This window comes from Schistocerca cancellata, chromosome 7 (genome assembly GCF_023864275.1).
Source record: "Schistocerca cancellata isolate TAMUIC-IGC-003103 chromosome 7, iqSchCanc2.1, whole genome shotgun sequence".
Taxonomy (NCBI): Eukaryota; Metazoa; Arthropoda; class Insecta; order Orthoptera; family Acrididae; genus Schistocerca; species Schistocerca cancellata.
Window position 1 is genome coordinate 589,880,933 of NC_064632.1, and position 288,358 is coordinate 590,169,290.

The 288,358-nt window shown below is 40.4% G+C and overlaps 1 protein-coding gene and 1 non-coding gene across 6 annotated transcripts; both read left to right on the forward strand.

Annotated features, from left to right (window-relative positions):
- The first annotated feature begins 36,291 nt into the window (after positions 1-36,291).
- On the forward strand, positions 36,292-219,921 carry LOC126092101 (gastrula zinc finger protein XlCGF17.1-like). Of its 5 annotated transcripts, none has more exons than XM_049907532.1 (7): positions 36,296-36,768; positions 40,667-40,762; positions 87,289-87,360; positions 109,019-109,090; positions 121,155-121,244; positions 143,256-143,293; positions 219,900-219,921. In XM_049907532.1, exons 2-7 carry the CDS (start codon positions 40,733-40,735, stop codon positions 219,904-219,906), a joined length of 309 nt encoding a protein of 102 aa, XP_049763489.1. In that variant the 5' UTR covers positions 36,296-36,768; positions 40,667-40,732; the 3' UTR covers positions 219,907-219,921. The 5 variants fall into 5 exon arrangements, with proteins under 5 accessions (XP_049763487.1, XP_049763489.1, XP_049763488.1 ...); XM_049907531.1 differs by lacking the exon at positions 219,900-219,921 and adding an exon at positions 218,905-219,297; XM_049907527.1 differs by lacking the exon at positions 219,900-219,921 and adding an exon at positions 171,811-174,736 and having other exon boundaries at positions 36,297-36,768.
- On the forward strand, positions 107,448-107,522 carry Trnat-agu (transfer RNA threonine (anticodon AGU)). The gene has a single exon. It is a non-coding gene; the product is annotated as a tRNA-Thr (tRNA).
- Positions 219,922-288,358: the final 68,437 nt, after the last annotated feature.

A 288,358-nucleotide genomic window follows, 5' to 3' on the forward strand; every position in this document is an offset into this window, starting at 1 on the left:
GAAGTGATATTTCCAGTTGAGGTTCCGGGTGAATGAGAGGAGATCTTTAACCAGGGAAGTGTGGTTGAATTTAGGCGTGGGGCTAAAGGTTAAGCCTTTTGATAGAACAGATGTCTCTGGAGTAGAGAGGGATCTGGATGAGAGGTTTAGGACTGAATTGGGACTGGTGATATGAGGCATTTGACTGTTGTTATAGATGAGATTTAGTCTGTGTGGGGTATGTGCTGGGATGGGGAGACTGAGTAGGCTGGCTAGGCTAGGTTTGTTGGCTATGAGGGGGGTTTGTTGAAGGTTCTGTTGTGGTTGGTGTTTGTGAGGGATAGGGAGAGGGACCCCACTTCTTAGGTGTTGCACTAGCACTGTGGATAGTTTTTCCAGGTGGTGTGTGGCATGGAACTCAAATTTGTAGCTGGCGTCTAGGATGATGTTTCTGAGTGTGTTCTCCAAGCAAGGGTTTGAGAGGTGGAGGACTTTGAAGAGAGATAGGAGCTGTTGGGCGTGGTGGTTACATGAAGTAGTGTAGAGATTCAGGACAAGTTGGGTAAGGGCTAAGGATTGAAGGTTCTGGAAGTCCAGGAGAGACTGGTGGAAGGAGGAATTGCACCCGGAGATGGGAACTTTTAAGGTAAGCCCTTTAGGGGTAATTCCAAATGTTAAGCAGGACCGGAGGAAAAGTATGTGGGATTGCAGTTTGGCTACGGTGAATGCATGTTTCTGGAATGAATGTAAATAATGTGGTATAGGATTAGGGTACATAGTGGGTAACTGGTGGGTAGGGAAATTAAATAACTTAAGTTGAAATAGTAATCATTAGAAGGAATAAAATGCGGAGGGAAGGACGAGAGAGAAAGAAATTGTGTTGGTAAGGTTCAATACCAAAGGAAGGCCACTAAATAAGAAAAATACGGAAAAAGTTGACCAGACCAAGCAAGTATGTCCAGATCAGGGGAAAAGAACACACGTTGCTCAAAAACAGAGATAGCGAGTGGCGAAAAAAAGATCGCGCGTGCCGCAAAAGAAATCGCGCGTGCCGCAAAAAAGATTGCGCGTGCCGCAAAAAAAATCGCGCGTGCCGCAAAAAAGTTCGCGGGTGGCGCAGAAATGTCCCAAAAAAATTTTCTTGTGGCAGATAAAGATAGCCAATGGCACAAAAATATCGCCAGCAACAAGAAATCGACGGGAATGGATGATACTGGTAGGTGTGGAAGAGATTGTTGGCAGTGATTGTTGGCTGGAAAACAGCCAATAACGAACGTTAAAACTATGGAATGTTGAATAAATAAATCAATAAATAAAAAAGAGAAGAGGACTATAAACGGAACAAGATAATAGGAGGAAGATGAAACTAGCACAGTTGGTGACGAAAATATTTATTTATGTATATATAAAACACTGAAGAAGAGAAAGTGTTAGGATGACAGACGTAAGTGATAGCTAACAAAAGGGACAAAACAATGAAGGATGTGGACCATATAGGTGATCTAAATAATTAATGTAAAATCTCATATAAAGATGTGAAACAAATACTAACAAAGAGATAGAGGGGCTGGCCAGTACTTACCTCAGTTCAGTACAGCCGATAGATACACATAAAACAGAACCGAAAATTTACGTTCCTAGCTTTCGGAACAAATGTTCCTTCATCGAGGAGGAGAGAGGGGAAAGAAAGGGAAGAAGGGAAAGGAGATTCAGTTACTCACAACCCAGGCTAATAAGCAACAGGGAAGGAAAATAGGGAGGGTAGCAAGGAGGGAGGCATGGTTGTCAGAGGGAAGCCAAAGATATTCTACTGTAAGTACTGTGCCAGCTTCAAACCAAAGAGGATGCATACAGAAGTAAAGAGGTATATAGTATAAAGATAAACACAACTATGTAGGATGAAAAGATGCATGAATGGCTAAAGAGGAAAGGGAAAGAGGAGAAGACTGAAGAGTAAATGGGAGTGAGGTTGTTTAACGTAGGTTCAGTCCAGGGGGATGGCGGGATGAAAGGATGTGTTGGAGTGCAAGTTCCCATCTCCGCAGTTCAGAGGGACTGGTGTTGGGTGGGAGAAGCCAAATGGCACATACGGTGTAGTTGGTTCCTAGGTCTCTAGAATTATGCTGGAGGGCATGCTCCGCTACTGGGTATTGGGCATCTCCTAGGCGGACAGTTCGTCTGTGTCCGTTCATGCGGCCAGCCAGTTAGGTTGTTGTCATGCTGATGTAAAAGGCTGTGCAGTGCAGGCATGTCAGTTGATAAATGACATGTGTAGTTTCACACATGGTCCTAAACCTCTCATCCAGATCCCTCTCTCCTCCAGAGACATGTATTCTATCAAAAGGCTTAACCTTTAGCCCCACGCCTAAATTCAACCACACTGCCCTGGTTAAAGATCTCCTCTCATTCACCTGGAACCTCAACTGGAAATATCACTTCACTACCCAAACACAGCCCCCTAATACTAGACCCAGTGTTGAACCCTGTCTAGAACAGTTCCGACTGCCTTCTCAAAGGGATCCTCCTCCCCTCCCCCAAAACCATCCCTTGCAGACATTTCAGGAATTCCTCACATCCAGTGTTGCCTCCCAGTCCTTCTTGAAGAACATCCCGACAACCCCCAACATCACCCCAGCTGAATCCCGTGCCATTAAGGAGCTGAAAATAGACCGCTCTATTGTCATCCTCCCAGCTCCACAACTGTCGTACTTGCCCGTGTGGAGTATGTGGCAGAAGGACTGCGTCAACTCTCCGACACCTCAACCTACAAAGCTGTTACCCAGGATCCCATTCCCTCCATCCAGACTGAGCTGCAAAAAATCCTAAAAATCCAAGGTCCCTCACAAGGCCTCACAATGGCTTCCATCGACTTACTCACTCCACCTGAGCCACGTACCCCTACCTTCTACCTATTACCCAAAATCCACAAAGAGAACCATCCTGGCCGTCCCATTGTAGCAGGCTTCAAAGCCCCAGCCAAACGTATCTCATCTCTGGTAGACCAGCACCTCCAACCTATCGCCCGCAGACTCCCATCCTACATCAAAGACACAAACCACTTCATAGAATGCCTCAAATCCATTCCCACTCCTCTCCCACCTGAAACCTTCCTTGTCACCATAGATGCTACATCCCTTTACACAAACATCCCACATACCCATGGTCTCTCTGCCCTTGAGCACTACCTCTCCCAACACCCACCCGAAGATCTTCCAAAAACCTCATTCCTTATCACACTTACCAACTTCATCCTCACCCATAATTACTTCACTTTTGAAGGCCAGACCTACAAACAAATCAGGGGAACGGCCATGGGAACCAGGATGGCTCCGTCCTATGCCAACCTCTTTATGGGCCGCATGGAGGAGGCTTTCCTGAAGAACCAACAGCTGCTTCCCCGGCCTGGTATAGGTTTATAGATGACATCTTTGTGGTCTGGACTCATGGTGAAGAAACACTCCTTAATTTCCTCCACAACCTCAACTCCTTTTCGAATCTGAATTTCACCTGGTCCTTCTCCAAAACCCAAGCCACCTTCCTGGATGTTGACCTTCATCTTGTTGAAGCTCACATCCATACCTCTGTCCATATCAAACCCACAAACAAACAACAGTACCTTCACTTTGATAGCTGCCATCCTTTCCACATCAAATGCTCCCTTCCCTACAGCCTAGGTATTCGTGGCAAACGTATCTGCTCCAGTGACAAATCCCTCAACAATTACACCAATAACCTGACCAGTGCTTTCCTCTCCGGCAACTATCCTGCAGACCTTGTCCACGAACAGATTTCCTGAGCAATACATTTACATTTCTCCCCATCCAACAACAATGTTCCTACCCCCAGACCACACAGAAGCATCCCCCTTGTCACCCAATATTATCCTGGCCTCGAAAACATCAACAAATTACTCCGCCAGGGATATGACTTTCTCTAGTCAACCCCTGAAATGAGATCATCCCTTGACAAAATTCTCCCCACACCACCCAGAGTTGCCTTTCGTCGCCCCCCTAACCTCCATAACATCCTTGTTAAACCCTACAATATTCCCAGACTATCTTCTCTACCCAGCGGTTCCTACCCCTGTAACCGACCCCGCTGCAAAACCTGCCCCATGCATCACCATACAACCACCTACTCCAGTCCTGCTACTGATAAAACATACACAATTCAAGGCAGGGCCACATGTGAAACTACACATGTCATTTATCAACTGACATGCCTGCACTGCACAGCCTTTACATCGGCATGACAACAACTAAACTGGCTGAGCGCTTGAACGGACACAGACGAACTGTCCGCCTAGGAGATGCCCAATACCGAGTAGCGGAGCATGCCCTCCAGCATAATTCTAGGGACCTAGGAACCAGCTACACCGTATGTGTCATTTGGCTTTTCCCACCCAACACCAGTCCCTCTTAGATTAGATTAGATTAGATTAATACTAGTTCCATGGATCATGAATACGATATTTCGTAATGATGTGGAACGAGTCAAATTTTCCAATACAAGACATAATTAAGTTAATTTAACAACATACTTAAGTTAATATAACAACTTTTTCATTTTTTGTTTTTTATTTTTATTTTTTATTTTTTATTAATATTTTTGTTTTTTTTTGTGTTTTTTTTTTTTCTAATTTATATCTAAAAATTCCTCTATGGAGTAGAAGGAGTTGTCATTCAGAAATTCTTTTAATTTCTTCTTAAATACTTGTTGGTTATCTGTCAGACTTTTGATACTATTTGGTAAGTGACCAAAGACTTTAGTGCCAGTATAATTCACCCCTTTCTGTGCCAAAGTTAGATTTAATCTTGAATAGTGAAGGTCATCCTTTCTCCTAGTATTGTAGTTATGCACACTGCTATTACTTTTGAATTGGGTTTGGTTGTTAATAACAAATTTCATTAGAGAGTATATATACTGAGAAGCTACTGTGAATATCCCTAGATCCTTAAATAAACGTCTGCAGGATGATCTTGGGTGGACTCCAGCTATTATTCTGATTACACGCTTTTGTGCAATAAATACTTTATTCCTCAGTGATGAATTACCCCAAAATATGATGCCATATGAAAGCAACGAGTGAAAATAGGCGTAGTAAGCTAATTTACTGAACTGCGGAGATGGGAACTTGCACTCCAACACGTCCTTTCATCCCGCCATCCCCCTGGACTGAACCTACGTTAAACAACCTCACTCCCATTTACTCTTCAGTCTTCTCCTCTTTCCCTTTCCTCTTTAGCCATTCATGCATCTTTTCATCCTACATAGTTGTGTTTATCTTTATACTATATACCTCTTTACTTCTGTATGCATCCTCTTTGGTTTGAAGCTGGCACAGTACTTACAGTAGAATATCTTTGGCTTCCCTCTGACAACCATGCATCCATCCTTGCTACCCTCCCTATTTTCCTTTCCCTGTTGCTTCATAACCTGGGTTGTGAGTAACTGATTCTCCTGTCCCTTCTTCCCTTTCTTTCCCCTCTCTCCTCCCCAATGAAGGAACATTTGTTCCGAAATCTAGGAACGTAAATTTTCGGTTCTGTTTTATGTGTCTCTATCGGCTGTACTGAGCTGAGGTAAGTACTGGCCAGCCCCTCTATCTCTTTGTTAGTATTTGTTTCACATCTTTATATGAGATTTTCCATTAATCATTTAGAAATACCCTCAGACTTCAAGAAGAATGTAATAATTCCAATCCCAAAGAAAGCAGGTGTTGACAGATGTGAAAATTACCGAACTATCAGTTTAATAAGCCACAGTTGCAAAATACTAACATGAATTATTTACAGATGAATGGAAAAACTGGTAGAAGCCAACCTGGGGGATGATCAATTTGGATTCCGTAGAAATATTGCAACACGTGAGGCAGTACTGACTTCACAACTTATCTTAGAAAATAGATTAAGGAAAGGCAAACCTACATTTCTAGCATTTGTAGACTTAGAGAAACCTTTTGACAATGTTGACTGGAATACTCTCTTTCAAATTCTGAAGGTGGCAGGGGTAAAATACAGGGAGCGAAAGGCTATTTACAATTTGTACGGAAACCAGATGGCAGTTATAAGAATCGAGGGGCATGAAAGGGAAGCAGTGGTTGGGAAGGGAGTGAGACAGGGTTGTAGCCTCTCCCCAATGTTATGCAATCTTTATATTGAGCAAGCAGTAAAGGAAACAAAAGAAAAATTTGGAGCAGGTATTAAAATCCATTGAGAAGAAATAAAAACTTTGAGGTTTGCTGATGACATTGTAATTCTGTCAGAAACAGCAAAGGACTTGGAAGAGCAGTTGAATGGAATGGACAGTGTCTTGAAAGGAGGCTATAAGATGAAAATCAACAAAAGCAAAACGAGGATAATGGAATGTAATCGAATTAAATCGGGTGATGCTGAGGGAATTAAATTTGGAAATGAGACACTTAAAGTAGTAAAGGAGTTTTTCTATTTGGGGAGCAAAATAACTGATGATGGTCAAAGTAGAGAGGATATAAAATGTAGACTGTCAATGACAAGGAAAGCATTTCTGAATAAGAGAAATTTGTTAACATTGAGTATTGATTTAAGTGTCAAGAAGTCGTTTCTGAAAATATTTGTATGGAGTGTAGCCATGTATGGAAGTGAAACATGGATGATAAATAGTTTGGACAAGAAGAGAATAGAAGCTTTTGTAATGTGGTGCTACAGAAGAATGCTGAAGATTAGATGGGTAGATCACATAACTAATGAGGAGGTATTGAATAGAATTGGGGAGAAGAGGAGTTTGTGTCACAGCTTGACTAGAAGAAGGGATCGGTTGGTAGGACATGTTCTGAGGCATCAAGGGATCACCAATTTAGTATTAGAGGGCAGCTTGGAGGGTAAAAACCGTAGAGGGAGACTTAGAGATAAATACACTAAGCAGATTCAGAAGGATGTAGGCTGCAGTAGGTACTGGGAGATGAACAAGCTTGCTCGGCATAGAGTGGCATGGAGAGCTGTATCAAACCAGTCTCAGGACTGAAGACCACAACAACAACAACAGTGTAGTCCATAATAGTTGTGTCTCCCTTGTAATGTATGTCTTAATGTGTTCCATGTCCCTGAGTTTCTCCCTCATGAAAGGGTAAAGAAACATGCAAATATGAATGTATTAATTCTTCCAAACTTATTCTCAGTGAGATACAAATGGAAATTAGGAAAGAATGCTGCATGCTGCACAAGTAAATAGCAAACATTAGTATTAGTCTGCATTGCACATCTTTGTTCAGCATTAACTGATTATATAAAATAAGTAAAATTTGATTCCTCTATAGTAACAAGAATTTTGTATGTAACAGGATTTTTATTATACTGTGATAAATTTGCAGGAAGAAATGACAAACAGTTATGAGTTCAGAATAACATATGCTGGTAGGTAATTGACTACAGAAACATGTAACAGCAGGGGGATGGGGAATCATATCAAGTAATGGAAGTGTGGCTCGGTGCCTCAGTGAAAAATTCCAGGCTACAGATTCAAAGGTCAATGTTTTAATACCTAATCAGTCAAAGATTTTTGTCTTTCAAATTGCACTTTTGAGAATGTGTTATAGGCCTAAATACAGGAAAAATGTAATGGTGAGATGTCCAATATCGAAGTGTCTTTTCTAGTTTTACTAGAGCCAGGAATGCATATTTAATGTATCAGATTTTTTAAAATTGAGCTTGAATCACAGCTCTATGAGTACTCGGTCTCTCTTTGTTCGTAGGTGTTTCACATAGGGTCTCTATTTATGAGCGCTATGCCCATTACTTTCTGTGATGCCATTGCCTTATTGTATGTAAATTCCACTACCAAATCCAACATTTGTACTCTCTCTTCTTCTTTTTGATTCTTAACTCAGTTCTGATATGATAACCTGAATACTATAGCAATGAATAATCCCAGCTGATGCCATATAGAAAAGATGCCCTGTCAATGTTGACAGATGTTTGACCCAACCATGAACCATGGACCTTCCCATTGGTCGGGAGATATGTGTACCTCAGCAATGCAGATAGCCGTACTGTAGGTGCAACCACAATGAAGGGGTGTCTGTTGAGAGGCTAGACAAACATATGGTTTCTGAAGAGGGGTAGCAGCCTTTTCAGTAGTTGCAGGGGCAAAAATCTGGATGGTTGACTGATCTGACCTTGTAACATCAACCAAAATAGCACTGCTGTGCAGGTACTGTGAACAGCTGAAAGCAAGGGGAAACTACAATTGTAATTTTTCCTGATTGCATGCAACTTTACTGTATGGTTAAATGATGATGGCATCCTTTTGGGTAAGATTTTCCAGAGGTAAAGTAGTCCTCCATTTGGATCACTGGGCAGGGACTACTCAGGAACACATTGTTACCAGGAGAAACAAAACTGGTGTTCTATGGACCAGAGAGTGGAATGTAAGATCCTTTAATCAGGCAGATAGGATAGACAATTTAAAAAGGGAAATGGATGGGTTAAAGTTAGATATAGTGGTAATTAGTGAAGTTCGGTGACAGGAGGAATAAGACTTCTGGTTAGGTGAATACGGGGACATAAATAAAAAATCAAACACGGCTAATGCAGGAGTAGGTTTAATAATGAGTAAAAAAATAAGCTACTATGAACAGCATAGTGAATGCATTACTGTAACCAAGATAGACATGGAGCCCACACCTACCACAGCAGAACAAGTTTACGTGCAACTAGCTCTACAGATGATGGACAGATTGAAGTGTATGATGCGATAAAATAAATTATTCAGATAGTTAAGGGAGAAGAAAATTTAATAGTCATGGGGGACTGGAATTCCATAGCAGGAAAAGAAAGACAAGGAAAAGTAGTAGGTGAATATGGACTGGAGATAAGGAATGAAAGCAGGCCGCGGTGGCCGTGCAGTTCTGGGCGCTGCAGTCTGCAACCGCGGGACTGCTACGGTCGCAGGTTCGAATCCTGCCTTGGGCATGGATGTGTGTGATGTCCTTAGGTTAGTTAGGTTTAAGTAGTTCTAAGTTCTAGGGGACTGATGACCTAAAATGTTAAGTCCCATAGTGCTCAGAGCCATTTGAGCCAAGGAATGAAAGAGGAAGCTGCCTGGTAGAATTTTGCATAGAGCATAACTTAATCATAGCTAACATTTGGTTTAAAACTCATGAAAGAAGCTTGTATATGTGGAAGAGGCCTGGAGGCATGGTAGGGTTTCAGGGAGATTATTTAATGGTAAGACAGAGATTTAGGAACCAGGTTTTAAATTGTAAAACATTTCCAGAGGCAGATGTGGACTGTGACCACAATTTGTTGGTTATGAAGTTATATTCTCCACCTGCCTCCTTTGTTGTTGTCAATACTATTGCCAATGGTAAAGTCTTTTCAAAAAATATGAGAAGAGTAAGATTTACAATAAACTTTTTGCTTATCTTCTTTTGTTGTAGTTGGCTCCAGTTCCTCATGTCTAGGGGTCTGATTCTTGAAGCTGAAATTTTCACATTGTAGGTTCTTATTTTCCAAATGACGTAAATTAATTTGATGAATGCCTGTGCAGATATTTCTTTTTTTATGTGTTTTGCCTCACATTTTACTATATCACATTGTCTTTTGAATTTTCACATTAACAAAGCTGAAATTACATTGTTCTTACAAAATACAAAAACATGTCCGATCACATCAGAGGCATGCCCACTATTATCTCCTCACTCTGTGTAATAACAATATTCCCAAGGGTTTACAAATTTTGCTTGGTGAATGAATTTCTATTAATTTATAAATGAATACAGAAATAAACCTAATAAACAGTACCAGAGTGTGTAATTAATAATAGAAATTTTAAGTGTGCCAAATATTTCGTAATTTCAAATGTTTTCTTTTTCTTTTTTTTTAAATAATTTTAACTGTACATGCGTATCAATTGTATCAACGAAAGTAAAGTAATTCAGTTTCATAGTTTTTAGTTTGAAGTATAACATATTGTGTATAAAATGATATGAAAATTTTCAGATTAATAGTTGAGATAATACTGACTGTCCAAAATCGAAAATTTGTTCCAGTATCGACTACTTTTGTTGAGGAAAAGTAATGCTACAGGAGGGTGTCCATATACAAACTGTAGATTAAAACTGAAGAAACTGCAAAAAGATGGGAATTTAAGGAGATGGGACCTGGATATACTGAAAGAACCAGAGGTTGTAGAGAGTTTCAGAGGGAGCATTAGGGAATGGCTGACAAGAACAGGGGAAAGGAATACAGTATAAGAAGAATGGGTAAGTGAAGGCATTAGATGATCAAGTAGGTAAAAAGATGAGGGTTAGTAGAAATCCTTGGGTAACACAAGAGATACTGCATTTAATTGATGAAGGGAGAATATATAAAAATGCAGCAAATAAAGCAGGAAAAAAGGAATACAAAGTTCTCAAAGAATCATATATCACTAAAGGTTAGATAGATGACACCTACAGGAAAGTTAAAGAGACCTTTGGGGAAAAGAGAACAAGCAGTATGAGTATCAAGAGCTCAGATGAAAACCAGTCCTATGCAAAGAGGGGAAAGCAAAAAGGTGAAAGGAGTATATAGAAGGTCTATACAAGGACAGTGTACTTGAGGGCAATATTATGGAACAACAACAACACCAAAAACAACATATGTGTGACATTGCATTTATCATTGGGATGATCTGAAGGTTATACTACTCTTGAAGAATCAAGTTTGCCAAGATCGCCAGTCATTCTTTTTGTTATTTTACCAGTTTCAACAGATTATCAGATCTTGTGACATGCATGTACAACTAATAATGTTACAAGATCAAATGATGGCAGTGTATATCTGTTGAAACCAATAAAAATAATAAAAAAAGAATTGCTAGAGATCTTGGCAAACTTGGTTCTTCAAAAATAATATAATTTTGACAGGGGTGTGTGGAAACAGCAGTACATGGTGCCACTGCCATATCAGCCTTCTTGTCAGTTGGTGTGGCATCACTTGTTGCATGGGCAAACCCAGCTTAAAGCACTGTAGTGTTCAAACCAACATTCATAATGATGACAGATTTACCTTTGTTAAGTTTGTAAGCTCCCATGTATATTCTGCTTGAGAGCATATTACATGCAATTGTGTATCCTGAAACATGTTCTGAAATAAAATGCCCTCTCATGTGTAAGATTTAGACCCATGAATAATGTGATGATGCTGTCTGACTACAGTTGTCATATAAGTGATAACAGGGATAGCTTACTTTGTGCAAGATGATAGTAAGGTGCATAAACAGACACTTGATTGAAGTCCATGTACTAAATTTTGATAATCACATGGCCTAAGATTTAGAAATGCAGATAACTCATCTTCTAGTCAAATAACATGCAGTGGGCATGTTTGATCCAGTCCATTAGCCTATCCCAGCCTTTCTATTTAGAAATCTGAATATTCAAAGAGCACAGTAATTATGTTATATATAAAGTAATAAACTGCCAGCACTTTATCCAACTTCATCTGCTGAATTACCATTTGTACCGTAGAATCATGCAAAGAACATAAATGAAGCATAGTGCTCACTACAGTTTTTGAGATATGTATATGTATTGATTGCAACAATAGTGCAAGAGAATTGCCACCTCTTCTTGATGCAGAATGAACATTGCATGGGACTGCTCGATGCTGAGTGCAAAATCCCACTCAGCTGTAAAGATACCAGAATTTAAAACAATAGCAAGGAACCTTGATTAAACTTTACTTTTAGAATCTTTTAATAGAATTATATGTAACTGTATTTAAATTGTAATTATGACCTCATGACACACACAACACATGTGAATAAACACATGGTACCATGCACCACTACCTGTGAAATATTTAAACAAAAGAAAATCTATGTGTTTCAGAAAGTATTCAGAGAAGCTCACTAAATGAGAATGTCATGAATTCAAATTCTCTGATATTCAGGTAGATTAATGTAAATTTGATTCTGTAACATGTTTCAGAATCACTCAACTTACAAAACCACAAAGTATTGCCTCACCATACAATATGCTTGCTAGAGTTCTGAAAATACTGTAAATACCATTATGCTAAGCCTTGCAATATGAACCAAATAGGCACACATTTATCACACAAGATCTGAGAACGAACAACAGTTTCTCATTTCAGATATACACAAAACTTACTCAACTATAACAGTGTCTTACCACACCTACAGAAGCTGAGCATCAGTATCAAACCATTCCACAGTTTGTACATTCAAACCAAACGTATTCCACATTCATTCCTGATTGGTTTGCCACAAAATGGCATCTCAAAGAATTTCCTCATGTCATTCTACAGAGTGTGTCAAAGACAATCATTTTTTCAGAGATTGATTGCTCTATTGCTCTGTACAGAAAGTATCTTTGTCGAATGCCTGTGACTTAAAAACACAAAAAAATCAGCACTGAAACTTCTGAATGTTAGGTTTTATGACCTTTTCTTTACTTTTTAAATATTCTTTATTGTCTCATTTATGTACTTTCCTCATTTACACAAAGAAAAAAAATTGAAATATTGATATTGACTTAGTGCTTTAGTCATCATTTTGTTTGGTATTAGAAAGATCTTTAGATAATTGTTGCATTTTTTTACTGTCATCTTATTTATTAACTTATGTCATGGTTTTTTCCTTATTTATTGTTAATTAAACTTCATCACTTGTTTGCAATATTACAATACTGATCTGATTTTGCAACTCATAACCTGCTGGTATCAGTATTACTCCCCAGATGATTTTGTTACTTTTAGTGTATCAGACAATTAATTTTCATTCTTGAACATATACTAATGCATGTCATATTTAATTTTCTTTTTTTCTTTCCATTTTAACTTTTATTTGTTATTTTCCTGTTTGGTTACAGGGGGTCCTCGAACGTCCTAATTACACTCCCCAGGCCTTTCCTCCATTAAGGCATTTGGAGTGTTTTACAATTCCAAACTAATTTTTTTTTTTTTTGCACCTATGCCTTGGTAAAAGGTAAAAATTCTGTGTTGATCTAGTTCAATGAAATAATTTTGGAAAACAGAATTTAGTGTTTTAGACTCAGTTTTATTGCATTCTGTTTTGGTTCCATTATGATCAAGAAGCAAATGACATTCTGGTGATATTTATGCACAGCTTAATGAAAAGTATTTTGCCACTGATCTAAAAGATTTCTCCATTGAAAAGTCTTTCTGTTTAAGGAAATGATTTTTGAGAGGAAGTACATTTGATGATATATCTGTCAGTTTACCTCCATGTAGGTGTCAAGGTCAATGATAGAATCATCCTATCCAATTAATACTGATTATAATCTGTCTAATGGGTTTATTGTTGCTTTCTTTAGGTGTAATTTGTTTATTTTCTGTGGAGGCTAAATTTGGGAAGGGAGAGTCATTCCACTATGTGTGTCTGAGGACACTTTCTATAAATTTTTAGCCACTTCTCTCAGCTTTTGTCAGCTTTGAGTTACACGTTTCTGGCTACAGATGTTGTTACATGCAGACTTGCAGGTACACTTATCCTAGAACCTTCTATTGCCTGTGACTACGTCGAAGTTCCGACTTTTGGTACCTTTTTTCCAAAAGCTGATTCAAGTGAAGTCATAAAAGCAGGAGGTTACAGGGCTGTATACTTACTGGTACTTTGGCTTAACAGATCTGCTTCATAGGTCTATTTCTTGGATATTCTTTTCATCTATGCGCATTACACATTTTCTACTACATTTAACCCGGGTTCCCCACATCGCAGTCAGCTGTGCTATCACTCTGCAGTGGAAGAGGACATTAAATTGCTACCACCTATGTGTGTAGCATAAGCCTAGTTGTATGACCTCCTGAATTAACTTTTGTCATTCCAAAATATAATAGCTTCTTTGTCCTAGATCGTAGATCAGTTTTTTTAATCTGAGGTAATTTTAGTTCATTCTAATCACTAATTCAATGGGATATGGGCACAAATGATCCTACTTTAATTCATCAAAGATTTCAATTTAATGGTTTGGATAACTGATTTGATTGTTGGTAACTATAGGACCCAGAGATGTAGTAAGACTGCTGTGCAGCATCTCTCTGAATGCAAATCAATTGTTCTCAGTTAGAGTCAGATTGTAGTTTTGAGAATTGGTTCCGACTCTGATCACTTTCCAAAACAATTAGTGTTGTACTTTACAAAATTAGATCACTTATAACTTTCCTCCTTTCAGAAAAATCCAAATAATCTGCCACAAATCTGCTTTGTCATAATATTGCAACCAGATATATTAGGAGCTTTGTACCTTCCATAAAATTTACTGTTCCAAGCAGTTTTAATTTCAAACCAAGCAGTCTTCATTTAAACAATCATGATAGCCCAAGTATAAGTGAAGTTGTCAATCCTGTCTACTAAAAAAATAGTTCACGACTCCATAAATATTTTTTATCTTCACAAAAAGTTAAAGCAGGTTTATTTTCCATCATATCATACAACATACAGTAATATGTATGTATCACCAAGTGTGGCTACAACAGAAACTGAATACACACTCAAAATTTACATTACATTATCATATTCAACTATTATTTTAATTATTGGAATAATAGCCACAGAAGTGTACTATTGCCTCACACATCTTCTCATGATACACAACCATCAATTAAATGAAGATTTTACCAAATGGCATAAATAAAATCTCCTGCTGCATGAAGGAGTGAAAATTTTATCCAGTGATGTAAAATAAAATCCCCTTCCTCATGAAGGACTGCCGTCAGCTTTCACTCAGTCTCAGGGCGACTCATGGCACAAAGAAATGTATAGCAAACTGTTTGCAGTTTTCTGCATTAAATTGCTACTATTGCAAACCATTAACATGCATAAAAATTAAACTACAAAAATATCTTACCATATATCTTGGTGGCAACAGAACTACACAGTAGTACAATGTCATATGATGTGTCACTACACAGATTCCTCCCCTCCCCCCTTCCCCCAACCACACAAAATATGTTTTCAGAAATTCCATACAGTATATGGCGAACTAAAATTAATTAAAATTGGCCATTGTTATAAATCATACATATGAGCATTTTTCTTTATCTTAAGAACCATTCCTGTTTTGTAATTCCAATATTCTTATAACAATACAATATTCCTTCTCAGCTTTACAGTAGGGGAGAGTATTTTTCCTGGAAGATAGTGTACCTGGGAACAAAAAATGTTTCCTGGTCAATATTTCAATCTAATAGCCAATTTTAGAATCACATCAAGGAAAATGCACTAGAGAGTACCATAAGCAGTTTCTAGCATTTCCTACTTTTTTATTGCCGCGCAAAATGAAGTAGTGTCTTGCACAGCGTTTGTAAATACTATGAGCTCTACATATTTAAGTGCTGTGTGCTGTACTAAAGCTGTTGTTAAATCTTCAGTTACATAGTTTTACAGTGAGTAAAATTCTTTATACTTTTAAAGCTTGTTACATAATGTGCCCAAGAACCATGGACCTTGCCATTGGTGGAGAGGCTTTCGTGCCTCACAGATACATATAGCCTTAGCGTAGGTGTAACCACAATGGAGAGGTATCTGTTGAGAGACCAAATGTGTGGTTCCTGAAGAGGGGCAGTAACCTTCCAGTATCTGCAGAGGCAACATTCTGATTGACTGATCTTGGCCTGTAACAGTAACCGAAACAGCCTTGCTGTGCTGGTACTGCATACGACTGAAAGTGAGGAGAGACTACAGCCATAATTTTTCCCGAGGGCATGCAGCTTTACTGTATGATTAAATAATGATGGCGCCCTCTTAGGTAAAATATTATGGAGGTAAAATAGTCACCCATTTGGATCTCTGGACGGGGAATACTCAGGAGGATGTCCTTATCAGGAGGAACAAAACTGGCATTCTACAGATTGGACCATGGAATGTCAGATCCCTTAATCGTACAAGTAGGTTAGAAAATTTAAAATTGGAAATGGATAGATTAAAGTTAGATGTAGTGGGAATTAGTGAAGTTCAGTGGCAGGAGGAACAAGAGAACTGCACAGGGGAATACAGGGTTCTAAATACAAAAACAAATAGAGGTAATGCAGGAGCACATTGAATAATGAATAAAAAATAGGAGTGCAGATAAGCTACTACGAACAGCATCGTGAACACGTTACTGTAGCCAAGATAGAAATGAAGCCCAAGCCTACCACTGTAGTACAAGTTTATATGCCAAGTAGCTCTGCAGATGATGAAGAGATTGAAGAAATGTATGAGGTGATAAAAGAAATGATTCAGATAGTTACGGGAGATGAAAATTTAATAGTCATGGGGGACTGGAATTCAAGGAAGAGAAGGAAAAGGCTATTTACAATTTGTACAGAAAACAGATGACAGTTATAAGAGTCGAGGTGCACCAAAGGGAAGCAGTGACTGGAAAGGGATTGCGACACGGTTGTAGCCTATCCCCGACGTTATTCAATCTGGATGTTGAGCAAGCAATGAAGGAAAGAAAAGAAAAATGTGGAGTAGGAATTAAAATCCATGGAGAAGAAATAAAAACTCTGAGGTCTGCCGATGGCATTGTAATTTGTCAGAGACAGTAAAGGACCTGGAAGAGCAATTGAATTGAATGGAGAGTGTCTTGAAGGAGGATATAAGATGAAAACCAATAAAAGATAATGAGGATAATGAAATGTAGTCGAATTAAATTAGGTGATGCTGAGGGAATTAGATTAGGAAATAAGACAGTTAAGGTAGTAGATGAGTTTTGCTGTCTGGGGAGCAAAATAACTGATGACGGTTGAAGTAGGGAGGGTATAAAATGTAGACTGACTCTGGCAAGGAAAACGTTTCTGAAGAAGAGAAATTTGTAAAAATCAAGTACAGATTTAAGTGTCAGGAAGTCTTTACTGAATATATTTGTGAGGAGTGAAGCCATGTATGGAAGCAAAACATGGACAATAAATAGTTCAGACAAGAAGAGAATAGAAGCTTTTGAAATATGGTGCTACAGAAGAATGCTCAAGATTGGGTGGGTAGATCATGTAACTATTGAGGAGGTGCTGAATAGAATTGGGGAGATGAGGAACCTGACTAAAAGAAGGGATCAGTTAGTAGGACACATTCTGAGGCATCAAGGGAATGACAATTTACTATTGGAGGGAAGTGTGGAGGGTAAAAATTGTAGAGGGAGACCAAGGGATGAATATACTAAGCAGATTCAGAAGGATGTAGGTTGCAGTATTTACTCGGAGATGAAAAAGCTTGCACGGGATAGAGTAACATGGAGGAGCTGCATCAAACCAGTCTCTGGTCTGAAGACCACAACAACAACATACATAATGAGTGGACGATTAAGACATACTTTATCAATTGTACGCTATCTTGTACCCTGAAACTGAAACATGTGAGATTGACAGTGAACTGAGTTTCTTTAATATCTCAGCAATCTTGAAAATGGAAAGTGTTATGTATCAATAGGTTCTCTCTCAAAATGTTTTTGACTTGTAATTGGTTTTTAAAAATACTTCTTCATAATTTAATTTCACTTACTGATCACTGGTATCTAGTGGAGGAATAATGTAACACATAGACCATCAAATTCAGTGCTGACAAGATTTTCTCATCTGTGACACTTTTAAATTTGAACAGATTGTTCCTAGGTACATGACCATGTTGTATATGGGAACAGTGTTTCAGATTTGGGAAACCTTACTTTTCTGCAGTAATTTTTGTAATTTCAGGAAAAGACTGCCGGATACATAAAGGGAATACTATCATTTAAGAATGGAATTAGACCAACATCAAACTTCCCTATTGCAGTGCTTGCTATAGGCAAAAGTCTGAGAAGTGTTCTGAAATATACCTCTCTCCCCTACATGAAGTAACAGTTAGTATGAAATACATAATGCATTGTCTCACAGTTTAAATATTGTTTTCAGACTAAAGGTTCCCTTTTTAATCTCACACATATTGTGACCAAACTGTTGACAGCCTGGTATGTGTGTATAGGGTGACTCATTTCTTCTCACACTACAGACGAAATTGACTTACAGTAAAATGTTAAATGTATGGGAGACAAACACTGTTGCTCTTTTAAACATAAGAAGAACATCTAACTACTAAATATTCAATAATTAAGTGTCTTGGATGTTATACATTCTGTCTTCTCACTTCATAAGATACCTGTTTCTAGATTTAATATTACAGAAAAAGTGTGTGTTAACATTTATTCATTCACAAGTCATTAGTAGTGGCACTTGGTGCTATATTTCCTACACATGGAATAGCTTCTTTACAGGAGAATTACTAAGTTTGATTATATTTATGAGTTAAACCATAGGAGAACTTAAACCATTTGCTGTGACAATGGCATGTAGAACTGACTCACATCATGACTGTTAACGATCAATATGTTTTGCTTCACAGTCTCACTGCTGATTATTGCTGGTGGATGCACAATCCATCTGCAAGAATCTCATTTAATTAATTAGCAGCATATGTTAATGATTGTGTTTCCTGAGATGTAAGACACTTTAGTGCAGGACTATAGTGTAACATTCATAAGCTAAATTAATACTGTTACTAGCTTGAAAATTCCTTGAGAACAGGTCTTGGAATGCCTATAAAGAATTAGACAGTGTTCATACTAGCTTTAAAGGATACTGAATTCATACTGTATGGATTTACTGATCAATCAGAAAAGTGACTCATGTCCTTTTACAGTCCTCAAGCATGACAAACTAAGTTGGATAACCATCACTGTAGCTAAAATGAACCCCTCCCCCTCTCCCCTTCCATGTAAAATCATACACTGGTGGAAAAAATGCAACATCCTCAAGGACTATGTTTAGTGGCACTATTTTTGCCTACTGAGGGATTCTGGTGTTAGCTGTTTATTTGCCACAGACATCAGAAATCAGATGGCGCTCAAGAGGCCTGTCTGTGCACCATCTGTTTCGACTCTGCAGGCAGTAACTGTGTTAAGTTTAAAAGTGAACACTGTTTGCAACATTCATCTAGAGTACATAATCTCTCAAACAGCTTCAGCCATTTGGATGGGGTCTCATTATGGGCCTGTTGAAGGCTGTATGGATGTATCAATGGATTCTTGCAAATGCTGGGAACAATGTACTGGTGGTGCATCACTGCTTTCATCAGTTTTCTGTGGAACAATTCCACACCTCTAGACCAGGTTATGGACATTTGCATAGTACAGACACTTGTAGAGAATGGCACATCGCACGAGCAGCAGTGGCTGACCGAACGTGATCCAGGGATGAAATCCAGGCACATGTTGCAGCTTGTGTATTATCAGTGATCACTGGAACCATCTGCTTGCAGCAGGATTACGATCACATGTTCCACTGGCTGAGCTACCACTGACATCACAACACCACCAAGCATGGCTACTCTGGTGTTATGCAAGAGTTGACTGGAAAGCGGAATGATGCTATGTTGTTTTCAGTGTTGAGAGTAGGTTATGTCTGTATGCAAGTGATGAACATTCACATGTATGGCATAGACCTGGTGAGCTGCCTATTCCAGAGTGCATTTGCTCAGGACACACTGGTTCTGACCCAGGTTTGATTGTTTTGGGGGTCATCAGTGACAAGTCATGGTCACATTTGATATTTCTACAGGATAAATTAACCAATGCCTGTTACAATGCATATGCTATCCCCACAGTATTGCCATTTCTTCAACAGGAAGGTGATGTGCTTTTTCAGCTGGACAGTGCATGTTCACATACAGCTACTGTGATGCAACTTGTTCTTTGCTGTTTACAACAGCAGCCCTGGCCAGCAATATCACCAATGTCTTGACAATTAAACACATACAGGATATGGTGGGGCAGAAAATTGCTCATTCCACAGATCCTGCAAGAACCATCGCTAAATTGCAACAAAAGGTGCAGGATGCTTTGGACCATCTACTCGTATTGCCATTCGGCACCTTTATAATCATTTGTATTTGATAATACAGGCCTCAGTTGCCACCAGAGAGCACAGTGTACTGATGCGACTATTTGGACACCCTTTACTGTGATGTGGCCTGTTGTCAGTAAAATGGCCTTGATCTTGAGCGTGTTGCATTTTTCCTCCAGTGGTATATAAACTGAAACCATCTTCTTATTGAGAACTATCAAAACAATACAAATCCCCCCCCCTTTAAGAAAAAATTATATTAATGTATAAATAGTGATTACAGGAACCTCACTAATACTTAGTACTTGGTGTACAGGTATTTCGAATGACCTCATTCACAGCATCTCTGTCTTCTTGTCAGCTGGATTACATGCTAGAAGTTTCAGAAGTTCACTACCCTTAGTGCTAGTATCAGTATTGTGTACATTGTATATTATAATTGCATTTATAGCTTAAATGTTCATCATGCTATAGAAAATCACCATACGCCACCTGTCGGTCTTTGTGGATATGTTATACATACTGCACAGATGAACAGCCATATTGACTACCGATTTGGTTGCAATATGAAACCCCCCAGGGGCTCAGCATTCATTTGCTGAGTACGGGCTTGGCCACCCCGGGGTCCTGAGCTGGGGACTGGTCAGCGCCGCCAGTCTCCTGTCACCGTAACCCCCGGACATGCTTCAGCGACCACCGTATGGCGCGGCGGTGGAATGTTGTGTGCTTCGGGGAATGGTAATCTTGGCTTGACCGCCTGGATTGCGAGGAAGGTAAACCTCTATAAAAACCCCTCCATCTTATGGTGTGCTGCACGCCTATAAGATGCATGGCTGTTGGGGTGGAACAGTCGCAAGCGGGCAACCTCTGGGGCACCTGCCGCACCCCAGTTGTGTAAGGCTTACCTAGGCATGCGGGGCTCTGCCTAGGTGGACTTCTAGTTCCCTAGCTGCTCGTGGGACCGAGATGGAACCCTCGAACTTTTATTCTTCCACTGCCAGCAGAAAGGGTGGACCGCTGGTGGGTTCTAACACCCAATCCAACAAAAGGGCTCGTGTAGCCAGTCCTCCTGATTCAGGTAGTAGTAACAGAACGCATGCTGCTTCGCAGAATGTGTTTTTCATAATTAAAAGAAAAGATGGGAGTTTTGAAAAAGTTTCGCCATTTTATATACAGAAGGGCTTAGAAGGTATTGCTGGCACATTAAAATCTGTAAAGCACTTGCGAAATGGCACCTTGTTGGTTGAAACATCTAGCTTCCAGCAAGTCCAGAACCTTCAGAAGGCACAATTTCTTGGGGAGTTTGCGATAGAGACTGAATTTCACAACACCTTGAACTACAGCAAGGGTGTTGTGACTTGCAGAGATCTCGTTGACATTCCCCAAGACGAACTGAAGGCTGAATGGTCCCGGGAAGGAATTGTCGACGTGCAACACATTATGAAATGGGTGGATGGTGCTCTCATAAAGACTGACTCATTTATCCTTACATTTAACAGTACCAAATTGCCAGAGCATGTGAAGGCAGGTTTCCTACGTCTCAGTGTACGGCCTTACTACCCCAACCCCATGCGGTGTTTTAAATGCCAACACTTTGGACACACTACTCTCAGCTGTAAAGGGGAAGCCACTTGCGGGAATTGTGGTAAAGCCGCCCATGAGGGAGTTGGTTGCTCCTCTCCTCCCAAGTGTGTCAACTGCTCTGGGGATCACCCTGTGTGGAGTAGGGAATGCAGAGTTTTCCTTGAGGAACGGAAGATCCAGGAACTAAAAACTACAAAACGCATCCCGTATGGTGAGGTGAAGAAAATTTACAAGTCCATGCAGCCGCCCACGTTCGCTGCTTCCTTTTCTTCCGTTCTCAAACAACCAGTCTTGAAAACCGATGCCGCTACACAAACGGAGGTTGCTACTGTTAGCACTAGCACCTGCGCTTGTCAATGTACGTGTGCTGCTGCCGTTCCTGTGACGCCTGCTGCTCCCCCCCGGCCTTCTGACCAGGCCGTGGTAGCTGACATCATGGAACTTCCTGCCCCCTCCCGTGTTCAGTCTTGTGCACTGCCCAGCGCTGCTACACCCCCTACTGCTTCTGAGGTTTTGGCTCCAATGCCACCTCAGGCCAGAACATCGAAGCCAAAGACAAAGGTGAAGACTCGCCCACTAAAGGAGACTGTAGTTATACAGTCTCCTGATGTGGATGTCATTCTCTCTGACGTCTCTCTCGACTCCTCTTCTGAGGCGATGGAGGTTGATGTCAGACTGGGGCAATCATCTCGCCCCAAAACTGAGCCTCCACCTGTTGTGGGCTCTCCTCCCCGACAGAAAGTGAGGATGAAGGTACTCCCACCCTGATAGATGGCTCCCATTATACAGTGGAACATGAATGGATTCCGGGCACATGTGGAGGAACTGAACCTCCTAGCACGGCAACACCCCCTGTGCTTGTGTTTACAGGAAACGCATTTAAAACCATCTGATGCTCCTGTACTAAGGGGCTATACGTTATATCGCAAAGATGACCTAACTGGAGAAAGGGCCAAAGGCGGAGTCGCTGTGTTTGTCAATAATGACCACCACTCCTCTGCTCTCCCCCTGGATACTGACCTGCAAGTGGTTGCAGTTGAAATTCATTCACCTCGGAGGCTTACTGTTTGCTCCCTTTATTTACCCCCTCTGGATGCAATGACAGTAGACGCTCTCACAGATCTTATCAACCAACTCCCCCGCCCATTTCTCCTCCTGGGAGACTTCAATGCCCATCATGTCCTGTGGGGCTCCACTTCTCTTTGCGCTCGAGGTCGAATTTTGGAGAGCCTCCTAACATCTCAAGTGTTGTTCATCCTCAACACAGGTACTCTGACTCATTTCTCTACTGCTACAGGGTCATTCTCAGCCATTGACCTATCTTTCTGCTCTCCAACCCTCACCGATTCTGTTCACTGGGAGGTCATTGACGACCTTCATTCCAGCAATCACTTCCCTATCCGCATTCATCTCCTGGATGGTGTATTGCTGGAGCAGCGCCCACCATCGTGGATGATTGGCAGGGCTAACTGGCCACTGTTCACTCGGTTGGCTGTCTTCGACCGCCACAATAACGTACAGGAATGGGTGGATCACATCACGCTTGTGGTCCATCATGCTGCTGACCTGTCCATACCACAGTCTTCTGGCACTCGTAAGCGGCGCCTTGTGCCTTGGTGGACAGAAGAGTGCCATTCAGCCATCCGGGACAGGCGTGTGGCTCTTCGCCGATTTAAATGCCGCCCAACAGCGGTCAATCTTACCGCCTTTCGAATCGCGAGAGCCAGGGCATGCCGTGTCATTAAAGAGAGCAAGAAAAGGTCATGGCAGGTGTTCCTGGACTCCATCAACCGTTCCACTTGTTCCACAAAAGTATGGGAAGCCATCTGGAGGATTTCCGGTAAACATAGCCGTTTACCGATAGCTGCTGTCCTGAACCAGGGATGCCTCCAAACAACACCCAGAGCCATTGCTCAGACGCTGGCAGAGCATTTTGCACAAAGTACTGCCACTGCAGACCAGGATCAAGCGTTTCATCGCTACCGTGTGACTGTTGAAAGAGCGACCTTGGACTTTCGGTCGAACAGTTCTGAGGCCTACAATTCCCCTTTCTCCATGTGGGAACTTGAATCGGCACTTACTGAGACTTCTGACACTGCACCAGGTTACGACCACATCCGGTACTCCATGCTTCGACATCTGCCAGCGGCGTCAAAGGAAATCCTCCTCGAATGTTTTAATCTCATATGGCAGACAGGAGTGTTCCCCACCTCGTGGAGGGAGGCAATCCTCATCCCTCTCCTCAAACCAGGAAAGGACCGCACATGTCCCGGTAGTTATCGTAGTATCGCCTTGACAAGCTGTGTCGGAAAGACCCTGGAACAGATGGTTAACCGGCGTCTGGTCTGGCTGTTAGAGACCAGACAGCTCCTTAGCCGCTTTCAGTGTGGATTCCGGAATTTTCGGTCCACGGTCGACAACCTGACCCTCCTAGAGGCGGCTATTCAACAGGCTTTTCTCCATCAGCATCACTGTATCGGTATCTTCTTTGATATCAGTAAGGCATATGATACTACTTGGAGACACTGTATTCTTGCACAAATGCATCAATGGGGCTTTCATGGCCGCCTCCCTATTTTCATTCGGTCTTTCCTGTCTCAGCGGTTTTTTCGGACCTGCGTTGGTAACACACTGTCTGATCGCTTTGAGCAAGAGAACGGTGTCCCCCAGGGCAGTGTTTTAAGTGTTACCCTCTTTGCCATAGCCATCAACACTATGACGTCTACAGTGAGGAGTCCAGTACAGTGCTCCTTATTTGTGGACGACTTTGCTGTTTTCTGTTCCTCCTCCAGTGTTGCAACCGTGAGCCGTCAGTTGCAGCTAACAGTGCGGCAGTTAGAGGAGTGGGCTGCAAAGACGGGTTTTCGGTTTTCTGCCGATAAGTGTGTTTGTGTTCATTTTAATCGTTCTCGTCATCTTTTTACTTTGCCTGCCTTGCATATGGGGGATACTGTCCTACATTTTAGAGACACAGTGCGGTTTCTAGGCCTAATTTTTCACTCCAGGTTGTCATGGCTGCCACACCTACGTGACTTGAAAGCCAGAACGCTGAAGGCACTGAACATTCTCAAGTGCCTCAGCCACAGGTCTTGGGGCGCGGACAGGGTGCATCTCCTTCAGTTTTATGGTGCTTTTGTGCATTCATGGCTGGACTATGGCCATTCATGGCTGGACTATGGCTGCACAGTATATGGGTCAGCGAGGCCATCTTATTTGCGGATCCTTGATGCTGTTCACCATGCTGGGATCCGACTGGCCACGGGTGCTTATCGGACCAGTCCCGTGCCCAGCCTCTGTGCTGAGTCTGGCAAACCGCCACTTACCATCCGGCGGCAGCTCCTGCTGGTGCGCCAGGCTTGTAAGTTTCTTGCAGCTCCCAGCTCGCCTGCTCACCATCTTGTTGCCCATCCACCTCTGGACCACCTTTATTCCCGCCGTCCCCGGGCTACGTTGGGATCCGTGTGCAACGTGTACTAGAGTCGCTTGGTGTGGAGTCTATACAACCCCAAATCCAGGGTTTTAACCGCCTGCCACCCTGGTTACTGAAGAGGCCCAGAGTGATTTTAGATTTATTGCAGTACAAGAGAGATTGCACTCCTGCCACCGTTTTTAATGCAGCATTTTCTGCCATTTTATCTGAGCACCACGACTATGTAGCTGTTTTTACGGATGGGTCGAAACAAGGGGATTCTGTTGGTTGCTCAGTTGTTTTTCCATATCGTGTCCTCAAGGTCCGACTGCCTCAGACTTTTACTGTCTTTGATGCAGAATTGTCTGCGATCTTGCGGGCGCTGGAGCACACGAGACATTCTTCCTCTCCTAAATTTCTTGTCTGTTCCGATTCACTCAGTGCCCTTCACTCATTGCAACGTTTGTATCCGGCAGACAAAATTGTCCAGACCATCCAGGATGCCCTCCTCCGACTACAGCGACTGGGGAAGGTTGTAGCTTTTTGCTGGGTTCCGGGGCATGTCGGCATTGCTGGAAATGAAAGGGCAGATCTCGCAGCCAAGGAGGCGTGTCTCGATCCACAAGTATCTCAGTGTGCTATCCCGTTGCACGCACTCACCTCGCTGTTGAGCTCACGGGTCATGCGTCGGTGGGAGGATGAGTGGCTGGAAGTGACCAACAATAAGCTCTGTATAGTCAAGCCCACAACGCGTGTGTGGTGTACTTCCTTTCAGCCCCATCGACGGGACGAGGTTCTCCTCACTCGGCTTCGAATAGGCCACAGCCCTATGATGCATGGCTTCCTTCTCCGGCGAGAGGACCCTCCAATGTGTGGTGCTTGTGGCGTCCAGGTCACTGTGCGCCACGTTTTATTGGATTGCGTTTTATTTTCTGACCAGCGGGTCGCGGCTGACTTGCCAGCGGACCTGCCATCTCTTTTAGGCAACACTCGGACGAATGTGGTTAAAGTTTTAAAGTTCTGTGCCCTGTCAAATGTTTTTACAAAGCTTTTAGGGAGAGGATTTTAATTTGCTCACTGTGTGACAAGCTCGTCCATTTTTTATGTAAGTGGCCAGCCAATAACAATTTCCTGTGACTTTTTGTTGCTATGTTTCCCCTTTCCTTAGGTTTTACTTTCTTATGTAGCATTTTCCTTCTTTTTCTGCTTTCTTTGAGTGTGTGCTTTAGTTTTCTTAGGTCTGTCCACATTCGTTCCTTTTAATGTGTCTCAGGGCGCTGATGACCTCGATGTTGAGTGCCCATAAGCCCCAACACACACACACACACACACATATTATCAGTCACCTAACCTCTTTAGTATTTATTTATTTTATTTTTATTTATTTATTTGTCTCTTGTTCCGGTGATCCATGTTGTGACAGTATCACAGGATATGGAACGTGTCAATTTTACAAGCTTTTGGCCAGAATTTATGGTAATACATAAAACAAAACAAAAACAGTAAACAGTAACTTAGGTCCCACTACAAAAAAATACATTTTAGATATAGATAGAGATTACAAAACAAAAAACAGTGAACAGTAACTTAGGTCCCACTACAAAAATACATTTTAGAGAGAGATAAAGATTACAAAATAATAAGTGTTACAAAGAAATAAATATTGCAAAATATATGTCCACAATAAAAATATTCGGTATTACAAATACAAATTTGTAGTTTCAATCCATTCACTGAAAGAAAGTAGTAGGTAAGTTGACAGGAATGCACAATACATGGAAGATACCCTTTTTGTGCTCTAGCATTAACACACTGAAACACTTTCATTAGTGACATTGCTGATATGCTCCTTGTTCTCCATCATGGTATGGCTGGTATGCCCCACATGCTCCTATGCATTGTTGTACATTGTTCCCCACAGTGGCTGTCAACAGTAGCTGGAGGGATGAGATGGAGCTGCTCTGCACCCACACTGTGCTGATTTCTGGTCCCACAGCTGTTTTCCATTCGTGGTGAGTCAAAGCAATTCATGCCTACATGATGACATACATGCTGATTTATCCAAGCAGCTGATTCCCTAAAACATTATGTAGCATGCAGATGAAAGCACTACCTACATGTTCAGTTCAAATGGTTGCATCCTATATTGGTAGCCTCTTACAGCATAGATGAAAGAAGCTTACTGCCATGATTCTTCATGTAACCATATTTGATCATAATCTGCTGTTAGGTCAAGGCTGCTACATCTTGTAGTCCTATTAAATTTCAGGAAGAGCTCCTGAAGATTCTCTGTACAATTCATTTCTGATTCAAAAATACAATTCACTTTCCTTGCAGCTAACACTGTATTTACTTCTCCATTCTTTTTGTCCACTACAAACAATGGGCTGTTATATTGGGTCATAGATATCTCTATGGTACCAACAACCCCCTCCCCCTACACACATACACACACTCACACGTGTTACATGTAACATCAAAATATACTGTAATGGTCCAATAAATTAATTCTATTAGATCCTACTTTAAAAGCATTAGCAGTTTTTGTGTATTCTTGCTTCAAATCTGCTGTACTTCGTATGGTGTAAAAATTCTGCCACTGAGTATAAGCAGTGATCTAATAAGGTTTAGTTTTGTAAAGTGTGGTTGATGTCATTTCATTTTTATTTTATATAGTGGTGCTTTGATAACACCTGGCTTCCTGAAAAATACTTCCTTATTCTCCATCAGTAGGATGGCTAATTTATTCTTCACTGTGGCTTCTGTCCCTTTGATTTTCTGAGTAATTTCCCTTTCTTCAGTTGTGTGTTCAATACTCTGTTTCAAACTGCGGTACTTTATGTAATCCATTTGTGCCTGTACCCCATAGTCTTGTTCTATCATAGTGCAGTATATCATCATAAATGCCTCAGTATCTTCTTCAGTCTTCTTCTCTTTAAATATGACTATTTGTTCTCTTTTCCCCTTCCAAATTCTTGCACCATTTTCCCAAGACTAACCTCGCTTGATGTTGCATTATTCAGTCTGCTCCTAATATGCAATTCACTACTAAAGCTACTATAATAACAATATTATAAAAAGGATAAATTGCTACTCATTATATAGTTGTTTTTGTGTGAATGCCTTTTAGCTGAAAGCGTACTTGTTTAGCAGTCTTTCTGGGATGCCTGTCTGTTACTCAACATCTCCAGTATGTGGTGAGTAACAGTCTATCTATTTTATAATATTGTCATTATTCTATCCTGGACTTTCCATTGTATAAAGCTACTATAATGTTCTTCTTGTTGGGAGCTCTATTTCCTTCTAATATAAACTTGGGAAGTTTACCATCCACACCTGTAGACACGTGAAGGACTGCTATTTTGGAGTAAACTAAAGATGATTATTCAAAAAAGGTGGTGGTTATATGTAATTTAGTACATAAATTTACATCACACTTCTAGTTTTTATGACTTGCAGTTGCTCATAGTGTGGTCATTCACTTCATCATCTGTGTATAGCAAGTTGATGACTCAACTTACATGTAATGCTTAAGAAAAATTCTTGCTGCAATACAAAGGTTGAAGACAAAGCCATTATTCTGTCATATTGTTAACTATTCATGTCTCAAAACAAACAATTTAAGCCATGTGCTGTTGAATGAATGAAAGCAGAATGAGAGCATATCCATCGAGCAACTTCTGTTGAAGCTCTTGGACGGTGGTGTGGGAGGTGTATGATGCCAGTAAGCTAAACAGCTTTTAGGTTTTCTAACTGTCAGGTCAGCTGGTTTTATAGTGAGCCAGTAGAGTATTTCCACAGGCCAGCTGACTGCTGATAGGTGAGGTAGTTGGATGCGTGTGCAAATTTTCATTGCCTGTGATAACAGGATTTAAATGATGAGTGCATGGAGCTCATTTCTACTGTATTGGAAATTTGTGATTTTAGACAGTTCTCAACAAAAGATACTCTGGAATTATATTGGTGTTTGGAGTAGTAATGAATACATCAATGCAATTTACAGTTTATAGTTACATGGACACTTACAATTTGAGCACAAACATTGTTTTAAAATAAATGTACAATAATTATTGAAAACATAGACAAAACAAACACTTTATTACTGTTTTAATTTACTAGATATAGGTATCCAATTTCACTTCATCAGCCATAAGACAAATTTCATATGTACTTTTTATTGACACAGTATATGTAGCACATTTCTCAGGATATTGTCTTTTTGGACTAGTCTCAAAATATTCCTTAACACTGTACAAATATTGTATTTACAAGTAATAGCTTAGTTTTGTTTTGAAGACTGGTAGTGCTTTTATATTTTTTAAACTGCATGTTAGTCTATCGTACAATAACCATCCAGCTTTTGTAGGGTTTTACCAGCTAGTTTGTAGTCGGGTGCTGTTGACGTGATAATCATCTTTGACACTTGTTCTTTAATTGCGCAGTTCTATGTTTAACATTGGCATAAAATCTAATTTGAGATACATGATAGTTTTGTACAGATGCATAAAAGAAACTGTCAAAATTTGTCATTCTTTGAATTTGATTTTACAGGGCTCTCTTGGTGACAGCCTTCCAGTAAATCTGATTCCTTTCTCTTTCAGCTTGAGCAATCTGATTATAAGCACACTTGCTGTCCTACTCCATTTTATAATACACTATGATAAATGTGGATGAATTAGTCCATAATATGTCTTTAATAGTATAGCTACATCAACTGTATGGGATATTTTCCTCAATAAAAATACACTGTTGATTATAATTGAGTAGATCTTTCCTGCATGATTTTCCCAAGTCTATTATCAATCCCAAGCACTTGTTACTGGAAATTTCTGTTATCAATGTGTCCCTAAGTCTTATATTTAGTTCCTCTTCATTTGTTGCTCTCTTTGTAAGTATTTTCGCTAGTTGTTCGGTTTTAATTCATGCACTGTTTTCACTTAAATATTCACTTTCCATTCCTACATCCATTGTAGTTCTCATGTCTAAATCGTTTACTCAGCTACTATTCACAAAGAGGGCTGTATCATTTGCATACATTTTCGTACAATATAAATGTTAGCCTTGTGCTTCTCCGTAATTTCCACTTAAAAGTCCAAGGCAGACTAGGATCATTGGCCAGAGACAGTGGGCATGTGTGTGTGAGTTGTGCTTTCATGAATGATTAGCTGTTGGGTTGTGATATTGCTCATCTGACTGTTAATCCTCCATAGTATTATGATTAACTTCCATGAATGATGTCTTGGTTCCTTAGCAACAACAACTTCATTTTATGGTCAAAATTACACAGTTGTATGTGAATAGTTGTCCTTGCAAGAAATGAACAAAACTGTTCTGTATACATGCAACTAGAAAGACAGAGCCATTGATAACTGTTCATAGCATGGAGCATACAAATAAATAAATCTACGGTCCTAAGAATAAAAAAGAAACAGAGAGAATAGAATAGAAACACAATGCCCCTGGTGGCTGGTACAAAAAACATGCATCACAATGTATGTACACCACACTGCACAAACAGTGCTGACAGGTGCGGTCACTACAACAGCTCCCTTGATGGAAGCGGAGCGCCATCCAGGTAATGCACCAGGAAATGGATGCATAGACAAGATCTTTAAGTCTATTGGTCCCTGGTGATGATGTCATGACATGATTGGTCCTGCTGTTGCTGGAGTGGGTGCTGGGCAAGGCCACATCCATGGAGTCTCAGCAGGAGGTGGCCCACTGAAAGCATATGCTACTTTTACTCTGTCAATGGTGACAGCTGTGTACGGTTTCCGTTCTTGAGGACTCAGTGCAACCCAATGTACGGCAGTTTAAGAGCCAGTTTTATGCTGTCAGCATGCAGCATGACATGTGAATGTGTCCTCAGATCGCTACAGATGAATGTAGAAGCGTTTCCGTGTCTGGATGGTTTTGGAGGTCAGATTTTTGACATGTGATCTCTCAGTTGTCTGAAGAAGGTAGACGGGCACAGTAATCATGTCTATGAATTCGCCAGGTAGTCTCAATGTCTCTCCATATACCAGTTCTGCAGAGGAGTTGTTCAGGTCAGTTTTATAGGCATTTCAAAATACAAGCAAAACTATCAGAAGAAACTCTGTCCACCCAGTTCTGGGGCACATCAGTAATGTTTTGAGTGACGAGTGCCAATTCTCAATGAAACCACTGCTGGCTGAGTCATAGCTCATTGTTTTATGATGGCTTGTACCTCACAATATTGTGAACTTGGTGAACAGATCTGACTTGAATAGTTTCCCATGGTCCACTGTGATGTGAAATGGGCAATTGAATCATGACACCCAGGTAAGTGTGAAGAAGTATGCCAAAGTTTCCACCAAAATATTATCCACTGGTGCTGCTTGTTGCCACTGCATGAAATGATTGAGCATGGTTAACAGGTGGCGTTGACCATTTGAAGGAAGCAAAGCTCCCATGACATCCACATAGACATCCATGTATTGAGTGAAGGTATCCGAGAAGTCACCAGTTGGTGCATGTATGTGACCATCAACCTAGCTACAATGGTACTGGATGCAGCATCTTGTCCACTTGTGGCAGCCGTTATGAATTCCCAGCCATATGACACAATTCAATACTAGGCATATTGTTGGCTGCATGCCATGGTCACACAGGTTTTGCAAGGACCAAAATGCACTTCTAAAGTTAGATGGTAGATATGGACACAGTTTTGCTTGGTCACATCGCAGTATAGTTTGACATTGGCTCCTGTAACATTAATTAATCGTACATCAAACAAAGATATCACTTCCTGCAACAGATCTTGTAGTTCTTCGTCAGTTAGTTGCACTTCAGCAAGCTGAGCATAGTGAATGGTGTAAATGATGCCAACACCAGTCTGTGACTATGTTCTCAGTTCTGGATATATATTGATTACTGGTGTTGAACTGTGCAATGTACATCAGGTGGTTTTGTTCTCTGTGCGAACAATTGAGGCTGTTCTGATGGACTTGTTGTCTGTAATTATAGTAAAATCTCAGGCTTCTAGCTGAAGATGAAAATACTTAATCACATTGCATATTGCGAGCAACTCACAGTCTTACGTGCTCCATTTTTCTTGCAATGTCAACAATTTGCACAAGAAAAAGGCCATAGGTTGCCACATACTGTTGTTGCATTGTTGCAACACTGTACCCACTGCCATCTGACTCATGTCTACTACCAACACTAATACTATATTCAGCTCTAGGTACACTAGTGACACAGTGTCTGATAGCCCTAGCTTCTTGAACGCAGCAGTCATGCAGTCTGTCTATAAAATTGCTGTGTTTCATTTACATTTAGGATATATGAGTGCAGCTGTCAAACGTTCTTGTATTTCTGTGATATGCAGCAGGTGGCAACAGAACCAATTGAGTATTTCAAGAAAATGCTGCAATTATTTGACTGAGAACAGCTGAGAGTTCTCAAAAATAGCTTCCACTTAGTGAGATAGTGGTAAGGAGCCTGATGGATAAATGTGGTGGCCAAAGAATTTAATTCGAGGTTGACCAAAGATACATTTTGCCGAATTCAGTACAACAACATATTGATCTAGCCATCTGAATACCTCCACAGGGCACTGGAAATGCTATTCTGGTGATACTGAGAATAATGGTATATTATCTAAGTAGGCAAAACATAAGAACAGGCCTTGCAACACAGAACTGATGAACCTCTGCCAAGTTTGCGCAGCTTTCCAGAGGCCAAACATCACAACCTCATTCTCAAACAGGCCAGATGGGATTATTATGGCCATATTTGGGATGTCTTGTTCAGCTACTGATGTATGTGCATAGATCTTGACACAGTCAAACACACTGTATTGACGGTTGCCAGTCAATGCATAGTTGTGGTTGCAGAGTAATGGCACTGGGTATCAATCTGGTACTGTCTAGGTATTAAATGCTCTTAACTGCTGTGCAGCTGCAATGCACCGCACTTCTTTGGAACCAAATACAATGGCAAAGATCAGATATTGCTAAACAGCCAAATAGTTTACAAGATAATGGTGGTCCGCCCGTGGTTTTGATGTAGTGTATGTATAGTGTTGTGCTGGGTGGAGTAATCAAAGACAGAAAATCCTGGAGATACACAACATAATCACCATCTGCAACTTCAGTGAGCTTGACAGTGTGAATGGCTCTATTGTCAATGTCCAACTGCCACTGAGATTTGTGTAAGCACAGGACATAATTCAGCTGCACGTATGTTCCCCAAAATGAACCACAATACCAACAGATTCCCTGGTGTTGTTCGGTCACTGATGCCAAAGAGGTAAGTGATGGTCTGCTAAGTGAGCACCTTTGGAAACTTGTCTGACCACAATCACTATTTACATCACAATGAGACTGTAACTGACTGATGTGGTGGTTCATGAAGCCCACTTCAACTGTCAGTGTGTCATACTCTTTGCGCAGTTCAGTTGATTATGTGCTGATATACTGTGTGGTCACTGTACTGATGGGCCTAGGCTAAGTTGCATCTTGGCCTTCATCTGCCAGGTCTGCCACTGCATCTGAGCGCGTATTCTCTGGGATGCTATTATTGCCTTGATGGGAGATGGCAAACCTTGCTCTGCAGTTGCCACAAGTACTGGGATAGTTTGCAGTCCCCAATGTCCTCTTGCATTAAAACCTGACAGAGGCATTCTTCTTGTGAAGCTAATACCCTTCTGATTAACTTTGCCTTAAGCTCTATTTTTACCATTAGGCAAGATGTTGTGGCCACTTAGGGCAGCAAAATTTTAGAGAGCAAAAGGTGGAAAAAATTAATTTCAAGTCGAAGCATGAAAACTGAGGACCATCCCTAGAAAATGAGGATGTCTGATCACTGGTCACCTTAATTTAATGACTGGAAGTAAAATAGCATTATTGTGCTGTTGAGTGTTGGTGTTGGTGGTGGTGGTGGTGGTGGTGTTGGTGGTGGTGGTGGTGGGGGGGGGGGGGGGGCATATAAGGCAGTTCAACAAAGCAAAAAAAGAAGGAGTATAATTTTTCAGTTCTCACCTAGGGGAAGCAAAACACCTAACAACATCCCTGAAAATGGCTTTCAGGTGGCATAGTGCTCCACAACATACTGGTCGTCGAGCTGACTTACAACCAATGCAAACTACGAGTCTTGGCACGGTGAGGTTTGTCACTGCTGGGCCTTCCATCATCTGGACTAACTGTCCTCGATGGTATCATGTCATATGCAAGTGTTACACAGGCAGGTCACTTTGGGGTCACCACCTTAGCAGTTGTTAATCCCACATAGTATCATAGTTAAATTACACAAATGAAATCCTGGTTCTGTGACAACAACTACTTTATTCCCTTGTCAAAATTAGATAAGGGTCTCTAAACACAGTATATTCGGGGGCTGCCATGAAAACTGTTTCTGAAAGTGCGAAGTTTGTAAACGTATGTGTCACAACATATATCCAACACACAGCACAGTGCTGACAGCTACAGTCACTGCAAGTGTTCATGTTTTTCTACTTCAGAAGGAGCTCAAATGTGTAGCAGTCTTTTTGTTGTGCCTGTCTGCACCTCAACATCTCCTATATACAGTGAGTAGCAATGTATCTTTTCCATAATATTATTCTTATTGGAGTAATAGGTTTCCACCATGTTTTTGAACATGTATCTTAATTCTACACTTTGTTCTCTATTTCTACGAATGATTTTATTAAGCTAGCTACATCCCCTCTGACAGCACATCTCTGCTGTTCATCTAACAGTGTTGTGGGTCATACACATCAACGGCTTTTTTGAGGTCCAGAAACATGGTAAAAACTTTCTTCTGTTCTTCTAATGCTCTGATTATGCGTGTCATACAGTTTGCTGCTGCTGTTTTTGTAGACTTTCCTTTCTTAAATCTGTGCTGCACTTCACCCTGGATATTTTGTTTTTCTATAAATTTTAAAACTCCACTTTTATAGCTCTTTCCACAGTTTTTTGATAAGATGGGTGTCATCTTTATAGGTCTAATGTTGCCAGGATTCTCCTTGTCACCACCTGTATAAAACGAGTATTTTACTCTTTTTAGACATGTTGGGAAAAGAGCCTTATCCATTACTAGGAATGTCACTGGCTTTGCTAGATACTGTGAACAGTGTTTGATTACTGTACTTTTACAGGTATTCCATATGTGCACTCTGTATCTTTGTTTTTCAGTGATCTGATTATATTTGTGACTTCTGTTTCATCTATTGGAAAAAGGGATAAGCATTTTGTTATTTCTCGTAAAACCATTTATTTATTTCTGTTCCATTGATCCAATAAACTAAAGAATTACCTGGATATGGAAAAATTCATGTTTACAAAATGAATTGAAATATCGTAGGTAACCATATGTGTGAACATTACAGTCAATTAAAGTAACTTTTTACCAGTCAGGGTATTTTTGTACCACTTGTCATAATTGTTTCAAATGACTAGTGCTCCATATACTTGCATTATTTTGTACTAAAAGAAACAGCTTTATTACTCTGTGATTTCTAGTTAGTTATCATCTCAGTTCTCCTTCCAACTTCATACAGACTCTTAAGCTTGTGATTATTCTTTAATTGTGTTAGATGTAAAGAGAGCTTCTGGAGACAGTGATTCAAGTTGAACAATGCCAAGGCGTTACAAAGATCGTGATATTTCAAGGTAAGCCTGCATTTCTGAATTCAAAGTTTTTTTCCTCCTTGTTAACACTTGATTTCCTCCTGGATGATCTAAATTTATGCAGAACTTTATATACAGGAAAAATTCTTTTTTTGAAAGACTAGTCTAAAGTTATCCTGAATGACTGTGTCATTTTGTGCTGGCATTAAAATTGAAATTTTGCTCAAATAGGGCATAGTCACATTTTCAGTTTTCCAGGCATTCAGTAACAATAGATGGAAAATGTTACAATGTCTGTTGCGTTGTGTAATTGATTTTGTGTCCAGAATTTTCAGAAAATGTTAAAATGTGGTACAGTTACCCCACTTGCCCGTAGCTAAACACGGTAGGCTCATAATTACAAACTAAAATAACGTGTACAGGAATAAAATATGTTAATAACTACAAATTTGAGCATTTACTACAGTGAAACGGTAGCATAAAACAACAAAATCATACATTACAGTTATTCAATGTTACAAGTTATAAAATCTTCTAAAATTAAGGAATAATATACTGTTTTTTTTTGCAACTGCTCCATTTAGATTATTTAGCTTTTGAACTACACTTACATACTACACTGGGTCAATCAGTTCTTTCCCTTGTGAAGTAAATTCTATGTTCCCACATTGTTTTATTTGATTCATTCCTTTTGTATTGATGTATAATTAGATTGTCTCAGAAAAATTTGATGAGGTCCCAACTTCATATCTACTCGTGATTTTCCCATAAGCGAAAACTATATTTTCATCAAAAGTTTGGTGCCTAAATAAATTTATTTTTGTTTGAACTACAACGCCTTTACGTTGCTACTCTTCATCTGGAATACCATCGAGTGGGGATGAGTTATTTGCTGTTTGTGTCAGAACTTTGTTTTAAACCGTTATTCCAAAACTTATAGTGTGATTAAACACGTTCTTAAAAACTTGGTGGTAACTTAAAAGACATAAAGTATTTTCAACCGGCTCCCTAACGATGGAAAAGAACAGATATACGAAGCTATTATTCGGAATGTTTTGCCTGTCATTATTTTCATTTCGGCCCTGATTTCTGAGAAGCCAGTGGCAGATATTCCACTGAAGTAACCGTAGAGTAGAAATATCTCTATTTAATGGAAGTATCTTTCGACTGTTTATGCACTTCATTTCTTCTCATTTGGTACTTCGTTCAGTCAAAACAAGTTGTACCGCTGTAAACAAATTTTAAAGTTTGGATGTAAAACGAGTAGAAGGACCGTGATACTTCCGTTATTGCTGATTTGAAGCACCAGTGCCTGGAAGTTCTTAGTGAAACTCTGCATTTACAGGTATTATTCAATATCAACTAAAACTGTGAGGGTTATAGTAGTAAGGAAAAAAGGATGTTTCTATATTTTGAGATGATAAAGGAAAAGAAGTGCGTCGCTTACGTTAGTGCTGTGTTCTATTACGTTGACGAATTGTATTATTTTCGAAGTACAGGGAGAGCAGTGGATAAGGCAGCTTTAAAGTATAACTATAAATAACGTACTTGGTGTATAAGACTAAAAATGTAGATAAGTGAAACACAACTCTGCTATATTATCTGGTTTGAATGTACTGCTGCGTTGTAAGTCAGCAGCACGTGACATAAGCAGTTGAAATAGGACCTTTGATATACATCACATTTCGGTCATTTTTCATAACTGATAGGATATTAAATGACAACAGTCACAGAAATGAAGTGATACTGTGTTTCAATCCATGTAGAAGGGCTACGCAATTTACCCTTTGTAATGTGACTGAATATCAACTCGACTAAAATATGGATTATTAATCGCTCATTTTGCTTCCTATTACTTGGAAGCCCAGACGATAAAAGTACTGAATTTCAAACCTACGTAATCGGGCCAGATGAGAGCGGACTAGAGAAGGGGCCGGGAAAAACAAAATAATCAGCATAATATTGCTGATATTATTATTAAATGCATGTTACACGGTCGAACTGATGATGATGAATCACAATATGCAACCAGCCAACTTTATTTCGTGAAATGACACAATTGATATATATTCTCTTACCCTCTCATTTCAAAATCATCCTTGCGGGCGGATAGTGTAGGTCTGTTTTGTGCTAAGTAATTCTTTCAATCTGTACAGTATTGTGCCATAAGAGTAATTATGTCGTATGTGGCCCATACTTAAATGAAATGGATTTATTTGTTTGTAACCAAAAGTATAAAATGTAATCATAGAATACATTTCATTATTACAGTCACATAGGATGAATGAGCTAAAATGCTTCTGTGTACAGTGTAATTACTGGTTTTCGGCCATCCACCCAACCTAATAAATATTTAAACTTGCCCATCCTTAAGCCACACCTTTTCCCAATGTCTTGCCACTTGGTTCAAATCCCAATGGAAAACTTTGGATGCAAGATCTGTCTGATACACCCCCCTGGCACATACTACTCTAGTCCTGTCACAGGCTTATCCTATACCATCAGTGGCAGAGCCACGTAAAAAGCAGCCATGTCATATACCAGCTCTGCTGCAATTTCTGCACATTTTGTGTGGTCATGAGCACCAACCAGCTGTCCACAATAATGAAAGGCCACAGACAAACCATGACAAGAGTAGAATTGACCACCCAGTGGCTACTGAGACCAGCATGCTAGATTTCAATAAATGTGATCTGGGTTCTTCCCTCCAACATTTGCTTTTCTGAATTATACAGATTAGAGTTATCGTAGCAGCAAAACTTCCTTGCCACAAACTCCTGTAGCTCCTTGTTTCACAAGGCTGTTTGCAGCCAATTTAGTCATAATTCAGGACTGGATTTAAGATTCATGATAACCATGCCCGTAGTAATGTCAAAATAGCTTTGGTAGCGTTATAGATCTTGACTAGAATAATTAAGTTTTGAGTATTGGTTGTTATGTTTCATTTGTTGAATATTTATCATTATTGTCTCGTGTGTTTGATTCACTAGATACTAGAATATTCAGTATAATGCTTATGTATTGCAAGAATTGTTTAGGGACTATTATTACAAAGGTCAGCAGGCCATTATGTCAAATATTGTATTTTCAATATGTGAAGTTTTAAAGTGTTTTCACAACTTTATAGGTAAAATGTGCTGTGATCATTTCCTGGTTGACCCCCAAGACATAGGTCACAAGGCTAAGTAATCTCGTTGACCATATTTATTGAACATGCATTTTTATTCGTTTGTACACAGCTAACACTTTCTCACTTTTTGTGTTCAGCATATTATTTTCTGATATTTCAGTGCGTCATATATAATTGCTTATCATGGATTAATAGAATCAAATTATCGTCGGCCACATTTAGTTTATGTCGTGAGAAGCAAAGTATATCATTACATTCAAAATATTGGCTCATCTCTTTATGTGTGCAATGCTCTATTATTTTGGCTATTATAGATATAAGTGATATAGGTTGGTAGTTATCTGAAGATTCCGTCTCCTTTCTTATGCACTGGTGAGACTAGAAATAGTTGAAATGTTCTGGATATTTGCCATTATTTGAGATTTTAATAATTATATTAGTGATAACAGCATGCTGAACTTCTGTAAGCAAGCTTTATAAAAAAAACTTAGGAACTTCTGCAAACCAGAAAAATTTTTACTCTCTCCACAGTGTGGAGACTACTTGTTGTAACTTTGTCTTTTGCTACTCTGCTGGTATTTCATTTCTGAGATATGGAGGGAATCTTTTGTGTAACATAAAATGGTTGATACTGGATCAGTTGGGGGGGGGGGGGGGGTAAAGTTCATCAGTGTATGCAGTTAAGTGTACAGGATGAGAAGCAGAATGGGTGTTCATTAGGTGATGAAATAAGAGTTAAATGAAGAAAACCTGGTCTATGTTCTTGGTGGTGAAGGGCTAATCTTGGGGCCACAGATAAAGGTTGATGGCCAGTCTACAAGAGTGGAGAAATAAATGAAGAGAATAGGAACTGTGAGTGGTGGCAATTTACATTTGTGTGGCCAGTAGCCATTCATGGAAGAGGGAGAGTATCTGTCATGTATGGAGGTTCAAACACGAGAGAGGTGAGCAGCTGCACTCTGCCCTCAAAGATCCTCTGGCGCCCACATGTAACTTGATTTCCACATTCCTTATTAGTTAACACGGTTGTGTGGGTACACCACTTTATTCAGCATGCCGAAGGCATCTGCTGTCAGCAGCTTTTACTGGAATGAGCTTTTTTATCCTGAAGGACAGTCTTGCTTCACATGCCGATACTTCAAGAACTCGTGTTGGTAGCTTGGTTGAAGTGCATACAAGAACAATTTCAGAATAAAATTACGAACTCAAAGATATTCCATGACTGACCAGTCACCCTGTACGTCTGTATGCAGTCTGTACTGGTTAGAGTATGATGCTGGTTCTTGGTTATGGTGACACTGATCTGTAGTGTAGCCTGAAGTATAGATTAAGTTGAAAGGTAATAATTGGGTGGAGAGTAGGCAAAGCCATTGAATGAGAATGCCAAACAAAGGTTTGTGGTAAAAGAATGACCTGTAGCATATGTTTGCATTCATGCTGTATCTGCCACACTTTGCAGTATTTAACATGTCTTTCATCATAAAAGCTAAAAATGCAAGGTGAAATCAGGAAACTCATGTCAGATAATGTACAAGTCTACAGTGAGTATTTTGTTGCATATTCTTTAAATATATCAGACATAAACTTTGAAAAATGGGAGGAGCCCCCCCCCCCCCTCCCAATAAAGATAAAGTATGGTTTAAACAGAGTTTGAAAGACTTTTTGATAGGCAACTCCTTCTACTCTATTGATGAATATCTTAACAGAGACTGTTAAGCCAGCAAAAGTAAAAATGTCTGTTAGATTTCAGTTTTGACAGCAGTTGGTCACAACAGTCAAGATTAGATATTTTGTGTACGATAAATTTATTAATAGTGCCTAACAATATTTCATTCTGACAGCATGTTAATTCTATAAATATTAGCTGTTCCAGTTTGCCGCATTGCATTCACCTATCTCGACAATCTCCTGACTAATGATCAGGTGATCAGGTAGTAAGTATTGTATTATGCTTTCTGACATGTTCCACACCCACGAGAATCATCTCATTTTTTGGGTCTATGGAACAAAAACTGAATCTAATGTAATCCAATTAACATTTACCCACTTTTCCCGTACAGCTGCTCCAGTAATGTGGTTAGAAGTCAATTGCAACTTTTTTTTTCTGCTACAGTAACATTCCAGTTCATGAGGCCACAGATCTCAGAAGAGTGTCTTGGGCAGCACAAGAATATCAACTATGGAACATGTTGGGCTGCACACAACACAGGTAATGTTTGGTACATTAATATTGTCAGATGGTCAAATATTGTGAGATTTCACTGTAACTTAAATTTAAATATATACCAGCCAAATTTCTGCATTTATCTAGCAATGTACAATGTTTAGTTTATTGTATATACTTGTTACAAATAAAGGCATGTAAAAGCAAGATGATCTACTAGTTTGGAATATGCGCAATGATGCTTTGAATAGAAAACACAAAAGAAATTTATTGTTGTTTCAAAATCCTGTAACCAGTAAATGGTCTCATTCACATGTCTGTTTCTAGCTGCACATTTCAGATTACAAGTCATACCCTTGTACACTAGTTCAGTCTCATAATTATAATGTTTCTGAGTTTTTAAATGTTTCAATGAAGATTACATTTTTCCAGTCAGAAAATGTTTTAACTAAGATAATGAGCAAGCTATTTTTTTACAAGACAAAGTTACAATGGTATGGACTAATGGAATCATAATTATTCCATGGTTATAAGCCATGTCTTATATCATTACAGTAGTTGATATTTATCTTACAATTGAATATAAGAGCTTGTAAATGATTTTGTATGTTTTAATTTGCATGAACATGTGAGCTTATGTTTCATTTCTGTAATACTGTGATCAATTTTCACTTATTCATTTGCAGTAAAAATTTTGCCAACCAAATAAAAAAAAAAATTACAATAGTTTTACAAAGTTGCTTCTTAAATTGTGGTGTTCTACTAGCAAGACTGTTGAAAACACTCACAGTGCATTGAACTTTGTAGTGGTTAAGTAATTTCCTATTTTCATCACAGGGCTTATCTACTTTAGATTGCTATGCAGACATATCCTCACCTCATATTGTGATAATGACTGGCACCGTTGCTGTAACTGATGTAGTGAAATATAAGCTCTCTTAAAAATATTGACACATATTGAAATAGTTAGGTTTTTCCTATTTATTCTTTCCATTCCAACCCAGTTGTAAAAAATATACTTTCATTTGGTGGTGCTAAATGGATATTTACCTTCACTAGAACCCCAACTGATGAACCCATGATGTGATTGCAAGTAAACAAAAATCATAGATGTTACTCCAGTTGCACTACATTAACTTAAATATACGATTTTATGGCAAACCCACCATGAAAAGATGGCAGCACAGAATATTGTTTGTAGCTTTCAAAATACCACTCTTCTCATGGAAAATATAAAAATATGATTTTTGTGAGGAGAATCTTAATTTGTTACTGAAAATATGAACAGTGAAGTGACAAAATATCATTACATTGTGGAATCACCAGATAGCAAAGTTGCTGAGCTCATTTCAGGTTTAATGTCCAAACCATTACTGATTACCCCATGTACATACTTATAAACACACCTTATCTCAGAGTTTGAAGAATGTCATGTAAAGTTAAAAAATTACTAATTGAAGTAGAACAAGGAAACAAAAAGGCATGTACTTTTCTCAGAGAGACGCATGCTTTTGCCAAACAACTATATTTCTTCAATGACTACCAACCAATACATGTTGTATCAAAGCAGCTAATAAAGATGTAAGTCTCGATACAGTGGCTTCTGCGGCCGACACAATTGAAGAGATTGTGATGCCCAGTTAGTTTGTATATAGTGCTGAAACTGTTTTGCCTCCATCTCAAAATGACAGACTTTCCCATCTGGAAAAGCAGCTTTCAGAACTAACGAGCCAAATTCTGTCCAGATTCTGTAGCTACAAACTTGGATATGATTGAGAAGCAGCTTGTAATCACCGCAGGATGCATAGAAACATTCTTTGTGTTGGTCTCATAAATTGAATCAGAATGCAAGAAAATGTCCACCACCATGTTCATTTGTTCCTCAACAGTTTGCTAATGCTCAGATGGAAATTTAGTATTATCTCCACTTGGCGCATCATTGCATGAGGAGGCTAAATCGTTTTGCCATCTGTTCATAACTGAGTGTAACACAAATCCTAGATTTTTGCTTGATTCCAGAGCAGACATCTCCGAATTACCAGCTACAGAATAGATCACAATGTTGAGAAACAGCAACTGTGTGTTGCAAACAGTTCTGTGGTGAACACCTACTGAAACTCAAAATAGGCCTTCGAAGAAGGTCTCTGTGGCCATTCTTCTTGCAGATGTTTGCCAGCCTATTATTGCTGCTGATGTTTTTTAACTTTTGTCATCTGTTGTTTGACACACAAACCAAAAATCTGCTCAGCTGATAAATTTTGATTACTAGTATTGGCTCTGCAGTTGTGCCTACTGACAGTTTTGTATTTTTGATGGATCCACACCCCAAATATCAAAATGTGCTAAAGCAATATCTTAACATTCTCAGAGAGAAACATAATTATGGTTTTACTGAAGTTAGTGTACAATACACAATAATAAATATAGGACCTCCAGTGCATGCCCAAACTGGGTGCTTATCACCGTAAAAATTTGCTCAAGGTAAACATGAATTTTAAGAGATTATCAGCCTTGGAATATGTTGTTCTTCTAAAAGCTGCTGGTCTGTTCTTCTCCATCGTGTTCAAAAGAAAGATGGAAACTATAATCCCTGTGGAGACTGAGTTTTAAATTCTGTCACTGTGGCAGACTGCACCCAGCACCTCATTTAAAAGATTTCAGCTGCCAACTCTCAAACCGTTTTTCTCTAAAATTGACCTTTTCTGAGCTTGTCACCACATACCTGTTATGTCATTAGTAGTGCCTAAAACAGCTGTGATAATGCCAATTAGACTTTTTGAATTTTTGAAGATGCTATTTGATCTTTTCAGTGCAGCACAATCATTCCAGCAACTTATTTGTAGCATTTTGAATTATTTGCCTTTTTTATATTCCTTGTTGGATGATCTCCAAAAAACAGCACAGATTTAGAAATCATTGCTCGTGCAAATCTCAGCTTTCCCTTTCCTTACACCATATCCTGTGAACTATGGACGGAGGACAGCAGGCACATTCCGTATTTCTAGATTTCTGCAAAATGTTTGACATGGTGCCCCAATGCAGACTGTTAGCAAAGGTGTGAGCATACTGAATAGTTCCCCAGTTACTGGAGTCGCTTGAATGCTCTTAAGTAATAAAACCGAGCATGTTGTCCTTGATGGTGAGCATTCGTCAGAGACAATGGTATCATCAGGAGTACCGTAGTGAAATGGGATAGGACCACTCTTGTCCTCTGTAGACATAAATGGTATGGTGGATAGCACGAGCAGGAGTCTGCTGCTGTTTGCTGATGACGCTGTAGTGTACGGAAAAGAATCATCATTGAGGGACTGCACAACACCTAGGATTAGTTACATCTTTCAGGGGTAAAATTAAATTTTCTGAGGGCTACAAAAAAAATGGTTCAATTATGTTTTAGTTACAAAACTACATAAGTGTACAACTTTACTTCCGCAGTTTGCCGATTGGTGGCGACAACGGTTAGTAGTGGTCGAAAGAAACAGATCGCAGACATCATGCAATTAGCTGGGACCTCGGACAACATGACTTCATTCAAACATAAGTCGATTTGTCTCTGCATCATAAAGTTGTTCGTGATTGAAAATGTCAGTTTACGAGCCTATTTCTCATAGTTTGTGAGAGGTGTTACTGTTTTGTTTCAATATGAAGAAAACAGCGGCTGAGTCTCATCGAATGCCCTCAAGTACGTATGGTAAGAATGCTATTAGTGAAAGAACATGTCGTGAGTGGTTTCAACACTTCAAGAACGGTGATTTTTAATGTAGTAGAGCGGCATAGTGGTGGAAGAGAAAGTGTTTTCGAAGATGCAGAATTGGAGACATTGCTGGGTGAAGACTCGTGTCAAACTCAAGAAGAATTTGCATGATTAGTGGGAGTGACACAGCAAGCCATTTCAAAATGTCTCAAGGCTATGGGCATGATTCAGAAAGAAGGAACTTCGGTCCCGTGTGAGCTGAAACAAAAAGACATTGAACGGCGTTTGTGTGTTTGTGAACAGCTGCTTCAGAGGCAAAACCGGAAGGGATTTCTGCACCGCATTGTGACTGGGGATGTAAAATAGTTTCATTATGATAACCCTATACAGAAAAATTCATGGAAATATCTCGGCCGTGGTTCCACCTCAACAGCCAAACTGAATATTCACGGCTCCAAAATTGTGCTCTGCATTTGGTGAGACCAGCTCGGCATCATGTACTATGAGGTGTTAAAACCAAGTGAAAAAATCACGGGTGCTCGTTATTGATCGCAATTAATGTGTTTCAGCAGAGCATTAAAAGACAAACGGCCGCAATACAGCGAGAGGCACGAATTGGATCGATTCGTGGATCGCTTCAAAAGACGAACATTTTTTTAGACGTGGGATTCGTGCACTGCCCAAAAGATGGGAGAAAGTAGTGGCCAGCAATGGAAAATGCTTTGAATGATACCTGTGTAACCAGTTTGTTTCATTAAAGCCTCAAATGTTGGGAAAAAACGGTGGAAGCAAAGTTTTACACCTTGTACACTGTTTTTAAAAGATCAATACTATTATCACCATTTTGTTAGACTGTAATGCTGATTTAGTTAGTTACCAATAATTGTATGTATTTTTTAAATAATAGCAAAACATGTCACACAGTGTGGGGGAGGTTACAGCTTGTGAAACACAAATATCAACTTCATCTTCGTCAAGTAGTCCACCTACTACACATGTACTTTGCACCATTTATCTATGACAGTAAAATTGAGAGATACACATCTTTTGTGCGTAACTATCTCATGTAGGTAGTTCTTGCAATGGACCAGAAGTTGCTTTGTTATTCCCTTTGCAACAAATAAAGAAACTGATAAACAGCACAACACAACAATAACTGTGTAATCACTGCTACATGGCTAAAGGTCCCACACTATTTTATTATTTCTTATTACTTTTATTATTATTATTATTATTATTATTATTATTATTATTATTATTATTATTATTGTTATTAACGGCAGGGTTAAGCACAAAGCTTTGGCAGCCTGAAGTCTTCTAATTTCTGCTTAATGCACACATTTTTATTTGGTTAATATTACATAGGGGTGGAGGTGGAGCAAGTGTCACTAGGGAGAGGAGCAGTTCAGTGAAAGCATCTTTTACGGCAAATATCTACTCTCAGTGAGGATAGCTAGCTTCATTTACTGAGGGGTTGTAGTTAGCAGTTGCAATGCACTGAGAATTATGTCATCGCCGTAAAAAAAGAAAAGAAAAAAAAGAAAGAAAGTTGTTAGAAAGAAGCATTATAAGTTGTCTAATTAACTCATTAGTTCATGGTCCCATAATCCTGTTCCATGTTTTAGTCAAGTTTTACCATATAATTTGTCATTTTCCTAATGCAATCCTATACCTCTTTGTTAGTTACTCAATCTGCCAATCTAATCTTAAGCATTGTTCTTTAGTACCCCATTTTAAATGCTGCTACATTTTTGTATATACTGTTTATCACTTAAATTTTAATTTGATAATGCTATTGGCAGTCTGCATTTTGTGTCCTCTTTACTTTGGCCATTCTCAGCTATTCTGCTGTCAAATAGCAAAGTACAACTATGATTTTAGTTTCTCATTTGCTAATCTAATTCCTTCTGCATTTTTGTGCCGGAATAGCAGAACTTAACTACTAGCTTAGTTCCTCATTTGCTATTCTAATTCCTTGAGCTTTTCCTATTTTAAAAAGACTACATCCAAGAAGACAAAAAGCCGATACCTACCACATTTGTAAAAGTTCATATGCCTACCTGTGCCTCAGATGAATAAGTTATCGAAAGAATGTGTGATGTGATAATAAAATGTAGCCTACTCATACTGGTAAGGAAGGTGGTAATGTAGTTGGTTGGGGCTGGTTGGTTGGTTGGTTGGTTGGTTGGTTGGTTGGTTGGTTAGTTACTTGATTTGGGGGAGGGGACCAAACAGCAAGGTCATTGGCCCTGTCAGACAAGAGGAGGATGGGGAAGGAAATTGGCTATACCCTTTCAAAGGAACCATCCCGGCATTTGGCTGAAGCAATTTAGGGAAATCACAAAAATCTAAATCAGAATGGTCAGATGGGGGTTTGCCCAGTCATCTACCTGAACGTGAGTCCAGTGTGCTAATCAATGCACCATTTCGCTCGGTGGTAATTTAGTTTTGATTGGAAACAAGGAAATTAAAGGAAGGTATAGGAAAATATTAACTGGGGGGGAAAGAATGAAAGAAGAAGCTGATTGGTAGAACATTGAACACAGTACAATTTAATCGTTACTAACACTTGGTTTAAGAATCGTGAAAGGAGGTTGCATATGTGGAAGAGACCTAGAAGATTTTAAATGGATTCTGAAACGATAAGACAGACATTTCCAAATCAGGTTTTAAACTACAGTACATTTCCAGGGCCAGTTGTGGACTCTGACCAGTTTATTGGTTATGAACTGCAGATTAAAACAGAAGTAAGGAAATAGGAAATGAATAAATTGCAACAACCTCTGGTTGTTGAGAGGTTTAAAGGGAGCATTAGCCAACAACTGACTGAAAAAGGGGAAAGGGATGAATTAAAGGTTGAATGGTAGGTAGCTTTGGGAATAGGCAAAAAGGCAATGCCTAGTACACTTTGTTGGACAACTTAATCATGGGCACCCATACAAGTGACTGGGGGGGGGGGGGGGGAGGTAATTCAGCCTGTATATTGAGGAAGTAATAAAGAAAAACAAGGAGAAATTTGGAAAGGAAATAAAATGCAGCAAGAAGAAATTAACCGTTAGTAACAATTTTCGGAGACTGCAAAGGACTTGGACAACCAGTTCAATGAAATGGATAGTGTCTTGAAGAGAGATTAAAATTGAATATCTAAAAAAATAACACAAATGCAGTGGAATATGATTAAATCAGGCAGTGTCAAGGAAATTAAATTAGGAAGCAAGAAATTAAAAGTGGTATATGAGTTTGCTACTTGAACAGCGAAATAGGTATGATCTAAAATGGAGACTGGCAATAGCAAGAAAAGCTTTTCTGAAAAAGAGAAAATTGTTGTCTTTAAATATAAAATGAAGTGTTAGGGCATATTTTATGAAGGTATTTGTCAGAATGTAGCTTAGTATGGAAATGAAAAATGAATGATAAACAGTTCAGAGAGAACAAAAGCTTTTGAAATCTGTTGCTACAGGTGAATGCTGAAGACTAGATGAATAGATAAGGTAACTAATGAAGCGGTACTGAGTCTAATCATAAAGAGGGGAAATTTATGGTGCTATTTGACTAAAAAGAGGTATCGTGATGGGACAAATCCTGAGATATCAAGGAATCATCTGTTTGGTAAGGGAGTGCAGATGGTGGGATAAAACATATAAAGGCTCTCCAAGAATTGACCACAGTAAGCAGGTTCATATTGAGATGGATTGCAGTAACTATGAAGAGACAGAGATACTTGTATAGGATAGAGTAGCATGGAGAGTGGCATGAAACCAGTTTTTGACTGTAGACCGCAACACTATACCCCTTTAACTTAGTTTTACTTCTGTTGATGTTGATCTTGTAATTATAGTACCATAAATTTCCCCTCTTTATGATTAGATTCAGTACTGCTTCATTAGTTACCTGATCTACTCCTCTAGTCTCTACCCATTCTGCTCAAGTGCTGCTCCAAGCCCCCTGCCGTCTCTGGCAATTATATCATAGGCAAATCTAAAACACTTTAATTTTAATTCCTCTTCCAGATTTATCATTTTGTTACTTATAATGCTTGCAGTATGTAGAGACCAATTAACTTGAGACCACCTTTCCCACATCAGACTTGTCAGTTTTACCATCTTTTGTCATTTGCTAAAATTTTATTGCCTGTGGCTAAGTAGTAACACTCCTATCAACCAAAAAATTCTCTCTCTCTCTCTCTCTCTCTGTCTGTGGTGTGTGTGTGTGTGTGTGTGTGTGTGTGTGTGTGTGTGTGAGAGAGAGAGAGAGAGAGAGAGAGAGAGAGAGAGAGAGAGAGGGGGGGGGGGTGTCCTTTTGTGACTCAGCTTGTCCAGCATTTGTGACTGAATGTGACTTGGCCATGGCTCCAACAATAATAAATGTCGATAAAATGAAGGAAAATCTTCAGTTGTACATGGAACCTGAACTGTGGTGAAAGTTTTTCCAGGGACAAACAGCATTGGAAGAGGTTAAAGTTGCCTCAAATGCCAAAAGACATCTTGGGGATTAATATCAGATGTGTAGCCTCCATGGCATGACCCATGGAAAAATAGTAACTGTATTAACACGATTCACATTGTCCGTCGCACTTCACATAGTGTAGACCGGGAACTGTCTGCTAGGCATGCCCTATGTAAAAGCTGACTGGGCACAGCCCATGCTGCCTGAGTAGTTGTTGTTCCGCTGGCAGAGGGCGCGGCTGAATTCTCGCGTGCCCTCTGGTGGACGGGACATTACTTGCAGCAACTACTTTCCGTGACGCGCCATGCCGATGTGCACCTTCCGCGATCTTTCTGGTGGCTACTACTCTCTTCCTCTTTCGGGGGGGGGGGGGGGGGGGGGGGTGAAGCCACTGTGAGCCTCTGCATCGAAAGGTGGAGTGTCGTGCAGTAGCGATGATCTCTATGTCCATTGGAATGCTGGAGTCAGGGGGATCTGCCAACCCTCGAGCTGGAACCTTCGAATATGGTTGGAAGTGACCCACACAAAGAGGCCCCCGTCGTCCCACTGCCAGAGCCCGGGGCAGAACGGGCAACAAGCTGTCGATCTCCAGATCCCATTCCACCTCGGGAGGGTAAAGACCCAGTGGTGGGGATGATGGGGAGGCACAGCCACAGGTGAACCAGCCTCCTGAGAAACCTGGCCTGCGAGGGGGGCCGGCTCTCGCCGGGGCATCTCTAACGATGGCGATGCCGGTGCTGGAGCTACTGGAGGCCGCCAAGGCTGAGAATCCCCCCTGCGGGTCCGGGGATTAGAATAGGCACGGGGTATTCCTGCCTGTCGTAAGAGGCGACTAAAAGGAGTCCATCCCCCTCACGGGGGTAGTTAGCGCCTGCGTCCGGAGACGGACGGTTCCACGACCTATAATTGTGGTCTTTCTGGTTTTTCACTTCTCGTTTCTTCCTTCCTTTTGTTGGTTCCTTTCTTTGCTCTTCTCCACCTCACTGTCTTCCTTACTCTTTCCCTTGCCTTCTCCTTGCCTTCTCATTGCCTTTTTCTCCTTGCCTTCTCATTGCCTTTTTCTCCTTGCCTTCTCATTGCCTTTTTCTCCTTGCCTTCTCATTGCCTTTTTCTCCTTGCCTTCTTCTCCTTGCCTTCTTCTCCTTGCCTTCTCTGGTCTCCGCCTCGGCGTTTGAGACAGTCTGTCCTCTTTCTCCCTCTCTCTCTTCTTTTTCTTCTTCTTCCTTCCTCCCTGTGCGTGCCTGAAGGCCCACCCACGCGTTCGCACGCGTAGCCGGTGACGGGGTAACGCGTAAGTCCCCGCCCTGGGTAGACATGTAAGGCACGCGCGTACCCTCTGGTAAAGGCCAGGCCCGGGGAGGGGTGATTGCCTGAGCTGATACCTTCTGACCATGCCGATTGGTCCCTCCGTCTGTTTCTCGGGAGGTGTGACCTGAGGTGTAAACATTCACCTAAGGCGGGAGTGCCCTCTGAGAGGGTCCCCACAAGGAAGGAGCGCGCCATCGGAGACGCTGGCAATCATGGGGGATTCCTCCGCAATGGATTCTACTCCATCTCTCTCGACTTCGACCCAAAAACGGAAACGTGACCAGCCAACAGTGACAAAAGTACTACCGCCTGCCCCACAGTTCCTCGTAGTTTCTCGATCTGAGGACGGAAAGGATTTTTCCTCTGTCAACCCTTTCGTTATTCAGAAGGGCGTAGATGCCATAGCCGGATCTGTCAAATCTTGTACCAGGTTGCGTAACGGCACCTTATTACTAGAAACTGAGAGTGCCTTTCAGGCACAAAAACTGCTTCGGGCCACCCTCCTGTACACGTTCCCTGTCCGGGTGGAGGCCCACCGAACTTTGAATTCGTCTCGTGGTGTAGTCTATACTAGCTCCCTCGACGGATTGACTGACGAGGAGCTTCAATCTTTCCTCGCTGAGCAGGGCGTGACGGCTGTCCATAGGGTCATGAAAAAGGTCAACAATGACCTTGTACCGACCCGGACACTTTTCTTGACCTTCGATAGTGTTAAGCTGCCATCGCGCATCAAGGCGGGCTACGAGGTTATTTCTGTTCGCCCCTATGTCCCGACACCTACGCGCTGCTACCAGTGTCAGCGTTTCAATCACACTCGACAGTCTTGTTCCAATGCGGCTAAATGTGTCACTTGTGGCAGGGATGCCCATGAGGGTGACTGTCCACCTCCGTCTCCTCGTTGTGTGAACTGTCAGGGTGACCATGCCGCATCCTCCCGCGACTGTCCTGTCTATAAGGAAGAACGCTGTATCCAAGAAATTCGGGTCAAAGAGAAAGTGTCCACCTTGGCTGCTCGCAAGCTATTGGCTAGTAGGAAGCCCACGCTGCTCCCAGCGGGGAAATACAGTACTGTCCTCGCCTCTCCTCGGACTACCCGGGAGGTAGCAACCCAGACATGCGATCTGACCTTCAGCACCACGGTCGTCCGTTCGGCCAGTGCTAAGATCGCGCGGTCGACATCTCCTCTTCCTCCCATCACCCCACAGACACCAGCCCCTTCCTCAGCTTCTGCTAAGACGAAGACCCCGAAGTCAGATGCACGGGCCTTCAAGAAGGAACCATCCCGTGCAGACTTCCTCCGTACCTCGACCTCCCAGCCTTCGACCGGTACTTCCACCAAACGTCCTTCCAAAAAGGCGCATAGGAAGCACAGTTCTCCTTCTCCGCCACGGCGCATTTCTTCTCCTGTGCCACCCAGCGGTTGCCGCCCCAGGCCGTCATCCGTTTCGCCTGGCCGCACCGCTGGTAGCCGTACATCTGGCCGTTCACCGGCGGAGGAAGCTCCCCCTCCCGGCCATCCTCCCGAGATGGCCGATGACCCTATAGACCCAATGGACGATGACTGTCCGCCTACTGATAGCGGCGGCAGTGCTCGCTCGAAGCCAGGCCCTAAGCGGCCTTCGAGGTGACCCCTTCTTCTCATCTTCCTTTTCTTACGATGGCACTTATTCACTGGAATATTCGCAGCATTCGCTCCAACCGAGAGGACTTGAAGTTGCTGCTCCGCTTGCACCGTCCGCTCGTCGTAGCCCTCCAGGAAACGAAGCTACGCCCATGCGATCAAATTGCCTTGGCACACTACACCTCTGTGCGTTTTGACCTACCCCCTGTGGTAGGTATCCCAGCTCATGGAGGGGTTATGTTGCTGGTCCGGGATGATATTTACTACGATCCCATCACGTTGCACACCGGCCTGCAGGCAGTTGCCATCCGCATTACTCTCCCCACTTTTACGTTTTCCTTTTGTACCGTTTACGCTCCATTGTCATCTGCCGTTACCAGGGCAGACATGATGCAACTTATTGCTCAACTACCTGCACCATTTTTGTTAACTGGAGACTTCAATGCCCACCATCCCCTTTGGGGCTCTCCAGCATCCTGCCCGAGGGGCTCCTTGTTAGCAGACCTTTTCAACCAGCTCAATCTTGTCTGCCTCAATACTGGCGCCCCTACTTTTCTTTTGAACACATCTCACACCTATTCCCATTTAGACCTCTCTATATGTACTCCCCAACTTGCACGCCGGTTTGACTGGTATGCCCTTTCGGATACATATTCGAGCGACCACTTCCCGTGTGTTATCCATCTCCTGCAGCATACCCCCTCTCTGTGCTCCTCTAGTTGGACCATCTCCAAGGCAGACTGGGGGCTCTTCTCTTCCAGGGCGACCTTTCAGGATCAAACCTTCCCAAGCTGCGATCGTCAGGTCGCACACCTCACGGAAGTCATTCTCGCTGCTGCTGAATATTCCATCCCTCACCCTCCTTCTTCTCCACGTCGCGTACCGGTCCCCTGGTGGACCGCAGCATGTAGAGACGCTTTACGTGCTCGTCGACGTGCTTTACGCACATTTAAACGCCACCCTACAGTGGCGAATTGTATCAATTATAAACGATTATGTGCTCAGTGTCGTCGTATTATCAAAGACAGCAAGAAAGCCAGCTGGGCTGCTTTCACAAGCACCTTCAACAGTTTTACTCCTCCTCCTGTTGTCTGGGGTAGCCTGCGCCGGCTATCTGGCACTAAGGTCCACTCACCAGTTTCTGGCTTGAAGGTCGCGAATGACGTCCTTGTGGCCCCTGAGGCTGTCTCCAATGCCTTCGGCCGCTTTTTCGCAGAGGTTTCGAGCTCCGCTCATTACCACCCTGCCTTCCTCCCCCGCAAACAGGCAGAGGAGGCTAGGCCACCTAACTTCCGCTCCTCGAATTGTGAAAGTTATAATGCCCCATTCACCATGCGGGAACTCGAAAACGCACTTGGCCGATCACGGTCCTCCGCTCCAGGGCCTGATTCTATTCATATTCAGATGCTGAAGAACCTTTCTCCTGCGGGTAAAGGTTTTCTTCTTCGTACATACAATTGCATCTGGATTGAGGGACATGTTCCCGCATGCTGGCGCGAGTCTATTGTTGTCCCGATTCCTAAGCCGGGGAAGGACAAGCACTTGCCTTCCAGTTATCGACCTATCTCGCTTACCAGCTGTGTCTGTAAAGTGATGGAGCGAATGGTTAACTCTCGATTGGTTTGGCTGCTCGAGTCTCGACGCCTACTTACCAATGTACAATGTGGATTTCGTAGGCGCCGCTCTGCTGTTGACCATTTGGTTACCTTGTCGACCTTCATTATGAATAACTTCTTGCGGAAGCGCCCGACCGCGGCTGTGTTCTTTGATTTGGAGAAGGCTTACGACACCTGTTGGAGGGCGGGCATTCTCCGCACCATGCATACATGGGGCCTTCGCGGTCGCCTCCCTCTTTTTATTCGTTCCTTTTTAATGGATCGACAGTTCAGGGTACGTGTGGGTTCTGTCCTGTCCGACACCTTTCGCCAGGAGAATGGGGTGCCACAGGGCTCAGTTTTGAGCGTCGCTCTCTTCGCCATCGCGATCAATCCAATAATGGATTGCCTCCCAGCTGTTGTATCAGGCTCCCTTTTCGTGGACGATTTTACCATCTATTGCAACGCGCAGTGTACACGTGTCCTGGAGCGCTGTCTTCAGCGTTCTCTTGACCGTCTTTCCTCCTGGAGTGTCGCCAATGGCTTCCGTTTTTCTGCCGAGAAGACGGTCTGTATTAACTTCTGGCGCTACAAAGAGTTTCTCCCACCGTCCTTATGACTCGGTCCCGTTGCTCTCCCAATCGTGGAGACAACCAAATTTTTAGGCCTTACCTTTGACAGGAAACTTAGCTGGTCTCCACATGTGTCATATTTGGCCGCCCGTTGTACCCGTTCTTTAAATGTCCTCCGTGTTCTCAGTGGTATGTCGTGGGGAGCGGATCGAACCGCCCTACTTCGTCTATATCGGTCGATCGTCCGCTCCAAGCTGGATTATGGGAGCTTCGTATACTCCTCTGCACGGCCATCCATCTTACGCCGCCTCAACTCCATACAACATCGGGGTTTACGACTTGCGATCGGAGCATTTTATACCAGTCCCATAGAGAGTCTTCATGCTGACGCTGGCGAATTGCCACTCACCTACCGGCGCGATATACTGCTTTGTCGGTATGCCTGTCGGCTACTGTCAATGCCCGACCATCCGTCTTATCGTTCCTTTTTTGACGACTCTCTTGACCGTCAATACGGGTTGTATGTCTCTGCCCTGCTACCCCCTGGAGTTCGCTTTCGTCGCCTCCTTCAACACCTTAATTTTTCACTCCCTGCAACCTTTCGAGTGGGCGAGAGCTGCACGCCACCTTGGCTCCAGGCTCAGGTCCGCGTTCACCTTGACCTCAGCTCGCTCCCAAAAGAGGTCACCCCCGGTTCGGTCTACCACTCCCGTTTTTTGGAACTTCGTTCGAAGTTCATCAACATGACTTTCATTTATACAGATGGCTCTAAGACCAATGACGGGGTCGGGTGTTCCTTTATTGTCGGGGCACAAAGTTTCAAATACCGGCTCCATGGCCATTGTTCGGTCTTCACAGCTGAGCTCTTTGCCCTCTACCAGGCTGTTCTTTACATCTGCCGCCACCGACATTCTGCTTATGTCATCTGCTCAGATTCCCTGAGCGCCATCCAGAGCCTCAGTGATCCGTACCCGGTTCACCCTTTCGTACACTGGATCCAACGCTCTCTTCAACGACGGGGTCGGGTGTTCCTTTATTGTCGGGGCACAAAGTTTCAAATACCGGCTCCATGGCCATTGTTCGGTCTTCACAGCTGAGCTCTTTGCCCTCTACCAGGCTGTTCTTTACATCTGCCGCCACCGACATTCTGCTTATGTCATCTGCTCAGATTCCCTGAGCGCCATCCAGAGCCTCAGTGATCCGTACCCGGTTCACCCTTTCGTACACTGGATCCAACGCTCTCTTCAGCAGCTGATGGACGTCGGTTCTCCGGTTAGCTTTATGTGGGTTCCTGGCCATGTCGGTATCCCTGGGAACGAAGCTGCAGATGCCACGGCCAAGGCTGCGGTCCTCCAGCCTCGGACAGCTTCTTGTTGTGTCCCTTCGTCCGATTTTAGCAGGGTCATTTGTCGGCGCATCTTATCGCTGTGGCATGCCGATTGGGCTGCACTTACCGACAACAAGCTTCGAGCCTTAAAACCTCTTCCCGTGGCTTGGACGTCCTCCTCACGCCCTTCTCGGCAGGAGGAGGTCGTTTTAGCCCGGTTAAGAATTGGACACTGCCGGTTCAGCCATCGCCATCTGCTGAGGGCTGCGCCGGCGCCGTTCTGCCCATGTGGGCAATGGCTGACGGTTAGACACATTTTAATGTCCTGTCCAGATCTTAACACACTGCACCTCGATCTTAACGTGCCAAATACTTTCGATGCCATTTTAGCGGATGACCCACGAGCAGCTGCTTGTGTTCTTCGTTTTATCAATTTGACAAACCTCGCTAAGGACATTTGATGATGTTGTTTTTTAATCCTATGCCTGTCAGTCTGTCTTTTATCGTGTTTTTCCCTTTTAGTTGTTGTTGTCAACTTGTGCCTCGCGGTGCATTCTTAGAGTAGTCAGGGCGCTAATGACCATTGAAGTTGTGCGCCCTAAAAAAAAAAAAAAAAGGGCTGAGAACCATCACAGTGTGGCGGAGTCACAGGTGGGAGGGGCAGTAGCGTCCCCTGAGAAAACAACACGGGTGCCGGCAATGAGGAAGCCGGTGCCTGAGGGGTCGGAGGGTGGGTGCCTAAACGTGGACGTAGCTGAGCTGATTTTGGTGATGACGTACCTCCCCGTCCCCCACCTGCAAGGCATAGTGCCGGCGGCCATTGCGGCGCAGGACCACCGCCAGTATCCAACGTGGATTGTGACCAAACCCACATGCCCAGACCGACATACCCGGTGGGAAGCCGGATACCCCATTTTGTGAAGACTGGCGAGGACCAGCAGGTGAGGAGAGTAGCACTGATCTATAACCGGAAGGCTGCAGTCACTACAGTTTAGGATACTCTTTGCGGTGTGGCTACGGGCTAATTTAATGGCCATCAATTCATCAGTGAAGACACTGCAGCCATTTGGCAGAGTGTGGAGTTCACTGCAATGAGTATGTGTGTATACAAAGCCTGTTTGTCCGTCAATTTTCACCCATCGATAAATACCGCTTCCAAATCTGGATACTTCTAAATGACAGCCAAGAACAGGCGGTGCAACATCATGGAGCCAATGGAATCTTTTGGGCCAAAGGAGACTCTGAGGCGAGATCTGGGCACAAGCCATGTCTCCCTGACCTGAGGCAACAGTGGAGGAAGTGAGACAATGGAGGTGTGCAGCAATAGTAAACCCAGTTCTGGGTCGCTGCTGTGGGAGGTGGAGCTCCCTTCCAGGAAAAGGGACATGGTAGTTTGGACGTTCAGGGAAGCTGCGAACATATAGCATAATTCAGCAACTGCTGTTGGCACCTGATAGGTAATGGAGGGACTCCAGCCTCAATCAGTAGGCTGTTCACAGGGCTACTTCGGAAAGTTCCTGTTGCATCAGACCCCCACAGTGATAAATGGGGTCCAGTATCCACAATCCGCAGCTGAGGGTGATACTGAACAATATGGAAGACTCCCACAGTCAAGACGGGACTGAATCTGGGTTTGCTGCAAAAGATTAGAGCGATCTGCACCCCAGCTAGTGTTACTAAGGCAGTGAAGTGTATCGAGGTGTCACCAGCACTTTCCCTTACGTTGGTGGAGGTGGGGAAGCCACGCCAGCTGGGAGTCAAAGACTGTTCCCAGAAACAGGTGGGTCTCAACTAGAAGTAGTAACTGGTATGATAGTGACAATAGTGCACGACAAGTCTTGGCAGTTGAAAACCAAAAGTCATCGGCGAGAGCCCACAAATGCGCCTTTCATATGGCGCCTTAGCTCTGGTCACAATTTGTTGTTAGTATACTTTACAGAAGTAACCAGTAGTTGCTTCTGCTTGTTAATGTGCAAACTGATTGGAAAATACTGCAACCTGCATAGCCAATGGTGGCGAGTGATTGGTAGATACTACAAGCTGCCACATGGCAGGCTGTTGCTAACCCACTCAGCCTACTCAGAGTTGTCCAATGATTTGGCACACATGGCTGCCTCCATTATTAACTCAATGAATCGTTCACCTTATTCAATTCACTTCCTTTTGTCTTCTGCTTTATATCTTCTCTGTGCATACAGTGATCACTATAATGTGGCTTAACATCAGAGTTTCTACTTTGTTCTCCGACTAACCTGACACAGTCCTACTGTCTGTCTACAGCAGTTGAAACAAATATAATGATGCATGCCCAATTAACATTTTTTTGTTTAAATTCTATTTTGGTTGGCACCAGCATATACTTGTTTAAAATGTGCATTGCAATGTTTCTTTTTCTTAACTATGTGCATTTTTTACTGATCTGGAGATAAACTTCAGTCCTTACTTGCTTTTCTTCTTGAGAGTTTAACATAGTCATTCAATGATAAATAATAATAATATAATAATAATAATAATGTCATCTGGCTCAACGACTTGGTGTAAGTCTTTCAACTGGACACTACTTCAGCAACTTGCATTTCCTTGAGCCATTAGCATCTGGTGTTGCCAGATGTCGCCCATACAAGTACTAACAATGCCCATCATGTCTTAACTTCAGTGACCGAGCGAGAACCAGTGTAACTAACGTGGCACCGCCACTGGTTCAGCAATTTAAAAAAAATAATGTGAAGATGCAAATTTGTTCTTAAGGTGATCTAACAACTTTTAGAGTATTCTTTATTAGTATCTTAGTTAACTGACATTTGTTCAAAAACTTACTAAAAATGTTGAATATATCACTGCACGAAACTACCACCATTGGGGATTTTTATTTCAAGCACAAGAGAACACTACAGACATTTTACTTGTTCACAATACTTAACTTCAGGCCAGGAATGCTTTTCATTTTGAGCCAATGAATGTTTTGACAACTGCTTAAGTCTTTGTTACTGCAGTCACGGACAGTAGTTGCCGCAAGTAAAGTCCCATCCACCAGAGGGCACGCGAGAATTCTGCCGCGCCCTCTGCCGGCGGAACAACAACAACTCAGGCAGCGCTGGCCATGCCCAGTCAGTTTTTACATCGGGCATGCCTAGCAGACAGTTCCCGGTCTACACTATGTGAAGTACGACGGACAATGTGAATCGTGTTAATACACATTTGGCGATGAATAGGGTTGTTCTTTTGCGTGTTGCGTCGTCGTTCCGGTTTCGCAGCTTATCCACGGCATGGAGGATTTAGTAGTATGGGTTTTGGTTGAGCAGCAGATGGAGCTAATGGCAACCACGAAACAAGCTCTTCCGGTGTTGCTCTCCACGCAGTCTGCTCCAGTGCCGTTCCCTCCTCCCCTTTCCCCTGTATGACGAGACGGCGGAGAATTGGGGCGCATATAAACATCGCCTTCGGCAGCATTTCCAGGCGTTTCATGTTGCCAATGCGGAGGTATGTCATGCTCTTTTCTTGTCTTGGATATCTTTTGACGCATTGTGTTTATTGCTGTCTTCATATTATCGCTGCCGCACGCATGTTGTGGCGGCTAGGGTCGAATTCTATCAATGCAAGAAACAGCCCCATCAGTCTTACCGGGCGTGGGCCGCTACCCTGCACGGTCTTAGTCACAAGTGTCATTTTGTCACGGAGCAGTCGCGAGAGTCGTATGCCCACATTATGGTGCGTGGCGTCATTGTTCGTTCGGCCCCTGATAGGGAGGTCCAGCAACGGGCCCTGCAGTTAGAAGACCCTTCCCTTGAGAAAGTCCTGTCCATTGCTCAATTGTATGAAGTCTCTCACGTCGCCAGTCAACACTTGGAAGCGTGGTGCAACGTCGCGGCAGTTCAGGGCGGCGTGGCCGTGTCCACTGTGTCCGGGCTGGACGACATGCAAGCGGTACAATGCGGCCGCTCCTGCACGGCGCGTAAACAGAGTTCCGGCCGCCGGCCCCTATTACCGTCCTGTGCGTCGTGCTATATACATCATGATCGGTCAGAGTGCCCCCAGCATTGGGCCGTTTGTTGCAAATGTAATAAAAAAGGGCACATTGCTAAAGTTTGCTGCTCAGCCTCAAAAGAATCGAAGGAAGCAGGTACAGAGGACATGGGCGTTGACATTCAGGAAGTTGCATACGAGCGAGCGTTCACCTCATTGAAGAGCCTCCTCACGTCGGCACCTTGTTTGGCTACTTTTGACCCCAATAAGCTGTTGGTCCTGGCTACAGATGCTTCACAGTATGGGGTGGGGGCGGTCCTGGCCCATCGCAACGCAGATGGCTCCGAGCAGCCGCTGGCGTTTGTGTCTAAAACTCTTAGTCCCGTGCAGGCCCATTATTCCCAGGTGCAAAAAGAGGCTTTGGCCATTGTCTACACTGTTACCAAGTTTCACCCTTTCTTGTATGGCTCGAAGTTTCAGTTAATCACTGACCATAAGCCATTAGTATCGTTATTTGGCCCCACCTCTCAGATTAGGGATAGGGCGGCCCACAGACTGCAGCGCTGGGCCTTTTTTCTCTCTAAGTACCATTACGACATTCATTTTCGCCCTACCGGACAGCATGCCAATACCGACGCTCTTTCCCGTCTTTCGGTGGGCCCGGATCCTAAGTTCGATCGGGAGGGGATTATGTGTTTTCATTTGGATGTGGCATCCTGTCAAGTGGTTGATGGCTTCCCGATCACTAGTTCTAGAGTCTCCAGGGAAACGGCAGCTGACCCGGTTCTGCAGCAAGTAGTTCGCCTCGTTCAGCAGGGGGTGATCGTCCCGACCTCCAGGCCAGGCCTCGGACCCTCTTCGTAATTATTTTGTTCTACGAGACTGCCTCTCAGTCTTGGAAGGAGTTCTCCTTCTGGCTACCGATGATACAGCTCCTCGCGTGGTTGTTCCTGCAAGTTTGCGAAGGGAGGTCCTCACGTTATTACATGAGGGGCACTGGAGTGTTTCCCGTACTAAAATCTTGGCTTGCAGACGTGTATAGGCCCCGTATTCACAGAGAAATTGAGCACTTGGTGGCCGCGTGTTCCCAGTGTGTGAGCCAACAAGCCTCTCCCAGGTCAGCGTTCTCTTCATGGCTGCCTGCAACCCAGGCATGGGAACATGTTCACATAGATTTTGCGGGCCCGTTTCTCAATGGCTTTTGGCTCATTGTCATTGATGCTTATTCCCGATTCCCATATGTGGTTCGCTGCTCCTCAACCACTTCAGAAGTTGCAATCCAGGCACTCGCAAAAATCTTTTCTGGGGAAGGTCTGCCAGTCACCCTGGTATCGGACAATGGACCTCAGTTTATTTCGCAGACCTTCCACGATCTGTCTAATACAGATATTAGGCACAATTTACATCCCTTTACCCAAGAATACCAATAAATTGTAGAAATTATGACTAATTAAATGTTCTTATACATTCTTTTTGAATATTCTGGGATCTTCAGATTCCTGCCTATACCCACTGACACTTGTTATAGACTTCTGCTCCATTCTGAACCCCCAGAGAAGGATACATAGTATATGTGGAATTTATTTCTACTTCTGGTATTCTGAGTTAATTCTAAACTCAGTCTTGTTAATAATCACATATACCATTAAGAGAGTATATGTATTGTATAACAAACTCAAGATTATGGGACTCCTATGGCGAATATAGTTTGCAATACCATCCTCAGAGTACAGAAAACTGTGATCCTATCCTATCCTATCCACCCCCCCCCCCCCCCCCCCCACTTTCATTCTAACTGCAGTTATAGAGTACAGGATTCATGTCTACTGGACCAATGCGTTATACTATTTACAAAAATTCTGTATTTTTCCAAATTATTTCACAATATATTGAAACATTATTTGCACCTTTCATTGTAAAATTTTTTTGCCATAAAAATTAGTGATCTTATACATTTCACTTTACATGAGTTAACAATAAATGTTTGTGGACATTTATTGTTCACTAAACAAAAAATTATTATTACCATCTGTTCCAAAAATACATTTAAATTTTCTGTAACTAATTCAATATATTGTAAAAGTTAAATAAATGCTGTCCTTTACATGTGACAGATTTTAGAATCCGAAAGTTTTTGTTTTGAAGTTTTATAAAGTAAGTTTTACCATGCTTTTATCCTTCGATTTTTGAAACAGTGAATAATGATAAGTTTACATAAAATTGATAATAATACAAAAACTGAAAGTTATTATAATCATTAATATGAACAGTACAGCTTCTAGAACGTACTAGAAGTTTATGTTTTAATATCTAGAACTGAATGTGTGCCAAATTATTATCTGTCAGTAGTTGGTAAGGAGTGTGTGCATTAGTCTTCATTTCAGCACACCTGTGGTATGTATTTTGTTCCATAAAGGCTCAAAGAAAAAGCTTGATTTAATGCTAAAAACGTGAATGGTTTATTTTTACTGTTGTGATGAAGTTAAAATGTGAAATAAAATGTGCTGTAAAAATGTGAAACAGTCTTCACTTTGTGAATAAAAATCCTAGGCTTGAGCTCATCTAGCTAAACGATGAGCAGTGTATTAAGGACAAACAAAAAAGATGAGTGCATCTTTCTTTATATTATTATTCATTGAACTTTTTAGTAAATAATTTCTCCTCCTTCGAAAATGTGCCACTCCAGCAATTTGTGATGCTCGAAGAGTACGTAAGTTGAATACAAAGCTGCAAGCATTGTTTTTCACATAATTTTGCAAAGAGGATCATCTTAATTGTTTTGTAAGTAAAGTTATCCCAAGCCTCTTCAGGCATCTGCCTGATTTTCAGTAATCAATTTTACATAATATTCTTATTGCACACATCCATAAAATAAATAGTTTCTTTACCTTAGCTGTGATGTCCTTGAATTCAGTAGTGTGCAAATTAATTGGGACAAGAAGATTATTGAGCTTCTGAACATGTAGTGGCAGAGATTCAACCAGGTTAGAGCAAATGGTTTGTAATTTGTGGTCCTGAAACCACACTTTAGCACATTTAATAACACGGATCCTTTTATTACAGTCTATTTTACCAAGTCATCGTTTCACAATACTCCATAAATTTTAAATAGGGTTTAATTCTAGTGAATTACCAAGCCACTGAAGCAGATTAATGTTGTCTTCTTTTATGAAAATCTTGACTGCTTTAGAAGTATGACATTGCGCCAGATTATGTTGAAATGTTCCTCCACCAAATGCAAAGGTTTGTAGGAATGGCACAATTCTCTGTGTAAGGATTTCCATGTTTTGGTTGAACTTGTCATGTCATCATGTTGAACAAGTTCCCCAGGACCAGTTGCAGTGAAGAAATCCCAAAACTTTCTGTTGGGAGGGTATTTTACAGACTTAAAGACGCTCAACTCTCACTGCTTTGTGGGTTCTGCTGACAACCCTTGTTCCATATCTTTGAACAATAAAGTATGACTCATTACTGAAACTTATGTGTTTTCCAGCCATAGAGGTCCAAGATTTATATTATTTGGCCTAAGACAACCATTTTTTCGTCATGTCAGGTGTTAACAATTGCTTCTTTATTGGCTTTCATGCCTTCTGCCCACAATGGAGAAGCCTACGCCATACCGTCAAAAAGCAATTCCAACCATAGCAGCCAGTAACTCTCTCTGAAGGTCTTCACTTGTCATGTGATGGTAAATTACATGATTTATAATCTTTACTTGTCCTCTGAGGATAAATTATATTGTTTATAAGTAGAGTTTTGTCAGTTCTAGAGGTGGTTTCGCATTTTTGTCCACATCTGCCTTTTCTCTTTGGAGAGAGGAGGAAGTATCTCTATATGCCTTAATAATTCTTAATACAATAGATTTTTTCCCGTGCCAACAACAGAGCCAGTGTCTTAATATACCCATTAGATGTCTGTTCAGGACGCGATGTGTGTTCTTAGGTGAAATGCCCATTTTAACACAAACACAAAGTTTTCCTGCTGAGAACACAGAAATAACGCACACTGTTGCTAAACATACAAGCACTCAGCCGAACAGTGGGGGACCTACAATTACTGTTCTTAGTCAAGGTAACAATAGTCCACCAAGAGTTTGATAATCAGACAGATAAAATTGCTCACAACTAACCAACTTCAATTCCTTGTAAAATGTGCTTGTCCCAATTAATGTAAACATTGTATATGCACAAAACATTTTTGCAGATGTTAAGCCTGGCATCCTGTTAATGCAGTGGTGAAGAATATTGCAAGTCAACGGAAAAACGAGATAAGTGTATTCTGATTATAGATGCAGCAGTGATTCACATACAAATGAAAGCAAGGCAGCCCTTCATTGTTATAGAAACTTATTGCTGAAACTATTTAATACGAACATAGACAACACAAATGCCGTTGCAAGAAGTTTGCGACAATGGTCTTGTATAAATAAAGAAATTCATTACTACAGGTAAAAAAGTATGTGATAAGTTTCATTATATACCTTTGCTCGACATAATTAAAATTGTACACAATGAATACTCAAGCCATGAATAACATAGGAAGGGAAAGGCTAAACTCATTACCCAGATAAGTGACCTGTGTGATAGAGCTAGTAAGGGATATGATCCAGTTGCCCCAGACTACAACCAAGAGAGATTTTTATGATAGAGGGATAGCATACTGTTGTCGAGAGATGTAGTTAAAGTGTATCTCAGGCCAGAATTAATTTGAGAAAAGCCAGTAGTCAGTCATTGCAACACAGTCATAAAGATCCAGGTATTGCTATAGGACATTGCAAAAAAAAATATGTAACTTAAAAAAAAAGTGACTCATCCGAAGTGGTAAATCGACAAGAAAAGATAACACTCTTAAAAATAATGCATTTCAGTTTACATATCTGAGAAACAAACTCAATTTGTTGCAAATATTTGCAGAGGGACACCCGCCAAATGTGTTAGTAATAACTGAACATGGATAAAATCCAGTGAAGTAGTTTATTATAAATTAGAAGGGTACGTACTTGCAAATAATTATTGCCAATGAATCACAAGCTGTGTATGGGCTGTAAGTGGCTGCTACAGCAGCAGCCATCATGACCAGTTGTTCGTGACAAAGACAATGGAGGATTTTGTCACAAGCTTGAAATTGTACGCAGATTTGACATTTCATGTAAACGAAGAATGTTTAGTACATAAACATATAACATTTAAAGAATTTATTTTCTCGAAAACCACAACAAAGAAGTACCAGTCAAAATGACAAGTTTTGTGTTTAGCAGTAATTATCTTAAGTTATCGAAGCATGAAGTGATTATGGTATATTCCCCACCAAATGCTCATTTACAGTGTTTCATAGATAGACCTAGTGGTGTTATTGGTCAGACTGGTTCTAATGATCTTAACTGTGTTTAATGACCTTAATATTGATGCAAATTCAAATACTAAACATGAAACTCGCTATTGCCTGAAGTTGATATAACCTTTTAGATGTACTAAGCTTGGACACTAGAGTAACAGTAACACACTACAGTGAACAGAAACATTTTCACTAATGTGACTTACAACAGCGTCAATATGAATTACGATAAATTGCTACTTATGGCATACAGGTGGTGTTGAGTGGCAAATAGGTACATTTAAAAGTATGCTTAAAAGTAAATTTCAGAAGCTAACATTTTCATTATTCTGACTTTTGTCAGGTGATTGAGTACACGAATTTAGCTGTGCCAGAAATAATGAAAGTTGTGAAATTTGAGTTCCTCTCAGAATATGAAATGTTGAAATGACTTGCAAGAATGCAGCCAGGTGACATCTTTAACAACTGCTGATATTTCAATAGGTCACTTCTCAGTCATTTTCAAGGCGTAAATGCAATGAGAGAGCACTGTGAAAGTTATTGTGCAGTCACAAGCTCTGAATAGCACAAATACTAGTGTCTTTAAATACAAACGAACAGAGAAGAAATAAGATTTTGTGCGCCAGGCGGACATTTCTGACAACAAATGGAGTGATTTCTATTCAACTCTGTTGAGATATTATGTTTATCTATGTCCTGTCAGAGAAATACAAAAGGTAGTAACTGTTGCCAGAATGGAAGTAATATTACATTGAAGCTGCCTTCAGGTCTGATTAGACTCAAGCGAAGTGTACGTGATTTAAATCGTTCTGCTTTATAAAGCTACTACCATGCAGATTTTTGAGGAAAAATAGAATAAGACTTGCATAACTTAAAACTGAAATTGCAAGCATTAGGAAGCAGAATAACAGCAAAGCAACAGAGGAGTTGATAACATAAGTGAAACATTGATGGTGCTAATTGACAAATAACATAAATGTCCCAGAAAGATTAATATGAAACCATTCAGCATTAGACAAGATGGTAAAAATGTGAAAAACCCAAAAAATATATTAGTAATGTTAGAAGAGGACAGTGAAGGAAACAAAAAAGTACTTTACACCATGGTAAGAAATAAGAGGAATGACAGAAGCGAGTGCCTGAGGATCATGGATAATAATGGAAGAGTTGTGGAGGAAATGCATGAGCTCAAAAAGATTTGGAAGGAGTACTTTGAAGATCTGTTGAATGCCGCCAAGCGGGTAACTAACAGCGATGGAGAGCCTAAGGCAGCATACGGAAGTGAGACATGGGTAATGCACGAAAGCGACAAAAGTAGAATACAGGCTAGTGAAATGAAGTTCCAGAGGAGCAGGTTGGGTGTAACAAGACGAGACAGATTGCGAAATGTGTATGTGAGGGAAAGACTAAAGGAGGAACCAGTACAGGACAGGATAGAAAAATCAAGACTGCAGTGGTATGGACACATGAAGAGAATGGATGAGGGAAGAATTCCAAAGAGGATGTTTGATCTGCAACTGGAGGGGAAGAGGCCCAGAGGAAGACCAAGGGAGTGAAGGAATGTGTGATGAGAAGAGGAGAGAACTGGACGAAGGTGGAAGAGGGGGAATGGTGGAAAGACAGAACACGATGGAGAGGCTTGTGTTCCCGACAGACCCAGCCAGTGGCTGGAAACTGTCCAAGATGATGATGATGATTTTAGTAACTATTTCACATCTCCAGTTGACTAATTGACACACATTACAGGTACACTGGCCAAGACCTTGTTGACACATCACTTGATGTATTGAATTTGAATTTGTGGAGGTAAATGAACAAGAAGTATGCAAAATGTATTCATCAGGACAGAATGGCATCCTAGTGCAAATACTCAGTTGGCTTAAAAGGAACTTAAAAACCTGATACCTACATGATTAACTTCCGCATTTTAGGAAGAACATGTATCTCCCAATCCTAAAAATGAGTGTTATGAAAACAGTATAAAAAAAAGCAAGTCAGGAAGATGCCTCAAACTATAGACGAGTATAATTAATTCCCATCTTCAGTAACATATTCAAATGTATTGTACTACCTCAGTTTAGAACATTCTTCTCAAAGCACAAACTCCTTACAGATTCTCAGCACGGATTTAGAAAAGAGCTAAGCATGACCTCAGCAATTACACAGTTCTTCAAAGAAGTGTTCTGTTAGTAGGATTGAAGGATGCAGATTGCAGGTATCTTTTTAGACTACTGACAAAAGCTTCCAACTCAGATAAATCATAGGTTGGTTCTAAAAAATAAATAAAAATAAAGAAAAGGGGCTGGCAACTAGCCATATTGTATCGTAAATTCACTGATGCATCTTGTAGCTACATACATGTTGAATCAGTTTTAACACTAAGACAAGGTGTACATCACAGCTCAATCCTTGGTCCTTTCTTGTTCCTCATATATGAATGACATTGAACAACCCATTAATCTTATTCCTTGCTAGAATGTGAAAGGAGTGATGTAACAGAATTAAGTAAATACTTCAACAATCAGGATGTCAAAGAGAATGTTATCAAATCTCAGTGACATTTAAAACAGGCAGCTTTTGCCACATCAATGTGAATAATTTATGTAACATATCAACAGAATAATCTGGCAGCTGTAAATTTTTTGCGCTGTGTAAGTGGGTGAAAATCTGAGATGGATAAACCACATTAATTTTATGTTGAAAAGTCAGCAATGGCTTATGTCTCCTTAGCTATCTCACAAAGATAGTGTCTAGCCAAACACTAAAAATAGTATACTGTGGAATAATTTACCCCTTTTCTTAACTATGGAATTGAATAATTGGGCTGCACAGCTGATGTGCACTTAAAAAGATAATTGCTGTTGCACAAAAGGGCAGTAATACCCGGAATAGGCCATAGAAAGTCATGTCATGAAGAGTTTATGCATCACAAGTAGTTAACTGTATATCCTTTACAAACTTTTAAATTACTTTCATTTTTATTGGTCAAACAGCTGAGCCTATCAAATGAAGTGATGTACATGATCACAACAGCAGAGCAAAATATAACTACTTTTGGTGAGGAATGAAATTAAAAATGACAGATCAAAGCTAATATGCTAGTATACCTAAAAACAAAGATGATGTGACTTACCAAATGAAAGTGCTGGCAGGTCGACAGACACACAAACGAACACAAACATACACACAAACATACACACAAAACCGCCCCGGTGTAAAACCTGTCCCATGCACCCTCCCACCACCACCTACTCCAGTCCTGTAACCTGGAAGGTGTACACAATCAAAGGCAGAGCCACGTGTGAAAGCACCCACGTGATCTACCAACTGACCTGCCTACACTGTGATGCATTGTATGTGGGAATGACCAGCAACAAACTGTCCATTCGCATGAATGGACACAGGCAGACAGTGTTTGTTGGTAATGAGGATCACCTTGTGGCTAAACATGCCTTGGTGCACAGCCAGCACATCTTGGCGCAGTGTTACACCGTCCGGGTTATCTGGATACTTCTCACTAACACCAACCTATCCGAACTCCAGAGATGGGAACTTGCTCTTCAATATATCCTCTCTTCCCGTTATCCACCAGGCCTCAATCTCCGCTAATTTCTAATTTCAATTTGCCGCCACTCATACCTCACCTGTCATTCAACAACATCTTTGCCTCTGCACTTCTGCCTCGACTGACATCTCTGCCCAAACTCTTTGTCTTTAAATATGTCTGCTTGTGTCTGTATATGTGTGGATGGATATGTGTGTGTGTGTGTGTGTGCGAGTGTATACCCATCCCTTTTTCCCGCTAAGGTAAGTCTTTCCGCTCCCGGGACTGGAATGACTCCTTACCCTCTCCCTTAAAACCCACATCCTTTCGTCTTTTCCTCTCCTTCCCTCTTTCCTGATGAGGCACCAGTTTGTTGCGAAAGCTTGAATTTTGTGTGTATGTTTGTGTTCGTTTGTGTGTCTGTCGACCTGCCAGCACTTTGATTTGGTAAGTCACATCATCTTTGTTTTTAGGTATATTTTTCCTACGTGGAATGTTACCTTCTATTATAACTAATATGCTAGTAGTTTGATTTAGCTTAACAAAATACAGGTCTCTCTAAGAACATATAATGGGAATAATTTTAACACAAAATTAAAATATTTTCTGTTATAAAAATGTTTATATTCATTTTTGAATTTTGTGTAGAATTTTGTGTGTATGTTTGTGTTTGTTTGTGTGTCTATCGACCTGCCAGCGCTTTTGTTTGGTAAGTCTCATCATCTTTCCTTTAGATATATTAATACATTGTTTGTTGTATAAACGTGTAGTATATTAGCTGTAAAGTAATAAATGTAATAAGGTGCAACAATTGTAACAAGTAAGTGTAATTAATATTATTTCTGAGGTTTGCAAAAGCCTTCATTTTGATGGTTCAATGCAGAGAAAATATAAAAAAAAAAAAAAAAAAAAAAAAAAAAAAAAAAAAAAAAAAAAAGAGTAAATAGATAAAAGTATGCCATACAGCCAAAATGAGTGAACGTGTGATAGCAATCTTGCCTGGTCAACAAGGGGAGAAAAATTTATGAATGCGAAGCAGGCAGAACTGAGCGCTCTTGTTACCTTACGCACATGCTGGTGCCACCTGAATTTATTTTCCAACTGGGTAATTAGGAACTTCACATGCTCAGATTCATTTGCATTTGCCCTCTTTCCTGGACTTCCAGTATGTCAAAGTAATTTTTATTTGTTTTGAGTGGCATTCTAGTTTTGCAAGATTAGAGACTAAACAGTCTGTTGTGACTCAGCTGTAAGCCTGTTCCATTATCATCTTAGCTGTGTCTGGTGTGGATGTGTTTGAGCCCTTTGTCAATGTGTTTCATCAGCAAACATTTCAGTCATTGAAGAGTCTTCCAAGCATTTGTGTAGACTGTGAACAGCACAAAACCTTTCAGCTCATCATATGTAATATTTCCCCACTCAGAATTCAGTCTTACTCCTAATGTGACCTTTTGCTGTTGTTAAGATATGATTCCATCCATGAAAGGGGAAATCTCTAATGCCATACTATTTTAGTTTCCCTAGTAGATTTCTGTGATCTACCCAATTGAAAGCCTTGGCTTGGTCACAGAAAATGCAAATAAATTAACACAAACAACAGTTAATATACAAATGTCTAAAAGAGTTATTGTGTCCTACCCCATGTCTTGCAGTGTTTCTCAATGGGAAGAGGTCATCAGATGTAAAGTAGTTTTGAGTGTACGCCAGTGAAGTGCTATAAACACTGCTTCTGTTCATGAATGACCTGGTGTGTACTGTAAACTTTGTAAGGCTTTTCATGGATGATGCTGTTGTTGAAAGAGAGGCAACATCAGAAAATACCAAAAAAATTCCAGAAACATCTGCAAAGGACTGTCGCTTGACCATTGACTGACCCTCCACACAAATGTGTGTTATATATTTTGTTTGCATAAGCGGAATATTTGATTACACTCTTGATGAATAATCACTGGAAGCAATCATGAATATAAAATATGCATAGCTATTTAATGTGGAACAACCATATAAAACTACAAGAGGTGTTCAGTAAGTAATGCAACACTTTTGTCTGAAAGCAGCTTGGTTTTATTCAGGATTCCAGTACATCATATTATTCCCCACTCTTTTGGCTGCAAAACCCCATGTTTCGACATAATCTCTGTATAGTGTGACACTATCTTCCTGTTAGGTTCTGTACGCCCGCTCGATACCACTCTACTGGTCGATAATGGAGTCAGTCTTGCTGCATCAATAACCTCCCCATCTTCCATGTATCGCTTTCTGTGGAGTGCATTCTTCATTGGACCAAAAAGATGAAAGTTGGAAGGTGCGAGATTTGGGCTGTAGGGTGGATGAGAAAGAACAGTACAATGAAGTTTTGTAAGCTCTCTCAGGTAAGCAGACTTATGTGAGGCCTTGCATTGCCATGGAGAAGGAGAAGTACTTTGCATTTTTGTGGTGATGAACACGCTGAAGTCTCTTCGGTTCCCTGAGGGTAGCACAGTACACTTCAGAGTTGATTGTTACATCACGAGGGAGGACATCAAACCGAATAACACCTTCCAAGTCTCAGAAGACCATTGCCATGTCTTTACTGGCTGAGGGTGTGGCTTTGAACTTTTTCTTCTGAGGAGAGGTGATGGGTGCCACTCTTGGGATTGCTGTTATTGCTGTTTTGTTTCCAGTTTTTAGTGATGAACCTATTTTTCATGTTCAACAAAATATTGTCACGAATAGCCTTATAATGAGCAATTTGTTGGTTTGTCAGCACTACCAACAGAGATATCCAGCTGTGCAGCAAGGTGTTTTGATTGTGATCTGTCGACCACTTCAAATGAGTGTGTCCACACATTCCAACATTGAAAGAGTCACAGCTATGTGCGGCCAGCTGGCATAGGTTTTCGCGATCTTGTTGCAATGATGACAGATGCCTCGCCCGAGGACTTGCAGTGCTTTTGTTCACTGCCAAGTCTCTGTAGACATTCAGCAAGCACCTATGAATATCTGTGATGCTCAGGGTTTCTGCAAAAGGAACTCAGTGACAGCTCTGTGCTTGTAACGTGCATCAGTTACAGATTCCATTTTGAAGGCTATGCATAGTGCTGCCACTTAACAGAACTTCATGAAACAATAGCAATAAAAGTGTAAATATTCCATGATGTCCCACAACAAATTCTCCATTTTTTCAACTGAACATGGCTGAGAAAAGAAATGTGTTGCATTACTTATTGATGCATTACTTATTGAATGCCCCTTGTAGTTGCAGGAAAGTCAGGTTTCAGAGAGAAACTTGTTGGATGAATTTCAAGGAAATGTATTTCATCTTGAGCCTTCCCCATATTCTGGTGAAATGGACAAGGCTCACAGCTGCTGTGTTGTATAAGAAAAAGAAATTAATTATACATCTACTAAATATGTTTATTTTGCAGACCAGTTTGTGAATATTATAGCCCGATTTTCAGTGTAACTAAAATAAGAGAGAAAAGAATGGTATAATTTATTATGTGCAAACATCAACAAGTAAGAAGTATAAAAATGCACACAAGTTACGCGATTCATTTGGGGTTGTACAGGTAGTGTACATCAGCCAAGTCAGATCAGTGTTCCAGCGACAACAGTACATGCACCTTATGTAAAAGAATAAAACAAATTACACTTATACACAGGTGAAATGTGCTGCTGAACATGATTGTGTATTTTTTATATACAGGGTGTCCCATTTATCTTGACCACCCTAAATAACTGCTTGTCCAGATGGAAATTACAAAATGTTTCAAGTAAATGTTCTTTAGCCATCAGGGCGACATCAATCAGCGTGATTGCCTTCATCAGGGGGTCATCAATCAGCGTGATTGCCTTCATTGCAGCTGTGTTTTTTAAAAAGATATGAACGGCAGTATGACTTTTTTAAATGCCACCCTATATTTTTTATTTGGTAATTCATTTCCTCTCCTAAAGACCTATTAAAAAATGTATCACAGTGTACCATTCACTGAAACACAACGTTATTAATCACATAAGACAACAATGATGTTGACGCTAACAGCACTTAGTGCAGGTACTCGGGGTAATGGAACAGGTACTCATGGTAATGGAACACATCCACATGCTGACATTGACAGAGGACAAATGTAAACATAAGTAGAATGCACACCTGTCATTCCGTCAGTCGAAGAGTTGTGTGAGTAGAATGTACACCAAATGTAGAAATGCTAGTGATCTATGGGGAATGTAAGTTAGCAGAATAGTAATTGCAATACTGTTTTATTATGTATGGATACATTTAGTACAGTAGTTTAGTCCTTTTAAACACGGTTGTGTAGAGTAGGCATACAGTCAGGGGTGTCCTTTCTACAAACCGCATTGACATAACATTTCTTTTGTTGTTGTTGTTGTTTTTGTTGAAGTTGAAGGTAGGCGAAATGCTACGCAGGCAGTGGAACTGTACAGAGAGCGATATCCTGACAAGAACCCACCTTCCTGACGGATGTTTTCTTGTCTTGTTGCGGTGCTTCAGGAAACAGGAAGTTTCAACCCACAATAATGCAATTGTCATAGCACTCTCACAGACGAAGCTGCCGAATTTAATGTTCTCACTTCCGTTGCTATTAATCCACATGTAAGCACACAACAGCTTGAACACGAGATTGGCATTCCTAAAAACAATGTACATCGTATTCTTACATGTCACCAGTTCCATCCTTACCATGTACACCTACATCAAGAAATGTGTGGGAATGATTTCCAGAATCGTGTTCAGTTCTGTCAGTGGGCACAGCAAATCCTTGCCAACCTGAACTACTTCTCCAATGTTCTATTTACTGATGAATATTCCTTCTCAAACAAGGGACAGGTAAATACAAGGAACATGCATTGTTGGTCCAGCGACAACCCACAATGGCTTAGACAGGTGGAACATCAGCGACAATGGCGAGTTAATGTCTGGTGTGGGATGCTTGGTACTAAAATTATTGGCCCTTATTTCATCAATGGTAGTCTAAACAACGCAGAGTATGCCAACTTCCTCAGACGAATTCTTCCTCTTCTTCTGGATGAAGTGCCACTAAGAACCAGAATGCTTATGTGGTATCAACACAGTGGATGTCCAACACATAATGCCTTGCATGCACGTCGTGTTCTGAACCGAAGGTATCCTGCCAGATGGATTGGTCGAGGAGGAACAGTTACTTGGCCTGCTAGGTCTCCTGATTTAAATCCTCTGTATTTTTTTCTTTGGGGATACATTAAAGACGTTGTCTATCGCGATATCCCAACAACTCCAGAGGACATGCAGGTATATTTTGTGCTTGCTAGTAATTCCCTTCAGCACGCAACACTGGAAGCAGTAAATAATTCTTTCATTCAACGAGTGTATCGGTGTCCAGGGTCACCACTTTGAGCGCCTTTGAATGTTCTTCTCCTGGGCAGTGGTACAGGAGAGTCAAAGTCAATTTTGTGTTATGTTTTTACTTGGTTTTCATTTACTTTTTGACAACTCCACCAAGTGGATGAGTTTGTGATCCCAGGCTCAAAGTCAGTATTGTATATGTAATTAATAATGTTGTGTTTCAGTGAATGATACACTGTGATACAGTTTTGAATAGGTCTTTAGGAGAGGAAATGAATTACCGAATAACAAATTCAGGGTGCCATTTACCGCTGTTGATATCTTCGTAAAAAAACAAAGCTACAACGAAGGCAATCATGCTGATTGATGTCCCCCTAACAGCTAAAGAATATTTGCTTGAAACATTTTGTAATTTCCATCTGGACAAACAGTTACTTAGGGTGGTCAAGGCAAGTGGGACACCCTGTATATGGTACTATTAAACGCAACATAGCTGGTGACACTGACTAATCATACAGTAATTATGGGCCAGATGGGGCAGTTCTCCTTATCAGTTTTTGGCAAAGCTGAGTGTTTAGGGCAGGCTGGCCAAAAACCAATGATTCAAAAATTCCTTGATATTTCCAGTTTTCTATTAAAGTTTGTAATACTTTTCCCTGACTTGAAATTTGATTTATATTATAAATGCAATTAAAGTTTTGTTTTCTAACTGTCAATAATTAAATCCGATATGAAACTCACAAAAATTAAGATGACACATTTAAGTATGTTTATTTAAAAAGTTTATTTTTTATTTTATTCATTTTTGGGTACATTGCCACAGTTGGTATTTTATAAATATTTTAAAATCTCATAAAATGTACATAATTCAAAATGAGTAACACAAAAATAAGCTAATGACTTGTATGAAGTAGTACAAATCAAAATTCTAATATTTGGTAGATCAAATTATTGAAAATTTTACGTAAAAGTTCTGGACAGAATGAATTAAAGATTTTGGAGCATCAAGAGTTGCAACATCTCCTTTGTTTCATTTAGGGTATACTCATATATTAATTGTTGAGCAATTAAAGTTTTCTGGCAGAGTTAGTGGAGTTAACCTGCGAAGAAGCTTTGACATCGGCAGGAATAGTTACAGAATTAGTGATAACAACATTGTTTGTTAGAACGAGGAAGGAGAAGAAATGGGGACATCACACAAATTATGGAACAATATGACGATTCCAAGTTTGTATAAAAATTTTGTACTACTACTTTTCGATCTCATACTTGGGAAACTGGTGCATATGAATGAAGTGTGAAACTATTTCCTAACGTAAGGCTTTTTGCTTGTAGTAGGCCTAATAGGCATTTGATATTGGTACTTTGTGAATTATATTCTGTCGTTACAAAAAAGGCCATTTGTGCCAAAACAGTCTCATTTATTTGGTGTGTATTACAATCGTTGCCGTATTAGAAAGGCCTATTTTGTTTTATCTAGCAGACAGTGACAAAACAGACGTAATCAGATCGGGAAACCACACCAGTCTTGGATCCTATTTGCATTAACAGCATTTTCAGCGTTAGACAACGACATTTCAACTTTTCATGTAGCAAAATGTTTGACAAACTTTGATGAGGTAATAGATTCTTTCGCAGAAAGAAAATCACGCTATGTAAAGCTGCAGCAAGATTAGAGAGAGAAAAATTCTAGGAGCTAAGGACTAAAAAAAAAGAAAAAGAGGGACAGGATGTCAAACCGACCGTTTGTAAGCAGGAGAGGCACCACAGGACATTGTAATTTCCACATGTTTGATGGCATCCATTAAAAAATATACACGTTTCAGTTTCACAGAGCGAAGTACAGTGACGTGCGATAGAAGAATGCTGTGTGAAGAGGGGTGGCACTGCACTTCTGGCACACTTAAGACCAAATAACATGTCTTACATTTCCTCGAACACACGTTTTATACATCAGACTCTTCAGAAAGATGTGCACTACAAAATGAACATATGTTTGAAAATTCGATTTTTTAAAAATGTTTGACGTCCTATCTCAAATGCTCGAGGGAGTGGCGGGGTATTGTGCCGGTTCCGAAATATCATAGATCTGGGGCTGATGCGCAGAGAAGTCTGAGTTACAGTGGGGAAGTGGGTAGTCTCCACGTGACCCGTGTTTACATTTAGTGATTTCGCTGTTTCCTCTCCGTTTACTGCTCTCGTGTGAAATGAAAACAAAACAGATTTCTGATTTACACCTTTCTGACAGTCAAGCTTTAATTGCCTTGTAGAACAATGAAGTTATTATTGTTGGTTTGCTAAATAAATTTTCTTCTATCAATCTTTTCCACTGAGGCAGACAATATATTTGAAACGAAGTGTTTAATTCCACACACTGTTCGTTGCATTTCAAGTGCACGTTTTCAACTTGTAGCACGTATGGCATTATGCCATAATAAAGAACCAAACATGAGATAACACAGTACTGGTACTCCAAGAAAATTTACATCCCGAAAACCACATTGAAAAACTTAATATCAGGTTGTGGCCGACTTAACTGGGAATATGGACATACAAATGTGCACTTCAAATGTGCACATTTCAATATGGGTCACGAAATTCCGATGCTCTTGGAGTATCCTCTGATGTCTTATTTCCTTTATGACATAATGTACGATCTTTTAATGTTTTACACGTACGAACATATGGGCTCCCTACGACATCGTAGCAGCAAAAGCGTGGTGACGCCTGTCATCTGGCGCTCTCTGGCAACTGCTGAAATGAACCTATTTCTAACAGGTCACGGGAAAATATTCTGAATGGTGGTTTGAAAAGCGTTACCATCAAAGTACCATTCTGGCAGTTACAACGGAGCTATGTGCGATAATGTGCGATGAGCATTTGACTCTCATTTAAATAGCAACTCTTTGATGACGATCCATTTAGATGAATTTTGAGCTGGCAGTTACAACGGAGCTATGTGCGATAATGTGCGATGAGCATTTGACTCTCATTTAAATAGCAACTCTTTGATGACGATCCATTTAGATGAATTTTGAGCGCAGAAGATCAGACATTTATGTCTTTATTAAAAAATTTACGGGCACATGTATGTGATATATCTTAAATTGTAATACGCCCAGGAAAGACCAACAATGTATGTGAAAGCTTAGCTTCTCTTGCAGCGTATTAATCTTACAGACCAATATTATATGTGAAAGCTTTGCGTTTTGTGTACCAACACTATGTATATTAATTTAAACCATTCACTTTTTCTGTTTGTGTGTTCGCGCTACTTAACAGTGATGTTGCTATTGGATGACATCACGTGTCCTAAGCTCTGAATACCCACTGTCATCAGCTGGCGAGATCACGTGACGTGAGCTATGACTGGCTTACAAAAGTGCATTGCAATCTCGATTTCAATGGGTACATGTTGCTGCACATCAAAGATCTCCCCACCCCCCCCCCCCTACCCCCCCTCTTCCCGTGTTTAGTTTTCTAAAGTGCCGGGAAATTCTACTCCCGTGTATAAAACCACAATCATTCAAAGGACTTATAAGTTATAAAATTCAGAGAGAAAATACACTGTCAGTTAACAGGGAAAAAGTATGTTTTCACCCGGGAGAAACTGTATTTTTAACCGGGAAATCCGGGAATTTTTTTTCCTTGTCCACGTATACACACTGATTGTAAACCCTCCTCCATTTTTTTAAGGTTTCAGACACTTTCAATAGCAGGACAGTAACACTTTAATTTTCTACCAAACAGACTGCACAAGATTTTTTTAGGGTAAAGATTTAATCGTGAATACTCTGATAACTGAGTACGAGTTGGTATGTCTTCAAACAAATGATAAATTGCCATTAAAATTCCAGTTGGTGGCTTCTGTTCCATATTTGAATGCACCATGCATGATATGAAGACTGCAGCTTCCCAAGTCAAGCATCATTGGATAATTGATTTCTTTAGTAAACTGCAACTCAGATTTCAGATCTCTGAAAAATTTATGATTAATCCATTGAGATTTGTAAAAAGGTGTATAAGAGTTAGAAGCATTTCCTTGAACAACAGAAGTAGATCAGAAGCCCTTGTACAATGAAGAATAGTAGATACACAAATATCCATTTGAATTTCTTGACAAGCTTTATTGAGTGAATTAACAAATCTTATAACAAAATGATTACAAGAAGTAATACATTCCCTCAGTCTGTCTGTATAATAATGAACTATCCCACAAAGAATTGAGTAGGCAATTTTAGCTCAGTGAAGTTCCATTCTTCTGGCTATTTCACTGTTGTTGAACTTTTTTTCTTAAACAGTTGGATTTCACTTCCAGCTAAACACATTTACTTGTGAGTCATCAGTGTCTGAATACACCAAAGTACTTCTGCATGGCTTACTTCTTCTTGGAAAAGAAAGGGACTGACAGTACTTAGGGATTCCAAATTTTCAGTTCATTATCTTGATTTATGACTGGATGAGAAATGGTTAATTTTTTCGGTGACTCATGTTTAATTGTCTCAGTTCTAGTATGTTGTAGGAAAGTTAAAAAGCTTTGAAGATGAGTGGTATTTTGTAGATTTTAACTTTGCTAATATTTTTTAATCCTTTAGCATAATTTTTGACATCCGTTATACCCATACTGCTTAAAGAAAATGTAACATTGCAAAGCTTGCATTTTGTGCTCTTAAAATCGCTTCTGACAACTTCTGTCCAAAACTTCAAAATCTGGAGCAGTCATCTAATAACTTTGAAAGTGTGCTGAATGCAATGGCCTAAATTTTTACTGTTACCTGTCAATATAAATGATACATTGAAGTAACAAAGATTTTTGAAAGCTTGTTGTAGGTATAATCCTTCTCAGAAACTGTACTTATTTTGTAATACAAAATATGAAATTAACCTAGAGCATGTATACAGTCAAGAACCTTCATGATTGCACATAAAAAAAGTACAGTACCTGTATTGCGTGGAGAACACTACTATATATACATAGTATGTTCCACGACTCAGTTTCAACAGTTTATCCCACAGAACAACAGGCATGAATACTGATCTCAACAATTACAATATCATGTCAAACAATAATGCACCGTAAGCTTCCAGCTGCGGCCGATAGATAGGATACTACATTGTGAAGATTGTGCTGGCACAAATAACCTCTCTCTGCTATAATAAAAAAGGATATTGTGTATTCGCAAAAAAAATCCCTGATATTTTATGATGCGTGAAATTCCACGATAATTCCCGATACTCCTGATTTGGGCCACCCTGCGGGGCACTGCAGTTCATTGATCAGTCTTCCCCTTAACTAAATTTCATGTTGTCTTTACACTTGAGCGACAAAAGTCATGGGATGCCTCCTAATATCTTGTCAGACCTCCTTTTGCCCAGCATAGTGCAGCAGCTCGATGTGGAATGGACTCAACAAGTTGTTGGATGTCCCCTGCAGAAATATTGAGCCATGCTTCCTCTATAGCAGTCCATAATTGCAAAAGTGTTGCTCATGCTGGATTTTGTGCATGAACTGATCTCTCAATTATGTCCCATAAATGTTTGATGGAATTCGTATCGGATGATCTGTGGGGCGAAATCATTCTCTTTAATCATTGAGAATGTTCTTCAAACCAATTGTGAACAATTGTGGCCCAGTGACATGCCACATTGTCACCCATAAAAATTCCATCACTGTTTGGGAACATGAAGTCCAGGAATGGCTGCAAGTGTTCTCCAATTAGCTGAACATAACCATTTCCTGTCAATGATTGGTTGAGCTGGACCAGAGGACACAGCCCATTCCATACAAACACAGCCCACACCATTATGGAGCCACTACAAGCTTGCACAGTGCCTTGTTGACAACCTGGATCCATGGCATTATGGGGTCTGCACCACGCTCAAAACCTACCATCAGCTCTCACCAACTGAAGTTGGCATTCATATGATCAGGCCACAGTTTTTCAGCCATTTAGGGTCCGACCAATATGGTCATAACCCCAAGAGAAGTGCTGCAGACCATGTATTCGTGTTGTTAGCAAAGGCACTAACATTAGTTGTCTGCTTCCATAGCCTGTTAACACCAAATTTCGCAACCTGCCCTAATGGATATGTTTGTCGTGTGTCCCACATTGATTTCTATGGTTAGTTCACATAGTGTTGCTTGTTTGTCAGCACTGCTCTAGGTCATTAAGTGAAAGCTATCAGTCACTATGTTGTCCTTGGCAAGAGGCAATGCCTGAAATTAGCTATTCTCAACACACTCTTGACACTGTGGACCTTGAAGTATTGAATTTCATAATGATTACTGAGATGAAATGTCCCATGTGTCTATCTTCCATGTTCAGAGACCGTTAACTCCCGTCATTAGGCCATAAACCTATCAGAAACCTTTTCACATGACTCGCCTGAGTACAAATGACAGCTCAGCCAATGCGCTGCCCTTTTATACCTTGTGTATATAATACTGCTGCCATCTGAACATGCACATATTGATACCCCATGACTTTTGTCATCTCATTGTATTTTCTTATGTGATGGTACTATCTTTTTCTCTTAGTGCATTTGTTTCGATGTCTTTATTATAATGTTCAATATTCCATAGTACACCTTGTAATGACTATAGCATCAACATGAATGCTGCTTCTGACTGACAGATACACTTTCCTTTGGGCCTACAAAAGGCTTTTATTGCTTGAGTAATCCATTGCTAGATTTTGGCCTAATGTGAGCTACTTTTGGTGAAAACAGTTTTCAAATAAGGTGAAGACTGTATTAATAAATATGTTGTATTTTTCTTTCATATCATGAACACTGTATACATATCTCAGTTCAAAATTTAGAGAAGTTTCCTGTTGCAGAGATCAGTCCTGACGCCATTTCCTTCATACTCAGCTGTGATGTACTGAAGGCCAGTTTTATGTTCTTTAGGGTCACAGTAACAGTGCTTTGGGTAACACCTTGTAACTTTGATGGCTTTCAACCCATTTAAAGGCAAGATGAATTTGTTTCCCATGTGATGTACCACTTTTTCTTCTTGTGACAGTGGTCAATATGACCAAAACTGGTAAAGAATTAAAAATAATTAGTACAGTTGATGTCTAAAATGCATTTACCTCCGTCAACATCAAACCTACTAACCACCAGCAATATTTCCACTTTGACAGCTGCCACTTGTTCCATACCAAGAAGTCCCTTCCATACAGCCTAGCTGCTCGTGGTCGTCGCATCTGCAGTGATGAGTAGTCCCTCTTGAAATATACACCGAGTGTCTCACTGAAGCCTTCACTGACCATAATTATTCTCCCAATCTGGTACAAAAACAAATCTCCTGTGCTGCAACTTTCCAGTCTCCCACCACCTCCCAAAGTCCCACTGTCAAGCCACAGCGGAGCATTCGCCTCATAACTCAGTACCACCCAGGACTGGAGTAACTGAATTACATTCTCCACCAGGGTTAAGATCACCTCTTGTTGTGCCCGGAAATGAGAAATGTCCTGCGCACTATCCTTCCCACACCTCCCACATTGGTATTCTGTGGTCCACCGAAGCTACACAAGCCCTGCTCCCGATCCATTACCTCGTGGCTCACACCCCTGTTATAGACCTAGATGCAAGACCTGACCCATACATCCTCTTACCACCACCTACTACAGTCCGGTCAGTAACATCACCTATCCCATCAAAGACAGGGCTACCTGTGAAACCTGTCATGTAACCTACAAGCTAAGCTGCAACCACTGTGCTGCATTCTATGTAGGCATGACAACCAACAAGCTTTCTGTCTGCAAGAAACAAGTGGACCACACTGTTGCTGAACATGCTGCCTAACATGAGATCCTTCATTTCAGTGACTGCTTCACAGCCTGTGCCATATGGATCCTGTCCACCAACACCAGCTTTTCTGAACTGCACAGGTGGGAACTTTCCCTGCAGCACATCCTACGTTCCTGTAACCCTCCTGGCCTCAACCTTTGGTAGTCGCTGTCCTCACCCATCCGGCCCCTTCCCTGTTACCATTCCAGCACTACAAAGCTGTCATTCCACCATCACACCCAGCCTTTCTATTTCTCTCCTTTTCTGCTACCTTCGCCCCCTCGCCCCTGCCCACCGTCTAATCTGCAGCACTTCATTGTTTGCCACCCCCATCATACTATCTCTTCTCTTCCCCTTCCCAGCCTCCTCCTTACCTCCACACAGCTGCCACTCCCATCATGCAGTGGTGCTGCTGCTCACAGTGTGGTTTCAGTTGCCAGAGACTGCAGTCCTGTGTAACGGTCAAAAGCTTTAAATGTTGTGAGGAGAGTCTTTTTGTTGTGCCTATCTGTGACTCAACATCTCCGCTATATGCTGAGTAGCAACTTTCCTTTCCATAATATTGTTGCAGTCCATCCTGCATTTTCCAATGTTAGCTTTTAGCTTTTTACATTGGTATGACTACCAACCACCTGTCCATCAGGATGAACTGCCACCACCAAACTATGGCAAAGAGCAAAGGAGAACCCCCTGTGGTGCAACATTGAGCTGACCAAAACATAATTTATTCCGATGGCTGCTTCACTACCTGAGCTATCTGGATCCTCCCTTCCATCACCAGCTTTTTTCAGCTGTGCAGATGAAAGTTATCCTTACAACAAGTTCTCCACTTCCATCATTATCCTGGCCTCAACCTACTGTAACATACCATCCCCACACCCTCCACCCAATAGTTTCCACCCCATCAGTCCTATCTTCTCTCCCGCATTTTTATCTCCCACCCGGTTTATTAGGCTCCCTCTGCCAACACACCTGCCCATCTCTCACTGCTCCTTTTGGTTTTCACTCCTTTTTTCCTGACATCCCTGCCCCACAAACTAACGATGCGCTGCGCCTTGTGGCATTCTAGCCCCTGCACACTCTGCCACACAGCGTCACTCTCTCTCTCTCTCTCTCTCTCTCTCTCTCTCTCTCTCTCTCTCTCACTCACACACACACACACACACACACACACACACACACACACACACTGTGTGTGTGTGTGTGTGTGTGTGTGTGTGTGTGTGTGTTTTCTGTTACCATCCTTCCTCAGACATATATTCCTCCTCAGGACTGGCAGCCAAGCATTTGTAAGCAGCCTCAAAACAAGTCCAAAGTATTAAAGTATTTACAATTGGTACATATGTAATAGAACATCCTGACAGCACTGGCCTTCTACAGTTTGTGTTGTACTCTTGTCTGGTAGTTTGCATAACATAATTTGCTGGAATGCTGGAAAATGCACAGCAACAAGCAGATCCAATAAGGAATTCTGCCTTGAACCACGTCACCACTGCTCTTAAAGAGTTTCTCACCCAGCCTTGATTATTCATTGTTTATCACACTTGTGTATAACACCTCCAACTAATCTGCCAAGTTGTGTACCCCTTGTACCTTTATACAGACTAGTGCACATGAAAATTTCAACACTGCAAGGGACAGATGTCATGTAGTTGATCTTAACACATTTGAGAGTTCAGTACAGTTTGAAATCACCACATACTGAAGTTGGAAATGCTGAATGTAGACAGACTCACCAAGCAGCAGCAGAACACATACATAAAAGACCGTTGTGATTGGCAAGCTTTCAGAGCCAGTGGCTCCTTCTTCTGGCAGAATGGTTGAAGGGTAAGGAAGAAGGGTGAAGGAAAAGAACTGGAGAGGTCCAGGAGTACGGGATGAGAAGGAAAGACTGATACAGTCTTTCCTTCTCGTCCCATATGGTAAGTCTCCCCTGACCCGCGGTTCTGGGTGACTTTCCCAAAATTTACCCTTTTCCTAAACCTCACCAGTTCTTTTCCTTTCCCCTTCTTCCTTCCCCTTCAACCCTTCTGCCTGAAGAAGGAGCCACGGCTGCAAAAGCTTGCCAGTCACAACAGCCTTTTATGTGTGTGTTCTGCCACAGCTTGGTGAGTAGATTTTTTAACCATCCAATTAAATAATTTCATCAATAATTGATTGTTTTCATTGAATGTAGATAGAGACAGATATAGAGAGATGCTGAATGAAATGCATTTGGTTGTCAAGAGAGCAATTTCGTAATGCCTTCAGTGACTACAGTAGCAGAATGTTGTCAAACAATATTTCACAAAACCCAAAGAAATTCTGGTCGTATGTAAAGATTGTTAGTGGCACCTAAATTAGCCGGCCAGAGTGGCCGAGCGGTTCTAGGCGCTACAATTTGGAACCGCGCAACTGCTACAGTCGCGGGTTCCAATCCTGTCTTGGGCATGGATGTGTGTGAAGTCCTTAGGGTAGTTAGGTTTAATTAGTTCTAAGTTCTAGGGGGCTGATGGCCTCAGAAATTAAGTCCCATAGTGCTCAGAGCCATTTGAACCATTTTGAACCTAAATTAACACCCAGTCCCTAGCAAATGAGATGGGAACTGAAATTGAGGTTAGTAAAGCAAAAGCAGAGATTTTTAACGCAATTTTCAAATGTTTCTTTACAAAGAAAAACCCTGGAGGATTGCCCCAGTTTAATCCTCGTACCACTTAAAATATGAATGAAATAAGTAATAAGGGAAAAAATCTGAAATCATTAAAATTTAAGAAAGCTCCAGGGCCTGATGGAATCCGTATCAGATTCTATACTGAATTTGTGGCTGAGTTAGCCCCTCTTCCAGCTATAGTCTATCATAGATTCCTCAAATAAAACTCTGTGCCCAGTTCCTTGAAAAAAAGCACAGGTCACACCCATCTACAAGAAGGGTAGTAGAATTGATTCACAAAATTACCGTCCAATATGCTTGACGTCGATTTGTTGTCGAATCTTAGAACATATTGTGGCCTCCAACATAATGAGAAATCTTGAAGGGGATGACCTCCTCAGTGTCAGCCAGCTAGGATTCTGAAAACAGTAATCACATGAAACCCAACTCACACGTCTCCCACATGACATAATGAAAGCTTTGAATCAAGGCAGTTAGATAGATGCAGTGTTTTTTGATTTCCAAAAAGCATTTTATTCGGGACCACACCTGTGCTTATTGTCAAAATTACAATTATAAGGGTATCGAATGAAATTTGTGACTGGATTGGAGAGTTTTTGGTAGCGAGGACATAGTGTGTTATCTTAGATGGAGAGTCATCGTCAGATGTAGAAGTACATTCAGGTGTGCCCTGGGGAAGTGTGTTGGGCCCTTGCTGTTCATGTTGTCTGTTAATGACTTTGCAGACAATATTAACAGTAAAGTCAGACTTTTTGCAGATGGTGCATGGTGCAGTTATCTATAATGAAGTGCTGTAAATAAAAAACAAAAAAGCTGCATAAATATTAAGAATATTTTGATAAGATTTCAAACTGATGGAAAAATTGGCAACCAGCTTTAAATGTTCAGAAATATATTATTTTACACTTCACAAAATGGAAAAACTGTAGTATCCTGTGACTATAATATCAGTGAGTCACAATTAGAATTGGCCTACTCGTACAAATACCTGAATGTAACACTTGTAGGAATAAACAGAATGATCATGTGGATTCTGTTGTGAATAAAGCAGGTAGTAGACTTTAGTTTATTGGTAGAATACTAGAAAAGTGCTGTCCGTTTTCGAAGGAGAATGCTTACAAATGACTTGTGCAACCGGTTCTAGATATTGCTCAAGTGTGTGTGACTAACAGGAAATATTGAACGTATACAGAGAAGGGCAGCACGAATGGTCACAGATTTGTTTGATCCATGGGGAAGTGTCACAGAGATACTGAAGGCTCTTGAAGACAGACGTAAACAATTCCAAGAAAGTCTACTAACAAAATTTCAAGAACTAGCTTTAAATGATGACTCTAGGAACATACTACAGCACCCTACGTATTGCTTTCATAGGTATCGTGAGTATAAGATTCGAATAAGTATGCACACACGGAAGTGTTCAATCAATCATTCTTCCTGTGCTCCATACGTGAATTGAACAAGAAGAGCCCCAATAACTGGTACAATGAATGTACACTCTGCCATGCACTTCATGGTGGTTTGCAGAATATAGATGTGGATGAATGTGGAACAGACTCAAAGACATCCTGTTGTCATGAAATTACCTTCCTTGTAGTTTGGATGAGAGCACACAAAGTTTTGATAGTGACTGCCAGGTGACACAGGTGAAGTAGTTGCCGACTGGCTGTATCCCAGATGATCAGTAATGTGCAAAGTGATGCAGTGGTCAGCACACTGAAGTAACATTTTGGAGGAAGAGTTTAAATCCCCATATGGCCATACAGATTTAAATTGCCCATCATTTCCATAAATTGGTTAAGTGAAATGCCAGAATAGTTCTGCTGAAAGGACAAGGACAATTTTTCTCCCCATACTTTCCAAATCCAACCTTGTCCTCCATCTCTAATGACTTTGTGGTCAATGGGGATGTTAAACTCTAATCTTCCTTCCTTCCAAGTGATCAATGGGTGACTCATTTTTGTTTATTTATTTATTGTTCTGTGGGATCAAATTAAGGAGAAGTCTCCATGGTCATGGAACGATTCAATACATGGAATTATAACACGATAGTAGAAACAGATAAAATGAAATATAAAAAACATATTCAGGCGATAAGTCTTAAGTTTAAATAAAGGAAATCAACAATGTAACACTGGAACCCGCTTAATTTTTTAGCTCTTACAGGAGCTCCTTGACAGAATAGGAGTGAGCCATGAGGAAACTCTCCAGTTTAGACTTATGAGTTTGGGCTACTGCTAAGATTTTTGAGTTCTTGTGGAAAATGGATGCAGCAGAATACTGCCCTCCTTTCTGCACAAGAGTCAAGGAAGTGCATTCCACATGCAGATTTGATTTCTGCCTAGTATTAACTGAGTGAAAGCTGCTAACTCTTGGGAATAGGCTAATATTGCTAACAACAAATGACATTAAGGAAAATATATACTGTGAGGACAATGTCAGAATTCCCAGACTATTGAATAGGGGTCGACAAGAGGTTCTCGAACTTACACCACATATAGCTCGAACAGCCCGTTTTTGAGCCAAAAATACCCTTTTTGAATCAGAAGAGTTACCCCAAAAAATAATACCATATGACATAAATGTATGAAAATATGCGAAGTAGACTACTTTTCGTGTTGAACTGTCACTTATTTCAGATACTGTTCTAATTGGTAAATAAAGCAGCATTTAGTTTCTGAACAAGATCCTGGATGTGGGCTTTCCACAACAGCTCAGGAGGATTGTCAGGCCAGGAAAGGACCCACACCTGTCACTGTACCAGAAGGGCTGGGCTATGTCCCAGTGGCATAAGACATGCAAAGATGCCTGAAGGAGACGGCATATGTCTGTGTTTGGGCTCTGAAGTCTAACTCTTATAGGGAATGCTATTCATATTTTCCTCGATATGTAGGAGCCGAGGTTGCATGTGAGCAGACAATGCGGAAACCAGTTACGTTAACAGTTTCACTCCAATCGCAGTGACCTGCATTGAACCTCAACTGTCGATGTAGCCTTACAGCTGTGGGCATGAGGTGGCAGTTATACTATGGCACAGTCACAGTGTATGGTCCAGCATCTTTGTGGCTCTGCATTTGACCCTGATCTATCCTGTATGTCACCATCATTGCAGCATGCCCCGAAAAAGACAAAATTGTCACGGTATCACTGACCTGAATTCCAGAAATGGAACACTATTCGTTTTTGAAAGTTACTCACACAATGATAGTTTGTTATGCCTTTAAGGAAACGTATCATCATCATCATCATCATCATCATCATCGTTATGTATTATCTGAAGACACCACTGATCTGTGTGTTTTCATAACATTTGAGATATTTATTCTTCAAGGAAGTGTCAGCAGAATGATTTATTTAATCTTTTCAATGTGAGTAATGTCAGACTTTTCTGATGCAGGTGTCTGAAAACATGTCTGAGGATCAGCAGAAATCAAAAGTTGCAGAAACTGAGGAATTGCCTGTGACACAGGTGAGTTATCCACTTTTATGTCATGCGATACTTTCACTTTTTTGTGATAGTCCTCAACTTGTTAACACATCGCTAGACTTGGCTGGTGTATGCTGCATATCTTTCTGTGTAACATGGTGTAATTGAAGAAGCACTATATTTTGTTCTCTGGGTCAAGAATTTTGGATAAATGAGGGAGCCCTGCCCGATTTAAACTCAGTGTCAGGCTGAGGCTGAGTGACAGACTGTAGAAGAGATGTGGGACATTGCCTTCTGCAGGTAGTGCCGCACAGGCTGAGCTGCCAGACTGCATTGTGAGGCACAGAGAGGAGAGCACTTTACTTCTCTATCGGCTGCAGTCACCTCGGCAGTAGTTGCCTCGGCTTGCGAATGACACCCGTGCCAAGTAAAGTACAGCTCTCACTATTTGTCACTATTGTTCCAAGGCAAGAACGTAAAATGCAAAAATTCCAACAGTGCCTTAGTAATATGGGTTAGCAAAATATCAGTGTCTTATAACTTTGTGTCCATGGATGGTTGATGTATTTGATATTTTAGTAGAGCATGTGTCACAGATTTCTTTTCCCTTACAATCTGAGTGATTCTTAAAGACAGAATTGCTATACAGGCAGCGCTGGACTATCCAAACTGATTGCAGGCGTATATGAATTTGGAACTGCAGACATGGACTGAACAGTCGATTCTATAATTTCTCATTTTTTCTGCTTCCTAATTGCAGTACTCTCTTCAAACACAGCTCTTCCTTGACATTAACGATCTGAGTCGTACACAAGAGATTCACTGAAACCAAACATCTTAATTCTCCGCATTTATAATAAAATCTTGGGGATCACTTTAGTTATAATGACTTCTTTCTCTAATATTTTCAACAAGAAAAGTTTTGGTGTCACACAGAGTCATGCAAGAAATGTCTTTTATTTACCATCATAAAGGAAACTAATATTTGCTTTTACTTTCAACAGCCTTGAAGCAATATATCCATCACAAGACATTAGCTGTGCCTGACAAAAATAATTTACGGTATGTTTCGGGTGTTGCAAAAGGCATAGTCCATATCAGTTCAGGCAGGCTAGGAAAAAATCTTACCTTCATCGTCTCGGATATTATTGAATGTAGCATATGTTGAAATGAAGGACTAAGTAAGAAACACACATTTTTTGTTTTCTATACAGGACTACAAAGATGGCACTGCGCATACCATTTTGAAGATGCAAATTTTGGAAAAATATTTTAAAGTGTTGTATCCCTGGAAGAGTTCCAGATATTTTGCTGTACATATATTCAAAAATGCAAATCCATAATTTTTTTCTGTTGAGTAGTAGCACATACTTTACATTTCCTGGAAAGGAGAGCTTCCACTTTTAGGTTGAACAGGTTTTATAAGCAATTGAAATCTTTGCCATACATTAAACCTGTATTATTACCACATTATCACATAACAGGCTCATAAAAATCAAAACCTTGCCTTATTTAACAAAATGTTAGTTTTGAAAGATGAGAAAGAGACTCATTTTTCAATCATTTTAAATGGTTCCAAAATGTATGTGAAAGGTCCAGAGACTTAAAGGTTTCAATTTATACAACTTCTGTGGAGTCTGTTTTGTACTGAAATTAGCCGGGTAATGAACTGCATCAGTATCTTCCTTTGATATAGAGTGATGCCTTCCTGTTGTACCAATAGGAACTGGAGCACTGACAATCTTCAAAACATTGTGAACAGGAAGTGAGCATTGATGGCGTTGTTGCTGTTCTTCAGCTGGAAACCTACATCCAGCATCTGGTCCATGGGGTAGCATAAAGTTCACTACAATTTCGTTTTTCACTCCCGTAAAAACTGAAATCTGGTCATTACTCAGATGATACCCTTGTTCCTCTTGTGGGAGAATTACAGACCAGTTGTTCTCAGAAAATCACTGTGAAGCACTAAACATAGTTTTTTAGCCTGTACGCACCCTTTCACTTCTGCAATACGTTGTTGTTGCAATTTCTTTAGATGCTGGTGTATTACTGCTTTCACTGACCGTTTACCAAGTTCCTCAATGAAACTGTAAAGGCAACAGTTTTCTTAATTGGTTTATTTTCCTCCCATGTCGCATATGTAATTTCTGGAGAGTTATCTGCTATGTCTATGAGGCCAAGTGTCTGTAAAGACAGTTCTCCCTTTCCAGGGCAGTCACCACATTCTTGAAACAAACAAGTCTCTCACTTACGTCACAGACTACTAATGACTTCACACACCCAACCAAGGTGTCATATGTCATGTACTCCAGTAAGTTCTTCAAAGTTACCTCATAAAATTCAACATTTGCGCAGTACACACATAACAGACATCTCTAGGTGGGTGTGGAACTAACCACTTAGGTCATAGTGAATCAAATTTTGATCTTCCAATCCGATCTTCGCCGAGGATGTAGAGCATATATTATTACCATCAACTTTCAAATCACCATTCAAAGATAAGGGAAATTAGAGCTCGTACTGAGGCATTCAGACAATTGTTTTTCCCTCGCGCAATCCGCGAGTGGAACAAAAGGGAGGGGGGGGGGGGGGGGGGGAGAGGAATATGACTTTGGCGCAAATTGTGCCTTCCGCCACACACTGCTTGGTGGCTAGTGGCGTATATATGTAGATGTAGATGTGAAGTTGTATAGTTGCTCTTATAAATTGCAAAAGTTTCTTTAATACTGCGAGTCATGTACTTCTTCACTTTCACAACTTTTTGACCTTCAGCTGTTACAATTATAGTGTTTTTTTTTTTTTTTTTTTTTTTTTTTTTTTTTTTTTTTTTTTTTTTTTTTTTTTTTTTTTCCACTCTGGCAAGAACAGTCCCATTTATCTTACAGATAAAATGACTGCACTATTTGAACTTGAGCTGCTTCTACAGGATGACCATAATGGAGATCTGGTCTTCCAAAGACTCCTTTTACAGACCTCACATTTGTGTACCACTTACTATGATACTGATGGAACATTGTTCAAAATTGTTTTCTTTAAAAATGTCTCTTGAATAATAGTTAAAACTTGCACCTTTGCTCTATAGGATGCGCAATATTCAACAGTTGAATTGATATTTGTGAAAAATTGCTGGCAAGAGGTGTGAGAGTGCTTTGGTTCATTTTCTTCTGAAGGTGGAATTTCTACTTTGAAGATTGTTGCCAGTCGTGCTGTAGCGTATTCATCCATAGCTTTAGTAACTTCTCTGCACTTTCTTGATTGAATAGGGCTTATGACTTGACTTCACTGACCACAGTTTCTCAACAGGATTAACACCTACCTCTGTAGTTGACTGATTCAGGGTATTTAACTGTTTCTCCAATGATGCAAAATCTGCATCATCTGCTCCTTGGGAGGCTTCACCTTGTTCAGATAGTATCATTGTTGTTATTCTGTCAAATCATTTAGAACACACAAAGTTGTCACTAGAAGAGTCTTCACTTTGAAACAGTCTTCAAATGTGAACACTTATTCCCAACCTGAACAAAGTCTGTTTTGTTGTTTGTCTTATATACCACTCTTTTATTGCAATGCAAATAGTCAGCACACTTCACTCTCCTGTGGCCCCAGTCACAAAACATTTCAAACAGTCCTTTTCACGAAACACACTGCAACTGTGTCAACTGGCAAATTCCTCACGAAAGCGCAGGGCAAATTCCTCACGAAAACGCAGAATTCACTGGATGGTCTCAGATTTCTTAGAAGCCTGCTCAGTAAACAAATTAGCACTGAACAACTACAGTACAGAAACCTGCAATGAACAACCTCAACAAAGGAACTGACAAGAAACAACAACCAAGTGTAAGAAATGTCTGCAACAATGAAAGTGAAAAGAAATAACTGCAACATAGAATATGATAAGAAATAAATATTGTAACAAAGAAATTAGTAAGAAACAACTTCGGTGAAGACATACTTTACCCTTGAAAGTTAAAAACCCGTCCAACTTAAAAAGTGGAAGCTCTCCTTTGCAGAGAATGTAGTACTACACGGTAATAATCAATGGATAAAACTCTAACTTTTCTGGATCGGAATTTTTGAAAAAAAAATATTTTTCTGTAAATTGTAAAAAAAATTCAAAAGGTGTCAATAACAAACTTTGACAGATACATCCAAACGGAGGATACCATTGTAATCAAAAAGCAGTTATCTTTCAAATAAAAAAAATTCTCTAACAAAATATCCAAAACTGTTACATATACAGCATTTAAAAATTTTTTCCAAAATTCGCATTTTAAATTGTTTTTGCAGTGTCATCTTTGGAGGCCTGTATCTCAGGGCAGGAATTTTTTGGAGACAAAAATACATGTTTATTACTTGCTCCTGAATTTTAACATATGCTCAATTCAATAATATCTGATACCATGATGGTAACCCCGCTGCCTGATGTGGTATGGATTATGCCAAAAACATCGTTATTTAATAAAATCTTTTGCGTGATGTCTTAGGGATGTATTCCAGTAAATCAGTCCATGTTAAGTGAGCTGATTAACGATAATGGAGTAAGATAACAGAAACTTCAACTCTACTGATGGTAATATTTTATTGTTGTGCTTAACCCAGTGATCATATTGTTACAAACAAAGGTACCAAATTTGTAAACAGTGGCATCATTCTTATAGCTGATGGAGATAGGTGTAATCCTTACATGAAATCTTCATTGTAAAGCACCCCTACACTCTCAGTAATATTTAAAATATTTTTTATTGTGCAATATTGTTCACAGTCTGTGGATAAAATAGAAGGTTATGCAATACATTGACGGATCTACTGAAGTTAGATTTTTACTGTGCAAAATGATTGTATTCAATTGTTTGTGGTTTAGAGTTTATATCTTTGTCAACTCAATTCGAGATGTAAAACTGCTTATTTTCTGTGATTTGTTGCATTGTGTAAACTGAAATGTGGAAATTGCTTTGAAATCTGTGGAAAATGTGTTCATTTTAGAAATATTGGAGGTCTGTAGGAGTTTTCCATCCTTGTGATGTGTAAAATCAGCTGAGTATGACAACTGCCTGAAAGTAATTGAGCAATAGGATCAGTTGTTCAAATATAGGGAAATGTATCCAGAAACAGATAAGCTACAATTATTAAAGACATGAATGTTGTTGTAGTTTCATAAAAGGAAGTGCATCAAAACAGTGGAGCTGGAACTGACAGGCTACTGTAGCCGTGACCTTTTTGTGGCAATAAGAAATCATTTCTAATTCAAATATAACCACAGTTTCAGCATTAAATATGTATATACACCAGGGCTTAACAACTGGCTGGATTTAAGCGTGAGTACTCGCGTCTGCTCAGGCACGTGCTCGCGAGCAGGTGCAAGGTTGCGGAGCAGGGAGGGAGGGGAGGAAAGGGAAATGCGCACGCACGTATGAATAGGACCGCAGCATGCCTATTGAATTCGCGCCGACTGTGTAACGTTAAAAGTACTACGATCAGCTCTAACAGTCACTTCGCTGGTTAAGAATCATGTCAAGTCGCCGTTGTGTAACCCCAACCATGCATTCGCAGTTCAACCCCCATTGGGAGGAATTGTATCTGTTTACAGAAAAAGATGGTGTTGCAAAATGTTTAGTGTGTCACAAAACGCTGAATTCTTTTAGGAAATTTAATTTGCAGCGACATTATATGTCGTACCACGCGAAAGACTACGGAAGTGGAAAATGTGATGGACCAGATCGTGCACAGGAAGTTATTAAACTTAAAAGGAAGCTATCCAAAGAAGATCTGGATGACGAAGAAAAATCAACTGAGGCAGCTCTCAGAGTGAGCTATAAAATTGCTTTGTTTTTAGCAAAATCCGTGCACCCCTTCACTGATGGCGATTTAATAGAAGATGTTTGGTAGTTGCAGCGGAACATGTGTGTCCATCTCAAGTTGAACAGTTTCAGATTGTGCCATTATCTGACATGACCATTATGCGTCGCATACAGGACATGGCAGACGACGTCCAGAGCCAGCTTGCAAATATCTATAAAGATTTTATGGCGTATTCTCTAGCTCTGGATGAAAGTGTTGATATCACGGGAACAGCGCAGTTTTCCATATTTATTAGAGGTGTTAATAGAGATCTTCAGGTGAGGAAGGAGCTCCTCGCTGTAGTAGCCATGAAGAACACTACAACCGGAGGTGATATTTTAAGTAGTGTTGAAGAAAGTGTTGAAAATATAGGATTGTCGTGGAATTCTTTAGTTTCAGTGTATACAGACGGTGCACCAGTGATGACGGGGAAAAAATTAGGTTTCGTTGCGCTGTTGAAGGAGAAAATGCAAAAACTGACCGTGCCGAATGAAATAAGGGGCGTTCACTGTGGGATCCACCAGGAAAACTTATGTGCAAAGAGTATCACTCTAAAAAATGTGATGAGTGTTGTTGTTCATACAACCAATTATATAAGGAAGCATGGGCTACAACACAGACAATTTAAAGGCTTTCTTGAGGATGTAGAAAGCCAGTATGGTAGCCTGCGTTATTACAGCGAGGTCCGCTAGCTTAGTCATGGCGAATTATTAAATCGAATTTTTGCCTATTAGGTGAGATAAATATGTTCATGGAAATAAATAACATGTGTGTTCCTGAATTGAAAGAGCCTTCATGGAAATGTGATCTTGCGTTCTTAGCAGATTTAACTAGCCATCTGAATGCTTTGAACATTTCACTACAAGGTAAAGATCTGCTAATTACTCATTTCATAGATCGAATACGAGCTTTTAAAATGAAATTGACACTTTGGGTGAGTCAGCTGGAAACAGGAAATCTAGCTCATTTTCCTAAATTATCATCCATGCAAGATGTTCACAAAGACTGTGAACGTTATTCACATAGTTTAGTTGCCCTTAAGGAAGAATTTGATCAACGCTTTCAAGATCTGACAGCACTATACAGTGATTCTGATCTGTTCTCCTCTCCATTTTCAGCGAATATTGAAGAGATTCGTCCCGAGCTGCAACTAGAAATTATTGACCTGCAGTGTGACAGAGAATTTCCTCATTTGTACAAACTGGCAGCTACAATAATATCAGTGTTTGGTTCCATGTATGTTTGTGAATAACTGTTCTCTGCAATGAAATGTAACAAGACACGCCTGAGAAACGCATTGTCTGATCGAAATTGAAACTGCACGCTGCGCCTACGATGCACAAGAACAATTACTCCGAACATAGACGCAAATGTAAAGGGCAAAAAGTACAAGATAACAGAGAATCCCACACTTCAGTGACACCTTTTATTGTGTAACAGTTCACAAATTAATATGAATGTAGAGGCATACACTAAGCTAATAAAATTATGTGGCACGTGTACATTCTCCTTTATTTGTTTCATTTGTCACAGTAATATTCGTGAGTGATATCCCTGCACGTGGCTGCGGATTTACATTGACTGGCGGCAGCTGTTGTGTGCCCCACGTGACTCTCCCCACTCTCCGCTCTGGTCCGGTAGTGGGGGTAGCGTACTTGCGCTGCTCCATGCTCGCGCCTTGCTGCTCACAGCTTGCTCCGCGAGCACGTATGTTGTGAAGCCCTGACATACACCTTTCCTTACATGTGCATAATGTTTCAAGCTTTCTATGATAGCTGAGCGTGTTTCATGATTAGGAGTATTGATGGGGATAATATTGCACTTGTGAATTTTAGGTCTTCAAATGAATTTCCTGTAGCCCAGCAACCAAAAGTAATTGACAGTTGATCAACTGCAGAAATAGTATTTCACAAACAAGTGTCCCTTTTCGAGAACTGTAAGGGCAACTATGCGCAAAATGTTATCACAGTGTTACTGATTTATATATTAGCATTATATTATTTCATGTCAGGATATGCACATATGATGTTTTCTTCAGCATCATTCTGGTATTAGATATTGCTGTTTTACCTTCTGACTCTAAGTAAGTTAGATTTGAACAAGTCCTTAGTGATTAGTCTTACATTTTCTGGGATAGGCATTCCAAAAGTTTTCATTTTTATCAACCCTCTGAAAACTAAATGTCAAAAGGGTTACAATAAAATCTGTAGTAAATAATCAAATGTGACCGGAGTTATGTAATATAATAAGTTGCTTATGTAATTAGTTTTGGTGTTTTCCTAGGAACATACTTACGCTTTCGACAAGCAGTATTACTAGAAAGATGATGAGAGGATAGTAAAGAATGCCTTACCAGTCTCATTACTGTCAGAATTTTCAAAAATTGCCGAAAATTATACACGAATAGACTTTATATTCACTTACTTCAGAAAGACGTTTTCATTAATGTAAAGTGTAGCTTTCATAAAGACAGGCAATATTTGTCCTGAAATATGACATACTCAAATAAAGAAATCAGAAATTATTACCAGTGAAAGTACTTAGTGATTTAACTAAGACTTTTTCTTGTGTACCATATCATCTTCACGTAAAAGTTAAAACACTACTGCATGCTGTGTGTCATTCGCCATGACATAGAGGTTATAGACCATGGTTGGTGACATGAGGGGTCACTGGTTTTGTTCTGACATCTGCACAAGTCCTGGCACTTTTTGATGAGAATGCAATATGGAACTGCAGACTGATGCTTGTAGTTGTAGGATAAGTGAAGTTCTAGTGCAAAAACAGGAAATTGGTGAAAGAATAATTACTTTCAACGTGAGAGTACTGTGTAAGTCTGAGAAGAATTACTTTATAACTGACAGAGAGTGTCTTGCAATTGCTTTTGAACTATCAGCAAGTTCTGACTGTATTTATACTGCAGACCATTCACTGTTGCTACTGACGACAGTCCTTTGTGGTCGCTGACAAGCCTGGAGGATCCGTTAGAACAACTGGTGAGATGGGCACTGAAGCATCAGAAATATTTAATTACTGTAGTATTTAAAAAAAATAGACACAAACAGAAGAATTCTAATTCCCTTTCTTAGAATCTGTTAGAGGACCTTCACAGTGCTAGTGATATCCCAGTCATTGTTGCATGAATAAATACTGCAGATGAACAGAGGAAAGAGCCAGCATTACTGAAGTGTTTTGAGAAAGACGGAAACATCAAAGAAGATCAAAGATTGTTAGGAGGAAGAGTATATGAAAGGTATTATAATCTAAGGGAAGGAAAATGGTTGCTGACCAGCCCAGCTCATTTATAGCCAACCATTCCTTAGTATTGTTACTGTTGTGGCAGCTACTGTGGGAGTCAGCATGTACACAAACAAGGAAGGAGAGAAGCTGCGAAGGCTAGTAGCAGGAATATCACATGTTGATTAATCCAACACTTTATTTCTACAAAGAGAAGAACCATAACTTTCTGTGATTCCTGTGCTTCCCATGTCTCCTATGTACAAGTACTTTATTCTCTATTACTACTCGCACCATGTAGGCTAAGTATTGTCTTCCTGTTATTCAGCACTGGTACTCTTGAATTCTGCTACCGAACTGGAGGTAACCAGTGATGGGCAGCTGCTTAAGTCAGCATTGACAGGAGGCACTGTACTCTGTCTTCCCGGAGATGTGGTGCTGCCTGCTCATTCTGTTGGCGCATAGGTCAGTGCCTTCTTGATGCTATTTCACGGTGCTGCACTGAACGATGTGCAGTCGATGCTGTAGGAATGCCCATTCCCTCCCTCCCTCCCCCCCCCCCCCCCCACCCACCCAAAGTGCCACACCATTGTCATGTATGGAGCTATCTTATGACAACAGGGGAAGGGGGCAGAGGCAGGAAGCTGTGTGGGGTGAGGAGACAGGAGCCGCAACTGGGACCAACTCCGAGCCCCTGGCTGCACACCGACATCCGTCCTCTGCTCCGAGGGTAACATTGGTTGGAAAACTGTGGGAAGGCATCCACCGCCTTTCTGAGTCAGTCTCACAAAATACGGAGAGTGCGGCGATGATGACGATGATAGCGACAGCAGCACCTCCCGGGTCCATGGAGGGTACCAGGACATTGAGCTGCTGCGGATTGAAGGTGATGGGTCCAGCTCCATTGGTCGCGGGGGTAGCTGCGCTGGCCGCCAGATCCTGCTAGGATGCGAATCGGGACAGAAAGTGTGCGATGATGGCACAGCTTCCCAGCAGGACTTTGAATTAAATACATGCAAGTGCCCAAATTTTGAAGAATCATTCCTCTCTCCCAGCACCTGGTGCAACCAAAAGATCTGAAAAAAAAAAAAGAATCATTATGTGCAAAGCAATACATGCGGAGCGTGGGAGGTGCCGTGTGGTGCAGTGGGTGCAGCAACTGGAGCAGAGTGCAGTGATGCCAACCGTGTAGAAGCTCCACCGGTGACGGACCATTGCGGGGCTGGGAGCTGGACATTGTGAGGAAGAGCAACAGCGCTAGCTCGCATGTGTGGGACACATGTAGTTTGTTCATCAGGTGCTCAAACGTATGCACAAATCATTCAGCATCTCCATTCGACTGAGGATGAAATGGACTGCTGGTAAGCTGAGTGAATCCGTTAGTTGTACAAAACTGTTCAAAATCCTGAGTCATAAGCTGTCATCCATTGTCTGTAACTAACAACACTTCAGGCAATACTTCCAAGCAAAAAAAGATGACACAGCCTGAATGATACTACACTATGTAGTAGAGTTCATGGGCACTGCAAATAGATATTTGCTAAAAGAGTCCTCAACAATAAGGCCAATAGTGTTCCCAAAGAGACTAGCAAAGTCAATATGCACTCATTGCCATGGCAATTGAGACTTTGGCCAAGCTGAAAACATTTTCATTGGTGCCAATACGTTTTCAGCACAAGTGTGCACTGTGATGTCATCTCTTCAATGTGGGCATACATGCCCAGCCAAGTACAGTACCAACGCACTAACTGTTTTGTGCATACTATTCTCCAGTGTCTGTGGTAGAGTAGTCACAATACATTTTTTTGCAACATGCGAATTTTCAGAGTTGTTTTGCAATAAAATCACACAATGCTTGATGGAGAAGCTATGCCGATGAGCAAAATATCAGCACAAAAAAGAATCCTGAATATTTTTCACTGAATTAGGCCAAGCATTACAGATGCAGTGCAACAGAAGGTTCAAGTCAGTGTCTACTTCTGTAGCCTGTACAATTTTCCTATAGTTCAGTGGAAAAGTCTTGTGCATCAATTTGATAACAAGATGCGGCAGAAGCATCAAATTCAGATTCAGGACCAACAGGAAGCCGATTAAGGGTGTCAGCATTTGCATGCTTTGACGTGGGCAGGTACAATATTTGCACTGAAATTGTGACAGTAACAAAGCCCAGTGTTGTAGCTCCTGAGCCGTCCATGGTGGAACAGGTTTGGATGGATGAAACAAAGAGCGAAGTGGCTTATGGTCTGTCACTAAGTAAAGCTTCCGACCAAACAGATAACTGTGGAGCTTTGTTACACCATAGGTAATAGTGAGCATTTCTTTCGGTATTTGGGAGTAGTTGCTCAAGTCTTGGTCAATAACTTGGAAGCGAAAGCAATCAATCAGTCTGTCCTGTGAACCAAATCTGTGTGAGAGCACACCTCCGATACCTTATGAAGAAGTATCCACTGCCAAAACCACAGACTCAGCACGATCAAAATGAACACGGCATCTTTCACTCAACAAGGCGCTTTTAAGTATCTAGAATGCATCCTGACACTCTTTGTTACAAACAAAAGGGCACATTCTTCCAGTGCAGGCAATACAATGGAGTTGCTGTCTGGTCTGCGTAGTGTATAAAACGGGTATAATTTTTCACCTTCCTGTGAACTGACTGCAATTCTGTCATGTTCCGCAGGGCAGGGAGGTCCCGATGGCCAGCATATGTGAGTAAAGGGGATGAACACCATGGCTACATAGAGTATTACCTAAGTACTGAATTTCAGTCTGGAAATAAAGCATTTGAAAAAGCATATGAAGGTTACTGATATGTTCTTCCAGTGTACATCCCAACACCACAATATCGTCCAAGTAATTTGAGCAGAATGGAACTTTTGCAGTAATTTGTTCTAATTAGCACTGGAATACGGCAGGCGCTGAAGCTCTGCAAATTGGGAAGTGCAAAAATTGGAAGAACCGTAAATGTGTGTTGACCACAAACACTTTCTGAGACTCTTCATCTAGTGGAATTTGCAAATATGTATTGTGTAAGTCAATTTTTGAAAAATATCAGCCTGCACCACGCCTGTCCATTAGTTCTTCAGAGTGAAGCAACATATAAGCATCCATTATTGTTTGTGGACTCTCAACGGATTTGAAGTCAACACAAAGACAAAGTCTTCCAGAAAGGTGTGTTAAGGTTACTAAGGGAGAAGGACTAGCTAGGAGCTATAACACCGTTGTTTCCCCATTCTCTAAGTTCACTTGAAACTTTGTCTCTAAGTGCAAGACGGACAGAACATGCACAAAATAAATTTAGGCTGCGCATTGTCCTTCATTTTAACGTGCGCCACAAGATTATCTGCTCTGCCAAGTCCTTCAGAAAATAAACGGGGTAACTCCGCAAGCCATTGAGTAACACTGGCTTTTGGGTTAAGAGCAGAAACAGAAAGTACATTGTCCTGAATACAAATACCAGACAAATGAAGTGAATGTAATCCAAAAATATTTCCACAGTTTTGCAAACGCAAAATTGTAATTGTCACAGTTCTGGTGAGAGACTGAAATGTGGCAGGCAGACTACATGTTCCAAGCACTGGAATGTCCTGACCGTTATACACAGTAAGTTATGTGCAAGTTTTGTCAACTGTGGTGAGTCCAACTGTTCATAAGTGCCACGATTAAACAGTGTAACGGAAGTGCCAGTGTCTAACTTAAGTAGCACACATCATCTGGCAATGACTAATTTCACAAACAGTATGAGTAACATTTGATTCAGTGTAGGATCAGAATGTTTGAGAATTTTTTCACAAATCCTACTGTCTGGCACGTTGTGCGCAATTGCATCATGAATCATTGTTTCACTATAGTACCGTTGACAGCTACATTGAAAGTGACACAGTCAGGTCAAACCTTGAAGTTCAGTGATCCACCGACAGTATGTGTGTTCTGGCTTTTCCCACAAACGAAAGAGCTGGTAATGAGCTGCAGCAACCTCTACCTGATCGTAATATTTAGTGAGAGTGGAAACTAATTAAAAAAACTAGAAATAATGTCTGAGCTCCTGCTGTTGATGTGTTTCACTGGATTGGACTGACCTCTTGCAGAGGCTTCTCAAGTGGAAATAAATGCACTGAATATTTAATCAGCTGTGCTATCAGCAAGGCATTCTGACATCTGTAGCTGTGGAAATTGCCATGTTTTTTCCGAAGACATAACTTTGAGCATGGAGCACCCTGCGTAGTGATCACTGAGCATGTAAAACTGTTTCAGTAGAAACTGACGTCAGAAATAATTTCATGATGCAGCATCATCCACAGAATGATAGTTGTCCAGCACCCATAGATGAATGCATTCAAGGATTTTTTTGTGAAAAGGTGACGGAAGATATGCTCTTGATTTTTGTTGGTGTCAAGAGGGTAGATTGTGACATGATACTGCCTGTTATGACACTTGTGTACGACACTGCAAAGCAAGTCACTACAGGTTTCGCAGTTTCCCATGATCCTCTCAACAAGGCTGAGAAAATGGGTACTCTGTGTTTCAGCCTGATGATGCTCAGGACGATTAGGTCAAACAGGTCATCACAAGAATTGAAGAAGCAAGAGAGCTGCCATACAGACATTGGATGCCCGGGATCCTGACCACGAATGTTATAATGCCAAACACTGACCTGTAAGATGTAACCCATTCTACTTTGTATTGATTTTTACACCTGTGTGCATGGTTGGGCTACCAGAAAAATAATAAAAGTGGTACTTTGGCCTCGACTGTATTTCTTATCACTTCTCAGATACCACATATAAAGTCTAGGATGATAATCCTACACCAAGGAGACAAAAATTGACATGAGTTATCCATGTCCTTTACATAAAACCGTATCACAGTTCTGAAATGTGATTTGTGGTCTACACTGAGGAGACAGAAATTGACATGCATTATCCATGTCTTTTACATAAAACCCTATTACAGTTCTGAAATGTGTTTTGTGGTAGGGCCTTCTAAAATGAATTTAAAGGCCTGTCCAGTACATTGTTGTGAATCAACAGAAATAATTCTATCTGAAAATCATTGTGTGCATAAGGACACGACAACACAACCAGAACATAGGATCCACCAGTGTTGCCATGTGAAGGAAACTGACTAAATATGTGAAAAAAGTAGCTGCAAGTATATCATTTGCTGCAGTGTAGAGACTGTAGTTGTTAGCTGGCTGGAATGTGCAGGTCACTGATTCAATTACTGCATACTGCAATTATTTATCATTTGTGATTTTTCTAAGGTTCTTGAATTTACTTAATTGTGGAATATTTTAGTTTGCTAGACTATTAAACATATAAATATGAGCACACTCTTCTGCGACAGGCAGGTCGGCGCCATTTGTACTGTTGTGCATGCTCAATAAACGTACTTCAGTGTGAAGTGGTAGTTACTGTTATTGACCCTGCTATCGTAACTGGTGCTCAATTCTGGTTTGTGTGTGACAGTGGTATGGATTTTATGGGGTAGTAGACACAGCAGGTTTATTGTTTTTTTATCTTATCTTATCTGCAAGATGGATAGCAAAATGTATCATTCCATGGTGCTTGTGTAGCACTTGAAATTTGAATCAGTTAGAGGTGATGTGACTCAAGGTTCTACTTTGTGTCCTATGTTGTTTCTAATACATATGACCTGCCTTCCACTCGCATTGCCAGATGATGCAAATGTTGACCTGTTTCCAGATAATAAAAGTTCGGGAGTAAGAAATAGCATGAGCTTTCATACTGAAAAATCAGCAAATGATCCTATCAGTTGGTAGTATAAGATAGGTTGATTATTATTAAATTTTGTCAAGGCTCATTGAATGGAATGTAGTGCTTCTGATAGAAGCTGCAAAACTAGTCTGTTCAAACGAATGAAATACAAGCAGTAGATAATGTTTAGTTTGGTAACTAGATAACTGACACCCTTCAATTATTGAAGCACCTTAGTTCATTGTCATTATTATTTAACTTGCAACACATAAATAAAAAGAATGTTAATCACAGCCATATGTTTTGGGTGTCAAGTGTGTCTGACTTCAAAATTGGGAATACCTGATCCTCTATTATGCTTCACTGCACTACCACCCATTCATCGAAGTGCTGCTTTTCTGAAGCAGTAACACCTATTGCATCTGTTTAATGTCACACCAGCTGCCTTGCTGTACGTTGACTCGTTTTTGTAAACAGCTAGTATTCGGCGCCAACTGTCTTCATTGAACCACTAACCACTCCATTGTATTCCGCATTTGTCAAGAGGACACAAAGAAACAATATTGCCAATAGTTATCTATGAAAATTGCTTGCATGTATCATATTACTGCTAAATTCAAAAAAATCCATGACCTAATTGAAGAATGTTTAGAGTTTCCTCTGATTTGTCCATTGAGCACATTATGGAATGAAACATAGTTTCTAGTTCTTCAAGTAGGTTAAGTTTCCTTTCTTTGCTACCAAGCCTAAATCCTCTTCAATACCTTTCACTGGATGGATTGTGTTGTAATTGCGCTTGCCTACTGGAGCTATTCCGTAATTTCCTTGGCTGTATGGTCTGTGTGCTCTTTCTATAACTTGTCAAGTATATTCTTCCTATTTGATCTTCATACTTTGTGTTGCATGATACACTCTGTATATTTCCATTTGTTGCAGTTTACTTTAAACTATTCTAAGTTTTGCCACATGGAATGCCACCTGGACACTGTATGGTTTAAATGTATTCACCAGTTTTACCAAGCGAGGTGGCACAGTGGTTAGCACACTGGACTCGCATTCGGGAGGACTACGGTTCAATCCCGTCTCCGGCCATCCTGATTTAGGTTTTCCGTGATTTTCCTAAATTGTTTCAGGCAAATGCCGGGATGGTTCCTTGGAAAGGGCACGGCCGATTTCTTTCCCAATCCTTCCCTAACTGAGCTTGCGCTCCGTCTCTAATGACCTCGTTGTCGACGGGACGTTAAACACTAACAACCACCACCACCAGTTTTGTTGAGATTTTCTCTAGATATGGCACGATACCAATCTTTCTGTCCTTAGGTAGTTCTTTTTGTTTCCTCATTCCGTTGTGGATTAGGTGATTCACCATACAGTGAGGTGACAAAAGTCATGGGATAGCGATATGCACTTATGCAGATGGCTGTAGTATTGCATACACAAGGTATGAAAGGACCGTGCTCTGGCAGAGCTGTCATTTGTACCCAGGTGATTCAAGTTAAAAGGGTTCTGATGTGATTATGGCTGCACTACGGGAATTAAAGACTTTGAAAATGAAATGGCAGTTGGAGCTAGAGGCATAGGACATTCCAGTTTGGAAATCATTAGAGAATTCAGTATTCCAAGATTCATAGTGCCAAGAATTTAAAAAAAAATCAGGCATTACCTCTCACCATGCACAGTGTAGTGGCCAATGGCCTTCAGTTAATGATCAAGAGTAGCAGCTTTTGCGTAGAGATGTCAGTGCTAACAGACTAGCAGCACTAAAAATCATATTGGGACATATGATGAATATATCTGTTGAACCCTAAACAACTGGAACCCTAAACAACTGTATACTGTGGGCTGGCCAGATGTGTCCCAATTTTAGTTGGTAAGAGCTGGTGGTAGAGTTAGTGTGGTGCAGATCCCACGAACCGTGGACACAGGTTGCAACAAGGGACTGTGCAAGCTGGTGGCGGCTCCGTAATGGAGTAAGCTGTGTTTACATGGAATGGACTGTGTCATCTGGTCCCACTGAACCGATCGTTGACTGGAAATGTTAATGTTTGGCTACTTGGAGACCATTTGCAGCCATTCGTAGAGTTTGTGTTCCCAAGCAAAGTAGTTATGTTACTGAGCTACTGTTATTCATGCTTAGTTTGAAATACATTGAAATACATTCTAGACAATTTGAGTGAATGATTAGCCCACTAAGATTGCTTGACATGAATCCTATCAAACATTTATGGGACATAATTGAGAGGCCAGTTTCTCCATAAAATCCTTCACCAGCAATACTTTCTTAATTATGGATGTCTGTAGAGGCAGCATGGCTCAGTATTTCTGCAGGGGATTTTCACTGACTTGTTGAGTCCATGCCACACGTCTGGCAAAATGAGGTCCTTCATGATACTGGGAGGTATCCCATGACTTTTGTCACCTCATTGTACTTACAGCATATGTGCTGCTTACTACCACTTGTTGATGATGTTTAACTTACTTATTCTTTCTGCTGCAACCATTGGCACACTCATGGCTCCATGTGTATATAATTATTGGGACTGTTGTTTTTCCATATCTGCTTTGACATCTCTGGGATACAATGGAATAGTTGGTGGTTCAGTGCAGCCAGTTGGTGCTGTATACTTTATGTTTATGGAGCAAGTCAGTGTATGGGAAGGCAGCTGGTGTGGCATTATGCAGATGCAGTCAGTGTTAATGCAGTGATTGAGTGGTAGCATGATGAAGCAAAACAGAGTATCAAGTGTTGTCAATTTTAAAGTAAGACATAGAAGTCATGTATGAATAATTTTATTTTATGACAATTCTTGTATGCTTTTTAAGTGTGTGTGCGTGTGCGTGTGTGTAGAAAATGTTGAATGCAGACAGCCAGATGATGCGAGTTTGACTCCGTGGATAACATTCCTTATACGTGTGTGTTACATGCCAAAGAATGATGATGATTAACTTACAGTCCTTAAGAGGGATAATATTAGACTTCTTAGTTCAAATAAATTTTCAGTAAGCAAGGTTAGAGCTGTAGGATATTTAAAAATTTCACCTATCTTTACTAACAAATGGCTTTTAGAACTGTGTTTTGAAAATTTAGTTTAAAGAGATAATATTCTATAGATACAGAAGGACTTTGTAAGATTTATATCTAATGTTATTTGAAAGACATGCCACCAAAACATATGGCATTTTGACAATTTTCACAATACACACATTTACCAGTGTTCTTTGTTGTTACCATTATTTCTCTTTTCTTAAGAAATATATCTCGAATACATCACGAGGACCTTAAGTAAACTCTACCAATACTTCAAAAGCTTCACATTTGTGGAGAAAGAAGTCACGTACTGGGTACTCACGTGTGCCAGTGTATGTTGAATGTGTTGAGAGTGACGTGGAGTTTAGCTGAAATGGAGAACTTTGTTGAATAACTCTTTCTGCTCTAGTAGTGAATACCTTCACAGAACCCTTAAAATTAATGTTAAATTATTTATATTAGTACCCTATCTTTATGAGCATTGGTAAATTTAAGGTTTTTCATTGTATTATACTTAATAAAATATACATCCTCTTCTTTCCACATCCCAGAAACACCTCTCCACAAGATCCACAGAGTATGATACCCATAACATTAAGTAAGAGCTGCCAAGTTGTCCCAAGCTGACATTGATTAGTACAGTTTGTGAGCTTGACTGAGTTTCCATCAGCTTGTATTATCAGCCAGTGGAAAGCTGCCAAATTGCCCATGTTGATGTCAATTGTGTATCAGTGTGTGCATATATGTATTAGACAGTTGAAGAGTGGTACATGTGCTCTTGCTGGTTCTGGATGGCAATAGGTACAGATTTGTACCTGCAGGAACGTCTCACTGATCACACAATAGCATCCAAAATGTCAGCTAAGAGCAAAGTGAATCTTATCATAAAGATGGACTAGGAGATTGAGATTGAGAGTGGTGTGCGTAGCACTTCCTCTTAGCACCTCTCCACTTTGCAACCAACCTCCAGTGGTATAGATGAGAGATACAGGTGGGAGGATGAGTTGCAGAAAGTTGTGTTTAGTGTTGATAGTAAATTCCAATTTAGCAGCTGTGGCGATTGTTTGCAAGTACTGTGTTGACAAGTAGAACAGCAGCTACCACAATTTGTCAGGCAGAGTCAGGTCTGCACATCATATGTGTGTCAGTAGTGATAGCTTTCAGTGATTGTACAGTTGCAGTATGCTTTTTCCCCAATAAAGACTGCCCGGAGCAGGCCTTTCCAGTTAATGCCATTTCGTAGGCAACTGTTTTACAGTTGATAACTGTTCAGACTGCCTGTGAAGTGAATGTAATCGTGAGCGTGGTGGTGGTGGTGGTGGTGGTGGTGGTGGTGGTGGTGAGCTGACGAATCATTCATTTCATAACAATTTACTTCTCACTTTGAATTCATCTTGAGTTCCAATGCTTCTTTAGTAGCAAATAAGGTGACACTTCCTGTAGTATTCATAAAAGCATGCTTTTTGGGCATTTTTTAGGGAATACCAGCTTTAAAGAACTGGAAAGCCAGACCATTTTTTCGTGAACAATTTCCTGTTGATAGTCTTAAGGACTTAAATTCCCTAATTACTGGCTTGTTTTTGATGATTTCTACTGTGTCATTTTCTCGCAGGAATATTATATGAATACACTTTGATTGGGCCTATTCTCGTATCTATTTTGGTGAAATTAAAGATGCTATATTCCTTTAACTTTAGTTGGTAGTATTACAAACCATTCCTTATTAACAATTTTCATATTTGTGACATGCAACTTTGTAAACAAATTGGTTACTGGCATCAATCCGTGTAAGGTTGCAGCTGCTAAAGCACCATCCTGCTGCCGTCATAATGATTGACAATCCTACAGTAGAGAGTGAAAAATGTGCTATCCACCCTTGGTGCAGCATATCGATGTTCACTGGCTGTCACATGTCCATGGAGAGAGATCTCGCTTTTGAGAAAGATGAAAATTGGAGACAGCTTATGAACTCTCCATATAAAACAGTTCTTAAAGAATATACCCATTAGCACCAGTAAATAAAAAGTCAACTTACGAAATGCAGTAACTAGATGGAATAAAATTTGTGATTGGTGATTTTAGAAAATCCCTCAGTTGCTTTTTGCAAAATGGAGCAGCAAAGGTATAGTGTGACAGTTGCGTTAAAAGTTTTGTATTCTATTGTGACCATGTTTTTGACACATCCCAAACACGTTATCTGATTTATATGAATGTGTGGTGTCTGTTCTTTCGGACATGTCCGATGGTAGTGTGGTAGTGTAGATCAGCCGTGAGGAGTGCCAAGATAGTCGGCGCAGCTGCGATAACACTGTGTCCCGGATGGCGCAGTGGTTAGCACACCTGCCTAGTAAGCAGGAGATCATGGGTTCAAATCCCAGTCTGGTACACATTTTTACATGTTGCTGTTGATTCTGCATAATGTCCCAATGCAGCTGACAGCAGTGATCCCTCCCCTCCCCTCCCCTTTCCATTCCTTTCCTCGCCTCTCTACCTTCAATTTACATATAAGGTTATATGATGTGGAATTCGCAGTATGCGATTAGCAAGCACAGAATTTTGAGTCCTTTATCTACTGAACACAGTTCGCTCTACTAATGAGTTCCTGGTGTTTGATATGGGAACTGCTTTTGTAAATTCATTGTAAAGCCATTCAACAATAGAACCCTTCCTCTGTTTCATTATCTGATACAAAGTGTTATCAGTCACAGACATAGCTCTATGTAGGTAATTTTTCTTAATTTTCTTGAACCACCCTTAATAGAGCTTTGCATTTGTCTCTCAATGATAGTTGGTACCATCTTCTGCCTGGGGGAAAAGCAAACCAGCATTGTGTGCAAACTTCTGTTTATTCCGAATGTGGCATATTGTAATCATCTTTCCAGAAGTGGAATGGTGTTTCATTTCAACACTTCCAGCCATTGCATTGGTGCACAGTTCCTCTGTAAAGACCTGTACCAATTTTTTGGTGACTGAAGTTATTTTTTATTTCTGCCATGTGAATTTGCTGGAATGATTTTGCTCTACACTAATTTGTCAGTGTAATAAATAGTTCCAGTATTTCACATGTATTTTATTTCCTGCAGAAACTAGTCTCTCTTTCCTGTTATTTGATTATTTACTATTGATACAAGCTTCTTGTCAAACATTTGGATATAAACTTCTGTCAGTTGGTAGAACCTTCCCCCCCCCCCCCACCCCCCCACCCCCCCACCCCCCCCACCCCCAGCAACTGAACTGACATTTATAAATTATCTTTTATATATTCTCATCTCCATCACACATGTGGAAGTTGTTGAAGTGGGATCAAATAGAATGACATGCACCAGGCAAATGAACAACTCCAAACTTGCCTTCTTGGCTAGTAATACGATACAGTCATTCCATTATAAATGGTAATGAAATCCTACTAAATGTCTCCAACTATGTACATTCGATACATTATATTTTTAGTGTGATTAAGCTGCCAGTTCTTGCACCAAGTGTCAGTCCTGTGCAGGTCTGTTGTGTTTTGCTGCCATTTTCTGGTGTTGCAACCTGTGCACATAATACCATAATTGGGGAATGGACTCTTGGAGATTCCCACAATATCCACCAAGGTTAATGAATTTCTGTTGTGGAAGTGTGCTTCATACTCATTATGTCGAGGAAGTCATTATTTTCCTTTCCTGTACAATTTGCAGAATTTTTAATAGCGGTTCCACTTTCTGCAAATCACATCATAAAATAGGACACTTTTTCTCTTTTATAAAGCCTTTTCAGTTTCCCGATTTTGTATCTAAAGTGAATCTTTAATGATTTACAATTCTTGTCTGGTTTTTGTACTGCTTGTTCAATTAACAGCTGCTCTTTCCACCTCTCAACTGCCACTTCTCTTCTGTTACAGCCCTTTGAATTTGTGTGTGTGAAGGAGGAGCAACCTGAAGAAGACTACGAAGTCAAACCAGTTGCATCTGAGGTGAGTTAGACACATGTATGTCAGTTTGTACAATATATGTATTTAAAATGGCAACTCATGTAAGTATATACAAGATATTTCTATTTTCAAACACATTGCAGCGTGTTGGCCTGTTCTTGAATGTAACTGGTATTACAGTAGCACCACATTTTTGTCACTTCAGAATGATTCACTCTTAGAACACTCTCATTGTGTAGACTAAAAGGCAGGGCTGTTGGCATATTTTTGCATATTTGCACTTCCTTCTTTAGGAATTGTCTTCTGCATTAGTGCCCATAAAGTAAATAAAGCATTCTGTTCTCCAAATATGAAGTGTAAGAATAGCGTGTGTGAAGTAGATAACACATCATGCAGAGGCCCCCTAAGGGTCTTGGAGTTTTCACACTCTCCCAATAAATTTTCTCCTTAATGGTTTATGCTGTTGCCAATAAAAATCAGTTTCAGCTGAACTGTCATTTGCACTGTGACAGGAAGGTGGTAGCTGCAGAGAAATCACCGTGAAACGTGAATAGTTCTTGGTTTTCAGGATATGCCAGAGACCTTTTGGGGTGATGTAGGCTCTGTAGGTGGTTTGGGAGACACGTGAATTATGGGGAGGCTGCAGCCATAGCAGCGGTGGATGTAAACACAGTCATTTATTTAATAATTCAGCGTGACTCCACCATGAATGTAAATGTCTTTTAATTTATATGTTTGTAGGTTTCCATGGCGAAATGTCATTTTGAATAAAATGGGTATTAGGCCGTGTCATTGTAAAATGCAAATGCAACTAAAATGCCAAGGTTTCAGCTGGCTTTCTGTAATCCTCTTCAGAGCAGTTAACTACTGGATGCTAGTGAATGTCTTCCCCTATATACTATCTATTTTGGTTATCTGGTAGCCATCAGTATCACATGATGTCACTGGACAGTTTGAAGAGAGATTGTTAAGGAGGGGGACAGCTGTGTGATAGGCTATAGCAAATCAGGGTAATGTTTTCCCACAGGAAGCATTAAGGTTTCACGGCATTTCCCTCATGGCCACTGTTTTCACTACTAAACCCAGGTTGAGTGGTGGTGCTTGCTGGTGAACGCAAATGGCCCGGTGGGCTGGAATTACTGGCAGCGAGACAATAACTATCCTCCATATTAGAGTGTTTGATTATATCAGTAGCCTCCCTATATTTTTTGCTGCTGCATGCACAGCTGCCAAGAAAGTCTTTAACTTTTCCATCCAGCTATTCCAGGCATTGTAGTGCATTTTCTTCTTCACATAATATTCTGGCACTGAGCAGCATGCATAGTGATGGTCTGAGTGCAGAGAGGTGAGCTGCTTACACAGTATAATGTAGATCTGGCACACTGCTAACCAGCAGTGGCACAGTGTCTGCACGTGGCTCAGCCGTGGCATGGCATGGGCTGCAAGTGGCTCAGCCGTGGCATGGCATGGGCTGCAAGTGATGTTGGCCAGCATGCAGTGCTGCCCAGCTCTAGACACTGAACTGCTGGTTGGACTCCAGTGGTGGTAAGTGATCCTGTGGAGGTGGTGGCAGCATGCTGGCTGCCAGCATTGGGATGGTATGGCAGAGATCCATAGGTATCGGCCCAACAGCGGCAGAGTTCACAGCAGTTACTCAGTACAACTCGTAGTGGTGGCTGACAGGCTGCAGGCAATGTGCGTAGTCCAGTGGCCTCTCGTCACGGACCTCTCAGATGCCATGAATCTACTTCCTCTGCCAGTCACTTTCCAGCTACTCTCTTTTGCCCATAATATGCTTTTTCCATCTGTATCCTAATAGACTACTTTCTGGGCTACTGTGCTGCTCATAATATACAAAAAAGTCTTTGTACAACTTTCTCATTGTGTTCTCCCTTTATAATAAGTTTCTACAGACATTGTTGGTGGATTTACTGCTGTTATGTCCAGTGTGTTCCTGAAAACAGAGTGGTTTAATTAATGGTGTCAGGGCCAGTAACTCTTGTCGCACCTGTGCAGTGCCTCCCCGTATGGCTGCTTTGTATCAATATTATGGAAAGAATAGTTGCTACTCACCATATAACAAGAGACGCTAAGTCACAGGTATGCACAACAAAAAGACTGTCAGCAAGTCAGCATTCGACCAACAAGGCCTTTGTCAGAAATAGACAACATAAACATATACACTCACGCAAATGCAACTCTTGCACACACGACCACAAACACTAAAGCAGAGATACTAAATACAGATTTCTGAAATTCCTTCCGCAAAGAAGATGAAGCAAATATTCCAGAATTCGCATCAAAAACAACTGCAAGTATGAATAACTTAAAAGTAGACATCCTTGTTCTAGTGAAGCAGCTTAAATGACTTAATAAAGGCAAGGCCTCCGATCCAGATTGTATACCAGTCAGATTCCTTTCAGTGCATGCTGATACAATAGCTCCGTACTTAACAATTACATGCAACTGCTCGCTCATCAAAAGAAAGATTGGAAAATTGTACACGTCTCACCACAACCAAAATAAGAAAATATGACTCACTTATTACAGACGCATATCACTAATGTCGATTTGCTGTAGGATTTTGGAACATATATTGTGCTCAAACATTTTGAATTACCTCAAAGAAAACAGTTTATTGACAAACTGCGAACATGGATTCACAAAATATCTTTCTTATGAAACACAGGTAGCTTTTTATCCTCATGAAGTAATGAGCACTATCGGCAGGGGATGTCAAATTGATTCCATATTTTTTTGATTTCTAGAAACCTTTTGACACCATTCATCACAAGCGACTGCTAATCATATTGTGTGCCTATGGAGTGGTGTCTTAGTTGTGCGAATGGATTCATCATTTCCTGTCAGAAAGCTCACAATTGATAGTAACTGATCAAGTTATAGAGTAAAACAGATGTAAAATCTGGCATTCCCCAAGGAAGAGATACAGGCGCTCTGTTGTTATTCCTGATCTACATAAACAATTTAGGAGACAACCTGAACAGCCCACTAAGATTGTTTGCCAATGAGCTGTCATTGACTGTCTTGTAAATTCATCAGATGATCAAAGCAACTGCAAAGTGGTTTACACAAGACATCTGTATGGTGCAAAAAGTGGCAGTTGACTCTAAGCAATGAAAGCATTAGTAACAAGACAAATCTGCGAAGTTTGGATTTGTGATAAATCTCACAAATCTAAAGGCTTTCAATTCAACTAAATACTTAGTGATTACAATTATGAATAACTTCAAGTTGGACGATCATCTAAATAATGTTGTGTAGCAAGTGAACCAGAAACTGTGAGTAATTGGCAGAAAACTTAGAAAATGCAACAAGTTTACTAAAGAGACTTCTTACACTATGCCTGCCTGCCCTCTTCTGGAGTTTTGCTGTGCAGTGTCAGATCCACATGGGTTAGGACTGACAGAGAACATCAAAAAGTCCAGAGAGGGGCAGCTCGTTTTGTGTTGTTATGAAATGGGGGAAAAGTGTCATGGATATTATATGTGAAATTGGGTGGCAAGTCATTAAAACAAAGCCATTTTTCACCGCAACAGGATATTCTCATGAAATTTCAATCACCAACTTTCTCTAAACGATGTGAAAATATTTTGTTGGTGCCCACTTAAATAGAGAGAAATGATCCTCTAAATAAAATAAGAGAAATCAGAGCTTGCACAGAAAGATTTGTTTGTTCATTTTCCATCATGCTGTTAGAGAGTGGAACAGTAGAGAAATAGCTTGAATTTGGTTTGACGAACCCTCTGCCAGGCACTTAATTGTAAACTGCATAGTAATCATGTAGATGTAGATAGATATAGTCTCCCAGCCATCTCAATTCTTGACAGCAAATGCAAAAAGTGAACGCAGGATGGCCCCGCAATGGGCACCCAAATGCAGCAGGATTTGGGAGACAAGTGTGAAGTGTGGGGAGCTGCAGTCACACCAGTGGTGGACATAGACATAGTTCTTTATTTAATCATTCAACTTGACTCCACCATGAACATAAAAAGTCTGGATAGTATAGTGTGTTTCATTCTTCTCGTAATATTCTGGCACTGGGTGGCAGGCATGGTAGTGGCTTGAGTGCAGGGAGGTGAGCTGCTGACACAGTGAAATGTAGAGCTGGCACACTGATGCAGCTGCTGTGGTGTGGAGAGTCTCCACATGGCTTGGCTGCAATGCGACAGAATGCAGAATGATAAGGGGTCTGTAGAGGAACAACAGATTTTGTTGGACTGTTAGTTGAGATAAACAGCAACACTCGTTCATGTTGGTAGTACCTTCACAGTTGACTGTTTGGATAATTAATCAATCCCATAAAAAAAAGCATTTTTTTTTCAAAGTGGGTCTTTCACTCTGCAGTAAAGTGAGTGCTTTTATGAAATTTCCTGGCTGGTTAAAACTGTGTGCTCGACTGGGACTCGAGCTCAGAATCGAGAGTCTTGCCATTAGCTGGCAGTGCTCTTACAACTTAGCCATCCAGGCATGTTCTGACTACAAGACACACAGATAACAACAAACCCGATGCTTTTTTCTTCAAGAATACTGGTACAGCCATGGAGTGGCTGCTCTACTTGTCCAAGACACATTGCCAGAATGTAAATATATGACTGAGGGCGAGACTGCCCGAGCTCAATTCCGTAAGCTGTCGTCTGGCCTGTAGAGTAAAATATTTAGAGGCTGTGAGGACGTAAGAGAACAGAGATGTCTGGCGCTGCTAGTTTCTACTGATTTCTGTGACATGGCATAAAGCTACACACGTGGATCTCAGGTATGGAACCTTACACATGTAGCTACACCCCTCTCCCCTTGGGAATGGAGGTTCACTGATACACTGGGCAAGGAGTGGATAGCCTCAATGTGGAGAGGTGGGCAAGGAGTGGATGACCTCAATGTGGAGACGGTGTTCATGTACACGGAGACCTCGGAGGTGAGAGGGGAGAAGTACTCTCTGTCAGCAGAGAGGAATAAGGATGAAAGTGGCCAGTGTGAAGAGTGCTCTGAAGCCCCACTGTGGGAGCGCGAAATGACGGGACCAGTGACAGGCAGTCCAATTCAGAATCTGTGGTGACATACGACAGTGGAGGAAAAGTGGAAGTGACTCCACTGAAAGCTGAGGCCACACAAATGACATCGATCCAGTAATGGTTGTATCCACCAGCTGGAGGGGCACTGGGGCAGCTGCCAGAGGTTGTAATGTCATAGTCTCATCAGCGGCACTGATGCAGGCAAAAATTGAGGCTGGAATACTGGTGGATAGGTGACACCCAGCAACCTATCCACCAGTTGAAGGTGGTGGTGCAGCCTAGCTGGACACATGGGTGCCCATCTGGACTTGGAGCTGATTTTGATGGTGCCAGACCTCCCAGTCACAAGTCTGGAGACCATAGATGTGGCATCTGTTCTGACACACAGTTGTCGCTGGTAACCACGGAGGTGCTGATCAAAACCTTCCCTGGTAGGAAGTGTGGTACGGTGGAATACAACTGCAGGTGAGAACATGACAGAGGAGGTATAACAACATCCACAGTGGCCATCCATGGAGAAGCTTGGCAGGGTTACTGGAACCAATGCAAGTCATCCAGTAGGCTATAGGAAAAACAGTAATGCCTCCTTGGTGGGGAATCCCTGCAGATATTTTTTCTTCTGGGCCTTAAAGGTGTGAACCATGCACTTGGCCTCACCATTAGATTTGGAGTGAAAGTGAGGAGAGCGAACATGCCGAATGCTTGACTGCACACAGAAATCACAAATTGCCTGGTACAAGAACTGACATCCATTGTCAGAAACAGGAGTAGTCAAGAAACCTTCCACAGAAATTTTTTTTGAAAGGGTTTGAATATCAAGTTCTGTAGTGGTTTAGGAGCAGCAGACTCTGTATGGAAAACTTGTCAATGACAGCAGCCAAGACACATTCAGAAACAGACATACAAAATCCACATGGATGCATTCTTAGGTCTAGGTTGCTTGAGGTCTTGGGGGAAAACAAAGCCTTTGGACCTGCCTGTTGGCTAGGGCACTGGGGACTTGCAGCAACCAAATGCTCCATCTCACAGTCAATGCAGGGCCAGTACACATGTCTGTAAGTCAAGGCTTTGTTGTGGGAAACACCCCAGTGACCCTCACGCAACAGCTGTAAGACCTCCCACTGCAAACTCGCAGGAATGACCACCCTGGGAGCTGCGTTGTCCGTGGGGAGGTGGAGGAGGAGGATGCTGTCTAAGAGTGAGAGACGATTATGCATGACAAAGTAGTTATAAAGTGGATTGGAAGTGTGGCCTGAAGGACAGCATGACCAACCCAGCTGGACAAGGTGGATGACCTACTTGAGGATGGGGTCGGATGCTGTGACCTGGTGACCCGGGTATCAGTGATAGGAAAGCAGTCTACTGCTTGGCAGAAGGCAACATCCAAATGAAAGCATAAGAGCTCCTCTCTATGAAACTTGGAGTCTGGACCAGTGAGAAGCCTGGATAAAGTGCCAGTATTGGCATGGCATGGGGTGGGACTAAAATGGATGTCATTGTGATATTCGGAAAGGAAGAATGCCCATCACAGTAACCTGTGAGTTTGGCTGCCTTATCGGGGACCTGTGCCAATGGAGCGAATAATGAAATTAATGGCTTGTGGTCAGTAACGAGTTAGAATTTGATGCAATACAAGAGCACTTGAAATTCGGTGACCGCCAGAGCTGCTGCCTCAACCTGAGTGTGGACTTGTTCTGGACTGACAGTTTTGGATGCAAATTCCAGTGGCTACTCTGAGCCGTCTGCATTCCAATGGGCAAGAACTGCCCTCACGCCATAGTGCGAGACATCTGTAGCCAAAACCAGTGATTTGTTAGGATCAAAAGTAGCTATATATGGCACTGACCTGAGATAGTCCTTCAGTGTGGAAAAGGCCTGATTGCACAATGAAGATCGGAGAGAGGAAGCGCCCTTGTGGAGGAGGAGGTAGAGAGTGTGCGCAATGATGGATGCCCCGGGACTGAATTGGTCATAATAGGCAATTTTACCCAAGAAAGCCTGCAGTTCATACAGTGAAACGACTCACTAGTGTTTGAACACCTTGCCGTGGTCCAGGTACTCGAGAGGGTTTGAAAAGTTTAGACTTCTGTAGATCACAATGCAGACCCACAGCTCGAATTATTTCAAGACTGACTCGGAGATTGTGCAGGGGGTCACTTGTATTACATGCAGTAACATCGTCCAGGTAGGTGAAACAGTGCGGAATAGTGGACGTGACGTGCTCCTTATAGTGTTGAAAAATTGCAAGGGCACTTGCCGTGCCAAACATTAACCTTTGGTACTGACACACACCATAAGGTGTAGTAAGAACCGTGATATGCTTGCACTCGTCATCGAAGGGTAACTGATGGTACGGTGGAGAAGAACTGACACCTGGTAAGTGTGTGAACAGCTCTTCCGGATGTGGCAGTGGGTATGTGCCAACCAAAGACTGTGAATTCCTGGTGACTTTAAAATCACAGCAAAGTCAACGTTTACTAGAGGGATTTTATGATTGCAGGGGGTGTGGCCCATTCACTAGAGCAAACTGAAACCACAGCCCCTAGAGATGCCAATCCAGCTCCGTCTTGGATTTGGAACAGATTGCTGTGGAATCCACCAAGAACAAAAAGAAGTCTAGGATGAGCCGACTACGTCGAGGTTATGTGGGCTTTAAAGTCTGTGGCACATACTAGGTCTTCTGTAAAAAATATCCTGAAATTCAGAGCACAGAGAATTCAGTGACTGATGAGGGACATTGGCAGATATCAGTTGTATGGAGTCCATGACTGAAAAGCCAAAGGCATGAGAGGCACCAAGCCAGAAAATGTTTACTGCACTAGCATCCTGAGCAACAGTAAAGGTAGGCCGAGTTACTGATGTATAGGTAACGTCAGCTGTGAATTGACCAAGCAAGGGGATTTGCAGTTTACCTTATCCCCCTAGGTGCCTGTTTACTGATGACAACAAAGGAGAGCTGAAATATGAATATGTTTGGGCATTAAACAGGAAAACTGCCACACTGGTGTCTACTTGCAGGCACAACAACATTTGAAGCAGAGCTTTCATGTCACAACACAATGAGAAAAGCAACTGCAGAATGAAAAACAAAAAATGACCCTACTCATTGCCAGTCTCATCTCACTGCAAGAACACACAGATAATAGCAAACACAACACTTTATTACTCCAAGAATATTTGTCATATACTGGCTGATGTACTGGCCTGAGAGACAGAGGTTGGATGTAAACATATGACTGAGGTTAAGACTAGCTGGGCTCGACTCTATAAGCTGTCAGCTGGCAGTAGAGTGCACTATGGAGAGGCTGGGTGCGCATCCAAGTCTGGAGATCTCTGCCAGTGGTAGCGTCTTGCAAATTCCATGGCACACCATACAACTATGCGCCTGGACCACAGGTGTGGATCATTATGCAGGTCACTACGAGGCAGTTAATTAGATTAAACAAATATTGAGGGTGCAGCCACTGACCTGCCAATAAGTGAGTGGTGGGTAATACATAAGTAGGGATTCCATTCATTCTGATTTTTTTAGGACAGTCCTGATTTTTAACAAAATGTCTCAAAGTCCTCAAATCCTCTTTGGAGATGACAAAATGTCCTGGATTTTCATATTTCACAGTGTGACCTTTTTTCCTTTCTAAATTAATCACCTACACAATGGTTTGTTCACCTGAAGTTTTGGAACATAGACATTAGACTTCATTTGTATGAAAAAACTAAACTGTATTTGAGATTCGTTATTGTATATTGATTCATTCAGAAACTTGATAATACTACTTTATAATACTTCTTAACAATTGCATATTTTCTACCTGTGGTGTGTTTTTCTGTTGTATGGTAGCTTAAGTTTTCGGTACTTGCAGCAGTGATTTTGATAACCTTTATCTAAATATTGTCTGTGTTAATAATTGGAAACACTCAAGTACAAACTAAAGATTAAAATGTTGCAAGAATTCCCCTTTATTAAAAGACCGGGAGAGAATGCTGAGTGTACAGTTGGTGGTGCGAAATTTAGGATTTCACATGGAGGACACACTGACTTGTTACTCACATGAAGTACAAAAAAACATAAAGCTGCTCTTCAAGTTGAATCTTAAAGATAAAAAAATTGACAACTACGTATTGGTGAAGATAGTTTCAGACATGGATAAGCACCTTTCAGTGCAAGAAGCCACATTTGCATACTACACAGTGCTGCACACCGGGGTACGGCATATCTACAGTGACAAAACTCCCTTGCTCCGTATGCTGAGGGTCTCACCAAGGCCTTCACAGACAGGCGCTATCCCCCAGACCTAGTTTGCAAACAGATCTCCTGTGCCACTTCTCCTCACAACCCCAAACCTCCCACCACCCCCAAAAACCATCCATAAGGGAGTGTCCCCTTTGTCATCAGGTACTATCCTGGATTGGAACAACTCAACCAAATCCTTCGCCAGAGCTTTGATTACCTATCGCTGTGCCTGAAACGGGGGACATCCTACCCGAGAACCTTTCCACCCCTCCAAAAGTGGTGTTCCGTCGCCCACCCAACCTCCGAATGCCACTCCCAATCCCAACTCCCTTTCCAGTCCTGTCACAGATTTATCCTATCTCATCAGGGACCGGCCCACTTGTGAAAGCGGCCATGTCGTTTACCAGCTATGCTGCAATCGTTGCACAGCTTTTTGTATTGGTACAATTACCAACCAGGTGTCCACCAGGATGAACCGCCACCACCAAACTGTGACTAAGAGCGAAGTAGACCACCCTGTGGCACAACATGCATCTGAACAGAACACACTTGATTTCAATGGCTGCTTCACACTGAGCCATCTGGAACCTTCCCTTCACCCCCAGCTTTTCTGAACTCCGCAGATGGGAGTTATCCTTACGACACATTCTCTGCTCTCGTAATGATCCTGGGCTCAACCTACAGTAACACACCATCTACCTAACAGTTTCCACCTTCTCTCTCCTATCATCTCCTCCCCATTCTCGTCTCCCAATGTATTTATCTGCAGCCCTCTGCCAATACATCCGGACACTTTCTCCATTCCTCTCCTTTTTTGTTCCTTCCCCCACCACCACCTCCCTGCCCCACAACCTCCTGATGCTAGTCTAGTTCCTGCACACTCTACCGGACAGTGTTCGTCTCTCTCCCCACCCATATACTACCATCCCTTCCTGTTCCCCTTCCCCACTCCCTCTATATTGCTGCATGTGTCCCAAGTGATGTTGCTTTCCGGCCGGAATCCGGCTGGAGTTGGCAGCTGTGTGCGCATGAGAAGTGCTTGCTTGCTTGCTTTTTGTGTGTGTGTGTGTGTGTGTGTGTGTGTGTGTGTGTGTGTGTGTGTGTGTGTGTCTTTACTGATGAAGGCCGAAAGCTATATGTGAGTGTATTTTAATCATGCCTGTCTGGAACTTGACATGTCCTCTTTATGGTAAGTAGCAATGTATCTTTTCTTTCTTCCTACCTGGAGTTTCCATTGTTTGATCAACTTACGTCTGATCATATGCTCCCATGGAACAAAAATAAATAAATAAAAAAATTAAATATAATAAATAAATAAAAGCTGAATTGATTAATTCATAGTGAAAGACAACATTTGAATGTCCACAACATGGCTCAGAGAATAAACAGTTGCACTGCATAGTTGCAGAATCCAGTCGTAAAACAGAGAATAAAAATATTGGTGTAGATTTTCAAAGAATGAATATTACAAATATAAGTATGTGCAATACAATTTTGATATTGATCAAAACATGTTTTGCGTGGCTTTAGCACCATGGAAAATAAACAAAAATACTGAGTTGTCCCTAGCTGGTTTTGTTAAAATGCTTCAAACATCTTCAGGACTGTTAAGAGAGATTATGATGGAGAGATCTTACAAGTAAATCATTGTTGCTTGAGCAGGTGGAGGAAAAACAATAAATAACCACAGTATTTGTTGTGCCTTATATTCACGCAGGGTGAACAAAAATGGGTGAAATAAAACTCTTAAACATAGTTCCCTTATGAAAATTTGTATCCATGCTACATTTCTTAACATGGTGATGTTCTTTTAATTTGTGCAGTTGATAGTATACATTGTGTCAGCTTACTCACAAAGAAATATTTATTTGTACTTATTTACACACTAAAGATATTGATTCTGCTGAACACTTGTGTTTCTTGCAAAATTTGTCTGATTACGGAGTGCTGAAATATAGCATTGAGAATGTACTACTACTACTACTACTACTACTACTACATCTACATCTATTGTCAGATTAATGAGAAATTTGTCTTCAGATCAACCGGAATGGATTCCAAAATTTATTTACTTGCTGGGACAGTCTTATTGTTATTACTAAAGTGAAATTTGGAAATAGCATAGTCATTTTCTCAGATATTTTCCTACATTGTGAAGAGATTCACACAACAAACAAATCTGACCCAAAGTACCAAAAAAGAGAAGGAAAAAAGAGTGAAACCAGACCTGATTGTGTACAGAGTACAGTATACAGTATCTATGAAACACAAACACATTAGCTCACTATGACAGACAGTTCAGTTCAAAAGTGGATGAATGGAGATAAGGCAAGCAGATTCCTGGCAATAATGTAACCCATCAACCATGATTATCAGCAACAATTTCCAGCTATAAAAGGTACAGTTCCATCAATTAAAAATATTTGTCAGTTTTTACCTTCATTATTTTGCTATTGTTGCTAGTTCATACAACTTTTTTATATTTAAAGAATGTGAAAATAACATTAGAATTTTAAACTTCAGATGAAATTGCTAGTCATATTAATTCTGATAGAATTAATAGTTGCATTCTGTGTAACAATGCTTGCCAAATCAGAAGCCTGTGGATTGTGTATATTGATCTTGATCCAGTGTTAATGGTTCTTTCTATTTATAGTGGACAACATTAATTTGTCAGTGCATTATTTTTTCTGATGACAAACAAATTACTAGTTGCTACTGCCATATATGTTTCTTTCATTTTTTTAATTTTTAGTATACTTAAATCAGTAGGAAAATTCAGCATTAATAAATCTGTCACAGTTTTAGATTTTCTTTAATTCACTATTTGCACTTACAACAGGTTTGCTCAGTTGTTTTTCATGACAGCGAGGAACATAGCCAACAACACATTAAAGGTGAAGAAGAAGAAGAAGAAGGAGAAGGAGAAGAAGTAAGTGATACTCCATTATCAAAAGTTAAATCAATTTTAAATGCGAACATTTTTAGGTTAGGCTTTACCGTGACTGTTACTGGCATTAAATGAAACAACAAGTTCACTGTTACCAGTCACCGTTTTATTCTTTTTCGAGTACATAAAGAATAAAACGGTGACTGGTAACAGTGAACTTGTTGTTTCATTTAAAACAATTTTGTTTCGTAGGAAAGGAAAGCAGTTGGTGTTTTAGCTTGTTGCAGCTGTTAGCTAAGAAGTCCAAAGCCAACTTTCGATCAAATAAATAATATTTTCAGAACATTATGAAAGTCTTTCTTTTTAATGATTATATTATTGTCATGTTCTGTCAAGCACTGATGAGGAATTCAGTTAATTTTATAATATATTTTATAATGAGCAGACAAATAATTTCACTGGTACAGCACTTTTAAACAGTTGTACAGTAAGGAAGTACAACAAAGGGACCACTGTTTACTTTTCCCCCCTTCCTATTCAAGATGTGTACATGTTTATCAGTTCCAGTGGCTCTGTAGATCTACATTTGAGCTAGCAGTATCAAATAGATTTGACTTATTGCCTGAAGAAGGAGAAGAGCATCATCCAGCTGTAGGTCACAGTAGGGTGCAGCAGACTTCTAGCGAAGAAACTTGTGAAGGTCTGTACCGGAAGAGAGTAGGAAGAGAGTCTTGCTGCTAGGTAGTAGCCATGAGAAAAGTGTAGGCCATACGATACAGGACAAATTAGGAACATAGTACCAGAGCACAAGTATTGTAAAGCCAAGTGCTAGCCTTAGACGGTTGACAGGCAATTTGTACAAAGGTTTTGGCAACGAAGATCAGGTTATTGTAGTAGGTGGAACAGGGAGCAGCCTGGCTAGGAACACTAATTACAGCATTAGGGTGACTGGATGAAATAGGAGTAGCAACTATATGTGCAAATGTGATTTTTGTGGAGGTGTACAGTGCCATGACCAGCCCTGGGTTAACACCACTGTGAGCCATGTGAACACTGAGTTGAGCAGCCTGCTGTGACTGAAGTTAAATCTCATTTGAATGCAGTGCCTGTTGCTACAATTGGGAGATGGGGATGTACTAGACATATCCTACACATGAATAAGAGAGGGAAAGATAGTAACAATATTTTGAAAAGGATTGTTGCTACTCTGACAGTGTTTTTGTTGTGCCTGTCTGCGACAGCATTTCTGCTATATGATGAGTAACAATGATCCTTTTCATAATATTGTTACATTCCATCCTGGATTTTCCATTGACAGAGGGAAAGATAGGTTGGCTGAGCTTCTGGGGGCCAGCATCACACATAGCAATATCCCTGTGGTTACTGTCAGAGGGGCACGTTTATGTGAGAATCAGGATTCAGGTATCCTGTTGTAAAAGAAATAGAAATAACTAGAAGAGCCCCAAAAATTCTTAAAAGTGTACAGAAAAGGAAGGTTGGCTTATTTCATCAAAATATTAGAGAATTGAGTAAGAAGGTAGAAGAGCTGCTCTGTTTGAAAAATTTTGAGCGCTCTGGAAAGATAAGTGTCCTGTGCCTGTCTGAGCACCATATAACCACAGGGTTAGATAAGTTACATATAAAAAATTACACTATAGTAGCTTACTCGTGCAGAACTAATATGGGAAAAGGAGGAGTTGTTACATATATTAAGACAGAACACAAGTTCAAAAACGAGACAAGTAGTTTTTTTTTTTACTGATCAGCTTATAGAAATGTGTGCTTGTGAATTATTACTGAAAAATATTCACTTTTAATTGTAACTGTATGTAGATCACCATTGGGAAATTATGAACTGTTTACGAACAATTTGGGTTCCTTACTGTCAGACAGCAGCAAGCAGTTAATAGTCTATGGTGACTTCAGTGTAGATTTTCTAACGGATTCTGATAGGAAAAATGATCTGGAAACCTTATTTGTGTCCTACATAGGACACTAAGTGATAATGTTTTCTTTGGTGAAGTACAAAATAAGAAAATAGCTGTTTACCCAGTAACAAAAAACTCTCTTTGATCATGATATACAGTTAGCTAATATAGTGCCTTAAAAGATGGATACTCCTCAGTGGAAATCAGAATAATTAATGACTCCAGGAACAATGTTTTTAAGAATAGTTTCCAGTAGATGACCTGGGAAGAAATTTATAATGAACCAAATACTGACATAAAATTTAATCTAGTCTGTGATAAATTCACATCATTATTTCAAAATAGCTCTCTGCATAATCTAATCAGAAAGACACTAAACAGTCATTTGAAAAAACCATGGATCACTTAGAGGGATTATAGTATATTGTGAAAGGAAAAGGGAAATGTATCTTTTAGCAGGAACAAGTAGGGGTCCTACAGTAGTTGCACATCTCAAAAACTATTCAAAATTACTAAGAAAAGTTATTAAAAAATTCACATAATGCCAGAAATCAGTACTTCCGACAACAGACTTAAGGCTATATGGAATAGTAAAACAAGATACTGGATAACTGCCCACGGAACATGATAACATCACTATTGAACTGAATGAAAGCATTGTAAAGGATGAGTCATAGGTAGCAAATGTATTTAATAATCATTTCTGAAATATGGCAGAAAACATAGGGATAACAGTTCAAGAGAAGAATCACAGTAGTATGTTGAAAATATAAATCTCATAAAATTCAATCATATGAATATATCACAAACTTCTCCATCTGCAGTTAAGAAAATTATACATTCTCCCAAAAATATAAGCCCATCTGGTTTTGATAGTGTTTCCAATAGAGTAATAAAGATTTGTTCACATGTAATAAGCCCAGTCTTATCTGATATATGTAATACTCAGGGCATTTTCTCAGAGACTGAAATATGCTGTTGTTAAACATCACTACGTACTTGTTTCACTCCTGACATGATTTTCCAAAATTTTTGAGAAGGTGATGTATTCTATAATAACATCTCACCTTAGCAACAATAATATCGTCAGCAAATCACAGTTTGGGTTTAGGAAGAGTTGCTCTACTGAGAATGCCATGTATATGTTCAATCATCAAGCCTACAGGCATTAAATAATAAAATAGCACCAACAAGGCTAGTCAAGGCATTTGATTGTGTGAATTACAGTATTTTCCCAGATCAGTTGAAGTTTGCCAACCAGTAGATAATGTCATATCTAATTAACAGAATACAGAAAGCTGCACATAGTAATTCAACCAATATAGTTTGGGGACATAACTCAGACTGAGGAGAAATCACGTATGGGGTTCCCCAAGGCTCAATCGTAGGTCCACTGTAGTTCCTCATAGATGTAAACTGTCTTCCATCTGACATACAAGAACCATAATTAGTTCTCAATGGTGTAATCAATCCAAGCATACATGTTGACCCAGAAGATATGGTAAACAAAGATAGTAAAAGTATTATTGACTGGTTTTCTGTGAGTGGTCTCACCCTCAGTTTTAAAAAGACACAACATATTCAGTTCTGCACATCTACTGATACTACACCATGATAAGTGTAACACATGGTGAGGAAATAATAAATAGGGTAGAAACTTCATAATTCTTAGGTATCCACATAGTTGAAAATTTAAATTGGAAAAAGCACATTTTGGAACTCCTAAAACTACTTAGCTCAGCCACATATGCATTGAGAATCATTGCAGATCTTGGGAAGAGACAAATCAGGAAGTTGACATGTTTTGCGTATTTTTATGAGTAACATCATATGAAATAATGTTCTGGATAACTCATCTTTAAGAAAGAAAGTCTTCATTGTACAAAAATGTGCTGTAAGAATAATATGTTGCGCTCACCGATTATCTTGTAGACATCTGTTTAAGGAGTTGAGCATTGTGATTATGGCTTCACAGTATATTAATTCCCTCACAGTCATTACTCCACATTTAGATAGTCTTTTGCACAAAAAGGGGTGCACAATACTACAACTGAAAATTCTGATCACTTACCCAGTCTTATAAAATGTCTGACAGATAGCAAAGTAAAATCAGAAAACAAACTGAAAAAGTTTTTCCTTGACAACTTCTCCTATTCTGTAGATGATTTGCTATTACTGTAGTGTGTAGTGTACTGACTCACAATCAGGAGAGTACTGTTGACATGACATCCGATCAGCCTCATTTATACTCTTCAACATTAATATTGGGTGCATAGCATTTCTGATGTGCAAATCATCTGGCACAGTTGGCTTGCAGTTTTGCACAGTGAAAATGCATACAATAGGGTTCAGTAGACTTCTCATGGCCGCTTCTTACTGCTAGTAGATAACATTTTGGTCATCAGGCAATAATCGAACAACGTGCTAGTGTCATTCCAGAAGACAATATTTTCAAGTTTCGTTCACTTATTTTGTACCTGAACGTACAGTGGAATCCCTTCAGAGCATTATATCAACTGATCTTTAACTGTTTTCCCCCTGTGGGTCTGGGGTTTAGAATAGGTCCAAGTTATTTCTGCCTGTCGTAAAAGGTGAATAAAGGGAGTTTCACACGTTTCGGCCTTTGTGTGATGGTCCCCGTAGGGGAGCTAACTGGGGAAGGGCGTCGTACATGCCGCATAGTGTCCATCATGTGCTGAGACCTCTCACATCCTTCATCGACGTGGATCTGCACCTCCACTCATTCTCCAGCTGGGGGGCAGTCACCCTTCTGCAAGCGTTTTTCTCCATCCTCTGTGAAATATTGCTTTCTGCACTGTTGACAATAATGGACTTACTAGCTCGTTTTATCCAACACGGTAGCCAGTCTGTTGTGGTGGAGCTGCTTTGTACCCTGTTGTTTGTAGCCCCCCTGACCACACAGGGCTTGCTGTGCTGATGTCTGCACCATTAACTCCCCACATATGCCAAGGAGTAGATGCCCGTCACCCTGGGGCATTGGGACTCCCGGCAATGGCCTTTGCTGCGGCTGGGTGGCGCCCGTTGGGAGGGCCCCTGTTCGGAGTGGGTGGCATCAGGGTGGATGACATGCCATGAAGCATAGTACGTCATCTCTTGCTGGTGGTCCAGCACCAGCAGTCTCTAAGCAGTCAAGATCTAACTTCAGTGCTAATAATTATGACCCCAAATCGTTCGCCCCCACTCTCCCCCTCCCCCCTCCCTCTCCCAGCCACACCATGGGAGGAACACCAGGCTAAGGATGGCAGCGAAGCTTATTCATCCCGGTACCTCGTATGTACTAGAGTTTGTGGGGAATCTTTATTGTCTATGAAACCTCAGTTTTTTGTGGAGCATTTAGAGGACAAGTTGGGAAGTTGGAGGGCTTGTCCAAAATGCGGTCGGGGCGGTCTTGATCAAAACAGCATCCTCTGCCCAGTCACGGGCACTACTTGCCTGTGGCAAGCTGAGGGATGTTTCTGTTTCCATCACACCCCATAAGAGCTTAAATATGGTCCAGGGTATCATATTTCACAGCAGCCTTCTTTAGCAGTCTGACAATGAGATACGCGCCAGTTTAGAGCATCGATGTATCCATTTCATCCGGCGCATCCACCGCAGTCCAACAGATAATCAGGTAGCCAGTGTGCCTTCATCTTGGCCTTCAAGGGTGACACAGTACCCGAGAAGGTCAAGGTGATGGTCTACCGCTGTGACTTAAAGCCATATATCCCTCCTCCGATGCAGTGCTTTAGGTGCTGGAAGTTTGGCCATGTTGGGATTGTGGACATCCTTCACATTCCAATACTCCCTGTGCCCCGCTTCCCATCTGTGTCAACTGCGGAGAGCACCATTTGCCTTGCTTGCCAGACTGCAGGATTCTCCAGAAAGAAAAAAAATAATGGAATACAAGATAAAAGACCCTGGACCGACTGTCATACACCGAGGCTAAGAGAAAATGAGAGGCTACATCCTGTACATATGACATCAGCCTATGCCACCGCTACACAACAGTTCTACCATCTTCTGTTACATGGTGTACAGTTGGCTTTCGGAGCCCTCAGACTCCACCTGCCACCTTGATGGTGGGGGACATTTCCCTCCCTGTTGCTCCTGCACAACCTACTTCAGGAGCAACAACCCCCCCCCCCCCCCAACCATCGGGGACATCTGTCCCCCCTTCTCAGATGGAGAAGTGTAAGTCTTCCTTGGCTCCTCTCACCAGGAAAGGATCCCTGGTTCTTACCAGTGGCAAAGCTGACACCCGCCACTGGGTGAAGCAACCACAGGTAGCTGGTTGTAGGGCTTCACGGTCCTCCTCAGTCCCTGAGGATGAATCGGAAGCTCTCCCAGCCGGACAAACCTAAGGAGCAGCGAGAGAAACCTAAAAAGAAAAAGCCCCCAAGAACCAAGACAGTGCTGTGGCACCCACACCACCACTACCTACAAACTCTGTGTCTGAGGATTAGGTGGAGATTCTGGCATCCGCTGAGGACTTAGATCTCGCTGGACCCTCAGACACAATGGATGTCGATCGCACAGGTACTCATCTGGTGGCAGCAGGTGACACTGGTTGCATAGACTGTCTCATTGAATGTTTCATGCCTTCCCAGTCTCATGATCACGTAATCCTCCAGTGGAATTGCGGCGATTTTTTCCACCACCTGGCTGAGCTACAGTAACTCGTAAGCTTTACATCTGCTTTCTGCATTGCCCTCCAGGTAACTTGGTTCCCAGCAATGCGGACCTCTGCCGTCCGCAGCTATATGAGATATGACAGGAACCATAGCGACTATAATAGAGTGTCAGGTGGAGTTTGTGTCTATGTCGTGAACTCAGTTATAGTGAACCTGGGCCCCCTTCAAACCCCTCTTGAAGCTGTTGCTGTCAGGATAAGGACGACACAGGAAATAACTGTCTGCAATGTATATCTTCCTCCAGATGGTGCAGTACCCCTGAATGTCTTGGCTGCACAAATTGATCAACTCCCTAAACCTTCCCTACTTTTGGGAGATTTTGACGCACATAATCTGTTGTAGGATGGCGGCATGCTTACTGGCCGAGGTAGGGAGGTCGAAAATTTACTGTCACAACCCAGCCTCTGCCTCCTAAATACAGGTGCCCCCACAAGTTTCATTGTAGCACATGGCACATATTTGACCATTGATCTCTCGGTTTGCAGTCCTGGCCTTTTCCCATCTATCCACTGGAGAGCATATGACGACCTGTATTGTAGTGAGCAATTCCCCATCTTCCTGTCACTCCCCCGAGGTCATACCCACGGACGCCCACCCCAATGGGCTTTAAACAAGGCAGCCTGGGAAGCTTTCACCTCTGCTGTCACCACTGAATCTCCCCCACATTGATGTTGTCATTGAGCAAGTCACTACAATGATTGTTTTGTGGCGGAAAACACAATCCCTCGTTCTTAAGTGTACCCCCAGCAAAAGACAGTCCCTTGGAGGTAGCCGGAAGTCGCTGAGGCAATTAAAGAGCGTCAGCGAGCTCTACAGCAACACAAGCAGCACCCTTCTCTAGAGCACCTAATAGCCTTTAAGTGGATCTGTGCCTGTGAACGCCAGCTTATAAAATGACGGAAACAGGAGTGTTGGGAGAGGTACGTGTCGACCATTGGGTGCCATACATCATCTTCCCACGTCAGGACAAAGATCAGATGTCTTTTTGGGTACCCGCCACTAACTCCAATTGTGTGTTACCTACCGAAAGAAAATGGGATTGCCGAGCACTTTGCTGAGCACTATGCTCGAGCCTCTGCGTCGGAGAACAACCCCCCAGTCTTTCACACCCTCAAACGGCGGATGGAAATAAAAGTCCTCTCTTATTCTCTACATGCCACAGTGAACCTTATAACGCCCCATTTACAGAGTTGGAGCTCCTCAGCGCCCTTGCACATTGCGCTGACACAGCTCCGAGGCCGGATCGGATTCACAGTCAGATGATCAAAAATCTCTCATCTGACTGCAAGCGACATTTCCTCGTCAACTTCCATCGGATCTGGTGCAATGGCATCTTTCCATCGCAATGGTGGGAGAGCACCATCATTCCAGTGCTCAAACTCAGTCAAAACTCGCTTGATGTGGATAGCTACCGGTCCATCAGCCTCGCCAAATTTCTTTGTAAGCTGCTGGAACGTATGGGTTGGGTCCTGGAGCCACATGGCCTACTGGCTCCATGTCAGGGTGTCTTCCACCAGGGTCGCTCTACCACTGATAATCTCGTGTCCCTCGAGTTCGCCATCCGAACAGCCTTTTCCAGATGCTAACATCTTGTTGCCGTCTTTTTGACTTTCATAAAGCATATGACATGACCTGGAGACATCATATCTTTGCCACTCTGTATGAGTGGAGTCTCCGAGGCTCGCTTGTGATTTTTATCCAAAACTTCCTGTTGCTCTGTACTTTCCATGTCCAGGTTGGTGCCTGCCCCCTGTATTCAGGAGAATGGCGTTCCGCAGGTCTCCGTATTGAGTCTCTCTCTATTTTTAGTGACTATAAATGATCTAGCAGCAGCTGTAGGACCGTTGGTCACACCTTCTCTGTGTGTGGATGACTTCTGCATTTCGTACTGCTCCTCCAGTACTGGTGTTGCTGAGTGGCACCTACAGTTTTCAGCTGCGAAGTCGTGTGTCATACATTTCTGACGCCGTCGCACTGTACATCCAGAACCAGAACTTTACCTTAACGATGAGCCACTCACCATAGTGGAGACATATCAATTCTTAGGACTGGTTTTCGGCACCTTATTGACTTGGCTACCCCACCCCGTCAGCTTAAATGGAACTGCTGGCAGCACTTCAATGCCCGCCGCTGCCTGAGCAACAGCAACAGGATTGCAGTTCGCTTATGGTCCCTTCTGTCTGAACTGGAGTTCTTCCTGTTACCACCTCTCCTCAAGGTCCATTCACATACACCTCCATGGTGACACCTAGGGTGCAGATTCTTCTGGACCTTTTGCATGGCCCTAAGGGTTCCATTAACCCTGTGGCTCTCCGCTATCACTTCCTCTCGATTCTCAACATGTACTGGAGCCATGAAGTGGTTTACATCGACGGCTCAATGGCTGGTGGTCACGTAGGCTTTGCTTATGTTCATGGAGGACATATTGAACAGCACTCCTTTTAGATGGCTGCAGTGTTTTCACTGCAGGGCTGGCAGCCATATCTCATGCTCTTGAGCACATCCACTCATGCCCTAGTGAGTCATTTCTTCTGTGTACTGACTCATTGAGAAGCCTACAAGCTATTGACCAGTGCTAGCCTCACCATCCTATGGTAGATTCCATTCAGGAGTCCATCTATGCCCTGGAATGGCCCCGTCGTTCAGTGGTGTTTGTGTGGACTCTAGGACAAGTTAGAATCCCAGGCAATTAACTTGCCAACAGGCTAGCCAAACAGGCTATTCGGAAACTGCTTCTGGAGATGGGCATCTCCGAAACTGATCTGCGTTCTGTCTTATGCCACAGGGTTTTTTGGCTTTGGGAGACGGAATGGCAGACTAGTATGCACAACAAACTGCATGTCATTAAGGAGACTACGAATGTGTCAAAGTCTTGCATGTGGTCCTCTTACGTAGAATCAGTTGTCCCCTGCCGGCTCCGCATTGGCCACACATGGCTAACACATGGTTACCGTATTTACTCGAATCTAAGCCGCACTCGAATCTAAGCCGCACCTGAAATTTGAGACTCGAAATAAAGGAAAAAAATATTTCCCGAATCTAAGCCGCACCTGAAATTTGAGACTCGAAATTCAAGGGAAGAGAAAAGTTTTAGGCCGCATCTCCAAATCGAAACAAAGTTGGTCCATTGTAATATGAGACACAATTTAGGTCGAATGAAAGACGATACAGCTACAGTAGTTTGGTTCGAGTCGTAAGCTTAGCAGTTAAGCTTTACCAGGTAGCCATTGCTATGCGTCAGGCGCTCCGTCCGTATTTATATGGGTACCCTTCCTTTTTCACGTGCTTCGTCTGGTTTGAATCGATTGCTTATTTTGCTTTGATAAGTGCCTTTTTTTTTGTTATAGGTGTTTACGTCACTCTAAGCTGAAAATGCATTACTGTACTGTGTCATGCATTGTTTGTCACATTCTGATAGTGCGTATTTACGGCCTGTCGCCGCTCGCGGCATGACTTGCTTTATGCGCGCTACCGCTGCTTTTTTTTTTTCTTTTTTTCTTTTTTTTTAAAGGAATCGTCTCATTAGCAAAACAATGGCAAGAGACTGCTATTTGTTGTTACTTACACTGCTGCTTTATTTGATAACCAACAAGAACCAAATAATAGACTGCGTATGATAGAACATGTTCTGAACGAGAGTTAGGCGCAAATTTTTCTCCGTTTGAAAATCTTTGCGGCCGCTTATTTAGTACATCAAATTCTGCACAGAAATTAGTCATCTTACATTTAAAATCGAGTCAGTTGCTGTGCTTCAATTCCGACTATATCACTATTAGGCATAAGAATAATACGAATATAAACATGACACGATACATATATTCTTCTGCGTTTGCTGTTGTTTCACTCTAGTTTCGTAGTTTATTAGGCATGCAGGATTTAAATGAGATGGCAGCAAACACGAAAGAATACATGACAAAATGTTGATATTCGTATTATTCTTATGGTGAAGAGAATACTGCATGTGATTCACATTTCATCAGGTTCCTATTAGCAACCATCTCTTCTCACAGGTAGGAATAAACTCGTAACGTAGAGTTGGCCATATTGACAAACATCCCTAACAGTCTTGCCAGTCGGATTTTCGTAGTACATTGAAATTCTGCTACATTCGAAGATGAACAATATGGAATTTGTATTTACTTCGTTGGATAATGTAAGAAAATGCAGTGGCAGAAACAAGGGGCGGAGAAAAAAAGTTTTGGCGCCAGTATTTATCTTTGTGCCCACAAAGCATGCTTGTGTAGCGCTACATATATTCGACAGCAGAAGTTAGATGTGGCGGCACCTACCAACATTTTTCAGAACCTCCGCTTGCTTTGCACTCGATTCTAAGCCGCAGGCGGTTTTTTGGATTACAAAAACCGGAAAAAAAGTGCGGCTTAGATTCGAGTAAATACGGTACCTCCTCCGTTGCAAGGACCCACCTCGGTGTCACTGTGGCTCACAAATGACAGTCATCCACCTCTTGCCAGACTGCCAACTTTTAGCCGCTCTGCAGCGGACTTTTAACTTTCCAGGCACCCTACTCTCAGTATTGGGTGACAATGCCTCAACAGCAGCTTTAGTTTTACATTTTATTTGTGAGGGTGGGTTTTATGATTTGATCTGTGTTTTAGCGCATGTCCTTTGTCCCTCTGTGTTCTCCACCCTAGTGCTTTTAGGGTGGAGGTTTTAATGTGTTGCAGAATGGCTGGCTTCTCCTTATTATTCTCATGGTCAGCCAGCCATGGTAATCTGCTCTGTTGTTTTGATCTCTTCTACATGTTTCTTGCATCTCTCTGTGGTTTTCTTGTCTGATTTGGTCCATTTTAGTGTTTACTGACCTTCTGTCATTTTTGGGGTTTTCTCCTTTCTTGCCACTGTGTTTTGTATGTTTCGATTATTTTACTCCCACCCTTGATTGGAATAAGGAACGGATGACCTAGCAGTTTGGTCCCCCCTCCCACTCTTTTAAACCAACCAACCTTATCTGTTTCCCTGCAGAGGGCTCACAACTCTTTTGTGAGTACATACTTGGCTACCACAGTACCATGGGGCTCAAGCCTTTGCAGCACTGCTTCCCTTTCTGTGTTCCAATCCTATACTACCACTAACTCTCAACCCCCCCCCCCCTCTCACTATCCCCACCCCCTTCCCCTCTGGTTTCCATCGAATGGTTTTCCTGGTGTAAACCCCGCTTGGACCTGGTACATGATTTTGGACTCCAGTTTTCCATTTCACTTCCAACGCTCTCTACTTCTTTTCATTAATAAATACATGTTTCCAATTGTTCGGTTTGACCTGCCAACATTTTTCAAAATTTTTCAGAACTATGGATCGTGCAGGGGTCGCCCAGTGTGTTGTGTGTTCCACCTTTTTGCATTTCCATCTTAGCACCCTTCCTTTTCAATAAGGTAGTACACCAAAACCCAGCATGGTAGCCATCCCATTGTGGAGGGAACTTGTCAGGTACTTGCACAGTAGTAGCCCCTGACCACGCAGGGATCACATGGTTGGTCCCCGAGCTAAAACCTACCCATTTATGCCAAGAAGTACATGCCCATCATGACTGGAGCACAAGGGCTCGGAATAGTGGATTACCAGCCAGGTATCTGTTGCTGAGGCTGGGTGGCACCCATGGGGAAAGCCTTGTTTGTAGAGGGTGGCACCATGGAGGATGATTTGAATATGAAGCAGATAAAGTTTTCTCCCAATGTCTTCAGAAGGAAAGAATTCATTCAACATAGAGAGATACAACACCAAAATGTTTCCTTCACTGGTTACGCTGTTGGAGGAACCTTGGGCAAACAACAAGCAGAGAGATACTCCCTGCCTGCACCCCCCCCCCCTCCCACGCCACCTCATTACCTGGTTTGTACAAGGACAGAGGGTGATTATTTTTTTTGCCATAAAGCCTACATTCTTTGTGGAGACCATACAGGACAGGTTTCAGGAGTTGCAGCTATCTTCAAAATGAAGAGTGGACTAATTTTGATTAAAACAGCATCCCCTGCCCAGTCATGGGTGTTGCTTGCATGTGACAAGCTGGGTAATGTTACAAAGACTAGCACACTCCATAATAGTCTCAACATGATTCTAGGTCGAGGCATCATTTTCCATTGTGACTGCCTCTTGCAGTCTGGTTATGAGCTAAGCACCAACTTGGAGTGACTGGGTGTACACTTTGTCATGTCCGTAGTGAGCCAAAGGACTTTCATCTTGGTCTTTGAGGGCAATTCATTGCCTGAAAGGTCAGGGTGATGGTATACCTATGTGATGTGATACCGTACATTCCCCCCATATGCAGAACTATGAAATTCTGGCACGTCTTCATGTTGTGATGCCAGCCCCGTCTGTACAGATAGTGGACGATCGTTGCATGTCAATATTCCTTGTGCCACACTCCCTCCCCTCCCCCCCCCCCCTCCTCCCCAACCCCACACTGTCTACATCAACTATGGGGAGCACCATTCTCTCCACTTACCAGACTGCACTGTCTTTCAGAGAGAGGAAGAAAAATATAAGAACATAAGATTCTGGACAGACTGACATACTAAGAGGTCAGGAAAAAGTACGAGCATCTATATCCTGCATGCATGATAGTGTTGTACACTACAACTATGGCGATTGTCCCACCTCTGCTGACAGTAATCTCCTCCATTTTGCATCCTACAGGGAGCTGTCAGGGCTGCTTGACCATGGCTGCTCCCCTGATGGTTGGGGGCTCTCCCCCCCCACCCACTTTGGGAGCAATGGCTCCTCACCCACAGGGATGCTGATCCCCATGCCCCAGACAGCCACACACCACCCTTGTATGACTTCTCATGCTAGAAAAGGATCCCTCAGGACACTCCCCTGCAAGGTTCCCACCTGTCTACAACTTCTACAACTGGATACCAGCCAGTGGCTGACATAGCCATAGACTGCTGGTCATAGGGCTTGACGATCTTCTTCGGTCCCCGAAACTAATTCAGGGAAGCTCTTCCTCAAGATCACACCACACAGAATGTCTCAGAACCTGTGTGTCTTCATACCATAGCCTCTCAACCAGTGGCAGTAGGTAACCCTGGGATATAAGATGCATCTTTGGACCCTTCACATCCACACAGTATACCAACAGCACGTTTCTCCAGAGGAATTGTAGTGCTTTTTTATTTTCCATCTGGCTGAACTACATCATCTCTTAAGCTCCTCCCATGCTTTCTGCATTGTCCTTCAGGAAACTTGGTTTTCAGCAACATGGACCCCCGCCATTTGTGGCTACCATGAATATTTTAAGAATTGCACCAATTATGATAGGGTGTCAAGTGGAGTTTGCACAAACATTCTGAACTCTGTATATAGCAAACTTGGGCCTATTGATACAATTTTGGAGGCTGTGGCTGTTCAGGTAAGGGCATTTCAGGATTTTAACGTCTGTAATGTTTATCTCCCATCCAGTGGCGGAGTGCCTCGGAATGTATTGTCTGCATTGGTTTCTCAACTCCCCCCTGCCTTTTCTAATCTTGGGTGACTTCAGTGCCCGTAACCCTTTGGGGTGGAACCACAATCACAGACTGTGGTAAAGACATGGAAAACTTACTGACAGATCTCGACCTCTAGTCTCTTGAATACTGGTGCCTCCACACACTTCATTGTGGCACATGGAACTTACTTGGCCATTGATCTTTCCATTTGTGGCCATGATCTTCTCCCATCCATCCACTGGAGGGGTCCATGATGATCCGTGTGGTATCGACCACTTCCCAGCCTTCCTGTTCCTGCCCATGTAGATGGGCTCTCCACAATGCCGACTGGGGTGCTTTCACCTCCACTGTCACTCTGAGCTCCCCATTAAATGGTGACATTGGCGATTATTCGTGATCCCCTCTTGGTGGAGTGGAAATTGCCGAGACCATTAAAGATCCTAGGAGAGTCTCCAACTCCATAAGTGGCATCCATCAATGGTGCACCTCATTGTCTTTGAATGCCTCCATCATTAATAAAACAACAGAAGCAAGAATGCTGTGAACGGTTCATTTCAACCATTGGACTATTTATGCCTTCTTTGGAGGTTTGGGCGAAGATCAGATGCCTTTGTGGATACCAGTCATGTACAGGTGTGCTTGGTATTTTCTTGAATGGTGCTATTTTCAATGGCCCAGACGCCATAGCTAAACATTTTGCTCTGCATTGTGTTCGAGCCTATGCATCTGAGAACTATCAATGGCAGGAGAGCATCATTATCTTGGTACTGAAATGTGGTAAACATCCCTTGCAGCTAGCTATCATCCAATTAGTCTCACCAAGGCTCTCTCTAAGTTGCTTGAATGCATGGTGAGCCGGAAACTGTGTTGGCTGCTTGAATGTCGCGGCCTTCTGTCTCTGTCCCATGACGGTTTTTGCCAAGGCCATCCCACTGTTGATAATTTGGTTTTCCTGGAGTCTGCCATCTTGGATAACTTTTGACCGACATCAACACCATATTGCTTCCTTATGCAACGTACAAAAGGCTTATGACATCACATAATGATACCATGTCCCCACTACCTTACATCTCATTTCCAATTTTTGTCGAGAACTTCTTGTCGCACCATAGTTTCCAGGTTTGAGTTGGTGCTTTACATGTTACCCCCACACCCAAGAGAATGGTTCCCCACAAGGGTCTGTATTGAGTGTCCCACTCCTTTTAGTGGCCATCAATGGCCTAGCAGCAGCTGTGGTGTCTTCAGTATCACCCTCCTTGTATGCTAATGATTTTTGCTTTTACAATTGCTCCTCTAAAGTGGGTGTTGCTGAAAACAGACAGCAGGGTGTCATTTGAAAGGCACAGTCATGGGCCATCATTCACAGCTTTCAGTTTTTCACCACCAAGATTCGTGTTGTGCACATCTGTCGTCATCGTATTCATTCACAACCAGAACTTTACCTCGACGACCAATTACTCACCATGGTGGAGACTTACCACATTTTGGGACTTGTCTTCTATGCCCAGCTGACGTTGCCTCCCCATCTTTGCCAGCTTAAGTAAAGATGCTGGCTACGCCCTAATATACTTCACTGCCTCACTAACACCAACTGGGGTACAGACGTCTGCAGCTGTACAAAGCTCTGATCCAGCCCAGTCATCATTATGGGAGTCTGACATATGGTTCGGCATCGCCCTCAGAATTGTAGTCACTGTACCAGATACTCTACTGTGGGGTCTGAATTGCAATAGGAGCCCTTCAAACTAGCCGTGTGAATAGCCTACTTGCGGAGGCTGGGGTGCCTCCACGACAGATCAGGCACCAACAGCAGCCACTCAGTTATGCTATACACATTCACAGATGCCCTAAGCACCCTACCACGTCCTTTTTCCTAGTAGGGAGTTCCACCTCTCACAACGGAGACCCAGTTTGCAGTTCAACTACAGTGTCTCTGCTCTGAGTTCCAACTTCCCCACTGTCGCCTTTTGTCAGGGAGCATGGCATGTACCCTGATGTCGGATCTATCTCGATTTATCCTTTGGACTGAAAGATTCAGTTTACACCATGGTGTTTCACCACCTGTTCCTGGCTGTCCTCAATGCATTTCCAGGTTTGGAAGTGGTATACACTGATAGCTCAGTGATGGATGGATGAACTGGTTTTGCACACAAGCATGCAAGGTGCAGTGAACTACACTCCTTACTTAATGGCTGCAGTGTCTTTACTACTGGATTGGTGGCCATCAAATGAGCACTTAGTCATGCTTGTTCTGCACTAGCAAGATGCTTCTAATCTGCAGTGACTCTGATCAGCCTTCAAGCTATAGACCAGTGCTACCTTAATCAACTATTAGTTACAAGCATCCAGCAGCTTATTTCAGACCTCCATCAAGCTGGACGGTTGGTTGCCTTTGTTTGGACCCCTGGACATGTTGGGATCTCAGGAAATGAAGATACCAACCTCTTGGCAAAGTTGGCTACCAGGATGCTGATTTTGGAAATGGGGTGTCTCAGAACTGGACCTTTGGTCAGCTATATGCCATCAATTGTTAAATATCTGGAACTCGGAATGGTTCACCCTGGACTTCCTAAACAGAGGGTAATAAAGCAGACCACGATAGCACGGCAGCCTTCCCATCGCACTTCGTGAGGGAATCCTCTGTCCTTTGTCAACTACGCTTTGGCCACACTTTCGTGACCCACAGCCACATTGTCCGAGGTGAGGACCCACCTTGTCGCTGATGTGGTGCCTGCCTGACAGTGACACCCACATCCTGCTAGACTACCCAAATTTGGCTGCTTTGTGGTTATCTCTTAATCTTTGGGACACACTGCCTCTGGTGCTAGCAGCTAATCTGGATTTACATTTCACGCATGAAGGTTATTTCTGCTTATCTCTGTTGAGGTGGAGCACTTTGGCCTCATTGACTGCTGATGGGTTGGAGGGACGCCCTTCACCTGCTCTGGCCCATGGGTCCCATGGCAGCCCTTACTCCTACCCTTTTCACCTTTTTATTTTCCTTGATCTAGTATGTTCGCCATTTTTAATATTATATCTTTCCTAAAATTTCACCATCTTTTTTGTTGTGCTCGGACATGCGGGTAGGTCTCTCTTCACATACCACGCTCCGGGCAGCTCTTAAATGCATTTTGCACAGAGCGGCTCGCCCACCTTGCCCCTTTTCCTTGATTTTATCTTTGTCTTATTGTACTTTGTTTAAAATTGGGATGCCCAGATTTGCCTTTTTGTCACCCTCTTGTGAGCATTATTCCTAGTTTGATACATACAGGATGAAGGGTTTGATGACCTCTCAGTTTGGGCCCTTTAACTCTAACATCCAACCAATCAACTCTAAGTGTTAAATTTTGTTGATAAAATTCCCAATTTGATTATGACAGTGAATTACTCAGAAACATGATTCAAACTAATAAATTTGCAACAGCTTTAATTATAATAATGTCTTTCAAATGTCAGATTCTTCAGTCTACCTCCATGTTACTACAATCGCTGTCCACTGTATCGAGCTTTCAGCTGATGGCTGTGGTGCTTCATTTGCCTTTGACAGTGGTTCCCACTAACATGAGTGAAATATTATGCAGTAGGACGCACATGTCAACCTAAAAACTGAGTGTAAGTATTGGTTGAATCACAATTTATTTGATAGCAAAAGACCTATACAGTTTGATTAGATACCCGTTCAGGGAGCTGTTGTTGCTAAACTTGATTCTGACAAATTGGTGCTTATTTTGGTATGTCATCAAAGCGTTGGACATGCCAGAGTTGCTGAAGCATAAACAAGTGCCTCCTCTGCATTCTGAGGAATTTGTGGTTTCTAGTCTATAAAATCTGGCCTGATGCCCCCACTGATGCCTTAGCAGGAGGTGTCGAACTATCTACATCTACATCCGTACTCCGCAAGCCACCTGATGGTGTCAATGCAGACACCTCTCTTACCTCTATACACTACTGTTTGGAGAAAGTGAAACACCATGACCAAGAGATGTGATCACGATGAAATTTGTTCGACCGATGTCGCACGTGACACTACACAAATGACAGACCTGTACATGCACTATGACTGTGGAAATTCAGTATGGAGTAGTGCCGTCATGTGTTGCCTTCAGAGCCACTAGACATAATCGCATGGAATCAAAGAGCACCTGAATATGCTGCTGTGGAATACTCTGTCATGCGGTTTGTAGGTGTGTCCACAGAGCTTCAACTGTGGCCACAGGAGACCCTGATCGTGCAGGAGGCCCTGAACGAATGTGTTGCCAACTGACTGTATCCCAGAAATGTCAGGTGAACTGGCAGGCTAGTGAAGCTCTGGTACATATTATTTTTCAAAGAAGGTTTGCACATTCCTTGCCACATGGGGCCAGGCGTTGTTCTACTAAAATATGGTGTGTGGAATCGATTTCAGGAGGGGCAGTGCCTCAGGCTGGTAAACCTCTGTGATGCAGTGGTAGCTGTTCTGATTGCCCTCAAGACATAGGAGGCAAGATCACATGTTATAGGCAGTGGCACCCCAAACCATTTCACATGGTGTTTGTCTACTATGAATGCAGTCTGCCAGATTGTGTTCCCCACAACGGCGTTGAACACATGTGGCCATCACTGTAGGACAATTGAAGCAGGACTCATCTGAAAACGCTACATTTTACCACTCAGCATGGCAGTGTCGGCATTCACAGGCCCATTGCAGTTGGTAGCATGGTGGGTTCTGATCAATGCAAGCTGACACAATAGCACACATGCCACCTGTCCAGCCCACAGAAAATAGACATGTCCACACCTGTTGCAGTGCTGCTGCGTTTGGCCAACACTGTGAACAAAGCTATTCCGTCCATTACAGCCAAGAGGACAAGATGACTGTCATATTGCGGAGTGGTCATATTGCCTCATCTGATATCCTGTCAGAACTGTGTACAGCAAGCACTCTTCTCTCCACTGGTTCCACAAACACCTCGCTGTTGAAGCAGTGTGCCCAGTACAAGCCACAGTTTTATGGAACGACACACCCACCTCCCAGAGACCAATCATTCTGCCCTGTTCTTGCCAGTATTCCACCCTGTGATGTTGACAAGGCATAGTGGCACTTTGTTACACATTTTGATTTCGTGTGACAGCTCCACATCGACTGAGTGTCATGTAACACTGATCTATCCAGACACACAAAAGAGGGTGCTGTTGGGCTTATGTGCACACCAGCTCTCTGCCATTTAAATCACTTATCATGATTCTGCTGTTCTACACATCCTCTTATCCTATGGTATTGCAGACTGTTACTGCTGAGTGCTTCACTTGTTCCAAACAGTACTGTACTACTCTGGCACTGACCTGACACCACGTAATGGGTTGTAAGACATGGTACACCTGTGTGCATGTGATGTCAGATTCCCAGTGACAAGGGTGCATAGCATCATCTGGTATGTGCATTTCACTGCATATAAATCTTCGCTACCCATTGTTTCCAAGCATGCATCACTGCTGAAAAACATATCCTGGAAGAACTGAAATGTTGCAGTACAACTAAACCAATTCCCAGTGAGGAATCTTCATACTTCATATGAAATTACTGATATGATATTGCTCCTTTTGATGTTGATGAGGTGTCCTGTCTCATACTACTCTTTGTTTCTATTCGTTGTGTGGCAAATAACTGACCCACAGTCTACAATCACTGATGCGGCTGTTTAGACAAGGGAGGCTGCTGTTGCACCTTCATGTGGGCTTTTTCTCTGAAGTCTGACACTGCATGTATACAGCTCTACACATCCTCCAAGATTGAATTTTTTTGTGTCATCATTTCTGGCTGCTGCAGTATGCACAGAATATAATGTGCAGTTAACATAAAACACTTCAAAATAGTAGTAGTAGTAGTAGTAGTAGTAGTAGTAGTAACAACAACAACAACAATATTGCACCACTCTCATGCCTAGCGTAATTTGTGTATTGTTGAACAGAAACCTGTGTCGCTCACTACACATTTGACCACAAGAAATCACTGCTCACACCCACTTGTGCAGTGGAGATGAACATAGATCTATAAAATATGTGCTGTTCAGTGTCCTTGTTATTAATGGAACAATTTGACCTGTGCTCACTGATCTTAGGTCTACATGCCTCGAACAATTGTTTCAAGTTTAGAGAGTGCCTACATTATCACTTTACAGCAAGAAGTTTTTTCAGTACAAGAAATAGCCTATCTAATTGGCATTTGCCATTTTGATGTCAATTGAGCATTAATTCAGTATTCACAAAACATTGATTGCCTACTGTCAGGGGAGGCTACAATATATACAAAGCTGCACACAGTAAGGGCAGTGCCAACCTAGATGGAATGCTTCACACAATCAATTTTTCTGTAGGTGTTCATTACAAACAACAGTACAACCCCCTGTCATAGTGATGTATGCAGAAGATAGGCAAGGTAACACCTGGTATTGCACCACGAAAATGGCATGAGTGACTCTTCACAGCTAAGTGCAGCATTCGTCTGATACAGGATGATCATTGCAAAAAAATATGGAAGCGTGCAAGTACCAGTGCTAATGTCCGCCCCCGGTAGCTGAGTGGTCAGTGCGACAGAATGTCAATCCTAAGGGCCTGGGTTCGATTCCCGCATGGGTCAGAGATTTTCTCCACTCAAGGGTTGGGTGTTGTGTTGTCCTAATAATCATCATTTCATCCCCATTGACGCACAAGTCGCCCAAGTGGTGTCAAATCAAAAGGCTTCACCCAGCGAACAGTCTACCCAACAGGAGGCCCTAGTCACATGACATTTACTAGTGCTCATGTGAATCACAGTCCCACAGGATCAGTAGGCAGGTGGGATCAGCTGTGTATTGTACCAGTATCACATATGGCTGTCAGGTGCATCTCAGCTGTATCGAGGGTAATTAGAGGGCCGTGCAGTGACAGAACATGATTTTCCAATCCACTGCTCTGCACTACAGTCGACGTTTGTGATGTGTTTGTCTTTCGAGAGAATAAAGCGTGATTGGATTGTGTCCACCTTGTGAATACGGTCCTCTGGCAGGCAGGAATCTGCTAAATGGAATGGCCAGCAGGACCTTCTGAAATGAATCAGTTTGAGCGTACATGGGAGCAGTTGACACTTGCTGTGGGTCACCACTCTCACACTGGATATTCTCAGGATGACCACCAGTGAAGTAAGTTTCCAGTTCGAGTAATAGTGTTGCGATATCCTTATGGGCAGAAAATGCTGTGAAGCATGTGAGCGTGTTAGAAATGCGTGGCTGGAGCAGTGCTGTACTGAATGTTCCCCAGCAGCAGATTTTGGTATAACAGGTGTGCAAAGTTGGGCACTTTTAAGCAGATTGCCTTCATTTTGGTTACTGGTGTGTTTTATTTCACAGTAAAATTATTGTCTAGTTTCATAATCTTTGTTCTTTCACTCTTTGCTCCCCTGGAATCCAAACACATGCAGGTGGTGCAAAACATTTTAGAAAGGAGAGCTGCAGCCTGTGTTGGTACATGGTGCCAGATACATCAGCCAGAACCAAAATGTATGAAAAAAAAAATTCACATGACCAATTTTCTTTTCTGTAGAAAAGAGCTATTTTAGTGTCCTGCTGAAGTTAGAGAAGATTGATATTTCCCATGCGGTTACCATAACATCTTGTACAGTAGTGCTTTGTACTGTTTGTTGAACACTGCCACACACACTGACTCCGGGATGCCAAAAGTTACAAATTTACTTTCAGTGTCAAATCATGGCGTGGTGTTTTCTGCTTGAAACCTTCGTGAAGAGCTAACAGATATTCTGCATGTTGTTATTGATGTCAACAGAGGGTGATATCTTATTGATTTCATTACTTGTGCTTCAACAGTGTGTGTAATATTGAAATATTATATATTATTCCCTAAAAATGTAATGACTTGAAACTATCTGTATATATTTGCAATTTAATCACCAAACAAAAATATTGTTTGGTGATAATATGAGTTGTTACCTGATTTTATTCTTAATTTTTACAGGTACATCATTCCGAGGACAGAGATTCAGTTCATGAAAGGTATTCTTTTCATTTTAGTATCATTTTTTAGAAATAGTGTTCACAATGAAAAAATAATTGTGAAACATTCTGTTTGCTGTTGTCAATGTAATTTCAGTGTGATTCAACCTGCTCACAGTTTTATATCTATTTTCAAACCTCAACCTACTATGCAGTCATAAAAAAGAAATAATTTTTGTGCCTAAGGTTGTAAATGCAAGTTTAACACCTGCTACTAATAAGGTTGCCACTTTAGGGATGTTCCGCTCCCTAACCTGTTAAAATAATTACAGAATTGCAAAATAAGGCTACCGTGGTAGAGGTAATGGGGGATATTGGCATTGCCTCAGGCCAGTGGGTAAACATGTGCACCACGGCAAGGGGTTAGCGGCAGCCATCATAGGGCCGACAATGTCCACTTAAACGTGTGTGAAGCAACGCCGAACATATGGAAAGGAGGCGATGGGGGCATGTGCACAGTGGCTGACCTTGGCACTCTGGCAAACAATACATTGAAGGCATAGTCCGGAAGCGGCGTCCGATGAAGGTGGGTAAGTTCTGTGCCATTCTCCTGTGTGATGTTAAGTGCCGTGTAGTCCAATGATGAAGCGACTATATAAGCACTAACACAGGGATGTGGGCTGCAGATAGGTGGCGAGTGGGGGGGAATGTGGGTCAACCGTGAGGCGTGCAGAGATAGTCCATGCAGCTGTGATAAACACGGTGTCCAGGTGGTGCAAGTGGTCAAAGCACCTGCCTAATAAGCAGGAGATCCTGGGTTCTAATCCTGGTTTTCACTAGTCGCTGCCGATGCCACACGAAGTCCTGATGCAGCTGGTGCCAATGATCCCTCTCCTTTGCTTCCTTTCTGTCCCCTCGTCCTTCAATTTAAATCACTTGTTGTTTAATTAGCATCAGTAACAGTGATTTTTGAATGCACATCAGTTGACACACAGCTGATAATTTTACAATTAAAAAATATATTCCTATTAAACATCACTTTTTACATAACAGCACAAAATGGAGTTTATATAAAAGAATTATCCCATGCCACATCGAAAATCCCTTTCCCATTTAATGCCAGTTTCCTTGAAAAAGATAAGTTAATAAATCGTGTTGAAAATTTTGTAATAAAGGATTGAAAGACTATAATTACTGACTAGCACATAATAATAGTTTAATGAACAGAAAACAGAACTTTTTATTCCATATTATTGTCCAGAAATTTTGTTACTTAATTCCAGACAATTTAATGTGAAAAAGTTATTGACCATGTGGGGGGAGGTGGTACTAGGTGTATCAGAAGACTGTCGTGGGATTCTAATTTTTTTATCTTGCTGTTTTTTAAAATATTACATTTCCTCCATAAAAATTGTTGAACCAAATATGTTTGTTATTTCAGAAGATCATTTGAAAACATTTATTGACTTGAAAGCAAGCTATACTTCCAACCTTTAAAGCTGATCATTCCATTCCTGGACTGCTACCTAATTACACCAGATTCTCTCTGATCCTGAATAGTATTTTTTTCATCTCGTGACATAGTCTTGATAATCATCTGATTAAAGTACAGGAGACGTGAAAAACGGTATTGTGCCATAATTCACTTTTATAAAATTGTAGGTAATGAGGCAGTGGAACAGTATTCTAACGTTAAGAATTTTTTCCTGACAGTGAACCGGTGTGTTTACATAATAATGTTAATAATGAATGACATCCTGCTTAAATTACCAATTTGTTATTTATGAACTCTTCCACTGAGTAGGAACATTTCTGTATCAGACTATTGTGTAGCAACCTGCTTTGCTTATACAGACAATGGTGAGTATTCTTGATAGCTCAGATTGTTGTAGAGAATTAATGTGACAAGTTTAGCAGTGATATTTAGTACAAGAAATCAGTTGCAGAAGATTTTCTGTCTATAATTCCATACCTTATCATCAATTCAAAATAACTGTAGTACACAAACTCCCACATGTCCATGTCGGTGGCACTGGTTCCCCAAGTTACTCGATAGGTGCCCGGTATACGTGTTCAACTTAGAATTCTTATGAGAGTATTGTGAAAGAACTTAAGTCACAGACAGGCACAATAAAAAGACTGCTATACGTTTCAACTTTCAGTCAGAAGGCCTTAATCTAGAGTAAACACACACACACACACACACACACACACACACACACACACACACACACACACACAAGCACGCGTGCACGCGCGCGCGAACACTGTCTATGGCCACCAAAGCCAGATTTCGATTGACTGCACCTGATGGGAGAAGCAATCAGTGAATGGTGGAGGTATGGAGGAGGCTGGGTTGAGAGGGGGAGGGATAGCAGGTTAGGGGTGGGAAGGGGGAGTGTAGTGCTCCTTTTGTGAGTGCGTGCACGAATGTGCTAGAGACATAATATTGTCCTTACTCAATTGTGAATTTTCCATTGTTTAGTTTAAATTCTTATCTAGATTTAGTTCTGAAAATCTGGTAGGATTCAGTTCTGTTATGACCTTATTTTTATGGCATACCTTTAACCTTACATTTTTGATTGTTGTGTCTCAAATTGTGCCATATCCGCTTTTGAGATCTTCAGTACCAATCTGTTTCTAAGTTGTTCAGCGTATTAATTACGAAGTGAACAATGTTCAAAAGACAGATTGCTACTTACTGTAAAGAGACACATCAAGTTGCAGACAGGCACATTTAAGACACTTGCATGCAGCTTTTGGCCGCAGCCTTCGTCAGTGACACACGCCAGTCACACACACGAGCAAGCACACTTCACGTACACACGCCTGCCAACTCCAGCACTTCGGGCCGGAATGCCTACCTGGAGTTTCCATTGTTTACTTATGAAATCAAAGATATTTTCAGCTTCACTATTTTCAGTTAAAATGCATGTATCATCTGCAGACAGAACTAAAGGTAAGTTGGCATAGCCGGGTAAATCATTAACATCTGTATTACTAAACCACTGCCTTAGTACCTGCTACCAGTTGTACGTTGCCCATCGGTAATTTTATGTTATATATTTTGCTTAGTTATTGACTGAATTCAAAATGCTATCACAATCCGTTCATTCAGAGGTACGATCTTATGTAAAAAAAATTTAACACAGTAAGACAATTGTTGCAGTTAGAAACTTTGTGTTTGTCTTGAGGCAGTGTAACTGACTGTGCAAATGGCTGGACTATATTCACCCCATATTTGAGAATGACTTAGTGACTTCTGACAAACTTTACACCTAATTTCAAACTTTTGCGAAGCTTTTTCTCATTGACACTCCTACAAAATGACAGGAAAAAGTTTATCACTACATTATCGCTCTTCATACCATCAAAGTTCAGCATCAGCATCTTAATTCATTACTTCTTTACTAACGACTCTGCAACACTGTTTGCAGACAATATCCGTACACACCACTGAATTCACATGTAAAATTATGTTGTTGTACAACACACAGTTCAGGAGATGCATGAATAACTGGTTTTTGCTCTGCTTAAAATTGAGCACAAATTGCCTAGACTAAGCTGGTGTTGGACAAAAATATGGAAACACTGAACAAAAATGCAGATGCTAGTCAAGCTTGCAAGTTGCAGCATTGTGTTTGACCACAAATGCTCCTGCACAGTGTCCTCAGTACATTACAAGTGTCAGTCACGGTCAGAACAGTGTTCAGTGTAGTTGTGAGTGCATTATGTCGGAGCTAAGTGAATCTGAATGTGAGCGAACTGTTGGTGCTTGTATGGCGGGTGCTTCCATAACTGAGTTCGCTGAGGTATTTGGTGTTTCAGGCGGAACCTTATCGAAGATTTGTACCGCGTATGGGGAAAGTGGAAAAATATTTGTCTGTTAAGTCACAATGCAGATGAAATGTGTATTCAGTGATTGTGACAGATGGTCATTGAAGAGGACTGTGACAAAAAATAAGAGGATGACAGCAGCAAAAGTCCCAGCGGAGCTTGAATGTCGTACTTGCAAACCCTGTGAGCACCAAACCAACACAAAGGAACCTCCATAAGCAGGCAATTTCAGGGCAAGCTGGAATTCGGAAACCACTCATGACTGAAGCAAATTTTAATAAAATAATCTGTCTTTGATCGCAAAAAGAAAGAAAAGGAAATGTTAAATTTCAGTGATTCCTTATAATCTGAAAATGATCTGGTAAGGCTGATTATGTTATTAAAATTAGGTTTAGGTCACCGTGTTTGCTTAGTCATGCAAATTCCCAGAACTGGAAAATTTGGTTCCAGAGCCATAAAACCAGGACTATCGAGCAATGGAACAATGACATTTGGTCAGATGTATCTTGTTTCACACTATTTACAACTTCAGGCTGAGTTTCCATCACGAGAGTGAAACATCACAGGTGTTTGGTGGTAATTTGGGCTGTTATATTGTGCTATTCCATGTGCCCCGTGGTAACTCTGCAAGGTCACATTATTGCCAAGCATTAAGTGACCATTTCTGCTGACCAGGTCCATTCCACATTACAGTGTTTGTTCCAAGATGACAGGCCCCTATTCACACCAGCTTGTATCATCTGGGACTGGTTTTGCGCGTTTGAGGATGAATTGTCACATCTCCCCAGGTCACCACAGCCACCAGATGATCTCACTGTTATTGAGCCTTTATGGTCTACTTTGGAGAGATGGTGCTTGATCCCTGTCCATCTCCATCAGCATTACAGCATTACATGAACTTTCCCGTTTTGGAGGAATAATGGTGTATTTTCCCAGTCCAAGATGACTGGAAGCTTTTTTGAATGCCAACAGTTTCAGTTTTCCTACATGGTGTTAGGTATGGTGGTGTGTGTGTGTGTGTGTGTGTGTGTGTGTGTGTGTGTGTCTGGTGTTCTCATATTTTTCTCCACCCCTGTAAACATGACCTAAGTCACTGTAGCACATTGCCTTTAATCCCTTGACGTATCTACTTTAGGGATTGTCAAGATGTGGTTTATGGATCAAAGCCTTTTGTAAGGTCACAAAATATTACTGTAACTTTATTATTGTCATCTAACAAGATGCTAATCTTATCAATATACTTATTTATGGCATGTACATATCTCCTTGTTGGAAACCAAATTGGGTGTTCAGAATAATCTCATGTTTTATAATAAAACATTTGCATCTGGATTGCAACTACCTTTACAAATACATTTGGGAAAAAAAGGAAAGAGATATTAGTATGATATTTCCCCATTTCTTCCCCTGAGAATATTTTAATACATCTTCAAACTAAAAGATGCTGAAAGAAACATGTTTGTCTGTCAAGAGGGTAATTCACAAAATCTTCAACAATTATCATTGTAGAATATTATAGGCAGACCCCCTCTCCCCCCCCCACCCCCCACCCCACCACCACCACCACCACCACATCCAAAGAAATTTTTGTCGTATGTAAAGGTGATCAGTACCATCTAGAGTCAGTGCCCAGACTGACAGATGGAACAAAAGTAGAAATGTTGAATATCATTTTCAAATGTTCCTTTACAAAAGTAAATGCAGGAGTATTGCCCAGTTTATTTCCTACACCATTTCAAATATAAGTGATACAGATATTAGTATCAGTGCCATTGAAAAATGGTTGACATTGCTAAAATTGAACTAAGCTCATGGTTCCAAAAGAATCCATATCTAGTTCTGTACAGAAGCTGCGGCTGAGTTAGCCCTTTCTTCCAACTAAAGTTTTATCATAAATCCCTTGAACAAAGAGTAGAGCCAGTTCTTGGGAAAAAAAGCACAGGTCACATCGATTTACAAGAAGGGTAGCAGAAGTGATACCCAGAACTGTCACCCATTATCCTTGACATCCGTCATTAAAGAATACCGAGCTCAGACATAATGAGGTACGTTGAACAGAATGATTGATCCTTACCACCCAGAATGGATTTCAAAAACATTGGACATGCAAAACCTAGTACACACTTTTTCCCCATGACACTCTCAAAGCCATGGACAAGACAGTCAGGGGTATACATTATTTCTTGATTTCTGAAAAGCATTTGAACCACTCTGGCGCAACAGTGGAATTGTATAACACATCGTACACTTCCAGGTGATAGTCTGTTGCCGTTTATAATGGCATGGGTTATGTGTGCATCATCCACTTTTCCGCCTACCTTTGACAAATGTGTAGAAATTGCTAGACAGCAATGGTATATGAAAGATGTCACTGGGGGCAGGAATGGCATCAGATAGTGTTTGCTGATGACTCCAGGTTCTGTTTGTTTGAAAATTATGGCTGCATTATGGTTCTCTGCAGACAGGGGTGAGGCATCACAGTGACATGGTGCGGGTTCCTATTGGGTACAACCACAAATCACAGTTGGTGCGTGTCGAGGGCACTGTGAACAGTGTGATCTATGTGAATGGTATCCTGCGACCTGTAGCCATACCCTTTCTGCACAACACGCCAGACACCATTTTTTCAGCAAGACAATGTACGACCATTTGTTGCTGCATGAAAAGGTGCCTTCTTGGTGTCACAGGATGTCAGCCTTTTGCCTGGCCTGCCATATCACCAGACTTGTAACCAATCAAATATGTGTGGGATGTGGTGAAATGACAGGTGCAGCACTGTGACCCAATGCCAACCACCATAGATGAACTTTCGAACCAGGTGAATGCAGCACGGATGGCTGTACCATAGGACTATTCACACATTATATACGTCGATACCGACAAGCACGGTTAAAGTTGTCAGGGCCTGTGTCAGAATCTGTGCCTACTAGACAACAGGACAAATGCTGAACCGAGGTGACTGAAATGCTAATAATTTCTGTGGTGTTTTGTTTTTTCTGAACATAAGTATTCAAACACAGGCAGCAGATCAGCTACTTTCTATTTTTATTATAAACAGTGAATGAATCATTAAGTTTTTAATTTATTAATGTTGCCTTAATTTTATTTCTCATATATTATTTCATGAAAATGTCAGGAAAGTAAGAGGTGGTTGTTTTTTTTTTTTTTTTTTTTTTTTTTTTTTTTTTTTTTTTTTTTTTTTTTTTACATTTGCAGCGTTTTTTTCTCTGATTTGTTTATGACAAAAATAACATTCCCTTTCAAATGAAAAATTTGGATAATAGGCAAAGTACAGCATTTACCGGTAACAATTACTTGACAACAGTTAGAATTTCAGTAACGAATTAATCCATTGGCCAATGTTTGCTGTTCAATCAGTTCACAAATACTTGCGCCATAATGTGCTGATCGGATAGTCAGCTCCTTTCATCAGAAACAGTATCATGCAAAGATGATACCAATCCTTCTGAAGCCACAAAAATTCCAATAATTTGGGGCTACAGGGTGCATGGGTGGCATACACCTTCTACTCTGCTCCCAAAAAAATGAAAGGATCACTGGTTCTGAGTAGAAAAATGCAATAGGTACATTATTGTCTCAGCACAGCTGTACTGTTTCTTATGTAATGCATTTTTTGTTCATTTCTAACTTTCGGCACTATTGTTAAAATAGCTCTGATACCTTTTCTTATATATATAAAAATGCAGTACTTAAAAGCAGTGGAATTTTTATGAATAAACATTACTAAATTAAAAAAAAAAGTTTTGTTGAAAAACTAAAAAGTTTAGCACCACTGTTCTGACAAATTTATATACTTTTTCGTTTTCTTTTTTTACCCAGTTATGGGTAAAAAATAAATAAAAACAAAACGATATAACTGAGGCCAAGAAAATACCAGTTATTCAGAAGTAAAATACCAGTATCACTTTTTCCCATCCCTGTGGCAAATGCTGGAAGGTAGGTGAAAATTATCCCATGAAAGCTTACTTTATTGAGGCATTAGTCTTCTGACTGGTTTGATGCTGCCCATCATGAATTCATGTGCCCTTCATCTCAGAGTAGCCCTTGCAGCCTACATCTTCAATTATTTGCTGGATGTGTTTCAATATCTGTCATCCTGTACAATTTTTACCCTCTACAGCTCCCTTCAGTACTATGGAAGTCATTCCTTGATGTCTTAACAGGTGTCCTGTCATCCTGTACATTCACCTTGTCAATGTTTTCCACCTAATTTTCATCATTTGTTTGTAGCACCACATCTCAAATGTTTCGATTCTCTTCTGTTCTGGTTTTCCTACAGTCCATGTTTCACTACCATAGAATGCTGGGCACCAAAGGTAAATTCTCAGAAACTTCTTCCTCAAATTAGGGCCTATGTTTGATACTAGAAGACTTCTCTTGGGCAGGAATGCCCTTTTTGCCAGTGCTAGTCTCAGGGTGTATACAAGTGGGAGGTCCGGGATAAACCCGGGAATTTTTTAGAATTCTGATAATTTTTCATTGTTTTATCTAATAAAGGATATTACTGTATCCCCCTACTGCAGAATAATACTGCAGCAATAAAAGATAAACGAGAGACAAAAATGAAAATAAAACTTAAATTGTAGAGGAAATTCGCCATATACAACAACAAAACACAGTACTCGTACAAGTGTCTGCCAGCAGCAAAATGTGTTAAAGGCTTTAGGAAGACTGCGATGCTTCATAACAACAAATTGCCTCTGATGAACGTGACATCACAACTGTTTATATTAGATTTGTTATAGCAGTTACGAGCAGGCTCATGCACATGCGTAGTTGAGTCACATAACTTCTCCCGCTTCTGACTGCAGAAATGTGGCTGTTGGCTGTGTAAGCAATGGAAGTAAGCACGTAGATGCTACAGGGCTAGGTGGTGGGAGGGCGGGGTGGGGGGGCAAACCGAGGTATCTGGCCCCATTATTCATAGATTTTGAATGCATCCATGTTGTTTTTTTAACATATTTGAACACCTTCTAAGTTTATTTCTGAATGAACCATAAGTTGATTTTTGAATGCGTGCATAGTGTATTTGATGTCTGTCGGGAATTCTCGTCGTATCTAGAAATAAACTTTCCTGCAGACAGAAGGGGATGGGGCTATGCGAGCTTGGTGGAATAAAGCCGAACGGATGAATGCCAATTGCAGTCTGATTACATGGTTGATTGGGTTTGCGAATGATGAGCGTTGTTATACTTACTAGCGAAATCCATAGGTTCAGACAACCAGAGTGGAAATAAATGACTAACAGGAATAACAGGTAAGAAAGATTATGTATTATCTTCTCAGTACACTCAAGAAAATGGAATTTTGGCAGAAAATTTTGGGCCAGAACACTACACTAGTAAGGGCCAATTGTACAGTCTCAGGCCAGCAGCCGCTTAAGTTCTGTTCTGGAAGCAGCGTGGAAAACGTGTTCTATGAACATTTAACAACGCCTGACCGGAGAATAATCGCAGGATAACAAAACTGATGATTCTGACAGGATTAGTGAAGTTAACCGGCGAATAAGTTTTGACAATGGCAGGAATAGTTACAGAATCAGTGATAAGATTGTTTGTTAGAATGAGGAAGGTGAAGAAACGGGGACGTCACACAAATTATGGAAGAATATCACTTTTCCGAATTTATATTAAATAATTCATACTACTACTTTTCGATCTCATGCTTGAGAAACTGGAGAGAATAAATGAAATGTGAAACTATTTCCTAACATAAAGCTTTTTGCTTGTAGTAGGCCTAACAGGCATTTGATATTGGTATGTCGTGAATTATATTCTGTCGTGTTACAAAAATGACCATTTGTGTCAAAACAGTCTCATTTATTTGGTGTGTGTTAAAATTGTTGCAATATTACGAAGGCCTATTTTGTTTTATCGAGTAGACAGTGACAAAATATACGTAATCAGATCAAGAAACCACACCGGTCTTGGGTGCTATTTGTATTAACAGCTTTTTCAGTATTACACAATGACTTTTCGATTTTTCATGTGACAAAACGTTTGACAAATTTTGATGAGGTAATAGATTCTTTCGCAGAAAGGAAAGCACACCGTATAAAGCTGTAGCAAGATTAAGAGGGGGAAAAATGCTAGGAGCTAATGATTGAAGAAATGTATACTGTCTTGTTTGTCTCTTTTCATAACTGGTTTTATGTATTCTATATTTAATTTTATGTCACACAAAACAGGAACTTGTTAGCTAACAGGCAGCAAAGAGTGCAAATTTTCTGAAGAGTTTTTGTTCTCCTGATTACAAATAATGCCATCCAGCAGTTGCTCTCTGGCAACTGCTGAAACGAACATATTTCTAACAGGTCGCAGGAAAATATTGCGAATGGTGATTTGAAACGCGTAACTTTCAAAGTAAATTTCCTTTTACGCAAGTTGAACTATGTATGAGAATGTAGAACGAATTTCTTAAATCACACTGCGTTTGACTAATTTAAAAATCAACTCTTCAATGACAAGTCATTTAGAAGAATTTTGAGCCCAGAAGATCAGAGATTTATCTCGTTATTAAAAATTTTACTGGCACATTTGTGTGATATATCTTGAAGTGTAACGCGCGCAGAAAGATCAGCATTTGGAAGCTTAGCTTCTCTTGCAGCTTATTAACCTTAGAGACCAATATTATATGTGAAAGCTTTTCTTTTCTTGTACTAACGCTATGTATATCAATTAAACCATTTACTTTGCTTGTTTGTGTGTTCACACTACTTAACAGTGATGTTGCTAATTGGCTGACTACATCACTTGTCCTATGCTCTGAATATCCGCCGGCTGGCGAGATCACGTGAAATGAGCTATGACAGCCTTACTAAAGCGCATCGCAGTCTTGGTTTCAATGCTTGGGAAAGTAACATGCGGTGTTTGATGGAATTAGAATTTATACTTTCGTAATACGAAAATATGCAGGGTACGTGTTGCTTCACATCAAAGATCTTTCCAAAACGTGTCTCCCCCCCCCCCCCCCTCGAGTTTTGTTTTTTAAAGTGCCGGGAAATTCTACACCCATGTATAAAACCAGAACCATTAAAAAGATAAGTTTTACAGTCCCAAGGGACAATATATTGTCATTTAACAGGGAAAATGTGTTTCCATCCGGGATAAAGTGTATTTTTAGTCAGGAAATACAGGAATTTTTTTTTCCTTGTCTGCGTATACACCCTTTAGTCTGCTTTAGATGACACTTGGTCTGTCTTTCATTAGTTATTTTGTTACTTAGGTAGTAAAATTCCTTTACTTTATCTACTTCATGACTGTCAGTCCTGATGTTAAGTTTCTCACTGCTCTCATTTCTGCTACTTCTCGTTACTTTTGTCTTTCTTCAATTTACTCTCAATCCATATTCTGTTCTCATTAGACTGTTCTTTCCATTCAGCAGATCATGTAATTCTTCTTCACTTTCACTGAGGATAGCAATGCCATCAGTGAATTGTATCACTGATATACTTTCACCTTGAATTTTAATTCCACTCCTGAACCTTTCGTTTCAATCATTGCTCCTTTGATGTACAGATTGAACAGTAGGGGCAAAAGACTACTTCGCTGTCTTACACCATTTGTAATCCAAGCACTGCGTTCTTGGTGGTTATTATTCCTTCTTGGCTCTTGTACGTACTGTATTTTATGTGTCTCTCCCTATAGCGTACTCTTATTTTTCTCAGAATTTCAAATCTCTTGCATAATTTTACATTGTCAAATGCTTTTTCCAGGTCAACAAATCCTGTGAATGTGTCTTGATTTTTCTTTAGTCTTGCTCCCATTATCAACTGCAGTGTCAGAATTGCCTGTCTGGTGCCTTTACCTTTCCCAAACTAAACTGATCGTCATCCTACACATCCTCAATTTTCTTTTCCATTCTTCTGTATATTACTCTTGTCAGCAACTTGGATGCATGAGCTGTTAAGCTGATCGTGTGATAATTCTCACATTTGTCAGCTCTGGCAGTCTTCAGAATTGTGTGGATGATATTTTTCTGAAAGTCAGATAGTATGTTGCCAGACTCGTACATTCTATACACCAATGTGAACAGTTGTCTTTTTGTCACTCCCCCCAATGATTTTAGAAATTCTGATGGAATGTTATCTATCCCTTCTGCCTTATTTGATCATAAGTCTTCCAAAGCTCTCTTAAATTCTGTTTCTCATACTGGATCCCCTCTCTCTTCAAAATCAACTCCTGTTTCTTCTTCTATTGCATTTTGACAAATCTTCCCCTCGTAGAGGCCTTCAGAGTACTCTTTCCACCTATCTGCTCTCTCCTCTGCATTTATCAGTGGAATTCCTGTTGCACTCGTAATGTTACCACCTTTGCTTTTAATTTAACCGAAGGCTGTTTTGACTTTCTTGTATGCTGAGTCATTCCTTCCAACAATCATTTCTTTTTCGATTTCTTCACATTTTTCATGCAGCCATTTCGTCTTAACTTCCCTGCACTTCCAAATTATTTCATTTCTCAGCGATTTGTATTTCTGTATACTCGAATTTCTCTGAATATTTTTGTACTTCTTTTCATCGATCAGCTGAGGTATTTCTTCTGTTACCCATGCTTTCTTCACAGTTACCTTCTTTGTGCTTATGCTTTTCTTTACAACTTCTGTGATTACCTTATTTAGAGACGTCCATTAATCTTCAACTGTGCTGCCTACTGAACTATTCTTTACTGCTGTATCTATAGCCTTAGAGAACTTAAAGTGTATCTCGTCATTCCTTAGTACTTCCGTATCCCACTTCTTTGCGTATTGATTCTTCCTGACTAATCTCATAAACTTCAGCGTACTCTTCATCACTACTACGTTATGATCTGAGTCTACATCTGCTCCTGGGTACGCCCTACAATCCAGAATCTGATTTCAGAATCTCTGTCTATGATGTAATCTAACTGAAATCTTCCCATATCACCCAGCCTTTTGCAAGTATACCTCCTCTTCCTCTTGTGATTCTTGAACAGAGTATTCACTATTACTAGCTGAAATTTGTTACAGAACATAAATAGTGTTTCTGTTCTCTCATTCCTTGTCCTAAGCCCATATATTCTCTTGTAACATTTTTTAGTGCTACACCCTACATATCCCTCCTTTTAGTACAAGATTATGCTAATTACAATGTACACAGAGGCATTTAAGCAATAATACTCTTCATGCTCCATACATGATTGGAACGAGAGGCAGTCTACTCTCTTCTGTGTACTTCACGATGGTTTGTAAAGTATAGATCTATGTGGAGAACAACCTTTTTCAAAAAGAGTTATTTATTAATGAAATTAGTTGATGACTTGTTGTTTTATACACTGATTTAATTACTTTAGTGGGCATACCATTCCAGCCTGCAGAAGTTTCATTTTCAGTGAAAACACACATTATTTTCTAAGTCTCTCTTGAAACATACACACACTTGCACTTTTCACCAAATGCAAAAGGATTTAGCTTGTGCCTGATAACCCAATTCATGGAAATGTGATTTCAGTGTTGTTGTTGTTGTTGTTGTGGTCTTCAGTCCTGAGACTGGTTTGATGCAGCTCTCCATGCTACTCTATCCTGTGCAAGCTTCATCTCCCAGTACCTACTGCAACCTACATCCTTCTGAATCTGCTTAGTATATTCATCTCTTGGTCTCCCCCTACGATTTTTACCCTCCACGCTGCCCTCCAATACTAAATTGGTGATCCTTTGATGCCTCAGAACATGTCCTACCAACCAATCCCTTCTTCTGGTCAAGTTGTGCCACAAACTTCTCTTCTCCCCAATCCTATTCAATACTTCCTCATTAGTTATGTGATCTACCCATCTAATCTTCAGCATTCTTCTGTAGCACCACATTTCAAAAGCTTCTATTCTCTTCTTGTCCAAACTAGTTATCGTCCATGTTTCACATCCATACATGGCTACACTCCATACAAATACTTTCAGAAACGACTTCCTGACACTTAAATCTATACTCGATGTTAACAAATTTCTCTTCTTCAGAAACCCTTTCCTTGCCATTGCCAGTCTACATTTAATATCCTCTCTACTTCGACCATCATCAGTTATTTTGCTCCCCAAATAGCAAAACTCCTTTACTACTTTAAGTGTCTCATTTTCTAATCTAATTCCCTCAGCATCACCCGACTTAATTCGACTACATTCCATTATCCTCGTTTTGCTTTTGTTGATGTTCATCTTATATCCTCCTTTCAAGACACTGTCCATTCCGTTCAACTGCTCTTCCAAGTCCTTTGCTGTCTCTGACAGAATTACAATGTCATCGGCGAACCTCAAAGTTTTTATTTCTTCTCCATGGATTTTAATACCTACTCCGAATTTTTCTTTTGTTTCCTTTACTGCTTGCTCAATATACAGATTGAATAACATCGGGGAGAGGCTACAACCCTGTCTTACTCCCTTCCCAACCACTGCTTCCCTTTCATGTCCATTGACTCTTATAACTGCCATCTGGTTTCTGTACAAATTGTACATAGCCTTTCGCTCCCTGTATTTTACCCCTGCCACCTTTAGAATTTGAAAGAGAGTATTCCAGTCAACATTGTCAAAAGGTTTCTCTAAGTCTACAAATGCTAGAAACGTAGGTTTGCCTTTCCTTAATCTTTCTTCTAAGATAAGTCGTAGGGTCAGTATTGCCTCAGTTGTTCCAGTATTTCTACGGAATCCAAACTGGTCTTCCCCGAGGTCGGCTTCTACTAGTTTTTCCAATCGTCTGTAAAGAATTCGTGTTAGTACTTTGCAGCTGTGGCTTATTAAGCTGATTGTTCGGTAATTTTCACATCTGTCAACACCTGCTTTCTTTGGGATTGGAATTATTATATTCTTCTTGAAGTCTGAGGGTATTTCGCCTGTTTCATACATCTTGCTCACCAGATGGTAGAGTTTTGTCAGGACTGGCTCTCCCAAGGCCGTCAGTAGTTCCAATGGAATGTTGTCTACTCCAGGGGCCTTGTTTCGACTCAGGTCTTTCAGTGCTCTGTCAAACTCTTCACGCAGTATCGTATCTCCCATTTCATCTTCATCTACATCCTCTTCCATTTCCATAATATTGTCCTCAAGTGCATCGCCCTAGTATAGACCCTCTATATACTCCTTCCAGCTTTCTGCTTTCCCTTCTTTGCTTAGAACTGGGTTTCCATTTGAGCTCTTGATGTTCATACAAGTGGTTCTCTTATCTCCAAAGGTCTCTTTAATTTTCCTGTAGGCAGTATCTATCTTACCCCTGGTGAGATAAGCCTCTACATCCTTACATTTGTCCTCTAGCCATCTCTGCTTAGCCATTTTGCACTTCCTGTCAATCTCATTTTTGAGACGTTTGTATTCTTTTTTGCCTGCTTCATTTACTGCATTTTTATATTTTCTCCTTTCATCAATTAAATTCAATATTTCTTCTGTTACCCAAGGATTTCTACTAGCCCTCGTCTTTTTACTTACTTGATCCTCTGCTGTATTCATTACTTCATCCCTCAAAGCTACCCATTCTTCTTCTACTGTATTTCTTTCCCCCATTCCTGTCAATTGTTCCCTTATGCTCTCCCTGAAACTCTGTACAACCTCTGGTTTAGTCAGTTTATCCAGGTCCCATCTCCTTAAATTCCCAACTTTTTGCAGTTTCTTCAGTTTTAATCTACAGGTCATAACCAATAGATTGTGGTCAGAGTCCACATCTGCCCCTGGAAATGTCTTACAATTTAAGACCTGGTTCCTAAATCTCTGTCTTACCATTATATAATCTATCTGATACCTTTTAGTATCTCCAGGGTTCTTCCATGTATACAACCTTCTTTTATGATTCTTGAACCAAGTGTTAGCTATGATTAAGTTATGCTCTGTGCAAAATTCTACCAGGCGGCTTCCTCTTTCATGTCTTAGCCCCAATCCATATTCACCTACTACGTTTCCTTCTCTTCCTTTTCCTACTGTCGAATTCCAGTCACCCATGACTATGAAATTTTCATCACCCTTCACTATCTGAATAATTTCTTTTATCTCATCACACATTTCATCAACTTCTTCTTCATCTGCAGACCTAGTTGGCATATAAACTTGTACTACTGTAGTAGGCGTGGGCTTCGTGTCTATCTTGGCCACAATAATGCGTTCACTATGCTGTTTGTAGTAGCTTACCCGCACTCCTATTTTTTTTATTCATTATTAAACCTACTCCTGCATTACCCCTATTTGATTTTGTGTTTATAACCCTGTATTCACCTGACCAAAGGTCCTATTCCTCCTGCCACCGAACTTCACTAATTCCCACTATATCCAACTTTAACCTATCCATTTCCCTTTTTAAATTTTCTAACCTACCTGCCCGATTAAGGGATCTGACATTCCACGCTCCGATCCGTAGAACGCCAGTTTTCTTTCTCCTGATAACGACATCCTCTTGAGTAGTCCCCGCCCAGAGATCCGAATGGGAGACTATTTTACCTCCGGAATATTTTACCCAAGAGGACGCCATCATCATTTAATCATACAGTAAAGCTGCATGCCCTTGGGAAAAATTACGGCCGTAGTTTCCCCTTGCTTTCAGCCGTTCGCAGTACCAGCACAGCAAGGCCGTTTTGGTTATTGTTACAAGGCCAGATCAGTCAATCATCCAGACTGTTGCCCTTGCAACTACTGAAAAGGCTGCTGCCCCTCTTCAGGAACCACACGTTTGTCTGGCCTCTCAACAGATACCCCTCCGTTGTGGTTGTACCTACGGTAAGGCTATCTGTATCGCTGAGGCACGCAAGCCTCCCCACCACGGCAAGGTCCATGGTTCATGGGGAGGGATTTCAGTGTATTTATGTAAAATTCATTGAAGCACTTTATATTTGTGCAGGATTTACAATGTCACTTTAAAGTTTAATTTTAGAAATTTCATGGTTATAGACTTTAATTCCTAATTCAGGGTTAAGTGAGAGACCACTCTACCTTCCGTTTATGTTTGTGGCTGAGAATTATTGTTTTGACATTTATTTTGTCACATTTACAACATTATTATATACAGTTTTATAATGCTTAATGTATCCAATAAAAGCAGTCTCTCTGTTGCAGGTCATTGTGTAGCTGTCTTTTCTCAATAATGTCCCACAGCTTCCACCACACTTCGATATTCAAGCATACCAAGAAATATTTATGGATGATGTTTAATGGTTACCTAAATTGATGTCACAGTAACACTTAGGTCCACTAATTCTACATAGCAGCCATCAAAATTTCATTCTTCATTTAAACAGTCAAAATAATTTCTTACTTTTAAACAGTTTTGCAGTTAGTCAGCATTGTGATCGTTCACATTTTAGTGCATAATACATTTGGTCTCTGTTTTGTTTATAACTGAAGCACACACTTGCTTTGCAAACATTTTGATTTTAGCTTTGTTGTGGACTTCGCTAATTTTTCATGCTGTTCTTAAAATTTGGCTAGCACCTATTGACATTGTACTAATTGTCTTGGGCCTAACCTGTTGAAGTGCAAATTACCTTTCCTCCTACATGAATTGTTAGAACCTACAAATACTCCTCAGTCCTCATAACTTAATACTGTGCTCTCTGATTGTATTATTTATCCTCTCTGTATACTATTCACTTACTGAACTTCTGTATATTTTGCTACTAATTAAAATCCTAGTACTTGCATGTGTGAACACATCTTCATAGTACATGTGAGATTCATCTGGAGATTCTGTGTTTCAGTTTAGTATGTTGTTGAAGTATTTATTCAATTGATGAGACAAGGTTCCTAGGCAGGTGTAAATTTTTGAATTTGGCACATCAGCTTTCTTTAATATGAAGTTGTCTGTAATGAGAGATTCATCTTTCTTGTGATCAGTTTTACTACTGTGTGTCCTATTTTTTATTTTTATATGTCCATTGTTATTTATTTCCTATTTTATAGTCTTCAGGTTGTTGGTCTTTGTCAGTTACTACAGATGTGTTTGATGAAACCTGAGTTTTATCACTTCAAGGAGATTTTCATTTACATTCATTTGTATATACTTTTGTGATTATATTCTCCAGATGGAGTCTTTATGCAAATACATATTTTATAACTCTGAACTGAACGTCCTCTCTGTTGGACAGGATAACTCGGGTAGGTTAGCTCGGGTAGGTTAGGGGGAAGAAACCTCATTGAAGTGGTGTCCAGTTGAAAACTTGTACCAGGCCCTTAATCAACACAGATTTATTTTTCAATAGCTTCTTGTCTAAGCGATGACAGTGCAGATGCTAGAAATAAATTTTATCACACAGAAAATTGAAAGCATGGCCATTGGAAACTGTCAGTGATAAATTTTCCACATTTTAGCACACTTTTTCATGATCTAAAGGTATGTTTTAACAAACACAATTGCATCTGCGATATGTTTGTGACATTTCTTGCATTACATACTGTACAAACATACAGCAAATAGTGGTACCACTTAAGGAAATGGCAGCAAGAGACAGGAAAGAACACCATGTGCACTCAGTGTATATGCCTTTGGGCCTCATTCAACATGTTGGAGATACTGTTCTGGCAACAACTTTGATTTTACAAGAAGTAGTCTCTGGCCCTGGCCCCTTACTTAGCTTGCGTTTATCGCAAGTCTCTCACCCAGCACAGAGCCCCAAGCGACTGGAAAAAGGCGCAGGTGACTCCAGTATATAAGAAGGGTAAAAGAATGGACACACACAATTACAGATCAATATCCCTAACTTCTGTTTGCTGCAGTATCCTGGCCTTTTTTCACATGATGTACTGTGAACTATGGATGAAGGGCAACAGAGTGTGAACTATGGATGAAGGGCAACAGGAAAAATCTATAGTCCAAGATTTATGGAAAGTGTTTGACACGATGCCCCATTGAAGGCTGTTAATGAAGATACGAGCATATCAAATAAGTTCACTGATATGAGAGTAGCTAGAAGACTTCTTAAGTAATAGAACCCAGTATGTTGCCCTCGATGTGAGTATTCATTAGAGACACGGGTATTTTGTCAGGAGTGCCCCAGGGAAGGGACAATAGGACAGCTTTTGTTCTCTATATACATAAATAATTTGGCAGACAGTGTGGGCAGAAATCTGGGGTTTTTTGCTGATGATGCTCTGGTGTGTGATAAGTTGTTGAAGTCAAGTGACTGTAGGAGGATACAAAGTGACTTAGACAAAATTTCCAGTTGTTGTGATGAATGGCAGCCAGTCCTAAATGTGGAAAAATGTAAGTTATTGCAGACGAATAGGAAGACCAAACCTGTAATATTCGGATACAGTATTACTAGAGTCCTGCTAGTGACAGTCAACTCGTTGAAATATCTGGGCAAAATATTGGGAAGTGATATGAGGTGGAACGAGCATGTGATAACTGTGGGAGGGAAGGTGAATGGTTGACTTCAGTTTTATTCAGAGAATTTAGGAAAAAGTGGTTCACCTGTAAAGGAGACTACCTATAAGACACTGGCGCGACCTGTTCTCGAGTACTGCTCAAGTGTTTGGAATCTGTACCAGGTCGGATTAAAGGAAGACACCAAAGAAGTTCAGAGGCGGGTTGCTAGATTTGTTACTGGTAGGATTGAACAACATGTAAGTGTTATGGAGATGCTTCCGGAACTCGGATGGGAATCATGGAGGGAATACAATGTTCTTTCCGACAAACACTGTTGAGAAAATTTAGAGAACCGGCATTTGAAGCTGACTGTCAAATGATTCTACTGCCGCCAACATACATAGCAGTTATTGACAACGAAGATAAAATTTGAGGAATTAGGGCGCTGATACGGACGCATGTAGACAGTCGTTTTTCCCTCGCTGTATTTGCAAGTGGAACAGGAAATGCAGTTTAATAAGCCACAGCTGCAAAATACTAACGCGAATTCTTTACAGACGAATGGAAAAACTAGTAGAAGCCAACCTTGGGGAAGATCAGTTTGGATTCCGTAGAAATATTGGAATACGTGAGGCAATACTGACCCTACGACTTATCTTAGAAGAAAGATTAAGGAAAGGCAAATCTACATTTCTAGCATTTGTAGACTTAGAGAAAGCTTTTGACAATGATGACTGGAATACTCTCTTTCAAATTCTAAAGGTGGCAGGGGTAAAATACAGGGAGCAAAAGGCTATTTACAATTTGTACAGAAACCAGATGGCAGTTATAAGAGACGAGGGACGTAAAAGGGAAGCAGTGGTTGGGAAGGGAGTAAGACAGGGTTGTAGCCTCTCCCCGATGTTATTCAATCTGTATATTGAGCAAGCAGTAAAGGAAACAAAAGAAAAATTCGGAGTAGGTATTAAAATCCATAGAGAAGAAATAAAAACTTTGAGGTTCGCCGATGACATTGTAACTCTGTCGGAGACAGCAAAGGACTTAGAAGAGCAGTTGAATGGAATGGACAGTGTCTTGAAAGGAGGATATAAGATGAACATCAACAAAAGCAAAACGAGGATAATGGAATGTAGTCGAATTAAGTCGGGTGATGCTGAGCGAATTAGATTAGGAAATGAGACACTTAAAGTAGTAAAGGAGTTTTGTTATTTGGGTACCAAAATAACTGATGATGGTCAAAGTAGAGAGGATATAAAATGTCGACTGGCAATGGCAAGGAAATCGTTTCTGAAGAAGAGAAATTTGTTAACATCGAGTATAGATTTAAGTGTCAGCAAGTCGTTTCTGAAAGTATTTGTATGGAGTGTAGCCATGTATGGAAGTAAAACATGGACGGTAAATAGTTTGGACAAGAAAAGAATAGAAGCTTTCGAAATGTGGTGCTACAGAAGAATGCTGAAGATTAGATGGGTAGATCACATAACTAATGAGGAGGTATTGAATAGAATTGGGGAGAAGAGGAGTTTGTGGCGCAACTTCACAAGAAGAAGGGACCGGTTGGTAGGACATGTTCTGAGGCATCAAGGGATCACAAATTTAGCATTGGAGGGCAGCGTGGTGGGTAAAAATCGTAGAGGGAGACCAAGAGATGAACACATTAAGCAGATTCAGAAGGATGTAGGTTGCAGTAAGTACTGGGAGATGAAGAAGCTTGCACAGGATAGAGTAGCATGGAGAGCTGCATCAAACCAGTCTTAGGACTGAAGACCGCAACAACAACAACAACAACAGTAGTGGTACAGGGTACCCTCGGCCATGCAGTGTATGGTGGCTTGCTATGTAGTTGTAGAACAGGGTCCAACCAACTGCAGATCGTGGAGCTTATTGGAAGAAATTATTTCTGTCATCTTTACTCTGAGATCATGCTTGAACCACTTCAGCAACTGGTTGGTAATGTTGGAAAGACCAGCTTTGCATGTGGAGTTTCAACAAGGTTCAAAATTTGCAGTATTATCCCCAGAACTGATCATGGCCATCTGTCTCTGAGTTGAGTGGACGGAGTGAACTAGAGACTTTGAAAGTTCTAGGACTTCCTGGAATTGTACTGCAGTGTTAAGAAGTGTAGGGTGCTCCTAAATGGGTCAGGTGTGCATTATGCGTCAGAGGCAGCTATGTAGATAGCTGACTCTGTATGGGGTGCACATGCGGTTTTTTTTAGATCGGGTGTCTTCATCCAGTCAAGAAAATGATAGCTGTAGGAGACCCAGAAGTGTTATTGTAAGAGCAAGGAATGCTCCTAAAAGATGAGAGTATTAAAATCCTAGTAGTTAATTGCCAAAGCAGTCACAATGAAATGCCATAGTTTGAAGTACCCTTGAAAAGTGGTGAAGCTCGCATGATAATCAGTATAGAAGGCTGGTTAAAGCCTTAAGTTGATGACTGAGATTTTTGTGGAAAATATTAATAATAACGGTGAAAGGATAGACTAATGAGTAATGGAGGTGATGCATTTGTCAATGTAGACAAGGCACTCAACTCCACCGAGATAGAGTTGAAGCTGTATTTGAGATTTATATGGCAAGACTCATTATCAGAGATGGGCATAAAATTGTTATTGGGTCCTTCTACTGACCACCAGGCTCGCCTCCTGATGAAACTGAAAATTGTAGAGCAAATAGTTTGCTTGTATGCAAGTTCCAAGTCATACTGTAATCATTGGTGGAGGCTAATCGCCCAACAATCAATTGGGAAAACAACAGTTTTATGTGCTGAGTTTAACAGAACTTCTGTGAATCATAAGTAATGCCTTCTTTGAAAACAAACTGGGATAGTTCGGAACCCCACTCATGATGTAAATACACAGATCGAATGGCAACAAATAGAACTAATGGCAACAAATAGACCTGATCTCTTTCACGATGTCCACATCAAAACTAGTATCAGTAACCATGAGGTGGTTGTGACAAAAGTGATTACCAGAAACAAATCCAAAGATATATATATACAGGGTGTCCCAGCTATCTTGTCCACCCAAAATATCTCTGGAACAATAACAGCTATTGGAAAACAACTTTCACCGGTATCAATGTAGGGCTGGGACCCATGAATGTACATATTTGGAAACATTCTAAAACGAAAGCATATGTGTTTTTTAATACAAACTTATGTTTTTTTAATGGACCTCCTATATTTTTTCTTCAGCAATCCATACCATGACAAAGCACATACACAATGGCGTTGATTGCATCACAATATTCCCATTACATCCCGAGATATTGAGACGTGAAGTTGATGCTTGAAACACCCGACATGCGCTGCTAGCGCACGTCCTGAGGCACAGGCATGAACCCCACGCTGCCCGTAATCGCGCAGCAGACCATATTATTCGTTTCGGACCTCTTGGTAAGTATGGAAGTGTGATTACGCATGTGAATCACATCGCGATTATGGGCAGCATGGGGGTCACGCCTGAGCCTCAGGACGTGCGCTAGCAGCGCATGTCGGGTGTTTCAAGCGTCAACTTCGCGTCTTAATATCTCGGGATGTAATGGGATTATTGCGATGCAATCAACGCCATTGTGTATGTGCTTTGTCATGCTATGGATTGCTGAAGAAAAAATATAGGAGGTCCATTTAAAAAAAACATATTTTTGTGTTAAATAACACATATGCTTTCGTTTTAGAATGTTTCCAAATATGTACATTCATGTGCCCCAGCCCTACATTGATACCGGTGAAAGTCGTTTTCCAATAGCTGTTATTGTTCCAGAGATATTTTTGGTGGACAAGATAGCTGGGACACCCTGTATATGTTTAGTAAACTAGATAAAAGTAAAGCAATAGTGTCATATCTCAACGAGGAGCATGAAACTTTCAGTGCAGGGCAGGAGCACATAGAGGAACTATGGGTCAAGTTTAAAAGAATAGTTTACCATGAAGTGCATAGATAAATAACCAGTAGGGCAGTTTATGAAGGGAGGGACCCTCCATAGTTCACACTCAGCTACTAAATAGAGACTGCTGCATAATAAGTTTAAAACAAAGCATAGGGTTATAGATAGCGAGATGCTGAATGAAACACATTTGGCTGTCAAGAGAGCAATGTGTGAAGCCTTCAGTCATTAACATAGCAAAATAGTGTGGAAAGATCTTTCACAGAACCCAAAGAAATTCTGTTCTTATGTAAAGGCTGTAAGCGGCACCAAATGTAGCATCTAGTCACTCAAGGATGAGTCAGGAACTGAAACTGAGTGTAGCAATACGAAAGCAGGTAGTCTTAACTCCATTTTCAAGTGTTTCTTTACAAAGAACAACTGGGTGAACTGCCCCAAATTACTCCTCGTGCTACTGGAAAGGTGAGTTAAATAAGTATTAGTGTCACAGTAGGGTTGAGCAACAGCTGAAATTGTTAAAATAAATCAAACAAAGCTCCAAGGTCCCAGTGGAATCTCATCAGATTCTATACTGAATTTAAGACTGAATTAGCCATCTTTTAACTATAATCTGTTGTAGATTCCTTGAACAAAAAGCTCTGCCCCATAATTGGAGGAAAGGAAGGGTCACAGCTGCTTACAAGAAGGGTAGGAGTAGTGATCCACAAAACTACTGCCCAATATCTCGACATTGATTTGTTGTAGAATTTTAGAAGATATCCTGAGCTCAAACGTAATGAGGTATCTCCTCCATGCCTCCCAGCCTGGATTCTGAAAATGTAGATCATGTGAACCCCACTCACACTTTCCTCATTTGACATACTGAAAGTTTTGAATAAGTGCAGTCAGGTAGATGCAGTCTTTCTTGGTTTCTGAAAAGCATTTGACTAGGCATCACATCTGTGCTTATTGTCAAAAGTACTATCATGTGGAGTGTCAAGTGAAGTTTGTGACGAGATTGAGGATTTTTTGGTAGGAAAGATGCAGCATGCTATTTTGGATATTGTGTCATTGACAGATGTAGAAGTAACTTCCAGCGTCCCACAGAAGAGTGTCTTGGGACCCATACTGTCTATGTTGTATATTAATTATCTTGCAGACAATATTAATAGTAACCTCCAAATTTAAATAGTAATCTCAGACATTTTTCAGATGTTGCAAATTATCTACAATGAAAGAAGCTATGTAAATATTTGGTCTGATCTCGCTAAGATTTGAAAGTGGTGCAGATTGACAACTTCCTTTAAATGTTCTGAAATGTAAAATTGTGAACTTCAAAAAAGAAAAAAAAAATAGTATCCTATGACTATAGTATCAATGAGTCACTGTTGGAATCAGCCAGCTCACCAACTCACTTTGTAGGGATGCTTAGTCTTGAATAAAGTAGGTGTCAGACTTTGGTTTATTGGTAGAAAAGTGGGGAAATGGAATCTACAAAGGAAACTGCTAAAAAATCACTCATGGACCCCGTCCTAGAATATTGCTCAAGTGTGTTGGTTGTGTACCAGAGTGGACAACTGGGGGATATTGAACATATACAGGGAAGGGCAGCACGAATGGTCATATGTTTGGAGGGCATCCCAGAAATTCTGAAAAAATTGAAGTGACAGACTCTTGACGATAAATGTAAACTATTCCGAAAAATTTTGAGAACTGGCTGTAAACAAGGACTCTAGGAATATACTATATCAGTCTGTAGGAACTATGTATCCCTCATGAAGGGATCATCAGGGCAAGATTAGATTAATTACAGCACAGAGGCACTTAAACAGTCATTCTTCCCGTGCTCCGTCCTCGATTGGAATGGGAAGAAACCCTAATAGCTGGTATGAAGGGACATATCATTTGCAATACGGATCACAGTGGTTTGCAGAGTGTAGATGTAGATGTAGATATAGGTATAGATATAGATATAGATGTTTACATGGTCACCCATGTGATAGCTTTTTTGGGGGGAGGGGGCTTGGTGACAAAGTCCCAGTGTTATGGTGTTATGGAATGTTTTGGAAGACGATTAGTGACTTGTAAGTAGCCACAAAAAAAGTTCCAGTTCCGATGCTGTTAAAACCTAGGTAATATAGACATGTAAAACATTTTTTTGAAATAGAAACACCTGACTATTCTACAGGGTGCCTCCCCGAAATGTTGTGACAAACTTTGAGGGGTTGTGAAGGGCGTCTGTTTTGGGAAACATAGTCCAGTGACGCTACAGAGTGTCAAAGTTTTAAGCACCACCACCTGCCACCAGGCCACCCCTTCAGCAGCAAATGTGAATTTGCATGCTGACGTACCCCTGTTAAATCTCCAAAGTTTTTCAGTGTACAGCAGAAACATTAACTGCAGATGGAAACTGTGTCTGTTTCAGTCATCCACTAAGGCAGCAGGGACTGACATTGATAGGAGACAAGGCCTTTCTACACATATGCTAACTACATCTTCTCCACACCTGCTAGACTCATTCTCATAAATTAAGGATAATTGTAGAATGTTGTGCCACACAACGTGGCACTACACAAAATTGGCACTAATAGTGTAGGCACATAGGGAACACACACGACACAGATCTGTAAGTCCACGGTATTGGTGATACGTTGAGAAAACCGACCCAAAATACATGTGCTACAAAATGCCACATTTCCTGTGCATGTACCCCGACGTCAATATGGGATATGATTACCATGCACACATACACAGGCCGCACAACAGATTGACATACTCTGGATCAGGTGGTCGAGCAGCTGCTGGGGTGTAGCCTCCCATTTTTGCACCAGTGCCTGTCGGTGCTTCTCAAGTGTCTTAGGAGTTTGAAGACGTGCAGCGATAAGTTGACCGAGAGCATGCCAGACGTGCTCGATGGGGTTTAGGTCTGGAGAACAGGCAGGCCACTCCATTCGCCTGATATCTTCTGTTTCAAGATACTCCTCCATGGTGGCAGCTCGGTGGGGCTGTGCGTTATCATCCATCAGGAGGAAGGTGGGACCCACTGCACCCCTGAAAAGGTGGACATACTGGTGAAAAATGACGTCCCTATACACCAACCTGTTACAGTTCCTCTGTCATACATGCAGGGGTGTACGTGCACCAATCATAATCCCACCCCACACCATCAAACCAGGACCTCCGTACAGGTCCCTTTCAAGGACATTAAGGAGTTGGTATCTGGCTCCTGGTTCACGCCAGATGGAAACCCGGCGAGAATCACTGTTCAGACTATACCTTGACTCGGCCGTGAACATAACCTGGGACCACTGTTTCAATGACCGTGTACTGTGTTTGACACCAGACTTTACTGGCTATCCTGTGACCAGGGGTCAGTGGAATGCATCTTGCAGGTCTCCAGGCAAATAAACCATGTCTGTTCAGTCATCTGTAGACTGTGTGTTTGGAGACAACTGTTCTAGTGGCTGCGGTAAGGTCCCGAGCAAGGCTATCTGCAGTACTGTCTGCGGCACTGATGGTGAGATATCAGTCTTCTTTTGGTGTTGTACACTGTGGACGTCCCGTACTGTAGCACCTGGACACTTTTCCTGTCTGCTGGAATTGTTGCCATAATCTTAAGATCACACTTTGCGGCACACGGAGGTCCCGTGCTACGACCTGCTGTGTTTGACCATCCTCTAGTCGCCCTAGTATTCTACCCCTCATAACGTCATCAATATGTGTTCTTTGAGTCATTTTGAACACACAGCCACTATTAGCATGTCTGAAAACGTCCGCACACTTACTCGCTGCACTGTACTCTGACATGCACCAACACACCTCTGCGTATGTGGACTGCTGCCAGGGCCACCGTGCGACGACTGCAGGTCAAATGCACCATATGGTCATATGCCGAGGTGATTTAAACCCGCAAACTGCCCACCAGAGTGTTGTTTGACCATGTATCAGCATTATCTTTAATTTATGAGCATGAGTGTAGCTCCATCTTCTCCACTGGTGATCGTGGCAATCGCTGAATAACAAACATTGTTGCGAGACGTTCCACCTGTTTTACACCAGGGTACAACGTCACATTTACGGCTGAAGAGGTGGCATTTGCTGGCTCATGTAACTTCAGCACTATGTAGCATCATTGGATGATTTTTCTGGACATGACTTCTTATCCTCGATTTGTTCCTCAAGACACCCTCTGCAATCCTTTGAAGTTTGTCTCAACTGGGACACCCTGTATATTTCTTCCTTTCCCTGGAGCCCCCCATGCCCCCCCCCCCCCTCATCCCCCCATGCCCCCCCTCCTCAGGTATGGGTGCCCTTAGATGTTAACTTGTTTTTCTAGAGTCTTGTGCCACTACACGTTTTTGTAGGTGCCATCTTGTTATGATCTGTTTTTAATACTCTGCTTGTTTTGTTAGGCCCACTCTCCTCAGTTTCTCCTATATTTTCTACAGCCTCCCTCTAACACTTCCATTCCCCTCACATTTCTTTTTCTCTCTTATTCTTCAGTACTTAAGTTTCTACCTCATATATCGCCCCTACCCACTTCCATCCTTCCCATTCTCCTAGGGTGATTTCCCTAAATCGCTGCAAAAATGCCGGGATGGTTCCTTTCAAAGGGCACGGCCGACTTCCTTCCCCATCCTTTCCTAATCCGATGACCTCACTGTCTGGTCTCCTCCCCCAAAAAACAACCCTCAACTCATTCTCCTAGGCCCAGGTACAAACAACATCCACTCTCTCCCTTCCACTTCCTCCCATCTTATCGCACCTCCTCTCATCACTCCATGCCAGTTCTTACCCTCTATATCTTTCTTGCCCAGCCTGAATCTCTCTCTCTCCCTCTCTCTCTCTCTCTCTCTCTCTCTCTCTCTCTCTCTCTCTTTGACACACACACACACACAATTTAGCAGATGGTTGGTTGGTTTTGGGGAAGGAGACCAGACAGCGTGGTCATCGGTCTCATCGGGTTAGGGAAGGATGGAGAAGGAAGTCGGCCATGCCCTTTCAGAGGAACCATCCCGGCATTTGCCTGGAGTGATGTAGGGAAATCACGGAAAACCTAAATCAGGATGGCCGGACGCGGGATTGAACCGTCGTCCTCCCGAATGCGAGTCCAGTGACTAACCACTGCGCCACCTCGCTCGGTTTTAGCAGATGATGATTACAGTTAGTGTACACAACATTGGAAGCTGCAAGTAAAAACTTGACGATACATTAACATTTCTTTGCAGTATACTGTGGCAGTGTTTAACTTAAAGATTAGTGGCTTTCGTAATGTTCTCCTTGTCTCCTACAAATGTGCATAAACCTTTTTAAATACATTTGCCAGTGATGGAGTCATTTTCCTGTTTCCCTTAGTGGTAGCATAAATGTGTGTTGCTTACTGTAGTAGTTATTGGCATTCATTTTTTGCAGTGTTATTGATGTTTTCATGTATCCCATCAGTCATGAATAACAAAATAGTAGTGATCACATATAGCAACTTATGTTCACTGAAGTGACTTTCCCCCCATTTACAAACAATTAAATTATTTTAAACATGTATCTTTGAACTGATTTGTGGCATTCACTAGGCCGCCGAATCCTGCTGCTGATGACAACAGTGTTCCAGTGGAAGAAGCAGCCCTCCACGCAGAAACTCCTGCTTACCTGACGGATGACTCAAATTACACCACATTACCAGAAGAGTCAGAGTGTGATGGTAACAAGTTGTGGAACAGCAACTATAGTGAACATGACAGTACTTTATCAAGATTGAGACTCACTTTGAAAAAGAAGAGGCGTTCACGTACTGGAGAGAAAAGCTATCCTTGTAATGAATGTGGAAAGTCCTTCCCTAAACCTTGTCAGTTGAAATACCATATGCGTAAACACACCGGTGAGAGGCCCTACATTTGTGGCATCTGTGGAAAGACTTTTGCGAAAACAGCTCATCTGAATGTCCACAACCGTACGCATACAGGTGAGAAGCCATTCAAATGTGATGTTTGTGGAAAATCATTCCCCGATTCTGGCAAACAAAAGAGACATATGCGCTCACATGCAGGGGAGAAGCCATACGTGTGCGACATTTGTGGAAAGTGTTATACTGTCCATGGCAGTCTGACAAGCCACAAACGATCCCACACAGGGGATAACGCATACAAGTGTGATGTGTGTAACAAAACGTTTCCTAGACCTAGTGTTCTTAAAGTCCACATGCGGTCACACACGGGGGAGAAACCCCATGAATGTGGAGTTTGTGGGAAAGGCTTCACTCAGTTTGGCAATCTGAAGAGGCATTTGCATTCACATATAATGGGGAGCCGACTCAGTAGTGTAATGGTCAGCACTGCAGAGTAGGACACAGGGTCCACAGTTCCTATTACGAGGACCTCCTCGAAGAATCCAGCTTCAGTTGTTGAGGCTTCTTCAGATTTTGCAGGCTGGGAAGAAAACTTATGGGAACCACTCTGCCTTGTGACTTGGTTTGCAATAAGGAAACAGATGCTTTGTGTTTCTCATACTAACTGCAGTAGCTGGGAGAGGCTGGAGAGATCGTGTTGACAGCCTGATCTGCCATGAGGCAGCACATGACCATCAGGGAAGGAAGCAGCTTAATTACTGAAGAAGTGGAGTAGTAAGGGAGAAGCAATAAAAGATGAGGAATTGTTTTTGTTTGGGGGGGAAGGGGTGGCACCAGTGTGCAGAACAAGTTGTTCACATCTGTGCTGTATGCAGAGAGATCTCTCAGACCATCCAGACAAAAACAGTTGCTGCAGACAGGTTGAAGTCAATGCACTGTTGCCACATGTGTTGTCTTCCGAGAATTGTGTAAAGCTGCCCTGTCCTAAGTGAATTTATGGATAGAGAATGCTGAAAGGATTATAGGCATTGCTTTGCATGCCTATCTGAGTTCCTGGACTGAGGACTGTCAAACTGAATTGATTTTTAAGTAATTGAGCACACTATATAAACTACTCATTATAGGCTTGTACTGTTTGCTGAAGCCTGAACTCAAGACATTTTACAGGAACCTGAAGTTTCCTTCCAGAGAAAAGTAGATTTGGGCTTGTGGTACAAAAGTTAACTAATTTTCATTCTGCTTCTTCATGGATAAGAAATCTACTTGAGGGAAAAGAAAATCTTGGAATACTCCTATGTTTATGTACCAGGTATTTCAAAATGAATATTGAGATTTCAATGCATTGTAGCATTTATTACATTCAACATAAAATAATAAATAAAATATCAATTGAAAGAACAACTCAGTTTGTCATACAAATGTTCAATGTGAGCACCATTCATCACACAGCACACACAGAGCTCTTCCAAGACCTTATCATTGTGTCTGGAGTAATTGTTGTAACAACTGCTTCAATCCAGTTTCCTATGTCACGTAGATCAGCTGTAGCAAATGTACAGATAAAGAGATCCTGTAAGAAACCCGAAGACAAAAATTGTATGGCATCAGATCGAGCGAACGTGGAGGCCACATGAAACACGCTCTGTCAACTGGACCCTAGCAGCCAACCCAGGTGTTGGATACGTTGTTTTTCAACAATTGTACTGAGTTATGCCAGTGAGGCAGTGCATTAACTTGCTGCCAAATACAGTTATGTGGTTCAGATTCTTCCAGTTGAGGAAGGACAAATAATTATAGTGCATCAAGATACAAAACACCAGCTACAGTTGCTTCATGGAAAAAGAAAGGCTCATAAATCGTCTGCTGGGATCTGATACCAAGAACATTCAATATAGGGGAGTCTCATTGCAACTGTACTATCTCATGGGGATTTTCTGACCCCCGGATGTGTTCACATTTCCACTTAGATGAAATGTTGATTCATCACTGAAGGACACTATACAGAAAATCTCCGTAGTCATGCAGTAACATTTCATTTGCAAAGTTAGCATATGTGCTCTGTGACTAATGGTGCTCAGATTAAACACTTATAAGAAAAACTGTCTGAGTTGCCCTTTCATTTGATGTATTATTTATTATTTTAAGTTGAAGGTAATATATGCTACAAAGCCTTAAAATCCTGATATTCATTTTGAAACACCCGATGTAAGCAGAACGATTTCATGAATGCAGACTTGCTGACACCTGAATGTTTGTGTGCTGCGTCTACTCATTCTGAAACTTCACTAAATGGTAAGCAGCAGCTTCCTGCTGCACTTAAATATTATTAGTACTCTTAAATGACAACAATACAGTGATGATTGTTCACCTTTTCATGGGTGATGGAGTAAACTGACATTCAGCTTTAAATAAGTGACTGTTTACATATGAGCACATTGGTGACTATTTTTGTTCAAATGGAACAAATTTTTATAATGCAAGTAGCCAACTATCATACAATTCAAAAATTGTAACATCTTTAAAAAAAATGGTATCCTAAAGATCCAATGTTTTGTAACATAAACAAACACACAGGATGTGGTGTGTAGTGATTAGTATTTGGCACCATATGGTTATGATGTATGTATCATCAAGTAATAAAAATAAAAAATTGAAGAAGATTGTCATTTTATTTACAATATTAAATGTCAAAAGTATAATAATAATATAAAAACAGAATAATATTAATATTTATTATTATCATCCCTGTTTAATATGCCTGGTATAAAGCATTAATTCAGAAAATGAAAGTCAGAAAATTGAGTCCTGTCCATACTTCGAAATATTACAATAACTCCCTCAGTTGACGTTCTTATTTGTTTGTGTTTGCCAGTAGCACTGATTCTCATTGGGTCTTTAGCTTCATTCAGATACTGTACCCTGTCCATCTGGTCTAGGCAGCTTTACGATTTATATATTTGACAACTAAGATTGTGTTGTGTGACTTTGCTACATCTGTTATAAAATTTCATCAAGAAAACAATTTCGTAAAGAAACTGTTCTCAGACCATTGTGTTATCACTAGGGCCTGGATTTTAATGACAACTCTTTTTTTTCTGAACTATAGGGTGAATTTTAGAACAATTTATACACAAATCCAGGCATTTTAGTGTCAAAAAATGTATTTTGATTGTGTATATAAAGTCATATATTTCAACAAATTTTAGTAATAGGTCATATTGCAGCTAACTTTTGATATAATAGGTCATATTTCCGTCAACTTTTGCCAGAAATGTATATACGATTTTTCTCGTATCTTACAGGACAATGAATAAGAAAATGAATATGTTGCTCACGAGACAATATTTAACGTGCTATTGTGAAAAATAAACAGATAAATTAGTACACAGCTTTTAGCAGAAAATCGGTGTACCACAACAGTCATTTCGCGAACATAAAACATTGTTGTGCAGAGTCGACAATACTCTTTCAGAGCCAACAAAGGCAGCTTCTGCCGTAATAATCATCGCAGTCGCACAGGTGTTCCCAGTAACCAGTTTGAATACAGCCTTTGCCTTGTTCAACATGCCTAAAGCAAAGTGCTCCGACAGTGTGAAGTTGCGAGGATATGTTTGAGAATGTGGAGAGAAGTTCTTTAGTACTGTTGGGAAAATATTGTTTTGTAAACTGTGTGAAGTTAGTTATTGCAGAAAAGTACTTTAATGTGCAACAGCACTGTAATACCGCTAATCACAGCAGCTGTGTGAAACAAAGTGCTGAAAATAACAGCAGGCAAATGCTGTTATTTGAACAGACAGGTCAATCGTCAACCGTGCAATCATTCTGCAGTGATTTGTGTGAGATGATGGTGTCCTGCAAAAAGCTGAAGAATCCACCATTCAGACGGTTCTTGGAGAAGTAAACAACACAACCAGTTCCAGATGAATCTACACTGAGAAAGAACTATTTATCCGTATGCTACAATGATGTGCTCAACAAAGTACGAATTACTATTGCTGAGCAAAAGATCTGGCTGTCGATAGATGAAACTACGGATATAGTGGGCGATATATTGCAAATGTTGTTGTTGGTGTTCGAAAAGTTGATGGCCCTGGAGATATGTTCCTACTAGCGTGTGAAGCTCTTGATAGAGTAAACAATTCAACGATTGCTATTTTGTTTGACAACTCTCTGAAGCTACTGTGGCCGGATGGTGTGAAAAGAGACAACGTTTTGCTGCTTGTAACAGATGGTGCATCATATATGGCTAAAGCAGCCAAAGGCTTCATATTCTCTACCCCAGTATGGTGTATGCCACTTGCCTTGCACAGAGTTGCTGAACAGGTGCGATCAAATTACCCTGACGTGGACAAATTAATTTCCTGTGGCAAGAAAATCTATGTGAATGCTCCGCTATGGGTGCAGAAATTCAAGGAACAAGCACCTTCAACGCCTCTCCCACCTAAACCTGTTCTTACACGATGGGGTTCTTGGATTAATGCTGCTGAGTATTACTGCACCAACTTCACCCAAATAAAGACAATCTTCTGTGAGCTTGATATTGATGAATCAAGTGCTATCAAAATTGTAAAAGAAGTTTTTACAGATATATTGTCTCGAAACTTGGCATACGTCAACGCCAATTTTTCAGTGATATCAAAAGCCATCAAATGACTGGAAGCTGTTGGCACTCAGCTATGTGAGGCCCTGAGTATTGTGCAACATGTGCAGAGTGAGTTGGGTTGAGCTCATGGTCATGTGGCTGACAAAGTGAAAACCAAATTGCAAAATGTTCTCCAACGGAATCCTGGCTATTCTACACTGTGCAAAATTAGTGACAGTCTTTCAGGGAATGCCGCAACATTTGAAGATACTGGAACAAAGCTGAACTCCAGTGACCTGGCTGCCTTCAAATATGCTCCACTGACGTCTTGTGAAGTGGAGAGGAGCTTTTTCAGGTAGAAAACTATCCTCAGCGACAACCATAGATCTTTGACAATGGAAAACCTGAAAATGCACCGTGTGATCCAGTGCAACTTTGCAGATACTGAAGAGTGACATACGATATTAAATAATGTGAAACACTTAAAATACTATGTAGAAATAAAAACATTGTTTTACTGTTTTGATAGATGATCTTTTCACTGTACTTTGTGTTTAGAAAATAAAACATTCAGACATTCAAAAAATAGGTGCAAATTACCCACAAACTCTACAGAAAGAAAGACCTATACTTACAATATTTTGAGAAGTGAATTTTGTATTACTCTATGGTGAATAAAAAATTACATGCACAAACAATACTGCTTTAAATAAACTTCTATTAAGTCATATTTTATTTTTAAGGTCATATTTATTTAAGTTTTAGGTCATAAATGCTTGCATATTTCACTGTTTTTTAGGTAATTAAAATCCGGGCCCTAGTTATCACCACCTACCTGAAACCTTTCAGGATAATTGTATTACTGCAACTGTCTTGGATTCTGCCATACATCACTGACTGCACAGTGCCTCCAAAAAATTAAGTTAGTGTTATGCAATAAAAATGACCCGCATTGTGACCTGTGGAAATATCCTTCAATGTGCCATGACATTTAATTCAGAATATCAACATAAACTCATCAAAATAGCATTTGTCGTAGCCAAATCTATTTTTGTTTGTGGTTATCACAATAAACAAAACATTGTTCATGTTCTTGGTGAACAAAATAGACAGCTTCAGTTATAAAATTATGAGATAGAATTTCTAGCCATATGTACCTTCAGGACGTGAAATGTTAGTAGGCTGCTACTGGTAGGCACATGTCAACTTTTGCAATAAATAGTTTCTTCTAAGTGGGAGATAGAGGGGTAGATTGGGGAAGATTAAAAAGGAAGGGCAGCTCACTCGGGCCACAGGATTAGATGTACTACACCTTTTGTGAAGGTGACAGAGAAAGAAACCTCTTCCCACTGCCTGACCCCACTCCACCATGTGATTCATTCAGAGTTTCCCAAAGTATTCCCTTGTGCTGCCCACACACACACACACACACACACACACACACACACACACACACACACACACACACACACCTGTTTCCTCGTTTTCAACCACTGCCCCTTCCCTCCTGTCCCCCCCCCTTTTCACACTTTCCACCTTGTTGTCCTCCCTCCTGCCTCCTTTTCACCACTCAGTTCCCCCTACCCCCAGCCTCTCTCTCTTCCTACATCTCATTTTGCTGTACCCTCTGTACTCTTTTCATGTTGTTGTGGGGCCTTAGTCATCTGCCTTTTTCCTGCTGAATCCTTCTCTACAACATCTCCACCTCCGTTAGCTCAGGCAACTGCTTTCAATAATCGAATATCAATAATCAGTCTTGCTGTCGCCACAGGAATGTGTGTTTGGGTGTCTGTGTGGTTGTGTGTGTACTATTGCTAGAAAAAGAGTTAGTCCTCGCAGCTAGTGTGAATGCTGTTTCCTGTTATGTTTTTCAGTGCTCCATACATCAATCCATTATAGGCAAGTGGTTCATTCTTTTATTTTAGGGATTGCTGCATCAAGGAATTTCCATTATTAAACAATTTATCAGGTAGGATCAGCAACACTGTAACATTGTTTGCTGACAGTACACTTGTGTGCACGAAAGTGTCATCATTCTGCCAGCAATTATGGTAACAGAAGCATACAGGCAGTCATACGCAAATGGAATAGGAAAGAAATTCGACAATGTTGGTACTATGTACTCTCCGGTGTAAACTGTACTGTGGCTTTCCTGGTATATATGTAGATATTGGCAGTATCCTGCATCATTGGTTTTTGGTTGGTAAATCTCAGTTTGGTGAGCATTTTGCAGTGTGTATCAGCATTGTTGACCTACATTCCATGAAATTAACTTGAGTAAGGAAATTGCTCACTCAAATTATTATTATTATTATTATTATTATTATTATTATTACTACCATTTTTTTTTTTTTAGTGCAACCTCCAGGTTGACAGTTGATTTGATTCTGCGTTTATGTGGGATACCTGCATTTCCTTGCCAACGTTAACAAAGTGCAAAGTTGTAAAACAGTCATCTCCGTCTTATTGACAGAGCTCCAGAACTTTACGCAGTCACAACCTCAGCTACCAGCATGAGCCTTCGGGGACATACCACATAAAGAACAGTCCGCAGGTCAGTCATGTGCCCCTGGGGGGTCAGTTCGTCAGTGTACCTGACGATGGCGACGTGTGTGATTGCTGAAATATTGTGGCCATTGGACATTGTGAACTGGCAACGCACCTGTGGAGTGTTTGATATTTTTGTTGTTGGGTCTCATGGAAGTAAATATTAAAACAGCTTTTCAGAACACCCAAATTAAATCCACCTGAATATTTGCAACATGCTGGAGGTGGAAGGGAGTGCCCCCATTCTTTTCCCTGATGTGTTTGTTAGAAGGAAGCTTATGGTACATTGTGACATGCCATTTATTGGAAGCTAACTCACACTGATTTGCACTTTCAGGCTGATAGTTATCATTGTCCACATCAATATGAAGACGAACTTCATACCTTGGTTTATAGAGCCCGCATCGTCTCAGATCCTGAAAGTTTGTAAGCTGAGGTAGCCCTACTTGCAGTCACCTTTTGTCAGAAAGTTTATAGGAAAGCGAGATTTGCTGCATCTTGCACTACTGACCAACTGTGAATCAGGTGAGTGATGATAGTAACTAGGTGACGTCAAACTCTGCGCCATTTTTGCCGTTTGCAGGAAGGATTTTTAGTTAGATTGGTCATATTCTGTGAACACAAAGTGTGAAGTGTGTGTTTTAACCACCAACTAAGATTATGGTCCTTTTAGGGTCACTAAAGGATGATCTTAGTTTGTGTAAGGCAAATGCCTACCGTATCTCCTACAGTTTTAGTGTGTCATGTATTAGTTAGACGCTCTGGACTGTGGAGCACTGGTGTATGGAGAAAAAGCATAACATATGGTTACAATATCCAAGCAAGTGTATTATTGCAGAACATTGCCTTGGCACTGATCATCCAATGGAATATAACTCAGAGATTCTGTTGTGCTCTTTCAGCTGTTGGGACAAAGCTAAAACAATGTACTGCAACATTTTCACTAAATTGGAGAGCTTTTAATGGTGATTTCTTTTACGTTTTCATCAGCTTCGGGGCTGATTGAAAACACCAAAGAAGCAACCATTAGTAGCTGTCTGCTGTGGTGCATACTATGCACCAAAACTGTGATCTTACAAATAGAGACTGAGGTTTGTTCTTAAATCCTGCTTGAGATCCTGCTCTCTCCCTGGTCAAATAGAGTTAATGCTACTTGCTCATCTGCTGGTAATTGACTGTGTGTGTGTGTGTGTGTGTGTGTGTGTGTTTTGTGATGTTTTAAATTTCCTTGTACAGTACTCTCCCGTAACATTTGTGTCTTGAAGTGACAGGGTATGCATCTGTCAAAATATTAGCTGCTGTCGGAGATGTCACCTGGCTGCATTTCCGTAAGTTGTTCAAACATGAAATTGCTTGAAAGTATGCATCTCTTTCACTACCAGTCATTTTACTTATAGACAGCTAGTCAGTGCAAATGCAATACCTTGAGGACAACATGAAACAATCATTATATTGTCACGATTTGTAGTGTGTGCTTAGACATGTAAATGATCAGCACAGCAACACAAAGTTGGCAGCAGCAGCTCTACGTACATTCTGTAAATAAGGAGGTTATGCAGTCAGCTTCTCATCAGAAATCCTGTTCAAATCTTAGTCATTTGTGAACAGATTGCGTTATGCCTTGTGTAAGAAAGAGAGAGATCTACCAGCACAGGTCAGAATTTGACACCGACTGGATTATGCCATCTTGAAACTGTGATTTATCATTACTCTGTATTGCAACTCTCTTTCATTGGAACCCCATGACTATCATCCGAATGTCGAATCAATGGATTCAGGTGGGCCACACTCGACCCTTTACAGGATATCGCTGGTCCCTTGTGGCTAGGTCCAAGAAGAGAGGTCACTTGGCACGCAGGTTCACACAACTATGTCACGTATCTCGAATCAGGAAATTGGCCAGTTGTCAGCAAGACTAATATCTACACGGACAGTGCCGAAATGCTGTCACAGTTGCTGTTGTGATTCTCCTTTCCTCTTTGTCTCCTCGGTGCAGTTCCAGAGTGAGTCCTGGTGAAACTGGTGCACCCAGCGACAACACCAAGCACAGGACAGGTCCCAGTTCTGTGTAAACTATCACTTGAGAGTAAAAGTTGCCATATTGTATTCATCATCATACTGTCCCAGCACCTGGTGTGATGGTGTGGGGTTTTATTGGGTACACAACACGCTCACTTCTGCTTTGCATAGCAATAATTTAGACAGCAGGACTTATATTTCTGATGTATGCTATCTTTGATGTCTCCTCAATGTGAACTTTCATCTAAGTAAAGTAAGAATGCACACGGATCCACATCAATACGGGGCATGTTCGACTGTAGCTGTGCCCAGCGTATTCTCCAGACCCTCACCCACCGTTAACGTGTGGTCTCAGGTTGCCAGGAGCTTGGTGTGCCACCATTTACTGGTTACTGTGACTGTTGAACTGTGGCGTAGAACTGAAGCTGCACATACTGATATACCTGTGTCTGTCATCTGAGCTTATTTCAGCTTTAAACGTACACAGATTAGAGCTGTTGCTGCCACCAGAGGTTAGAGTACTGCATAAAACACCCACTAATTATCTAAAAGATAATCATGTATTCCTCACACCCCACTGTATACACACAATAAGGACATTTCATTATTTACCATCTTCCTCAGCATTGCAGTTTTAAGGGGCAAAGTGTTCCTAACATTACTAACACTTATTCATTGTTAGAAACACCTCTTATTCACAGTGACATTGTAGATTTTGCGGGGAACAGTTTCAATAAATTAATCCTGATTATATCAGTTGAGGCACGAGATCAAAATACATTTATTCACATAACTAGTTTCACCTAAAATATATTGAAATTAATAATAACTAGATAACTTTAAAAAACCTTTACCTTGACAGAATCTATTTCCAGGTTTGTACTTTCAGAGTCAACCACAGTCATTTGTTATAACAATCATTTGTTATAACATTAACAACATTCTGTTCAGTTTCAACTTTGATTTTTTGTAGTCATTTTTGTTTTTGTGCATTTTTAATCCTACTGTCTTCGTGTTGATCCAATTCAACTGACATACTATAAACATGGGTTTCATGTAAACAGACTTGGTAGTCTGTGAGGTACCTTAGATTCATGGCACAGGGTACTGCATCTTATGTGGATTGGCCTTCAGTTCAATTAATAATTATATGAAGAGTTATGTGTATGAGAAGACATGTAATTATGATGTATGGTATGGTTGATGTGATAACAAGGAAGCTACAATCAACCATTGCAAAAGAAGGTGCATTAGATGAAGCTGATCCAGCAAGATTGGCAGTGGCTTGTAGTAGTCAGTATGGCAGTGACGGGGGAGGTTAATACATGCTGTGTGTCACTTGAGAGGGCAGTGTACTTCCATTTCAAATAGTGGTATTTTGGCAACACTGACGACAACAATATTGGTGTGATTCTAGCATGTGTTTTTATTTGTGCTGGAAGTTAAGAACAAATGTACCTCAGAGCCATTGACCTCTAATTCTGGATGAAACAACATTAGAGAAAGATGTATCCACAACTGTTGTGGATTTGGGAACCTACTAATGTGAGGTCAATTAAATACCAGAAAATAAACAGAGGTATGGTAGATCTCACAGTGTATTGGGATTTGTTACTTGGTACAAGATGTGTAATCTGTTTTATTTGATTTCAGCAGTTTTTCATACTTCATTCTGCTCACAGATGTTGCATTCTAAAACTGTACAGAAAATAAATACTGCACAAATTTCCAGACCACAGGAAACTGAAAAAAGGAAGCTCCTACATCAGTATATAAAAGTTTGTAAGTACAGTGCAACTAAAAAAAAGGCTGTTGTACACCTTTCACAGTGCTGGAACTCCAGTGTATTCCCCAGATAATAGAAAACCAAAGCTATCCTTCAGTGCCAAGAACAGGTAGTGAGGCCATGTTGACAGGTAAGGTTTACATCAAGACTCTGTATCAAGCCCACGTCAGTCCACATCTGCCCTTCACCATAAATAGTCCGCCCCGGTAGCTGAGTGGTCAGTGTGACAGACTGTCAATCCTAAGGGCCCGGGTTCGATTCCCAGTCCGCTCAGGGACTGGGTGTTGTGTTGTCCTAATCATCATCATTTCATCCCCATCGACGCGCAGGTCGCCGAAGTGGCGTCAAATCGAAAGACCTGCACCAGGCGAACGGTCTACCCGACGGGAGGCCCTAGCCACACGACATTTCCATTTTATACCATAAATAAACTTTGGGCAGAAAATTCCAGCACTGCCATAGTTTTTTCCTTTTTAACTGCGTCTTTCCCAGTATTGGAAATTCATGCCCTGAAGATAAAACGCAGGTCGACTTCCTCTACATGTATACTGATGAGCCAAAAAAAAAGTACTTGATACGCTTCCAGAGGTTTTGTGGCACCAGTTGCCTATGCACAGGTCACACACTTCACGTAATTTACGGGCGGTCGGTTTGTGGGCATGAAGCTGACACCCGATAGCATCCCAGCTGGGTTTCGTCGGATTCAGATAGCCCAAATTTGATGGCAAAGACATCAACCAGAGTTCACTACTGTACTGCTCAAACCATTGCAGCACGATTTTGGCCTTGAGTCAGGGCCAGTTATACTGCTAGAACATGCCACCGCTTTTCGGGAGACATCAAACATAAGGGGTTACAGGTGGTCCCTAATAATGTTCACGTACTCCACAGCTGTTACAGAACCTTTTATGTAAGTCCCATAGAAGTGCAGATGAATGTCCCCCATAACATAACACTGCTCCCACTGCCCTGCACCATGGTGCGCTGCATGTTTCGAGCAGCTGTTTGCCTGGATGACAAAGTGTCTGGACACGACCACTAACCTGTAAACTTTCATTGCAGCAGTTATTTCTGTTCCATTCATATGTTGAGCATGGGAAAAGTGATTCTTAGACATATCTGTGTGTTCTGTAATCTCACTGATCTAGGCTTCACAGCAGCAATACACAGGTGGTTGTAATATATTCCTAAATCCATCATTTAAATCCGGTTTTGGAAACTTTTAATTAAAAGTTTTTGCTTGATAGTTGACGTTTCTGTTCAAGCACCTGTCAGTTCAGTTCTTTCAGCGTCTCCTTGACACTCCTCCACAGGTCAAACAAACCACTGTGTCTTGTTACGCAGATGAGGCACAATGAGAAGGACTGCTAAAATATTTAAGCTTTTAGACAAAGTCCATCTTCCGTAATGGAAAACGTGCGCGCGCACACACACACACACACACACACACACACACACACACACACAACTTGCCAACTTGCAAACCTCTTTCTTGGTTCTTGTCTGTGACTGAGGGCCTCCTCTATAGGGTGAGTAGCAATCTCTCCTTGTTATTTCATCCTGGTCTTTCCATTGCTTGATGCTGTCACTTTGTAATTTCTCAAGTGAATACTGTGAATAAAGTGATGATTAACTGCAGTCAAATATGATGTATTGGTTAGGGAATCATTATCATTTTTAAAGTGCTAACTGGCCATTTCTTCATCCCTCACGGAAGAGGAGTGCCAGAGATTTTTATTGATAGCGAGACAATGATTCTGGAAAATATTCAACTGGAAGTCATCTCATATATTTTCAGTGCTAATTTTTCCTTTGTAATAGGGTTGTATGAGCCTCCCTCCATGAGGTAATTTGTATGAAGAAATCAGAATCGCAACACATTGTTAAGCTTCCAAGTACAGTTGCTGCCTTGTGTTTGTAAATCACATCACCCATTTATCTCTGGAAAGATTTCAATGCAATCCAATTTTTAATAAATCTCTTCCTTCAGTTAATTGACTCGTGCATGACTTCAATAAATATCAAATACTTAGCCTTATTATGTCATCTAGCACTTAACAGAAGCAATTCCTTCAGTCTATTCTTTTTTTTAATTACAATAAGAAGACAGTCTTATGGTACATACTGACTTATTATCACAACCTAGGTGTAAACCGAAGTTGCTTCAAACTGAGCACCCCAGAAACGAAACTTCTTGTTTTTTACAATGTGATCATTTCAAAAAGAAGTTATTAGCAACATATTCAGTTCTTGGAGACATTGAGAGCATCATAGAAAGCCTCTTACATATAGTTCAACACCATGAACACCCCATCCCCCATACCAGAAGCCATGAAGCTTAATCTGCAGTTAACTGCTAACTTTGCTACACGTCACTATTTCTCCAGTGCCCAGGGACCTTTAAAACCACAGTGCCAGACGAAGCTACACTTGAGACATTTACAGTAGCATTGTAGTAGATCAGGGCTTAAAAACTGGCCGGTTTTGAGCGCGAGTACTCGCGTCTGCTCAGGCACGTGCTTGCGAGCAGGTGCAAGGTCGCAGAGTAGGGAGGGAGGGGAAATGCGCGCACGTATGAATAGGACCGCAGCGTGCCTATTGAATTCGCGTCGACTGTGTAACGTTAAAAGTACTACGATCAGCTCTAACAGTCACTTTGCTGGTTAAGAATCATGTCAAGTCGCCGTTGTGTAACCCCAACCATGCTTCCGCAGTTCAACCCCCATTGGGAGGAATTGTATCTGTTTACAGAAAAAGATGGTATTGCAAAATGTTTAGTATGTCACAAAACACTGAATTCTTTTAGGAAATTTAATTTGCAGCGACATTATATGTCGTACCACGCGAAAGACTACGGAAGTGGAAAATGTGATGGACCAGATCGTGCACAGGAAGTTATTAAACTTAAAAGGAAGCTATCCGAAGAAGATCTGGATGACGAAGAAAAATCAACTGAGGCAGCTCTCAGAGTGAGCTACAACATTGCTTTGTTTTTAGCAAAATCCCTGCGCCCCTTCACTGATGGCGATTTAATAAAAGATGTTTGGTAGTTGCAGTGGAACATTTGTGTCCATCTCAATTTGAACAGTTTCGGATTGTGCCATTATCTGACATGACCATTATGCGTCGCATACAGGACGTGGCAGACGACGTCCAGAGCCAGCTAGCAAATATCTATAAAGAATTTATGGCGTATTCTCTAGCTCTGGACGAAAGTGTTGATATCACTGGAACAGCACAGCTTTCCATATTTATTAGAGGTGTTAATAGAGATCTTCAGGTGAGGAAGGAGCTCCTTGCTGTAGTAGCCATGAAGAACACTACAACCAGAGGTGATATTTTAAGTAGTGTTAAGAAAGTGTTGAAAATATAGGATTGTCGTGGAATTCTTTAGTTTCAGTGTCTACAGACGGTGCACCAGCGATGACAGGGAAAAAATTAGGTTTCGTTGCGCTGTTGAAGGAGAAAATGCAAAAACTGACCGTGCCGAATGAAATAAGGGGCGTTCACTGTGTGATCCACCAGGAAAACTTATGAGCAAAGAGTATCACTCTAAAAAATGTGATGAGTGTAGTTGTTCATACAACCAATTATATAAGGAAGCATGGGCTACAACACAGACAATTTAAAAGCTTTCTTGAGGATGTAGAAAGCCAGTATGGTAGCCTGCCTTATTACAGCGAGGTCCGCTGGCTTAGTCACGGCGAATTATTAAATCGAATTTTTGCCTATTAGATGAGATAAATATGTTCATAGAAATAAATAACATGTGTGTTCCTGAATTGAAAGAGCCTTCATGGAAATGTGATCTCGCGTTCTTAGCAGATTTAACTAGCCATCTGAATGCTTTGAACATTTCACTACAAGGTAAAGATCTGCTAATTACTCATTTCATAGATCGAATACGAGCTTTTAAAATGAAATTGACACTTTGGGTGAGTCAGCTGGAAACAGGAAATCTAGCTCATTTTCCTAAACTATCATCCATGCAAGATGTTCACAAAGACTGTGAATGTTATTCACATAGTTAAGTTGCCCTTAAGGAAGAATTTGATCAACGCTTTCAAGATCTGACAGCACTAGACAGTGATTCTGATCTGTTCTCCTCTCCATATTCAGCGAATATTGAAGAGATTCGTCCCGAGCTGCAACTAGAAATTTTTGACCTGCAGTGTGACAGAGAATACAGAGACAAATTTCAGAACAAGAAAAACATTTTGGAATTTTACAGACACTTCCCTCAGGATAGATTTCCTCATTTGCACAAACTGGCGGCTACAATAATATCAGTGTTTGGTTGCATGTATGTTTGTGAATAACTGTTGTCTGCAATGAAATGTAACAAGACACGCCTGAGAAACGCATTGTCTGATCGAAATTGAAACTGCACGCTGCGCCTATGATGCACAAGAACAATTACTCCGAACATAGACGCAATTGTAAAGGGCAAAAAGTACAAGATAACAGAGAATCCCACACTTCAGTGACACCTTTTATTGTGTAACAGTTCACAAATTAATACGAATGTAGAGGCATACACTATGCTAATAAAATTATGTGGCACGTGAACATTCTCCTTTATTTGTTTCATTTGCACTGTAATAATTCGTGAGTGATATCCCTGCAGGTGGCCGCGGATTTACATTGACTGGCGGCAGCTGTTGTGTGCCCCACGTGACTCTCCCCACTCTCCTCTCTGGTCCGGTAGTGGGGGGTAGCGTACTTGCGCTGCTCCATGCTCGCGCCTTGCTGCTCACAGCTTGCTCCGCGAGCACGTATGTTGTGAAGCCCTGTAGTAGATTGTAGCAAGCCTAGATTTACTCCTGGTGGAAGTTGAGTGGATACAACAACACACACAAAATATTAGATCACTTTATTAAAACTTGTAACAACACAGAATAACTAACTTGGAAACAATGTGTCTTCACAGGAATGTATATGTATCTGTTACTATTGCTGAATGCTGAAACTTAACACTTGATACAATTCAGAATGATAGTCTCAACTCAACGCATAACTGACTGTTAACATTGATAGTTTTGGCTTCTAATACAACTCAAGCTGTTGGATTTTTATTTATTTTATTTATTTATTTATTTATTGTTCCGTGGGACCAAATTAAGGAGAAGTCTCCATGGTCATGGAACGAGTCAATACATGAAATTATAACACGATGATAGAAACAGATAAAATGAAATACAAGAAAAGTATTCAGGCAACAATTTGTAAGTTTAAATAAAGAAAATCAACAATGTAACACTGGAATTTGCTTAATTTTTCAGCTCTTCTAAGAGCTCCTCAACAGAATAGGAGTGAGCCATGAGGAAACTCTCTAGTTTAGACTTAAAAGCGTTTGGGCTACTGCTAAGATTTTTGAGTTCTTGTGGAAAATGGATGCAGCAGAATAGTGCACTCCTTTCTGCACAAGAGTCAAGGCAGTGCATTCCACATGCAGATTTGATTCCTGCCTAGTATTAAATGAGTGAAAGCTGCTAACTCTTGGGAATAAGCTAACATTGCCAACAATAAACGACATTAAGGAAAATATATACTGTGAGGTCAAAGTCAGAATTCCCAGACTACTGAATAGGGGTCGACAAGAGGTTCTCGAACTTACACCACATATAGCTCGAACAGCCCATTTTTGAGTCAAAAATACCCTTTTTGAATCAGAAGAATTACCCGAAAAAATAATACCATATGACATAAGCGTATGAAAATATGCGAAGTAGACTACTTTTCGTGTTGAACTGTCACTTATTTCAGATACTGTTCTAATGGTAAATAAAGCAGCATTTAGTTTCTGAACAAGATCCTGAACATGGGCTTTCCACAACAGCTTACTATCTATCCGAACGCCTAGGAACTTGAACTGTCCCGTCTCGCTTATAATATGCCCATTCTGACTGATCAAAATATCAGTTCTTGTTGAATTGTGAGTTAGAAACTGTAAAAACTGAGTGTTACTGTGATTTAGCATCAAATTATTTTCCACAAGCCACAAACTTATTTCATGAACTACATTATTTGATAATGTTTCAATATTACACACTAGATCCTTCACTACCAAGCTGGTGTCATCAGCAAACAGAAATATTTTTGAATCACCTGTAATTCTAGAAGGCATATCATTTATATAAATAAGAAACAGCAGTGGCCCCAGCACCGACCCTTGGGGAACGCCCCACTTAACAGTGCCCCATTGGGACTGAACATCACTACCACTCTCAGTATTGTGGAGAATTACCTTCTGCTTTCTGTTCTTAAAGTAAGAGGTGAACCAATTGTAAGCTACTCCCCTTATTCCTTAATGGTCCAACTTCTGCAGTAATATCTTGTGGTCAACACAGTCAAAAGCCTACGGTAAATCAAAGAAAACACTTAGCGTTTGCAACCTTTTATTTAATCCGTCCAAAACCTCACAGAGAAAAGAGAATATAGCATTTTCAGTTGTTAAACCATTTATAAAACCAAACTGTACATTTGACAGCAAATTATGTGAATTTAAATGCTCCAGTAACCTTGTATATAAAATCTTCTTGATAACTTTAGCAAACACCAATGGCATAGAAATAGGTCTATAATTGTCAACATTATCCTTGTCTCCCTTTTTATAAAGTGGCTTCACTACCGAGTACTTTAATCGGTCAGGAAACCGACCACTCCTAAAGGAAAAGTTACAGATATGGCTAAGTGCTGGGCTTACATACATAGAACAATACTTCAGTATTCTGCTAGATACCTCATCATATCCATGAGAGTTCTTGGTCTTTAGCGATTTAATTATTAACTCAATCTCCCTCTTGTCAGTATCATGGAGGAACATTTCAGGTAACAGTCTCGGAACACCTTTTTCTACGAGTGCTATGTGATTCCCTGCTGGGACTAGGTTTCTATTTAGTTCACCTGCTATATTCAGAAAACGATTATTAAATACTGTACATATATGCGACTGATCAGTAACACGGACATTCCCACTACGCACTGATTCTATATCCTCGACCAGTTTCTGCAGACCAGCCACTTCCTTTACAACTGACCATACGGTTTTAATTTTATCCTGAGACTTAGCTATTCTATCTGCATACCACATACTTTTTGCCTTCCTAATAACTTTTTTAAGCACCTTACAATACTGTTTGTAATGGGCTGCTGCATTTAGATTTTGACTGTTTCTAATGTTTTGATATAATTGCCACTTTGTTCTACAGGATATTCTTATCCCTCTAGTCAGCCACCCAGGCTGCCTGTTTGTGCTAATACCCTGTTTGTGCTAGTACCCTGTTTTGAACATTCTAACGGAAAGCAACTTTCAAAGAACACGAGAAAAGTCTTGAGGAAAGCATTATATTTATCGTCTACTGTATCAGCACTATAAACATCTTGCCACTCTTGTTCCTTGATATGGTTTACAAAGGTCTCTACAGCAAATGGATCAGCTTTCCTAAAAAGTTGATAACTATATTTAACATGTGTTACAGCACAAAAAATTTTAGACTTGAAACTTGTGCATCATGATCTGAAAGGCCATTCACTTTTTTGCTAACAGACTGCCTTCTAGTAATGAGGAATGAACAAAAATGTTGTCTATGGTTGTTCTACTGTTCACTCTCGTTGGAAAGAATATGGTTTGCATAAGATTATATGAATTAAGGAGGTCTACCAGCATCCTTTTCCTTGTACAATCACTTATACAATTAATATTGAAGTCACCACATATAACTAACTTTTTGTATTTCCTATAAAGTGAACCAAGAACCTCCTCTAGCTTTAGCAAAAATGTTGTGAAATCGGGGTCTGGGGATCTATAAATAACAACAGTTAGAAGTTTAACACAACTAAATTTAACCACACCTGCACAACATTCAGACATCTTTTCAGTGCAGTACTTTGAAACATCAATTGACTCAAATGGGATGCCGTTTTTCACATACATGTCTACTCCCCCACACTGCAAAGAGCTCCTAGAAAAGCTGCCAACCAACCTGTATCCTGGTAAAGGAAGCCTCTGAATTATCTCCTTATTTAAGAAGTGTTCAGATATACCAATAATTTCAGAGTCAACATCTATAAGCAGTTCACTAACTTTATCTCTAATACCTTGTATATTTTGATGAAATATACTAATTCCCTCATTACTCGGATACCTAAGCTTTGTCGAAAGTGGTTTCTTTGTTAGAGAGACTTCCCTTATGCAGGAATACCTATCAACTGACTTCAATCTAAAAAAGGTGCTGCTCTAATACCCATTAGTACAGGAATTTCCCATGAGTAATCCCACCACCCTCACCTATGCTGTCACCTATAAGCTTTGCCAACCTCCCCTTTCCATAACTGTTGAGGTGCAGGCCATGTCTAGTGAAACCAGTCCTGCTGATAGACTCCACCGACACCACTGAAATGTGACTCATGCCTTCTGTCATCAGCGCACCCCCAAGTCTCATGTTACTACGCTTGACGGCTGTATTAAGATGAGACCGATTGTGATGTTAAAACAGTTCCACAAAATGCACATTTGTGTTGCCAGCCTGAGTGGCTATCTTTTCCAGGTCACCATCTATGTCATACTCCCCATCCCTATCAATACTATTACCAGCCCCACCCACAATCACTACCTGATCCTCTTTAGTAAAATCCCTACATAACCCCCCTATGTTAACAGTCACCTGAGCCAATCCTGCATTAGGCTTCACAATGCTGGTGACCTGGTACTCACTCCCCAACACTTCCTGCAACTGCTGGCCTACACCTCTACCATGAGAACTACCTAACAGTAGAACCTTCTTCTTTCTCTTGGACTTTGCAACTGTCCTAGCCACCGTAACTGCTGAGGTCTGCTGCATACTTCCTACATCTACAGCTACTAGAGATTCCTCTCCACTAGACTCCGACAGTTGGTCATATCTATTGCAAACACCAATAGTAAAACTATCTGAAAATCTCCTTCTCCTAGCAGATCTCTTGCCAACTAAGACAGTGTTGTTGTCATAAGCGATGACTGCAGACTGGGCAGAGCGGAACTGCACTCTGACATAAGTTCTCCTCCAGCAGCAGCGGCGGCGTATGGAACCTCTTGAGAGCCATTCGTTACTCCATCAGGCAGTGACTGTCCTTACTTGTGGTTCCCAACTTCGACATGGGAACACATTCTGCGGATGGCACCATAATTCTCCCTCACAACCTCCACGCTATTGTCGGGTACTGCTGTGTCATGTGACGGCAAGGGGAAGGTTTGAATGCGGATGTAGGTGAGGAGACAGGGCACAACCCGGTATCCACCTGGCGAGTGACTATGAACACTGGCCACAGAGTGCACGCATGCCTCCACTGATGCAGGCGTAGTTGTCAGGTTGACTGCAAATGGAACTTGAGGGGTATTATGATGGCTGTTTGGGGTTGGCACCTCCATGGACATTGTCTCAGGCTGCAGGACCTCGCGTCTGTCGGCCGTCGTAATTTAATTTATTATTTACTACACAAATTGATTGGTAATGCTGATTGTCGCCGACTTACATGGTGGGCCTTAATCAAAATGATATTTCATTCAATTTTTATCTACAATTAAATACTTTTGTGAAGTTCTCTTTTTTAGCAATATCAATCTTCAGTGGAAATTATTTGTTACGTTAATGAACGTTAGACTTGCCGAATCTTAAAACATGAGCATATAAGTTGAACAATGAAATAAACTTTTCATATTAATTTGTTAGTCAGTTCACTTTAAAACAAAAAATCTATAGTTATTAATTATAATTGTGGCCCACACACGCGCGAGAGTATTTTTTCTTACCTCCGTTAACCATTGCATTGTAGTCGGAGTCCTGGCCCTGGCTCTCGGCTGTTGTACTGAAAATAAGAATCTTAAAGCTACGTATTTTCTGCGACATCAGGCGGCTATGGAGAAAAATGTATATTATGTTAATAGTAGACGAGTTTTTTGCTTCCGCTAATTTTTTATAAGTTAATATCGCCACGTAATGACGTCGTTGGCTGCATCGGCCGCTGCGATTGTTGCACTGTAAATTACTCGAATGCAGATTAAATTACTCGAATGCAGATTAAATCAAGGAAGTTGGACATGAAATTGGGATCACCTCTTACAAATAAAAAGTGAACAATAATTTTAAATCAATATATTATCTGCTTAATTAGTACAAATATGACATCTTGGGTTGTCGGGTGTTCTGCCGGATATCAGCGTCGTACTTGCATGATATTTCAGTCACGTAGCTCGTGACCTTCATCAGGTGTGACCTGAGACTTTCTCAGGTCGCACCTGATGAAGGTCGCGAGCTACTTGAACGAAATATCGTGCAAGTATGACACTGATATCCGGCAGAACACCCGACAACCCAAGACGTCATTAGATCGCCGGGAAAGCCTGAAGAGTTACAGTACAAATATGCTTAAATTTGCCAGCACTCGCAAGATGTTGGTCTACACGCAACCAAGACAAGAGCAGAAGTGAAGACGACTAAAAAATTAACAAAAGAGCGTATCTTGTCGTCTCTTTAGATCATTTTGTTATATTTCTTTGCACTCGAAACTTACACAGAGAAATTATTATAATACGGATACATGAGAAAAATATATGTTCGCCTGAGTGGCTACTGTCCACTTATTATTCAATTTTTAAATGTCTCTTCTTTATAAATACTGTTTTGTAAGTCTTTTCTTAGTATTTCACAGGGGACAGTATAAGGACCATTAAGAAAGGTGATGGTGACAGCACAATGTCAATTTTCATTGGCACCACTCTGATCAGAGCCAACTGCAACGAGCGGAGATGATTCATGTTGCGGACCCCAGCAGCGTGCTGGGTATGTGGGCAAAAATTCTGCGACAGAACCACAGATGTAAGAGTTCTGCAGCTGGTTCTGGTGATGCTGATTCATCCCAGAGGAACCTTGAATGATGTAAGAATGACAACCCTAGACTTGAGTGATTACACTGTGGTCCTTATGCTGTTTCTTGCCACAAACTTCCTCCTGCAACTGAAACTTTGTCAGACACTCCAGAACAAACTGCTTTTGCAGAGGCCACTGAAGGTGCAACAGGGTATAGTGACAAAGACCATGTAATAATTTCAGCAGTGACTCCCTGTCATGTGCCAAGGAGCAGTCGAAGGAAAGAGAAATCGTTAAGGTTGCTCCTGTGAGTGGAAAGAACCGAGTTTTTCCATGTGACTTGTGTACGTTTAAACAAATTTTTCAGCTTCACCATTAGACTGAGGGCGAAAAAGAGCTGTATTTACATGGTGTATCTTGTTAGCTACACAAAACTGTTTAAAATCGACTGACTTGAATTGTGGTTCCTTTTCTGACATAAGGACCTGGGAAGACCACAGAGACAGAAAACAGAAGACAAACCCAGTACAGTACTAGAAGTAGTGGTTGATTTCATGGGGGACTACAAAAGAAAATTTATTGTATGCATCTACAACCAACAACCATTTCATGTGTCAGAATGGACCCATGAAATCAACACAGATGTGTTGCCACAGTCTGGACATATGTGGCCACTGAGGAAAGTGTTTCAGCAGTGCAGACTGATGCTCTGCACACACCATGCAATCAGAGGTCATTTGCTAACTCTGGGTGTCCATGACCTCAGGCAAGTTGCCTGACATTGATGCAATAAAGACAAAACTTCCGGCTGGAGAGAGTGAGGAATCACAACCAGTGCATCGTCATTCTTGGTACTGACAGTAGAACACCTGACCATATGGACAGTGCGTGACAATGCAAAAAGTAGTGTCTTTCAACTGGGTGGTGGATTTCTTTCAATCTACGTCACCCATGGCACACTTATTGCAAAACAAGCCGAAAAGCTCAGTCTAAAGCAGTTGCTCTAGCAATATGCCAAAAATTGAGGAAAAATGTGAGGAATGTCAAAATGTTGAGTGTGAATTTGATAACATAATTCCCCGGATGAATCAAACTCAGGGACATCGGCACTCAAATGTTGCGCTGTGGGCCTGTACAACTGGTATTGATAATTCAACAACAACAGAGCCTAACATTGCAATTTTTGCACTGTCCATGGTGAGACAGTTTTGGAAGCATTGAGTAAAGTCTTTAACAAAACGAAACAGAATTTCTGACCATACTCATAAGTGGAATTTGATATCACCATTGATCATGGTAAGCACTCTTTTTCAAGTTGACTATAATTGTACTGCACTTTGTTGAGGGTTTTCAACACAAAAATAGTAGGTCGATTAGAAAAACTGATTAGATGTAAAGGCACAGCTTCAAATCCAGTAAGAAGTTGCATCCACAGTTAACACAACAGGCTTCGCTGAATTAAAATGAGTCAGATGACGATATCTTAACAATGCATCCTTTAACCACTGAAATGTGTCCCGACATTCTCAGGACCAAACAAAAGGAACACATTTCTGGCAAAACTTGTTCAGCAGAGCAGCAATTTCGATTGCAATAAATTTAATGTAATATCTCAGCTTGTCCATGACAGCCTGTACCTCCTTGATGGTTTGGAACACCTGTTGTTGTTGTTGTTGTTGTTGTTGTTGTTGTGATCTTCAGTCGAGAGACTGGTTTGATGCAGCTCTTCATGCTACTCTATCCTGTGCAAGCTTCTTCATTTCCAAGTAACTACTACACTCTACATCCTTCTGAATCTGCTTAGTGTATTCATCTCTTGATCTTCCTCTACGATTTTTACCCTCCATGCTGCCATCCAATACTAAATTGGTGATCCCGTGATGCCTCAAAACATGTTCTACCAACCGATCCCTTCTTTTAGACAAGTTGTGCTACAACTTCCTCTTCTCCCCAATTCTATTGAGTATCTCCTCATTAGTTATGTGATCTACCAATCTAATCTTCAACATTCTACTGTAGCACCACATTTCAAAAGCTTCTATTCTCTGTAGCACCACATTTCAAAAGCTTCTATTCTCTGCGGCACCACATTTCAAAAGCTTCTATTCTCTTCTTGTCTAAACTATTTATCGTCCACATTTCACATCCATACATGGCTACACTCCATACAAATACTTTGAGAAAAGACTTCCTGACACTTAAATGTATATTGATGTTAACAAATTCTCTTCTTCAGAAATGCGTTTCTTCCCATAGCCAGTCTACATTTTATATCCTCCCTACTTCAACCACCATCAGTGTTTTGCTCCCCAAATAGCAAAACTCATTTACTACTTTAAGTGTCTCATTTCCTAATCTAATTCCCTCAGCATCACCTGATTTAATTAGACTACATTCCATTATCCTCGTTTTGCTTTTGTTGATGTTCATCTTATAGCCTCCTTTCACCAAACCTCAAAGTTTTTATTTCTTCTCCATGGATTTTAATTCCTACTCCAAATTTTTCATTTTTTTTCCTTTACTGCTTGCTCAGTGTATAGATTGAATAACATCGGGGATAAGCTACAACCCTGTCTCATTCCCTTCCCAATCACTGCTTCCCTTTCATGCCACTCGACTCTTATAACTGCCATCTGGTTTCTGTACAAATTGTAAATAGCCTTTTGCTCCCTTAATTTGACCCCTGCCACCTTCAAAATTTGAAAGAGAATATTCCAGTCAACGTTGCCAAAAGCTTTCCCTAGGTTTATAAATGCCAGAAACGTAGGTTTGCCATTTCTTTATCTAGCTTCTAAGATAAGTTGTAGGGTCAGTGTTGCCTCATCTGTTCCAACATTTCTATGGAATCCAAAATGATCTTTCTTGTGGTCAGCTTCTATCAGTTTTTTCATTTGTCTGTAAAGAATTTGTCTCAGTATTTTGCAACCATGACTTATTAAACTGATAGTTGTGTATTTTCACACCTGTTGACATCTGCTTTCTTTGGGATTGGAATTGTTATATTCTTCTTGAAGTCTGAGGGTATTTCGCCTGTGTCTTACATCATGCTCACCAGATGGTAGAGTTTTGTCAGGGCTGGCTCTCCCAAGGCTATCAGTAGTTCTAATGGAATGTTGTCTCCTCCTGGTGCCTTGTTTTGACTTAGGTCTTTCAGTGCTCTGTCAAATTCTTCACGCAATATCATATCCTCCATTTCATCTTCACGCACATCCTCTTCCATTTCCATAATATTGCCCTCAAGTACATCGCCCTTGTCTATACCCTCTATATACTCCTTCCACCTTTCTGCTTTCCCTTCTTTGCTTAGAACTGGTTTCCCTAGTGATACATGCCTCTATATGCTTTCATTTGTCCTCATGCTGTTCCGTCTGAGCCATTTTGCACTTCCTGTTGATCTCATTTTCGAGACGTTTGTATTCCTTTTTGCCTGCTTCATTTACTGCATTTTTATATTTTCTCTTTTCATCAATTAAATTCAATATCTCTTCTGTTAGCCAAGGATTTCTACTAGCCTTCATCTGTTTACCTACTTGAGCCTCTGCTGTCTTCACTATTTCATCTCTCAAAGCTACCCATTCTTTTTTACTGTATTTCTTTCCCCAGTTCTTGTCAATCATTCCCTAATGCTCTCTCTGAAACTCTCTACAACCTCTGGTTCTTTCAGTTTATCCAGGTCCATCTCCTTCAATTCCCACCTGTTTGCAGTTCTTCACTTTTAATCTACAGTTCATAACCAATAGAGTGTGGTCAGAATCCACATCTGCCCCTGGAAATGTCTTACAATTTAAAACTTGGTTCCTAAATCTCTGTCTCACCATTTTATAATTTATCTGTAACCTTCCAGTGTCTCCAGGCCTCTTCCATATGTACAACCTTCTTTCCTGATTCTTAAACCAAGTGTTAGCTATGTGCAAACTTCTACCAGCCGGTTTCCTCTTTCATTCCTTACCCCCGTTCCATATTCACCTACTACATTACCTTCTCTTCCTTTTCCTACTCCCGAATTCCAGTCACCCATGACTATTAAATTTTTGCCTCCCTTCACTATCTGAATAATTTATTTTATGTCATCATACATTTCATCAATCTCTTCGTCATCTGTGGAGCTAATTGACATATAAACTTGTACTACTGTAGTAGGCGTGGGCTTCGTATCTATCTTGGCCACAATAATGCGTTCACTATGCTGTTTGTAGTAGCTTACCTGCATTCCTGTCTTTTTTTATTCATTATTAAACCTACTCCTGCATTACTCATATTTGATTTTGAATTTATAACCCTGCATTCACCTGACCAGAAGTCTTGTTCCTCTTGCCACCGAACTTCACTAATTCCCACTATATCTAACTTTAACCTATCCATTTCCATTCTTAAATTTTCTAACCTACCTGTCCGATTAAGGGACCTGACATTCTATGCTCCAACATGTAGAATGCCAGTTTTGTTTCTCCTGATAACAACGTTCTTTCGAGTAGTCCCCGCCCAGAGATCTGAATGGGGGACTATTTTACCTCTGGAATATTTTACCCAAGTGGATGCCATCATCATTTAACTATACAGTAAAGTTGCATGCTCTCAGGAAAAAGTATGGCTAAACTTTCCCCTTGCTTTGAGCCATTAGCAATACCAGCACAGCAGGCCAATGTGGTTAATGTTACAAGGCCAGATCAGTCAATCATCCAGACTGTTGCCCCTGCAACTACTAAAATGCTGCTGCCTCCCTTCAGGAACAATATGGTCTGGCGTCTTAACACATACTCTTCTGTTGTGGTTGCACTTATGGTATGGCTATCTGTATCGCTGAGGCACGCAAGTCTCCCCAACGACTATGTTTCATGTGGGGGATTTGTAATTGCAGACAAGTGCTAATAATCAGGATAAATGCCCTGTGCATTTATGACATGTCCTACAGATTCACGTTCTTCATATATGGAGAAGGCAATTTTCTTTGTTGCACTTTAAGCCTGCTGCAGCAAATACTTTAAACAAACATTCTGAATTTGCCAAAGGTTCAGCAGGCATACAACCCATGGCAACAATATCGTCCAAACCAGTCTGTACATGAAGGAACTTCCACTGTTAATTCTTCCAGGAAACACTGAAAAATAGTAGGATCTTGAGCACATCTGAACATTAGTCTTTGAAACTGGAACAAACCCAGGTGAGTTTTGATCACAAAATATTGCCTGGATTGCTTGTCCAGTGGTAGATCTATGTATGACTCACTTAAATAAATCCCGGAAAAAAACTCCAACCTGCCCCAATCTGTCCCTTAATACCTCCAGTCATGGCAGAGGAAATGAATCCATAACAGAATGAGATTTTCAATCTGCAGTGGAGTGTGCGCTGATATGAAACTTCCTGGCAGATTAAAACTGTGTGCCCAACCGAGACTCGAACTCGGGACCTTTGCCTTTCGCGAGCAAGTGCTCTACCATCTGAGCTACCGAAGGTTCCGAGTTCGAGTCTCGGTCAGGCACACAGTTTTAATCTGCCAGGAAGTTTCATATCAGCGCACACTCCGCTGCAGAGTGAAAATCTCATTCTGGAAACATCCCCCAGGCTGTGGCTAAGCCATGTCTTCGCAGTTTCCTTTCTTTCAGGAGTGCTAGTTCTGCAAGGTTTTGCAGGAGAGCTTCTGTAAAGTTTGGAAGGTAGAAGACGAGATACTGGCAGAAGTAAAGCTGTGAGTACCGGGCGTGAGTCGTGCTTCGGTAGCTCAGATGGTAGAGCAATTGCCCGCGAAAGGCAAAGGTCCCGAGTTCGATTCTCAGTCGGGCACACAGTTTTAATCTGCCAGGAAGTTTCGAACCCATAACAGTTTGTGGGTTTACAATTGCTTTAAAATCAGCACACCGATATAAATCTTCTGATGGCTTCTTGAGAATGGCCAAGAGGGATACTCACTGACTTGCAGGCTTCCATTGTAGCAGTTCCTAAACAACCCACTCACATATTGCATGGGTGACATACCAAACGTGATAAAATCTTGGTTGTGTATTGTCTTCAACAGTCATCTCGAAATTTTAGCCCCTCCTAATTGTCATTAAAATGGTTCACAGTACTTATTACACAAGTAAGAAACAATAGTATGAGGCACTGAAACACTGATTTGTAACACATTATCTTGTATATCCAGGTTGACCAAATCAAACAATTCTAAACTGAAAATGTTATCATTGTTTCTAGAATTAGTACATGAAATGAAACACTCTTTGTAACATGATGAAAAATTGCTGGCTAACTGCACATTCCAAGTGTTGGTATTCTGTGTCTCTTAAATGCAGACAAACAGAAGTAGCCATGGGCTGCTGATCCTTTCATAGGTGTTGTTATTGATACAGGAAACAGATGCACCTGTGTCTAACTGAAATTTAATTGTCTCTTGAGCCACTCTTAATTGGACAAAAAGTTTGTTGTTCTGACTGTGGACTACAGCAGAAGGTTTTCGCAATGCGGAAATGTAAGCTTTCTTTGGCGCCAGCTGTAATGATTATGCCACTTTCACTTCCTGATAGCTATGCTGCCTCACAAGCAGTGACCCTGGAGGCGTTGTAAACAGACTGTCCAGAGATGACCATATTTACCACGCTGGAAACACTATGCATAAGGACATGTAAAGCTTTCCTATCATGATTAGAAATAACTGAGGGCAAGACTTCCTCACATTATTCTGAAGTACACCATTATAACATGAGACTGAAAGGGTTTATTTTCAATCTGGGCCCTGTTTTTATTTACTTTAATGATAGCATGAATTTCAGACTGAGTGTCTTATGTACTATGAACAAGAGAGAGCTTCTAAGTCAACTTCAGTATCCACAACACTTCGAGACATACAGGTGGAAAAACTGTTTTCAGATCTGGATCTATCAATTTTAGAATAGCAACATGAATGTGTGCATCTGACACATTTTACACTGCGGTATCACATTACACTTCACTGTAACTTGATCCACAGGAACACTGAACCTGCAGTATCTTGGTAGCCCTCTAAGTTCAGCTATCACTGTTTTAATGGCTGTTCAGGCTGCTTCCTAAGATGAAAAAATCTAAATCTCGCTGCTGTTACATGAATCTATGATTCATAATGTATGTCGAGTTTGTGAATGAGCTCCTCAGAGGCAGCATCTTCTAGATGAGAGTTGGAAAAAACTTGACACACAGCCTGTACACTTTGGCTCCTTGTGTTGGGAGAAAAAAAGCAGTGTGCACCTTACCTTTAATATCGTATGCTGTGAAATGTGCCTCTAGTTGGGTGTGGTGTTCCAACCAGTCCTCTCCTTTACTGTTAAACTGACAGAACTTGGAGAGCAGCAATCGGTTGTGGAGCTGCATGGTGTGACAGTAAGGTTGTCATTTGTTGGGCACTGAGCAGCAATAATTCAATCTGCTGTTCCCAAAACTGAACAACTTGATGGGGCTCAAATATGGTTCAGAACTTTATAGTGGGCACAAAAAATGTAGTAATATTATGTTGGCTGCTGAAAATAGTGGAATTAAAAACATTCACAGGGCAGACCAGGATGGGAGGCAATGCACTAGAATAAATGTGCGCGCATAATTATCACCATTGTAGTACCAGACAAAAACACACTTGAGACATTCGTGACAGCCCTATAGTGGGTTGTAGCAAGCCCAGATTTACTTCTGGAGGAGGTAGAGTGGATACTACAACATTCACAAAATATTGGATCACTTTATTAAAACTTGGAACAAGATAAAATAATTAACTTGGAAACAAACCATGTATACAGGAATGTGTATGTATACGTTACGTTTGCTGAACACTAAAACTTGTCATTTGATACAATTCAGAGTTATAGTCTCAATTCAATGTGCAATTGACTATTCACTTTGATAGATGGTTCTGGCTTCTTACACAACTCACTGCCGGATCTGACTAAGACAATGCTGTCATCATAAGTGATGATGGCAGACTGGTACGAGTGGCACTGCATTGTTGCATAAATACTTTCCCTGACATGGGACCTCGTCCTTCCGACAGCTGCACAAAAACAATTCCCAGAAACAACACACAACTACTGCTCTACAGCAAACAAGATCCATTACCTAAATTAATTAATATTAATAACAACAACATAGCGCTTGATTACTTCAAAACACACTTGGTTATATCCACCTCAGATGCCATATGTTGTGGTACTAAAAATGAATTTCATACACACATTTCTATACCATTACAAACTTGAATGTCTGAATTTTGTACTGACTGAAATAATATATAAATCAGATCCAGCATTTAAATAATTATGTAGTATTTCTGTGCAGCCAGAGACTGCATACGGAGTGATGTGGAGGGAACACTGCCCATGACTTAGTGGTTTGTATTTCACTCGGAGCATCTGTTGACTGTGGACAGTGATATTTCTCTTCAAACGAGGAGCTGCAGTTGACACACAATAGGTAATGCCACACACAAATGCCGATGTGTTGAAAAAGGTGTACCAACATGCTATTAAGCAGATGATTGTAATGTTTTGGCTCATCAGCATGTGGCTGTATAACCACAGTAGTGTCCATTACTCTGTTGAATGTAGATGTTGTGTATCTTTGGCAGGCATCCCCATGGCTTATCATTAATACCAGTTGACTGCTGACATGCAGCTGGTGAAACAGCTCGCCAGTCTACTTGCTCTATACCTGTATGCGGGCCACAGCTAACCTGTTCGTGGAGACCTTTGAGGACATTGTCTTGAACACATCTACCAAAACATCAAATTGCCTCTGTCCTCTATGCTGAAAATGTATTCAATTAAGTGGTCACAGGTGTGAAACAGTGGGAGACTTCCTGGAGCACCTCAGTAGCACTGATAACCACATCAAGTTCACGGTGGATGTTGAAACACATGGTGCCTTGCACTCCTTTTGCCCTCAGGGACCCAGCATTCATGTACTGAGTATGGGCTTGGTGACCCTGCAATTCCTGACATGGAGACTAGTAAGCACTGCCAGTCCCCTGTCACTGTAAGCTCTGGCCATGCCCCAGAGACCACTGTACGGTGTGGCAGTGGAATGTCATGTGTCATAGGGAATGTGGGTCTCGGCTTGACCATGAGGATTGTAAGAATCTACATCAAAAACTCGAAATCTTTAGTTGTGCTGTCCGTTGATGAGATGCTTGGCTGTTGAGCTGGAACAGTCGTTAGCAGACAAATCTGGAGGACCTGCCGCACCTCAGTTGCCTAAGGTTTAATCAGGTGGTGGGGCTCTGTTTGACTGGACTGTTATTTCCCTAGCTGCTCTTGGGACTGGGATGGAGCCTTCAAAATTTTTCTTTCCTCCTCCCAGCGGAAAGAAAGGGCTACTGGAAGGTACAAACACCACTTCTATTAAAAGGGCTTGTGTAGCCAATACCCATCCTCCAATTAAGAACCATTTTGGATTTCCAGTTTGTATAGTAACTGAATACATGCTGCTAGTCAGAGTGTGTTTTTACTAGTTAAAAGGAAAGAGGGAAGTTTTGACAAGTCTCACGACTTTACATTCAAAAGGATTTAGAGAGGATTGCAGATACCTTAAGATCTGTTAAGCAGCTATGAAATGGGACTCTGTTGGTTCAAACTTCAAGTTCTCAACAACTGACAAACCTGCAGAAGGCCAAAACCGTTGGGAATATGCCATTGATACTGAGCTCCATGCCACATTAAACCACAGCAAAGGTGTTGTGACCTGCAGGGACCTGGTGGATATCAGCAAAGAGGACCTGAAAGTTGAGTGAGCCCAAGAAGACACTGTAAATGTGCAGAATATTAAGAAAAGGGGGTAAGGCGATCTGATTAAATCTGACTCAGTCATTCTCACTTTTTGAGGACTGGGTGCTTGTGTTGTCCTCATAATTTCATCACCATTCGTGAAAGTGGTGAGATTGGACTGTGTAAAGATTGGGAATTTGTATGGGCACTGAAAACCATGCAGCTGAGCACCCCACAATCCATCATCATCATCATCATCATCATCATCATCACCACCACCAACCACCACCACCACCACCACCACCATCACTTTTAGTAGTAGAAAGCCCCCACATCATACATCATATTAAGGTGGATTTCCTTCATTTAAGCCTGCAGTCTTCTTTCCCTAACCCAATGCAAGCCCTTTGGACACACCACTCTTGGATGTAAGGGAGAAGCCACTTGTGGCAAATGTAATAAGACTGCCTGTGAAGAAGACAGATGTTCATCTCCTCCAAAGTGTGTGAATTCCACTGGGGCTTACCCTGTCTGGAGTAGGGGCTAATATCTTCCTTACAGAACAGAAGATACAGGAGATGAAAACCACAAGACGGATCTTCTATGGTGAGACCAAAAAGATTTATAAAACCATGTAGCCCCTGACATTTGCTACCTCCTATGCTTTAGGTGTTAAACAGCCAGTACAGAAAACCGATCCTGCTACACAAACAGAGGTTGCTAGTGTCAGCACTAGCACCTGCATATGTCAGTGTACTTGTGCTGCAGCAGGTACTTCAAAGCCTATACTTCCTCCCAAAACATTAGACAAGGCCACGGTTGTTAATGTGAAGCACCCTGCTCCTCCTGGTCCACCACTACCACTACCACTAACACAGTTACAGCTCGGAAGCTCACCAAGGGCAAAATATCTAAGAACAAGCATCCACCACCAAGAGAGTCATGAAGTAAATAGTCCAGCGATGTCAACATCAGCCTAACTGATGTCTCTTACATTCCTCTGTAGTGCTAATGGACCTTGATGTCGGTCTGCGGCAATCATCTCACTGCAAGACTGAGCCTCCACTCATTACGAGCTCCCCTCCCTGGTGGAAAGACAGGATGAAAGTGCAACCCCCACGATAGATGGCTCCCACATTACAGTGGAACATTAACAGGTTTAGGATAGATGTGAAGAAACTGAAACTGCTAGCACTGGAATGCCCCCTGTGCCTGTGTTTACAAAGAACACATTTTATAGCCACTGACACCCTGTGCTACGGGGCTATACCCTTCATGAAAAGGATGAGCTGACTGGGGGCAGAGCCACGGGAGGGGTTGCTGCGTTTGTCAATAACACACATGACTCCTGTGCTCTCCCCCAGGCTACTGACCTACAAACAGTTGCCATTGAAATTCGCGTGTGTCAGAGGATCACTGCTTACTCACTGTGTCTACCTTGCAAGTTGCAGTAGATTCTGAGGCTCTCACACATTTTGCGAAACAACTCCTGTGTCCATTTCTCGTACTGGGGAACTTCAATGCCCATCATATCTTGTGGGGATCGACCTCTACTTGCCCTAGGGGTAAGAATTTGGAGAGCCTCCTGACATATCCTGAGCTGTGCAGCCTCAACACAGGTATTCCCACCCATTCCTGTGCTGAAATGAAATGTCGTGTGGCTAGGGCCCCCCGTCGGGTAGACCATTCGCCTGGTGCAGGTCTTTCGAGTTGATGCCACTTCGGCGACCTGCGTGTTGAGGGGGATGAAATGATGATGATTAGGACAACACAACACCCAGTCCCTGAGAGAAAATCTCCGACCCAGCCGGGAATCGAACCCGGGCCCTTAGGATTGACATTCTGTCACGCTGACCACTCAGCTACGGGGGGGCGGACATTTCTGTGCTGCTACTGGAACATTCTCTGTCATTGACCTTTCTTTCTGCTCTCCAGGCCTCATAGACTGTTCAGTGGGAAGTTACTGATGACCTTCATTCCAGTGATCACTATCTGATCTGCATTCACCTACTGGATGGAGCATTACCTGAAGAGAAGCCACAATGGATGGTCACCAGGGCTAAGTGGATGCTGTTCAGCCAACTGGTTGTGTCTGAACATCATGACAGTGTCCAGGAATGGGTGGACCACGTTAAATGAATGATCCATCATTGATCCATCATGCTGCCAACTAATTGATCCCTATGTCCTCAACTCATCTTTGGAGGCAACATGTACTTAGTAGGCCATTGAGTGCCACTCAGCAATCTGGGCTCGGTGTGCTGCTCTTCGACATTTTAAGTACCTCCCAACAGCAGATAATCTGACAGCATTTAAGGTTGCAAGGTCAAGGCTCAACCCGTAACTAAGGAAAGCAAGAAAATGTCATGATAAGCATTCCTGGACTCCATCAACCATTTAACTTATTCTATAAAAGTATGGGAAGCCATCAGGAGGATTTCTGATAAACACATTAATTTGCCAATAGAAGCACTGCTGATAGAGGAGTGTCACTAAACAATGCCTGGAGACATTGCTCAGACACTGGCAGAGGCTTTTGCAGAAACTACTGTCAATACCAGCCAAGATCCAGCTTTCCACCGTTACCGTGCGACTGCAGAGAGGGGAAAGTTGGACTTCAGATCCCACATTTTGAGTCTTGCAACTGCCCTTTCTCCATGTGGGAGTTGGAACTGGTATTGTCTGAGCCTCATGATACTATACCCAGTCACGATCAAATCCAGTAGTGCATGCTTTGACATTTGCCAGCAGCATCAAAGCAAATCCTCATCAAATGTTTTAATTTTGTATAGTGGACAGCTAACTTTCCCAATGCGTGGAGAGAGGTGATTTTGATACCTCTCCTCAAACCAGGCAAGCACTGCACATTTCCTAGTAGTTACTGGAGTGTTGCTGCAATGAGATGTGTAGGAAATACCTGGAGTGAACAGTTAACTGTTGTTTGATCTGGTGGTTAGAGATCAGACAACTCCTTAGCCACTTTCAGCATAGATTCCAGATATTTCGATCCACTGTTGACAACCTGACCCCACCAGAGATGGTTATTCAGCAGGCTTTACCATATAATCATCGCTGCCTTGCTATCTTCTCTGGTACGAGCACGACGTACGACACTACTTGGAGACACAGTATTCTCAAGCACTTTCATCAATGGGGCTTTCTTGGCCATCTCCCAATCTCCATACAGTATTTCCTGTCTAAGCGCTATTTTAGGTCCTGAGTTGGTCAGATCGATTTTGTGCAGGAGAATGGTGTTCCTCAAGGCAGTGTCCTAAGTGCCACCCTCTTTGCTGTAGCCATAAACAGTATCATGACTACAGTGAGGAGTCCTGTACAGTGCTCCCCACGATTTCCCTGTTTTCTGTTCCTCCTTCAGTGTTGCAACAGTAACCTGCCAGTTGCAACTTACAGTACAGAGGTTAGAGGAGTGGGCTGCAAAGGCAGGTTTTCAGTTTCCTGCAGAGAAGAGAGAGAGAGTGTGTGTGTGTGTGTGTGTGTTTGTGTTTGTGTGTGCGTGTGCGTGTGCGCGTGGGCGTGCGCGTGGGCGTGGGCGTGGGCGTGTGCATTCATTTTAATCGTTCTTGTCATATTTTTAATTTACATGTCTTGCAATCTTTTTTTGACTCCAAACGGCCTTGATTAGCACTCCTGAGAGACCTGAAAGTCAGAGCCTAGAAGGCACTGAATGTCATAAATTGCCTTAGCCACAGGTCTTGGGGAGCAGAGAGGGTGCATCTGCTCCAGTTTTATAGAACTTTTGTATGTTCACAGCTAGACTATGACTGCACAGCGTACAGATCACTGAGGCCGTCTTGCCTGAAGATCATTGATCAATGCACCAGGCTAGACCAGCACCATAGCCAGTCTCTGTGCTGAGGCTGGGGAACTGTCACTCACCATCTGGCAACAGTTCCTCATGGTGTACCATGCATGTAAGTTCCTTGCAGCTCTGACTTCACCAGCATAACATACTGTTGCTCATCCACCGCTGGAGTGGTTTTTCTCCAATTGTCCATGAGCAACACTGCCATTTGGAATCTGTGTGCAGCGTGTGCTGGAGTCACTTGGTGTGGAGCATGTGCAGCCCCAAATACAGTGTTTTAACCACCTGCCACCATGGTTACTGCAGAGGCCCAGGGTGATTATAGATTTAGTGCAGTACAGGAGAGATTGCACTCTTGCATGTCTTTTTAATACTTTATTTTCTGCCATTTTAAATGAGCACCACAATGCTACAGTTGTCATTAAGGATGGGTCGAAACATCGGGACTCCATTGGTTGCACTTTTGTTTTCCTTGATCATGTCCTCAAGGTCCAACTGTGTCGAAACTTTACTGTATTTGACAGGGAACTCTATGCGATCTTGCAGGCACTGGAGCACATGAGATGATATTCGAGTGCTAAATTCCTTGTCTTTTCTGACTCCCAGAGTGCCTATCACTCTCTACAATGTTTTTACACAGTGTAAAGTAGTCCAGGATATCCAGGATGCCCTCCTTCATCTTTCGTGTCTTTCTGCTGGGTACCAGGGCATATGGGTGTTGCAGGGAATAAAAGGGCAGATGTAGCAGCCAAGGAGGCGTATCATGGTCCTCAGTTGTTTCAGTGTGCCACCCCCCTGCATGCTATAACCTCGTTGTTGAGATACAGGGTCATGTTTCAATGGGAAGACGAGTGGTTGAAAGTGACAGAATATAAGCCGTGTTTCGTAAAGCCCACTACATGGTTGTGCTGTGGGTCCTTCCAGTCTTGAAGATGGGATGAGGTCCTCTTTACTCATATTTGCATAGACCACAGTCCTCTGATGTTACGCTTCTTGCTCCAGTGAGAGGACGCTCCAATGTGTGGTCCTTGTGGCATATAGATCACTGTGCGCCACATTTTACTGGACTGTGTTTTATTTTCAGACCAGAGGGCAGCTGCTGATTTAGTGGCAGACATGCCCTCTATTTTAAGTGATGGTGAAATGAATGTGGTTAGAGTTTTTTGGTTTCGTGATGTGTCCAACTAGTTTCCTAAAAATTTAGGGAGGTGGTCGCCAGTCACATTTCCATGTCCCTTTCTTTTAGCTCTTATGTGGTTTTACTTCTGTTTTAATTCCACATATAGCACCTTTCACCCTTCTTTGTTATATTAAGGACTGTGAGATAGAGTGATTGTGTGGGTGCACACGAGAACACACACACACACTCTCTCTCTCTCTCTCTCTCTCTCTCTCTCTCTCTCTCTCTCTCTCTCTCTCTGTTTTCTCATTTTCATCCACCAACAATCCATTGGGTATATCGCCAGTGTCCTCGGAAAACCAACTCATACAGACCAGCAGCAGTTGTTGCTTTCAGCCAGCACCACCCAAACCCACAAGCACAATATTGTAAGGACATTGATTCGTCAAACAAAAGTTGTATCCATTGCTGAAAACTTACAATGAGAACTGATTCACTTACACAAAGTTTTCACTGGGAATGTCTGCAACAAAAAACCATTTTGACAACCAGTTTCAAAACATAGCCGCAACCAGAAAACCACTAAGGAGGAACGTAAAAAGCTTGTTTTTTTGCCATTTTACTGTTCAGTGATAGGAAAGATTAACTGTCTCCTGAAGACACATAACATCAAGTCAGTCCTCAGGAGTCCAGCTAAAATATGCCATTTCATGAGCTCTGCGAACGTAAATGTAGGCCTCAAAATTCCTGTTGTGTATAAAATACCATGTAAATGTAGATAGTATAACATCAGGAAGATCATGCATATGATAGAACACTCCCCCGAGCAGCTGAGCTAGTCAGAGAAATTGTCAGTAGCTGAACATGCATTCAGAAATGGACGTAAAATTTCATTCAACAGTGACTCTGTTGTCATAAAGGGTAATTGTTTCTGCAACTCTATTAGAGAAGCTACAAAGATAAAAATATCTGATAATACAAAAAATAACAATGGCAGTTTGCTGCTGAGAACCACGTGGATCCCAGTCTTCATGAAATTAAAGTGGCTGCAGCAGATGTAGTATGGTAGTATTGTCCTATATAGCAATGGACTGATCACTTGTGACCTCTCAGCCAGTACCATTACTATAACAGTAAGGGCAGTAAACAAACAGCACTCAGTCCCCACCTCACAGTGGCTGAGGGTCGTTTTACCAAAAGCTCATTGGAGTAAGATTTAATTCATGAAAGCATGAACATATGCATTGTGTACTTTTTTGGGTAGGGAATGAGTGTAGCATAAAATGCCCAGAGAAACTGCATGACAAAAAGGCTAAAAGGCTAATCCGTTAAGTTATTTAGCCTCCCTTCTACACTACTATGTTGGGAAAATCCCATTGTATGCCATACTCCATCATACAGGGTGTTTCAAAAATGACCGGTATATTTGAAACGGCAATAAAAACTAAACGAGCAGCGATAGAAATACACCGTTTGTTGCAATATGCTTGGGACAACAGTACATTTTCAGGCGGACAAACTTTCGAAATTACAGTAGTTACAATTTTCAACAACAGATGGCCCTGCAAGTGATGTGAAAGATATAGAAGACAACACAGTCTGTGGGTGCGCCATTCTGTACGTCGTCTTTCTGCTGTAAGCGTGTGCTGTTCACAACGTGCAAGTGTGCTGTAGACAACATGGTTTATTCCTTAGAACAGAGGATTTTTCTGGTGTTGGAATTCCACGGCCTAGAACACAGTGTTGTTGCAACAAGACAAAGTTTTCAACGGAGGTGTAATGTAACCAAAGGACCGAAAAGTGATACAATAAAGGATCTGTTTGAAAAATTTCAACGGACTGGGAACGTGACGGATGAACGTGCTGGAAAGGTAGGGCGACCGCGTATGGCAACCACAGAGGGCAACGCGCAGCTAGTGCAGCAGGTGATCCAACAGCGGCCTCGGGTTTCCGTTCGCCGTGTTGCAGCTGCGGTCCAAATGACGCCAACGTCCACGTATCGTCTCATGCGCCAGAGTTTACACCTCTATCCATACAAAATTCAAACGCGGCAACCCCTCAGCGCTGCTACCATTGCTGCACGAGAGACATTCGCTAACGATATAGTGCACGGGATTGATGACGGCGATATGCATGTGGGCGGCATTTGGTTTACTGACGAAGCTTATTTTTACCTGGACGGCTTCGTCAATAAACAGAACTGGCGCATATGGGGAACCGAAAAGCCCCATGTTGCAGTCCCATAGTCCCTGCATCCTCAAAAAGTACTGGTCTGGGCCGCCATTTCTTCCAAAGGAATCATTGGCCCATTTTTCAGATCCTAAACGATTACTGCATCACGCTATCTGGACATTCTTCGTGAATTTGTGGCGGTACAAACTGCCTTAGACGACACTGCGAACACCTCGTGGTTTATGCAAGATGGTGCCCGGCCACATCGCACGGCCGACGTCTTTAATTTCCTGAATGAATATTTCGATGATCGTGTGATTGCTTTGGGCTATCCGAAACATACAGGAGGCGGCGTGGATTGGCCTCCCTATTCGCCAGACATGAACCCCTGTGACTTCTTTCTGTGGGGACACTTGAAAGACCAGGTGTACCACCAGAATCCAGAAACAATTGAACAGCTGAAGCAGTACATCTCATCTGCATGTGAAGCCATTCCGCCAGACACGTTGTCAAAGGTTTCGGGTAATTTCATTCAGAGACTACGCCATATTATTGCTACGCATGGTGGATATGTGGAAAATTTCGTACTATAGAGTTTCCCAGACCGCAGCGCCATCTGTTGTTGAAAATTGTAACTACTGTAATTTCGAAAGTTTGTCTGCCTGAAAATGTACTGTTGTCCCAAGCATATTGCAACAAACGGTGTATTTCTATCGCTGCTCGTTTAGTATTTATTGCCGTTTCAAATATACCGGTCATTTTTGAAACACCCTGTATCAACACTGTTATGGCCGGATGAATCTTCCTCGATGTAAGTCATGAAGGAAGCCTTACACTCAGACTTGATTGATGCAGCCACAGTAGGGCAACAAATGTCATCATTGAAGAGGACCACATAAAACCAGAGACTTTTGCAAGAATAACATAATGCAGAATTTAAATTATCAGATTGCACCATTACCAAGATGATGCCAAGAATGACTGACACTGGTGCGATCTCAGCACTCAAGAAGGGGGAGTTGTCCGCCGCTCGTGGTCTCGCGGTAGCGTTCTCGCTTCCCGAGCACGGGGTCCCGGGTTCGATTCCCGGCGGGGTTAGGGATTTTCACCTGCCTCGAGATGACTGGGTGTTTGTGTTGTCCTCATCATTTCATCATCATCCAGGAAAGTGGCGAAATTGGACTGAGCAAAGGTTGAGAAATTGTACGGGCGCTGATAACCACGCAGTTGAGCGCCCCACAAACCAAACATCATCATCATCACTCAAGAAGGGATTTAACTTTATGCTATCACCATGGAATAACACTTCCTGTGAAATAATAAGTGATGTGAAGCCCACTGAAACTTCTAATGAAATTTGCTGTCAAGCAAGCTGGGTGCTTTAAAAATCCAAAACGCTAGTTCCTAACTAGAAACAAGCTAACAGCAATGGTCTCTACAAAGATCCTCCCATTGTTATCCTGCTAGATGACAATGGAAATGCTGCTGATATTCCAAACAAGGCAACTATGATGCAAAGATGTGGATGATGCTGTCAAAAATGACAGTGTAACTGACTCTCAATAATAGTGACCAATATGTCAGAACTAAATAAGCAGGTTCATTGTTATTTACATTTGACATAACATATTATCCTGTAGTCTCAGTTGCAATCAAACACATGGTAGACTGTTTCTCAGGTAAGTCTACAAGTCACACAGTATCTTCATTTGAATAGTACTTGACATACATATTTCCTAGTCTCAAATGACATTTGCATAAATTATGGGTTCAACATTGGTACAAGCAATTTCATTTCTGACTTTTGTAGCAGTTTGTTGACAATCATCCACTATGGGTTCAACATTGGTACAAGCAATTTCATTTCTGACTTTTGTAGCAGTTTGTTGACAATCATCCACTACTGCCAACCTGCCCACATTAAAAATTACATTTTGGATATCTCCTGGGCGAAATCACATTTTTTACAGTACAGATGTTTTCAGTGGCTTTTTCTGATTTAATTTTACATTTATAATGTTATTTTCAACGAGGAGAAACCATGTATCTGATTGTTTGTGCTCTGGTTCTACTACAAGTTCTGTTTTCAGTGGTGTGACCTGGTTACATAAGTTTGGAATTTTGTTTTTCAGTTTTTTTACTTCATTATTCATAATATCAGGTTTACCCTCTAAACTGTTACTTAGATCACTTGTTATTGCCCCAATTTCACCAATGAAACTGTTTTTTTATTCTTTATTGAAATCACTCAGAGACTGATGTAAAAAGTCTGTGAATCATTCAAATAGATTTAAGTAATAATTGATTGGCACCCTCTTCTTGTTTCTCTACCTTGAAGTCTTGGCTTTAAGATGCATACATAAAAATAAAGCTTGACAGTTCACATGACCTATCCACTGTTTTGCAACTGCACAAAGAAATAATGTACGTACGTTTTTCGGTTGTCTATTATGTCGATCACCCATGTAACTGATTTCCAGATTTATTTCATCACATTACTTGCATTTCAGTTTTGGCCAGTAAAGGCCAATTCACACTGGCTGTCACGTCATGTCACAATAAATCACATAACTTACCATCAAAACATTCTGCAATGCATTTCAAATGGCGGCATCCACACTGGCTGTCCCATTCTGTCATGTCACATTATGGCACCATCAAGGTTTCTATGGAAGAAAGTTTTGACAGCTGACATCATCCAGCCATTGCTGATCACATGACCTACAATATCATTTCCTCCCAATACACAGCCATGGGCAGATCTCCGTATTTTTTTTTTTTTTCAGTGTGGTTTTTTTGGTTAATCTCAGTTGTTTATTGTTCAGTATATGCTATAAATTGTTTTGTTTAGCTATTTCTTTTGTTAAAATTTAAAATGATGACAGGTAATTGAAGCAGTGAAACAGCAATCCGATTTGCACAACATGAGCACACTAAATTACTTGCCCTCCACTACAATTATAAAGTGGATTTTTATAGATACTGATACCTTATTTAATATTTTACAATGAAATGGATTGCAACATGGCTGCAACTTGAAGTGAAAAAAAGTACAGTGGGTAGAATCAGACGGATTAGAAGGTTGAGTTTATTTGTATATTGTGAGGCATTTTTAGTGTTATATGCAGAATGTACTGAAACCTTCAGACACTGCAAGTTTTTTTATTTTTATTTTTAATATGTATTTGTGGTAGGCCTATTTATTGTTAGGCAGCTCTCTGAACTTGGTGTGAAAAGTTTTGCGAACATCAATGGTCAATATTTGTGGTTTAACTAGCTAAACCCAGTGCAAATAAGGCACTTGAACTACAGAAAGCAAAATACAACATGTAAAGAAAACCTTTTTATCTTGAAGGGAAAGGTATTGAGGAAAATATGACTAATTCATGAAAATTTGTACTGGACTAGCAACTAAAGTTAACCTTCAACCAAAATTTCATGAGATGTGATAGCAACTCATAACACTGTGTTCCTTTTAGTAATTTTGGGTGTAGTTTGATGCAACAAATTAAAAACTGATGCTTCCACTTTCCAAAATATGAAATGTGGTTCCTCTTACTCAAGCTCCCTGTATAATGTGTGAAATTCCCCCTTCTGTACCACATAATGACATCTTTTCAGCCTACACAGTTTCTTTGTATGGTTTTGCACTTCTGTTTCCCTTCTATAATATACAAGTTTTCCCTGGAAGCTGCAAACCCTTTGAGGCCAATAAACATCAGTTTTGTACAGATGTGGGCTGCAGCATACACACATATAAGTTACTGTGTTTTGTACGTGCACTTCACGTGTAAAAACAGTTGAGCTAGCAAACATTGCAATTCCCGCAAAAAGAACAGTTGAGGACAGCAATGCAAGTCGAGGTCATGTGACTTGAATTGACTTGATGTGCCATGATGTGACAGACGGTATGAATACACCTCGATATGATAGTGCAGTGACGTGACAGTGCCGTGATGGAAGGTGTGAATTGGTCTTAATGGTGTTGACATCGTCCATGTCCATAATTTTGAATTTTGATTTGAAATTTTGTTTTTGTGCTGTGTGGAAACCTGAAACTTAAAAATTGATTAATGTGACTGTCTTGACATTTTCACAAATCCCAACTTCTCCAACATGTTAAAATGCAACAGCTTTCATGCATCATTTTGAATTACTTAATTTTCTGATATTCAATTATTTCATTGAGGTGTGATGGGTTTTTTGCAATTTCTCCACCTAAAATATCATCTGGATACAGTTTTACTTCAATCAAGTAATTTATATCAAGTTAACCAAAAATTAAAATTGGTGTCTGTGTATATGAGGATGGATATGTGTGTGTGTGCGAGTGTATACCTGTCCTTTTTTTCCCCTAAGGTAAGTCTTTCCGCTCCCGGGATTGGAATGACTCCTTACCCTCTCCCTTAAAACCCAAATCCTTTTGTCTTTCCCTCTCCTTCCCTCTTTCCTGACGAGGCAACCATTGGTTGCGAAAGCTAGATTTTGTGTGTATGTTTGTGTTTGTTTGTGTGTCTATCGACCTGCCAGCGCTTTTGTTTGGTAAGTCTCATCATCTTTCTTTTTAAATATAACCAAAAATTAACATAGCCAAAACGGACATTAATAATCTTTTTTGTTGTTAGTCCCTCAATTCCGTTACTGTACTGTGACTGTTTCTGTCATGGATCTCACTTACACCATTTGGTACTAAAAGGGCTGGTTTATGGCCCAGGTGACATAAGCTACCACTTAGGGTGTAGGCTGACCAGATGTCTTGGTTTTGTCTGGACAGTCCCAGTTTTCACATAAATCTTCCAGTGTCCCAAGAAAATCATTTGGGACACATAATTGGCCTGGTTTTTAATCAGAAACAAAATCATGCAATAATACTTCTCATTTAATTAAATGTTTGTGAAAAGTAAAGTTCTTAGAAGGAGAACATTATAGAAATTATATTTTCACAATTTATACTGCATTTGGTTTAGCTCGGCTTATGCCTAAAGAAAGAGTAAGAGATATATTGAGCAGGAAAGCAGGTGTTGTGTAACCCCGTTGGCTGGCCTTAACTCACCGATCTTCTGCTTTATGTTCCTCAAGACAAATAAAACCAAATGAGGCATAAAGGATCATCACTTAAATCATTTCTGCTCTTGGGACTGTAGCCATATGGAAGTTAATGTTGTGATAAATGTGAGTGACACTGCATTTGTTAGCAGTGCTTATATACACACTTGTCTTAAGAGCCAGCAGTTGAATGAAAGGACAGTGAATTGTTGGCAGATTTCACTCACTCAGTGACAAAACTTCAAGTCTACCAGTTTTTGAAACAATTGACAACAGTAATGATTTAGGAGTGAAAGTCACCAGATCATCAGCTGTGAAGACAAAGTTACTACTTACTATTGTTAGTAGTCAGTGAATGTGAATGTTAAACTCAGAAAGTGTGGTGTCTGGTGAAAATGTTCATTTAAAGAAATGGAAGTGTTCATTTAAAGAAACGTCAAGGGAATAATATTTTTAAAGAAGTGGCATAAACGATAAAGTTGAGTGTATGGTTTGCTGATCAGGATTTTCAATAGGTCATGATGAGAAAAATGACATAAATGATCACTCCCAAAACAAGAAGTACAAGGAAGCATCATCGGCATATAGAAGTAACAAGGAGATTAATTCAATTTTTAAGAGAGACAGTACAGGAATGCCTGATTAAAACTGGCTGCTGAATAACATATATTTGCATATCATGCTGTCTTTCACAGTTGTAGCTTTCAGTCAAATGACTTTTCTTCTTCTTTTGTTCATAAACTGTTTGACAGGTCTAAACATTGTTGTGCTACAACTAAAATTGAAGCAATTGTTGTTAATGTGCTCGAGGGATTGCAAAAACCAAAATATTTTTTAAATATTCTTTTATTATGACTGATGCATGAAAATGTAAAGCAATAAAAGTGATTCCATTAATGGTACAATATCACATTCCTGGTTTCAGCACAAAGATCAAAATTTTGGATATTAGCGATGTTCCAAATGAAACAGCTGATACTCAGATTCATTTTATTGAGAAAATTTTCACAAAATATGGTTCAGTTGACAAAGTAGCTACATTTTCTGCAAACAATGCAAATACTAGTTTTGGGGAAGCAACCATAATGGAATTCATAATGGTTACCAGAAACTTCAAGCAAAATTAAATAAATCACTTGGTTGGTTGGTTGATTTGGGGAGGGGACCAAACAGCAAGTTCATCAGTCCCATTGGATTAGAAAAGGAAATCGGCCATGCCGTTTCCATGGAACCATTCTCGCATTTGCCTGAAATAATTTAAGGAAATCGTGGAATCCCTAAATCTGGATGGCCGGATGTGTGTTTGAACCACTGTACTCCTGAATGCAAGTCAAGTGTGCTAACCACTGCATCACCCTGCTCAGTAAAATCACTTGTTGTTGTTGGCTGTGCTCATGTTTTGCAAAATACTGTTCACTCAGTAGCAGATAGGCTGCTAATTTACAAATGTTTTAAAACATATACTGTTAGAAACCATGGCTTAAAAGAATTATTTGAGTTTACTTTTGTTGAATACAAGTCCCTGTTAAGTAACAGCAAAACATGTTGGCTGTCTCTTCTTCCTGTGTTTACTTGAAAACACTTTGGGGTAATGCTCAAAACAGATCATCTTACTGTTGCTCAATTAAATGTTTCATCTGATCAGTCTTGTCTTTTACAGTTTTTGGAGAATCATGCATGGTTTGCACCTCTAATTGTTCTACTGCTTGTAACAGATTACCCCTGACTTGCTTCCTATGATCCAGTTCATGAGTTACACTGCTTAATGAATGTTTATTTTCTCTATGCCCTGTTTTAAACTGCCGTAGTCTCTTTGCCAATGACAAACTAAAATTTTGATTGACAATCTCTCTAGCTTCTATTTTTTCCAAAAGGAACTGAACAGAAAAATCAGGGTCTTACCTACCCTCCTATCTGAAATCATAGAAATAATAATCTCTCTCAAAAATAAAAGCTCATACCCCATGTAGCTGATGATATTTCCAATATAGTTTTGAAGAGCTGTTGTCGTGTAAGAAGTATCATCCTCTTTAAGATATATAATACTCTAGGTATTTTTTTGACAGAGATTGAAATATGCAATTCAAAAAACTTTACATAAAATGGCAAAAATTATTAATCTGTTTCTCCACTGACACCATTTTCAAAGTATTTTGAATTGGTAATTTATGACACAATAGCTTTCCGTGTTGGCAATAATAAAGCACTTATCAAGTGATAATTTGGATTTCATGAGTGTTGTTCAACAGATAATGATATCTAAAGTAGAGGTAGTAGTAGTAGTAGTAGTAGTAGTAGTAAACTTGTGACATTGACTCTGGCATATAGTATCAGCGTAGTACTTGGGTATAATTGTTTGCTACTGGGTTGCTGAAGGTATTTGTTTACACTGGAATAGTGGTTGGTCATTAAAAACTTGCTTTGCTTCCTTAAATGTAGACAAGTTTTTATTTCTGTTATATGTGCTGGAGGTTTGTTACACAGTTTTGTACCTTGAAAGTTTATTTGTTTCTGTGCAATAGCCTTGTATACTCTTTTTACATGGATACATGTTGGTTTTTAAATTTTCAATGCTCCTTTTTATGTTAATTACACTTTTTTGCATTTAGAGGCATTGTAAAAGTAGAATGTTTAGCTGTTGAAATAGCTGCTTGGAGGGTATTAGCCTTGAACTGTTGGTAATTATTCCAATAGCTTCTTTCTGTAGTGTCAAGATGGTTTTCAGATTTGACGTGTTATGACCCCCATAAAGTGAGGCTGTAGATAACAGCAGTGTGAATGTAAGCAAAGTAGACAGTTCTGCTACACTGTTTACTAGACACATTACTAATTACATGTAGTGCAAAGCAAGCAGAACTTAACTTGCTAGCAATTTTCATCTATATGAACACATAAAAATTTTGTTACTCCTACTCTCTTAACTTCTTTGTTTTGTATTGTGCGGTCCAGGTCATTTTGTGACTTTGTTTTTGTGTAATGGAAGTAATTAGTTTTTGAAATATTTAAAGTTAACTTGTTCATTTCAAATCATTTTTGTAAATATCCCTAAACTATAGTTTCAGATGTTGGCAATATTTGGTTTACATCAGTTACAACAACATTTGTACCATCAGCAAACAGGGTTATATGAGTACCACCGACTGGAATTTTGATGTCATTTACAGAAATTAGAAATCAGAGAGGCCCTGGAAGACTTCCATGTGGTACCCCAATTGGAACAATCCGAAAATCAGATCTGTAAGGAATACTTTGGTTTTTAATGTTGGCTGAGACAATTTCTACTATCTGTCTTCTATTGTGGAGATAAGACTGAAACCATTTTTTTACAACACATCATATACCAACAGCTTGTATCTAGCAAGGTATCATGTTGGACAGTATCAAAACCCTTCGATAAGTCCAGATTTATTCCTATTGTACTGTTGTTTCTATCTAGTCCCATTATGATACTGTCAGTGAAATGGGATATAGCTGACTCTGTACTCATTCCTTTGTGAAAACTGTGCTGGTTTGCAGACAAGAGATTGAATTTTTCAAGGAAATTTGTAATTCTGTGTTTCATGGCTGTCTCTATTACTTTTGAAAATAATAAAGCTATTGGACTATAATTTCCCACTTCATATGTATTACTCTTTCTACACAGTGGTTTTATTTTTTTAATTTTTAGTCTTTGAGGAAACTCTCCTTCTGATAATGATATATTTATAATGTGTAATAGTGGTTTTGATATGATGGCAGCACAGTTTATGAGGACTGAACCAGGTACTTCATCAATCCCTGAAGACATTTTATTCCTCTTGTTTTTCTTATTCTTAGAACTTCTGACTTATTTGTGAGGCATAGCAATACTGAATTGACACTTCTTCACTTGGGACAGAAGTTCCACTATTCTGTAACTTACTACGATAAGACTTTTTAGTAACCCACCATGATCATAATTTAAAACAATGTCCTCTTGACTTCTAAGATTTTCATTTATTTCTTTTTTGTACTACATTCTATACTGATCTTTGTGTGTTTGCTGACTCAAAATTACTTTGTCATTGTGTATTGTTTTCACTTTTTTAATCACCTTGCTATAAATGTTCTTATATGTCTTAACATAGTCTCTAAAGTGTTTATCCTTGTTGTCCTTTTTAATTTGACTGGGATGTTTCAGACTTTGACTAGATACTCTGACAGCAGGAGACATCCAGTGGACGTTGTTCCTTGGCATGACACTGATTTTTGTAAGCTTTTTTGGAAAACACATCTCAAATAGAGACTTAAAAGTTCTCGAGAAAGCTTTGTATGAGTCACTGGTTGTTTTTTAAAATACATTTTCCCATGTTTCCTTTGCTAACATCTGAATAAAAGTATTTACTTTTTCCGGGCAAAAATGTCTTTTATATTCCCACTTATATCTGATAACTGTAAAGAGTGGTTCCGCTTTAAAGCTGTTTAGGGTACTCAGAAACTGTCTCCTTTCTTCATTTTCAATCAACATAATAATGTTGAAATCCCCACATAAAAATAATTTCACTTTATTATTATAGAAAGTGCTACATCTGTCATGACGCTTTTAAAAAATTTTACCCACTGGTGATATATTGATATGACAATTAGTTTTTTACTCTTCTCAGTTTTTATCTCTGTGGCACATGATTCAAAACGTTTTTCAATATTTAGATGGTCCACTTCTGTTTTTGTTTTAAACTGTAATCCTGTCCTTTATAAATGCATACTCTACCATTTTTATGTAAACTATGCCAGTAATGAGTTGCTAATGTAAATTTGCATACATTTATAAGACTTAATTCATTTTCCTTACCATTTTTACATAAACTGTGGCAGTAATGAGTTGCTAATTTAAATCTGCTTATATTTATAAGACTTAATTGATTTTCCTTGCACCATTGTTCAGATAAACACGTAGATGCCACATCAGAAAAATTATTTAAAGCTAGGTCTAAATCTATATATTCATTCACCATATCTTGCAAGGATTAGTTAAGAAAACCATATCAGTTTGTATTTTCTTGGGCCTCTCCAAGGGATTTGAGTGTCTAAATAACAACACTTTGTTTAAAAAATGAAGGGATTGAATCATAGTTCTAATAGATGCCTCACAACACAGCAAAAAATGTAGAAAGTAGTACTTCATAATTTATCAACTGTAGACAATGAACATTTTTCTGACAAGTGAAAATAGTTAGTGGAGCTTCACAATTAGTAGAATTTAAATTGGAAGTAACACATTTTTGATCTTCTGAAACAACTCAATGCACCTAGTTTTGTGGTTCTTGTTATTGTATGTCTTGGAGAGGAGGTTGCAGAAGCAATTGCTTGTAGAAGCAATAGAGATGTGGATATGTAAAAAAAAGCCGCAAAAAATCCTTTCTGAAAAAAACTAATAAACAAATACTAAAAGAAATTAAAGAGAAAAGATCATCAATTAACATGACACAGAAAAGAAAAATTAAATTAACTGGACACCTAATTTGACATACCACGTTCATGACAAACATCTTAGAAGAAAAAATCCTGTGAAAAAAATCAAGAGGCAGGTCCAGAACTTCATATTACAAATTGTTGTCATTGGAATGAAATGTAGTAACTGTTGTCAGATGGTGAAGATGTCCAGGGGGAGAGAAGGGTGACTACAGCAAGGTGTTGCCTTTAGTATCTGATGACAATGATGATAAAGAGGGGCAAATTAGTAAGTTAACTTACACTGATTACTTTCATTTAGTACACAATCCCTAGCTGTGAGGCGGTAACGCAAAGCGTAGTAGTTCCGCAACGGATCAGAAGTCTTAGCGGATGGATGATCTGGCCAACCCTTCTGAATACAGCTTAAAACCCGGGAGAGGATAGGGTCAGAACCCGCAGCAGACGCCAGCCGGTCCCCGGTGATGGGGAACCCGTCCACAACCCACTGCTTGGCAACATCCAGGTGGAAATACAAAAGTTTGTCCCTATCGAACGCCAGATCAGGACCCATGGGAAGGCAAGACAGTGCATCCGCATTCGCATGTTGAGCCGTCGGCCAGAAATGAATCTCATAATTGAAACGAGACAAGTAAAGAGCCCAACACTGGAGGTGGTGTGCAGCCTTGTTGGGAAGTGACGTTGATAGATGAAACAAGGAAACAAGTGGTTTGTGATCCATAACAAGATGAAATTTGGATCGATAGAGAAAAACACCAAACTTATGAAGAGCATAAGTAATGGCCAAATTTGAGAATACTTTTGTTGGGTATTCATGAGCGTTTTGGAGGCATAAGCAATGGGTTGTCAGAAAAATGGTGCGAAAGGACTGCATCTACCCCATATTGAGAGGCATCCATGGCAAGAACAAGATGTTGTCCAGGTTGATAAGTAGCCAGGCATGGGGCCTGTTTCAGCATAGTCTTCAATTTCTGGAAAGCCGCATTGCATTATGCGGACCAGTGAAAAGGCACATTTTTATGCAACAGGCGATGCAACGGCTGAGCCACCGAAGCAGCAGATGGTAAAAACTTGTGATAGTATGCTATTTTCCCCAAGAAGGCCTGCAGTTCCTTAACAGATGTACGGTGAGGAAGGCAGCAACAGTTTGCTGAAGTGGACGAATTCCATCCTGAGAGAGTTGAAACCCCAAGTACGTGAAAGATGCCTGAAAAAATTTTGATTTCTGAAGATTACACTTAAGACCGGCAGTCTGTAAGACATGAAAAAGTGTGCGGAGTTTTTGAAGATGTTTGTCAGTGGTGGAGCCAGTGACAACAATGACAACAATGTTGTCCTGGTAATTTATACACCCAGGGACAGTGAGCAATAATTGTTCCAAGAATTGCTGAAAGAGAGCAGGGGTGCTGGCAACCCCGAGTGGCAATTGTTGGTATTGATAGAGGCCGCAAGGTGTGTTAAGGACCAGAAACTGCCGGGAAGCAGCATCGAGAGGAAGTTGATGATAAACTTCTCACAGGTCAAGTTTAGAAAAATACTGGCCTCCAGCAAGTTTAATGAACAATTCTTCAGGTCAAGGCATAGGGTAAGTGTTGATAAGGCATTGAGCATTTACAGTGGCTTTGAAATCGCCACAGAAATGAATATCACCATTTGGTGTAGCAACAACAATGACAGGAGAGGACCACTCACTGGAAGTGACAGGAAGCAAGACCCCTGAAGCAGTGAGACGATCCAGCTCCCGTTTGACCTGATCACGAAGGGCCACAGGAATGGGCCAAGCCTGAAAAAACTTAGGCCAAGCAGTGGGTTTGAGTGTGATATGAGCTTCAAAGTCGTTTGCACGGCCTAACCCAGGAGAAAAAAGGGACAAAAATGTCGTCGACAAGGAATCCAATTGAGCATAAGGAATAGCATCAGAGACGATATTGACAGAGTCACCTATAGAGAACCCAAAAACGCGAAAGGCATCGAAACCAAAAAGATTCTCCGCATTACTATGGTCGACCACAAATATGGGAACAGTGCAAATGACAGATTTGTAAGATACCTCAGCATCAAATTGTCCCAAGAGAGAGATCTGTTTATTGTAAGTCCGTAATTGCGTAGTGACAGGTGACAGGATTGGAGAACCCAACTGAAGATACATCTGAGAACAGATGATAGTGGCAGCAGAACCAGTATCCACCTGCATGCAAACATCTTGACCAAGTATTTGGACAGTGAGGAATAACTTCCCTGAAAGGGAAGAAGTACATTTGACAGACAACACAGAATCAGAATCAGCGTCATGTTCATGAACATAATGTATGCAGTCAGATTTGCAAATGGATGACACATGACCCTTTTTTTTGCATTTGTGACACACGGCCCAACATTGTGGACAATCTTCTCATGAATGTTTTATAAAACACCGCGGACATCACGGAAGTTGCCGTGGGTTTTGCTGCAGTTTCGTAGAGGTTTGTTTACGGTTAGGTCGAGGCTGTGCTTGGAAGCATACTGCGGCCACATCGGCCAGCGGGGACACGCCACACGTTTTGTCAACATCGCACAGAGGTTGTATTTCCCCGACATTGCCCCATGCCTCTATTTGCGCTCCAGCGGCGCGAGAAATTTCAAAAGACTGAGCGATGGATAGGACTTCATGTAGAGTCGGATTTGCCAACTGAAGGGCATGTTGTCTAACTTCTTTGTCAGGCACCGATCAGATAATAGCATTCCATACCATGGAATGGGTGTAGGATTCTTTGTGAACTTCAATAACAAATTGGCACTTTCAACTGAGGCCGTGAAGTTCAGCAGCCCAAGCGCGATAGGATTGATTCGGTTGTTTTTGACAGTGATAAAAGGCAACACAAGAGGCTACCACATGTGTTTGCTTTTGAAAATAGATGGACAGAAGTGAGCACATTCCAGCAAAGGACAAAGATGCAGGATCTTTGAAAGGAGCCAACTGTGACAACAACCGATACATTTGAGGTGAAATCCATGAAAGGAACAGAGACTTACATGTTCGTTCATCCGCGACATGAAATGCCAAGAAGTGCCGTCGAAGACTTTTTTGTAATCAGACCAGTCTTCTGCCGTCTCATCGTAAGGAGGGAAAGTAGGTAGAGACAACGACGAGAGACACCCTGCATTTGATGCCGCGACGAAATCACGAATCGCATTTGTGAGAAGCACTTGCTGTTCTATGAGACCTTGCAATAGTTGCTCTAAAGCAGCCATGGAAACATGTGGGTCAACGATGGAAAAGAAAAATCACTACCTTATCGCCAGTTGTAATAACTTCAAGTTGAGCAAATATATTTCAAGGAAGACGCAATACATGAAAGTCACAGATCAAGTAAACAGAGTAAGATGTGTGTACACTTAAACAGTCAAATTATAACTGAGTCCAAGTCTAGCGGCCACTGGCTGGCTGGCCACTTAGGTGGTGCTGCTGCTGCATAGCTGTAGACAGCGCCGCATGTAGAGGACGCGTGTAACTGCGCGGCAGCACTTTGAAAGATCAGCGAGTCACAACACATTAGTCTTCATGAAAACAGACTTTAAGTGAGAAAGGGATGAATAATGCTATTACCAAGATTATTGATTCACCCATTGATATTAAATGCTGTATGGGTGGAAAGGTAAATTTGAAAGTAATCTGAAAAAGTGATTCTCTAACACAGAGTAATTACAATCCAAAACTTGTAGTTTATTCAATACACAAGTGTTGCATTCTTAGTTGTGTTATTAATCTAAACACTGTTTTCTGTTATATAAATTCATCTGTAAATGGTTAGCATGTTGCCACAATTATTTAATATCCAATTAAGTTAATATTCTGTATACTGATCCATTACAGTACATCATGCAAAGGCACCCATGGAACATACAACTCACTTGTTAACTCTTCCACTTTTTACATCATCCCTCTAGCACTGATAATTCAAAGCAGATGCTTCAACCATGAGCAGTTACCTTGGTGCCATATAGACACATTCGTCAAAACCATTTCTCTGAGGGAGGCAAGATGTGGTTGGGCCATACTTGAGAAGACATTTACACAGTCTACAACCTGCTCTGTGTTGCAGTTCTTCTGATGATGTTTCTTGCAATTGGTAGGACTACCATACTGTAAATTGATAATATATGGCTTTTAATAGAACTGCGGGCAGCTAACATTAATAAATGAACCACAAGGATACCTTCATTGTGGGTGTAATATAGATGAGCTCCTTGAAATGTACAGGAATTTACCTCTTATATGGAATAAAAAAAAATTAAGTCAAAAATGAAAAACTATAAGATCTCATCTGGATCATGTCTAATCTTTGACTGACTGACTTGGTGTTCTAAAAAACTACTCCACAATATGGTACTGTTTTGTGCTTCTTTTTTGTACTATAGAGTTACTCCTCCCACTTCATTTAGTGAAGCTTGAAGTTTATTGCACTGTAATAGTAATACCATAATTTTGGATACTTCCCATATCATTTGCTATACAAAAATGAGTTTTATTATTAATATTTTTAATTAAAAATTGCGACTGTTTGGCACCTATTCTACAGGTAACGCTTGATCTATATGTCGGCGTACAAGACACCTTCTTATGTAGCGAGTGTTTTCTCACACTGCCAAGCTACTGTAAGTACTGAAAGCTGTGATACATGTACTGTTCAAGCTCTCTGCAGCTGTATGAACCATCTACTGCTGTGACTTTGTAGTTTATAAACTACCCGTCATGAAGATACTGTAATGTATGAATCACTATAATATTTAAAAATCTAATTAAAGAAAATATGAAGTGCTCATCTACAACAAGGCATATTACATTTGTTGCAGGATATGTGTTATGTATTTACTACGTATTTCATATAAAGAATAGTTCTGCCACCACTTCTCTGTTTCAATTCTTCCAGTGGAGTCATTTACCCAGTGAGTAAGTAGTACAGTTGGAATATTCTCAGTGAGTCCAAATGTATACAGGGTGTCCCTCCTAAGAGTCATCAGTTACATTCTCTGGTGCTTCAGCAAATATTTGTAATTTTGGTTTTGCTATGTGTAGATGGAGTCAGCCCAAATGCATATTGCTCATCACGTCCTTCAAGCAATGGTGATCATCATTAGAGTGGACTCAAATTAGTCTTGTACAATATTCATTTGGTCAATTTGTGTTAACAGGGGCAGTAAAACAGTACTCCAACAGCAACAGCACCACCCTGACCCACTACCATCATGTGATGCAGTGCACTGCTCTGTTGCTGTTGGAATACTTGTTATGCTTCATGTTTTACTGTACCTTTCAATTCATATATGCCTAGATATAACAAATATTGTACTTAACTAATTTTGGATCGCTCTATTGAATAGGCACATAAGCTTCTGCTTAAAAAATCATTTTTACTGTAACAGGAAAGAAACTTTTGCCTTCCATTGACTCTGGGTGACATTTGAAATGCACGATGAGCATTATTTGTTTGGACTGACTCGAGCTACGCAGTGTGCAAACAAAAGTGCAAATACCTGCCAAAACATCAGAGAAAATGCAAGTGACAACATTTAGAAGGGATACTTATTATACAAAAGTTATGAAATATTTTGTCGTGTTCCTACATTCCCTTGAAGACACAAAACATCTAAAATATTTCACTGCACTGTAGTACATGAGATTTGGATGAGTTATTTGCATAAAATGGTCAGTTTAATGACTGGGTTTCCAGCATAAACTTTCATGCCAGAGATATGAAAATTAATTTCATTGCTCTTTCATAGAACGCATCTACTATACACACATGCTGTAGAAGCACACTCCATTTCCAGTTCCAAGATTAGCAGACTGTACTGAGAGTTGTGCATTTTTGTTAGATATTTAACTAAAATCACTATAAGTCATGAGTTTTTGATTTTTTTAAAATATATCTTTAATAATCCAGACACAGTGAGCATTTAAAATGTCCAAAAAGCTGTCACAGCAACTACAGTGTTTTGTTCTATTTAAAGAAGGCAGCATAAAACGGTAGGCAGCATAAAACGGTCCCTAGACAATCAGTAAGACTATATATACTGATGCAAAATATTACTCACCATCTAGGAATGAGACTGAGAGGTTGTACAGTAAAATTGAGAACATCCAAAACTTTGGAAATACATTGCACTACCCAAAAATCTTGTGCCACTTGTGGGCAGTACTAACAATTTCCTTGACAGTCTCTCGCATGCTACACAGACCAAGGAGGTATGGTTAGGTTAGGATAGGTTAGATCTGTTGTTGTGGAAAATGAGTCTGTGGGGACACAAGTTCTATGGACTTCCGTCCCCAAGAATATCGCTACAATAACAGTATCTCTGGATCTGGGGCAGTGTGTTCTGAGACACCAAGTGTTTAAGTTGTACCTGTCCATATAATGTGTATAAATAAATATTGTCTATGTGAATCAGTAACATTAGTATCATTACATATCATGAACGTCTTGTTCATTACCCAAATCCCACATTGGTGACCCCAATGTAATCCAAAGTTATGAATAAAAGTATCGTATAGGTATTTACTTGTGTGTATACATTAGTTACCTGAATGTAATCCTTCAGTGAATGTATTATTGTATGACATATTTCCTTAACTGTGTCTCAGATACTGTAAGTTTAAAGTTTTCAAAAGAATTGCCAGTAGCAAGCTATTATAGCATATTAGATAATCACTTGCCAGGCAAAGATTGGGAGAGTTATGTTATCAAAATTGCAGTCAGAGACAGGGATTCATGTGACATTATTCTGAACATCTTATCTGAAAATTACTTTGAGCAGATAGAGAACCAACTAGTGATAGTAAAGTCTTAGACCTCCTAGCAACAAACAGACTTGAGCTGATTGAATCAGTTAGAGTGTAGGAAGGTTTACCAAAAAATCTGCAGATCGATGGATAATGTTTTCTTTCTTTATGTAACTGATTTGGAAATAATGTTCTTCACAAAACGTGGAAAGCTCTTAAACAAGAAACGGAAATCCTATTTATGTAAAAAATTTGGTGAGTTAATCCATACTATTTACATAAACAGTGAAATAAATGATCCAATTCCAGTGGAGACAACATAACCTTCAGACAAAAGAGGCTGCAGTCAGGAAGGCAACCAGCAAATGGCTATTGAAGATAAGCCTGCCCTCATACATACAGATGCCACAGAAGCAAAAGTTGCAAATGGGACAGCTTAAATAACATTGGCAGAAGAGGAATCAGTGTCAGCATCAACAGCTACAACAACAGTAGTAACAGCAAGTAACATAAAATCACAAGCAACAGAAGATCTGGGATGCAGTGAAGTGGACAAAAGGAGAAGAACAATGGTGATGGGAGCAGCATCATTACCACAAGCAGGGCTGAAATCAACAGCTGTAATATTAGCAGCAGCAGTAGGGCAAGCATGTGTGAGTGTGAGTAAAAAGAGGACAGTGCTACTTTCCCATCTAACAGATTTTTTAATAGAAGGTAGGAAGCAGAAGTGCCCAAGGTAAGTAACTTCAATTATGTAACAGTATTTCACCAGAATGTGCAGTCAATAAGACACAAAATTGCAACAATTAGAAGTTAAAATGGAAGCCACAGATATCTTGGTTGATCGCATTACTGAACACTGGTGCAAAGGAACTGAAATTGAATTCATAGTTTTACCTTCTTAGGAATTAGCTTGTTAGTATAGCAAAACAATAAAGAGGGGTGGAATGTCATGTAGTTATGTTAAAAGAGGACTTAGTTAGAAGTGTCTGATTTGTCTGAGTGAAGATAAACATTGTGAACTCCCAGTAGTAGAGTTTATAGAGCAAAATACACTTAAAAACTGTGGTCTCCTAAAGGTTATGTCAAAACCTTTTTCACTAAATTAATACAAGAGCTGGACAAGATACTAAAGGACATATTATTATTTGTGGAGATTTAAATTTCAATATGATGCAAATGTATGAAGTCAGAAAAAGATTCTATAAGATCCTGTACAGTTATGGTATCTCACAACAGGTAATAAATGCCACAAGAATAACCAATCACTTATTCTCAACTATTGACCATATTCTAAAAGATATATCAACTATAAAAGCTGTAAGATAGCTGTTTAAAACCTTGGGGTATCAGACCATTTTGGTCAAATTATGGAACTCAAAATATCTACAAAGAAACAAACAAAAGTGCTTAGCTAAAGAAGGGTGTTTTCGAAATCAAAAAGGTGCAAATTTGCAATGGAGATCACCATCCAGTCATGGTCGAAAGTATGTTCAGGAACACGTGTAAATGAAAAATTCAACAAATTCATGAAGATATTCAAATTAAAATACGAGGAGGCATTTCCTATGATAGTTCATTCTGCTGGGGAATCTAGTAGAAAGAACTGGGTAAAAAAGGTATCAGAAAATCCTCTGAAACTCAAATATCTCAGTTTTATTAAAGAAAGCAAAAGTGACCCAGCCATCGTACAGTGCTTCCTCTGATACAAAAGGATGTACAGAAACTGCTGCATGAGTCAAAAAGAATCCAAAATGATAAGACCGTACAGAACTCAAAACAATAAAAGCAAAGCCATTTGGAATATAGTAAAACAAGAAACTGGTAACGCAAAGCCGAAGCAGATGAACACAAAAATTAGAAAGAAAGATAGTTTAATAGATAACCCTAAGGACCTAGCCAACCTTCAAAACAAGTACTTTAGTAATATAGCAACCAAACTGCAACAAAAGCTTCCAAAAATACACACCTATAAATGACAATGTACCTTACACAATCCTGCTGGTACCCACCACTGGGGAGGAAATCAGTAGGATTGTACATACATGTTAAAGAGTAAAATGTCCACAGGTCTAGATGAAGTTCCAGTGTGCCTACTAAAAGACTATGTTAGCAGCAGAAAAACACCCCTGACAGACTTATAGATATCAGTCATTCTCATCAGGTTGCTTCCCCAGTTACCTAAAGCATGCAAAAGTTCTTCCCATAAAAAAAAGGTGATACAGAAAACAGAGAACTATAGACCAGTTGCATTACTTTCTTCCTTTCCAAAAATAATAGAAACTATTCTCAAAAACAGACTCATGGATAACTAAACAAACACCAACTTCTGTGCAAAGAACAATTTAGCTTCATGTCTGGAAATGGAACATAAGCTGCTACAGCAAAATTTACAAAAGTAGTTTTACAAGCCATAGATAAAAGGAACAAGTAACAGGCATTTTCGTAGACCTCGGTAAAGCATTTGACACAGTTGATCATGAAATACTTCTAGGTAAACTTGAAGCACTTGGAATAAGGGGGGGGGGGGGGGGGGTGAATAAACAGTTTAAGTCTTACCTAGCAGACAAGAGTGCAGAGGATAGAGACATCCCAAATTTCAAGTGAGAAAAGTGTGCATTGGGTTTCATATGATTGATGTTTTTGGAATTGATGTTGGTTGGCATGAAGGAGGTCATTCTGTTCAATATACCTCATTACGTTTAAGCTCAGAATATATTTCATTTCATTTATCATCCTTTTCATCATATACATGATATAGGAATTGTCATAATACTGTCCACAATATGCACAGCAGAATATTACAAATTTCTATCAAACACACAAAATTAACATTATGTTGAAAATTAAAACATTGAATTTAAACACATAAAATTAACATTATATAATATGTTGAAAATTAAAGCATTGAATTAATCTGTTGTTCTTTTACATTCTCCTTTAACATGTACCGTATGTGGTGGATTTATATATATTTCGTACATTTTGGAAAACACATATTACACATAATTTTAGAATTAAAAAGAGTATAAATGAGACATAGAACTGACAATGAGAACATGATATTGACAATACAACTATCAGTTAGTGATTTAAGGATTCAAAATATTCCTCTATGCTATAAAAACATTTATTTATCATAAATGTTTTTAATTCAGACTTAAATTTTCCTTCATCTTCTGTTCCCCTGATGCAGAGTGGCAGAGCATTATAAAGCTTTATTCCATAGTGGCTCACATGTTGTTGAGTTTTTGTTTTTCTTGTTCTTTCTGCATGCAGATTCTTACAGATACGTGTATTGTAGTCATGAAGATCTGAATTTGCACGTAAACTACTCAAGTGTGTTCTTGTATGCAGTATGCTTTTTTATATGTACAAAGATGGTACTGTAAGTATGTTTAGCTGCATGAACAAAGGCTTGCAGTGTGTTTGTGGGGAGCTGTGTGTAACAATTCTAATGGCCCTTTCCTGTAGTTTAAAAACCTCTCTCAAGCAACATTTAGTTGCACCCCAGAATGTTATTCCATAGGATGTAATAGAATCGAAATAAGCCATATACACTAATCTTGTACACTCTGCTCTGCAAACTCTAGAAATTATTCTCAGTGCAAGACATGCTGAATTGAGTTTTTTGGTTATGTATGTGACATGGTCTTTCCAGCTCAAGTGCTGATCAATGTACATGCCCAAAAATTTTGTAGACCAGACTTCCTCTATTTCATGGTCACTCAATGATAAATGGTGATCATCCTTCTCATTTACTTTACCATACTGTATGTAATTTGTTTTATTTGAATTGAGTGTTAACTTATTAGTGTAAAACCACTCTTCAGAACCTTTTCAGCTGTCGTGAATAAGGATTTGCTGTCATCACTTATAATTATGCTTGTATCATCTGCAAATAACATAATTTTTGATGATCTGCTGGGTCTTTCAATGTCATTTATATAGATTAGGAATAATAGGGGGCCAAGAACACTACCCTGAGGGACACCTACTGCCACTTCCTTAGCATCAGATACCCACTTTATTTTTTGCTTATTCTGAGATGAGGTGAGTTCCACAACCTGAGTTCTATCTTGAAGATAGGATTCAAACCATTTCCTCCCAATTCCTCTGATGCCTATTGCCTCCAGTTTGTCAAGGAGAATTTGATGATCTACTGTATCGAAGGCCTTGGAAAGATCTAGATTGATTCCTACCACACATTTGTTATTGTCTAAATTTCTAATAATTTCTTCCGTATGGGCCTGTATAGCTGTTTCTGTGCTGTAACCTGTACGAAAACCATGTTGATTACAATTTAGAAGATTGAAGGTGTCAAGGTAGCTTATGAGTCTTATTTTCATCAGTTTTTTCAAAAATTTTTGATAAAGATAGAAGGAGGGATATAGGTCTATAGTTTTCTACCTTTGTATATCCCCATTTTTGAATAATAGTTTAACCTTAGAAATTTTTAGCCTTTCGGGGAACACACCTTCACTGAACGATAAATTGGCAATATGTACTATTTCTCTTTTAACAATTTCCCATGTGGTCCTTGTTTTACTGTCTGACATCCTTATTAGTGTATCGTTACTTAATACTTTTGCTAGATTAATTACCCTTCTGTATACCTTTTCGTAGTTACTAACATGTTTTTTTTTAAATTAGGGTCAGTATTGGTTTTCATTTCAGAGTTTAGTCTTTTCATAGTCTTGGAAGAGTTTTTAATGCCAGATGTGATACAAGCATTTCTGTCTATGGCTAGATGAGTTGATTTTAACTAATCTTTTTGGAAAGCTCATTTCAAAATTTGTCGTCTCTAAGATTCTACGACAAATGAATGTCAAGTATTTTGGACAGTAATTTTGTTGATCATTTCACCTACCCTTCTTATTTTTTTTGAGTGTCTACAATAGATTATAGTTACAAGAGGGGCTAGCTCAGCCCCAAATTCAGTATAGAACCTGATTGGGATTCCATTGGGCCCAGGAGCTTTGTTCAACTTGAACAATTTCAGCTGTTTCTTAAGACCAATGGCACATAATTATTTTGCTCATCTTTTCAGTGGTACAAGGATTAAATTAGGACAATTCTCTTGGGTTTTCCTTTGCAAAGGAACATTTGAAAACAGAGTTAAGCATTTCAGCTTTTGATTTGCTACGCTCAATTTCTGTTCCTGTCTCATCCGCTAGGGACTGCACTAACTTAGGTGACACTGACAGCCTTTAAATATGAGCAGAAATTCTTTGGAGTTTGTGAAAGATCATTTGACAATACTTTGCTGCGGTGGTCTCTGAAGTCTCCATGCATTTCTCTCTTGACACCAAACAAATTCCATTCATCATCTCTTTATCTGTAGGCCTACCCTTTGTTTTACACCTGTTATATAATAATCTCTGTTCCTTTGGAAGTTTGTTTACAGTGGTTGTATACCATGGCCGTTCCCTGCTGTTATGAACTGTTCTATTGGGTATATATCTTTCCAGTGCATGGTCAGTTACTGTTTATCATTATACTTGGGAAAATAATTACCACAGCATGCTATGTCTCAGGAACATTAACAACAGAGTGAAATACCTTTTGCCTAAAAGCAACATATAATGCACACATACAATCTAATGTCAGTTATGGCACAATATTCTGGGGTGCAAATGCTTAGAATATTCAAAATGTGTTCATATCGCAAAAACAAGCCATGAGAATAATGAGCAAGGGTTACAAAAGGGGCCACTACATTGTGCTATTCAAACAATGCATAGTCTGTCAGTTCCAAGTGAAAGTGCATTCCAAAATTCAGTTTTTATACACAAAGATATTGAGAAATATGCAGCAAACAGCCCCATACCTGGTTATCAAACAGGATACGGTGACTGCTTGTACCTGGATAGAATTAATAGAACAAAAACCCAAACCACTATGTTTTACCAATGACTCAAGATATGTAAAAAGCTGCCAAAAGATATCAAAAACATAAAGGACCTCTATAAGTCTAAAATATATCTTAAAGAAAATTTACTAAAAATAGTTTTTACTCCATTAAAGAGTTCATGCAACATAAAATTGTTACACATAACTAATCAGGTTGATCAATTACAAAGCAGACATAGAGGATGGATATGCTTTTAAGCAACAAAATACACTGTAGTTTGTAATTTACTCTGTGCAATACAAAACTAAGGTGTATTATCTGAGGGGTCTTATGGTTCATTTGTCTTGTTTGAAGCAGGCTCTTTCTGTTGGATTCTTTAGTTTAGCACAGGAAAAATGTTATAAAAAATTGTTTAGGGACAAAGAAAACCTTATACTTTAATAAAGCATTTTACAGTAGGCTATGCACAAGACCTCATTGCCAATCAATAACCATAGAATAACATTTAACTGAAGTTTAATGCACTCAGTTCAATGTATCATATGCACAAATATACACACTGGAAAAATACTTTGTTCACATTTCTCCAACACTCCCTCTTAAACAAATATTTGTCAGATACTGAACACGGCCCATCAAAGGTGAGAGATGTCCTTATTGAGGGGCTTTGGTTAGGAGATCTGATAACATTTCTTCTCTGTGCATGGAAAATTGCTGGCAATATTTCCCTCCATTGGGTGATCTGTTATGAAGTGATGCTTTATGTCAGTATGTTTGGATCTTACACTGGTTACATTATTGTTGACAAGTTTAATAGCTACCATATTATCACAAACAGTTAGTTTTATTTTTGTAAGAGATTCTATTTCACCCATCAGTGTCCTAATGCACTGAACATCTTGGATAGTGAAGGATGAGGTCATATATATGCAGCTCCACATTGGTCAAAGCAACTGTCCTCTGTCTCTTACATGACCAGGATATCAATCCTCCCATTAGTTTGAAGGAACTTCCAGTGATGGAGTGTCTGCTTTCCAGCTTACAGTCTGCATCACTGTACCCTTGTAAATTTACATTTCCCTGTTTAGAATACTTCAGCTACTAATCAGTAGTTCCCTTTAAGTGTCTGAATATCCTCTTGATTGCCATCCTGTGTTTTACCTTGGATCATTACAAAACTTGCTTACAGAATTTGTGGCAAATGCACTGTCTGGTCTGGAAGTCTGTCATAAGTACAGTAAACTTCTCACAGCTTTCAAATAGCGTACAGTTTCCTTAAATTTCTTGTTCTCAGCATTATTAACAGTTCTGCATTATTTCCCATTGAGAGAGAAATAGGTTTTCAGTTTTCCATACTGAGCTTTTTTGAGATTTTTCTTGTATATAGTGATTGATTCAGTAAATTATGTTCACAGAGAAAATGTTACATTAGCAAAGGAGGTACAGGACACACTGCAAAACGCATTTGAAGATGGAAATTTAACTAGAAATGTAAGATTGCTTTGTGGGCTGATAACAACAACATTGAAGAAATGCAAAAGTTTGGACAAAATCGTGAACAAAATAATTTCTGTCTCAAACTATTTGAGGAATATTGTTTTTGAAAGTACAAAAGAATGGATCGACATTTAATTGTTAGCTGGTCTACCACAGAAATATTCACTTAGGACTAGGGGTTTGGAAAGTTCAGAAGTACCAATTACAGCTGATAGTGTGAAGGTAAGGATTCGACAGGGCGCAAAAAATGAGCCAGATTCTTATGCTCCCAATAGAAACAGCATTGGCTTTATACTATAAATACACAAAGAAGAAACCAATAAAATGTTTCAGATGCCAGAAGATTGGACATTTTTCATCATAGTGTAATGGAAGGTTGAATATTAAAGACAAGAAGCACGTTAACTCTAGTATTACTGAGAGAAAAATTACCCATAATGGTAAGGTACTTTCTGCTTTTTATTCTTTTAGTGAAGTGAGTTACAAACATGCAAAACGATTTCTAGATTCAAGAGCATCTGTACACATTATTAAAGCTGCATCAGTTTTGTATGATGTTCACTCAAGGACTGACACTGGAATTTCCAAAGTTGATGGGTCTACGTTAAAGTGTGACCTCACAGGAAAAGTTGATCTTAATCTGCCAGTGAATGGGAAAAACAAATTGTTACTGCCCATGATGTACACTGTGAAGAATATTACAGCTAATTTGCTGTCAGTAAGCAGAATAGTAAATAAGGGTAACTAGGTCATCTTTTATATAGTGGGAGCCAAAATAATCAACTCTTGTGGTGATATTGTTGTTACTGCAACTAATGTAAGAGGTATTTACAAATTAAATATCATTCAAGATATTGCTGAAACTAGAAATCACCCCGATATGAAACTTCCTGGCAGATTAAAACTGTGTGCCCGATGAGACTTGAACTCGGGACCTTTGCCTTTCGCGGGCAAGTGCTCTACCAACTGAGCTACCGAAGCACGACTCACATCCGGCACTCACAGCTTTACTTCTGCCAGTACCTCGTCTCCTACCTTCCAAACTTTACAGAAGCTCTCCTGCGAAACTTGCAGAACTAGCACTCCTGAAAGAAAGGATATTGCGGAGACATGGCCTAGCCACAGCCTGGGGGATGTTTCTCATTCTAGAAATCACCCCGTTTATGGTGCAATAGGTTTCTTGTGGCATACGAGACTTGGACATTTGAACAGAAAAAGTATGGCCTTATTGAAGAATATGGCAACTGGGATGGAATTTTTATGGAAACAATAATGTGCAGTATGAGGTGTATTTGCATATGTAGCAGGCCAGACTGCCATTAAAATCAAGTGAAAGCAGATCTGCAGAGGTCTTGCAACTCATTCACACAGATCTCTGTGGATCTATGGAAAATAAATCCTTAAGAGGTAACTACTATTTCCTGATGGTCACAGATAACTTTTATAGATACATTCATGTTTTCTTTGTAAGTATGAAGGATCAATTGAATGATGTATTTGCTGTTTATCGCAAAGTGATCAAAAGACAAATCGGGAAGAAAATTAAACAATGGAAAATCCAGGATGGATTGTGGTTTCACTTGCCTGAGACTGCAGTCGTGTGTGTGTGTGTGTGTGTGTGTGTGTGTGTGTGTGTGTGTGTGTGGCCAAAAGATCTAATTGTGAGAGTCTTCTTGTTGTGCCTGTCTCGACTCTGCTATATTTGTGAGTAGCAACTTTCCTTCTCATAATATTGGGAAGAAAATTAAAATTATTAGATCAGACAAGGGGTCAGAATATGCGAACAGACAGCTCAAGGAGTAGCTAAATGAAATGGGTAAAGCCAGCCGTGGTGGTCTAGTGGTTCTAGGCACTCAGTCCGGAACCGCGCGACTGCTGCGGTCGCAGGTTCGAATCCTGCCTCGGGCATGGATGTGTGTGATGTCCTTAGGTTAGTTAGGTTTAAGTAGTTCTAAGTTCTAGGGGACTGATGACCACAGATGTTAAGTCCCATAGTGCTCAGAGCCATTTGAACCATTTGAAATGGGTATCAGGCATCAGACTACCATTTGCTGTAGCCCTTCTCAGAATGAAGTTGCAGAATGTCCTAAGAGAACCACTGTAGAGAAGGCAAGAAGTATGCTGAGCTACCTAATTGTTTTTGGGGAGCAAAGGCCATGTCAAATGTGGTGTACTTAAGTAACTTACCTACTAAAGCAGTGAGAAACAAGGCGACTTGTGAAGTATGGATAGGGAAGAAACCAGACCTAACAGACTTAAAAGTCTTTACGTGTCAAGCCGTGGTTCAGATTCCAAAACCATTAAGAGGTAAATGAGATGCAAAATCTCAGAAATATATTTTTATTGGTTACTGTAAGCATTCAAAAGGACCCAAATTTTGTAATGCTGTGAATAAGAAGATAATAAGCAGTAGCAAAACCAAAACAACATCCAGAGTACGAAATGTGTGTTACCCAAACCTTCAACAGTGAACCCTCCACAACTGATGAAGCCTTAGTAAGTTGTTGTTGTTGTTGTTGTTGTTGTGGTCTTCAGTCCTGAGACTGGTTTGATGCAGCTCTCCATGCTACTCTATTCTGTACGAGCTTCTTCATCTCCCAGTACCTACTATAACCTACATCCTTCTGAATATGCTTAGTGTATTCATCTCTTGGTCTACCTCTACAATTTTTACCTTCCACGCTGCCCTCCAATGCTAAATTTGTGATCCCTTGATGTCTCAGAACATGTCCTACCAACCGGTCCCTTCTTCTAGTCAAGTTGTCCGATAAACTCCTCTTCTCCCCAATCCTATTCCATACCTCGTCATTAGTCATGTGATCTACCCATCTAATCTTGAGCATTCTTCTGTAGCACCACATTTCGAAAGCTTCTATTCTCTTTTTGTCCGAACTATTTATCGTCCATGTTTCGCTTCCATACGTGGCTACACTCCATACAAATACTTTCAGAAACGACTTCCTGACACTTAAATCTTTACTCGATGTTAACAAAATTCTCTTTTTCAGAAACGCTTTAATTGCCATTGCTATTCTATATTTTATATCCTCTCTACTTCGACCATCATCAGTTATTTTGCTCCCCAAATAGCAAAACTCATTTACTACTTTAAGTGTCTCATTTCCTAATCTAATTCCCTCAGCATCACCCGACTTAATTTGACTACATTCCATTATCCTCATTTTTCTTTCGTTGTTGTTCATCTTATATCCTCCTTTCAAGACACTGTCCATTCCGTTCAACTGTTCTTCCAAGTCCTTTGATGTCTCTGACAGAATTACAATATCATCGGCGAACCTCAAAGTTTTTATTTCTTCTCCATGGATTTTAATACCTACTCTGAATTTTTCTTTTGTTTCCTTTACTATTTGCTCAATATACAGATTGAATAACATCAGGGAGAGGCTACAACCCTGTCTCACTCCCTTCCCAACCACTGCTTCCCTTTCATGCCCCTCGACTCATAACTGCCATCTGGTTTCTGTACAAATTGTAAATAGCCTTTCGTTCCCTGTATTTTACCCCTGCCACCTTTAGAATTTGAAAGAGAGTATTGCAGTCAACATTGTCAAATGTTTTCTCTAAGTCTACAAATGCTAGAGATGTAGGTTTCCCTTTCCTTAATCTTTCTTCTAACATAAGTTGTAGGGTCGGTATTGACTCACGTGTTCCAACATTTCTATGGAATCCAAACTACTACCAGTTTTTCCATTCATCTGTAAAGAATACGCGTTAGTATTTTGCAGCTGTGACTTATTAAACTGATAGTTCAGTAATTTTTACATCTGGCAACACCTGCTTTCTTTGGGATTGGAATTATTATATTCTTCTTGAAGTCTGAGGGTATTTCGTCTGTCTCATACAACTTGCTCACCAGATGGTAGAGTCTTGTCAGGACCGGCTCTCCCAAGCCCGTCAGTAGTTCTAATGGAATTTTGTCTACTCCCAGGGCCTTGTTTCGACTCAGGTCCATCAGTGCTCTGTCAAGCTCTTCACGCAGTATCGTATCTCCCATTTCATCTTTATCTACATCCTCTTCCATTTCCACAATATTGTCCTCAAGTACATCGCCCCTGTATAGATCCTCTAATTACTCCTTCCACCTTTCTGCTTTCCCTTCTTTGTTTAGAACTGGGTTCCCACCTGAGCTTTTGATATTCATATAAGTGGTTCTCTTTTCTCCATAGGTCTCTTTAATTTTCCTGTAGGCAGTACCTATCTTACCCTTACTGATACACGCCTCTACACCCTTACATTTGTCCTCTAGCCATCTCTGCTTAGCCATTTTGCACTTCCTGTCGATCTCATTTTTGAAACGTTAGTATTCCTTTTTGCATGCACCATTTACTGCATTTTGATATTTTCTCCTTCCATCATTTAAATTCAATATTTCTTCTGTTACGCAAGGATTTCTACTAGCCCTCATCTTTTTACCTACTTGATCCTCTGCTGCCTTCACTACTTCATCCCTCAGAGCTACCCATTTCTTTCTCCCATTCCTGTCAAATGTTCCCTTATGCTCTCCCTGAAACTCTGTACAACCTCTGGTTTAGTCAGTTTATCCAGGTCCCATCTCCTTAAATTCCCACCGTTTTGCAGTTTCTTCAGTTTTAATCTACGGTTCATAACCAATAGATTGTGGTCAGAGTCCACATCTGCCCCTGGAAATGTCTAACAATTTAAAACAATTTAAAACCTGGATCCTAAATCTCTGTCTCACCATTATATAATCTATCTGATACCTTCTAGTATCTCCAGGATTCTTCCATGTATACAACCTTCTTTCATGGTTCTTGAACCAAGTGTTATGTTATGTTAGTTATGCTCTGTGCAAAATTCTACCAGACGGCTTCCTCTTTCATTTCTTAGCCCCAATCCTTATTTACCTACTATGTTTCCTTCTCTCCCTTTTCCTACTCTCGAATTCCAGTCAGCCATGACTATTAAATTTTCATCTCCCTTCACTACCTGAATAATTTCTTTTATCTCATCATACATTTCATCAATTTCTTCATCATCTGCAGAGCTAGTTGGCATATAAACTTCTACTACTGTAGTAGGTGTGGGCTTCATGTCTATCTTGGCTACAATAATGTGTTCACTATGCTGTTTGTAGTAGCTTACCCGCACTCCTATTTTTTTATTCATTATTAAACCTACTCCTGCATTACCCCTACTTGATTTTGTATTTATAACCCTGTATTCAACTGACCAAAAATCTTGTTCCTCCTGCCACCAAACTTCACTAATTCCCACTATATCTAACTTTAACCTATCCATTTCCCTCTTTAAATTTTCTAACCAACCTGCCCGATTAAGGGATCTGACATTCTATGCTCCAATCCATAGAACGCCAGTTTTCTTTCTCCTGATAATGACGTCCTCCTGAGTAGTCCCCTCCCGGAGATCCGAATGGGGGACTATTTTACCTCCGGAATATTTTACCCAAGAGGACTCCATCATCATTTAACCATACAGTAAAGCTGCATGCCCTCGGGAAAAATTACGGCTGTAGTTTCCCCTTGCCTTCAGCCGTTCGCAGTACCAGCACAGCAATGCCATTTTGGTTAGTGTAGCAAGGCCAGATCACTCATCCAGACTGTTGCCCCTGCAACTACTGAAAAGTCTGCGGCCACTTTTCTTGGTAAGTACCAATGCTAAAAGTTGGAAAGCGGCTATTGAAAAAAGAATTACAATCATATTTGGACAATGATACGTATGAATGAGTTGACATGTCTGAAAATAAAAAGCCACTAAGAACAAGATGGGCATTCAATATTAAAAGTCCTGAGAGTGCGATACCAAAATTCAAGGCTAGAATGGTAGTTAAAGGATAATGTCAAAAAGAAGGAATACCATAGACAATAACGAGAATTTCTCACCACCAGTGAACTTTCAGCTCTAGCAGAAAGGGAAGACATATTGATGCATCAAATTGATGTGGAAACAGCCTACCTGAATGGAAAGCTGGAAGAGTAAGCATACGTGATACCACCTAATGAAGTTAAAAGATCGTATCAAGGGAAAAGGAACATTTTGTGTCTGAAGAAAGGAATGTTTGGTATAAAGTAGAGTGGCCATGGTTGGGACAAATATTTACATAAAAGTTTGATGAAATGGGCATGTTACAGTAAAAAGCAAATCCAGGGATATTTTATGGAAGGAGCAAGGAGGAAATTGCGGTCATGGTCATGTGAGCTGATGATCTTTTTATTTTGAGCAATAGTGAAAATAAAATTGACCTTTAAAAAAGAAAAAAGAAAAAAAAAACAGTTACAGTGTGAATTTAATATGCACGACTCAGGGGAAGTTAATCAATACTTAGGCATGAAGATTCCAAGAAGTACCAACAAAGAAGACTTATGGGAAGTGTTGGAGACATGTGTAAAAAGTATTTTTCCAGTATGTATAGTCGTGCATACGATATTTTGTGCCGAGTGCATTAGACCTCTGTGAAATGGTATTCTATGATTATTGATTGGCAACGAGATCTTGTGCATAGCCCGTGTGTAAAATGTGTTGCCGCGCGGAATTGACCGAGCGGTCCAGCACGGTAGCTCAGCATGTTCGGTTAGAGAGCTGTAATAAAAAACTGAGACGAAGGATCAAGGATCAACAAACGAACTTGAACGGAAACGATGGACCAAATAAAAAAAAAATAAAAAAAAGACGGTCTAAGGCACTGCATTCATGGACTGTGCGGCTGGTGCCGGCGGAGGTTCGAGTCCTGCCTCAGGCATGGGTGTGTGTGTTTCTCCTTAGGTTAATTTAGGTTAAGTAGTGTGTAAGCTTAGGGACTGGGAATTGTGTGTGTGTGTGTGTGTGTGTGTGTGTGTGTGTGTGTAATGACGACATCCATCCGTACAAAGAAATTCGTCTATGGATGAATGAGTAAATAAATAAATAGCAGTGATCACAAGGCTGTGATAGCAACTATGATAAGGAATGTTAAGTACGGTAGAAGATATTTTTGCTTAACAATGGTGACAGAACACTAATTACGCAGTATCTGAGTAGTCATCATGAAATATTACTTGATAAGGACGAAGATGTGTAGGACAAATCAAAAACAAAACCAAAAGCATCGTTCAGTATGTCTTGATAATTATGTTCCGAACACGGGGATGGGAAAGACCCACCGTGGTTTAATAACTGTGTTACAAAATTACTTTGTAAACAAAGAAAGCTTCATCTGAGATTCAAGAGAAGTCACCTTCTTGTAAACAGGCTTAATTTCAGCCTATTTTAGCCAGTCTGGAATTAATCCGCTTATAAGAGATTGATTACATAAATAATTTGAGATAGAATTCAAATGATGGCGGCAAGTGTAAAAATTCGTTGTGCGTGTACGAGAAAAAGTGTGAATTTTGCCGTGAAAAAGAAAAATTGTGACAGTTGTAAGGATGAAATTACAAAACTCAGCGAACGGGTGTCTAGTTTACAATTTATTATCAGTTCCTTGAAGATGGATATCAATAAACTTAAAGAAGAAAAAAGTGAACGGAACATGAAAAACTCACGCCATGAAAATACGAATATGTCGGAGAATTGGACGGAAGTGAAGTACAAAAGACGCAAACAGATAATACAAGATACAGAAAACGTCAAAAGAAACATAAATATAGTGAACGAAAATTACTTTCAAGCTCTTTCGACTACGGATTGTGAAAGTGAAGTTAACAGTGCGAGTGTACCATGTGGAAAACCAAACGACTTTGTGAATAAGGTAAAACATGGAATATTTCAGCAGCAGTTAAGTAAAAGATCATATGCGAAAATGCTCACGAAAAATCTTCCACCTCTAAGCTGCTCTACTGAGACAATATCGACATGTGTTAGCAAAAAAGACATAATAAATAGTGCCAAACAAGACTTCGATTACTGCAAAGATTGGCAGAAAACGGGTAATCTCGGAACAGCAAGTACCGGTAAAATTGAACTGTATGCCGACAGCCAAGGACGAAATACAGCCGCTGAATTTCGGCGTACAAGTAGTCAGAATTTTAGTTTTAACTGTACAATAAAACCAGGAGCAAAATTCAGTGCTGCTACGTCAATGAGTCAAGAAAAAATTTCCTCATTGAGCAAAAAGGACTTTCCCATCTTCCTGGCGGGATCAAATGATATAGCTAGGAACGAAAAAAACGATCTCTTAATCTCGCTAAAAAGAAAACTGTATGAGCTGAGAGGAACAAATGTTATTGTTTTTTTCAGTGCCACACCGTTACGACTTGATAGAATGGTCCTGTGTAAATAAAGAAATTGAAACTGCAAGTAAAGAGATGCAAAATATTTGCAAGCGGTTTGAAAATGTAACATTTGTGAACATCAGCAATTTAGGGAAAAGATTTCACACAACACATGGTTCCCATCTAAATGTACTTGGAAAAAACGTAATAGTAACAAAAATTTTAGAACTTGTAAATAAAATCTCAAATGTGCAGTGTGATGATAGAAAAGTCATACCTCTCATGGACAGGAAGTGTGTGTATCCTGTAGACTCCAATGTGAAATCAGCTGCCAGTGAAGCTACATCTCTCCAAGACAAATGTGAAATTTTATTAATGCAAGTGAACACTCCAAATGTTAATAATTCACAGAAAGGCACAGCAGTTATGGAACAACAAACACCAGAAATAAGTGAAACAGCAGCAGCACCATCATTATCAGCAGAAGCAGCAACAGCAGCAGAACCAACAACGACTGGAGCAGCAACGCTTAAGGAGGAGCCAAAGGAAGAATACATCTGTGTCATTCAGTGATAATTTTTTATGGTTTCAAGCCAAGAAGAAAATAAAAATGTGAAAAACCAGCCTGCTAACTCACAGATAAGTCACAACAACATCCTATTTTTAAACATTCAGGTTCTTGAAAATAAAGTTGAAATTCTGGAGGAGTCATTGCCACAGAATAAGTATTCTTTCTTATGTCTATCAGAACATTGGCTTAAAACAGAACAAATACAATACTATGTACCAGAAGGTTATAAATATGGAAACAGTTTTTGCAGATCTCAGTACCGTAATGGTGGTACTGTTATCTATGTTTCAAATGAAATAGAGTGTAGAGGACTAGATCTTAGTTGGGCATGTGTAGAGAAACACTTTGAAACTACCAGGATCATATGTGATATAATGAAACTTATCATAGTATGTATCTACCATTCCCCTGACTCAGATGATAAAACTTTTTTAGATAATTTAGACAGTGTATTCTGCTACATAACGAAATGGAAACAGTATGTAACTGTAATTGGGGGAGACTTTAATTCAAGCTTTGATGTAACCTGTAACAAACCCAGTGTAAATAAGTTACTGAATATGCTAAGGCAGCACAACTTTCATCATGTAAATTCAGAACCAACAAGACTACAAGCGTGCTTGGATAATGCTTTTGTCAACTGTGCACGTGATATGTACTCCACCAAGGTAAAGGAATTTGTTTTCTCAGACCACTCCATGTTAACAGTAGAGTTAAGACATTTTATAAAAGGGGATGAGAGCAAGGCTGCACAAAAGTTAACAAAATCTAATACCTTAATATTAACAAAACACAATCTCATAAAACTAACACACCAGCTGAGCATAACAAACTGGGACAAATTATTTCAAAACTGTGATTCCAGCGCCCAAACAGTTTATGAAACATTCCACAATTACTTAACAGGTATTTTAAAAGCCCATCTTGTTCAAAAGAAATACCATAAAACAAGAAAGGGTAAATTTTGGTACATCAAAGAACTGGAGAATCTAAAAAATAAGCTACTGCTGTTGAAGCGCCTTGCCAAAGTAAACAATTCTAATGAAATTAAGGATCTCGAAAAAATCACTAAGAAACTGTATAAGAAAGAGTTGCAATTGGCGAAACTAAGATACAACACAAATTTCATAAAAAATAGTAGAAACCAATGCAAAACAGCCTGGTCAGTAATTAATACTGTTAAAGGCGAAGTCAGAAACTTTGACAAGACAGTCCCAATACCAGCAGATACATTCAATAAATATTTTGTAAGCTGTGCTGATGATATCAAAAAGCTGATCAGTAAACCTAATGTAACATGTATAGATTATCTGAAGAGAGCAAACCTAAATGATAATAGGGCCAGATCATCATTGAAACACTTCAAAGAGGTATGCCAACATGAAGTTCTTAAAATAGTCAAAGAAATGAAAAATTCATACAGTACAGATATTTTTAATATGTCAAACAATCTATTGAAAGAAATCATACATTACATTGTAGCACCATTAACATATTCTATATACCTGTGTCTCATAGAAGGGTTTTTTCCTGATCCTCTCAAACTATCCAAGGTAACTCCAGTCTTTAAGAAGGGTGTCAAATCAGATCCTGCAAACTACATACCAATTTCACTAATTCCAGTACTAGGAAAAGTCTTTGAAGGCATAATATATAAGCAGATGTATGAGTACCTAGAATTAAATGGTATGTTAAGTGCATCACAGTTTGGTTACAGAAAAGGAAGGTCAGCTATACATGCCATAGAGCTCTTAGTCAGAGACATTCTAGCAGCATTTGAGGACCATGTGCACACACAGGTAACCTTATGTGATCTGAGCAAAGCTTTTGACTGTGTTGACCACTCACTTCTGCTCTCTAAACTTGAGGACTATGGATTATGTGATAAAAGTTTAAAACTCATCAAATCATACCTCAATAAAAGGAAGCAGGTGGTGAGTTCAGGAAGTCATCTGTCAAACATACTCGAGGTTCATCATGGTGTGCCACAGGGATCTAAATTGGGACCACTTCTTTTCCTTGTACACATAAATGACTTACCAGGAAATATAGATGTAAAGACATATACGTATGCAGATGACACAACTTTTCTATCTGTAAACCATGTACTTGATAACGTTGTAAGTGATATGAAATTGGCAAAAGAAAATGCAACATCATGGTTTAATGCCAATGGTCTGCTATTAAATGAGGAAAAGACCCAGAATATGTGGTTCAGTCTATCAAAGACTACAAAAATAGAAAAACAAAAGGCAAAGTTGTTAGGTATTGTACTTGACAACAGTCTAACATGGAACTCTCATGTTGATCGCATAGTGGTTAGGTTGTCAAGAGTTATATATTTGTTGAAGAGACTGATGTGTTGTGTGACATTTGAATGCGTAAGGACAGCACACTTTGCCTTTTTTCAATCTGTTTTAAGGTATGGGTTAATACTCTGGGGAAACAGCAGAAAAATAAATGAAATTATGGTGATCCAAAAGAAAGCAATCAGAGTAATGGCTAAGGTAGATAATAGAACACATTGTAAACCATTGTTCATTAAATATAGAATTTTAACAGTAATTAATTTATATATTCTTGACAGTGTTAACCACATACTTGCTGAACTACCTAATTTAAGTGTAACAAATGAAAGGCATGGCTACTATACAAGAACATGTACTTCTCTGCTGTTGCCACAAAATAGATTAGCTAAAACTAACAATAGTCATAAGTATATGGCAATTAAAATATATAACAAATTGTCTAAAAATGGGTCAATCAAGCCTGACAAATTATTTAAAGACAATGTTCATAACTTCTTGTTAACTAATCCATTCTATTCATTAGAAGAATTTTTAGAAATGCCCAATATCAACTTAAATATGTAAAAATTTATTTTATAAAATTAATAGGTTAAATGAACTGACGAAGTCTATTGCATGTAATAATGCTGAATGACTAATAAAGAATCTGAATCTGAATCTTTGATTAACTTCACTGATATGTTATCATAACTACTAGAATAATTTAATTTTAAGAATTTTATAATGGGTGCTACTTCTTTTTGAGAAATGAGTGTCATTTACTGGTAAGAACGAAGTATGTGTTTAAAAGGTTTGCAGCACTACAACCACTTGTTACCAATGCCTCATTTACTTTTAGAGCTATCTGTTCCTCTTCCTTTCTGACCCCACCTGTCTCTGTCTTCACTATATACCATGCAGCTTTTATTTTGTGGCCTGATGTGATTATCTTTTTCTCGTGATAATGCTGCTTAGATTTCTGGATTACTTGCTTCAATATCTTGCAGTAGTCTTTGTAATGCATTACAATGCTAACATCGGAGCTGTTCCTAGATAGCAGATACACTGATAAGTCGAAACATTATGATCGCCTACATAATAACTTGTTTGCCCATCTTTGGAACGAAATATATAACCGATTCTGCATATCACGGATCTGGCGATTTGTTGTTAGGTTTGTGGAGGTTGTGGCATTAGATGTCTGTGCACAGGTCATGTAATTAGTATAAATATTGAGCCACTGATTTTTGTATGCGATGACGGCGTCCAGGAGGATTTCATAGGACTTACATCAGGCAAATTTGGTCGCTGAGACATCAACATGAGTCCACTATAATGCTCATTAAGCTACTGTAGCACGGGTCTGGCTCTGAGACATGGACAGTTATACTGCTGGAAGATGATGTAAACATCGGGTAAGATATCAAGTATGAAGGGACTCAGGTGGTTCACAGCTGTCAGTGTGTCTCCGATTACTGCTGCAGGGCTCAAGCAAGTGCTGGAGAATGTCTCCCATAGCGTAATACTGCTCCCACCAGCCTGCACTCGTGGCGTGTTGCATGTCTCGAGCCGACGGCCTTCATAGAGACAACCATCGACCTAGTGTACCAAAATGTGACTCACCCAAAGAATCGACATGTTTCATTGATCGAGAGACGAATCTGGTTGGTGCCTTGCCCATTGCAATCATGATTGACGGTGTCATTGGCTAAACATGTGAACACACCGAGGTTTTCTGCTGCGGAGCTCCATACTCGATAATATACTATGAACAGTATGCTCCAAAAGGCTTGTGCGTACACCAGCATCCTACTGTTTCAGCAGAGGTGGCACAGATCACCATCTATCCTACTTTAAGAGTAGACAAGCCTCTAAAATCCCCATTCTGTGAACAGTCGTGGACATCCTACCATTTACCGACTAGCGGTAGTTTCACTGCCTTGTACCTCTTTGCATAGACGCTCACAAAAATAGCACTTGAACATTTGGCTTTACCACTCATACAGCACATACTGCCTTTAAAATTTTTTGTGGAGCAGAATTTGCATGTCTTGTTCATTTTTCTGATGAGTATTTTTGGACGTTCATTGTATTTACTCATGTTATTGTAACAGAACGCATTCATTGTTACGTATATTGGCCAGCTGTGTCACTATTGTGTGCATTTTGGGTTTGATGTTGATTATCTGATTTACAGTATCTGAGTAAAGACACTCTGAGTTGCACTGCTTCATTAATGTTTGCTTTTTGTTCCTCGCTTCTGCTGTCTCTTATTCATTGCACTCTTGTGCGCGTTTTAGTAAGTGTCACTTATCTTTCCTCTTTTCTTTTGTTTCTTCACGCTAGTTTTCTTCCTTCACGCAAGTTTTCTTCATTGTGAATTCACATAAAAGTGCGTGAACATAGTTTTATGCTTTGGCATCTTGTCTGGAAATGAAATTATGTGTGATAAGTAGTATTAAATCATCCACAAAAACTGATAGAAGTATGATAATGATTATATTCATGAACAATAATACAAAAGAAGAATGAGTGAAGAGATTTATGAAAATGCACTAAATTATGAAAAGGATTATACTCATGAAGAATAAGCGAATTGTTTACCCAAAATTACTGTACTTTGTTTATTCATTTGTTAGTTACAAGTATTTTTATCTCTGAGTCTATCTGGATATTTTTCTTTGCCTCTCTGTTGATCGTCAGTAAAGTATGATTGAAGAAAACGCGCAGAGAGATTAAAAGTGATCTGTTTGAAATTGCATGTCCTTACTGAAGTCTGAATGACAATACTACGCAAGCGTCTTGTTATGTGAGCCGAGTGAAACAATAAATGCTCCATATTTCGCGAACTTTTGCTCGCCACACACACATTCACTGTCAATCACCATGACCAAATTCCCTTACTAACAGCATGAGGCCAAGGGCTGCTATCACCACAGCCATGAGTCGGGAATCATGGAGAACAGTCTGTTGGTGTGTACACACCCAAACCTTTTTTTATGTAGATTAGCAATGAATTAACTTTGTGTAATTTTGTGCTAGTGTGTGTTTCGTTGTGGTTACAATGTTGTGTGCATGTACAGGGTGTCTATAGAGTTATATGTTCCAGTTTCAAAATGGTGCAGAAAGAGAACCACTGTTCAGATGCAGTCAAATTTGAACAGTATGTGATTGACACAGGGATACACATACACACACACACACACACACACACACACACACACACACACACACACACATACAATTAATGAAAATTTGGCCAACAGATGGCACTTGCTCAGCACAATTTGGTTTTGAATTTTCTGCTATGTTCCAATGGGACTATAATTTACATTATATTAATATTATTGTTTGTTACTAGATTGTAATGAGGTATAAATAATAGCACCCTTAACGGCAAATACAAATCTCATTGCTTGTGTATTGTTACTTTGACATCTCTTTTGTCTACAGTGTAAGTGAAGTTTATTTAATTTCAGTCATTGTAATGTTAAATGTAACTGACTCCCCTTACTCCCAGTCTCGTCAATGGACAATTTTTTTTTTGCTAGCATCGATGAGGTTTAGTGAATAATAATTTTTTTGATTTGTTAACTTGGCTAGAATCGGCAGCCACACACTACTTCTTCACCTGCACGTTTTGCTGCAGTGACTGGTCCTGTGGTCCTGTTTCATTAAAACTCAGGGTTTCGGTCTTGTTCTTTGCGTTCTACAAGGTATTTCACTGTCACTTCACCCAGATGAGCATTAGCAAAATACTGCATGCAATATTCACACTGTATCAAATTCATTTATTAAATAATAACACTTGTTTGAGATGTCTTCCTAATGAAAATATTTAGTTTGGATAAGGCACAAAATATATGGTTAATCCTACTTTGTCATCGAAACATAACTTTGACTGGGGGTTCGCTCCTAGGTGAAACACTGCCCGACTTTTCGTACAGAGCAACACCTCATGTCTTCCGTGCATTTTGGATTACAATCTGTAGTCGTAACAGCAGACAATTTCAGCCAAACCCGACGAGAGAACTGAACACATACCATCAATTATACTCTGTAAAAAATTTAACTAATTGTACTCATAGCAGTAGCCAGCTCTGAATGAGCAAATTTTGTTCAACATTTTTGAAGGAAATGTGAACATATTGAAATTCTATTATGAAATTAATTTTAGCAATATTTAGATGACTTTACGCACTTGTTGTTCTACTGCAAAGTTACTTGCACGAATGAAATTTTATTTCTTTGTGTACTCAGATGCAAGATGGAGAAGTAAAGTGAACCTTTATTATTCTTAATGTACTCGCTACTGATGCAATCTTATTGTTATGTACAGTGACCAAGAATGTACTGAACTGATGTTAAACAGTAATATCACAAATTGAGTCCGCCTTGCTGCAAATCACCTTGTTATTCGTTTATTTCTTTATTATCCCAAACTAGTTTCGGCGACAAATATCACCATCATCAGTGTGGTTTTTTAATATTATATATTGTATGCTACAGCATGTTTCAAGCAATTATTGGCGCTGTTTGTGACATATTTTCTGTGCTCTTTTTTCTGTTTCCGTCTTTTTACTTAGCGAACATCGTGTCATCTGCAACCATGTGAGCAAGTTTGTTGGATGGTGTGTGGCTGCTTTTTACACAGAAAAATAAAACTTTTGCACTTTGTTTCCGATCTAGAATGTTACGCCATCTTGCTGTTTGCGAAGAGTTCTTATCAGTAACTTTCTTCATTAAATGAAAGATAATTTTTAAACAACTGATCTAAAAAAAGCGACCATATTGTCTTTTCACTAACAGAGCTGCTTGAATGAGCATATAACATCGTAATATAATGGTATTTAAAATAAAAAGATTTTGTCTTTGAACTGTGCTAATACTTAACTTGCTTATTTATAACGATATTTAAATTGCATTTACTTTAGGAACGAGGAATGCTGTCTAAGGTTAAAGAAGTTAACAAAAATTTTAGTGACTTGTAATATTTGGTAATACGACCACAAACTGAAATTACTGACTGGAGGTCTTCTGAACCCATCTGAAAGTTATTAACCAACAGTTTTCTGTATTGCCTTTGATCCTTACAAGTTGAGACGCCATAGTTGAGATGGATTGGTGGCTGGATGATGTCTTCACGTCTCCATACTGGTAGTCATCATTACATTTACACCTTTATACATTTCAATGCTGTTACACTCTTGTTAGGCGCATGTCATGTTGTCATCAAGGCAGTCAGAAACTCTTGCACTCCGGCTGTTTGCCTTATGGAGACGACGCCCCACTTCTTGCTGATATACCCTCAAGGGACAATTAAGCAAGAACTATTCTTCACAATATAACCTTCTTTGCATGAAAAAGGAAAATTTACATGTTGGAATTTTCCAACAAGATAATATATCAAAAAATATATTAAAATCATTACTATCTTATTCTACACTTGTTTTGATACATAAGAGACTTTTTACAACATACGTTTTTCAACCTATTTTCATGAAGTGTTGACACTAAATTCAAATTACTTAAGTTTTACTGAAATAATTAACACATCGTCATATAGATTACCATATTAAATATTTTCCAACGTTGTGCTTACAATTTAATGTAATTTTTTTTCAAGTGGGTGACCCACTCTTTGATCGTCCTTCAGCTTTCTGCCCATCCTTTTTTCTCACTTCATATCCACTAATTTTTAGTGAGTGTTTTGGTCACTCTTTCCACTTCACTATGGAATTTATTCAACTTTATACATTCAAGGATTAACATAAACCACAGTTTCGCATATTTGCATACTCTTATTTGGGTTTGGATGCTCTGTGCCTTAGAAAACTCTTTTAGAATAAGATTTTGACATAAAGAGCACATTTAAATAAATACAAACTATATATATATATATATATATATATATATATATATATATATATATATACACACACAGGGTGTTACAAAAAGGTACAGCCAAACTTTCAGGAAACATCCCTCACACAAAAAGAAAGAAAATATGTTATGTGGACATGTGTCCGGAAATGCTTACTTTCCATGTTAGAGCTCATTTTATTACTTCTCTTCAAATCACATTAATCATGGAATGGAAACACACAGCAACAGAACGTACCAGCGTGACTTCAATCACTTTGTTACAGGAAATGTTCAAAATGTCCTCCATTAGCGAGGATACATGCATCCACCCTCCATCGCATGGAATCCCTGATGTGCTGATGCAGCCCTGGAGAATGGCGTATTGTATCGCAGCCATCCAAAATACGAGCATGAAGAGTCTCTACATTTGGTACCAGGGTTGCGTAGACAAGAGCTTACAAATGCCCCCATAAATGAAAGTCAAGAGGGTTGAGGTCAGGAGAGCGTGGAGGCCATGGAATTAGTCTGCCTCTACCAATCCATCGGTCACCGAATCTGTTGTTGAGAAGCGTACAAACACTTCGACTGAAATGTGCAGGAGCTCCATCGTGCATGAACCACATGTTATGTCGTACTTGTAAAGGCGCATGTTCTAGCAGCACAGGCAGAGTATCCCGTGTGAAATCATGATAACGTGCTCCATTGAGCGTAGGTGGAAGAACATGGAGCCCAATCAAGACATCACCAACCATGCCTGCCCAAACGTTCACAGAAAATCTGTGTTGTTGACGTGATTGCACAATTGCGTGCGGATTCTCGTCAGCCCAGACATGTTGATTGTGAAAATTTACAATTTGATCACGTTGGAATGAAGCTTCATCCGTAAAGAGAACATTTGCACTGAAATGAGGATTGACACATTGTTGGATGAACCATTCGCAGAAGTGTACCCGTGGAGGCCAATCAGCTGCTGATAGTGTCTGCACACGCTGTACATGGTATGGAAACAACTGGTTCTCCCGTAGCACTCTCCATACAGTGACGTGGTCAACGTTACCTTGCACAGCAGCAACTTTTCTGACGCTGACATTAGGGTTATCGTCAACTGCACGAAGAATTGCCTCGTCCATTGCAGGTGTCCTCGTCGTTCTAGGTCTTCCCCAGTCGCGAGTCATAGGCTGGAATGTTCCGTGCTCCCTAAGACGGCGATCAATTGCTTCGAACGTCTTCCTGTCGGGACACCTTCGTTCTGGACATCTGTCTCGATACAAATGTACCACGCCACGGCTATTGACCCGTGCTAATCCATACATCAAATGGGCATCTGCCAACTCCGCATTTGTAAACATTGCACTGACTGCAAAACCACGTTCGTGATGAACACTAACCTGTTGATGCTACGTACTGATGTGCCTGATGCTAGTACTGTAGAGCAATGAGCTGCATGACAACACAAGCACCGAAGTCAACACTACCTTCCTTCAATTGGGCCAACTGGCGGTGAATCGAGGAAGTACAGTACATACTGACGAAACTAAAATGATCTCTAACATGGAAATTAAGCGTTTCCGAACACATGTCCACGTAACATCTTTTCTTTATTTGTGTGTGAGCAATGTTTCCTGAAAGTTTGGCCGTACCTTTTTGTAACACCATGTGTGTGTGTGTGTGTGTGTGTGTGTGTGTGTGTGTGTGTGTGTGTGTGTGTGTAGTATTCACTCCTTCCTGTTAAGACTCAACATCTAATTGAGTAAAACATTTAATTTTCATTAATTTTGCTATATTTACATTAATTTGCGTGAACTGTCGGTCCATAGTGTTTTAGGTGAACTGTATTCCTGACACCCAGGCATCTGCCTGTCAGGGGTACTCCAGATAGTATATATTTACGTTTGGACTGTTCAGTATCTTAAATGGTCCATTATACACAAATTTCATCTTGCTTACTTCAGGGTTAATTTCACTGGGCTTCTTGTGGGTTTTCATGAGCATCTACATATACATCTACCTGGATACTCTGCAAATTACATTTAAGTGTCTGGCAGCGAGCATGAGATATTTTAAATTTTGGCATCTTAATTTTTCCATCTAGATGACGAATTCTTGTCTCAGCTTCTTTTGCACCTTTTCTTGAGCACTGTCATTTTCATATTGATATCTCAGGGAGGAAATCCTAGTAGCTCTACCAAATTCTTAGATCGCTTTTCTTTCAGAATCTCTTCCGGAGTGAAACAAGTGGTCTCGTTTATTAGTGAATTCATGATTTCTTTGAAGTCACCTACATGTACCCCTATCCTTTGTGGTTCCTATTGCAGTAAGTTCTACACAGTTGGCCTGTCTCCTGCATTTACCATTCCGCCAAATTGCTTGATGGATGGTATGCTGACATATGGACTACTTCCACTTGTTGCAGTCTTTCTCGCCATTGCTTTGAGTAAAATTGCACTCCATTATCCAAGAGCATCCTCTTTGGTTTCCCAATATTTTGAAAGTAGTCTCTATCCATTTTGTTATATACCACCTTTGATGTGGCCCCCGTTACCAAGTACAATATTGCATATTTCGAAAATAAATCTTAGGCCACGAATATATAAACAAAAGCTGCCACTGTCTTGGGTAGTGGACCGAAAATGTCCACAGCCACGGTTTCTACTACTTCTTTATGTTTTATCACCTGCGTTGGCCCTCAACTGGTTGCATTTGTCACTATTGACTTCTGCAAGTGGATGGGCCGTGTTGCTGAATGCTAGACGTTCAATTTTTTTCTGTCCTCTTCTTGCCCTCGCCCCACACTGTCCTTATGTTAGGTGATAGTAATCAGTTAGGTTGTTTGCAGAGGATGCTGTTGTTTTTCGTCTAGTAAAGTCATCAGAAGATCAAAACCAATGGCAAAACGATTTAGATATCTGTTTGGTGTTATATTTGCAAATGGCCCTAAATAATGAAAGGTGTGAGGTCATCCATATGAATGCTAAAAGGAATCCATTAAACTTTGGTTACACAATAAATCTATTGTTTGTAAATACAAAAATACAACTAAATGTTAAGGAATTATAAGTACAAACAACTTAAATGGGAAAGAACACATAGGTATTTCTGTGGAGAAGGCGAACCAAAGTGTGCAACTTTTTGGCAGAACACTTAGAAGATGCAACATATCTGGTAAAGAGACTACACTACGCTTGTCCATCCTCGTCTGGAGTGCTACTGTACAGTGTGGGATCCTTACCAGATAGGATTAATGGAGTGCATCGAGATAGTTCAATGAAGGGCAGCACGCTTTATATTATCAAAAAATAGGAGACTGAGTATCATGGACTTGATACAGAATTTGGAGCGAACATTATTAAAACAAAGGTGTTTCTCGTTGCGGCGGGATCTTCTCACGAAATTTCAATCACCAATATCATCCTCCGAATGCAAAAATATTTTGTTAACACCGACATACATAGGGAGAAACGATTCTCATAGTAAAAGGGAAATCAGAGCTCACATGGAAAGATGTAGGCGTTCATTTTTTCCGTGTGCTGTTTGAGAGTGGAAAAACAGAGAATTATTGTGAAGGTGGTTCAGTGGACCAAATGCCAAGCTCTTATGCGTGATTTACATAGCAGCCATGTAAATGTAGATGTAGAATACTGGTACTATATAGGTTTGTTGCTCTTTCACATAGCATCTATAACTTTAAGACCCACCACCTAGTTCTTGCCTGATCATTTCGAAAAAAGCTTTCGAAATGGCACTTATTTGCGGTCCTGTGTCCGAAAGCAGAAATATTTCCTGTCCATGTTCTTTAATGCGAATTATGATTTGCATCTTAGTGTCCTCCTTACAGTCTTCTTCTTGTTCCCACAACAAAACTTTGTCAGCTGCAAGGTCTTGCCATGATATCTGTCCCATCTTTACACTAAAAGTCTTAACTGGAGGTTTCTTCCTCTGCTTCAGCTTTACCTACTATTCTTCTTTCCCTCGTATCTCAGTGTCTACATATTGTAAGACTGCATCCTCCTCTATAGTGTCCATTTGATTATGTTCCTGCACTGCAATTTCGGAACCTTCCTCTTCTTTTACATCTTCAATATTTTCCTGCTGGATTTCGGTTTTATTTTCTTTAGCTAGAACTGACAGTAAGAATTCTGCTGTTAGTCTGTATATTCCTTACATTTCTTCATTATCTTCGATTAACAATCTACCTGAATCATACCTGTCTTTGTCGTTTTCAATGGTGCTCTTTCATGGTACCTATTCTTCTTGCCCCACCTCTTCTCTGAACAATTCGCGCAAGTTTAAATCAATTCCATCGACTTTTCTGTCAGAAAAAATGAACCCATCATCATAGCTGCTCAAATATTCCTCGTAACTGTCGAGTGCATAAATTCCTACAATGTCAGATACCTCATCTTTTGTGCTGGCATACTCCACGTTTTTTAGTTATGCACGACTGCTGCCACTACATCCCCATTGAAATCGGCACAGCTCTCTGTTAACTGCATGACTGGGTCAGAATTAATCTCTTCTACAGAAGTTGCTGGTCTCATGGTAGGCTGTATCTCTGGTTGAGTGAACATGATAATCTCTGAATATGCATGCATCTCTGCACCAAGCTTCCCTCTGCTGCCTCCATTTTCCTTTATGTCTTCTCTTCATCGCAGTTCCTCGATATGTCGATTGAATTTTCTCTTTTCATTAACATCGCTCACTTCCTGCTTGTGCTTTCATTCCGCACTGTCATCACATCTGACAGCAATGTCCCATATTTGGCACTTAGCTATATAATTCTGCTCATAGACCTCGAACACTACCAGCTTCTCTACGTTGAACCCCAACTTCTGCTTCAACTTCTACCATCTTGTCCTCCCTAATAATCATTTCTCCTTCTCTCTCCTCAGTTTGTATCATGACGTTACTTCTTTTACAGTTTCGGTTTGTGGATTGCTCTTCATGCACACATTGCTTAGCGTTCTCCCCCCCCCCCCCAACTTTTTCTTCCCCCTGTACTTCTTACACCGCCCACTCTTAATCATGGGCCTTTTGTTCCTTTCTGCACTTGTTAGGCCCCCGACCTTTGTGGCTCTTAGTTTTCTGGTTCATCTTGCATCCTATTACCAATAAAGTTTCCTCTTCCCCAGTGGAAATAACCTCCTTGACTTCCTCTAAATCAGGGCTTCACAACATACGTGCTCACGGAGCAAGCTGTGAGCAGCAAGGCGCGAGCACGGAGCAGCGCGAGCACGCTACCCCCACTACCGGACCAGAGCGGAGAGTGGGGAGAGTCATGTGGGGCACACAACAGCTGCCGCCACTCAATGTAAATCCGCAGCCACCTGCAGGGATATCACTCACGAATTATTACTGTGCAAATGAAACAAATAAAGGAGAATGCATACGCACCACATAATTTTATTAGCTTAGTGTATGCCTCTACATTTGTATTAATTTGTGAACTGTTACACAATAAAAGGTGTCACTGAAGTGTGGGATTCTCAGTTATCTTGTACTTTTTGCCCTTTACAATTGCGTCTATGTTCGGAGTAATTGTTCATGTGCATCGTAGGCTCAGCGTGCAGTTTAAATTTCGATCAGACAATGCGTTTCTGAGGCGCGTCTTGTTGCATTTCATTGCAGAGAACAGTTTTTCACAAACATACATGGAACCAAACACTGATATTATTGTAGCTACCAGTTTGTGCAAATGAGGAAATCTATCCTGAGGGAAGTGTCTGTAAAATTCCAAAATGTTTTTCTTGTTCTGAAATTTGTCTCTGTATTCTCTGTCACACTGCAGGTCAATAATTTCTAGTTGCAGCTCGGGACGAATCTCTTCAATATTCGCTGAATATGGAGAGGAGAACAGATCAGAATCACTGTGTAGTCCTGTCAGATCTTGCAAGCGTTGATCAAATTCTTCCTTAAGAGCAACTAAACTATGTGAATAACGTTCACAGTCTTTGTGAACATCTTGCATGGATGATAATTTAGGAAAATGAGCTAGATTTCCTGTTTCCAGCTGACTCACCCAAAGTGTCAATTTCATTTTAAAAGCTCGTATTCGATCTATGTAATTAGCAGATATTTACCTTGTAGTGAAATGTTCAAAGCATTCATATGGCTACCTCGCTGTAATAAGGCAGGCTACCATACTGGCTTTCTACATCCTCAAGAAAGCTTTTAAATTGTCTGTGTTGTAGCCCATGCTTCCTTATATAATTGGTTGTACGAACAACAACACTCATCACGTTTTTTAGAGTGATACTCTTTGCACATAAGTTTTCCTGGTGGATCACACAGTGAACGCCCCTTATTTCATTCGGCACGGTCAGTTTTTGCATTTTCTCCTTCAACAGCGCAGCGAAACCTAATTTTTTCCCTGTCATCGCTGGTGCACCGTCTGTAGACTCTGAAACTAAAGAATTCCACGACAATCCTACATTTTCAACACTTTCTTCAACACTACTTAAAATATCATCTCCAAATATCATCTCCGGTTGTAGTGTTCTTCATGGCTACTACATCGAGGAGCTCCTTCCTCACCTGAAGATCTCTATTAACACCTCTAATAAATATGGAAAGCTGCGCTGTTCCAGTGATATCAACAGTTTCGTCCAGAGCTAGAGAATACGCCATAAAATCTTTATAGATATTAGCAAGCTGGCTCTGGACGTCGTCTGCCATGTCTTGTATGCGACGCATAATGGTCATGTCAGATAATGGCACAATCCGAAACTGTTCAACTTGAGATGGACACAAATGTTCCGCTGCAACTACCAAACATCTTTTATTAAATCGCCATCAGTGAAGGGGCGCAGGGATTTTGCTAAAAACAAAGCAATTTTGTAGCTCACTCTGAGAGCTGCCTCAGTTGATTTTTCTTCGTCATCCAGATCTTCTTCGGATAGCTTCCTTTTAAGTTTAATAACTTCCTGTGCACGATCTGGTCCATCACATTTTCCACTTCCGTAGTCTTTCGCGTGGTACGACATATAATGTCGCTGCAAATTAAATTTCCTAAAAGAATTCAGCGTTTTGTGACATACTAAACATTTTGCAACACCATCTTTTTCTGTAAACAGATACAATTCCTCCCAGTGGGGGTTGAACTGCGAAAGCATGGTTGGGGTTACACAGCGGCGACTTGACATGATTCTTAACCAGCGAAGTGACTGTTAGAGCTGATCGTAGTACTTTTAACGTCACGCAGTCGGCGCGAATTCAACAGGCACGCTGCGGTCCTATTCATACGTGCGCGCGCATTTCCCCTCCCTCCCCACTCCGCGACCTTGCACCTGCTCGCGAGCACGTGCCTGAGCAGACGCGAGTACTCGCGCTCAAAACCGGCCAGTTGTTAAGCCCTGCTCTAAATCATGTTTATTTGTGACTCATTCCTATTATCTCATTCAAGGCCATTGTGATTCCAGAACCCTCTGTGGTAACGAGTTTCGTGCCCTCTATCTCCTTTCTCCATTTTTTCTATGAAATCTTCAAAATTAAGGTGGTTGTTTGCTACATATCGCTTGGAAATATCTTGCAGCGTTTTGCGACGCTCCCAAGGTATCTGTGATTCGATCTTCTACTTTTCAGATACTCTAATCTCTTAAACCATGATCCACAATGTTTCTTCCTGGATCCCCATCCATGTTCTGGCAGTAGTGTGTTGATAAACTCTGAACAAATTGGCCCTGTTTCTGGATAGTTCAAAACTCTTCCTGAAACTTACTATTAAATTCAGAGAATGTCAAATTCTCCACGTCCAATTTCAGTCCCCATTGCTTAATATTTCTTGTTTGCGAATCAGTTATTAAATTTATCTTTTAAATTACTAAGTTGATCAATTGCTAAATTTATCTCGTCCTTTGTACTGAAAATCTCAGATTTTTGTGTTATGAAAGGTTTACACGTATTCAGTGTCTGATTCTGTAGCTGCACACACAACAATTCCATCTTGTTACGAATTATTGTGGCTTCTTGCTGTTGTGTGCAATAACCCAAGTTCTTGACTATTTCTTCAAAATCAGCAAACTTTGTATGAATTTAATTAGCACAGTCTTCACTTTATTTACTGGGTTGCTAACTTCAGTTATGCACTGGCTTTGCATAGTCACACTCGCCAATTAGCGTCAGTTTTCCCTGACAAATTTGTATCCAAATCAGATAGCATGGTTTCTGTTTTAACATATTCAGTTCTTATTTGAGTATTAATTTCGTTTTTCAGTTTCGTCTTGTTTATTTCCATTTCTGATATTTTAGTCGCTATCTACATCATATTAGTTTCCATCGGTACCATATTTGTGTTGATCTGTTACATATTATTATTGACGTGCACCATATTTGCATTTATATTGGTGGCAATCCCCATAGCTATATTATTAATTTGAGCCTTAACAGTTACTACATCAGTGCCAGTACCCACCTATACCGCCTCCATTTTTACATTTGGTTCAGTTTTAATTTTTACATCGAAATTCTGTTCCATTTTTCTAATCGGTGTAGATCCACTTAATGGGTCGTATAATACACTTGTATTGCCTACATATACGTATGAAAAATTTTGTTTTCACTGTTGGTATCATGCAAGAACCATCTTCTAAATTGTCATTCTGTCATACAGTATTTTCCGCGAATTTGTGATCGATGTCTCGTATGGTACATTATGACCTGATGCTATCTTGTGCTAATTCGTTCATACCTAACTAAAAATTTCAGTTAGTCAAGTACAAACTGCTAAACTATTCCGAATGACCGACTTCCTACTATTTTACAGGCTGTCACTGTAGACTTAGCAATTGTGGTATCTATTTTACAACGCCAAAACTTAGGAAACTGAAGGTTACCTTAATTACTCTATTGTTGTGGCGACACATAATATTTTAAAATTTTTAAAAATAAATCCTGTCACAGGTGCAGTGGCTCTGTTTGGTTTTAAATTTTGTGTTCCAACGGGTCTATAATTTATTTTATAATAGTATTATTATTTATTGTTGGACTGGAATGAGGTATAGAGAGTAAAACCCTTAATGACAATCGTATAGCTTGTATGTTGCTACTTTGACATCTCTTTTTATCTACACTGTAAGTGAAGTTTATTTAATTTCAGTCCCTGTAATATCAGATGCAGCTGGCTCTCCTTAGCGCTAATCTCGTCAATGAACTGTATTTGTGTTAGTGGTGTAGTGATATATTGATTTTTTGATTTGTTCACTTGGCTAGAATTGACAGACACAGTCTACTTCTTCTCTTGCACGTTTGGTGATTTTTTGCTGCCGTGACTGGTCCTGTGGCCCTCGTCCATAAAAACACAGGTTGCCAGCCCTGTTCTTCGCGTTCTACAACGCTTTTCGCTGTCATTTGACCAGCTGATCATTAGCAAGATACTACATACAATATTTCCACTTTATCTAATTTAGTTACTAAATAATGACACTTGTTTGTCATGTGTTCCTAATGAAAACATTAAATTTGTATAAGCACAAAATATAGGATTAACATCAATAAAACCGAAAAACTGCAGGTAAGGATTCCTGACTGAAAATGGAGGAAAAGAGGTCCCATGACCATGTGTCTGGAAATGCGTCGTTGGCACTGCAGATGGAGCTGATCAGTGACAGTCCCTCTGACCTCGTACCATGTGTTCTTTGTGCGTTGCAATGTGTGTGATTGATGCAGTGCACTGTAAGCAGTAGAATGGTCCGGTATTCATGTCAGGAAAAATTTTAGATGGTGGTTGTGTAGGGCGAAGCAGATTCAAATGGTCGAGAGGCAGCATAGCTATACCAAAACCAATTCCGTCATAGAACCAACCACGTCACACAACATTTCAAGCCCTTTTTTGGCATCTGTGTGCTCCTGCGTTCTTTCAGACAGGCGAACATGCTTGGAGGTGGCGGACTGTGTGTACACAAGGTCTGGAGGACCAGGTTCTACAGGATATTGAGATGAACCCTTGTACAAGCTCCAGGAAAATGGACTACCAACATGGCATAAGCCAAAGTACAATTATGTGTATCCTGCATGACAACCGATACTATTCCCAACACCTGCAATCCCATGGAGCCCACTTTACACATATGTTGTGAAGCAGATGCAGTGCAGCTCTGTACTGTGTTCTGGGATGATTTGTTGTCATTTCATGCACACCGTCTATTTCTGGACACATGTTCATAGGACCATTTTTTCTCCATTTCCATCCCTGCAGTTTGTATCCTTAATGTTCACCCTGTATATGCTCAATCGAACTTTATCATTGAAGCAAAACATTGATTAGGGGTTCAATCCTAGGTAGGACATTTCCTACACAATTAAACTTCCTGCCTGACTTGCTCTTCTGTGTTTTGGATTCCAATCAGCAGTTGTAACAGCAGACAATCTCAGCAAGACCCAAAGAGACAATTGATCACTTGCCGTGAATTCTGCCCTGTACAAAATTTTAACTAATGTACTAATATTGGTCACCAGCTCTGAACAAGCAAATTTTGTTCAACATTTCTGCAGGATGAACGTACTGAAACTCTGACATGAAATTAATTTTAGCAATATTTAGATGACTTTACTCACATGTTGTTCTACTGTAAAGTTACTAGCGCAAATGAAATTTTATTTCTTTGTGTACTCAGATGCAAGATGGAAAAGAAAACTCAACTTGCCTGCCTGGCTAGTTCTATAGCTTACAGTTTGTTATGGGAAACCATTTTCTAAATTCACTAAGCTCATGAATATCTGATTTTTTGCAAACCGTAGAGAGCGTTGTTAACCAAAAAATAAGGATAATAAAAAATACAGACGTGTTTACCGGAAACAGCTGTTTACTCTATTTACAAGCAAGGGCCTGTCACATTTGAAAGCCCACTTTATCACTTACGAGCTACTCGTTGAACACTGACAACTTAGTCCAGAATTAGTCTGGAAAGGTTTTATAGGTACTGCCGGGTAGGCACGGCAGAACAATAATTGTTAAGGAAAAAATGTCGCTATGACAGGCCGTTTCCGAATCAATTAGCGCTGGAGTTAGCCAATCAGGGCATTACGGGCGCACATTCAGGTAGCTCGCCAGATACAATTAGTCTGAGTTGTTCTCATAGCGTAGACGATAGCGCACGAGACGGCTGAGCGTTTGGCTCCGGTTCGAGCCTCGATACCGTCCCACGTCCAATTTCTGTATTGCTCTCTTGTTCGGTTCTAGGAAACCAAACGACGAACACGTTTGACGACACTGTCTCTGGTAGATGGCTGGAATTTGCGAGCGCAACCTATCGAATTCTTTTCTTCACAGTTATTTCTTAGCCTCCTACCACACACTTACAAAATTTTAAGACTGGTTCTCAACACTCTCTACACAAAATTTCGTATCACTTGCTTACAGTTCACTTTTGGAAAATAATAGTCAATTTTTTTCAGTTTCTGTTTTTCTTTCACTTTCTTCTTGACGGCAGTCCTCATTTGCCAGACAGTCAAAACATCGGTACACGCTTTTTAATTTTGTCTTACTTTTTCTTATAATAGTAGCATTTCAGTAACTCTGTGTTTGTGATAAAATCTTCCTAGTTCGCCTAGCCTTAGTTCTCTTACTCCATCGAACATCATTTCCACAAAATATTTTTGGTTGCTGTGTACTACAGGCGTTACATAACACCGAAAGATCCTGCTTAAATTGTGGTGTTGTATAATGCCATTTCCAAAACTTCCATTAAGCTCCCCCGTCGCATTCTACCGTATCTTCCTTCGCCGTCGGCGTTGTCGTTGTTACCGTGAGACACCGTTACACCAAGAGGAAAGGCGCGTCGATCTTAGAGCATGAGATATGATGACCTTAAGCCATTGACAACACACAACAGTCACAGTAGCACCTGATTCCAGAATAGCTGCAGTAGTTAAGATCTACGAACTATCCCCTGTTGACCAGGTCCCCAAAACTTAACTCGTAACGAGATCCCTTCAAAGCAAATTGTCATAACGATCATCTATAAAGGCTTCGTACAACGAGAAGAAATGTTACGGTTGATGGAATAATAACAGACACGACCAAACTGTCTTGTCTCTTCTGCTTTATTTAACATAACTTCGTTCACAGTTTCATTTCGCATTAACCACTCATTCACCGAAACCCTTTGATTAACAGTTTTGGTTGCTTAACACCAACAGTAAATGATAATGATACAGCTTTTCTCCTTTTTATAAATTGAAGCCCGCTCTCCGTGATATAATAAGAAAAAAAAACGGTCTCAATACCGCGTCCCTCGTGAGATGCGAATAGACTTATCCCGGAATTGATCGCCCTGTAGGTGTACTCAATTTAATGACCACACTTCGCTGTCCGCTATTTCGCGTAACTGAATGTCCATTTGTTAGTCTGATTATACACTGTAGCTATTTAAAATTCGCCCCTATATTTTTCACAACGCACAATTAGCACTTCGTTACTTATTTGTTTTTTTTCTAAGAGTAAACGGAAAAAAAGACGCCGTATCATGGGCTTAGTCGACATAAAGCAAAACACCTTAATATGCCCAATTTCACCTCTTCTTATAGGATCGGCTACCTTACATATTAATTTACTACATATTGTTTCCAATAACACTAAACAGGTATCGCCGTTATATTTTAATTGTATTCAAAAGCATGTTACTACCATTATGACCAACCAAATCGTCACAAATCGCGCGGCGTGCGTTTTTAATGATAACTTTACGCTATTCAATTAAATCGCGCGGCGTGCGTTTTTAATGATAACTTTACGCTATTCAATTTCCGTTACAGCTATCTTGACTCGTAATGTTACACGGCCCCCCAGACTGTGATGTCTTGAAGAGGGTTCCAGACAGAACAGGCTTTTTTTTTTTGTACAGTGACAGGAGAGGGTATTTGTTTCGGCGAATACACTCACTCTCAGATTCACTTAACAAGTCAGTACATACATTCTACAATATTTAAGTTGAGTTAATGGGCCTAGACAAAATTCCCTTAACTAAATTCCACATTTGTTTATAGGTTGTCTTAGAAACACTTCACACTAATCACTTCATATTCACACCACATTTTTTTCTTGGATGAAGCCCTCAGTTCTTCAACCGACTGTGCAAGGCAGGGATCACAGCCGGGTTCGACGATTGGCATCCTAGGCCAAAACCCTTATTAGGCCACTTGTTTAACCAGAGAGGATTTGGTCCTTTTCTGTTCCTCTTAATTCCACTTTTAAATCATCCATCCTCGCTGTTCGGTGAGAGGATAAATCGTATTTCAGCGTCGACATTGTTGCTGATACCAAGAAGGTATCTCATGGAAATCGTCGGTACATTATTTAATTTTCTTTGTAAGTTAGTATAAGTACGTATTTATCCACTGGTGCTTTTATTTAGTTCACTGAGTGTAGTCTTGGTATCATTCAGTGTTTCTTGAATCTATATTTTGCTCATTATTGATAATACTTCTTCAGGTCTATGTGAGGGAACAAGCCTTTAATTACATCAGTATCACAATCTGCCAGGAGGTAGCTCCCTTCATGAGGTATTTTCATTATTTTGTATCGACCTGTATATAAATATTGCCATTTCTTATTCAGTCTTTTCCTGGTTGATGCTTTTGGGTGATTTCTCAATAAAATTTCTTCCCCTACATCATATGTGACTACTTTCTTCACATTTTTATCAAAACGGGTTTTTCTCAATTGTGCTTGATGCTTCAGGTTTTCGTAGACCTTCTTCACCATATCTTCATTCTTGGTAATCTTTTGTTCTATCACAGGTAATTTCTTCACCCATTCTGGCACAATACTTTCACCAAATACTATTTGGTTAGGTGAATAACCTGTCGATAAGTGTGGTAAGTCATTATACACTTTCTCAAATTCATAAATCCAATCGATCCATTTATAATATTGTTTGGGTATGTACGTCCGTAAAAATCGGTTCAACTCTCGGAAGATTCTCTCAACCGGATTTCCACAAGGGTAAAATCTTGAGATGTAAATGTGCTGGATTCCTTGTTCTTTCATAGTGTCTCTCCATACTTTGCTTGTATAATAAGCAGCATTGTCTGTCAAGACCATTATAGGTTTGCCAAGCTCAGTTATATAGTTGTTGATAAATTTGCGTAACATGGGTCAAACGTGGAGATTTTTCAAAGGATATAATTTCACATATTTTGAAAAGAGATCATAGAAAGCCAATACATATTTGAACCGTCCACGTGTCATGGGACATGGTCCACAGACATCACATGACACCAACATTAAAGGTTGTTGTGGGATGATAGGATGTAATTCTATCTTCTGACAATAGTTTATGGGATTCGCCTGCTGACATATTTTGCACTTCTTAAGAATATTTGTAGCTATACGTCCCAAATTTGGATGATAGCAGTATTGTGCTATTTTGGCTGTACATTTAGTGGCACCAAAATGACCCAAATTCAAGTGAGTGTACCATACTAGTGATTCTAAATATTTATTTGGAACACAAACTTTCCAAACATCTTCTTCATCCATCTTTCGATACAATATTCCGGATTTTAATTGATACTGTTCTTGAGAGTGACTTAGCGTTTTGCTTTCAACAGCATGCCTAATGGCTTTCCACAACCTATCATCTTCTTGCAGTTGTGGAAGACTTCGACATAGCTGTGAAATCTGCCTCTCACAATATTGCCTTGATAAATTCATGACTTTAAAGTCAATAGTCCGTTCTTCACACTCGTCGTCATTCTTTCTTTTCGGTAGTCTTGAAAGAGCATCGGCTATGATGTTGTCTTTCCCTCTGATGTATTTGAGCGTAATATCATATTCTTGCAGTAGCAAGGCCCACCGGGTTAAACGTGAATGGAACATCCTTCCTGTTAAAATAAAAGATAAAGTTTTCTGGTCACAGAATACAATGATCTTCTTTCCATATACAAAATAGCGAAACTTTCTAAGGGACCAGACCACGGCCAGTACTTCCAATTCAGTAGTACAATATGCATGTTCACAGCTAGAGAGTGTTCTGCTGGCAAACCCAATTATTTTGATGGTACTGATATCTTCTGGATTGTCCATCTGGAAAAGAGTGGCACCCAATCCTGTTTCAGAAGCATCTGCAGCAATATAAAAATCTTGATCAAGCCTTGGATGATGTAACAGTGGAGCATTAGTCAAAGCATTGCGGATGTTATCAGAAGCTTGCGTGCATTCGGAGTTCCACTCCCACATGACCTTTTTTCTTAACAGCCGTAACAAACAGTCTTGGCTTCCTAACTGATTGGGTAAAAATCGTCGAAAAAATTAAATTAAGCCAATAAATGACTTTAATTCCGTCCTATTTTTTGGATAAGCACACCTGTTAATCGCATCCATCTTTTTAGGATTTGGTTTTATCCCTTCAGGAGTGATTATATGTCCAAGAAATTTCAATTGGTTATGAGCAAACTTGGATTTGCTCAAATTTACAGTAACTCCATATTCCAAAAATTTCGCAAAAACTCTTCTTAATAAGTCCAAATGTTCCTCCCAAGTTTCAGAAGCAATTAGCAAATCATCCACATATAACGTAACTTCATTCAAAAGGTCTCTGCCCAGTACGGTATCTAATGCCGATATGAAAACACCACCGCTTATTTTCAACCCAAATGGCATGACGGTAAACTGGTAACTTCGGCCCAGAAAAATGAATGCAGTATATTTTCTAGATTCTTTCGATATTCTAGTTTGCCAATATGAACTACGCATATCCAAAGAAGTTAAGAAGCGGGCACCATAAAACTTTTGTACTAACTCTTCTAGGTTCTCCGGTCGCGTTTGTACAGGTATAATGATCTTATTGATCTCTCTGGCATCCAACACCAATCTGATGTCACCATTGGGTTTAACTACCGCCACAAGAGGGTTACAATATTCGGAATCTGAGGGCTCAACAATACCCCATTCTAACATTTTATTGATTTCCTTTCTGACTACTTCTTTCTTTGTCCATGGGATAGAATAGGAAGTATGACAAAAGGGTTTATGTGCATACGTCTTTATATGGAATTCAAAGTCTTTTATCATACCTGGCCGTTTACTAAAAATCGACTGATATGCTTCCAAAAAGTAATACAGTTCGTCCCTTTGGATAACAGATAAATATTCTGATTCTAACACCTTTTCCTGCAATGACATTTTATCAATCATTTATTCAGAACATTCAATAAGGCATATATCATACACATTTTCATCATCAATACTGACATATTTTACCATTAGATTCATAGACAACTGATTTGGAATTACTCGGCCCTTTCTCAGGGTGGCTGTCAAAACATTACCATTGGAATTAAATATACATTCACCTTTCTCTAAATTAATGATTGCACCGGCCTCACATAAAAAATCCAAACCCCAGATACATGGTACTGTCATTTTAGGAACAACCAGGAATGTACTTTCTATTTGAGCCCCCCATATTGTAATGTCGACACGTACGTGTTTCACAACTTTTTGCATTTTTGCGCTGAACGCGCCAGACACGGTACATCCTGTGATAGGAAAAGTGGGTATTTTTACCCCTCGGCTTATCTGTTTTAAACAGTCCAGCATCATGACACTAATAGTTGCTCCAGTATCAATTAATATTTCAACATCAACATTATTTATACTTGTTGGAATTATTGCCTGTAAAATTTGTCCACATTTATTAGAAACTTCAGGTTTTTCTTCAATTAATTCATTCCTTATATCCTGATCATTATTTTACCTTAATACTCTCAGTTCAAATTGATGCCTGCCTTCCTTCTCCTTTCCAGTCATCCTAGGAAGGCATTTTGTGACTGGTATTAGTTTAATCTATCACGTTTAGTCATCGGTGGGGGTTCATGAACTTCCACAATCCGTACAGTATGATCCGAGTTATGGTATTCACCCCGTCGCACATTGGAGGCTCCTTCGCCCATTGGTATAACTCCTTGTGCTGGATGAGGACTCGAGGCATTTGTTCCATCCTGCCGATGAACATTATGCTTCGAATTATCTTCCCAAGGTCGAATACAATTGGGTACCTGTTACTCTTATTAATATCACTACTATGCACATTCGCGTCACCATATCGAGGTTTACCTCTAGCACAGTAAGTATCTCTACTATATTTATTATAATCATTGTTTTTATTGCAACCATAGGATGAAGATTGTCCACGCTCCTGTGATGTGGGTTTGACCTGGTTTTCGGTATTATTATTATCATACGTTAAATTATTATTATTATAATTATTCGTATTACTATGAGTGTGAGTCGACATTTGATTTGTCTTGCGTCTTCCATAATCATATCTATAGAGTCAATCACCGACAAGAACTGTTCTACATCGTGGTCAGGAACATTTATTAACTTTTCACGTATATTTATGGGCAACCTTCCCTTCAAAATTCTGATCACTTCCTTGTGAGAAATTGGATCACTCCAATAACGTGTCTTATTTATGTACTTTTCAAAATATTGCCTTAAAGTACTCCTTTTACTGTTAAAATACTCAGGTTGGTAAACCTCTTTTCTTAATTTCTCTTGTTTACTCGACGACCAGTATTTAGCCAAAAAGAGTTGTTCAAACTCAGCGCAAGTATGGCAACTTTCACTTACTTCAGCGGCCCATAATGCGGCTTCTCCGGTAATTTTGGATACTATAAATTGAAGTCGGTTGTGTTCTGACCAGCTACGTGGAAATATTCTTTTGAAATTATTGATAAAGATTTTCGGATGCAGGTTGTTCTTTTCAGTGGAGAATGTTGCGAATTGTCTACTTTTAAAAATGCTGTTCTCCACCTTTAAAGAAGACAAATATCCTCGCTGACCAAAAGAATCATCATCTTTACCAACCGATTCATCAATTTTCACCACAATTGTACTTCGTATTTTCACATGTTCGGTTGTTTTTCGACCTATTCTCCGAACGTTCGTCCTCTGTCAACAAATTTTGTGATGACTTTCGTTCTAACTCCGCCAATTTATGATTGGTTTCCTTTTGCCATTTAGGTAACTCATCAACTATTTTCTCTTTTATTTTCTGAATTTCGCTAGTGAAGAGCTTAATTAATTCATCATTTCTACTTAGGTGCTCATTGATATTTTCATTTGGCTGGGATCCAATAGTAGTCTTAACCTTGTCTACAATTTCATTTCCTTTTATTTCTATCCATTCAGATAGATCTTCGTCAAGTCTTTTAGTTTGATCTACTGAATACTTGTCAATCCCCTTACAAGCATCGGACTCAAACTCGACTATTTGTTTCGAAAGCTGTTCTATCTGTGCGCTAGCACTGAAACAGCTGCTTTCACACTTAACCATCCTATTGGACAGGCCATCATAACTCTTCGAAACTACCTCATATTTCTTTTCTACGTCGTGAAGTTTTCCCATTAAATTATTATATTGCCTTTCTAAGGTGTTAGAAAACTCTACATCTAGTTCTCCAAATTTCGCATTTAATTGAGTCTCCCAGTCCGCCTTTAATTATTTCTTAGTATTTTCCAGTTTATAATCAAAGGTGTTCAGTTTGCTTTCCAAAGAATCCATATTAACTTCTAATGAACCAAATTTGGCCTCAAATTTTTCGTTTAACTTTTGATTGTCCTCTTTAAATTGCTTATTATCTTTTTCTAGTGAACCAAGTCTTCCATTCATTACACACATTTGAGTATTTATTGATACCAGCATATCAAACATTTTTTGATTAATATTTCCATTTCGAGGATCAACTTGCTGATCTACTTCCGAAACCTCAAGATCTTTATGTTCTCCCACGCTGCTTACCTTACTTATCATTGTATTTTAATCTCCTAACAGCTCTAAATCAATAACTGTATTATTATCTGTACATGTCTCCTGTCCCAGATTGAGCTCATGGGATGCATCATCCATATCCTCTTCACTTTCCTCTCTCTCTCTACTCATTACTCTACTCAACTGCACATTATCATGTATTCTTTTCGTTCGTTTTGACATGATTATTCACTACCAAGGCATACACTTATTTTCACTATGTACACTCCTGGAAATGGAAAAAAGAACACATTGACACTGGTGTGTCAGACCCACCATACTTGTTCCGGACACTGCGAGAGGGCTGTACAAGCAATGATCACACGCACGGCACAGCGGACACACCAGGAACCGCGGTGTTGGCCGTCGAATGGCGCTAGCTGCGCAGCATTTGTGCACCGCCGCCGTCAGTGTCAGCCAGTTTGCCGTGGCATACGGAGCTCCATCGCAGTCTTTAACACTGGTAGCATGCCGCGACAGCGTGGACGTGAACCGTATGTGCAGTTGACGGACTTTGAGCGAGGGCGTATAGTGGGCATGCGGGAGGCCGGGTGGACGTACCGCCGAATTGCTCAACACGTGGGGCGTGAGGTCTCCACAGTACATCGATGTTGTCGCCAGTGGTCGGCGGAAGGTGCACGTGCCCGTCGACCTGGGACCGGACCACAGCGACGCACGGATGCACGCCAAGACCGTAGGATCCTACGCAGTGCCGTAGGGGACCGCACCGCCATTCCCAGCAAATTAGGGACACTGTTGCTCCTGGGGTATCGGCGAGGACCATTCGCAACCGCCTCCATGAAGCTGGGCTACGGTCCCGCACACCGTTAGGCCGTCTTCCGCTCACGCCCCAACATCGTGCAGCCCGCCTCCAGTGGTGTCGCGACAGGCGTGAATGGAGGGACGAATGGAGATGTGTCGTCTTCAGCGATGAGAGTCGCTTCTGCCTTGGTGCCAATGATGGTCGTATGCGTGTTTGGCGCCGTGCAGGTGAGCGCCACAATCAGGACTGCATACGACCGAGGCACACAGGGCCAACACCCGGCATCATGGTGTGGGGAGCGATCTCCTACACTGGCCGTACACCACTGGTGATCGTCGAGGGGACACTGAATAGTGCACGGTACATCCAACCGTCATCGATCCCATCGTTCTACCATTCCTAGACCGGCAAGGGAACTTGCTGTTCCAACAGGACAATGCACGTCCGCATGTATCCCGTGCCACCCAACGTGCTCTAGAAGGTGTAAGTCAACTACCCTGGCCAGCAAGATCTCCGGATCTGTCCCCCATTGAGCATGTTTGCGACTGGATGAAGCGTCATCTCACGCGGTCTGCACGTCCAGCACGAACGCTGGTCCAACTGAGGCGCCAGGTGGAAATGGCATGGCAAGCCGTTCCACAGGACTACATCCAGCATCTCTACGATCGTCTCCATGGGAGAATAGCAGCCTGCATTGCTGCGAAAGGTGGATATACACTGTACTAGTGCCGACATTGTGCATGCTCTGTTGCCTGTGTCTATGTGCCTGTGGTTCTGTCAGTGTGATCATGTGATGTATCTGACCCCAGGAATGTGTCAATAAAGTTTCCCCTTCTTGGGACAATGAATTCACGGTGTTCTTATTTCAATTTCCAGGAGTGTATTTATATATATTTATCAACCGAAATCACAAGTCTCAACTTCTTTTTTTTTATACTTATACAGTTATATTAATCATACCTGGTAGTGTCGCTCACTTTTAGCGATTATTGAAGAATACCTCTTTCATTGGACAGACTCACTGGCTGCTACAATATTTCCTAACTCTAGGGTTTGTCAATCCGGATGACACTCGACTCGATGCAGCAATCCTCCTCGATCGAGCCCCACGTTGGGCGCCAATCCTACCGCATCTTCCTTCGCCGTCGGCGTTGTCGTTGTTACCGTGAGACACCGTTATACCAAGAGGAAAGGTGCGTCGATCTTAGAGCATGAGATATGATGACCTTAAGCCATTGACAACACACAACAGTCACGGTAGCACCTGATTCCAGAATAGCTGCAGTAGTTAAGATCTACGAACTATCCCCTGTTGACCAGGTCCCCAAAACTTAACTCGTAACGAGATCCCTTCAAAGCAAATTGTCATAACGATCATCTATAAAGGCTTCGTACAACGAGAAGAAATGTTACGGTTGATGGAATAATAACAGATACGACCAAACTGTCTTGTCTCTTCTGCTTTATTTAACATAACTTCGTTCACAGTTTCATTTCGCATTAACCACTCATTCACCGAAACCCTTTGATGAACAGTTTTGGTTGCTTAACACCAACAGTCAATGATAATGATACAGCTTTTCTCCTTTTTATAAATTGAAGCCCGCTCTCCGTGATATAATAAGAAAAAAAAACGGTCTCAATACCGCGTCCCTCGTGAGATGCGAATAGACTTATCCCGGAATTGACCGCCCTGTAGGTGAACTCAATTTAATGACCACACTTCGCTGTCCGCTATTTCGCGTAACTGAATGTCCATTTGTTAGTCTGATTATACACTGTAGCTATTTAAAATTCGCCCCTATATTAGCCCCTAATTAGCAATTACACATTAATTTACTACATATTGTTTCCAATAACACTAAACAGGTATCGCCGTTATATTTTAATTGTATTCAAAAGCATGTTACTACTATTATGACCAACCAAATCGTCACAAATAGCGCGGCTTGCGTTTTTAATGATAACTATACGCTATTCAATTAAATCGCGCGGCGTGCGTTTTTAATGATAACTTTACGCTATTCAATTTCCGTTACAGCTATCTTGACTCGTAATGTTACACTGGTACAGATTGATCACTTCATAAACACCGTGAAACATTGTATATGTGTTTTATAGACATCTTAATAATTTATTTAATACGTGGAACTGAAGCTATCTTAAAGATATGAGGAGCAAGAGTATTGTGCTTTTTCGCCACAATGTCATAGCTCAGATATCGCTTTATTTAAGTTTTTTGACTTCAGAAAGATGTGACATCTAACAATATTTGTTTACATTTTTTATTGCTCATATTCGTATTGTCGAATCTCTGTTATAATTCATTATGTTACAATGCCACCATATGGAGTGCTGAAGTGTCACAAAAAAAAAGCATTTGGAACTATGAAATTGTTACAGGTAATATGCGATTTACACCACTATTTATACCATTATTTCCAGTTTTTCTTCATTGACTCTTTTGCTTTTCACAAAGACGTAAAATATCGAAAAAATTTCGCTACCTCATGAGAAAAGAAAAACCGTACATTATGTGCGAAAAAATAAAAAATACAAGATCAAAGCTCAAATTCTGAAACAATAAAAGAAGTGAGAGTCAACAATGGCTTTTTACGTTTTGTGTTGCACTTATTGGTATTGTCGAATGTGTTTTAATGACTTACGTTACAGTGACACTGTACACAGCGTGAAAATGTCACTAAAACAATGCATTTGGAACAATAAAACTTTGAGAGTAAATAAGCTAATCACATCACCTGTTTGTCCACTATTATTTTCAATTTTTGAATTTGTTCACCTATCGGGAAACTAGAACACAAAAATCACAGAATGTAGGAAACGCCTCATGCTGAAATACTTAGATACACACAACGGTTTGAGAACCTGCGTAAATTGGAGGAAATTAATCTGTCACGTATAAATTTGATATGCATGTGAACATAGCACTGATATGTTCAAAAATGTTCAAATGTGTGTGAAATCTTATGGGACTTAACTGCTAAGGTCATCAGTCCCTAAGGTTACACAGCACACTACTTAACCTAAATTAGCCTAAGGACAAACATACACACCCATACCCGAGGGAGGACTCGAACCTTCGCCGGGACCAGCCGCACAGTCTATGACCGTAGCAGCTAGACCGCTCGGCTAATCCCGCGCGGCCACGATATGTTTTCACTGGTTGGCAGTTTACTCAGACAGATTCGCAAATTTAGTTAACACTTGTGTCATAAGCACGTGGCTAAAAAATCGCAGAAGTTAGCTTTACAGCACTGGACTTTGTAATACTGTGTCTCAAATTTTTCCAACATATTAAGCGCCTTACATAATACATTTTCAGTTATACATTTCTTGTACATACCAATTTTCAAGCAATTGGTTCTCCTTTCACACATTTCTCTTTACATCTGTAGCGACAACAATATTGCAGCACTGCAGTTTTCTAATACTAAACCGTGCAGGAACGAATTTAAAACAAAACTAATACGCGTAATATTCACACAAAATCACGTGACTAGCCCAGTCTGATATTGAGAACATGCAAAGGAGGCTATGGCAGGTTCTGCAGAGAACAAAGACTAGAGGTAGAAGCATAGATGAACCCAGGGGAGCAACTTTTTTTTTTTTTTTTTTTTTTTTTTTTTGCAGGTTTGGGGGAACCGAAATAGAGAGGGAAAATTGTTGCTGGAATTCTGCAAGAGGAATGGGCTGACGATCGCAAATTCCTGGTACAAGAAGAGAAGTAGCCACAAAATAACTTGGTACAGTCGGGACTGGTCCCAAACTTCAGTAGTAGACTATGTACTAGTGGATAGGCAGATGATGAGCAGCCTCACAGATGTTAAGGTCGTTCCATCTGAGGCCTTAGACAGTGACCATCGGCTGTTGGTAGCCACCCTGAGAGAGAAAAAAGATAGGAGGGCAACAGAAATACAGGAGAAAAGGTTGAAGACATGGATGCTGAAAGAGGATGAACGGAGGACCCAGTACCAGACAATGATCAGGAAGAAGCTGCCAAAGGAAGATCAGAGAACAGTGGAAGAAGAATGGGGAGATTTTAAGAGGGCCCTAGTTGAGGCAGCTGAGATTGTGTGCGGAAGAACTAGCACAAAGAGGAGAAGTAAGGAAACCCCATGGTGGAACAACATATGTAAAGAGGCAGTACTTCGAAAGAACAAAGCCTTCAGAGAATGGTTCCAGGCCCGAACAGAGGAAGCTAGGGTAAAATATAAGGAAAGCAAGAAAGCGGCACAGACCATAGTAAGGGCGGAGAAGAAGAAGTGGATGGAAAAATGGACAAGAATGTTAGAAGAGGACAGTGAAGGGAACAAAAAAGTACTTTACACCATGGTAAGAAATAAGAGGAACGACAGAAGTGAGTGCCTGAGGATCATGGATAATAATGGAAGAGTTGTGGAGGAAATGCATGAGCTCAAAAAGATTTGGAAGGAGTACTTTGAAGATCTGTTGAATGCCGCCAAGCGGGTAACTAACAGCGATGGAGAGCCTAAGGCAGCAGACGATGATAATAGTGGGGAAATTGATGATCTAACTTGGAATGAAGTGGAAGAAGCCATAAAGAGGATGAAAGGGGGCAAGGCACCAGGTGGGGACGAAGTAACAGTGGATATGATACGAGCAGCAGGAGAAGTAGGAACCCAGTGGCTATACAGAGTGCTGAGGGTGGTGTGGAAGGAGAACAGAATTCCTGAGGATTGGAAGAAAGGAATTATAGTCCCGATCTTCAAGAAAGGGGATAAAAGGAGATGTGAGAACTACAGAGGAATCACCCTGCTATGCCACTGTGGAAAAATCTATGAAAAGATCCTGGAGAAGAGAATAAGAAGCAGTATTGAAAGTAGACTGCAAGAGGAGCAGTATGGTTTCAGACCGGGAAGATCAACAACGGACCTCATATTTGCGGTAAGGCAACTGCAGGAAAGGCACTATGAGTACGGGAAGGACTTAATCATGGCCTTTTTAGATATTGAGAAGGCGTATGACAGTATCTGTAGGGACAAGCTCTGGGATGTGCTGAACGCAAAAGGGATAGATGAAGGGATAACACGAAAAGTCAGAAAAATGTATGAGGGGAGTGAGAGTTGTGTGAAAGTGGGGAGGGAACGTACTGCATGGTTCAAGCTGGAAAATGGGCTGCGACAGGGAAGTGCACTTTCGCCTTTATTGTTTATTATTGTTATGGATGAAATCCTACAGCAAGTGTCAGATGCAATTGGAGATCATAAAATGAAAGCAGTGCTTTATGCCGATGACCTGATGTTATGGGGAAATTGCGAGAAGGAGGTGCAAGAGCAGTTAGATGCATGGGAGGCAACGGCAGCACAATATGGAATGCATTTTTCTGCAAAGAAAAGTGAAATAATTGTCACAACAAGGAAGACGAATAGGCCAAATGTGGATATAACTTGTGGAGGGGAAAAACTACAAGAGGTAGAGAACTTCAAGTACCTGGGAAGCGTGATTGAAAGTAAGGGGGGAAACGCAATGGAAATAAATGAAAGGTGCAGAAAAGCAGGGCAGTTCTACAATGCATTAGGGGGCTTATTTGGAGCAAGGAGGTGCCACAGAAATCCAAGGGAATTATATACCAAACCTACTTTGTCCCCATATTGACATACGGAAGTGAGACATGGGTAATGCACAATAGCGACAAAAGTAGAATACAGGCTAGCGAAATGAAGTTCCAGAGGAGCAGGTTGGGTGCAACAAGACGAGACAGATTGCGAAATGTGTATGTGAGGGAGAGACTAAAGGAGGAACCAGTACAGGACAGGATAGAAAAATCAAGACTGCAGTGGTATGGACACATGAAGAGAATGGATGAGGGAAGAATTCCAAAGAGGATGTTTGATCTGCAACTGGAGGGGAAGAGGCCCAGAGGAAGACCAAGAGATAGATGGGTGAAGGGAGTGAAGGAATGTGTGACGAGAAGAGGAGAGAACTGGACGAAGGTGGAAGAGGGGGAATGGTGGAAAGACAGAACACGATGGAGAGGCTTGTGTTCCCGACAGACCCAGCCAGTGGCTGGAAACTGTCCAAGATGATGATGATGATGATGTATGTTAGAGTAGAGTTGCAGCGGCCCCAGTAATTTTGATTTAGGTGGTTGCCCATTGTGTTAGTCTCGAAACAAACGGTAGGTGCCCAAGTGTGATGGGATTTCTATCTCAGTGGCTCATACTCGGGTTATGTATTAATCGTAAATAATGTGAACTTACTTTTCGAGTTAATTTCATTAAATTGAGTGATGATTTCTTGATTTCTTTGTTGGAACTCAGCATAGGTTTGTCTCGTAACACCATCCACATGTTCCCAAGTCCACCACTAGCAACTGTTTTTGCTTAAGATTCAGTTCCATAATAAATTCCTCGCGTACTTACTCCAGTGGCTGATTCATGATGGCAGGAGAAACCGCTTAATGTGAAGCAAAATATTAAAATTCTCAATGCGTTTGGAATCTGCTTATTCTGTCCAGCAGGGTTGGTGACCACTGCGGCGTGCATATAATTCAGTTGTTACACGCGAGTAGGGGTGTTCTGAGGGCTGAACTTTATTCCTCCCCCTATTGTTGCGTTCCTGTCCCAATTTTTATTCTGCGTACCGATAAAATCTCTAACAAGATCGTTGATTCTAATGAGACCAGTTGCATGTGAATCAGGTAATTGTCACGTTCTCTATCCCTTATATGTTTATTACCCATGTTGAAGGTAAACCAATAAATCAAACATGTGATCAAATGAGTAACTCAGTAGTACAACCAAGAGATTGCTAATGTCTGCACAAACCAACACTAGCTCCCCCATGCTATTTCTTCACTCAGTAATAGATAATTTGTTCCTTATTGAATCCCAGTCGATCAGCCCTAATGAAATGTATGGTATGCTTGAGAGGTTCTTGCACTGCGTGCTTTCCTCTGAAGACTCGCATGATTCTCCATTATTCATTGCGTTAGTAATTCATTTTGTTGCGAAGTTAACTTCATTTTCTGGGCGTATTTATTTCAAGTCGAGCTCGTGTCATACGGAAAGGTGTATGGGGAATCATGTCTCAGTTGATGAAGTGCAGATACGAAATGAAAATGACTCATCACAGAGACTAATAAGCATAGTCCATGTCGTTGGTTATTCCTATCAGGCACCATATCAGGATTAATTAGAAAGCATAGCTTTATTTTTTAAACACATCCCCCTAGAATCTACACTCGACGTCAAACATTAAACACAAAACAATACTCTGATGCACTGCAAAGGCGAGGTTTGAAGCAGCTGGAAGCAGATACGAACATCAGTTGTTATGGAGTTGAGGTGGACGAACTCGAAACTGGTATATGTTTCCGTCTTCAAACTAACGGATATTACCAAGTTCGATTTAGTCGGCACATGAATGGTTTTCGATCCCATTTTAGAGCCCACAACGTGCTAACACACGTTTTATGAAAAAAATTGATTTTTTGATACTTCTTGCCTTCCTCAAACTACCGATTCAGTTGATTCATTTCACTGTATCAGCAGTGTGCCTGTGCACAGTGGCCTACAACAAGGATAACTTACTTATTATTTTTTGAAAACAATGTACAGTGCACCTGTCCATCTTATATCAGTGCATCCTAGTTGCTCCTAACACCCAGTGTCAAAACAACGAGCATTGCACTTGCTCGTCTTGCATCAGGACACCATACTGTTAAGTGCTGTTGTGTGAAAGTAATGAGTGTTGCGTGTGGTCTGCTTCCATCATCGTACACACTGGGATAACGATTCGCATAGTACGTCCATATATGGGAGATTTAATGCTGTACATGTGAAAGAAGTTCCGTAATTTCTCGACTGGTAGTGACATAATGATCTTGTGATCGGAAGTGCGGCCATCTTGGATCTTTAGAGTATATAACAAGCTTTGATAACCATAACTGATCAGTAATCTGTCAGAAATCTCACTCAAGGCAAGCAAAAAAGCCTCTCACGTGCTTAGGAAGGGAGTATGATTTTGTGTGGGATTTCTCATCGTTATGTTTCCCTTTTCTTTCCAGGCCATGTACAACGCCTTCTTTGATTAAAATATGGAGTTTCAGTCTAATATGGAGTTTCAGTCTTCGATCGCTATTCTTTATTTTCAATTACCGGTTTCGGGCTAGCTGCCCATCTTCAGATCTGTTAGACAATGTTAAAAATGTAATTAATAAGAGAGATACAGTTAGTGAAAAACTATCTTAGTTTACAAAATGAAATTTTGGAACATATAAAATGCCAACATACCATATGTTGTAGTTACAGAGTAACTTGTCCGTACAGAACACACTGTTCACTGTCATAAGTAAAGTAAATTTCAATCTGTTAAAACATTATATCGCAGTATTTAAGAGTAATCTGATTGGTAACAGTAAAAAGTGCCCTCTACCTATAACAATTGAGCATCTGTTATTATTTCGCCGTATATATTATTGGCGAATATTCTTTTTAATAAAACAATTTTTAAGGTAATAACAAATGAATAATCTTTTTGAGTGGACCATGAAACGAAAAATTTTTACATTAATTTAAAATTTCTTTGATTGCCAAAGATGTCGCACAATAGACAATCTTATTTCTACTGGAGGAGCTTGCGTTTTTGATGTTGTGTAGTGCTCGAAGTAGCGTGGTTGCTTCTGGCGGTTTCATTCTAGAGTGGACAATGCCCTGCTATGAGTTGGATACAACTTCAACGAAATGGCTAATGTAAAGTCACCACCATCATAGTAATGGTTCAGCTAGTATTCCATTGCAGACGACGCTGGATGCTATACGCTCAGATATTGCTGTTAAGTTGCTTGTCTTTGTGAAGGGTTTGGAAAAAGTTAAGTGGATTAAAGAATTGATCTGCATAATATTGAAGACAAAGGCTGCCCCTCACTTGCTGTGCTCCAGTTGAAAATGTTTGTTGACAAATATGAATCAGTGACCGCTGAGTAAAATGTGATTGGCAGTTGTAAGATTACCCCATATGACGCCAAAGGGGGGAGTGGACCTTGTTGTGGAACAATGAAAGAAATGTAATGTTTTCTGTAATAAAGTTTGTAACAGGAGTATTTTTGTTTGTTTTCTTTCCCTTTCCCTCCACAACATATTATACAGGGTGATCAGGAACAGTCTCAAAACCTTGTAAGGGTGTCCCAGGATAGGTTGTGCTGAGAAACCATTGTTAAGAAAAAATTCGGTACGTTGCGCCGTTTTCGAGTTAATGAACACCAAAGTTACCCATCAGACTGCTGTGTCTGCAGATTCAAGTGGCCCACAAGATACAATTAGTGTTACTTGTTCTTATGGCGCAGATGATAGTACACGAGACTTCTCAGCCTTTGGCTCGGTTTCGACGCGTACTAGCGGTCCCTGTCCAATTTTTTTATCACTCTGTTTTTCGGTTTTAAGAAACCAAATGAAGAGCACGTTTGACGACACTGTTTCTGGCGCGCCACTTGAAATTGCGCTGTAACGGCGTGACTGGCTAACTTCAATGCTAATTAACTCGGAAATAGCGCAAGGTATCGAATTTTTTTCTTAACAATTATTTCGCAGCACAATCTACTCTGTAATACCGCTGCAAAATTTTCAGACAGTTTCTGACCATCCTCTATAAAGAAATACTTCATTGTTGATATGTCTTTCCAACGACATCTTGCTCTTGTTGCTGTTGCTGTTGTTGTGGTCTTCAGTCCTGAGACTGGTTTGATGCAGCTCTCCATGCTACTCTATCCTGTGCAATCTTCTTCATCTCCCAGTATCTACTGCAACCTACATCCTTCTGAATCTGCTTAGTGTATTCATCTCTTGGTCTCCCCCTGCGATTTTTACCCTCCACGCTGCCCTCCAATACTAAATTGGTGATCCCTTGATGCCTCAGAACATGTCCTACCAACCGATGCCTCCTTCTGGTCAAGTTGTGCCACAAACTTCTCTTCTCCCCAATCCTATTCAATACTTCCTCATTAGTTATGTGATCTACCCATCTAATCTTCAGCATTCTTCTGTAGCACCACATTTCTAAAGCTTCTATTCTCTTCTTGTCTAAACGAGTTATCGTCCATGTTTCACATCCATAAACAGCTACACTCCATACAAATTCTTTTAGAAAAGACTTCCTGACACTTAAATCTATACTCGATGTTAACAGATTTCTCTTCTTCAGAAACGCTTTCCTTGCCATTGCCAGTCTACATTTTATACCCTCTCTACTTCGACCATCATCAGGTATTTTGCTCCCCAAATAGCAAAACTCCTTTTTACTTTAAGTGGCTCATTTCCTAATCTAATACCCTCAACATCACCCCACTTAATCCGACTACATTCCATTATTCTCGTTTTGTTTTTGTTGATGTTCATCTTATATACTCCCTTCAAGACACCATCCATTCCGTTCAACTGCTCTTCCAAGTCCTTTGCTGTCTCTGACAGAATTACAATGTCATCGGCAAACCTCAAAGTTTTTATTTCTTCTCCATGGATTTTAATACCTACCCCGAATTTTTCTTTTGTTTCCTTTACTGCTTGCTCAATATACAGATTGAATAACATCGGGGACAGGCTACAACCCTGTCTTACTCCCTTCCCAACCACTGCTTCCCTTTCATGTCCCTCGACTCTTATAACTGCCATCTGGTTTCTGTACAAATTGTAAATAGCCTTTCGCTACCTGTATTTTATCCCTGCCACCTTTAGAATTTGAAAGAGAGTATTCCAGTCAACATTGTCAAAAGCTTTCTCTAAGTCTACAAATTCTAGAAACGTAGGTTTGCCTTTCCTTAATCTTTCTTCTAAGATAAGTCGTAAGGTCAGTATTGCCTCGCGTGTTCCAGTATTTCTACGGAATCCAAACTGATCTTCCCCGAGGTCGGCTTCTACTAGTTTTTCCATTCGTCTGTAAAGAATTCGTGTTAGTATTTTGCAGCTGTGGCTTATTAAACTGATTGTTCGGTAATTTTCACATCTGTCAACACCTGCTTTCTTTGGGATTGGAATTATTATATTCTTCTTGAAGTCTGAGGGTATCTCGCCTGTTTCATACATCTTGCTCACCAGATGGTAGAGTTTTGTCTTGTTGCTGACTTCTTTGTAATCAACATGGAAACGGAAATAACTGCTGCGCCACTGCCTATGAAATCGGTGTCCATAACTTGCAGCCGAGTGAGAAGAAAGCTGTCACGGCATTTCTCGATCGGAAACTGAAAGAGGCTGAGTTGACGTGACAGAAATCTCCACACGGGCACTAAGGAGAGTCTGGCTGGAATATGAACAGCTCCCCCCTGCCTGTTGCCGAGACTAGAACATTGTCAACGGAGGAACAGACCATCGCAGTGGTGACTTAGATAAATCACGTCCAACCCTGGTTCTGCACCACTTCCGGGACTTACATGACCAAAACTGATAACCTGTCACAAGAGGGTCAAGCCGAACTGCCTAACACCTGCTCTTCTGGAATATCTGTCACCATCCTCTGCCAGCACTGAGAAGTACCCCAGGCTAGTTGTCGAAGTGATGAGGATCATCCAGCCACAACGACTGCTAGATGCTGCGTCCACTAGCTGCAGATCTATGGAATGCGCCAAGTCCTGATAATGCCAGGAACTGAACCGGTCTCATCCAGCTGTGGTCATCTACTGGCTGACTTCAGCCGACTTCAAAGTATGTATCCAAGGGTCCACTTCGTCGCTTTACCAACATCGCTACTGCAGGTTGTGTACTACACGAGCTTTATTTTATGTAATTAGAGTCGAGAGAGACGCATGCTGACTTCGTTGCCGAATGATGCAGGCGTAAGCCGTAAATGCATGAAATTTTGGAAGGTTTCCACTGTCAGGCTTCACAAAATTCCTTTGAATTGTTACTTAAAAGTTTCAAACGCGTTTCGATACTTAATGAGTAAACCATTTGCGGAAAAGAGTATGCGAAGTCACTAGTAATTTCAGCTAACACTCATGTAATAAACGTAAGCAGAACCGATGTCTTGATATTTAATTCTCTTTAAACTCTTAATTGCGTAAAATAATAGGTATTTTGAGAGAACATTGACCGAAAACTTTTTTTTATGTAGTAATCATTCACAGTAACAACCTAATCTAACCACATTTCTAACAAAAGAAAGTAGTCTATTATGAACTCACTTTACAACCAGACGCGTCCTGTGATGATTCTTTAGTAACACAAGCACTAAATCCAAAGCTAAAACCGCTCGATATGTTTAAAATAACATATTACAGGTGTAAATAAATCACAGTTAACCGAACGAAAGGGCCACACCGAGATTCAAAACCTCTCGGTACAGTTGTCGAAGAGTCGGCGGGAGGACCGTTTGGTAACAGGTCTCAGAAGCTTACTGAATAGGAAATTCGAATAAAGAACCGAAAATGACGCCACTACTGAGACTAACCTACTGCACCGATCGGTATGAACGATATAGAATAGGGCCCCAGGCCCGATACATCCGTACGATGGCCAATTGCTGGCATCGTTTCTTCGTCTACCACCTGCCTGGCTGATAACTCTGTATAACTGGCCACCTCTTGGTTCTGTGTATTGAGCCATCATGTGCCGCCGCTCACGGACAGCCTGCACACTGGGCACTTACCGGAGCATGACGACATCTTTGACTGCTATACTGATTATGATTAATAAACTGGTAATTATTCTTGTATTGCTTGTATGGCCCTATTACAATGTCCCATTAGGTTCTATGCACCAGCTACGCTATAAACAATACTGTTATGTCAATGCAATTAGCTCGCAGTTCAATAAATACTCGCACCTACCTGTCTCAGCTATAACTGGTGTCAGAATCCAGAGAGGCTTGAAGCAATGTTGTGGGTTCACATACAGCATCATCAGTGCAGTAGGGTGAGTAAAGAGAAACTATCTTTCTTGCAAGTGACTCCTTGAAGTGTTGTGCAATGGTGGAAATCTTCAATGTCTGTTTTTCGAATGTAGTTTGTAACATTATAATCACACAATAACTTGATAAAAGGAGAATTTCGAAAGAAACATATGGTAGTTTTCACCCGGTTAGTGTAGGCAATGTAGCTTATTGTGAACAAACAGTGTCAGTGATCGTTTGTTTTGACATGTATGAAGTGGTAACTCTGAACAACCACTAATGTGGGGAAATTGAGCTAAAGCAAGAAGTATTACAATAGTGTTAGAATGAAGTATCTTTCTATTGCTTCTATTTTGTTTCTCCTGTTGTTATCTTATATATTAGATAAAAACTTCATAATAAATGAGTCAAACGCACTAGTGGTTACCATTTCAAAAACAATGCAGTCTTTAGTGAAGAAGGGAGCGCGAATTGGAGAGGATAATGCAAACCTCTGTAGGCAGTTACATACTCTGAGAGAAGGCAGAACCTCACCCAGATTAGCTGTTTCCCACTTAGAATCATTTACTGCTTAACTAGTCAATCCTTTTTCAGGAAAGAAAGGAGAAGACATACTACCACTTGTAGATAACCTATTGAAAACTGCAAAGTTGGGATGTTGGACAGAGAAATTCTTGCAAATGACGAAGTTGCATTTGATCGAAGATGCAAAACTTAGGTAATGTAGCATGAGGATGTAAGGAATGCTCAATCGTTCTATGAGCTAATATGAAGTCTGGTACCAGAGAGAACAGCTGTACATATTACCGCAGACGGTTAAATGGGTGTTACAGAAATGAAGTGAATCTGTTGAGATTTTTGAAGATAGAATACAAAAACTGGTGTTAGTATCAATAAGTTCGTTTTGCAGGAAGTGGAACAGAAAAGATCAGATGCATTTCTGTGTGGACTGCCACTCGATGTGTCAAGAAAGGGGCTTGTATATTTTCCAAAGATCTTGGCTGACGCCACAGATGTAGCTGTGGCTTCCAGACTGAAGCGCCTAGAACCGCTCGACCACTGCGGCCGGCAAGTTTCTAATTGTTGACCATGTCACCTAACGAAAGAAACTCATTTTTTGATGCAGTGAAATGAATTGTTTGTCAAATAAATAGACAGGCACTGTAGGTTACTTGACATTATATATATATTAACCCAAAATCTAATATGATTAACAAAACTGCTAAAATAGTAGGAGCATTAAAATGTTCACATCCTCTCTTCATCAAGACGCACCACAGACTCTTCTCGTTTTGCCGACTTGAAAAAATTGGCAGTCATATCTCTCTCATCTAACAGTATCTTTGCTGCAACACATTGCTTCCTTTTTTATCCTACTTATTCTTCCTTGGAACCATCTATCAAGTCCCTTTAGACTTACCCCCTACTTTGGACTATGAGCTAATATACATAGCACACAGTACAAAGTTTCCTTTTCTCATTAATTTATACAAACTTAATATTTTACGTTTGTACCTAGAGGGACAAGGTACAGTCGTGTGCTTTCATGGCGAAAGAGTTAGAAATATTTATTTTGGCCATCCTTGGCATATTTGTCTATTATTCTTTAATATACTATTTGACTAATGTGTGTCAGCTATGTGGGAAACTCGTTATTTATCAAATTCTTTATATGTAATATATTACACCAAAAATTCTCTTACACTATATTAAAATTACAAATAAATCAATTACTTTACATATACGAGGAAAATATTACAAATTTTGTTTCATATAATGTAGTCCTTTTGCACATCCAGTTAAATATTTGTCTTTCTTCATTTACATTTATGACATCTGCGTGTCTCTTCCTTAGTCCGTAACAAAAATGTGCCTTTTCTCTGTCCTTTGTTTATCTATTGTTGTTGAGTCATCGGTATGATCTGGCTCCAGCTTTTGAAATTCCTTGTGGATATTGTTTTCTGCACCACACAGAGTGCTATTCACACATGTGATGGAGTGTGAACACCTGCCCACACACTCCATAAGCTATGAAGGTTTCCACTACATCATGACGCCGAGGGACCTTGTTGCACCAGATACATTTGAATAAATCAAGTGCCACAGTTCCACTTATTCAGCTTGGCACTGTATTTTCGTTAAACTTTCTGTATTGCAGATGATGAATAACTTGATGATTGCGAACTTGAATCTTCACACAGCACAGTTTTTTAACCACTAGGTGGCTACTCCATTTATTTGAGGGACGTTTCTCAACTTGTGTAGCACTCTTTCACTTGTATTTGCAGTTTCTAATACCCATGATGTAGTGTAAAGTTGGTTTTCACAGGTTTACAAAATATATATGAATATATTTACAAGCACATGAAACAAATAAATGTCATACAACCACAGTTACAACAAAATTTTATCTATATTCTAATTGGAGGTTCCTCATAATTAATTTTTGCTAACATCTTTAGTTTAGCTCTAAGAAAATTTTCTCCTTGTTATTTCTCTCCACAAGTGAAGAATTTACTTCTCAAAATCTTTGCATCTCCCTTGACAACCAGAAAATGATATTATCATCAACAAAATCAAATGCAATTTCACTACTACGCAAGGAAAGCGAAAGCATAGGAATTTCTTCAAGGAACTTCTGCTTAATACAAACATTATGCATCTTCATGTATTAGTATTTGTTTTAACAAACAATTTACGCTACTTCCTATGAGGACAGTTGAAATACTGGTTGTAAATCCATGTTATACTCACAGCATAGTGTTTCTTATATTCCTATTTATGTCTTAAAAATCTTTTATTTAATATTTATATTTTTCCCTTAGATTATCACTGTCACAACCGTCTTTGTATGCTACATACTTATATGTATGTACGTTTTCATTGCGTTTTATGTTCAGGTTCACTGGTAAATCTGTGTTTGAATATAGAATTCAAATTTCTACAATGCTAGTTTTGTATTACTCTTTGTACAATGTGAACATAAGTGTTAATGTACCCTCAGATATGGCTTGCATAATCATGTATGTATTCCATTGGACATAGCACTCAAAGGTCTAGGTAATCACTTAACACTCAGGCTAAGTTAATGTGTGATCCACTGTACTCATTATCACTCCTCAACTGTCAGATCTACACTCGCATACTGAGTCTAAATCGACCTATTTATCCTCCTTTCGATAAATTCACACACAGTCACAATTATACTTAACTTATAAACTAATATGTTGGAGGGGTCCTTCTGTTTGGTATCTTCCACCTCCAATTCAATCCCTCCACCAAGCAGGACATCATTCTTTACAAAATTCGTATTACTACATAACTTCCTAATTATGCATAATTGCCTATAGGTCGGTCAACATGTTCAGTCACACATCTGCACATTTGAGGTACAACTCAGTACGTTTAGTATTTTTGCTAATAACGTTTTGTCTTCATCCTTCTCAGAGTATATGTTTGTCAATATTTCATACTTGCTTATGCACTGTTTGACAGTATTTTGCCTGTTGCACTGTGTGTAAATAATGCTTATTTGCCATAATGAACCTTCACTTTCCTTGAGACCTGTAGTTGCTGGCTATGCAAAGTTGTTGCCATTTTAATCAATTGCACAGAATTGCATTTTTTCTTTTTTGTATTTCCTCATATACAGTACATTAGGTTTTCATGTTCACTTTAACATAGAGATAGTTTTCAATAGAATACTGTAAAGTACTGGATACTCATCATAGTGTAATAGGTTGTAGTTTCATATAAGTAGTGTAGTTCTTTCCTATTGTAAGCAGATGTAG

Coding starts and splice junctions, on each gene's coding strand:
- LOC126092101 (XM_049907527.1), top strand. CDS start 40,733: ATGGAACATGTTGGGCTGCACACAACACAG. Junction 87,361..109,018: donor AGGAATTGCCTGTGACACAG/GTGAGTTATCCA, acceptor CTTCTGTTACAG/CCCTTTGAATTTGTGTGTGT. Junction 121,245..143,255: donor AAGAAGGAGAAGGAGAAGAA/GTAAGTGATACT, acceptor TAATTTTTACAG/GTACATCATTCCGAGGACAG.